The sequence below is a fragment of the Nothobranchius furzeri genome, chromosome 15 (assembly GCF_043380555.1).
Source record: "Nothobranchius furzeri strain GRZ-AD chromosome 15, NfurGRZ-RIMD1, whole genome shotgun sequence".
Classification (NCBI taxonomy): domain Eukaryota; kingdom Metazoa; phylum Chordata; class Actinopteri; order Cyprinodontiformes; family Nothobranchiidae; genus Nothobranchius; species Nothobranchius furzeri.
The window spans coordinates 36,197,705-36,457,704 of record NC_091755.1 but is presented as its reverse complement, the minus strand read 5'-3'; the positions used below and the strand labels follow the sequence as shown (position 1 = coordinate 36,457,704).

General features: G+C 42.1%; 13 protein-coding genes across 26 annotated transcripts in view; 6 read left to right on the top strand and 7 right to left on the bottom strand.

The window, feature by feature from the left end:
• Positions 1-2,533, top strand: part of LOC107390316 (P2Y purinoceptor 1) — a 2,604-nt gene extending 71 nt beyond the window's left edge. Inside the window, exon 1 of the mRNA XM_015966950.3 lies at positions 1-2,533. This exon is cut by the window's left edge and continues 71 nt beyond it. Within this exon, the coding sequence (XP_015822436.3) occupies positions 1-964 (964 nt within the window). The 3' untranslated portion in view covers positions 965-2,533.
• Positions 2,534-7,242: 4,709 nt separating this feature from the next.
• LOC107390357 (P2Y purinoceptor 1) lies at positions 7,243-8,791 on the bottom strand. Its single transcript, XM_015967009.3, has one exon. It carries the CDS (start codon positions 8,524-8,526, stop codon positions 7,423-7,425), a length of 1,104 nt encoding a protein of 367 aa, XP_015822495.3. The 5' UTR covers positions 8,527-8,791; the 3' UTR covers positions 7,243-7,422.
• Positions 8,792-25,786: 16,995 nt separating this feature from the next.
• LOC107389459 (uncharacterized) lies at positions 25,787-37,969 on the bottom strand. Its single transcript, XM_015965587.3, has 9 exons — positions 37,220-37,969; positions 35,831-36,055; positions 35,024-35,182; positions 31,591-31,662; positions 30,457-31,497; positions 30,273-30,377; positions 28,459-28,514; positions 27,209-28,388; positions 25,787-26,121 (listed from the first exon to the last, which is right to left on the bottom strand). Exons 1-9 carry the CDS (start codon positions 37,838-37,840, stop codon positions 25,966-25,968), a joined length of 3,615 nt encoding a protein of 1,204 aa, XP_015821073.3. The 5' UTR covers positions 37,841-37,969; the 3' UTR covers positions 25,787-25,965.
• Positions 37,970-44,180: 6,211 nt separating this feature from the next.
• Positions 44,181-54,704, top strand: LOC107389460 (oxysterol-binding protein-related protein 2). Of its 2 annotated transcripts, XR_011516649.1 has the most exons (15): positions 44,181-44,290; positions 44,552-44,688; positions 44,759-44,867; positions 46,368-46,443; positions 46,678-46,812; positions 47,062-47,159; positions 47,242-47,424; positions 49,486-49,593; positions 49,678-49,767; positions 49,839-49,953; positions 50,432-50,551; positions 51,258-51,381; positions 51,473-51,563; positions 53,445-53,631; positions 54,572-54,704. XR_011516649.1 is itself a non-coding variant. In XM_070544776.1 (14 exons), exons 2-14 carry the CDS (start codon positions 44,652-44,654, stop codon positions 53,545-53,547), a joined length of 1,389 nt encoding a protein of 462 aa, XP_070400877.1. In that variant the 5' UTR covers positions 44,181-44,290; positions 44,552-44,651; the 3' UTR covers positions 53,548-53,774. The 2 variants fall into 2 exon arrangements, 1 of the variants encoding a protein (XP_070400877.1); XM_070544776.1 differs by lacking the exon at positions 54,572-54,704 and having other exon boundaries at positions 53,445-53,774.
• A 4,218-nt stretch (positions 54,705-58,922) lies between these two features.
• LOC107389462 (proteasomal ubiquitin receptor ADRM1) lies at positions 58,923-67,078 on the top strand. Its single transcript, XM_015965592.3, has 10 exons — positions 58,923-59,012; positions 60,232-60,454; positions 60,530-60,646; positions 60,859-60,982; positions 61,071-61,148; positions 61,245-61,338; positions 61,597-61,841; positions 61,984-62,141; positions 63,728-63,830; positions 66,791-67,078. The coding sequence occupies exons 2-10, from the start codon at positions 60,245-60,247 to the stop codon at positions 66,892-66,894; spliced, it is 1,233 nt and encodes a 410-aa protein (XP_015821078.1). The 5' UTR covers positions 58,923-59,012; positions 60,232-60,244; the 3' UTR covers positions 66,895-67,078.
• A 933-nt stretch (positions 67,079-68,011) lies between these two features.
• On the bottom strand, positions 68,012-79,439 carry cables2a (Cdk5 and Abl enzyme substrate 2a). 2 transcript variants are annotated; one of them, XM_070544774.1, is made up of 9 exons: positions 78,830-79,439; positions 78,340-78,432; positions 73,189-73,266; positions 72,956-73,055; positions 72,715-72,883; positions 72,541-72,635; positions 69,608-69,714; positions 69,285-69,489; positions 68,012-68,381 (listed from the first exon to the last, which is right to left on the bottom strand). In XM_070544774.1, exons 1-9 carry the CDS (start codon positions 79,369-79,371, stop codon positions 68,241-68,243), a joined length of 1,530 nt encoding a protein of 509 aa, XP_070400875.1. In that variant the 5' UTR covers positions 79,372-79,439; the 3' UTR covers positions 68,012-68,240. The 2 variants fall into 2 exon arrangements, with proteins under 2 accessions (XP_070400875.1, XP_070400876.1); XM_070544775.1 differs by lacking the exon at positions 73,189-73,266 and having other exon boundaries at positions 78,830-79,438.
• A 3,012-nt stretch (positions 79,440-82,451) lies between these two features.
• xkr7a (XK related 7a) lies at positions 82,452-86,417 on the bottom strand. Its single transcript, XM_015965593.3, has 3 exons — positions 85,729-86,417; positions 83,797-83,996; positions 82,452-83,568 (listed from the first exon to the last, which is right to left on the bottom strand). Exons 1-3 carry the CDS (start codon positions 86,262-86,264, stop codon positions 82,601-82,603), a joined length of 1,704 nt encoding a protein of 567 aa, XP_015821079.1. The 5' UTR covers positions 86,265-86,417; the 3' UTR covers positions 82,452-82,600.
• Positions 86,418-90,813: 4,396 nt separating this feature from the next.
• LOC107390354 (ras-related protein Rap-1b) lies at positions 90,814-117,393 on the bottom strand. 3 transcript variants are annotated; one of them, XM_054745741.2, is made up of 9 exons: positions 117,304-117,393; positions 115,441-115,533; positions 111,774-111,859; positions 108,986-109,054; positions 108,856-108,912; positions 108,630-108,770; positions 101,079-101,222; positions 93,443-93,561; positions 90,814-91,526 (listed from the first exon to the last, which is right to left on the bottom strand). In XM_054745741.2, exons 3-8 carry the CDS (start codon positions 111,828-111,830, stop codon positions 93,472-93,474), a joined length of 558 nt encoding a protein of 185 aa, XP_054601716.1. In that variant the 5' UTR covers positions 111,831-111,859; positions 115,441-115,533; positions 117,304-117,393; the 3' UTR covers positions 90,814-91,526; positions 93,443-93,471. The 3 variants fall into 3 exon arrangements, with proteins under 3 accessions (XP_054601716.1, XP_054601715.1, XP_054601717.1); XM_054745740.2 differs by having other exon boundaries at positions 115,441-115,586; positions 117,304-117,379; XM_054745742.2 differs by lacking the exon at positions 117,304-117,393 and adding an exon at positions 117,250-117,299.
• Positions 117,394-123,179: 5,786 nt separating this feature from the next.
• On the bottom strand, positions 123,180-127,797 carry szrd1 (SUZ RNA binding domain containing 1). 2 transcript variants are annotated; one of them, XM_054745744.2, is made up of 5 exons: positions 127,654-127,797; positions 126,966-127,047; positions 126,041-126,090; positions 125,395-125,661; positions 123,180-123,512 (listed from the first exon to the last, which is right to left on the bottom strand). In XM_054745744.2, exons 1-5 carry the CDS (start codon positions 127,695-127,697, stop codon positions 123,413-123,415), a joined length of 543 nt encoding a protein of 180 aa, XP_054601719.1. In that variant the 5' UTR covers positions 127,698-127,797; the 3' UTR covers positions 123,180-123,412. The 2 variants fall into 2 exon arrangements, with proteins under 2 accessions (XP_054601719.1, XP_015822490.3); XM_015967004.3 differs by lacking the exon at positions 126,966-127,047 and having other exon boundaries at positions 127,654-127,791.
• Positions 127,798-130,452: 2,655 nt separating this feature from the next.
• Positions 130,453-155,762, top strand: cdk11b (cyclin dependent kinase 11B). Of its 5 annotated transcripts, none has more exons than XM_015967000.3 (20): positions 130,453-130,512; positions 131,195-131,325; positions 131,608-131,747; positions 131,854-131,981; positions 132,805-132,943; positions 136,965-137,101; positions 138,377-138,502; positions 142,334-142,432; positions 142,615-142,737; positions 142,817-142,891; positions 145,166-145,395; positions 145,475-145,565; positions 145,651-145,772; positions 145,855-145,960; positions 146,039-146,160; positions 147,301-147,408; positions 147,651-147,767; positions 148,088-148,236; positions 153,458-153,647; positions 155,292-155,762. In XM_015967000.3, exons 2-20 carry the CDS (start codon positions 131,209-131,211, stop codon positions 155,382-155,384), a joined length of 2,412 nt encoding a protein of 803 aa, XP_015822486.1. In that variant the 5' UTR covers positions 130,453-130,512; positions 131,195-131,208; the 3' UTR covers positions 155,385-155,762. The 5 variants fall into 5 exon arrangements, with proteins under 5 accessions (XP_015822486.1, XP_015822484.1, XP_015822485.1 ...); XM_015966998.3 differs by having other exon boundaries at positions 136,938-137,101; XM_015966999.3 differs by having other exon boundaries at positions 132,805-132,964.
• A 1,461-nt stretch (positions 155,763-157,223) lies between these two features.
• On the bottom strand, positions 157,224-164,708 carry mmp23ba (matrix metallopeptidase 23ba). Of its 2 annotated transcripts, none has more exons than XM_015967001.3 (8): positions 164,436-164,708; positions 161,938-162,074; positions 161,127-161,266; positions 160,498-160,665; positions 160,266-160,430; positions 158,462-158,629; positions 157,610-157,736; positions 157,224-157,538 (listed from the first exon to the last, which is right to left on the bottom strand). In XM_015967001.3, the coding sequence occupies exons 1-8, from the start codon at positions 164,559-164,561 to the stop codon at positions 157,364-157,366; spliced, it is 1,206 nt and encodes a 401-aa protein (XP_015822487.1). In that variant the 5' UTR covers positions 164,562-164,708; the 3' UTR covers positions 157,224-157,363. The 2 variants fall into 2 exon arrangements, with proteins under 2 accessions (XP_015822487.1, XP_015822489.1); XM_015967003.3 differs by having other exon boundaries at positions 158,462-158,572.
• A 1,752-nt stretch (positions 164,709-166,460) lies between these two features.
• On the top strand, positions 166,461-173,749 carry ubiad1 (UbiA prenyltransferase domain containing 1). The gene is made up of 3 exons (XM_015966995.3): positions 166,461-166,616; positions 170,236-170,853; positions 172,843-173,749. Exons 2-3 carry the CDS (start codon positions 170,292-170,294, stop codon positions 173,328-173,330), a joined length of 1,050 nt encoding a protein of 349 aa, XP_015822481.1. The 5' UTR covers positions 166,461-166,616; positions 170,236-170,291; the 3' UTR covers positions 173,331-173,749.
• A 1,299-nt stretch (positions 173,750-175,048) lies between these two features.
• On the top strand, positions 175,049-220,714 carry mib2 (MIB E3 ubiquitin protein ligase 2). Of its 4 annotated transcripts, none has more exons than XM_015966992.3 (19): positions 175,049-175,185; positions 188,094-188,489; positions 189,408-189,579; positions 196,666-196,772; positions 198,001-198,195; positions 200,767-200,909; positions 201,201-201,308; positions 201,389-201,493; positions 201,890-202,052; positions 202,610-202,743; positions 205,110-205,258; positions 205,433-205,589; positions 206,422-206,576; positions 214,937-215,063; positions 215,158-215,418; positions 219,299-219,477; positions 219,646-219,839; positions 219,932-219,997; positions 220,244-220,714. In XM_015966992.3, the coding sequence occupies exons 2-19, from the start codon at positions 188,267-188,269 to the stop codon at positions 220,483-220,485; spliced, it is 2,880 nt and encodes a 959-aa protein (XP_015822478.1). In that variant the 5' UTR covers positions 175,049-175,185; positions 188,094-188,266; the 3' UTR covers positions 220,486-220,714. The 4 variants fall into 4 exon arrangements, with proteins under 4 accessions (XP_015822478.1, XP_015822476.1, XP_015822477.1 ...); XM_015966990.3 differs by lacking the exon at positions 175,049-175,185 and adding an exon at positions 179,407-179,689; XM_015966991.3 differs by lacking the exon at positions 175,049-175,185 and adding an exon at positions 183,744-183,905.
• The last annotated feature ends 39,286 nt before the right edge of the window (positions 220,715-260,000 follow it).

Genomic DNA, 260,000 nt, shown 5'->3' with positions numbered 1-260,000 from the left:
GAATTTCACTGTCTGCTCGACACCTAACAAAGCTTTATTTGAACACCGAGTCCTACCAAGTCTCTACATCTTTGTATTCATCGTTGGGCTGCTTGCTAATGGATGGGGACTGAAGTCGTTGCTATACAACTGGAAGAAACTGGGAAACATCAACATCTTTGTTCTTAACCTTGGACTTGCAGACATCTTGTATCTGCTCACACTTCCCCTCCTGATGGTGTACTACTTTAAGGGAAGTAAGTGGATCTTTGGAGACGTCTTGTGCAAGGTTACAAGATTCTGCTTCAACCTGAATTTGTACTGCAGCATTGGCTTCCTGACTTGTATAAGCGTGTACAGGTACCTGTCTATTGTCTATCCTCTGAGAGTGAAGGGAAGATTAACCACGACTCACTCTGTGGTCATAACGGTCACGGTTTGGATGCTGGTGGGTGTTCAAAGTCTTCCTGACATGTTCTTCCCTAAAACATCAACAAATGTGTCTGAACAATGTTTTGATACCACCACGTTGTCCTACATTGATCGTTACCTGAAGTACAGCGTAAGCTGGACCTTCACTGGATTTTGTATCCCGTTCGTCACCACACTGGGCTGCTACGGACACATGGCATATGTTCTTTGCCACACAAATACAATTGACAACATTCTGAAACAGAAATGCTTGAAGCTTTTTTTTATTTCGATGCTCCTCTTCTCAGTCTGTTACACACCCTACCATGTCTTCAAGAACCTCAGCCTCTACTCTAGAGTTCTGCGGAGCAGAAACATGTGTACAAACTGGGATAACCTGGTTTTCAGTGCTCGTCAGGCAAGTCGTGGTCTTGTGAGTTTCAACAGTGCTCTGAACCCTCTGGTGTACCTCCATGTGAATGAGGATATCGGTGCTCAGCTCAGGAAGCTGCTTCAGAGAACTCTACGGACGTCCAGCTCAAAGTCTTCAACCAGGTCTGCGGCACTACGCTGAAGATGGCCAACTTTAAGAACTTGTGAAAATTCTGAGAGATGGTTTATTTGGACCATTTTATGTATGAAAGTATCTGTAAATTTCATAATCAGTGTTTTCTTTTTGCTTCTTGGATAACTTTGTCAAATGCTGATGTTATAATAAATACGCTGAACAGGTTCAGTTTTTATTGGTATGACAGCTGTTGGGTGGGATCCTAACGAATCAAGCCCAGATCGTGTTTTTATCAGCTGCGCAGACTAGTCCGCTTAAAACCGATCCTGAAACGGGCACACCTGGAATCCGTAATCCATGCTTTTATCATCTCTCGACTGGATTATGCAAATTCCATTTTAATTGGTTTACCTGCCTCCGCTCTTAACAGGCTTCAAGTCGTACAGAACGCGGCAGCCAGGTTTTTAACAAACACTCTTAGGAGAGAACATATCACACCTGTACTGGCGCGGCTCCACTGGCTACCGGTAAACTTTAGGGTCAAGTTTAAAATCCTGATTTTTGTTTTTAAGGCCCTGAACGGTCTGGCACAGTAGTACCTGTCGGATCTTGTCACTAGATATGTGCCAAACCGGGCGTTGAGGTCTGCTGATTGCCTGCTGCTTCGTGTTCCATTAAAGAAATACAAAACGCGGGGGCAGCGTGCTTTTGTCTATGCTGCTCCGACACTATGGAATGCACTTCCTCTTTCAGTGAGGCTGGCACCATCCCTCCTCCGGTTCAAATCGCTGCTGAAGGCTCACTTTTACGACCAGGCATTTTTAAATCCCTGACTTTTATTATTTTATTATGTGTCTTTTTATTGACTGTAATTATCTGCCTTGTTGTGCATTTTATTGTTGACAGTATATTGTTTTATATTGTGTTTTTACTTTTTATTCTGTACAGCACTTTGGTCGGCTGCCATGCCGTTTTTAAATGTGCTTTGTAAATAAAGATGGTATGGTATGGTATGGTAAATGGCTGTATTCATGTTTTCGCTTGGTATTTCTGATCCAAATCAGACCAAAATAGACGTCTGGATGAGATATTTCTGACAGAATAATGGTGAGCAGACATTCACTGGTGAATAGTGTGTTTGAACTGACATTGTAAAGGTAGGTTTTATAAAGTCACAGAAACTTAAAGCTAGAATAAATAGAAAAGCGGGTGAGAGGAGATCAGATCAATCACACATGCTCAAAATAAAAACAAACGGATCAGTGGGAAAATAGATTTGATGTGCACAAAAACAACCACAAGAGGAGGTCAGAATACTGTCAAACCTCTTATAAAATACAGGTCAGATTACAATCCTTCAGAAACACAATCAGGATTTATTTTAACAGATAATCAGTGTTTACTGGAAATATGTGACGCCTCAGTAAAACTTCTGCATGTGCAACATTTGAAGCTTAAACCTGAAAACTGTAAAAAGTCAGATGAAGGCATTGTAAATAAAACTCACATTTCAGTATGACACAGACCCTCATTTTGTCGTGGTTTAGTGGTGAATCTCTCAACTCGGCTTGTTTTCTACTGACACATTTGAACACTCTTTGAACATGAATTGGTACCTGGCTAATCTTTGCCATTTCTGCATATCCTCAGTTGACCCTGTAATCTTTGTGTTTCCTTTCTGCCTCTAACCCCCCCCCCCCGCAGAACAAGATCCTGTACTCACACAGATGGGTAACCACAGCTGCAGAGGGCAGGTGATGTGACTTCCTGGTTGTTTCTACTGAAGGAAATGGGCCTAGTTTATAAAAATTTTCATAAAATCCTTACTAAAACCTTACTTAAGCTCAGCAACAAAACTCAAACAAATTTTCTGAACTAAAATGCTGATTATGCACTGATGGTGCTGCCCTAAATTGGTAAAACACCTGTATTTGTACAGTGCCTTCAAAGGGTTCTACAACCCCCCTAGGCACTTTGCAATCAGTCATTCACCCATTCACAAACACATTCACACGCTGATGGCGATGAGCTACATTGTAGCCACAGCCAGTGTTGTGCCCGAACGCGTTCATTCATTTTTTTCATTAACGTGAACCAAACTTGTTTATATTTTGCCTGGCGAACGTAAAAGTGAGTGGGTTCGTCCTGGCGTGCGTGAACAGGTGTATGAATGCGTTCTTTCCCCGTTCTAGCTCCAGATAACCACAGAGCTTTTCTGGAGCTAAAGCCTAGCTAAAACATCCTGGTAACCATAGTTTATAAAAAGTAGAACCCACAAATGCGGCCAAACATAGGCAGTAGCGGCTGGTGCGGCATCTACTCTTCTACATCTATGCTGTGTGCAGGAGTCAAAGTTCATTCAGAAAAATGGAAATGGGACTTAACTGAAAGATTATACATTTTTTAATGTTTTGCACTTTAAATATTGCACTTTGAGATTGCTACCTCAGCCTGCTTCCTGAGATTGTTTAATAATTTCCCATAAAAAAACTGTTCAAATAATGTTTTCCTCATGTTGATGAAATACTGTAGGGTAAAAACTGCAGCTGGCTATGAGTGTGGACTGAACAAGTGCCAACTATCGGAAAATTATTTCATAAATCATATATATATATATATATATATATATATAGAGAGAGAGAGAGAGAGAGAGAGAGAGAGAGAGATAGTAGATAGATAGATATAGATATAGATACATATATATATATATATGAGAAAAAAGAACTACAGTATGAATTAGTTCATTTTTGAAACAGTAAGCTTAGTTCAAATTTTTTAAAATTATGAACAAGGAAACAAACTAGTTCGTTTTAAAATGTATGAACTGAACTTTGAACTAGTTCGTTTTTTTAAACGAACTTTCCCAACACTGGCCACAGCTGCCCAACCATCCCTCCCCATCCCCACACATTTCTCTCCTCCTGCTCCCTCACATCATCACACAAACATGCACATAGGACCTTGGGGAGTGAACAAGTCAGGGAGTGCAAGTATGGACCCCATTTCCGCATTCCTGTGGCAACCTGCCCCCCAATTTTATTTGCACCTTAAACACTTCCACCAACGACATTCCACGCAAACACACACGTAGGGCCTTGGGAGTGAGCACATCCAACGGCATTTGGCAGGGGGATTTCTCAGCCTCATCCCAAGTGCCGGTGCCCACTTCCAATTTTAAACTGCACTTAGACACTGAGGGCTGTGGGTGCAAGTGGGGTGGTGTGGTGGCATCAGCTGGCATAGGCCAGACGATGCCCACACTGCCCGCTCACCACAGCCATGGAATACACCTCATCAACACTCACTAACATCATATTGGAGCAGGCGGAGGGAGACTAGGGGTCTTGGCACACATCTGTTGTCGCTTGGCTTCCTGGGGCTGGAGGCTAGGAGGGAGATCCGGCCGTCCGGTTGGGGTCTGGGGTGGTGGGTTGCTGTGCTCAGCGTTGGGCGGGGGAGCCTACTCATCAACACCCCAGCAGAAAGGGTCAAACTCTGGTAACCGGTGATAGTTGTACCCAATGTGCAGCAGTACCGGGACCAGAGTGAATAGGGTGTGTATGGGGAGCATGAGTGGGTGTCTGGCGTGCATTTTTGTAAGTCTTAGGTTGTATGTGCATGTGTGAGCATGAGGGAGGGAGTGTGTGACTGTGTTTGTCAGGTGGGGCCTTTGTCTCCTCCCTTCTCCTGGGACTTCTTGTGATGATAAAGATCTTCGTCCCCCCCTCCCCCTGCCACACCTGGTGTGGAGTGCGGTGCCTTGGTCTGCTTGGGTCGTGGCTCCCGGGTCAGGGAGTTTAAGATTTTTGGCGTCTGCCTGACCAATCCTGGTGGCTGCCTGGTGGGGTCTGGGTCCCTGGGTTCTGCTGGGTCCCCGGCGGGGGTGGTCGCCCCCGGGTCCCGGGTCATTGGGTCCCAGGCTTGGCCGGCCAGGGGGTGGGAGGCTGCGGGCGGGCCTGTGGGCTTGCCGCTGATATCTCCCTGGACTCTGCCGGCTGCTGGTTGTGGCCCCCCGGGGCGATCCTCTGCACCTCTCGAGGGGAGCCAGGGCTTTTCTGGTCGCAGTCTCCCTGGAGTTCCTGTGCTCTGGGGCAACTCCTGGATCTCTGGGACTTGGAGCTCCCTCCGTCTCCTACACATCTTTAGGGGGCAGATCTGTGGTCCCTCACACTCTCTATTGGACGCTCCTATAGAGAAACCTTACATAAACAAGCGCGTGTACACACACAGGTGCTCACATGGTGCTCTCATAAGTATGGACTTGGGCACGTTCAACACATGTCTTAAGGCTATGGTGGGCACTTAATGCACTGTGATTTATTATTGTGTGATTGTTCAGTTAAACAATGTTGATTTTATATTTCTCCATCAAGCTGACGCAGTGATAGCTTGATCTTGTTGTATTGTTGTTGTGTCCCTTTTTTTCTCTCTCTCTCTTTCTGCAGGTCTAGAAGCAGATTCTTGTTCATTATTGTGGACCCCCCCCCCCCCCCCCATCTTTTGTCTCTTCCTTTCTCTTTCACCTCTGACTCCGTGTCTGGTCGGAATTAAAAAGCATTCAAAAGCAATAACAATAAAAAATCATGCGTGACATTACAAGCAGATGCTTTGATGCTCCACCTGAGAGTAAATCTGTAAGGCTTGTCACCAGCATTCAGACATCAATTCTGTTTGCTTCACAGCCAGACAGGACACGGTTAAAAAAATAAAAATAAATAAAATAAAATAAAATGTATGAACTGAACTTTGAACTAGTTCGTTTTTTTAAACGAACTTTCCCAACACTGGCCACAGCTGCCCTGTCCCCAGTGTTTGCGAGGAAAATGATTCACGCTCATTTCACACCCCGTTTTCTAACAGTTTATGTGTTGTGGTTAAAGCACCAGACTTCGGTGAAACACTGTGTTCATTCAGGGACATGTTAAATTTGATGATGATTTCTAGCTGACAGGCTGAACCAGGTAGAGTCTAATCTCAAAACTAATCGCTTAGCATTTCACCTGCAGCTTTTATTGTGTACACACATTACGCAATGCATTGGACGTCTCATGTTGTCTCATACCACTAGGTGGTGCTTCTCCTCTTCTATTCTGTTGCTCTTTTGCAGAAAGTGAAAGTCAGTTTTGTGTGGGACCACGTTGACTGGAGGGCTTTCTGAAGAGACGTCCTGCTCAGACATCTGTTTTCTGTTTAACCATGTGTGAAAAGCACAGTTTACTGATTCTGTTCTTAAACGTCTCTGTGCAATAAAATCAGGTTGGAACAGCATTTAGTTCTCTTAAGTCATTCACCATCTTTAAAAATGTTAGATTGTCAAATGAAAAGTACAAGCTGTCATCAGAACCGTCCGTTGTGCCAAATGTTTCTAAAGTTTATTTAATTTTTGAAATAATCTCTAGCCTTTTAATTCTGATTCAGAGTATAATCTGATTTTAACTCTTGTGGTTTGGATCATCAAAAATATGAAACGTTTGTGGAAACATGAAAAATCCTCAGATTAAAGCAGGAATGTGAAGAGGAGAAGAAAAAAATGTATGACTTTTTGAAAGTGCCACAACTAATAACTAGACATGCTTTGTCTCATTTTATTTCGTCCATTCTGCATTAATACAACCTGGTGGTCTTTATCAATCAAGTCTTACAGATGCAGAGTTTTTTCTTCTATTTTTTTCTCCCTCCAAGTTTATTTGTTCAATCTCAGGTGATAAATGAAGCGTGAAATGTGACTTTTATTGTGAAAGTGCACTAAGACTGATTATAAAAAACACCCAAATCACAATTTTTGAACCTGTGGTGTAGTTTCAGGTTCTGTCAAGCCGACACCCTTCTTATTATAACCTTCATAGTAAAACAATAGAATGGTAGAAGAATGGTCTTTATGCACCGAGCTGCTGTTCTCAGATCTTACAAACTCCCGTGATCTAAAAACAAAACGAACAAAAATGTAGTGATTTTGGGATGTCATGTCAGGAAAGCCTTTGTCATTACTGACATGAAAGTGTCATTATCAGATGTGTTTTCTACATAAACATTACAGATTATCTATGCCAGTGGGCGAAACTGTGGAGGTTTGAGCAACGTTTCCTGTGAGGACGGACACCAATCTGTTTACTGTTACTCATTTCTCAGCTTTCTGTGCTGCTAGTGAGAAACTGCTTTGATGTGCAACACATTTGGGTCAATCAGTTAAATTCACGCTATGTGCATCATGTCTGGTTTAAATCGTTTTTTTCTTTTTTTTTTATCTCAGACACTCACAACATTATCTTTTCTTTATGATGAGTCCAGGCATTTAGACTTCCTAAAAAAATACCCACAAACCTTCATGAAATTAATAAGCACCATTCCATTTATTTAAATCACAAGTTCGTCTTCAATTTGACCAGAAAAAAAAACACATTAAAACACACAAGAAAACACTTTGTGGTCTCAGATCACACAATATTTTAGTAACTTTTACAGTGCTTTGAGGTGACTTTAATGGGGATCTTGCACTGAAATGAAAACATGAATGGAAAACAACGTCACACTTTCCTAAAGGCAGTTAACCGAGCGGTCTCTGTATTAGTGGTCAACTGGGAAAGGGACTGAAAGGCTCTCTGGATGAGCCGACTGAGCTGAGCTGAAATATCTTCATCTACATGGAGGTACACCAGAGGATTGAGAGCACTGTTCAAACTCACAAGACCTCGACTTATCCGATGAGCGATGTAGACTCCGTTGTTCCATTTGGGGCATATCCTCTGTCTAGACAGAACTCTCGACCACAAGTTGAGGTTCTTGAGCACGTGATAGGGTATGTAGCAAACGGAGAATAGAAGAATCAGAGTGATCAGTAGTTTTAAGCTTTTTTGTTTCAGCATCTCATCTATGTTTTTGTTGTAGCAGAGAACAGCAATCATGTGTCCGTAGCAACCCAGTGTGACGAGGGATGGAACACAGAATCCAATCAGTGTCCAGCTGAGGCTGTACTTCAGGTAATCATCCACATGATCATCAGAGGTGGTATCAAAACATTGTTCAGACACATTTGTTGATGTTTTAGGGAAGAACATGTCAGGAAGACTTTGAACACCCACCAGCATCCAAACCGTGACCGTTATGACCACAGAGTGAGTCGTAGTTAATCTTCCCTTCACTCTCAGAGGATAGACAATAGACAGGTACCTGTACACGCTTATACAAGTCAGGAAGCCAATGCTGCAGTACAAATTCAGGTTGAAGCAGAATCTTGTAACCTTGCAGAAGACGTCTCCAAATATCCACATACTTCCCTTAAAGTAGTACACCATCAGGAAGGGAAGTGTGAGCAGATACAAGATGTCTGCAAGTCCAAGGTTAAGAACAAAGATGTTGACATTTCCCAGTTTCTTCCAGTTGAGCAGCAAAGACTTCAGTCCCCATACATTAGCAAGCAGCCCAACGATGAATACGAAGATGAAGACAGGAGGCAGGAACGTCTGTGGAAAAACAGTTGGGATCATGTGACAAGCTGTGGTGTTCATGGTTTCCAGATAGCAGTAGGTACGTCTTCTCCTGTAGATGTGCTGGTGTTTCCTCCAAATAGAAAAACCAATATGCCCACACATAGTCGAGACACTTCCTGTTTCAAAGGGTGCATTCTGCATTTATTTCCAGGAAACAATGTTGGTTGGCTGGTTTGTCAGATATGAAAAAAAGTGACTCAGAATTCACTTTAACTGTCTTTAGACATTTGCATCATGAGCTCTTGTACATAGTCAAACAAACACTGTTACAGCCCTTATTAAACATCAGAAGCACATTAATAGATTTTCTAAACTAGGAGACTTGAGCACACATGAGGAAAGTGAATAAGAACAACTACATGTGATCAAAGGAAAATACTTCAGTATGGCATATTATCAATTATATCTAAGTTTTTATTTCTTTTAATCAATTATTCATTTTGACAATCAAATACGGATATAGTCAATGACAGACATTTCATAGAACAGTGTTTACCCAACAGTCCGATTGTCAAAACGAGCGTGGGATATTATCCCTGGTTCTGGGTAAAAATGTGTGGTCCAAATTGTTTGTTTCCAGTGTCCGATGCCTTTTTCCAGGATTGTAAGGATAAACCCCCTCCTGGGTTGAAATCATCCTCCTGGAACTTTTCAATTCAATTCAAGTTTATTTATATAGCGCCAAATCACGACAAGAGTCGTCTCAAGGCACTTCACGTAATAGACATTCCAATTTAGGTCAGTTCATTAAGCCAATCAGAAGAAATGTTTCCTATAAAAGGAACCCGTCAAATTGCAGCAATCCTCATACTAAGCAAGCATATAGCGACAGTGGAGAGGAAAACTCCTTTTTAATAGGAAGAAACCTCCAGAGGATGCAGCCATCCTCCACGACTCACTGGGGATCGAGAAGACAGAGCACACACACACACACACACACACACACACACACACACACACACACACACACACACACACACCAAGCAATGTGTCCATGGTTACACCGTGATTGCTTAGTAAATATTCTATTTGGTGAGAGATAAACTTTATTGTATTTATGCTAGTGAATCTATTGTTAAACGGGTAAACTAGTAGTAGCACATCAAAGGTCAAGGAAAGCAAAAAGTTATTATTAGGAGAGGGAGAAAGTTTAAGTGGTTAGCAGCAGTGTGCTAGATGATGGCCCCCTCCATGAGGCCACCACAGCTCAGCAGAACATCATTGTAGCTTCTTCTGGGGAGAAAAACACCTAGAGAAAAAATAAAGTTAATAGCTGATGTAGCAGGAAATAATACAGTTAAAGAGCAGATTGTAGAAGAAAGTAGTAGAGTGTGAAAAGTGATCAGTGTATCCTCCAGCAGTCTAAGCCTATAGCAGCATAACTAGAGATAACTCTGGATAACCTAGCCTTTTTAGATGGAGGTATGTTGGAGGCAGGGCAAGGGAGAGTCGTCTTTACCGACTGTACACTCCACCTCCCTCTACTCCCCCACTTGTCCAGATCTAGGCTAACATCAGATTTTAACCATAAGCCCTATCAAATAAAAATGTTTTGAGCCTATTCTTAAAAGTCAACAAGGTGTCTGCCTCACGGACTAAGACTGGGAGCTGGTTCCACAGGAGAGGAGCCTGATAACTAAAAGATCTGCCTCCCATACTAATTTTAGATATTCTGGGAACCACCAGTAAGCCTGCAGTCTGACAGCGAAGTGCTCGGTTAGGAACGTATGGAACAATCAGATCACTGATTTATGATGGAGCTTGATTATTAAGAGCTTTATATGTGAGAAGAAGGATCTTAAAATCTATTCTGAATTTAACAGGCAGCCAATGTAGGGAAGCTAAGACAGGAGAGATATGATCTCTCTTTTTAATTCTCATCAAAAATTTAGCTGCAGCATTTTGGAGAAGCTGAAGACTTTTAATTACATTCTGTGGACTACCTGAGAGTAATGAATTACAGTAATCCAGTCTTGATGTAATAAATTCATGAACTAGTTATTCAGCATCACTCCTGGAAAGGATGCTTCTAATCTTAGCAATATTCCGAAGGTGGAAAAAGGAAATCCTACAAACCTGATTAACCTGGGATTTGAATGACATGTCCTGGTCAAAAGTAACACCAAGGTTCCCTACTTTGTTCTCGGAGACCAATTTAGTGCCATTCAGGTCAGGTGATTGACTAAGCAATTTCCCTTTCTGGATTTCTGGTCCAAAGATGAGAACTTCTGTCTTGTCTTGATTTAAAAGCAAGAAGTTTAGAGTCATCCAATTTTTTATGTCCTCAAGACAAGCCTGTAATCTACCCAACCGATTAGGTTCATCAGGGTTAATGGATAAATATAACTGAGTATCGTCAGCATAACAGTGAAAGTTTATCCCATGCTGTCTTATTGATTTTACCAATTGGGGGCATTTATATAGTAAAAAGAATTGGTCCAAGCACTGAGCCCTGTGGTACTCCACAAGTAACCCTAGAGTATGAAGAAGATTTGTCATGTACATTTACAAAATGAAATCTATCAGACAGGTAGGATTTAAACCAGCCTAACGCTGTTCCTTTGATCCCTACAACATGTTCAAGCCTTTCTACAAGAACATTGTGATCTACTGTGTCAAAAGCAGCACTGTGATCTAACAAGACTAGAACTGACACAAGATTCTTATCTGAGGCCATGAGAACATCATTTGTAACTCTCACTAATGCAGTTTCAGTGCTGTGATACTCTCTAAAACCAGACTGAAATTCCTCAAACAGATCATTAGTGTTTAAATGCTCACATACTTGGATGGCCACTATTTTCTCCAGGACTTTGGATAAAAATGGAAGGTTAGATATTGGTCTAGAATTTATTGGGTCATCTGGATCCAGAGAAGGCTTCTTAAGTGAAAGTTTGATTACAGCAACCTTAAAAGCCTGTGGTACATATCCATTTACTAAGGATAGATTGATTATATCTAAAATGGGGGCAGTAACCAAAGGAAATGCATCTTTAAATAATTTGGTTGGGATTGGATCTAAAATGCAAGTGGAAGGTTTAGAATGAAGCTAATATTTTTGATAACTCTGAAAGCTCAACTGGATCAAAACGGGTCAAACACAGATGAGGTTCTACAGTTACCTCTGATACTGCCTCACTTACTGAGGAAGAAGAAATCGCATTAGGGAGAATGCTAAAGATTTTGTTTCTAATAGAATTAATTTTACTTGTGAAAAATCCCATGAAGTCATTGCTGCTGAGGGCTAAGGGAATAGATGGTTCAGAACTATGATTCTGTATAAGTTTAGCAACTGTACTGAAAAGAAATTTAGAATTATTCTTAATCTCCTCAATTAATGCTGAGAAATATGCAGTTCTAGTTTGTCGAAGCTTATTTTTATAAAGCACAAGACTATTTTTCCAGGATAGGTAGGCCTCCTCATGGTGCGTAGAGCACCATGTTCTCTCCAATTTTCTAGTTTTGTTTTAAAGCTCGTAAATGAGAGTTAAACCAGGGAGCCAACTTCATGTCCCTAATTACCTTCTTTTTTAAAGGGGCAACATCATCTAATGCCACACGTAAAGAGGAATTAACATGATGAACTAAGGCATCAGTTTGTGAGGGGCTAAAAATCAAAATATTGCCCTCTGCTACGTTCCTCTGAGATGCAGAGGACAGTAAAGATGGAAAAGTTGATTTAAAAGATGCAACTGCGTTGTCAGATAGAGACTGAATAGTGAAATTTACTTTCATGTCTTGAGAACTCAGCTATAAAAAACTCAAAGGTTATCAGAAAGTGGTCCGAGAGGACTGGATTATGTGGAAAAATCATTATTTCCTCACACTCTGTGCCATAAGTCAGCACAAGGTCCAATGTATGATGGCAGGAGTGGGTGGAGCTATGTATTATTTGAGTAAAACCAATTGAGTCTAAGATATTACTAAAGGCTACATTGAGGCTATCATTTTCAATGTCCACATGAATGTTAAAATCCCCCACTACAATGACCTTATCAGTATTTAGCACCAAATCAGATAAACATCAGAGATCTGATCCAAAAACTCAGAGTAAGGGCCTGGTGGACGATATAAAACTACAAACAAGAGTGGTTTTACAGTTTTTCAATCTGGATTAGGAAAACTAAAAATAAGATGTTCGAACAAACTGTAACTATTAATTGGTAAGGGACTGATTAATAAGTCCGAATGAAAAATGGTTGCTACTCCTCCTCGCCCTGTACTTCGAGCAATATGATGATTTAAATAATTAAAAGGAGTCGACTCGTTTAAACTAACATAGTCCTCTTGCTGCAGCCAGGATTCTGTGAGAGAAAGCAAAAGAAATCTGATTATCACAAATCAAGTCATTAACTAACAAAGTCTTAGAAAAAATAGATCTAATGTTCAATAACCCACATTTACTTTTTCTAATTTTCTGCTCAGTTGAATTTGTTCTAATGTTTATGAGATTTCCATGATTTGCTTTATTAAGCCTGATATTTAATCTGTGTGTTTTTGGCCGTGGGCAGGACACTGTCTCTATGGGGTAGTGGGTGGGTAACAGTACAGAAGCTGCAGAGGGGTGTGTTAAACTACGACTCAGCTTCCTGGTCTGGACCCTGGGTTGTCATGAAGGACTAATCATCCATCCATCCATCCATCCATCCATCCAAGAACAAGAATTACTTCCCGATTAGTTCAGTTTCCAGCTGACTCCTAATTCGGCCAAATCGGGAAAGAAGCCTCTTTTGAAACCGTCTCCTTTGACCTTCAGTCAAAGGCTTTCTGTGATGCTGCAAGTGATCTGCGAACAAAACAGCTATTTTCAGAGCAACTTCACACCTCAGACATCTAACCTGCAGACCAGGGTTGCATCATACTGGCCGGGGAAGCTGAATTCAGAGGAAGATACTAATTTCTGAGCATTGTGGTTTCGACGTCGGGTGACCTCACCACTCAGATGGCACCCCTCCAAACCGCCGGGAGCAACTCATACCAACATTTGGTATGAGTACATTTTTGACATTTAAAAAACCCAAGAATACCTTTTTATAAAAGGTTTTGTCAAGTTAAAATGAACAGGCCTTAGTCTTTCATGACCCTGTTTGAACCCGTTAAAATAAACAGCCGTAACCTTTCTGTGTACTCTTTTTGCTTCTCGCAGCAGCAGCTTTGCATCGCAGACTCAAGACAAAAAAATGACAAGCTGTATATGATGCATGATGTAAAACGCTGTGCACATTTCTTAGAAGCAGCGGACAGATTTATACGTGAAACCACAGGAAGTCAAGCTATTGATCTAAACCTTATCAGTGACGGTATTTAACACAAACAACAACCATCATGTAGCAGCTTTCTGAGGGGAGTTCTCAGGTTTTAGTTTCAGGGCTCTCCATCCCTGGTCCCCCAGGCCTCCCTCTGCAGTGTGTTTTAGTTGTTTCCCTGCTCAAACACATCTGATTCAATCGAATTTCATGTTCAGCAGGTCATCAAGCTTCCCAGAAGCCTGTTAATCACCCACTCATTAAATCAGGTGTGTTGGAGCAGGTAAACTACTAAAACATGCTGCATAGGTGATCATAGGGACTGGACACCCCAGCTCTAACACATGACCAAGAGCTGATGGTCAGGAGCCAACAAGGTGCTCAGCAAACATGGGAGCTTGTCAGAGTCATCAAAACAAAATGCTAGTTAATAATTTTTCAGAAAAAGGTCAGAAGTGTCCCGAGTTAAGAATGTCCTGCCTCCGGTTTTGCTGGAGATTTCTTTCTGTCAAAAGGCAGTTTCCCTTCCCAAAGCATATTATACAAGGTATGTAAAAATATACAGAGTCTCCATTACAACTGGATTGAGTTGGCTACATAAACTGGCTTTGAATCTGGACCTGCTCTGACATAAGTTGTGGTGTAAATTTGTCCAATATCAATTAACTGAATTAACTTGTTTTAGAATAACTTACAGTTTTTCTCTATTGTTTACACACATTTTCTGGTACTTGAGACACAATTACCACAACATGTAACTGATTCACAAACCCTCTTAACCAATTCTGCTAAACTACAAGCACGATTCCTGCTTTGCACTCAAATTGCAAATCTAAAACACACTTTTCTCAAAACACTGCACACAATTCTCTGCTGTTGGCACAATTTTCATGCAGAAAATATCTTGTTTTCACAAGGAACACACTGCTATTCAAATATGCACACTGACTCATCACAAGGGCAAACACCTGTCACACAGTTTTACAATCAGCAATCAGAGCTTTAGCATAAAAGGGCAACAGGTGAGCTCTTCTGTGTTGGAGCAATGGATGCCAACATTGGAAACAGAGGCAGAGCCAGAGGAGTGAGAGTAAGAGGAGGAGGACGAGGAGGACGAAGAGGACGAGGACGAGGAAGAGGAAGACCAAGGACCGTAATCTCTGATGAGATCCGAGCCTCTTTGGTTGATCATGTGGTCAACCATGGTTTTCCAATGAGGGAGGCTGGGCAAAGAGTACATCCAAATTTGAGCAGGTGCACTGTAGCATCCATCATCCGGACCTTCCGAAATGAGAATAGGTAAGAAATCTTCTCTCACTAGAAAATGGCAGTACTGCATATCAATACAATCAGTATTCAATGAGTATATAGTAGTAGTATTGCCTGTGGATGGTTTTGTTGGACAGTAAAAATACTGTAAAGTATGTTTCCAGTATTTAGGAAATGTATACCTACTTTGTATTCACATTATTTTACTATTTGTTTGGCAGAACTGAAAGATTACACACAAGGAGGTCGGGAACGTCTTCTGTCTCTGACAGGAAACTGAAATCCTTAACATAATGATTGTGCTTCACAATAGTGACCCCTCCATGTTTATTTCTGATATTGTCATGTGTGTTTCAGAGAGTCCTTGAGCTAGAGGCAGCTGCAGTGGAGCACCAGTTCATCTTCATTGATGAGGTTGGGTTCAACCTCACAAAAAGACGAGGAATATCATTGGCCAGCGTGCCATTGTTGAAGTCCCTGGCCAGCACGGAGGGAACATCACAATGTGTGCAGCGCTTGGCTACCATGGCATCATCCATCACCATGCTACCCTTGGCCCCTACAACTCCGCCCATCTGATCACATTCCTGGACACCCTACACAACACACTCATTCCACCAGACCAGGTAGATGGTCCAGAACAGCCCAGGTACGTTGTCATTTGGGACAAAGTAAGTTTCCACAGGGCTGCTGTGGTTTGTAACTGGTTCACTGGTCGCCTAAGCTTTTTAGTTGTTTACCTCCCTCCCTCCATATTCATCATTCCTCAATCCCTTCATTTATTTGCTCAAACAAGCAGAAAGTGCAACTGAAACTGATTCTAAACAAAGTGCTGCTGCATATAGCAGAACAAGATCAAACCCAGAACGAAGAATGATTTATGATTTTTGTCCATGTAGAGCCAATTTTGTGCTAAAATATCAAATATGCTCAAGTCATCATCAAGTCAACGGATGCAAGTCGATTCAAGTCGCAAGTGTAGCGTGAGGAATTGTCCATTTCTGACCTAAAGGCCCTGCTCTATTTGCTCTGCCCAAGCAAAACCATAAGTTTCTGACACAAGCCTATCTACAAGATATGGGCCAAGGCCACTCATGCTCTGTGCTCTTATCTAAACTGTTGCTTCCTCGGACAGCACAGGAAAGAAGAAAGAAGAACTCTTTAAGAAACAGAACTTTTCTCTTTAAATAATAATTGAATAATGTCTGTTGGTCCAAATAATCATGTGAAGCTAATGTTCAATCTGTGAAATGAGAATATTAATTACTTGATATTATAATCTTATGATAGTATATAATAAGTAATATAACTTTAAATACTTACACTAGACTGATCACACGTAATGCAAAAAGGTCACATGACATATTTCCTTTTTCTGATCCAATCAGAACCTTCCAGATCTGACGCGAGGCGTGGTTTTATTGGTGCTTGGTAAATCCCCTTTTTGTGTCAAATCCTGATTCGACCATAAATCAAAACATCCAAATTATAAAACTATGCCCTACGTCATCTTAACTTGAGTTCAAAGCGTTCTAGACAAGTTATCGGCACATGTGCTTACACGCGCATGTAATGATGTAGACGTTTTCCTTTGCGTGTCAGTGTTGTTAGGACAGCAGAGGGCGTAACGCATCCTGCCATTTTTGCAGTCATGTTGTATTTGTTTCACAAACTTTTTTAAATGGACAAATTTGTCCTCCACCACTCTAAACTCTCATTTTCTGTCATTCTTGACACAAATAAAAAATTTCCTGTGTATCTTTGTAGTAATGCGTGTATTAACGTTTCATGTCGTCATACTTTGTTTGCTAAACGTTCTTCAATCTGCTCAGTGTCTGTCGCTAGATATGTTTGGCTCTTGTTTAATGTCGTTGAGGGGGGGGGGGGGGTGGCGGTGTTCTTGACAACGTTAAAGAGCAAGTCACCCTCTACCAGAGTCTTACTCCACTCCCAATTCCTGCTTGAAAAATACAACAAATGCTGTTGCCTAGCCGGCCGAGAGGGCGGACCCGCTAAAAAATACACACACACAGGCTCACAACTACCTCTGTCAGTGTGCCCCAGGGCAGCTGTGGCTACATCGTAGCTCATCACCATCAGTGTGTGAATGACTGTGTGAATGGATGAATGATACACTGTAGTGTAAAGCGCTTTGGAGTCCTTACTCTGAGAGGCGCTATACAAGTGCGGGTCATTTATCATTTATCATTTACATTGTGACATCATATGGTACCAGCTAACGCCATAGGGTACCTCTTAGCCGATAGCGATGGCAGATTTAAATTCAAATGTACTCTCCTTGTGAGGCTTTTGGAGAGCTCTTGCGATGACTGAAAATGGCGTTATGTGTCTCTGTACTGACGCAGATGGAGATGGACAAACTAGTCATTTTCTGAGCTACTTCCTGACAGTTTGTGGCAGCAGCATGCAGGCATTGGCCCATAGCAAAGCAGTAATGGAATCTACTCTACTCTCAGTCTTTGAAGTGAAATTTACAATGAGTTAACAAAATCTGCTGGAGTGGTTCGCAACCGAGTTTGAAGCAGCTGGGATGAGATAAAGCTCCTCCAAATCTAAGACGATGGGCTTGAACCGGGAAAGGGTAGAATGCCTTCTCTATGTCAGGGATGAAGCCCTGCCTCAACTGGAGGAGTTTAAGTAATCCCAGGGTCTTGTTCATGAGTGGGGGGAAAGATGGATCAGAAAATCGATGGGCAAATTGGTTCTGCATCTGCAGTGATGCGGGTTTTGTACCAGTCTGTTGTGGTGAAGAGAGCTGAGATGGAAGGCAAAGCTCTCCATTTACTGGTCGATCTACGTCCCGACCCTCACCGATGGTCACAAGCTTTGGGTAGTCACCAAAAGAACGAGCTCACGGATGCAAGTGGTCAAAATAAGTTTTCTCTGCAGGGTATCTGGGTTTTCTCTTAGAGAATCAGAATCGGCAGGGTTTTATTGCCATATTCGCGGGAATCACAACATTAGGAAATTGCTGCGGTACTTGATGCAAGGAAAAAAATATATAAGCAAAAATGAGAATAATGATATAAACATAATGAAACTATAGCAACCGCAAGGATGCCTAAAGGAAAACCCAGGACACGCTGGAGGGACTATGTTTCTCAGCTGGCCAGAGAACGCCTTGGGATTCCCCCAGAGGAGCTGGCCCAGGTAGCTGGGGAGAGGAAAGTCTGGGCCTCCCTTCTTAAGCCTGATTCATGCTTCTCCGTCAGCTACGCAAGGGACAGACACGCACAGATCGACGGAAGCGTTTTGCTCTCATACTCCTCCGTCTCCTGGGGAGTGTTGCAAAGCAATTCCCCGGCAGGACAGCAGAGGGCGTAGCGCTGTTCTGTGGTATCCTGTCATGTATCGGTCCAAGACAGTGTGTTTATATTGTGTTTTTTTTGTATATAAGAGACTTTTTAACACAGACAAATTTGTCTCTCATTCTCCTCCACCTCTTCATGCGCTCGCCACCTCTAAACCCACGTTTCCTGTCATTTCTATCCACAAATAAAACGCTTGCTGTGCATCTTTTCACTCTTCCAGTCACGGGGGAATTAAACGTTCATGTTTTTAGAGTTTTTTCGTGAGGTATTCTTCAATCTTCTCTGTGTCTGCCTCTAGTTATCCTCGGCTCTCTTTATGTTTTTGAGGGCGCAATGGTGGCGGTGTAGATGACAGCGGCGTCCTGACCAATCACAAGCTTGCGTTGTCCGTCTCGACTGACGGATGTTTAGAAAAGAGAGCTCGACTCCGTCCGTCCTTGCGGAGCTCTCCAGCAGGCCCGCAAGGACGTTGCGTGTCTCCGCACGGACGCAGACGGAGAAGCATGAATCAGGCTTTAGGCTACTGCCCTCACACCCCGACCCCAGCACTGAAACTGCTCACTTGCATGTGTTTAAGAAGACAAATGATCTCCAGGATTCAGTTCAGTGGGCCCTGTTAAATGCTCATTTCAATTTCAAAATTTCATTATTTTAAATGAGCTTTTCATCAGAGAGAAGTTGTACTATTAATTTCTTACTCAGACTTGGTAGCAAGATGGAAATTTCATGCATTTTAATGCAATATGTCCACGAAATTGCTTGATGTTTACAATGCCATGCCTGTCGCTTTGTGGTGGAGGTCTTGCTGTGGTCGGAGATGTGCTCATGACATTACAGGCATGTGCTCAATAACGCCCACATCCCTAAGGCAGAGCAGAACAAACGTGGCCAGGCTGGGGCGGGCAGAGCAGAGTGGAGCTGATGCTAGTGTGTAAGTGGCTTTAGACTACTGCGACTCGTTTTTTACGTGTCTGAGCAGAACCTCCCTGAACCGTCTTCAGGTGGTTCAGAAAGCCTAGGCTCGACTTCTGACCAACTCGTCTAAGTACACCCACATCACCCCGCTCCTCCTCCAGCTTCACTGGCTGCCGGTTAACTTCAGGGTTCATTTCTAGATCCTGGTTCTGGTCTTTAGGGCCCTACATGGACAAGCACCATAAATGGTAAATGTTAATGGCTTTAAGATTTAGCTTAGGTTTTAGTGGGTTTTTTCTGTATTTTTTATTCTCTTGTTTTAATTTTACTTCTAGATAACATAACTACCTGCCACTCATCAGCAGTCCCTCACCTTAACACTAATCCTATAATAATTCACTCATGTTAGTCATTGCCCTTTGTTAGAGTCGCTACTCAGTCACAGATTAATGATGATAACTTGGGTTCTCTTCTTTTCTACTAGGTCTGCTGCTCAATTGCCTCGTTTTTGGCTATTGGTGAAAAAGGTTAGCTTGCTGGGTGAGTGTAATCCAGCCAGTCTGTGAGAGAATCTACAATAGAATAGAATAGAATAGAATAGAATAGTCACGCTATGAGCACAGGAGGATTGGACCCAAAATGCAGAACACCACAACTCGAGGTAGGAGACGTCATTTAAATAAAAAAATAATTTTATTAGGATGAGAACTGAAAAAACAAAGACTATAGGGCACGTGGTCAAAAATCTAAAGTTCTGTAGAACAAAAACAAAAGCTCACGCATGAGCCAGGATCTATAATAACTAGAGGGAGACAAAGACAACGCTGACAAAAGACAATGGACCGGCAAACACTGAGGGACAAGACAGGGTTTTTAAACACAGAGGGAGGTAATCAGGGGAATAGGTGACAGGTGTGAGGAGTGAGATCTGGAGGGAAGACAGGTGCCACCACCAATAACCCAAATGGGGGAAAGAACTAAGCAGGAGGGAAGATAAACATTAACCTATAAAACACTAATAACTAAACCTAAAGACTAAGGGCAAATACAAAACAACTAATAACTCAAGGAGGACTAATACAAAATCAAACAGGAACTACCAGGGAGTGACAAGAGGGAAACATGAGGGAGAGCTGGGGACCAGAGGGAGACAGAACGTGACAAGAATAGAATAGAATAGAATAGAATAGAATAGACTAGAATAGAATAGAACAGAATAGAAAATTCCTGTCTTCAGTATGGATATTTTGGTGTAACAACACCAAAGTAGATTGAATAGTGATGATGTATTATATGGTTAATGTCTTTGTGCACATGCTGCTGGGTCAAGATTCACAAACTGAATGTGCCAATTGAAAATTCATGGGCAGAGCACTTGAACGTCAATAAAAACAAATCAGGAAAAAAAAAGTTTATTATGCAACATTTCTTAGTTAACTGAAGGCTGTACTACAAGTGAATGTATAACCATGGTAACCTATAGGGCTCCGGAGCGTGGCATTGTGATGGGGGAGCGGCCTGGTCAGCGCCATCTTTCTAGTCCAAACAAAGGCGCCCTGAGGACTGAGGAACAAACGGATGGCACCCTTATGAATACCATCAGGAATGGTTTGAATTTTCTGTGCTGTGCGGTCTTTTTATTCTTTCCCTGCCTGGAAGCAATGTGAGGGAGCTGATATCCAGTCGTCTCCCACCACCGTGATATAATTTCTAAGTACTTATTCAGTAAATGCTAATTTCACACAGTAGTTGAGTATACATAAGTAGTGAGAATCTAGGTCTCTCAGAAATAAACCAGCAGAGATGAGATAAGTGCTGATGTTAAAAGTACACACCTGTATAAAAACTACTCTTGAAAAAGTAAAAGTACTGAGTTTATTTTAGCAAAAGTAAAAAGTTCAGGACATACAATAAGAACAAAAGGTAAGACTAAATTCACCTTAAACACAAAATAAATTTTGTATTTCATTTGAGAAAAATGATCATTTATTCACATTTACATAGAAAATGTCACATCCTTGTGTTCAAAGGGAGTTAGCTGATGCAAGTGGGCTTCTATCCCAGCAATGACATTCTGACAGGATAACTGAGATTTACCTAAACAGGAAATGCACGCGCAGACACTTATTTTTGCTTTACTTCCATGAAAATGAAAATGTTTTGTTTTGAACTGTTTTTAAATTCAGTAACAGGACTAAACTCATCTGTTCAAAGCTACATAACCTTTAATTAAGCCTCATCAGAAGTTGGTTCTCTAAAGTTCTTAGAATCAATAGGAGCCCTTTTGGGTCAGCACAGGGGCACTGCAGCACTAAAACGCCTCTCAGCTTCAGTAGATGTTCAGCTTCAGCCACAAACATCTGGGCGAGGCAGGTAGGACTCCAGCTGAACGTTATCCTGCTGGATGGTGGAAAAGAAGTTCTCCTTTTCTGAAGAAAAAGATCATTTGGATCATGCATCATGTGTTGCTCCTTCAGATGAATTTAGATGAAACCAAGACCTCTGGAAGACAAAATCAACAGATTTCAGAACAGAAAATCTCTTTATTGTCCTTCGGTGGAGACATTTTTGTGTCACAGCACCAGTTATATTTGTTATAGAAGCAAAAAAAAAAAAAAAAGAAAGAGTAAAGAATAAAGAGTGAAAATACAGAAAACTATAACCAAAACACTCAAAGTTACAAAAATCTAAATGTTGGATATTTACACATTTTTCGAATTAAAAAATAAAATACTTTGTGTGCAGATAGATTAACAGATCATTAATTTACTTCTGTTGTCATTCATAATAAATCCTGGAATAATTCATGCATTCACGTCTCATGCATCAGTTTTTCCTTTGTGCAGAAAATTAAATGTGAATTTTAATAGATCTTATCAACATTCAGGAGCACTTGTGCAGCTTGCCCTGAACTCAGGGACAAGAAGGGCAGCAGCAGCAGCTCTGAGTCGTGAGCCTCCATTGGTGGTTGATTTCCTCTTCAGTCTGGTTGAAGTTAGGTTACCTTTCCAGGTGATTTTGTGTGATTTACACATAAACAGAGAAGAGAAAAGTAGTTCCCTACAGAAATAGCCCACAGGAGGACGAATCTCCTCTTAGAGCTCCGGGGTCTCTTCTCCACTGCTGAGACGTACTTCTGCTCACGGACCGCTTTTCCAAGACATTACATTGTCTAGGTATCGTTTCTTTGCATCTGTTTTAATACTGTCCTTCTTCTTATGAATTGCCTTTATGCTGCCTCTCGGTTTGTTATTGTCTTTCATGGATATTAAAAATGGCGCAGCACTCCCATAACGCATGACGTCAGCTCCAAAGCCCTATTGTAACCCCAGGATGTATAGGCATAGCCCTTTTAGGCCTCATTGGACAACGTACTCATGGTCAGCAAAACTTTGAAGAGCTGAAATGTATGCCCACCAATCAGCGGGCCCCTGCTACAGTATATAATGGCGCTTTCGCATCTGGGCCAACACGGAGACTGGGCAGCTTTTAAAGTATGAACAATCAGATTCGTGCGGTTTATCTGTCCCTCCACAGTGGGTCCCAAGTCAGAAGGATTTGCTTTGGGGGAGATCAGTAAGCTCACGGAGGACCCCTCCAGAGTGCACGCTCTGTCAAATCCTCCAACACAGAACAGCCACAGAACTACCGCTCTACCACTAGATGCTGTTCGTACGCATGGCCAGAGCTGTTCTTACTCTTGGGAACGTTTCTACGTACAAATTCGTAAATACACATACAATTGTTCCTACGCACGAAATATGCACAGATCTGTTCGTAAGTACGGTTGACAAATGAGGGCCCAGGGCCGGCTTGATTTTAGACAGTTTTAGACCAATAAGGATGGTGCACCCATGGACGTAATTTTCACTTTAGAAGTGGGGGGGACACGGGGGGGGGGGGGGGGGGGGCACGGGGGGATCTTTACAGTATGCTCTAATGGGAAACAGGTTTCAACACAAACAGCTGTCTTCCGCTTGGTCTTAGGCTCAACCAGTGTCAATTTAACATAGCGTAATATTGTTTTTGGATGGTAAAAAGTGCAGGGGTCAAAACTTGATTTTGGAAAAAGTTGGGGGGACATGTCCCCCCGTCCCCCCCCAAAAATTACGTCCATGGACCGTGCACCACTGGATAGCACTGTCTTACACAAATTGAAGATTTATGAATGATCGTTAGAGCTATGTGCCAGACCTCCTCTGATAATTCACCACCCAGGTCCAGCTCCCATTTCTGTTTTAAAACATCCAAACTGGTCCGATGGTGTGCTGAACCAGGTATGAAGTTTATTCAGTCATGAAACTTGACCCTCTGCTGTCCAAATAAGGCAAATGTACCATCAACATCTAAATCATAGCCTCTAGAAGAGCATCAGACACAATCAGACACAGATGGAATAAGCATGTGGTTCTTCGTCACAGAGGTGGCAGACCATAATTCAGAGAGACCAAAAGACTGTCTAAGCTTTTAATTATCGGAACAACGATGGGATTGGCCGAGTATGAAGATACGGAGCGTGAAAAGGGCAGCCAAGAGTACAGCTGTTGGAGAATTAGTGGAACAAAGCCTTCCCCACAGCCACCCAACTTGGCAGAAGTGACCAAGCAGTAAAAGAATAATTGAAAACTGACAGTAGCAATGTTGACAGTAGTCCAGAAAAGATACCAAAATACCAAAAGATGCCAGAAAGGTATCCGGTCCAGGAGATTTGCTGCTCAGCATGTTGCTGATCTCAGAAGGAATCAATAAAACATCCTTTTTCAAATCCTCAGCCAGATCTACACTCAGAGAGAATAGTTACTTCAAAGTCATCCTCCATAGAGGAGGAGTCAGAAGAGTTTAGCAAGCTGTAAAGTGAACTGATTATGTGATTTTCCTGAGTCTTGCATCTGACTCCTTGATTGTTATCATGGCTGGAATGATCTGAGAGGCTGATGCATCTGATGTGGGAGCATACTTCCTGCTTTCTCACCATGTTCAAATTATTCACGTGATTTAGATTTGTCATGTGAGCAAAATATTAAATTCCATTTGGAGCGCCATTCGTTTTTTAGTCAGAGTCATGATCCCGATCTAAAGTCTTCTTCTCCTCCAGCAATGATCCAGCCTCTCATCTCTTTTCTGTTTCTTACAGTAAGAAATTATTTAACCCTTCAGAAAATCCTGCAAGGACTCCCAGATAGTAGGAAATACATTCCCGGGGTTTGGTTGATCTTGATAAAAATTTTAATTTCAACGTTCATAAATTCAACAAAACTTTGATCTGAGAGGAGCAAAGAATGAAACCGCTAGGTGTGGTACACCGGTCGTCAGCTCGGGTAGCAGATTTCCTACTGAGAGGACCATGACCTGAAATAAAAATGGTGCCATGGTCACATTCCTTCACCATACATTCAATTCTAGCATTAAGTATTCCATTAGTTTATAACGCAGTTATAACAAAGAAGTCAAGGAGACACATTATTGTAAAACATAAACAATACATGTTCATGAACAGTTTTTCTCTAGAGTGCAAGAACAAATTTCCACATTTAAAAAAGAATGCATCTTGTTTAGGGATCAGGGTTTAGGACAGTGGTCAGCATTGTCGCCTTAGAGGAACCGTCCTGGGTTTAAATCCCAACCTAGGATCCTTCTGTGTGTTGTTTGCATGCTCTACCTGTGCATGGGTTCTCTCCAGGTGCTCTGGCTTCTACAGTCCAAAAAATATGAGTTAGCCTCTCTAGATTGTCTAAAAGTGTGAGTGAGTGTGTGTGTGTGTGTGTGTGTGTGTGTGTGTGTGTGTGTGTGTGTGTGTGTGTGTGTGTGTGTGTGTGTGTGTGTGTGTGTGTGTGTGTGTGTGTGTGTGTGTGTGTGTGTGTGTGTGTGTGAGTGTGTGTGTCCCTGTGTGGCCCTGCGATGGACTTGCATCCTTTCCGTCTGTTTCCAGACAATGCTCGAGATGTCAGAAAACTCTATTTTCATGAAAAATTTGTGATTATAATTTGTATTTTCGAGTTTTTATTTGACACAAAATCTTTGGCCTGTTTGTGGTTTTGGTCACAATCCATTGGTCTTGTATAAATGGACTTGGATTAAAATGAAGAAGCCCGTCTGGGAGGTGGGCCCACATTTCAGAATGTTTCGTTGAAAACAGAAAGGCTTTAACACATGTGGTGAGCAGAAATGTGACCCCGTGTGACTGTGTTCCTCCGTTTGCATCGTCTTTCACTTCAGCAGAACAGCTGCCAAGTGAGAGACCGACCTTTTCAGCAGCTCTGAGCCTCCGACTGATGCAAATCAACATTTACTATATGGTCATGAACCACTTATAAAGTCAGTTTGTCTCATTACCTACAGTCAGCCTCAAACACGTAAAGAGGCGGAGAAGACGGAGGCTCATGGTGCCAACAGGTGAGGAGATCTAATCCTATCATCACGTTAGGAGGAACTTTTTCTGTGTTGGAGCACGTGACGCAGCAGCAGCCATTCCCCGAGAGCATCGACAGGAAAGTAAAGAAGTTTCTGAAGCTTAAAGAAAGAGGAACTAAAAATGTAAACCATGGACGCATAACACTTACATGTAGATCTGAACAGATTTTAAAACACAAAGTTTATTCTCAACTAAGAAAGTAGAAAATAAAGTAAATGAAACAAATATAACAGCCATTTATATTTAATAAATTTAAATTGCACCAGAAGAAATCAGTTTGCTGAAAGCTCTCCTAAACACCCCTCATAAAGATGAGTCTGTGTTTGAAAAGGACTACATGCTCAGATCTGTTCTGTCTCTGGTTAGTTATGGTGTTGTAGCATGGAAGCTGCCTGTTTTCTTCTGTTCAGCCACAGTTGGAGTTTGCAGCTGCGCTTGAGGGTGGCGGGTATCTGTGTTTGTGGACTTTTCCCAGGTTAGACGTTTGTCTCGGACCAGAGCGGGATGGACGAGCGAAGCAGAAGGTCAGAGTGCTGCTGGGGCTGCAGTCGTAGTTTCCTTCCTGCTCAGAGAGAGAAAAGACATGCTTACAGCGGATGGATGAGCTGAAAGCAGCCTGACCAGCTATAGTGTCCAGGTCCGGTGTCGGTACAGGATCTGCTCGGGTGCAAAATCGGCTCGGGGTCCTTCGACTGCCGATGACGTCAAAGTACGGCAAACCCACTCGGACAAAATACACTACACATCTATACGGTTGGAAATAATTTAGCAGTTTTGTTATTAAAATAATGTTTCTTAAGACGTAAATTTGTGTTAATAATGGTATTTGTAAAATAAAACACTATTCATAATGTTGAACTCCTCTTTGAGCACATCCCTTGAAGGATCATAGGTATTAGCATCACCTGTGAAATTGTGTTTGCAGGAAAGAAGTGTGTCCCGTTTATTGAAGTATTTTGTGTTTAGAGTTTTTGACGTCTTGTCCATGCGTAGTTCAGTTACGCTCATAGCTGCTAGCCAAAACTCTGGAGTTAAAAGTTTTCTGGCTTTACTAAAATACCTGTCTGTACTTATTGGATTGATAGTAGTTTTACTTTCTATTAGACTCCAAATGTAATCATTTGGCACGTTTCTAATTCATAATTTGTAAGAATGTAATCGGTGATATTAGCATTAGCATTCCTATGGGTTTTTCCATGTATATTAGCATTGCGCTAACCACTCGCTGCCAAATTGCAGCCTTTGCGATTAGAAAATCTCCTTTTGTCACATCGCAATTTAATTACACATGCAGTTAATCGTTCAGTCCTAATATACATGCAGCTCTATGCTAAAAGTGTATTTTCAAAGAGGTAATGATGGATTTCTTTGTAAAAGTTGTCCATCTTTCCAACAGAAAGATTTGCCTGGACCAACGTAACATGATAACAACGTAACATGATAACAACGTAACATGATAACAACGTAACGTGATTACGTAATTCCGTAAGGTTCATGTTCAGCCAATTAACTACTTTGACGTCATCGGTAGTCGACGGGCCCCAAGCCGATTTTGCACCCGAGCAGATCTTGTACCGACACCTGCATTCACGTCCTGTTGGTGTTCTAGCTGAAACCCAACGTCCTGACACCATATTTCTGTTTCTCACCTCTGCTGCGACGGTATTACTCTGCCTGACTTTCTGGTTTGGGTTGCTCCTCTTCTCATTTCTCTGGACCCGACTGGCCTCCTCTTTCTGCTTCATGAACCTCTGGTTGACGATTCTGGTCACACTGTCGTTCCTGTGCAGCTGAGGGACCCGAGGCCTTGCTGGAACCCGCTCCAGGTTCTTCGGGTCGCCTTTCGGCTTCTGCGCGGAGCCGGGAGTGGCTCTGTCTGCCCTGCAGCTCATCCTGCGTAGGAACTCGGTCACCAAACCACAGCGGTTGGTGCTTGTGGATTTACTGGGTTGCTTGGCATTACTCACAGAGTCGTGGCTCTGTGCAGAAAATGATCTGGGACTGCTTTGACGTGCCCATGTGAGGCCAGGGTAGCTCTGATGTGACTGGTTCCACGTGTTCCGACCTCTGGAGTTCAGCGCAGGAGAAGGGGGGTTCAAACTGGTGGAGGAGCAGAGAGAGGAGGAGTGTCTGCGGTAGAGTTTAGGAGAGGAAGTAGAGGATCTGGGCCTCTCTGCTCGACTCGCTAATCCATCCAGTGAGGTGGAGATGTGACGAGAGCGAGCTGCAACCAGGGAGGAGCTCAGGACTCTTGGGGGGATCTTTCTCACTGGGGTTGATACATGAGTCACATCTGTTTGCTGACCAACACTCACCATCTGCGGTCCGATGTGGGTCTGGGTCCCAGAGCAGGTCACATCAACCCAACAGCCTGCTAATCTCTCTCCCTTCTCTTGTGGACCACAAAGAACCACCTGCCTCCAGCTAGCCGTCATCTCCTTCATGTCATCACTTAGGTTGGCCGATGAGCCCAGACAGATCTGAGAGAAGGAGGTTGGGGGCGTGCACCAAGGAGAGGATGTGCCTACAGACTCTCTTTCCATGACCGGACCCTTCTTTAGCTGAGCCAGCTGGACTCTGCGGGCAGATGGCGGACTGTAGTAAATGCGAAAAGTTGTTTTTTCTGGAGCAGTGTGGCTCCTGTCCATTAACATCTGCTCAAAGTCAAGATCAGGGAAGCTGAGCGGCATGATTTGATGGTCCCAAGTCTTAACAGGGTCTTCTCTGTCCAGCAGGGCGGCCTCCTGGCTCACATAGCACCAGTTCTTCTTCTGAAAGCCACGGGGCGAAAACATTCGTCGAAGTCGATTTTCATTTGAGCTGCGGATTCTGTGGAAAGAGGGGAAGATAAATGAGATGCAGAAACGAAAGATGTGAGCATTCAAGTATAAATACTCACCTGTTAGCTTCATAAGGTGGTTCGTCGTGAAACACATCACCCACAAAGAGCGGAGCCTGAAGAAGGTGAAATTGTTTAGCCAAACAACAAGGACCAGCTCCCAGAGGATGGGCAGCTTGCATACAAGCTCGGAATATTTAAACACTTTTAACACTTGAGTTGTTTTAAATGCAATTGCTGCTGAACTCAGGCTGATGTAAGGCTCCTCTGTCTGCTTTCTATGTCCTTCTGTGCAGCAAGTTAATAAGAACTGGGTTAAAACATGCCTGAAACCCATCATTTCAACAAGTCACGACCTCAGCACACTGCTGCAGCTGCTGACAACCAGCTGTGGAGTCTTTATTACTCCAGACTAGGGTTGTCACGATACTAAAATTTCTAACTCGATTCGATACTGGGGGGAAAAAACTCGATACTATTTAAAAACACCAATTTATTGAACAACTTTATTCAAAAAATAACATTCCTCAGTTTATATTGCAAAAATTAAATGTTAAGAATTAAGTGTATAAAGTGCTTAAACCTTTCAAGTATCAGCATTTTTTTAAAACGTGCATACAAAAACTGGCGAAAGTTAACACTTTAAATCATGAATTGTCTCACTATATATACACTATTTGCAGAGTGATGTTTTGCTGCTTAAACTCTGTTTAAGGTGCATTTTTGTCATAAGATGTAATACCATATGTTTTGTTCTGTACTTTTGAACAACTGTTGGTCAATAAAGGGAGAAAACGAATTTCTCCACAGTAGGACAAAGGTACATCTACCGGTAATCTTAATAAAAACAGATTGGCGCACGGCAGTGACGTCATTAAAAGCACCGGTTAGCTTAGCCGCGGCTAGTCTATTTACGCCTAGAAATCTCAGACCCACTCCAAACGAACAGGGGAAACACGTTAATGATTCCTAACAAAATCTTTCGACATGAAGATGTGTTGGTGCAGATAATGTCTTATTTCGAGGCTGCACCATGGGTGCCCGTCCGCACCCGTTATATGGATATACGCTGATGGCGATTCGCCGATGGATCTAAATACCCCGGGGAATCCAAGTAGCACCAAAGTTGTCAGCGTGAGTAAACAAACGTACTGCATGCTAGAAATTAAGTCCGGGTTGCAATAAACGGGAGTTTCCTTTAAGCACATAAGCGTGAATATACAACTACGTGTCGGACTTGGTATGCTAATGAAGTTGGGCTGTGAAGCGCCTCCCAAATTTGCTGTTTATGTTTTTGTTTATTTATTTGGCAGACAAAACTTGGATCGGAGACAACTCGCGTGGGAAATTGCAATGTAGCCATGCGGCGTCTTCTTCTTCTGTTTGTCTGGGAGGCGGAGGCTGCTTTACGGCATCTGGTTGTCGTGCGTGTCGGTGTACTTGAAGAAGGCTGTGTATAATAGTCCATAATATCGATACCACAGGGATGGAATATCTAATTTAGATACCACTTTTAGCATCGATTTATATCTAGGCATCGATTTTTTTGACAACACTACTCCAGACCGAATGTTCCTCTGAGAAAAGCAGGTATTGTTTTTAAAAGGTATCTTTTTTATTTTATTTGGAGGTAGAAACTGTTGTGCATGAAGAGGTAAACCAGGAGCGCCGGACCTGGACGATGCAGCGGAATACATTCATGTGAAGAGTTTGGCCTGTTTGGCTGCAGCTTCCATGAGAGATTACCCTAAATACTCTGGCATGACTCTTCGTGAGGCAGAGATCATCAGCAGGACATCCCACTGATTCAAACAGCCTCTCACACAGTAGGGGGGAGGAACAGGGCACAGACCCAAAGGCTAAATCACTCTCACCTCGGCTGCCTCCGGCAAACTGCCCTCGGCCTTGCTGTCGTCTCGAAGCTCTGCTCTGAGGTCTTGCAGCAACCTGAGCAGAACAGGTAAGGTGTTGTCTCTGCCCTGCAGGTAGAGAAACAATCCACAATTTTGCTTCTGCAGAACATGATTGGTTCCCAGAAAGAAACATCTATGATCGTACCTCTCTGTCTTCTGAATTGGTTCCTTTAGCATTACACCACTGATGAAGGACCCGTAGAATTTGCAGTGACAGCCTCATTTTTGAATCCCTGCTGACGAAAGCCTTTTGTCCTCCTGGTCTGGCTTTCCATTTCACCTCCATGCTGCAGAGATGGTCTGCGTGCTCCTTTTTAGTCTCTGGCTCTTTGACATTTTCTGTACTTGCATCGAGAGAGGACGGAGTGTAGTGATCGCATGTGTTTTCCTCCTTGTGAACACTGTTTTTGTGTTCCCCCTCTCCTCTCAGAAGTATGTCCATCTTCCCGATGAAAGCTGACAGCATGACCTGCAGAAGCTCCAAAGCCTCGTGTAGCGACCCCTGAGGTCTACTGTTCACATCTGCTGGAGGAGGGCTGTGTCCGTTTCTAGGTGGGGCCGTGAGGAGCTGAATGGCTGAAATCAAAATACAGGAATGATCTCTGAGAGAAAGAAGAGACTCACAGTCTTTGGTAATTGTCTCCTTTAAAGTTCTGTCCAGTTTTTTGCTGTCATCCCTCTCCTGGCTGTCTGAAGCATCCTGCTTGCCTTCCAAAGGACCTTCTCGTGTGGACAGAGACCTTTCTGCTCCACCTTTTCTTTGCTCCGACTCTTTGCACTGACCCATCATTGATCCTGCTTCCAGGCTGCCATCTTTGTTCTTTGCAGAAAGACTTTCCTCCAAAACATCATCCTCCTCCCCTCCTGTTTTCTCTTTGAGGTCACTCATCTCTGCTCGCAGTCCACGATTCTCCACCTCCAGCTCGACTATGCGCCGGCTCAGAAGCATGGCCTCCTCCTCCACAAGTTTCAGGTGAACTTTGACCTCTGCCTCCCTGGAGTGGGTGGAGCTTTGTTTGCCTTCGGAACTCTGGGTGGCGTCTACGTCTCCATACGTGGACCGGTATTTTGCCAGCTCTTCACGCGTGGCCTCGCTCTCTAACACCAGCTTGGTGAGCTTCTTGCACATGAGTGCCAACTCCTCTTTGGCAAAGTGGAGCTGGCACTTCAGATCACTGCTGTCATCCTCGTGGGAGATAAACAACAACAACAACAGTCACAACAACAGGAGACAGAAGACAAATGCAGTCATACGAAGAGATTATGAAATGATTCCCACCTCCATCTGCTGAGAGAGCCTCTTCTCTGCCTTACTGGGTGTGGACCTGACGCTCTTCTTCTTTAACACGGTCTGAGGAACAAAAACAAATCCAGACAGTGAGCCAAAGAATCTGCATCTCTAAATCCATGGGTGATCTCTACTGGGTCTCCACTGGGCTCAGTCCGTTCACTGCTTTTATCCCTTTTAGACACTCAGAACCTCATCTGAACTCTGTCCTTCCTCAGCAGCGATGGCGCTGACCGTGGACCAGCCAAGGATTTCCGTGATTGGTGTCAATCTAACCTTTTGAAGATGACTGTATCTAAAACCAAAGAGATGGTTAGTGGTTTTAGAATAAACAGCACAGTCACCCAGCCTGTGCTCATCTCTGAGGAAAGGATGGAAACAGCAAATCGTACTTGGGGGGCAGACTGACCTTTGACCCCCAGATGGACATCATCAGAGTACGCCCTTTTATAGACTTCTCTGTGGTTTTAATGTAGATTTAACTCTTATAAGAATGCTTTTTTTCTCTTTCATTGAGTCCGTTTGAACTTCAAATCTCGGTTTGAACTTTTAACCTTTAAGGACAGAAAAAGGCTGTTGGGGGTTGTCAGGGTGTGCAAAACAATTCCTGGTACAACTTCACAGATGTACACAAGGTCTGGCCAGTGATTATGGTCAGCCTGGTCCAGCAGATTCAGCTCAATCTCATCACGGTGAGTCCTGGTTCCCACCATCCAGACACAGACATCCATTTCCAAGGTGAAGACCAACAGACGGACGAACCCTTTCATCCCTACAGGGTGGAGATTTTTAAATAATCTTGAAGAGAGAGCAAAGCCAAAAGTCAAAGCTCTCCATTTACAGGTTATGAGCTCTGGATTATGACCAAAAGAGCAAGATTACAACTAAAGTCAACTAAAAATAGTCTCCTCCTCAGAATGGCTCTTCTTAGGGATGAAGAGAGGAAGTGAGACATCTAGCCACTGCTCCTCCAGATCAAGAGGAACCAGCTGAGGTGGTCGGGGGCATTTGGTCAGGATGCCTCCTGGACTCTTTCAAGAAGAGATGTAGATGAGAAGATGACTGTATAAGCTGGCCTGGAGGTTTTGCACACCCTGACAACCCCCAACAGCCTTTTTCTGTCCTTAAAGGTTAAAAGTTCAAACCGAGATTTGGAGTTCAAACGGACTCAATGAAAGAGAAAAAAAGCATTCTTATAAGAGGCCTTAAGTGGAACCTTGAGGTTCCACTTGAGGAGCTGGTAGAGGTGGATGGGGAGAGGCTTACTAGGATGACAACACGTCAGTGAAAGGAGGTTTTCACTTCAGTATCTGTGCAGGGCTTCTAGGAAACCTGACTCGTGATTTTACTCACAGTTAAAGAAAAAAAAGAAATGCTGTTGCCTCTTTAGCTGAGGGACTGCCGTAACGATCATTTTGTAACAAACGACCTGAGTTTCACGTTCTGGTTCATCTCCGTCAGACAGGACCAGGAATTGTCCCGCTTCATCTCTGGAGTGTTTATTCTCCCTCTCACGTGCCTGCACTGTGTTTTGTGCCTCAGATTAGGTCATCTAAGTGGATTTTCCTGTTGGGATCAAAGAGACTAGCAGCTGTCTTAGATGAGCAGGCCCGACTGAGCTCAATCCAAAGCACTGAATCCTGGATTAAACGGAACACGGGTCAGTGGAGAGCTCAGTGTTCATCCCAGGTAGTTAGAGGAGTAAAGGAGGAGAAAGATGGGCTGGAAGTTGAGTCAGTGTTGGGTTGCGGTGGTTGCCTTTGATTAAAGTGGGTTTGGTGAAGGTTGTGGGTCAGCAACGCCTTTCTGAACGCCATAATTCACTCTGATCCCGATTTAGCCGAGCTTAATGCAAGCAGAAAGGCAGAGAGAATCTATTTTTGTAATCTCTCACACCCTCGCTGTCTTTTCCTCTCCTCTCAGTCTGTAATGTCAGCTGCGTTAGGAGTTCAGGCCTCGGCATACCAGGCTGCTTCACCCGGCTCCAGCACCGAGCAGCTGCCGGCCCAGCCCTTCTCTCGTGTCACGGATCGGCACCGGGCTCATGTGTCGCCTGACATTGGGGTGACTCAGGTATGAGGGGGACAGCTGGCTGCACGAGTGCAGCTGTGAGGGGCGGCGAAGAGGACGTCTGACTGCAAAGATGACGACTCATGAAGACTGACCGGCGGAGGCTTCGTGTAAAGCCAGTTTTAGGACAGAGATGTGTCATGTTCTTCTCTTGTGAGGTTCTTAAAACCTGTTTTCCATGTTGGGCATCGTTTTCTGCTCTTGAACTCCATAAAAAACATGTTTTAAGACCCTGGAAACAGAATCTATTTTTAAGCGGAGGTGTCAAAAGTATTCACATTCATTACTCTGCAGAAGTAAAGCTATTAGGGTTTAAAAGGACTTCTCATTTCAAGCTTTTCACTTGAGTAAAACTCAAAAAGTGCTGGTTTTAAAAGTACTTCAAGAATAAAAGTACTACTTAAAAAAAATGCTATTAAGGAAAAAAGCTTAAGCTGTGCCAAAGCCTTAAACATTTCTACCAAAGGGCATAATGACTATAATGTTATACAAACATGTTAATGTTGGAACACACTAGATGGCTTAGGACAGGGGTGTCCAATCCTGGTCCTGGAGGGCCGGTAACCAGCAGGTTTTGTGGTTTTTCTGCTTCAACACACTTGATTAGCTGGTTGATTCACCTGTGCAGCAGCTCATCAGGCTCTGCAGAAGCCTGTTAATCACCTGCTGATTGAAATCAGGTGTGTTGAAGCAGGTCAAAAAGAAAACGTGCTGGATACCGGCCCTCGAGGACCAGGAGGGTTAGGGTTAGCCCGTTAAAAAGTAATGTCATTGCTACGTGTTTCATGGAGTCGAAGATATGATGACCAGATGCCTAGAAGGATTGTACTGGTGCAAAAAGATAAGGCATCTTATCAATGATCTTTATTGGGATATGAATGTACACCGGCAGCTGCAAGGATCTGTGGAGGCAGCAGGAGATAAAACTAGACTGTTGGCAGGTTTGGAAACCATTACCTTTGTGTGGTTTTCTATACATTAGTTCTGTAAAAAATAATGAATCAAATAAATAAATGTGTGTCCTGGCTGGTCTGTAACGTGGTTGCTACGTGGATCATAGGGAGTCAGAATCAGATTTTCTCTGTTGACGGTGCAATGAGTCTGGATGTGTTTTTGTGTTTTTCTACAACAATATTAATAAAACAGTAACAAGGCAACTTTAAAATGTGAGGAGTAGAAGTAAAACGTCCGCCAACAGGTAAGTGCTCCAGTGTAGATACGCACTTTCCTGTCATGAAGAAGTAACATTAAATTAGAGCCAGAATTAATCCGTTTCACAGAAGAATCCAGAATTCATGCGAGTAGGATTTTGATCAACAGGTGAATGAAGCTGATTACCGTTTTTGTCGCTCACCTCTCTTGTTTTCTCCACCTCGCTCTGCAAGACCTCCTTGGCCACCTCCAGCTCCTGAGTCTTCTCCCGTAGAACCTCGTTTTCCCACTCCAGCTGGGAATTCTTCCTCTGAACTGCCTCCAGCTCGTTGAAGAGATGGAGGGATACACTTTTAGCTACCTGGGAGAAGAGAAGAAAGTTGATTTTACTACATCCCAGTGGTGATACGTGTTGCTTTAGCTAATAATCATCATCTTCGTTTTTATGGGCGCGTGTTTGCTGTGCAGCTGCTTTGGACACAAGATGCTAAGAAAAGTCTTGTGATGGGAATTTACCACGAGTGCATGGAAGAGGGAGTGAGTGAAGCTGTCGGGAAACCTTACACCACACACACACACACACACACACACACAGAAAGAGAGAGAGTTCAGAGAAACCTAATCGGACTGCCAACATTCAACAGCAGGGCCCGTGGTTCTATTAACTTTCCTCCTGCTTTTGTCTTTCTGCTCTCATGATGAACGGCTCACCACATAATTACACGATCACAATACAAACAGGATGCATCAGGAAGAAATTACAGTGTAATGAAAGGTATGTGGTGCTCCAAACAGCAGGAATTACTTTACAGGGCAGCAGAGTCAGAGTGTGGTCGACTGGTGGAACTTTTCCAGTGCTCGCGAGCAAGAAAATCACAGTGTAACGAGCAGAATTGAGAGTCTCTGTGGCCTTGCAGTAAACGTTCACTTTGATTCAGCATCTGGAGATGTGGTGAATCATTTCCAAGTAAAAATGAGCTTTCACTGTTTGTTGACAGAACCAGCTGACCTTAATGTCGTGCTCCAGGCTCCTGACCAATTCCCCGTCTACCTGCCCGGTCTGAGCCACCCGGATGCTGCGGCGCTCTGCCTTACGGAGGCGATACTGCAGGATGCGGCACGTCTTCTTGGCCTCCTCTAACTGCAGCCGCAGCTCCTGCAGCTGGTACACCTCCTCCTCCTGGAACATGTCACGCATTTCCAGCATTTCACAGTGAAGCTCCTCCACCTCGTCCTGTGGCAGAATTACAGACGTGCACAAAGGTGATCACTTTTGGGGAAGCTTTGTTTTTAATCACTTTTAATCAGGTGATTTTTCTTTCTTTTTCTAAAACTGAAAAAAAAAATCGCATTAAAGGTAAAGCACTAATCAGCAGGAGAAAATGTATAGCATGCCTTTTTTGGTTTGGAACAAAATGACTTCACGAGGGCAGGATTGTGCCATAAAAAGACTTCAAGCGTGTGACACAGTGGAAGGTTTTCTACGATTTCCTAAACTGAGTTACGCAGCAGTGAAGCATGCATAGGTTTGTGTTTTGGAAACATGAGTTAAGTGTGTTACTGAAGTGTGTGTGATGTGAAAATACGGGAGAGGAATGAATCATGTATAAGAACCAAGTCCCAAGAGGTAATCCATCTGGTTAGATCTACTATGGACTCTTTAACTTGCTTGTTTAACTGTTTATTAGCAAATTAGCAAGAGTTTAGACATATTTGTTGGTCTGGAGCATACAGGCGTGCTTACACTATGGTCGGTTTATGTAATTACGCTCAAAGACACTAGAGATCTGCTAAATTAATTAGCTGTTGACTGAGATTTATATTAATGTTCAGAATTACCTGAAACTTTAAAATCTGACTGTTTTCTCATTAAGCAATGTTTCTAATGGTCTGTTATAGAGAATTGATGCTTTCATACCAAACATGGAAAGCGTCAGCAAGGAGCTGTTTATCAAATGATGGCCAGGAGCTAGAGCTTACAGTCATGTGTTAACAGAAAACCGTGCGGGTCAGCATTGCTCCTGAGAGCAACAATAAGTTGTTCGTGCATAAAAATTAAATATCAGTGTTATAAAAATACAGTGTGATGAAAACGTATGTAAAAAATGGTTCTGGTTGTCTTGAGATGGAATTTCTAGTTTCTAACTAAATAATTTTAAATATTCTTACATTACTGCAGGGACAGCCTCAGGGGGAAAGGTTAAACTAGACTCTGCCATCTTTAAACTCCTGATATTTTTAAAAGATATTACTCCAAATACTGTTGTGTTTGGCTCTTGTGAGGACCATTTAGCTCCAAATGATGTCCGAGATTGAAATCACTCACCAAGTAATGCAACTAAACCAAACTGGCATCACCACAACTTAGTTTAGCTTATGAAGTCTAAACTCGACCTACTTTTAAGTACTCGTTCTCAGACCTCAAGTCTTCCACTTCTCTGACTAGATCCTCGGTCGTCTCCCCCATAATGAGATCCATAAAAGCCCCCGCAGATTTCAGAAACCCGAGTCCTCCTATTGCAGCATCCTGCTGGATTGCGCGGGTCTCTGCCGCTGCTTTTACGCACGGAGATCTGTCGCTGTTCGGGCTCACGTAAGCTCTGCCGTCTATCCAGCTTAAGTCGTTATCGCTGCTCCGCGAATCGCGCTTGTTGCCCTCCGAGGAGCAGTCGGATATTTCTGAGCTGCTGTCGGAGGAGAGTTTCCCAGATGGGCAGCCAGAGTCTTTGCTGAGATCCTCCGAGGCGAGGCTTGCATCCGACAGTTTCCTGTGCGCTCCAGGGCTCTTCTGGCACTCCGAGCTGCTCACACTTTGGTCCGCTCGCTTTTCTTGCGGTCCCACTGGCTTCGAGTCCCCGGCGCTCTCCCACTGGCTCGACTCCTTTACAGCTGAGCCACTTTGTGCAGCTTTTAAAGGCAGATCTTTCTTCTTTTTAGGTGCCAAACTCTGCTGCTGCGTCCTGGCTTGTTTCTGGCTACATAGCGCCGTCTTTGCGCTCTTATCGCAGTCTTTGCTCATTCTTTTCACTCTTTTCCTATCTAAGAGTTGAGATATGTTAATTTAAAACGATCTAAATATTACAACAGCTCCAAATTATCCGTAGTGCGCAGCTCAGACGAGGTCTGTCCATGAGGACTGGATCTTCTCCGAGGCGCGCGCAACAATCTGTTTCATTGGCGCAGACGACTTCCTGTTACGGAGTCCAACGTAAAGTCGTTTTTGCACAGAAAGAAAAAAAGCACGGCTTAGTTTATATATATATATATATATATATATATATATATATATATATATATATATATATATATATATATATATATATATCAAGGATGTAATATTCACTTTAGAAGTGGGGGGGACAGGGGGGGGGGGTCTTTACAGTATGCTCCAATGGGAAACAGGCTTCAACACAAACGGTCGTTTTCCGCTTGGTCCTAGAGCTCAACCAGTGTTAATTTAATATAGCGTAATGTTGTTTTTGGATGGTAAAAAGTGCAGGGGTCAAAATTTGACTTTGGAAAATGTGGGGGGGACATGTCCCCCCTGTCCCCCCCAAAAATTACGTCCATGATATATATATATATATATATATATATATATATATATATATATATATATATATGTGTGTGTGTGTGTGTGTGTGTGTGTGTGTGTGTGTGTGTGTGTGTGTGTGTGTGTGTTCTCCTCATCACAGTTAATTAATTCGTTTAGAAGAGTCCAAAAACTCAATAACACAATAACGGATTTGTCCAGGCTTTAAATAATAAATTAAATTAAAGTTTCAAGAAAGATGGTTTAATAACGTAGTATGTTGATATCATGCTTTAAATAATAACAACATGCTACTTTATTAAACCATCTTTCCTCAAGCTTTAATTGCACCGACTGTGTTTCCGGTTGATGTGACTCTTCACTTGACCAGCAGGGCCACTAATCCTGCTGCATAGCTTATTCCCTCAGCTCCTTCTCCCTTATCCTGTGGAGAATGTCTTAACGCCATTAAACCATAAAGAGCTGCCAGACATGAAGAAGTAAAACAACAATTGACTGTAAACATCTGTTTAACTATTATGCCATAAAGTTGAACAGATTAAGCTCTTGGCTCATTCAGTAAACTGGGGACCTGCGACTGTGTCCTTTCAGACTCTTGAAGAGGCTCATGTAGAAAAACTATTTTTCAAATCAAATCAAACTTTATTTATATAGTGCTTTTCATGCACAGGAAACAACACAGAGTTCTTAACAGATTAAAATGACCCATATAATTCCCTCCCTTTCCCACACTTAAAACAATTGTGACAGTTTCACCCCCAATCCACAAACCATTCCCAGGCACACACACACACACACACACTCGTATAACACATTAAAAGACCACAGTAAACACTAGGCTGAGCTCTGATTGGACAGGTAATGAAAGACACGCCATCAAGGGAGCCATCTGCCTCGACAGCAGCAGATCCACGGCAGCAGCCAAGACACCAATCCAGGGCGCCCTGGGAGGGAGGGTGGCAACCCCCACCACTTCCCTAGGAGCCGCCACCGACCACCGGTCCCGAGGCAGAGGGCTCCACAGAGGAAACACTGGAAGGATTAAAATACGTAACATGTAAAATAACAAGAGCTAATATGGAAAATGTATTACGTAAAATATCCAATAAAATGTGATTATAGAAATAAAACATCATAAATGTGTAACACAACAGTAATTAAAAATAAATAAATAAGTAAAACAAGTAATGTAATAAATAATAATCAGTTAAAAGCTAAACTAAAAAGGTGGGTCTTGAGCCTGATCTTAAAAACATGAATATTCTCTGCCACGCTGAGATCCTCCAGTAGCCCGTTCCAGAGGCGAGGGCCGTAATAACTAAAAGATGCCTCGCCGTGTGTGTGAGTCCTGACTTTAGGAATGACAAGGAGACGGCTGCCAGAGGAGCGCAATGATGAAAAAATTTGAGGAACATTTATGTTTAAATTAACGATAGGAAAGACTAATTTAGACAGTAAAGTAAAATGATTATGTTGAGCTTATCAAATGAGGTTCAGGGGCGGGCCTTTGGGGGGTGGGGGGAGTTGGGGGGTGGGCAGCGACCCCCCAGCCCGTGCTTGACCCTAACCCACCCCTGGGAGAGAGGCAGATGAGAGAGAGCGGCGTCTCTGACACTAACCAAACATGCTGGAAAAGACGAGCACTTCATTGTATTCAGAGAGGAATGATTTCTATTCTTAAATTTTACTCTCCTGATTTATTTAGGGTTTATGTAGGTTGCCCCGGTCAGGACTGAGTCATGATTGCTAAAAACTTTACAAGACCGACTGACTTTAGTGACGTAGTGGCTGTAAAATATTGAATGAAATGTTGTGCTGCTTTATTTTTACTCTCATGTGTAGCTTTATGACGTGCACATATTACAAGTGGATCTCCGAAATCATCTCCAAGTAAAACTCATCATCATTTCAATGAGAGAACATATTTGAGTTCGTGGGACCAAATGTACTTTTTCAGAGTACTTTCTACTCTATTTGAGTGAAATGTACTCAGCTTGAGTAAAATTAACACTGCAGATGTTGCGGTACAGATGTGGATGGCTAACTGAGAAGAAGAAACTTGGTCTGCAGGGAAAATTTCAGTTCCATTATTCAAGGCAGACTTTTTCAGAGAAGCTGATCATCACAGATGAGGCCGCCCCAACCCTAGTTTGTCTCAGCCAGAGGCGACTCAGCCTTGGCCTCCATGCAAAAGATGGAGCTAAAACACTGAGACAGCAAGTTATTAAAGTCTTCCTGCACAGACAGGAGGATGGTTTTCTGCCAGATTATTGAATGCTCCTGCCAGTAAATCCTCCAGCCTTTTTACATCCTGCCTGATCATAGCCTACTGACCTCGTTTCCACGCCTGACCCTTGCCAAGGACTCTGCCTGCCACCACGACTCTCGCCTGTCTTCGACCACATCTCTAGCCTGCTCATGTCAGTTCTCTTGTTCGCTCTTCCTTCTTCCATCTCAGGAACGTTGCTAAGCTGAGTCCCGTTCTGTCCCGCTCTGAACTTGAGACAGTTCTCCACACCTTCATCTCCTCACGCTTAGACTACTGTAACTCTCTTTGCACGTGTCTGAGCAGAACCTCCCTGAACCGTCTACAGGTGGTTCAGAACGCCTGTGCTCGGCTTCTGACCAAGTCCTCCAAACACACCCACATCACCCCGCTTCTCCTCCAGCTTCACTGGCTGCCAGTCAACTCCAGGGTTCATTTCAAGATCCTGGTTCTGGTCTATAGGGCCTTACATGGACAAGCACCATCTTACATTGGTGATCTTCTTAGTCCCTACATCCCCAGCAGGTCCCTGAGGTCCAGTGATCAAAACCTTCTTCTTCTTCTCCTTGTACCTGTTTTGTCTTGATCTGGCTTTGACCCACGCCTGCCTTTGACTCTGCCCTTACCTGAGTTTACTCCGGTAACTCCTCCTATTAGCTTCAGACTAATAAAGACTGTTAAAATGTCTTACTGTGTTTGGTGTCATCACGGGTCCTCTAGTTCAGTTCGTTACAGGTTCACACCAAAGCCAGCCCGAACAGGTGAGTCTTCAGCTGCTTCTGAAAGGAGACCACTGATCTCAGGCTCAGGGGGAGAGAGTTCCAGAGTCTGGGGGCCACAGCAGCAAATGATTTGTCACCTTTGGTCTTTAGCCTGGTGCGCTGCACAAGTAGGTTTTGGTCACTGGACCTCAGGGACCTGCTGGGGGTGTAGGGACTGAGAAGATCACCAATGTAAGATGGTGCTTGTCCATGTAAGGCCCTATAGACCAGAACCAGGATCTTGAAATGAACCCTGAAGTTGACTGGCAGCCAGTGAAGCTGGAGGAGAAGCGGGGTGATGTGGGTGTGTTTGGAGGACTTGGTCAGAAGCCGAGCACAGGCATTCTGAACCCCCTGTAGACGGTTCAGGGAGGTTCTGCTCAGACACGTGAAAAGAGAGTTGCAGTAGTCTAAGCATGAGGAGATGAAGGTGTGGAGAACTGTCTCAAGTTCAGAGTGGGACGGGACTCAGCTTAGCAATGTTCCTGAGATGGAAGAAGGTTCAGGTCCTTACAGATTAGAACCGCACACCACAAAAACGGTTTCCTCCCCTCTGTGAGACTCCTGAACAACCACATACCCACATAGATCTGCACCAGTCGCCCATGTTCCTATGCTATATGATTTATTGTTGTTCCCTACGTTGATTACTTCTGATGTATCCTAGTCTATAACGCTTGGCCTCAGAAACAAATTCCTAGATTAGTCTCTCACCGACATGGCAATAAACCTGATTCTGACTGTAAAACAGGAAAGTGGGCAACATTAGAGTGATTTACGTTCCTACTGCTGCCACCAAAAGCCCTTATAGTTTATTTTTAAGCGAATACAGGAAGTGTTTCTGTAATGTTTTTAGTTTTATAAAGAAGTTTCCTCCTGTCTTTATTCCGTCATGATCATATGCTCAAGAGGACAATTTTTTCCAGTTTAGTTCAGAAAAGGAGGCAGAAATTATCTCTTCTCAAAAGATTATGTATTAAATATTAAAATTATATGACTAGTGGACTATAATATCTTAAAATGTATGTACAATGCTAACAAAAAATACCTTCCTGCAAGTTTAAATAAAAGGTTTATAAAAAGACAAAGTAAATATGAATTAAAAGGACATGAATTATTTATAATACCCATGGGTTAATTGTGCAGATGCATTGTATCTCAATATATGGAGTAAAAAGATGGAATAGAGTAGAGAAATCAAAGATGCAAAAACAATATTTACTTAAAAAAAACTGATTAAAATGAAATGGTGAACTCATATAGATCTGTTGTATAAACAAGTGAGGGGGGGAGGGAAAAATAAATTCAAAAAAGTGTATAAATGTCTAAATATATATAAATATATACGTTTGTATGTTTGTTTGTGTATGTAGGTATGTAAATATTCTTCTCCTTTTGTGTTAATTTGGGGTTTTATTTTTTATAAATTGAAATTTTGTTGACCAATCATTCCAGCAATCACCATGTTTAACGTTCATTTAAAATTATACTGTTATTTCATTTGTATTAGCATTATTAGAGTTAAAAGGGCCAGACAACATAATGCTCCTTTGGCCTGGATTACTGCAGCAATGCGGTGTGGCATAAAGTTGATCAGTCTGTAGCACTGCTCAGGAGCCCATGTTGCTCTGATAGTGGCCTTCAGCTCTTCTGAGTTGTTGGGTCTGGCGTATTTCATCTTCTTCACAATACCTCATAGATGTTCTATGGGGTTAAGGTCAGGCGAGTTTCCTGGCCAATCAAGAACAGGGTTACCATGGTCCTTAAACCAGGTACTGGTAGCTTTGGTGCTGTGTGCAGGTGCCAAGTCCTGTTGGAAAATGAAATCTGCATCCCCATAAAGTTGATCAGCAGCAGGAAGTGCTCTTAAACTTCCTGGTAGACAGCTGCGTTGACCTTGGACCTCAGAAAACACAATGGACCATCACCAGCAGATGACATGTCACTCCAAACCATCACTGACTGTGGAAACTTTACACTGGACCTCAAGCAGCACAGATTCTCTGCTTCTCCTCTCTTCCTCCAGACTCTGGGACTTTTATTTCCAAAGGAAATGCAAAATTTACTTTCACCAGAGAACATAACTTTAAACCACTCAGCAGCAGTGCAGTCCTTTTTGTCTTTAGTCCAGGTGAGACGCTTCTGACACTGTCTCTTGTCCGAGAGTGGCCTGACACAAGGAACGTGACAGCTGAAAGCATGTCTTGCATAAGTCTTTATGTGATGGTTCTTGAAGCTGCAGTCCACTCTTTGTGAATCCCCACATTTTTATGTGTTTTGTTTCACAATCATCTCCAGGGTCGTCTCTATTGTTGCACACCTTTTTCTACCACGCCTTGTCCTTCCCTTCACCTCTCTGTTAATGTGCTCGGACACAGAGCTCTGAGCAGCCAGCCTCTTTAGCAGTGACCTTTTGTGTCTTGGCCTCCTCGTGCAAGGTGTCGATGGTCGTCTTTTGGACAACTGTCAAGTCAGCAGTTTCGCCCATGGTTGTGTCGCCTACTTAGTAATTAGCTGATTAGAGTGTGGCACCAGAGGTCTTCAATATTGAACCTTTTCACAATGTTTAAATATTCTGATACTGAACCTGGGATTTTCATTAGTTGTCAGTTATAATCATCAAAAATAAAAGAAGTAAACATTTGAAACATATCAGTCTGTGTGTAATGAATTAATCTAATATAGAAGTTTAACTTTTTGAATGGAATTAATGAAATATTCTAGACTCATCTGCTCTTTGCTTGTTTCCAGACCTCGCCTGGCTGCCAGCTTATTGGCTGAGAGTCCTGTCAATCACGGTGTCCTTGCTGCCCACTTCCGGGAGGCTCCAAGAGGCACAATACTATCCAATTATTGAATATCTGACGGTAACCTAGCATCATTTCACAGGTAACCCGGTGTATCTGTGTGTAAATGGTCTCGTTAGTATGTGTGTGTATCTGTCAGTGAGTTTGTTGAGGTCATTAGTAAAATTTCTGGGCTAACCCAGTGTAGCGTCGATGCTAACAGCTAGTTAGGCTGTCGGAGAGAGGGAGGGAGGGGCTGGCAGGGTGATGTTATTTTATTCATAACATGACATGTTGGTGTTTGGCTCAACCGAGCAAAGGAAGCCGTCCCAGTTCCGCTTAACAACGTGTTTTTCTTTTGCAGGTGGTGTGTTTTAGCCGGCTGATGCTAGCAGGTAGAGGGGCTGGGCCGATGGTGGAAACATGTCAGCTGAGTAACGTTCAGGATTTTTTTTCTGCTCAGAATGAACAGCGAGGAGGAATTTTTCGACGCTGAAACAGGTGAGGCAGGAAGCGTGCATTTGCATGTCTTTGATGTCTCAGTGAGTAAAAGGATCTTTCTCTGGATCAGGGCTGGAGTCGGATGATTCCTGGGAGGTCAGTTTCAAAGATGCTCTGGTGTTTGACAGCAAGCAGGTGGCGGACGGCAGCACGCAGGAGAATGGGGTGTTTGAGCGCAGGTGAGAAGTCAGGTACAACTCTACATAATCTGTCTTGAAGATTCAGTCATCCGTTAATATACCCGGGTTCCTGGGATTCCGATTCTGTCTTGTTTAGGGTTTAACTTCAGAAACACCATTCTGTATCAGACACCGACATGATGTTGATTAAAAATGTTTTCAAATGATGATTTCTCTTATGAAGTGAAGAAAAATGTGACCCAGCCTGGCCCTGTGTGAATTTGGTTCCATGCTTTAGTCATTTCAGCCACATGGGTTGTGCCCTAAATGAGTGGTTACAAAAAGTTCCTTATTGTGACATCATAATAAGGTAAGTTAGTGTAGACCCACCACCACCACTACACACACGCACACACATACACTTTTCGAAACTCATATAGTCTTCTGCTCTGGATGTGGAGGAGGAGCGGCTCTATTTCAAGGCCCTCCAGAATATCTCCTCACCTCAAAACAGCCAATCAGGAGATGGGCGGGTGTCGTCAGCAACAGCTCATTTGCTGTAAAATGACAGAGCACTGAAATGGCTCATTCTGGAAAGTGCTTAAAATGGATCAAATAAAACTACTGAAATTTACTTATTTTATGTATAGAAAAATAAATTATCATAACGTATTCATAACCGGTCTATGTCCCCATTGAAACAAAGGTCAGAGGTTATTTCAGGATGTCCTGATATGGCACTTACACACTAGCGTCGGCTCCGCTCCGCCTGGACTGGGTTGGGAGTCTTCTCATGTTAGATTTTCCCGCGTGCAACCGGACGTCTTTTCAGCACATCCACTTTTGTTTAATAATGGAGACATTGCAGACTTCTCCACACACTTTTGCTTTGTTCCCCTGCTCGGAGATGCACTCCTGACATCACTGACCACCCGTGTGCTCAGTCACGTCCGCATTTCTAAGGCAGTGTGGAATGAACGCTGCCCGACTGGGGCGAGTGGAGTGGAGGAGATGCTAGTGTGTAAGTGGCAGAGAGTGGAATTCATGGTTCCATACAGGATGTGATCCAGGTCCTGAAGCAGCAAAGCAGCCCCAGATCATCACACATCTACCACCATGTCTGACTCTTGGTTTGATGTTGTTTTAGTGGTAGTTTGACTCCAGATGGAATGGGACGCAGGTCGATTAGGTTAAATCTGGTCTATTAATGCATGAAACAATTATTTAAACTTGGATTTTGTATCTACTCAGTGTATCTTCCTCTGGTATTAAAATGTGTTTGCTGATCTCAAACACTGACATGTCAGCGGGGTAGGAAATAAAACCAGTTAAACGAAGAGTTATATATTGAATGTTTTCAGGTTGAGGATGGACCAAAATGAACATCTGACCTGTGTGCAGTTTGTGTATGAGATGTTTGAGATGCTGCTGCTATATACACAAACCATAAATAGTACTTAGAGAGAGGTCAGTCCTAGAAATGGTGGAATGGTAAAAGAAGTGTTTTGATATTTTGTTTTCATTTCTGCTTGTTATGCAAATCTTCCCACATGGCACCAGGAAAAGCCTGCCTGCTGAAATGATCTCCAGGAACAACTTCAGTGTGTGGAGCATACTGAAGAAATGCATCGGCATGGTGAGTCCTGCTGGCTCTCTCAGGACAGTTAAAGGTACAACGCACAGCTGATCTTCTGCTGAGTCATGTCCCAGAACCGTCTGGATTTAGGATTAAATAGAAATAAAAGCAATATTTTTATTACTGCTTTGTCGTTTGATGCACTTATCCTCTCAAGGGTGTGAGAGTCTGCTTATTTGACATGTTTTGTGACAATTCTTGATGAATGTGACTTTATTCATCACAATGTTACAGGAGCTATCCAAAATAGCAATGCCTGTGGTGTTCAACGAGCCGCTGAGCTTCCTCCAGAGAATCTCGGAGTACATGGAGCACACTCACCTCATCCACAAAGCCTGCAGTTTATCCGACTCCATCGAGCGCATGCAGGTCAGAAGGTGTCAGGAGAGCGTGTCGTGTTGAGGTGTTTGTTGGGCTTGTTTACTAGTGACCTGAAGAATAAACAGCTCATTGGTCCAACTCTGAAGTACGATTGAAACCAACATGTTTCATAATTGACAGAATAAGTATTCAGAATAACAGGAAACTGTGATTAATACCATCAAAACTCCACAAATGTCATTTTCTTCTGTTTAGAAGCGAGGAGGATGAGGTCATATGTGTTTGTTCCTGTGACAGGTTGTTGCTGCGTTTGCTGTTTCGGCTGTAGCATCCCAGTGGGAACGGACTGGAAAGCCATTTAATCCTTTACTGGGGGAGACATTTGAGCTCACCAGGTATCAGCAGGGGGTGGGTCTGGATTTCACCGGGCCCTGGTGATCACATTATTTGTGTAACGTGTGTTTTCTTTTTCTAAAGAGAGGATGAAGGATACAGATTAATCTCAGAGCAGGTGAGCCACCACCCCCCTGTCAGCGCCTTCCACGTTGAGTCTCTGAAGCAGGAGTTTGAGTTTCACGGCTCAATCTACCCAAAACTGAAGTTCTGGGGCAAAAGTGTGGAAGCTGAGCCCAAAGGCACCATGACACTGGAGTTATTAAAGTGAGTAACGTGCTTCTTTAAGGTTTTAAAAGCTGACACGTAACCGTTTATGGGTCAGTGCTAATAAAGCGACTTTATAATTGTCTGTTACTTTTATTTAATTAGATAAAATCATAAACAGTAAGCAAAAAAAAATAAAAATGCCACCTGAACCTCCGCGTCCTCTTGTTGTTGTTTACAAAACTTGTTTTCGCCTTTGTTTACAACGCCAAAGATATAAGAAACAATTAGAAATGATAAAGTTTGAACGTAAACCATCGGCTCGCATTAAAATCCCCCAGCATGCATCACAGTTTTGTGTTAAAACACGTTTCTTCACTCAGTTTTGGGTTCTGCCTGGATGAGACCTTTCTGTGAGTGAAGCTGCTCTCAGATAAATAAAAACATAGTGGTGATCCAGGGCTGCACGATATAAGGAAAACCTACGATATTCAATAACGATGATTAATATTGCGATGACGATATTACTTGCGATAAATAAAAACTTAACTCGGGAACAAAAATAATCAAAAACAAAGAAATTCCAAAAATCATTCAAATGAGAAAAGCAAACGATGTGAGGAAAGGGGAAAAGAAATGAAAAAGAAAAGGGACTCACTGGATCCCGGGAAAAGCAGAATTAGCTAAAAGAGCTAACGAAGCTAGCTCAGGTGTTTGCTAACCATCAAAATTAGGGGCCGTCCGCCTCGGGTCCGGGCATCTGACCTATGAGAACCCACCCAATTGGCCAAATGGGTGAAGAGCTCTATTTGATTTGTTAAAAAAATAAAAATAAATAAATACTTCCGTTTGACTGACAGAATGCATCATGTGGAGCAAACATTTGAGCTGACCATTCATTGCGATATTTATCTGTTCTTTGCGATATGCATATTGTGCATGCTGATATCGCGATTACGATATATTGTGCAGCCCTATGGTGATCAGAGTAAACCATGTTCAGCAGGACGGGCTCATCTGGAACTCAGACAGCTCTGCTCGCCAACCTCAGCGATAACAGAACTTCTTTGGGAAGAATTTTCTTATTAAAGTTCATGAGAATAATATTTATCTATAATGATATTCCAAGAAGTGTTTGGTCTGATTTGGTCTTGGTACGTCGGAGCTGTTCCGACTCAGACTGGTGTTTTCCAGAATCCCAGCATCTATATTCAGAACCATCCTGCTCGTGCTGCGTGTTTTATTTGGTTCGACGCCAGCAGCAGCAGCAAGAGCTCCAATCAGGAACCAGATGTGAAATAGATTAAATTCTCCCTGTATTTAGTTGATATGGTTGTTTTTATCGCTGTGTTTATAGAAGTTTAAATATATCAGCTGGTAATTTGTGCTCTAGACCAGTGGTTTCTAACCTGGGGGTCCCAACCCCCACAAGGGGGCGCCAAAGCCTCTCAGTGGGTCGCCAGGACCTCTCCACTTTAAGGGGTTAAAACTTCATTTATTACTTATTTATAGCCTACATTGTGCTCATATTTTTTTTCATGAGTGAAAGTTTACTGATATTAAGACAGGAAACAATTAGTACAGAAAAAGTAACACACTTAAGAACATTTTGCTCAGCTCACTGTTTTATTTTCAAGTGTCAAAAGTTCATTAAAGATAGGACTGGTTGATTAATCACAGCCTTTACAGTAAATAATCTAGTATAAACAGTAATATACACATTTAAGTACATTTTGCTCAGTGTATTTTTTATGTGTCAAACATTTATTGAAAGGAGTGATTGATTTATCAGTGTTTACAAGAAACAATGTGTTCAGAAAAGTAATACAAACTGTTAAGCACGTTATGCTCTGTTTGGTTTTTTTAATGACTTTGTTCTGTACTGGAGCCTACTATTACTGTTATCTATTGAATCCAAGCATATTAAAATGTGCTTGAACAATTTTATCATTTCTTAATAATGTTTGTACTGGAAGAGAGAATGGGAGGGGGTCGTCAAAAATGTTACTGGTAAAAAACGGGGTCCCTTGGGAAAAAGGTTGGGAACCACTGCTGTAGACCAACAGGCTGAATATGTCCAAACGTGTCCCACTGTTTCAGATCTTGTTGTTGTCTTCACAGACACAAGGAAGCGTACACGTGGGTGAATCCGATGTGCTGTGTGCACAACATCATTTTGGGAAAGCTGTGGATTGAACAATACGGAGCTGTAGAGATTACCAACCACAGGTAGCTCTACTGATGCCCTCAAGCACTGTGGGCCAGTGATGATTGATCTTCTTGTTCATTTTTATTGTGTTTGAAACTCCTCAGCACTGGAGATACGTGTGTTCTGAACTTCAAACCCTGCGGGATGTTTGGGAAAGACCTTCACAAAGTGGAAGGCTACATCCAGGACAAAAGGTGAGCGCTCCCGTCAGTCCCGGACAACGCTGACTGAGTTGTTGTCTCGACTGAAATTGTTGTTGAACCAGTAAGAAGAAGCAGCGAGTGATCTATGGGAAGTGGACCGAGTGCATTTACGGTGTTGACCCTAAGCTTTACGAAACCTATAAGAAGACGGCGAACGACTCAAAGAAGCTGAAGCAGGTGAGAAGCCCTGCAGCTGATTTGATCTGACGTGTGGCGGTCTGCTCAGATGAGTTTGTTCACGGTCGTCTTTAACCTGTTGTTATGTGACTGAAACAGTATCTTTTCCTTTCACAACCACATGCAGTGGCATTAGTTTAAGGGAAGGTAAGAGTGTGTTTGATATCTTTAGTGTGCTGCTGCTGTTGTCCAGTTCTGTTCAGAGTGTAGTGATGGTTAGATCATTGCCAGCACTAAGCTATTATGTCTCGCAATGACGTGCGTTGATGCTTGAAAGACGTGCTGGGTTTGTGTCCGCTGTCGTTCTGTTGAAGCACTGAACAGGTCGAGTGAGCTGATCAGGGCACGCAGGAAAGTATTCTTTAAGTGTGTGTGTGTGTGTGTGTGTGTGTGTGTGTGTGTGTGTGTGTGTGTGTGTGTGTGTGTGTGTGTGTGTGTGTGTGTGTGTGTGTGTGTGTGTGTGTGTGTGTGTGTGTAGGAACGTAGCTGTGAAGGTGAGGAGGCAGATGAACTGCCAGATGTTCAGGAAACTGTGACTGTGATTCCAGGAAGTGCCTTATTGTGGAGAGTAACGCCGCGGCCCGCTCACTCAGCACAGGTCAGCATCTCTAATCATCGTGTTTGACAAATAAAATCAGATTTAGTCTGAAAATAATCCGTCTGTTGGAGCACAATCACACAAATCCTATATATGCTGTATGTATATGAGAGAGAGAGAGAGAGAGAGAGAGAGAGAGAGAGAGAGAGAGAGAGAGAGAGAGAGAGAGAGAGAGAGAGAGAGAGAGAGAGAGAGAGAGAGAGAGAGAGAGAGAGAGAGAGAGAGAGAGAGAGAGAGAGAGAGAGAGAGAGAGAGAGAGAGAGAGAGAGAGAGAGAGAGAGAGAGAGAGAGAGAGAGAGAGAGAGAGAGAGAGAGAGAGAGAGAGAGAGAGAGAGAGAGAGAGAGAGAGAGAGAGAGAGAGAGAGAGAGAGAGAGAGAGAGAGAGAGAGAGAGAGAGAGAGAGAGAGAGAGAGAGAGAGAGAGAGAGAGAGAGAGAGAGAGAGAGAGAGAGAGAGAGAGACTTTTAAGATGCCAGTCTGTAAAGCTTATTTTATTTAGTGAAACCATTAGATTTCGCTGAATTTTGCTTTGCTCCAACCCAATCTGCCAACCTTCAGCAGAACGAGGACGGTTCCCTGTCACACCCCAGGAACTTCCCAGACCCCCCTGTGGTGGAAACGCAGCTTTAGCTGATGACACCTTTTTGACATGGTTCCCCTGTATTTTCTACAGGTTTAGTTTTTTGCTTTTCTGTTTCATGTCGCAGATGTATAACTTCACCAGCTTTGCTGTGACACTAAATGAGCTGGAGCCCGGCATGGAGAGGCTGCTGGCACCGACGGACTGCCGGCTGAGACCTGACATCAGGGCCATGGAGAACGGAGACACGGGTAACCGCAGACCGATGTGTCAAAGTGGTTTTATCGTCATGGCTCTCATTAGGTCCCTAGTTATTTCCTCTGTTGTGTTTTGCTTGTGTAGATTTAGCCAGTTTAGAGAAAGAGCGGCTAGAGGAGAAACAGAGAGCTGCACGCAGAGAGCGCTCCGATGATGAGGAGGAGTGGACGACCAGGTGGGTGTTTCAGCTTCTGTGACTCTGCAGCTTTGTTGGTAAACATCTGTTCCCTTTAAAAAGAAAAGGTGTATGGCTGAACGAGTTTTCTTTCATGATTTCCTTCAACGCGTGATTCATAGTGAACAGAAACATTTACAAACAGTGTTGGGAGTAATGCGGTACAAAAGTAATTAATTACTGTAATGCATTGCTTTTAGCTGTAATGTGGTAATGTAAGGCATTACAGGGAAAGAAAATGTTAATATTTACTCGGTACAATTGTCAGTAACGCGGTAATTACAATGCATTTTTAAACCCAGAATCAAGATGTGTTCCTTAAAAATTCAAATTCATTCAACCCGAAGAAAGATCCAGTATCTGCATATATTACGTCATTTATGGACTCAGCTTTGCGGGCAGAGAGGACGCTGCGGTAACGGCTCAACTACTCCAGCTGCGTCCTGCACGCGGCCGCTGCCACATTCACAAAATCGCTCCACTAAAACAAAATAATTCACTTGCGATCGTTCATATCAGCGCATATTCTCTGGTATTTTGAGCTTTTCTGACGTGCTTTGCCTCAGCTGAGTTAATCTGGGCTCCGGTGATTTCAACTCATTACTGCTGGAGCGCCGCGCATTTGAAGATCCCTTTGGCTGATTAGTTAGAAAGTAGGAAGTCTAGGAAACAGTTTTTTCTGGAAGACGGAGAAAACATGCAGCATGCAGGAAGGTTAGAGAGAGAAAGGGCAGGAAATTATTCAAATAAACCCTAGAAAAAAAAGAAAAAAGTAGGTAGATTTATCCCCAAGACACATTTTTACCAGTGAAAAGCAATAATATATAAACATTTAATATTTATACATGTGATAGAATCAGATCACCCCAGAAGTCAGTCCCACATCCAGGGCCGTATCAAGGCATTTGGGGACCAAGACAAATATAGGCTTGGAGCCCCCACCACCTCACTCCCTGCTCAGTTAAAATGAGATGGCAGCGTACTGAGAGTACAGATTGTTGTTGCTTTTATTTAATAAACAATCATTTTAAAGCACTGTTATGATATCTGACTGTTTTTAACAGCAATCCTAGCTCAGACACCACATCATTGTCATGAGCTCACTGAGCGTCAGATTACCAGATTCATACTGAAGTTGTTTTGGTGAAAGTAACTTAAAGAGCAAGTCACCCCCAAATCAACTATTGTTTTCTGATAAACTATATAAATGCGTGTCTAATTGTGCTGCAGACACGTGTAGTCAATAGTTTTGCACTTTAGTGCATTTTAGTTCAAATTTAAATTTTCTGCCTGAAACTGTCAGTGTTGTGCCGTTGTCAGGTAAAAACTCTGCACTGCATTTGAATTTAAATCTGCCACCGCTATTGGCTAAGAGGTATGCTATGATGTAAACTGGTACATTATGATGTCACAATGTCGTGAGTGTGTGTATTTGTTAGTGGCTCCACCCTCTCGGTCTGCTAGGCAACAGCATTTGTTGCATTTTTCAAACATGAAGTGGGAGTGAAGTGCGCTACTTGTAAAGGGTGACTTGCTCTTTAAAGTAATGCAAAAGTAGTGTAATGTCTTACATTTTAAAATCAGTAATATTGTAATGTAATGAATTACTTTAAAATGAGGGTAACAAGTAATAAATAATGCATTACAGTTTTGAAGTAACTTGCCCAACACTGTTTACAAACATGACAGGAGATGACATCAGAACATCAAACTCTATTAATAAATAAATAAAGGAAAGATGTTTTCCTAACCTCCGCTCCAACACCGACACACTTCCTTTTATTTTGTACTTGCATCACCTCGCGGCTGTGTGTGTGCACGTTTGTCTCTTGACTCATTGGTTGTGTAAACCATCTTCTAACCTGCTGGTTGTCTCTCCAGGTGGTTCTCGCTGGGAACAAACCCTCACTCAGGAGCCGAGGATTGGCTCTACGCGGGTGGATACTTTGACAGGAATTACGCCGACTGTCCCGACATTTACTGACACGGGAGACAATCAGCATTTCTGATGGCGTTCACTACTTTCTCAGCATCTCAGATTTGTGACGTCATGGCCAGCTGCTCACTGGTACTGTGTTTTTATTAGAATCATTAAAAACTGACTTCTGTCAGTGACCGTGTCCTCCTGCAGGAACCGGACGTTACTAAAGACTTTCAGAGCTTGGCGAACGTCGAACCTCCCTTGTTAGTTAACCTGAAAATGTTAAATACTCACCGTTTGAAGGTTTCAGACCAGCAGCTGCCAGTGGTCGCCACGGCAACCAGCTGCCGCAGAACACCCAGTTACAGTTCATTTAGGAGTTTACCTGTAAGAGAAACACACTTGAGTAAATTTTCATTCAGACATCGGGTTATTTTGTCACATCTGCTACGTTTCTCTAACCAAACCAGGAAGTTAGAAGTCTATTTTATTCAACATTAAATAACTTTAAAACGTCACAAGTGTTTCTGTGAATTGAGAAGCTGCTTGTAACCACGTTTACACCCACGGTAAGCAGTTGTCGGTACGTTGCGTAGCTGTCCGATGTAATGTGTGTAAAACTTGTGCATGCATGCAGGATGTTGAATGACACAACTTAAAGCCATGGAAACTTTACTGCACTGAGTCAAAATGTATTTGTGGAAAAACTAAAGCAAGTAGTTGCAGAGTTGACTTCTCCTATTTTAGCTGCAGCGGTTAAAAAGGTTTTTAAAACTGAACAAACAAGACGTGTGGAAGGGCTTGAGGTTTGGATCATTCGCTGAGTGAGAGGTCTGGGTAAGAAGGCTGAAACAGGACGGTTAATGAGCCTGCACCTTTGTTTTTGTTTTTGTTTTTTTCACGTGTTTGAAGCATTAAAGTTTGGAGACGAGTCTGCATGAATAAGGCCAGAAAGATTAGAACTCCAGCTTGAGAAGTTACTATTTTAGCTGATTTGCACATTTTAAATTTAGCCAAATTAACTTCTTGGCACTAATATAAAAACACCTAAAACGAACAGAACGTAAAAGGTTTTTTTTTTTTTCAGGTAAAGTCTGAAAAGAAAGCGTTAAGATCTTCAGGAGGTTCCTATGGAAGTTGAGTGATGCCGATTTTAGGAATTGTGGGTACGACGACACGTTTGACGAATGGCTGCAACAGTATTTGAAGTGTTTCTGTTCAAGCCCCTTAGAAGGCACAGTTAGTGAGACTGAACATAAACCTATGCAAGCTGCTCCATCAAATCAGCTACAATGAAGTGAGAAAATCCACCGTTATTGAGATGTTTTTTGTTTTTTTGGTCCGACACTTAAGAGCCCATAGTTCATGAATGTGTGCTGAAGGTGAAACTAGTTCTTGGATGGTTTCGTGTGTTTGTTGCATAAAAGCTGCACATTTGAGCACTCGAGGTCCTATGCACTTAGTGAAATCTGCTCCTGCTCCTCCCTTTACTCTGGATTTAAAGCACTTTGTGAAGCCTGCAGCTGCTCAGAGCTGCAGGCCCAACCTCATCACTCTTCTCATCTCTGCTCTGTTGAGCGTCTGTGTGAAACTGTTTACACACCTTTCTTCAATCCTATTGTTACCCATACACAACCATGTGAAGCTGAAGCATATAAATAAACTATGGACTAAAAGTTGACCTGTTTCTTTGGACGATGCATTATTTCAAGTAAAAGTGCACCTGGCCCAGACCACATCAGCAGCAGAGTTCTCAGAAACTGTGCACAGCAACTAGGTGGTGTGTTTCAGACCTTGTTGCAGAGCTCCATGGATACAAGCACAGTTCCCCAGCTCTGGAAACACTCTACGGTCATACCCATCCCCAAGACCAGCAGGGTTAAGGCTCTCAATGATCTTCGACCCGTGGCTTTGACCTCTTAACCGATGAAGGCTATGGAGAGGATCCTGAAACATCACATTATCGGAGCCTTACACCCTCCGTTAGATCCACTTCAGTTTGCGTATCGGAAAGGGAGAAGTGTTGTTGATGCAAAAACATTCATCTTAGACATGGTACACAGACATCTGGAGATCCCAAACTCTTCAGCTAGACTGCTGTTTGTTGACTTCTCTTCAGCGTTTAACACCCTGCAACCTCACATCCTGGCTGGCAAACTCGCTTCTCTTTTTCACCTGGATGATCAGATGATCCTATGGATCCTGGATTTCTTAACTAACAGATCACAAAGAGTGCTGGTTAACAACACTCTCTCAGACCGTCTTTACACCTCCACTGGCACCCCGCAAGGCTGCGTGTTGTCTCCTCTACTCTTCATTCTCTACACAGATGACTGTAGATCCATCCAGCCTGACAGTTATATGGTAAAATACGCTGATGACACTGTGCTCCTGTCTCTTCACCACGGGCAGGTCCTGCAGGAGTTGGTGGATTGGTGTGACACTGCATGCCTGGAGCTGATTGTGACCAAAACTAAGGAGATGGTGGTGTCCTCAAACAAACAGAGCGCTGGTTACCGCTGCCTCCACTATCATTCATGGACAGCCAGTGGAGCTGGTTGAAGAGTATAAATATTTAGGGACCACCTTTGATCACCTCCTGAAATTCGCTTCCAACACTGAGGACATCCTCAGAAAGTGCCAGCAACAGCAAAGACTCTACCTCCTGAGGAAGTTGAATTCATTTGGAGTCAGGAAGGACATTTTACTGATTTTCTATTATTCTTTTATAGAGAGTATTATCACATTTTCCATCCCCTGTTGGTTTTATTCTGTCAGCCTGAAGTATAGAAACCGTCTACAAAGCACCGACAAGGTGTGCTCTCGGATCATTGGACTACCACTGCGAAACTTAACTTCTCAATGTGACCATAATACAGGAAGTTTAGCACAGAAAATCATTAAAGACCCATCACACCCTCTTCATACTGTTTTCGAGTGGCTGCCCTCCAAACGCCGACTTCGATGCCCATGCTGTAAAACAGTGGTTCCCAACCTTTTTCCCAAGGGACCCCTTTTTTACCAGTAAAATTTTTGACGACCCCCTCCTATTCTCTCTTCCAGTACAAACAGTATTAAATAATAAAATTGTTCAAGCACATTTTAATATGCTTTGATTCAATATGTAACAGTAATAGTAGGCTCCAGTACAGAACAAAGTCATTAACAAAACCAAACAGAGCATTATGTGCTTGTCAGTGTATTACTTTTCTGAACACATTGTTTCTTGTAAACACTGATAAATCAATCATTCCTTTCAATAAACGTTTGACACATAAAAAATACGCTGAGCAAAATGTACTTAAATGTGTATATTACTGTTTATACTAGATTATTTACTGTAAAGGCTGTGATTAATCAACCAGTCCTATCTTTAATGAACTTTTGACACTTGAAAATAAAACAGTGAGCTGAGCAAAATGTTCTTAAAAGTGTGTTACTTTTTCTGTACTAATTATTTCCCGTCTTAATATCAGTAAAATGTTCACTCAGGAAAAAAATTTGAGCAAAATGTAGGCTATAAACAAGTAATAAATGAAGTTTTAACCCCTTAAAGTGGAGAGGTCCTGGCGACCCACTGAGAGGCTTTGGCGCCCCCTTGTGGGGGTCAGGACCCTCAGATTAGGAACCACTGCTGTAAAACACAGAGGAGGAGAAGTTCCTTTGTTCCCAGAGCTGTGTTTCTTCTTAATTCTCAGTGCAGATAGGGGGCGTGTGCATTACTTGTATGTGTGTGTGCATGTAGTTACATGTATGCATGTGTATTTGTGTGTATGTGTGTGTGTGTGTGTGAGCCAAAGGTTTACTCATTGTTGGTCATTTACATGTGAGGTTATGACATGAATGCGTATATAGGTTTTATGGGTTTTACAAATGTGTAAATTGGTTGTGTTTTTAGAATTTAGAGATTTTAGTGCCGGCTGCTTCACAATGCTGTCTCGAATTGCCCCTCGGGGACTAATAAAGTTGTCTTGAGTCTAATGCTAGAAAGGTGCAGCATGTAAGAATATAGTGAGAAAATCCCAAGAGTCTAATGTTTCAGTCATTTTTGAAGGAAAGTTATACTGTAACATATTTCATATCCAGATGGCTGCAGGGATTTTTAGTTTTTCTCCCTTCAAAACAAAGTAAGGAGGGATGTAACTACTGTTAAACATCAGTGAGTGTGGGGTTCGCGTGTCTTCTGCGAGCTAATACGGCAGCGTCAACAATTATAGTTTGACAACGGCCTGCAAAAAGCTCCAGAATTGCTTAGTGGTTGCAGTAACCCCATTTTACCACAGGATGTCATTTTTACTTCATTTCTACATAATGCACCTTTAATTCAAAGAAAAAATCCAGGTAGTGGGCTCATTGTTATTCCACATGCTACTGTTCATTCATAAAATAACTTTAAAATAAGTTTTGTGCTATCTACATAAAATGTCCATAATTTGATGAGTTTCAATGTTTTATAAATTACTAAGAGCACAGAGACAGAATGATGTCAATCTGAGTCACTATTTTCTAATCCTTGTGTGAAAAACAATGAATATTTTAGTAATCATCTAGTTATAGAAATTATTATGAATGTTTATATACTGCCAATTCACAACACAAGTCATCTCAAGGCACGTTACAAACATTCCTAGAACCTTTTAAACAGTTCAGTTCATTTGTCCAATTGGTTAAGTCTTTTAAAGCAATCCAGCAGATTGCATTGAGTTTACAGCAATCCCTATACTAAGCAAGCATGTAGCGACGGTGGAGAGGAAAACACCTTAACGGGAAGAAAAGAGAGAAATCCAGATTTTTATGTCTTCAAGACATGTCCGTAATATACCTGGACACTCGTACACGCCTGGACAAATGTCTCAATAAATACTGCCACCTGCTGGTATTCTGAGAATTTTAATTAGATATACTTTGAGAGATTATCACAAGGAGTGTTCCCAAAGTGTGTGTGTGCGTGCGCATAAAATAAATGTCGATAAATAGATACATGTGTAAAATGAATGAATAAAATAAAATATATCACAAAATAATATTGAAAACAAATACATAAAAAAACTAGTAAATAAAGAAACGTAATTATTTATTGACAGCATGATTCCTCCACATCCCGAGCGGTGAAGAAAACGTCCATCCATCCATTGTCTGTACCCGCTTTGTCCATGTAGGGTGACACTATCTTACATAAAATTGATTAGTGGATCACCAAACAAAAAAGCTTTAAAAACTATAACTATTTGCACCACCTATAATTTATTTGGATGTGTGTAGTGCACCCCCTGGCATATGTTTCATCTTCTTTGTTCAACTTTGTATGCAATTTGTTTGTATACCTATCACCTTGTTCAATAAAGTTTTGGAAGAAAAAAAACGCAGCTGCTGTGCTCTCTCTACCGAACTTGCTGCAGCTTTAAAACCCACTTGATTGGCAGGCTATTTGATCAATCACAACGAGGCGGCTCCTTTCGTCAGCCAACCACAACAGTCGTCGCGGGGTTGAATCGTATTAGCTGCTGAACGGTAATTCACGGAGAAATGTGAGTATAAACTCTTGTTGTCCTTCTATTTTGAGCTATAAACACACCCCCGGCTACATGTTTGGTCTGTGGATATGAGACACCAAGCGGTAGCTCGGTGGTCAGCTAATGGAGATTGAAACGGACCGCAGGATGCCGAGTCATCTGGGTTGTATGGTTGTATCTGCTCCAGGGCTGGGCTGCCACCCTCCAGCCAGGCTGCCTCACCAGTGGCGGCGCTAGGGGGCGCTATAGCTACCCCTGGATTAGTCATTGTATCTCCATAGTACCCCCAAGTAAATATTAGATTTTTTTTAAAAAAAATTTACAATTTAAATTTACTTTAACGTGTGGATGTGATATTATTTAACAAACAAAACAAAAATAATCAGTCAATTATCATATAAATAGTAAAAACTTAAACCAAAACAGGAAATTGATCTTAATCTTTGACTTCATTTTCCACCTGCGAAGAGTGAAAGGTAGAGCTAGTGGTAAAATGGGTCGGTTTTTGTTGCCCAAATTTCCACAGGTTCAGTCAGAAATGAATGAATCTTTGGAAGTGATCTCAGACCCACAAAAACCTACGGATCTGGATGAAGAGAGTCAATCCTCAACCGCCGCAGCAGTCGAGGGTTTTGCCGCTGGAAATGCTAACACTAACGTTAGCTAACCTTGCCACACTATAGATGGTTTTCTGTGTGGCTGTATGTGTTTATGATTTCATGGAAGTCAGCGATTGTTCATATGTTTATGATGTATTTTAATGATTGTTTCAGGTGTTGTTGAGGTGTTGCGCACGCATGTGTATCTGCTAGTGTTGAAGGTGTTTTAGAGAACAATAGGTACGCATGACCACTTACTTCATAGCACCCTCAATAAAAAGACTGGATCCTTCATTGCACCTGCAGAAAAACATTTCTGGAGCCGCCACTGTGTCAGACATGCCTATATTAATGTTTTGGAGAAGTAAGAATGCTAAATGATTAATCGTTCTGACACTATTAACAACAAAGCTGCTGGATCTGGACCATCTCCTCCTGTAACTGATGAAACCATGAACTCCAATCTCTAGCAGAGCATCCTGCAGGAGAATGTCTGACCATTGACCTTAAGCAGGCCATTCGTGCTGGAACACCCTCCAAGGATGTTACACTCACTAATTAGTTTCATAGTCAGTTTCTTTTCATACTTTTCTCATCTGACTAAAGTTCCCTGTTTCTCCTCTTCCTCCCTGCAGCTCTCTCTTCATCATGGCATCTGGAGCTTTGTTTCCCAGCTTGGTTTCCGGTTCCCGTGGCTCCTCCAGTAAATACCTGGTGGAGTTTCGGGCTGGTAAGATGACGATGAAAGGCAGCACAGTGACCCCTGATAAGCGTAAAGGTCAGGTCTACATCCAGCAGACTGATGACTCCCTCATACACTTCTGCTGGAAGGATCGTACAACTGGCAACGTGGATGATGTAGGTGATGTAGTCTGGTTGTGGTACCAGCAGACCTGTGTTGATCTTTAAAAATAATGCAGCCTCCGTTTGTAGGACCTGATCATTTTCCCTGATGACTGTGAGTTCAAACGGGTCAGCCAGTGCACCACCGGGCGAGTTTATGTGCTGAAATTTAAAGCCGGCTCTAAACGACTCTTCTTCTGGATGCAGGTAGACTGCTTCCTTAGACCTGCTTCAGCTTTGTGTTTTTGTGGATCAGATGATTTTAGGTAGTCCTAAAACTGTCTAAAAACCCACGTAGCAGCATGATCCTTTTATGCAGATCCTACTAAATAAACATCGTAGGACAAATGTTAAAATCTATCGAAGGATAAAATGTTCCTTCCATCTGAAACACCTGAGCTTGTGTTTTCTGATATCAGGAACCAAAGAACGACAAAGATGATGAGTTCTGCCGTAAAGTGAACGAGTACCTGAACAACCCGCCCATGCCCGGGGCGCTGGGCAGCGGTGGCAGCGGAGGACATGATCTGTCTGCTTTGGGAGGTATTTGACCCGCCTCGTCTTCCAGTGTACCTTTAACAGCTCTGTTTCTATGTGGTTTGTCACCTGCTTTCTTTTCTCACGTGTGAAGGTGAGGGTGGCCTGCAAAGCCTTCTGGGAAACATGAGCCACAACCAGCTCATGCAGCTCATTGGACCAACCGGACTAGGTGGGATCGGTGTGCAAATGTTCAAGCTATTGGTACAAAAACCGATGAAGATCGGGCGTTGTCAGGTTAAGTTGATGACGTTTCTGTTAAAATCAGGTGGTCTGGGGGCGCTGGCTGGTCCAGGATTGGCTAACCTTCTGGGGAGCAGCAGCAGTAGCAGTGTTCCTCCCGTCAGCAGCTCCTCCACAAGGTGACCCATGTCTGTTCCTCCCAGTAAAGAAAACATGATCAGTTTTACAAATGTAATCAACACTTTGGAATACAGGAGGAGAGGAAAGGATTCATAAACCGTGTGATTTCAATTAGTTCACTTTCAAATCCTCAGATTTGTTTGCAAGGACTCCTGTTGTTCTGCTCACCCTCGTTCTCTGACCACACTATGAAAACCTGACTTTTATTCTAGATTAGTTGTTTTTAGGTGGTTATTAACAGATTTCTCTTCTTCCAGTCCCTCCACAGCCGTCACACCGACCTCCACCGCCCCTGCCAGCCGACTCGGCTCCTCCCAGGTGCCCACCACTCCCATCACCCCCTTAGCCACGTCTGCTGCCTCTCCCACAGCCACCACCCCCACAACCCCCGCCGCATCCTCTCTAGCAGCAGCTGCAGCGGCTAACCCCACACAGCCCATCCAGCTAAGGGACTTGCAGAGCATCTTGGCTACCATGAACGTTCCTGCCGGCAGTCAAGGAGGTGAGGCTGAACAGCAGGATCAACAGCCAAAATCATTACAAACGTTAATGCTGTCAGCATCCTATAAATGTGCATGAGATATTTTCAGTTCCTTTTATGGGTAGGGGTAAAACGCCAGCTTAGCCGTGTGTGTTTCCTGCAGTGGACCTTGCCAGCGTCCTAACCCCTGAGGTCATGGCTCCCATCCTGGCGAACCCAGAGGTGCAACAGAGGCTGATGCCCTTCCTGCCATCTGGAGAGTCTCTGCCTCAGAGCTCAGATGAGCTTCACAACACACTCGGCTCGCCTCAGTTTCAGCAGGTGTGTTCTCAGCTAATGGATGTTCTAGTTTCAACTTTCCATCAAATGACAAACGCGACAGCTTCTCCTGGATTTATTCTGCAACTCGTAGCTCGTGTGCAGAGAAAGCGTGTGAGCAGTGTTCTGTCAGCTGTCCTGTGTACTGATACTTCCTGGCCATTTCTCAATGTGTAATGTGGGGCGATGGTGGCACAGGAGTTAAGTGCTCGCCCCGTAATCGGAAGGTTGCAGATTCGAGCCCCGCTCAGTCTGCCGCTGTCGTTGTGTCCTTGGGTAAGACACTTAACCCACGTTGCCTGCTGGTGGTGGTCGGAGGGACCGGTGGCGCCAGTGCTCGGCAGCCTCACCTCTGTCAGTGCGCCCCAGGGCAGCTGTGGCTACATCGTAGCTCATCCCCACCAGTGTGTGAATGTGTGTGTGAATGGGTGAATGACTGCTTGTGTTGTAAAGCACCTTGGGGGGTTCCAGGACTCTAGAAGGCGCTATATCAAATACAGGCCATAAACTTGTGTACTCGCGTCCTTTAAAACGTCATCAACGACGGGCCAAGTACTGTTCCAATACCAAGTACAAATCATGGCAAGTTTGCTCTTAAGTTCCCAGATGTGTTCTTGCTCCGCCCAACATATCCAGGATGCATTGATGCATCCTTCTGCAGACTTGGAACAGCGCAGCATCTCACAAAGCATTGCGTCACGAACCGTGTATGCTCCGAACGTCAGAAGAGAAAATTAATAACTGTAAAGTTTTATATTAGAAATGAAATAAAGGAGTATAAAGCTGTCATTGTAAATAATTGTGTGTAACCTGTAAAATTTGCCGTGTGTATTTGGGTTTTACTATTAACCCTCTGATGCATGAATTATGAAATCTTCAACCATGATTTTTTAAACAATTTTTTTCATTCATCTTTAGGTGTGAATGAAACAAATTTCAACAAATATTTTTTGTACCATTTTGTTAATTTACAAATGATTTATTACATGTCCATCTCAGTGGACAACGTGCATTCTGAACATGAAATATGTTGGCTTGACTTACTGAAGTCCAAATGGAGGGGCTCACATGCAATAAAGTCTTCAACAGCTGTGCTTAATAGCAAAAATAAAGAAACAATTTTGAGTACCTGTCCACTGTAGTGACCATTATGCATCAAAGGGTTAATGATCCCGCCAAATGCTAACTAGCTAAGCCACTATCAAAATAAAAGCAGCGTAGCTTTGTTTTGATGGGAAAAAGTTTTTTATTTGAGAAATGTTGGCATTTTATCAGTTTTGATCAAAAGTGGACCAAATATAATACAAATAACACGTATTTGTTTTTATTTTGTTATTTAAGGCACAAGACTTTTATTTCTATGTTTAATCATAACAACGGGCAGCGCTTGTTGCCATGATGCAACGGAGTACAGTTATGACCCAAATGTCGTCTCCATACTCGGTAGGACGGACTTCCTGGTGTCTTTGCCAAGAACATACTTGTCTAGTACACAAGGATGTACTAGTGTCCTTGTGTTTTGAGAGATGGCCACTGTCTGTGTACTGATACTTCCGGTTTCCGTGACGACACTTCCTGTCTGTGTGCAGGCTATGAGCATGTTCAGCAGTGCTCTGGCGTCCGGTCAGTTAGGACCTCTCATGAACCAGTTCGGCTTGCCTGCAGAAGCTGTCGAAGCAGCCAACAAAGGAGGTCAGTGCTCTGCTCTAATCACACCAACACTGTATTATAATGTTTTAACAGAAAATTTAAACGTCGTTTTTATTACAAATAAGGATGTTCCATTTGTACTGCAGCTGCAACAAGATCTGCAATTGTTATTTATTTAAGACAATTCACCAGAACAGTCAGCTAACTCACACCAGTGGTGGATCTAGGATTTTTCTGAGTCTGGGGCCGTCGAAGTCCAAAGTATCTGTTGATTAGAGATGTTTTTAGAAACATTCATCTTCGTGTAGTTTAAAATCCACTGAGTCTTGTTGTTTTCAATTTCTGATTCAGCTTCTCAACAGCGATCATTAAAGGGACTATAAGGAAGTTTGACAGTCAAAACATGTATAGAAATAATAATGTCTTCTTCATACATTCTCCTGCAATGCCCTGGTCCTGTAGAATGAGCATTTTTACTGTGATTGTCTGTTTTTCTGTAAAATCACAGAAAGAGAGATGCTCGGGTCGAGTAGGCTGCTTCATGCGTGTTCACGCTCAGGCATAGCCCGTAGCGTTTGCTATCCGTAGCTTTAGCAGCAGAGAGAGAGGCAATGCCACTTTGTCGCTGTTCCTAACGCCTAGTGACAAACCTAGCTACATTTCTGAGGACCCTTAGCTACTTCCTGTAGAACTTTCTTCTAGATATTTCCTGCAAATTAGCAACAAAATAGCCATTTTCGCTCCGAACCGTTCTTTGGATTGACGTTGTTTCAGCTGTCATCAAGGATATAAAAGTTACAGAAACATCGGATGTTACTGGCGTGTAGCTCACCTTGTGAGATGTCTGACTCATGCAGATGACCTGGGTTCGATTCTGGGTGTGAACATAATTTTTTGGAGTGTCTTTCTTACATTAGTGGTATATTTTTTAACAGTAAGAAGACGCCCAAGTTTTTATTTGAGACTTGCCGAACGGCATTGAATTCACCGATAAAAAAGATGTGGGTTCAACTTTCATTTTGGAACAATTTTTCAAGCAAGGGAAGGGAATGATCTGAGCATGCAGGAGGACTGACCCATCTTAAACCTTTGTCGGCTGTGCTGAAGAGAAAGGTACAGAACCAAATTATTTAATTAATTAGCTGTGCGTTCTCCTGTCCTCTGTCCTCCGGGCCACACACACACACACACACGGGACTGTCTCAGCTGTTATTTTCGTTAAGGAGTGTGCACGTACAGCATGTGCTCCTCGTGCACGAGCCTACTATTGAAGCTGCCATTACACTTTTGGCCTGAGGGGGCAATCGCGAGCATAAAAATTCTAAACTCCGAAAAGTCCCTTTTAATAAAGAAACACTGATTAGTGAAGACCTACCCGGCTTTGCAGTTGCAGTGAGGATTTATCTGTTCGCTTTGGTCGTCACCCACAGGTGATGAAATAACGCTGTCACTCTGCTCGTCGGGCCTGACTCCCGCTTTTAGCACGACTACGGCTTTCTGTTGTGCAGAAGAGATCGGTCCAACTTTCCTTGAGATAAAATAATCGCAGACCTACAGACTTTTGAAAGCCTTTCAGTTTCATGAGTGAAGGGTCCAGGGCTTTCAGATAAATAGGAATAAGTGTCTCCCCAGCAGAAAAAAACACAGGCAAATCGGACCATAATTTTTTGTCATTAGACATTTAAGTGTTTATATATCGGGGATTTCACCTCCAAACTCTCTTGAAAGTGTATGTTGCCTATCGATAGCAGGTCTTATTGTGATGTCAACTAAGATCCTCCTATTAGTCCAACACAAGATTTCATGCTGGAAGTTCTTATTTGGGTCATTAGCGCCACCAGTGTTTGGACTTGGAATTGCATCCACCTATAATCTGATCACAGTGCAAAGAACAGATGAGTGACAGGACAGGGGCACTTCAGGGGGCCAATCAGATTTCAGCAGTGATCAATGGGAAGCCTAAGTCATGTCCATCTACTTCTAGACCACGGGTCCCTCACTGCCAAACTAGGTGAACGGGAGTCTAAAGGCAGAAACGTTTTCTGATCCCGTTTGATATGTGCCATGGATTTCTCAAACGATGTCTGTGCCATTTAAAGACAAATTGCATGCCAAGAAAGCGCTTAACAGGAAGTAAGTTATTTCAGGTTTTGTGTGAAAAGACGTAGCCGACTACAAATGCTCATCTCACCAAATTAACGTCATCAAACCAGACACGGAGAAGAGAAGAAAAAATGGCTGAGTTTAGCGAGCTTCTCATCCTTCCAAGATGAAAGAAGGTGGAGAGAATCACTCTAAATCTGGCCATGCGGTTAGTAGCAGCTACACTAGAGATGACGCTGTGATGTCATATATGCCACGTCTGATATGTACTTTTTTTAATCTCCTATTTTTACAAGCCAATAAATCTTATAGTTGAAACACACAATTATTTTCATTTAAATTGATTGTGTGTGATTCAGGGTGTGAGGCAACGTGGATTAGAAAATAGCTTATTGACTTGCATCCATTTTCTTTTGTTCTGGGGGCCCGTGAGCCAACCAGAAGGGGGGGTAATCGGTTTCTCAGTGTAGTGGCAAAACCTTCAGTGTTAATGGAGTTTCACTGTTTTATTTCATACTGACTGCTGGAGATGGGCACCAGTCTCCCAGACCCTGCATGGACAAGCGGGTTCAGATGGATGAATATGTTACTGGTTTTATTTATACATGACTGTCACCTGCTGGTAGGAATAATGTGAAATAATCCAAACATTCACTGTTCGGTAATAAAAATAAATCCCTAAAAGGCTCTAAAGGCCGTAAAAAGGCTTGTAGCGTGCAGTTCCTCTGCAGCCCAACAGTTTGTTTCATCCAGTGTTGTGTGTGATGTTTAGTCTGTTTTTTCTGATCAGCTGATAAATCTGTAAGCCGCTTCTTTCTAAACCTTCAGATTGAGTGATTTAACAGCTAATGGAGAAGCTGCTTTATAGATAACAAGGTCTGTCTATGGTTGTCCCGCAGATGTGGAGGCTTTTGCCAAAGCCATGGAGACGGACACAAAGCTGGACATGGACGGTGGCTCCAAAGACAAGAAAGACGACGATGAAGACATGAGTTTAGATTAGATGTTCTCTGAAGACAAACACATATTTATTTGTATTAACCTGCTGCTGTTTTGCTTCTTTCACATATTCCTGAAGACAGACATTAGTAGTCGAACCAGTGACTCGACTGATCTTGTTAGGATGTACTGATTCTGCATGTCATTCTCACACCTCACCAAGGACATAATAAAGTCTTAAAAACAAACCCACTTTTAGATGTTATGTAGTTAATAACAGATTTTAGTTCTGAGGGTGGCAAACATGTGGCAGGCCACACCTTCCCAACATGGCGGGCCTGTGGATCCATCACAGCTGAATGCTGGGTCTGTTGGCTTGGTCATGTGGGGTGTGTGTGATCGGAGTCTGGATAGTGACTGAAGAACGGGGGTCTGACAATTTCAGAGACTTTAATTTTAGGAGACATACATTCATGTTGACTTACACAGATCTGTAATATAAATATTTCCCACGACAGAAGTTTGATCATCTAAGTTGGATGAAAAGTCACAGCGAGATGAAGAAATACCGACGCTAAACACCACGTTGGACTGAATTACTAATCCTTTCAACGTCACTGTGGTTTCAGGCACTTTTTCCACAACAGTTCATCTAAACCCCAAAGAGCTGCTGACCACACACAAACGTGTATTCATGAACACGAAGACGCTTTTGTGTCCCTACAATCAAAACACTGAAAGCTACCGTGTGAATGTCTTTGGGCTGGTTCTGATGTGCTACTCAACGCAAAGAAAGTACAATTCCTGAGAACTGAAATGTGACCAAGACTAGAGAGGAATTCATACCAGTGCATTTCACAAACCATCCCTGGGTAATGACACGAGACGTTAAAAAATACCACGGTGGTACGACCAACACAATCAGAGCTGCCACAGGAGTCCGAACTATTGAAATTCAGCAAGAATATCTGGATTATTGACAAACTGAACATTAAAGGCAACTTCCTCCATTTAAGTTCATTTGTATCCACAGAGTCAGTTGAGTAAAAATGCTTCAGCGTCACAGTGTGTTGACAAGGCTTCTACAAAATCTACATGTTTATTTTTAAATTAGTTCAAATAAATAATTTAAGAATGTAGAGTAAAAATAAAAGGTGCAGTTTTTTTTTCTTCTGGAAATGCACAGATCACCGTGTGCATTCACTTTAAACCAAAGGTAGAAATACTTTGTGTTTTTAAGTCACCAGAAACCAAAATAAATGCACAATCAATGTGCTCACTGAACATCTCTAACATAGAGCTCATCACTAGATCACACACACACACACACGCTTCATATTACAGTGAAAATAAATAGAAACGGCACAGCTTATACGCTGGTTGATCCGCGTCGTCCGAGGAGCTGCAGCTCTAGCCCTGCTGCGCCAGTCTGCGGTAATGCGGCATGACCTTGCTCTCGGGGAGGTACAGTCCCATCTCCAGGGCAACCAGTACGGAGAACTCCAGAGGAATCAGCTCCCGTCTGTTTATACGGAAACGCTCCTCCAGCTTCTGCAGGGAGGAAACGGGAAGTTTCAAAAGAAGCGGTCAGAGTCAACCAGGTGATGTTTTCAGAAGCACCGATTATGATGAATAAAAAGCACCAACTTATTCATAAATACGTAGTAAAATCAGGACCTTAGACGACATCATTCTGGTGACAAAAACCTGTAGCAATAACACCCTCTGTCTACTCTGAAGTGATACTTGTGCTGTACAGCAGTTGCTGTTACCATGGTAACTGCTGGTGCTAAGAATGAAATCTTCATGCTGCATCTTGCTTACATTTTGTAGAGCAGCATCACACACTTCTAGAGCGGTGAGCGAAGCTCTGACGGGTTGGTGGGTGTAGTAAACACACCCGAGGTTTCAGTTTAGTGCTCTAGTTAAAATAAAACAAATAAAGCTCTCACCATAACTCAACAATCCCGACATGAAATGTTGTACCCGTGCACCTGTACGAGTCTGTTTCTATGGTAACGTTAGTAAATGCTGACCTGTTAGTGGGGGAGGAGCAGAGGAGACTAAATAAAACACAAATCAAGTTCAGAACCTTTGGACTCATCCTGGGGATCAGTAGAGCTAAAGGATGTGTTTATGAGCTAAATGACGCGTCTGAGGAGTAAAACTCTACAACCTTCACATGAAGTTGGAAGTTTCTCCCTTTTAGTATAAATCGTAAAAGGTGTGTTTTCTAGAATGCACGTGTTTGTTACGCAGCTTCGTTAAGTTGTGTTCCGAGTCGCTGAACACCATCGGGATTTTCTTTTTAAGGCGGCTCTGACCTCTTTTGTTTAAGGAGCCAACTTAAAAAGCGTGTTTCCTTCCAACAAGCAGAGACGCTGACACGTTGTTTAGTAAACATCACCGAGCTGCACATTCATGCGTTAAAACGCTTGTTGAGCGCTTACTCACATCAATCAGCTGTTTGACTTCTGGTTTGCGCAGGTCGCTGCTGATCTTTGCCGCCAGCAGGACGCACGCAGCCGCCACCAGTTTCCTGTTCTGCTTGTTGAGACGACCTTGCAGCACCAGCTTCTCAAAGTAAACAAAAGCCATCGCTATGGTGACGGGCTGCAGACTGCACTCCTCACTCACAGCCCTCATCTCTCGCTTCAGGCTAGCAGAGAAAGTAATCAGTGTTACACAAAAACAAAAGCAAGGTGTCCTTTTTGGACTGAAACCACAACCTTAAAACACTCAAATCTAAAAAAAAAAACAAGGGAAGATGTGTGGACCTCCTTATTTTGCTCAGTGTCAGCTTGATGTGAGGAAACTTCTCCCTGAATGTCTCGTTCATGTCCTTCTTCAGGTCAGATGGTTTCACGTACTCGATAACAGTCGTCTGCAAAGATGGAAAAACAAGCAGGCGGGTCAATGCTAGGATCAGCAGGGATGTTTAACACACACACACACACACACACCCACACGGTGCTAGAGGTCACACCTTGTGACGCAGTGAGGAACAGAAAAATCATGCGACCATAACATAATGGGGTCATTCTACTCTCCAACATGGCTGGAGGTTGTTCGGAGTTGGCGGACTGCATCAGCCGAACGGCCGAATGAGCAGAATTTACAAGTCAGATGTAACAAAGTCCTGATTTCTGAGACAAAAGCAGTCTGTCCTAAATCAGAGACCACGTCTGAGGAGCTCCTGCTCCCTTTAAACCTCGCCTGCTAGTGGGGAGAAACCAGCAACGTGTTGAAGCACCAAGACGGCTAACAGGTTAGAAGTCCTATGAGACCGAGGACGTGTCTGCGTTTATTGATCACACGGTGAGCGACAGAGACACATATCAGATGTCTGGAGGACTTTGAGCTTGATTTCTACAAAAATGCAACAAATCTGTCTCTAAATATTTAAATGATGTGGAACCAGGCTGCAAAGAACATGACGCAGTCCCCGGGGAGCAGGTTTGACAGGATGACTCATTTACTTTTATTTTTGAGATCCTTCTTTACGTCTCACGAACCGCCGCACACATTTGAAGGTGTAAACGTTACACACTCGTCTTGTCCTGTCAGTTGACAGAATGGTTGACCTGGATGCCGTTAACACGCCAGAGCAGTTTTACTCAACAGTAAGAGAGATGCCGGACAGTCCTCCTGTTGCACAGCAGCCTTTTTTATGCTTGTGGCATGTTGGACCGCATTCGCTCACAAACCGGAGTGGACGGGCAGGGAGAAAAGAGACGTACAGCACACACAGGGAAGGGGGTGGAGGGACTACAGTTAGGGCTGCTCAATTAATCGAATTTTAATCACGATTACGATCTGAGTTTTGAACGATTATAAAAAACTAAACAAGCCGATTATTTGCTCCTCCTGCTTGCGCTGCCCTGAAGCGCTCCTCCACAGCGTTGCCAACTTGTGACTTTGACGCTATTTCTAACAGCTTTTCAGACCCCCTTCTTGACTTTTTAACTTAAAAGTACCTAGCGAACACCTCAGAAACATCTCTGGTAACCCTTAGCTACTTTCTGGATAACTGTCGTTGACATTTCCTGCAGGTTAGCTAAACACTCCGCCTGCGCTCCGGACCGTTCTTCACAACATTAGGAAAGGGAATGATGCAGTGATGTGTCGGTCGCTAAAGAAACGGCTCTCAGAGCCGGCTCCTTGTTGGATTAACCAGGGTGAGTGACACACACCGCACCTGCAGACTCCTGAGCCGCTAAAAACAGCTAAATGTGCGCGTGCGGTGTGCTAAACACACGTGCAGCTTGCCCCAATTGCTGTGAGACCGGGGGGGTGGGGGTGGGGGGTGCAGCTATGGTTGGGACAATTATTACATTAACTGATGGACTTGTAAATAAATAGTTTATAAATAAGGTAGAAATAAGTTCCTCACGCTGATAAATAATAACTAATCTCTCTGAGGACACGGTGCTAGTGCACGCTCCTACAGCACCTTGACACGACTAAATAAATGTTATGCAACTTTTTGTGAACATCAATTTATTTGCATTTATTTGTTATAAATGCCACTGTATAATTCTTGCTGTCAGTATTTGCAAGATATTGGTATTTGGGTCTGTACTGGTTAGACTTACATGAGTTAAACCAAGGTTTATAGCCCTTGGGTCAATAACTATGAGCTATAAGTATATTGGTCTTTTTATACTGGGAATCAGGAGTTATTTTAGTGATCATCTTGTTTCTTATTTTTGTCCTGATTGTGCCCCGAGCAATTTAATGACTGAATAAAAACAAATAAAATCAACATAAATTGAAAAATCGTCCTAAATAATCGTGATCTCAATTTCAGTCACCATAATCGTGATTATTATTTTTGCCATAATCGAGGAGCCCTAACTACAGTACACAACAAATAAACAACAACTAATACACAGACAGGGCAAGATGGCGGGGTCGTCATCATAAAAAAAGTCTACAAGAAAAAATGGAATATGAACTGTTAAATGGTATTGTCCACATTTATAGTAGTGTGTGTGTGTGTGTGTGTGTGTGTGTGTGTGTGTGTGTGTGTGTGTGTGTGTGTGTGTGTGTGTGTGTGTGTGTGTGTGTGTCAGATTCTCAGCTTTTCCTTCAGGCCTTTTATTCCTGACGCTCTGCTTCTCTGCTGAATGGGATTAATGAATGAAAAATGATCGTTGTGTGCATGAAGAGTTATTCCGGCTCAAAACAGTGAATGGAAATCTTTCTTAAACTTTATGTCCACAGCAGCTCTGATCACCAATATCTTCAGCTTTCCTCTGTCTAGTCAGCAGGTTCGGATCAAACATAAGTTTGTTTGGGGGGGGGGGGGGCAAAAGCAGTTATGTAACACAAAACTGGGACTTTTTGTTAGGAAATCCATGCAAATCAGGTTTCTGCAACCCAATCGGGTTGAAACAAAAATGCTAAACCTGAATGAGGATTTAGGGTTATGTTTAAACTGCAGGATAATCTGGTTTATTCTGATTTTGGAGCAGCCAGAGTCAGCGAAGAAGCCCAACTGTGGGAATGCGATCAACACCAAAAGCACCAGACATCAGGAGGACTTATAGCTGGGTCTCTAGAAGGTTCAACATTTCTAGCAACAAAAACCGTGGATGAAGACAACCGTCTGACCACGGCTGAATCAAGCGTCTGTTTCTCAGGATAAAGTCTTCTTGTGAACATAAATATGAGCCACGTGTTAACTGCTGCAGCGATAGACACTCACCACATAAGAAGCGAAGATAAGAACCCTCTTGTGCCTCCCGCAGGGCCACTGAGGGTCACTGAGCAGGTTTGGGTCATAATCGGTTTCCTCCACATCTGAAACACAAAGTCAGGTGAACACACACACACCCGCTGAAGCAGCAGCAGGTGTGTGTGTGCGGGCTCAGAGTCATACATGGGTCCTGTGCAGTGCTGATGTTCACGCGAGATGGGACGAGGCTTCTTTGGCCGTTGCCACGGTAACGAGTCTGAGGGGTCTGCGTTGTGCAGCTGTCCGACACACTGCTGCTCTTCTGTCTCACCAAGGCGTTGGTCGGGTAGAGGAACTGTGCGTAGGACACGGTCTACAGGGGAGGGACCAGACGGTGAATATTTCATTTGCCATACAACAGGATGTCTTTTACCAACAGACTCACCTTCCCAAAGGCCCCCAGCTCCACACCTTCCAGAGAAGGAAGCAGATCGGCGGCCACCACAGAAGACAGTCTTTGTCTCTGAGAGTCCAGCTTCAGGTCACTGAAAACACACATCACAGTCACTTCCACCAGCAGACGCACAGCGGATCTCCGACGGTCGGTGACTCGGAGGAGGACGAACACATGAAAGTGAGGGGCGAGAGCTAACTGCTGGGGCGGTGCTGTCGCTGTACCTGAGGTGAGTACTGTCTCCATAGGGCAGCACTGAGAAAGCAGCATAAAGTGACCGCTTGGCACAAATCAGCATGATCCTGCAGGACACAGCAAGCACAGGCAGACAAACAGATGGTGCGTCAGTCCACAAACAGTCACAGCGACTCGACAGTCACACGCCACAGTTATCAGCTGCAGCGACAGCCACATCTCCCCACAGGAGCTACACAACTACCAACACAGCAGCACGAGGAGGGACAGGACCCAGGCACTCCAACATCTCCATCACATCCAAGTCACAGAGTGGATATAGTCACTAGTTATTTATTCAGTGTGACACAGGGTCTCTGGTAAATATATTTACTCTGTTGCTCATTGATCCTACATGTTTTCAGCACCAGATAACAGAACATGTAAACAAAAACCAGTGTAGATATTAAATGGCACAAAGGCTTGCCATAAAGTGGACGCTAATGACACACGCAAATGTCCTAAACACCCCGAGCTGGTTTAGGCGACGGTGGCTCGCTGCTGAAGAGCAAGGAGTGTGTTGGGAACATTCTGATGGCAGAAGCAAAAAGCCAGGGGCTTCATCACTACAGATGTCCAACGTATGAGATTTTCTAATACAGAAGCTCAAAGTTGGCCCTTAATGTAGATTTTTATATACCGTATTTTCCGGACTATAAGCCGCTACTTGTTTTCCCACGCTTTGAACCATGCGGCTTATAATGAGGTGCGGCTTTACTGGAGATATTCCTTCACCTGCCACTAGGGGGCGCTTTAGCAGAAAGTGAAACAGGTGGAAGTCAAAAGTGGAAATGGAAGAAAGTGCTCATTTTAATTTAGCACATGCAAGCAGCCGGCACGACGAAGAATTTGTTTCAAATCCATACCCCCTCATCATGGAAACTACACGTATGAGTTCATATGATGCTGCAATTAAGTTGAAGGCCATAGATCTGGCAGTAAAGGAGGGAAACAGTGCTGCCGCACGTAAGCTTGGCATGAATGAATCCATGGTTCGGCGCTGGAGACGGCAGCGGGAAGAACTCATTCAAGCCAGCTTCACCCGGGGATGATGACAGCAACACGGACAGCGACACTGACATCGCCACAGAAAAGGTATGTGACGAAGCTCTTCTGAGGCTGTTCAGCTCCGACACTGAAGAAGAGGACTTTAATGGCTTTAGTGCGCAAGAGGAAGATGAGAGCGAATGGCTTCTTCTGGTAGGCAAGTGTGTTTTATTTACTAACCAGGCATGTTTTGTGTGCAGTTTTTATTTTATAACCATCCAGAAATATGAATGCTATCAGCGCTGTTTTCTTTTCTAAACTTGCAGGCACGTTCACCCGTGTTTAAAATTCGTTTTGTTGAATTAAAACAACAACGAAAAACCTCCGTGTAGCATCTTCCTGTCTAATTATCTTATGTTATGGCCGTACATGCGCTGTGCGCCGGAGACCCGCATGTGGCTGCTGTGCCGCGGCTTGTATTCGAGTGCGGCGTGTGTGTGTGTGTGTGTGTGTAGAAAACCTTTTTTTGTTGGTGTGGCTTATATTGAGGTGCGCTCTATAGTCCGGAAATTACGGTAAACATGCAGCAAAAACATCTGGTGGTCAGAATCGGGCCATACCGACCTGATTAATCTGTAATCGGCTAACACGCTAGCAAACACAGAACCTCCAGGGGAACGGTTTTCTGTCCGATCTTTTATTTTCTACCTTATCAGAACTGTTCCGTATCTTTCTGATTAAACTGTTATATTAAGGGGCAACGGTGGCACGGGAGTTAAGTGCTCTCCCCTAATCGGAACCCTAACAGGAAGGTTGCAGGTTTGAGCCCCGCTCAGTCTGTCGCCGTGTCCTTGGGCAAGACACTTAACCCACCTTGCCTGCTGGAGGTGGCCGGTGGCGCCTGTGGACGGCAGCCTCGCCTCGGTCAGTGCGCCCCAGGGCAGCTGTGGCTACATCGTAGCTCATCCCCACCAGGGTGTGACTGACTGCTTGTGTTGTAAAGTGCCTTGGGGGGTTCCAAGACTCTAGAAGGTGTTACATCAATTCAAATAAAGGCCATTAAATAAATTGGTATCGGTTCAAAGATGTACAAGAATCAGAAATACAAACTGGCCTTCAGAACCAGAGTCGGTGCGTCTTCGGTTTATTTCTGCTGTATTTTGCATATTTTTGACGCCTCGTGCCAACGTTTCAAATAAAGGACGCTGGAATCTGCCACAACCTACAGCACCGACTACCCTGATCATGCGGTCTGTACTATGAGCCGTTTAAATAAAGAGGAGGACAAATCGAGTGTAAACGTGTTGTTTGTTTTAAATGACACCTTTTTATAAATGACATCAACACATCGTGGAGATTCTGATCTGATGCGACCCAGTCTTAACGCTAAGAACATCATGATCCACTGGATTTTGTAAAAGAATAAAACCTTCTGCTCTTCAATGCTCCTGCAAACGCACTCAAAAGTTTGTTTTATTCCATTATCTCAAAAGCCTAATCTTCAGCATCCTGGAAATAAAATTGAACATTTTAGTTTAAAAACTGAGATAGAAGGAATTATCCAGAATGTGTCCTTTACTATCAAGTAAGACGAGCAAATCAAACAGGAAGTGAATTCAACAAACATACCAGGGTCACTGATATACCCAAGTTTTAAAAGATCGTCCTGTGCTTTAAAGATAATTGTTCTACTCTAATATAAACCTTGACTGCACACACAATAACTGCTGCTTTATTATTTCCTTCTGCAACCAATTTCTTTTAATTGGAATAACAGAAATGTTGGTATTTCTTCCTTTTTCAGGGTATCTGCAGGTTTACGGGAGCCAATTTTAAGACTTTTTAAGACTTTTTAAGGCCACTTTGACCAAATTTAAGCCATTTTAAAATTAAATATAAGCTATAATTTCCAGCTATTGCCTGGAACCGGTGCTAACCACGTCGCGAACGTGGGATTAGCCATCCAGTTACCATTAAACCTGCACGTCCCCATGGCACAAGCTCCCACTAGCTTAACCAGCTACTGTGCTCATCTAAAAATAGTCCCCTTTCACAACCAGCTGAACGTGTACGGTTCCGCTTACGCCAACATCGTACACAAAAATGCTGAAGACCAACTAGAAATTCACGAAAATTTTACAGAAATAAAAGAATCTTGTTTATTGGGTCTTTGGTAATTTAAGACCTTTGAAAACTGCATTTAAGGATTATTTGTCATTTTTTAGGATTTGGAAAGCCTTAAATTTGGAAAGCAAATTTAAGGCTTTTTAAGGACCTGCGGATAACCCGTTTTTTTCCATTTCAAACTGCTTTTTTGTTTCACGAACAGTACAAAAGTCTAAAATAAAAGCTTGTTTTGCCGTCAACAAATCAAATCGTGTTTAACTTCCTGCTTTATCGTTGTTATCATTATCATGATGATAAGAGCAGGGATGTTTTTGTTAGTAACGTACCACTCTGTGACTCAGATGTAATGCACCAGAAACACAAAACTAGAGTTGAATAAGCTCAAGCTTGGGACAAACTACCAACAAAACACTGAGACAGCGACTGGAGCGAACAGACAGAAATGTGGAGAAACCGGCTCACATAACAACAACGACGACGACAACAACTCAACAAACAGCCGCGGTTCAGCTCCTCACTAAACACAGTCATCTACAGTCTCTGCCACAGGCATGCTGCAGGTCACACCCAGGCTGGGTCTGCAGGACTCAAGAGGGATTTAAAGTCCAGCCTATGGAATCACACAGACTACTGCTAGTGTGTGTTACGGTAACTTACACACAGGCATGCTGGCTTCTGCTCAGGAGCTACTAAAGCCAAACCTGTGGGGCGATTCAGGGTTGCTTAATCACTGACCCACACACACCAGCAGGAAAACATGAATGGGTGTGTGTGAAAATGAGTAGGATGTATTGGATGTTGGACATGTGAAAAATGGAACATCACAGATCATTTGCTGCTGTGGCCCCCAGACTCTGGAACTCACTCCCCCTGAGCCTGAGATCAGTGGACTCAGTGGTCTCCTTTAAAGAGCAAGTCACCCCCTACAAGAAACTTACTTCACTCCCACTTCATGTTTGAAAAATGCAACAAATGCTGTTGCTTGGCAGACCGAGAGGGCGGAGCCGCTAACAAATACACACACACAAGCTCACAATGGCATTGTGACATCATAATGTACCAGATGACATCATAGCATACCTCTTAGCCAATAGCGGTGGCAGATTTAAATTCAAATGCGGTGCAGAATTTTCCCCTGACGATGGTGCAACACTGACAGTTTTAGGCAGAATATTAGAATTGTAACCAAGATGCACTGAATTGCAAAATTATTGACTACACGTGTCTGTAGCACGATTAGACACTCCTTTATATAGTTTATCAGCAAAAAAAGTGTGATTTGGGGGTGACTTGCTCTTTAAAAAGCAGCTGAAGACTCACTTGTTCAAGCTGGTTTTTGTACAACCTTCTTCACCACACTCTCTTTATTCTGCTCTCCCCACCTATTCCACCGTCCTCAGGATCCACTGATTTCCCTCTTTCCTATTCACTCTCTCTTTCTTAACATTTTTTCTTTTAAATCACAATCGCTTATTCTTGCTCATTTTAAATATATTTTTAAACATTTTCTAAGTGCTTTTTTATATTTTTACAATTTTTTATATTTTTTGTTTTTGTGAAGCGCCTCGTGATTTTTATCTCGAGAGGCGCTATAGAAATGATATTTTCTTCTTCAAACAAAAGAATTCTGCTGTTAAACTGTAAAGTCAGCGTATTTTCTACAGTGAAATCCTCCACATGTTCTTTTTTTTTCCCTCTTGTGGTCGACAGGCGTAATGAGCCGCCAACACTGTGATATTTAAGCCTGGTCTTGCTGTGGGATAACATTACCACTGGTGCAATAAGGTGTTACGTTTCCTTGCTGCACCTCTTTTGGCTTTAGCTAAGTGTCCAAAGGTGATTAAATTCACCGTAGCAATCACCACACAGCAGCTGTGTATTCCTGTTATTCCTCTGCAGCTTTTGCACCAGACCTAAGCAGCTTATTACAGCTCCAGCGGGAGTGTTTGAGACTATGTGGTGATGGCCTACACTCCAGCATGAAGCATTTGTTATTCATGTCCTGCTGAGTTGGTTTGGACACTCACCTGCATCCTCTGGTATCATACTGTCTCATGGTCTTAATGAAGTGGACCTTCTTTGGCACCTTGGGTCCAGGAGAACCGGAGATGTTTCTCATCCTGTGGAGAGCCACCTTTAGTGATGATGTCACAACTTGTCATGAGGTGTAGCTACTTCTGCTTTTAGATCTGTTAACATCACAGGCTTGGAAGAAAAACCAACGAGTCAAAGGCAGAAGACGAAGTTTAAGACTTACTTTGGTTTTTCCTCATCCCTTAAAATGAGACAAATAATCTGATTTAAAGAAATGTCGTGTTACAGTATTGTCACAGGAAGTGGAGCCATCCTCCTTTCAATAAGTGGTGTAATGAGATGCTTTTTGTGAGCTTCAGCAGGAACGGAACAGAAAATCGTGTAAAACGAAAACGTGATTTCTTCCGCTGGTCCCTTCTGACGCATACGGAAGTCGGTGGCCCGTGTTGAGGCCCAGGAGACACTCAGCTCAGGTATGCTTACCTTGGTCGTGATTCCAGGGAACTGGCGGCCGGGACCGGGCTGAGCGCGGCGGGCGTCGACTTGGCTCGCGAGCAGGGCTGGTGTCCGGCCGGCGCGGGAGATAGCGGGGTGTCCGGGGTTAGCGACTCAACCGCACTGGCGCTCTCTAAAAATACCTCGTTGGGTCCAACAGAACTCGTGGCTGTCGGTCCCGGAGACGGTACCGCGGAGGGCCGGACTGGACCGAACACCCCAGGGACGCTGGAGGATGAGCCACCCCCGGCTGCAGGAGTATCTGTCACCTGGCCGGCAGGTCCTTCGCTGAGCGGCTCGGGCGCTTCGCAGACGCCTCGGTCCCTGACTCGGGGCTCCTCGGCTGGTTTTTGGTCGGCATTTCCAACGTTGAGCGGACGCAACGGTCGTCCGTCGAGTGAGATGTTGTTGAGAAACAGCAGGGCCGCCTGCCTCCTACGGGAGTCCTTAACTTTCCTCCGCTGCTCTCGGTGAGCTCTGGCCGGTTTGCTGTTGCCGTTGGTCTGCAGACCGCACAGAGCGGTCGCCATTCTAGTCTGAGGCACAGCTGGCTGACGGCGCACGCCTACTCAGCGCCGGTGTCCGACTAAGCCCCGCCCACTCAGCGATGATTGGCTGTACACGTTTCCGCTCGGAAATCTTCGTGGATGATTTGATGTCTAGGAAAATGTCGTCATCGCTGCTCGTATTTCATATTTCTTCAGCAAGAAGAGCGCAAATCATAAAACGTTCACTCAAAATTGTTTCCAGATAAATTTAGTCGCACAATAAAATCCTTTGTGTCTGATTCTAGCTCACCGAATTAGACGGTCGTCTAATTGTCTAAATTCATAGCAAAGTCTAGATGCTATGAGAAAAACAGTTTCCCTGTTACTTTATTGTAAAAGTATTTGAATGAGCGTAAGTCTGTTTAAATCAGTAAAACTGAATCAACACATATTTTGAGCTGCAGAGGGAAATTACGATTTAGTTTGAAATTGTTCTACAGTTAAAGATATTTGATACCATGATTTTTGTTTTTACCTAGTTCACAGATACACCAGATGGGCCAGCTTGGGCACATCACCATCGTCTGTGAAGACACCTTCTCCAGGGCAGCAGCTAGGGGTGATCAGTCCGTGGCTTGTGTCCAAGCAGCACATGATTATGGCGCGGTATGGGGGCCAAAATTCAGACTACTGCCCAGCAGCAGGAGGCTATAGAAGTTCCGAAGCAAACTACTGATCTGATTAATGATAAGCTGGCGCCGGTAACTGAGAGGCTGGCGCTGCTTACTGAGAAGTAGCACCTTTATAGCCTCCTGCTGCTGGGCAGTAGTCTGAATTTTGGCCCCCATACCGCGCCATACATGATTCACCCCTTTTGATCCACAACCACCAGGGTTCTTTCTCTGCTGCTTCGATGATTTCTTTCATGGCTTTCCTCCTCTGCAACCCTGATCCCAAGAGATGTGAGTAAGCCACACAGTGACTGTCCTGGGAATCCCCTGCAGCCAATCTGCATAGGGACCCTCTTGCTTGATACAGCGGGCCTGCCGGCACTTCTACAGGACCCCTGGTGCGCAGGTTGGATGGGCTCAATGAGGAACTGAAGTCTTGCTGGTTCCCACCTCCAGGTCTCTGTCCACGTGATCTTACAGGCTGGCGTTTGATCACATAAATTTGAGTCATTAGGACATTTTGCAATCAGATTTCCATTTTATGCGGTCATGTAAAACATTAAAGCTTTGACAGACAGGGTTGCGGAAGGCACTTTATAAATAAAGCTTTGATTGATTGATTGAAGATCCAACTGGGACATGAACGTTTTTATAATTATTGTTTTGTTTTCTGAGCGATCACTGAGTCCTATCACTTTTATATCAAACTTTGGCCATAGTGTAAAGTGTCCAGGGGTCACAGACGTCTGTGGATGTTGGGGACTAATCCAGTGCTTCTAATCCACTAATCTAACAGGATTAGGGGTCAGTCTTATCAGACTCTTACTTAGAAGTATGTATGCACTGTGTGTCATTTCAACCATCCAATAACAGCAAAGATCAGGTAAACACACTGTTCTTTATTTTACCAACAACAACCTAAAATAATTGTCTTCACTTTCTTGTTGATCAGCAACAGTCTGGTAAAACCAGCTTAAGGCTTTCGATTCTAGCTTTGTGTTTGAGGTACAGCCGCAGTCGAGTCCTGCGCCAGCGAGCTCATGGTAGGGATAACGGACTCAGACAGTTAGCACCGTGACCAAAGCCTGGATGGCTTCTTTACTAGTGAGAAGGATGGCAAAGGTACTCTTGGGCTGCGGATCGGTTTCAGAGTCGTCAGAGAAAACAAACTGAATGAACAGAATTTACAAGAAATCTGTCATCTCATCGTGACAATTTTAAATCAACCCTCCCCCGTCTCCCCCAGTGTGTAGCTCACATACACACAGAAACACAAACACACACTTCAGAAATGCTCCTTTTCTGATAACACCATATAAAAGCAACCTCGATAAAGGAAACAAGCTGCCGACATTTCTTATAAAGCAGCTTGATTGTGTAAAAAAGTCTTGTTTGTTAAGTCTACAGGCATTCTGTTTCGCAAATGAATAAAAAATGAATTTTAAAATCAGCACAAACAGGTTTTCTATTTTCAAAGCTTTGTTTGAGCAAATATAAATATAGGAATATTTAGCAGGAATAAAAAAAACACAGACTTGTAATTCATTGTTACTAAATGTACCTCATGCCTGTTTCACCAATAAGATCAAAGCTCCTTTAGGATCTGCAACTGTTATTTTTTCTACATTTGTTTAGATGACAACGACATATGCACACAGTACAACAACAAACAGTGCTGTCCCACTTAGACTTCCTCTTCACTGTACAGTCATTTACATGTTAAAACTATATTTGTCCTGTTGCTTTTGCTGCTTTGGATACAGAAAGTGAGAATTTCCATCCTGTAAATGTGATTAAAGTCACCATTTATCCAATGTTCAGTGCATTCGAAAGGGAGGTGCATCTTTTTGATATGACGGCATGACAAAAAGAATTACAGACGTTAAACACAAATTTCTATTCATCGCTGCTCAATAACAAAAAAAGTCCACAGGAATGTTATAAATCACACAAAGCCTTGGTGCAGATAATCACAGTCAACCGTTTTTACATTCAACTTCAACGCTTCAGATTTAAAGCAACATTTTCAGAGTCTCCCTCAGCAAAAGTTATGGAAAATAAAAATACAAAAACATGGCAATAACTCCCCTGTGCTGTGTTTCTCGTGGATTGTTTGCTAGATTAACTTTCGCGGCGCCCCCGCCCACACACTGTGCTGTCCTCTAGCTGCCACAAATAATCATGCACGTTGAAGGCTTGTCTCCGATCTCGGCCTCCCGCAGAGGAGGTGCTGATGCACCCTCAGCGAGGAGGCCGTTCTGTTTCTGACAGATAACAGCTCCACTTCTCTGCCTGGCTGTGCTTCTAAGTTCACCTCCTGTGTCACATCATGACCTGAGAATTAATACAGAAACCAAAGTATGCACCATCGCTACACAAAACTACAGGATTTTATTTTTAGAACATAAAGACATCAAGCTTCAGCCATCTCTTTGCCCCCCACCCCCCACCCCGTGTGTGTGTGTGTGTGTGTGTAGCACCTGGCAGCACAGAAGTGAGCGCGGAGCTGAAGCAGACTTCGCAGCTAGAACCGTCCACCTGCCATCTTCATTTAAGGCAGGATGTCATCGCAGCAGCAAGCTGTGTGCTCCTCCAGCGCATCACACGGTGGTCTCGTACTCCATCACTTCTTTGGCTGTGCTCAGGCAGCGGTACTGAATCCTGGGTGTGATTGGGGCAGCAATCTCCAGCACCAGGATGGTCTTACGCAAGCGGCGATCGATGAAGTGCGCGTCCCACGCAGGGTATTTCTTCCTGGGTAGATCTATTCGAATTACAGGCCCCTCTGTCCTGGGTTTGAGGTTGGGCACTGGGGGCTTAGCTCCCCTGGGAGGCCGTACCTTGAACACGTCACCATCTACCCCAGGACCCTGCTCCCTGTCCAACCCTTTAGTTCTCTGGAGGGTCCTGGGTGGGCTGCTCACCAGATCAGGGGGGAGGCTGGAAGCCGGGGAGACCAGCACCTCCACAGGCAACTCCTTCTCCCCTATATAATTCCACCCTGTGACTGCACCATCAGGGTGCAGCAGACAGTAGTACACAAACATGAGGAAGGTGCCCAGAGCGTAGCTGCTGGCCACCACACACATCAAAATGACTGCATAGAAGTCCGAGATGCCATGGTGATCAGCGGTGCCACGGTACACGTACCAGGCAGTCGTGAGCGCCACATTCTCAACAAACACAGTCAGACTGTAGATGAGCATCCTGCAGTGAGTGCGCCCCTCTCTGACACTGAACCAGCAGAAAACATACACAATGCCCACCATCATGTTGTAGATGATCTCCTCCCACTTGGACATGCAGAAGTCCGTTTCACCTTGAATGATCCAAAAGGTCATGATGCACCAGTGGGCCACGATGAAGATGCCAAAGTAAAGGTGGAACACAGAGGCGAACAGGGCGAAGGCCAGGGCTCGAGCTCCGATGGTGAACAGGTGCCACAGAATTTGAACTATGACGGCCTTGTAGGTCATGGGTAGCTTATCGTCCCGGGAGTCTCTCAGGACTTTCTGATAGGAGGAGATCATCCAGGCGAGGGATATCAGTGAGGCAGAAGCTGAAAACCCTGAGGACCCAAAGAGGAAGATAATTTAGAAGAGTGGAAATGACAGCGGGTAATGGTTCAATCCTCTAGCACAAAAATCTGAAAAGCCTCGTCTCAGTGGGAGTCTGACTGGGAAAAGCTGAAGTGACTCATTGAGTTGCAGAACCGTGTTTGAGCGATTAGAGCTTTTGTTATTCTTTTGACGTGCTAATGGTGTCCGATGGTGATCGGCTACTTTGGGTCACTCACCCTGAAGGGGCAGCACATCTCTGGCGTGGACCATGATGCTGAGCTGAAGCACCAGCTGAGGGGCGCTCTTCAGGAAGGACTCGAGCAGACGCAGCATGCTGATGTCTGCATTCTCAAACATCATGCGCCAGTAGTAGTGACGCCGCTCTGGGTCTCCATGCCATCGGCTCTGCACCCCCAGATACAGAGCGTGGACGTACCTGTGCTCCAGAGACAGATTTGGATATTAATGCATTAGACAAAGTAGGACTAAAAAAAAAACCCAGCAACATCAAACATTTAAGAGTCAAAACTCATTATTTCAAACTCTTGGAGCTGTCAGTGGTTCTTGCCAGAATGACGATTCCTCACTCTTGTGGAATTTCAATTACTGAACTGCAATTTTAGTACAGGACATTAGAGGCAGGGTTGAAGACTTGTGGGCACCATTTTCAGATGTGCTGCAGAGACAGCTAAACATGACGCCAGAGAAAAAAAAGGAACTCCAAAAAGTGCTGTCAGTCTCTTGTGGTGAATTATTAGCCATATATGCGTGGTGACAATGTATAAATGAGTAATTATGAAACAGTATATTTGGAATAATTAATTAATTGTATAATAGAATTCAGAAACAAATGTGTATTTGTTTTGAAAAGGGTCAAAATAAGCCCATGTGTACAGGTTCACTAAACCAACCCTTTTTCTGTTCCATCCACACAAAGTAGTCCTTGGTAGGTATGAGAAACAAAGTGTGCAGTAACGAGGGTCAAAGGCTCAAAGGTTTCATCTGTGACACAACCCCATATCGTCTCACGTGCTCCGACATTCAGCTCAGGTAGCCGGCCTGGTTCACCTGACTGACTGCGGTGTATCAGTGACAGATCGTTGCTGAGTTAACAGCTCGGGGTGAAATGTGCAGCGGTAATCCTCTTAACGTGCACTCACACACACACACACACACACACACACACACACACTAGTGTGAGAGCAACACCGGTGAGCAGGACATGCTTTGATGCTATTACTAGTAATTTTGTGCTGCCACATCATTTTAAGGTGCTCCTGGAGACAAAACACACACACACAAACACACACACAGAAAGAGAGGGAGAGAGCCTCTAGGCGGAAGTAAGATATCAATATAATCAGGCAGTCTCAAATTGAGTCCACTTACAGGTAAATCGTATAATTTCACACAGTTTGTCTCTGTATAACCGTCCAACATGTCTAGAAGATGAAACCTCTCTTTGAACGGATGTGAGTACTGTCTAACCCCCTCTCACCACCGTTTACGGAGCCTCCTCTCAGCTGGCAGCCGTTCAAACCTGTCAAAACGAATCAGAGGGCTCTAAGTTTGAGCACCGACTCACCATCAATGACTGAGCAGTTGACCTACAGACCTACTATTCACGTGAGACTGGTGTTACACTGTACATTACTGCATCTTGTATTCTTTTGGTATAAAAAATACATTTCGAACATAGGGGAAAAGTTAACAACCGGATGAGAAAATGGTTAAAAGAACAAACAAACAAATAAATAAATACACCAAATGATGGTTTAGAGAAAGAGGACACACCCTGGCGGCAAGAAATCAGTTCATGCCATGTTTATGATTACTTCACTTCTAAAATAATGACTTATTCTTGCCAAAAGCCCAGAAGATAAAATGATTCCATTAACGTGTGTGTGTGTGCTGATAATTTTCCAGATGACTGACCCAGAAGCAGTCAGGGGTTGAGGGAGTGGGTGTAGTCTAATCCTCCCCATCCTAACAGGGTCAAACAATACAAAGACGTTGTGGCATGTTGGGCCCAGTTGATGACTGGATCTATAGAGTGATGCTGGACTTTGGAGGGAGAGGGGGGCGCGCGCGTGCACACCCACACACATCCACACAAGGACAGTGTGTGCCGTGTCCCCTTACTGTAAGATCACGAGTTTCCGCCTTACCTCCAGACCTGCGCCAGCTGAAAGATGTGAATAACGCCTTGAAAGAGCCACATGAAGGCTCTGCAGCAGCCCCGGACGCCTCCCCCTGAGGCCGGCCCCGGCAGCACCCCGGCCGCGGCAGCCCGGCCAGCGCCCCACTCGCCGCTGTCCTTGGTGCTGAAGTGGCTTTCCTCCGCCCCGGACTCGGCCACCACGGCAGCCGCAGCCGTGCTGCTCTCCACGGTCTCTGAGAAATCGTAGGCGAACCATCGGAAACTCAACACCTGCACGACCACGGACGGGATTATCACAAAGACCAGAGTGAGAGCAAAACACCAGTACTTCTCCCGCAGGTAGTAGTCGGCAGCCAGCCACAGGTCTGAGGCCCCGTCCGAGAAGAAGACCAGCAGGGCGCACAGCGTCCAGCAGAAGTCCTGTAGGGTGTACCGCTGCACGCTGGCACAGCGCTCCGGGGCCCGCGGCTCCGCCCGGGCCGGACACTCGGGTGGAATTTCGTTTCGTGGAAAGCCAGGAGCACCATCGGATTTCGCGGCCATGTTTGTTGTAGGGAAGAGCGTAAGAGATGGGAAAATGATGGAAGCAGGGGGGAGGGGTCGAGTAGCCTGTCGGTCTGTGCTCCTGCGTGTGAGGGGGGGAGGGGGAGGCCTAGGATTGGCGAGGGAGATGGGGAGCCACCTCCGCTGATCAGTCCGAGGTTTTCATGCACAGAAATTCAATTTGGAGACCCAAAGCTGCAGAAGTGGTCTCATGCTACAATGCCAAATCAACATTTTTGCAGAAAAACGACTCCATGTTTACATGTATCTGAAGCAACTTGGTAAAAATTTAACCAATTGATGCATAATGGTCACTACAGTGGACAGGTACTCAAAATTGTTATTTGTTTTTGCTATTAAGCACAGCTGTTGAAGACTTTATTGCATTTGAGCCCCTCCATTTGGACTTCAGTAAGCCAAGCCAACATGTTTCATGTTCAGAATGCACGCTGTCCACTGAGGTGCACATGTAATAAATTATTTGTAAATTAACAAAAGTTACAAAAAATATTTGTTGAAATTTGTTTCATTCACACCTAAAGATGAATGAAAAAAATTGTTTAAAAAAATCATGGTTGAAGATTTCATAATTCATGCATCAGAGGGTTAAAGATAAAACTCAGCAAAATATGCAGAGGATTTATTTTCTATTAAAATCGTGCATTAAAGGTGCATTCTGTAGAAATTAAGTTTAAATGACACCTTGTGATAAAATCTGGTTACTGCAACCACTTCAAACACCTTTGGAGCCTTTTGCCGGTGTTCCGTTCTACTCGTGATGTGTACTTTGGGGAACTGCGCATGAGCAGACCGATTACTACATCACAGGCTGTTTACCTGAAGAGATGAACTAACTCTGGAAGTTGTTATATTACTGCTTGTTGTATGTTCACCTGACAAGTTAGCTCGTAAAATATCGTTATTATACTGTAAACAAGAAATTTCTCCCATTGTTTACCATCAGTCACGGAATCATGACAAACACGGTCTTTTTCATAAATAAATCACGACACTGTATAATTTTGCTAATAACTATACTAGTTCTTTATTTTTGAGTAATATCACCCATTTAAAATAAACCGTGTTTAATAAGCGTGTTACTATATTGTAAACAAGAGCTAAAGTGTCGTAACATGCTGCGTTAAGACTATTCGATGAGTAAGCACAGAACACCGGCCGTCGTCATATTGCTGCAGTAATAGCTAGCACGAGACACGGCACCCCCACACTCACTGATGGTAAACAGCAGATACGTCCCTCCTTCCTTTGCAGCTGGATACAAAATATGTTTCAGTATTACCTTCCTTCCAGAATGACAGAAACATTACTCTTTTGGGATTTTCTCACTGTAAAATTTTTGCTATATTCTTACACACTGCACCTTTAATGATTAATCACACACCATTATTTTGTTACTGCTGTTACAACAGGGGTTGGGTTAGGGGTCTAAAATAAATCTGATGTGAACAAACGTTTTGGATGAAGCATCTGAAATGCTTCTTTTGTTCCTCGTTATAGAACATTAACCTACATATGTATGATACAATATTAACTAACCTGAATTTCAAATCTGAATAAATGGTCTAAAGAGGGTTTGTATTAAGTGAAATTCAAAATAAGACTAAACTTCAGTGATGCACAGACAGGGTATCTGCAGGTTTAAGGGAGCCAAATTTAAGACTTTTTAAGACCATTTTAAAGGCCACTTGGACCAAATTTAAGCTATTTTTTAAATTAAATTTAAGCTATAATTTCCAGCTATTGCCTGGAACCGGTGCTAACCGTGTCGTGAACGTGGGATTAGCCATCCAGTTACCATTAATGTTGCACTTCCCCATGGCGCAAACTCCCACTAGCTTAACGTGCTCATCTAAAAATAGCCCCCTTTCACAACCAACCGACAGGGGCGTCTCCAGGGAGTGGCCTGGGGTAGCACATGCCACCCTTAGAATCTGATTGGCCACCCCAGGTGCCACCCCACTAAGTTCCAGTTTAAATTGACTACATTGTCGACAAAAAGCTTGGGTTGTAAACTCCAAAATAGTGTGTGGTAGCATGCACCTTTCACCTTGTTTTCTAGCCCAGGCCTACAGAACATTTCTGTAGTATTAATATTATTTAATATTTTTTCATATTCACATATATAGTATGTGTGTTAAATCAGTCCTACTCAACTCCAGTTGGTGGCAGTAATGCAACAAGAAGTGACTTGCTAACCACCACAAAACTAGAAGATGAAGAGGGAAAAAAATGGTGACTGTGCAATGTGAAACTCAAAAATTCAATAGAAAGTAAATAAATAAATAAATAATAATAATAATAATAATGCATTGAACTTATATAGCGCTTTTCTAGACACCCAAAGACGCTTTCACACACTCTCACATTCACACACTGCTAGTGATGGTAAGCTACTTGTAGCCACAGCCGCCCTGGGGAGGTCTGACAGAGGCGAGGCTGCCGTTTGGCGCCGTCGGCCCCTCTGACCACCAGTAAATGATTTGTGTAAATAAATAAATAAATAAGCATAACCATTGGTGCCACCCATGAATAAACAAGTGCCCCGCATGGGCCACCCCATTTTAAAAGTCCTGGACACGGCTCTGCCAACCGAACGTGTACGGTTCCGCTTACGCCAATACCATACACAAAAAATGCTGAACACTAACTAGAAATTCACGAAAATGTTATAGAAATAAAAGAATCTTGTTTATTGGGTCTTTGGTAATTTAAGACTTTTGGAAACTATTTAAGGATTATTTGTCATTTTTAAGGATTTTTAAGGCCTTAAATTTGGCAAAAGCAAATTTAAGACTTTTTAAGACTTTTTAAGGACCCGCTGATACCCTGACAGAGCTCTGGATTCTGGTACCAAGGTGTGGAGGTGGACTAGGCGATCTACTGGACTGGGACCAAGCCAACACCTTGTACTTGACCCATTTCTCAAGCGCGACAGGACACTTTCTCCTGCTTTAGGCAAAGAGAAACTGAAAACAATCCCACAGGAGCTGAAGCGGCCCAGTCATCCTGCCATCACGGATTCCAGCAGAACATGGATTTAACAGAATTACACGATAAACATACTCAGTTCCTCCTTTTATCTTGTAACGGTCAGAGTGAATCATAGTTTCTATTCTTTTTTTAACTTCCCACCCATCCTGCGCCTGGGAATCTGAGGTTCCCCTTTCTCTTCTGCTTCCCTCATTGGCTCGGTACTCCTCAGCCGACACCAATCCAGAGACCTGATCCAGTGGCGTGTCCAGATCTTTTAAAATGGGGTGGCCCAGGTAGGGATGAGTACCGAATTCGGTACTTTTTAAGGTACCGACCGAATTCCATAGAACCGACCGAACACCGATTCACGTCATTTCAAACGGTGCCTCGTTTCGGTACTGCCAAGACAGCTGCGCATGCGCAAGAGCGTTATGTCGCCGGTCCCTGCGAGCCCGTTGTAAACAGAGCAGCATGGTAGAAAGAACGCACGCTAAAGCTTGGGTCCACTTCACTAAATGTGATGGGTAACTGGGTGATGAAACTAGCGACAGACAACGATCTAAGTGAGACATCCTCATCTTAATCTGCTCCAGTAGGTAAATAAAATGTTTAAGATAACGTTACCTTGATTTGTTAGCTTCCGTTTCGCTAATGGTGCGTTCGCTTTCTCCTCGGAACTCCGAATTTCCGACTAGAAGAACATGAACGCGCTCTAAAGTTTGGCTTTACTTTACTAAATGCGACGGGTGATTGGGTGAAGGTAAAACCAGTGACAACGATCTAAGTTTGAGGCATCATCGTTTTAATCTGCTCCAGCAGCTAAATAAACTGTTAAAGATAACGTTAGCTTGATATGTTAGCTTCCATTGCCACCATTGTTATCAGCTAATGGTGCGTTCGCTTTCTCCTCGGAAATTCTAACTTCCCAGTAAGAAAAATCAAATGAAAAAGGACGGCAAAAGGAATGAAGATACACAGTAAATTTAGTTCACAGTAAAGATGTTTGCTTCAGTTTAACTATCAGCTTATAAAACTACAAGGACGATGTTAAAATACAAACTTGTATGTTATTTATCGTGATATTTATCAAATATGGTTATATATTGAGAAAAATATATATTTAATTATAAAAGAGAATTAAAATAATAAACACTCAAAAGTATCGAAAATTGGTACCGTTAAGTACCGGTATCGACTCGTAGGTACCGGGAATTAGTACCGGATCGATTCAAATGTCAAAGGTACCCATCCCTAGGCCCAGGTGAGGCACAACTTTGTGCAGGGGTGGCACCAATGGTTATGTTTTTTTGGTTTTACCCCCAAGCCTCTTGTGGACAATGAAAAGCCTATTTAAAGGTAAATTAGTGTGGTGGCACCTGGGGTGGCCAATCATATTCCAAGGGTGGCATATGCTACCCTAGGCCACTCCCTGGACACGCCCCTGACCTGATCTGAACCAGAACTCGTACTTTCAGCCTGCCAAAGCTCTCTGATTTTCTGACTGAAACTGTCCAGAAAAAGTCACTCTCGATCATTAAAAAACAAACAAAAGTAATGAAAATGTACTAAAATTTAATCATTCATAAAAGCTGGAAAATTATCTGACAGGATAACAAGAAGCAATATTAGATGTGGCTTAGTACAATATAGTTCAGCCTCAAAACACAAATCAGAATGCACCCTTTACCCCCCATGAGTCTGTAAAATACTAATTTCTTTAACTTTATTATGCAAAAATGGAAGTAGAATATATTATGGGAAATACGGAAGGCTTACAGCTCGCGATATAAAACAAAGTCACTTAGGAAAGATGTTATCAGTACACGTCCCTGTAAGTAGGAGTGAGTAACTTATAAACAATGATGCATCTTCATCAACACAGTTAGTGCAGAAATGTGCATGAAGACCAACATTTCAGATGAATTATTTTGCAAACATTATTTTAAAATATGCCAAAAACTGATGTCATTTCCAATAAAACCTTTTTAGTTCCCATGTGTGGATTTAAATCCACAGACTCCTCTTGTACACAGAAATTTCCAGAAGAAAGACACCACGGAGAAGAGGAAAGACGGTTGTTATAAGGCCGACAATACAGAGTATGTAGGTTTCTTTGCCATTAGTAAGCAGAACATTTTCGTTAAGAGTATGTGCCTTCTGCCATTTTACAAGTGGTGAGGTTTCTTGGTCAGCCTTTTTCAAAACGCTCTGAAGAGGATTTGGAATGCTGGCATCATCCACTGGGAAACAGTTAATCGTTGCAAGTTTCTGCAAGAAAACGAATGAAACGTTAGAGCATAATATTAAACGTGTACGAAAATTATCAGAAGGAAAACTAATCAGACTTCAAAGACACACGACACGTAATAAACCCTACGGCTCAAAAGGCCAAATTCTGCTTGTGTTTCATCCGACCTGTGCGCTGCTGGTACTAAACCGAAACAGGAAGTGCTGCAGGTGTGTTAGAAACAAGAAGCTAACTTTTTTACTATTTAGCTCAGGCAGCATATCTGTAACCGACGATGAGTGTTTGGACGGCCTTGGGACATCCGCTCCTGTTTAGCTTGAATATCTCTGGGATGGGACGTCTTGGTGCTTTGGTAAGTTGGGGGTGTAAACTTTTTTCAGCCTCAGATTTACCGTATTTTCCGGACTATAAGTTGCTCCGGAGTATAAGTCGCACCAGCCATAAAATGTATAATGAAGAAGAAAAAAACATATATATAAGTCGCATTTTGGTTTTTGTTTTTTATATATAAAATATGAGGCCAAGCGTTTCACATTGCAAGACAAGTACCGGTAACAATAACAGAATACACAACCAGGGTGCAGCAGCGCGCCACAGTCTCCAGCAGAGGATGGCAGTGTTTCAAACCCTCCCAGCAGGGCAGAGGAGCTGAAACCTGGTCCGGAGCCGGCCCGCAGCAGTGCCATATACATAATTTGGTATACAAGTCGCAGGACCAGCCAGACTATGAAAAAAAGTGTGACTTATAGTCCGAAAATACGGTAATTTGATTTAATTTTTATTGACGAGGTTCCAGTGCTAGCCAAGGCTGGTGTAAGTGTGAACATGTCCTATAAAAAAAGACGGTTTGGTTTTCCACGTTATCACTAAACATCTGCCCCAGTAAATATCAAATCCTCCCTCTGGAGTAATCGGAGTTCTTGTGGAGTCACACAGAGACAACATTTATATCAGCAGATCACAGGGTTGGTCCAGGGTGCCATGATGTCTGCATCCTGAACTGGATATTGAAACTAGAGTTCACCATGGAAGACAGAAAGCAGTGATAGTGTGTGAATGTACTGTGATGGTGAGAGAAACAGAAAGAGTTTGAGCTAAGCAGGTTCTGGTTTGGGTAGCACCGAGAGCCCAAAAGAGGTTCGTTTAAACAGGTCTGTTCTCTTAAAACCCATCCTGTCGCTCCTAAGGATCTCCTTGCAGGAAAACCGTTTCTCTACGCGGATCAGAGCTTGTGTCATTATCTCTGCAAACAGACATTTTTATATCCTACAGCCTGTTAAAACAGCTGTTGGTGTTTGTGAACACAAACATTTTGTAAATGTTCTACTGCAGGTTAGTTCATCACAGCTTTACAGTCAGCTTTTGTCTGTCATGTCGGAGCATCGTGCCCTCCCAGCTCTTCATCACTCCCAAAGTAGATGGTTACATTATCTGTGTGCTGGTCAGCTCTATAGTTCCCCAACAAAATCAAGAAATACATGTTTACTTTATTCTCTAGAGGCTAATTTATCATAATCATTCCTGATCGGCTGCTCATTCACCAGCTGTAGATACAGGATCAAGTCCGTAGCAGTTAGAACATGGCAGCAATGCTGAACTATAACCTGACTCGTTTAAATCTAACTTTCAGAAGCTGTTTGTGACCAAATGACAATGTTCTTTCCTGTTTAGTTAATGCTGGGCACTGGGCGGGGCTTCAGCCAACTCTGCTCCACTCTAAAACCAAACACGTTTTCACAGCGAGCTCTTTACATTCAGATGTTGTTGCTGCAGCAGCAAAGCCCTTCCTCTTCCTCCTTTCCTGTTAAAATCTGTAACATTACCCAATTATTACAACAGGATCCTTAATGTTAAACGTTCACTGAAAAGCCAAAGCTGAGTCATTCCTGAAACTCTGCAAGTGTCTGGAATAAATTTAATTCCAACTCCCACTCACCTGGCCTGGAGCAACCGTGGGAGCGCGTCTTAGAGCAGTGTGCAAGTCGACTTCTTTTTCGTCTTATTCTTTTCCATCGGCGTTTTTCTGTTGATCTGTCGCACCAGATCATAGAAAATCTACAAATTTAAAAACAAAAGAAATAAACTGGAGTTTCTTGTAGTTTGCTTATATAAAGAACAGAAAGACCTAGGGCTGCATGATATTAGGAAAACCTGCGATATTCGATAACAGTGCTTGATATTTCGATATCGATATTACTTGCGATAAATGAACAAATAGTAAAGTATGCAGTGTTGATGTCGTCTGGCGTGTGACGTCTGCTCTGGGTTCAAAGCAAACAAAATCTAATGCATGAATTCCATTACAACATAACATTTTTATTCAAAAATATGCAGCTGCACCTGCTACTGTATTAGCAGCTGCACCTGCTACTGTATTAGCAGCTGCACCTGCTACTGTATTAGCAGCTGCACCTGCTACTGTATTAGCAGCTGCAGCTGCTACTGTATTAGCAGCTGCACCTGCTACTGTATTAGCAGCTGCAGCTGCTACTGTATTAGCAGCTGCACCTGCTACTGTATTAGCAGCTGCACCTGCTACTGTATTAGCAGCTGCACCTGCTACTGTATTAGCAGCAAAACAACAAACTGCATGCATGCAGTTTCTCAGTGACTTTAAAACATCACCACCACCATAAAACTTTTTCTGATGCTCCAAATACAGAAAAACATCCCTTACCAGGGTTTCTGAATAAAAAAAATCTGAAAGTAAGTTTAAATGTTAAATAATAGTTAACATCACTTAAATGCAACAGCAAATTCTCTCATTGCTACTGAGCATTTTCTCCACTTATGTGGTTATGATAAAAGGCTGTTGCTGTAATTGGGAAGTGAACTGTGCTGGGCCAAACTAGGAGAATATTAAGATTTTCTGAGGGAAAGAGAAAAACAATTGTCTACCTTTCAGAAAAGGAACTGGCAAAAAAACTACATGGAAAATATGTGAAAATGTTTGTTTTTAACCCCAAATTGAACAAGTTTACCTAGATCTTAAAAAGCAGCTCAGATGATGAAACTGCAACTATGATTCTGATAACAAGCTAACAAATTGAACTAGCTCCTCTTATGATAATCGGCTAGCAGAGCTTCTGACTGACAGTTTATGTGCAGCAGCAAATCAACTATCCTGATTAATACGGTTATAAAAGCTCATAAAGGAAAAATCACTTTGATGTGTGAGGGAACTTTTCCAGGCCCTCTTTAGCAGGGTGGGACTGGGAGGAGAGTGTTGTAGCCTTTTAGCTGGAAGCTAACCAAAGCCTGGGGCCAACGTCACCACCCGGTGGAACACTAGCGACGGAGGAAGGTGGGTTGGTTCACCGGCACGTGTCGGAGTCAGCCCGGTAAAATTGATTAACGACACCGAGCGGACTCACGTTCACGTTTGAAGGCGGCGCCGATTCCAGAAACATCAGCAAAAAGTGCGTTCGTTGCTCTGAGCCAGCATGACGAACAAGGGAACGGCGCCGCAAACTCATTTCAGGTGTTGCTTTCCATCCTAAGGGTCTACGTAGGGGCGGGCGTATTAAGTGAACGGACCCATCTGATTGGCCGCATGTCAGAAGGGCTACATTTGATTGGTCAAATAATACTTCCGCGTAAAAACTGCTGGTTTACAAAAAGGTGATGTATGACGCGGATGGAAATGTTTGAACCAAACATTTATCACCATTTTTGACGTGCTTTGCGATGGGCCTATCGCACGTCCCGTTATCGCGATGACGATAATTTTTCGATATATTGTGCAGCCCTAGAAAGACCTAAATTTCCAGACAGATCATAAACATTTGACTCTGTCATCAGACTCTTAAGGCTGAAACATGACCTGCTGGAAGGGTTTGTTCTTCAGTCATCTGTGTCACTATTCAAAAGCCTTTGTTAGTAGGCAGACCTACTGACATACCAGCACTTCCTATGACTTTGGGTTTACTTTCTTAAAGATGTGGAACACTGAAAGAAGATTTTTTTTAATTATTATTTCTGATTATAATCGGTCACTCAGAGTTTTTCATGCAGGCTGAACATGAAAATAGTCTCCTACACCCAGGGACGAAATTTTGATTTCAGAAGTGGGGGGGGGGGGGACACAGCAGGCTTGTGCGGATTTGGGGTGGGGGGTGTTATGTAAAGACCCCTTGACACGTCACGTGCCCATCTCAATAATTTTTCCATCCTCAATATATATATATATATATATATATATATATATATATATATATATATATATATATCAAAGTTAAAAAATGTACAACTCTATTATTATTTTTATTCATTATTATTGAAGTGCAGTTTTGGCTGTTGACAATGGATAGGCCATTGTATTTATTGTTTTGGGTCTTTTTTAATTGTTTTTGGTGCAACATTTTCTAACAGGGAGTGAGATTCCTTTTTTATTTAATTTTTGCTTGTTATTTTTATTCATTTAGAAGTTCTGGTTCTGGACATTTCAATGTTAAATGAAGGTTTATTTGTTGCATTTTAAAGGGTGTACTTGCATTATTATGATATATTAACATTATATTAGTGGTTATTTTGGTCTAGATAATGTTGACAATGATATTGTTTATCATCAACAATTTGTTGGACAAAATATCGTCCAGCAAAATTTGTTACTTTCCCAGGCCTAGTCAAAAGTATAAAAATTATTTATACATAAACGGTCCCTCCTGAGATCTGGCCGTTTGTTCATTTGCTGTGTTAGAGGACATGCTGAACTAATGTTTTACACATGATCATCACCCTAACATTTGAGTGTATAAAAACATATTAAATATGTTTTTCCCCTTAAAAGTGTTTAAACAGTTGTTGCATTTCAACACACAAAAAATAAATGGAAAAAATAAGATAAATCTAATGAAAAGTGTACATCTTTGACATTAAGCTTAAAAAAATCTGTTGACGATGATGATACTGTTCATTTTTCAGAGCTTTTTAATGTGAACATATACATTGCAATAGATAAGTTTACAATAAAGTTAAATGATAAAAGTTTTGAAGTTACACTTCTACTACTACTAGTAATAATAATTATGATGATAATACTAATAATAAAAAAATAATAATTATAATAATACGAATAAATTGTGTCTGAGGAGTCAGTTATGTGGAGGAGATGAGTTTGTAAAGGTTAGTTTTGAGTATGTGTGTGAAGGAGGAGGTGAGTCTGAGCTTAATGCAGGGGTGTCACATGTTCCAACTTACATTTTGACTTTGAAAGAAGTCTCTTATATCCACTTTTCGTTTTCTTGACATTAGGGCTGCAACAACGAATCGATAAATTCGATGAAAATCGATTACTAAAAGCGTTGGCAACGAATTGCGTCATCGATTCGTTGTGTCGCACAACTCTTCCAAAAGCGCCCCCCCCCTTTCCTGCCCGCCGTTGCGCGCAGACCAGAGCAAGTCAGATCAGCGCGAGGGAGAGCCGGCAGATCAGGGCGAGGGAGAGCCGGCAGATCAGCGCGAGGGAGAGCCGCAGATCAGCGTGAGGGAGAGCCGGTACCGGCAGATCAGCGCGAGGGAGAGCCGGTACCGGCAGATCAGCGCGAGGGAGAGCCGGCAGACTTGCGCTGCTGCGAACCGGTTCCGCATTGTCGCGCAGCGATCCAGGCAGCTGCTTCCAGCGCACGGTCCATTCTCAAAGTGGCGCAACCAAAAAACTATAATTAGCACACGATCGTTCATGTCTGCACATGTTCTCTATTTTCTGTCTTATTTGTGCCTGAAGCTCGCTACTGCGGAGCTCATCACCTGTGCTGTGGTGATGTCACCTCACGCAGCATCGAAAACGCGCTCTGCGCTTTTCGGTCAGGAGATCCCTTTGATCTGCTCAAAAGTAACTGATGAGGTGAAAAGGTAAGAATCCAGGCAACAGATTTTCTGGAGAATTATGAGGAGATGCAGGAAGATGAGAGACAGACAGGACAGGAAAATAGTTAAATAAAAACAAGAAAACAAAACAAAGTGTTGAAAAGTAAAATGTAGGTAGATTTATCTCCACGACACGTTTTTACCAGTAAAAAACAATAAGTTATACACATGTCATATTTATACATCTGATACAATTCAGATCACCTTCAAAACTCAGTCACACACCCAGGGCCGTTTCAAGACATTTTGGGGGCCAAGGCAAAATGCCCCCCCCCTCCCCCCCCCCATAACTGGGCTCCCCAGAAGCCTCTGTGTAATTCATACCCTCTCCAGTAGTGTTAGTTATACAGTGTTTATAAAAGCCCCTCAGACATTACTGACATGTTCTAATATTATCAGATGAAAAACTAAATTATCAGACATGCTGTCTCATCTGCTTCTTTTAAAAACTTGCAAAAAGTAACAAAACCATTTGAAAGCCACTATTTGTGGATTCTCTGAAAGTTTCCATGGAGTGTGTGACAACTTATTTTTTCATTGATCCTATCGTCTAATCTCACAGCTGAAACAAGCATCCTTAATAATCTGTGCACAGGAAGCGTACCGATGCTGTAGTAAAACAAAAGGTATAATAATTTATTATTAATAAAACCTTGTTGCAGCACTAAAGCAGAAAAATTAGATTTTGCATTAAATATGCAAAATATTTACATATGAATAGTTTTAGAGCCCTTTAATTGGCAGAATCTGATATTAATTTAGTTCTTACAAAAAATGGGTCCCAACATGGTTTGTGTGGCGTTGCCATAGTGTGACGTCATAGGCACAGATCCCCTGTCCTCTTGTTTGGAAATGGAAATATGGTCACCCTATATTAAACAAACTGTCCACCCGGGCTTTTGCGCTGCACAGAGACGCTTCGCTGCCTACGACTGAACGTCAGTTGAGAGTCAGTCTCATGCAGACTGACCAATGAAGAGAGGGCCTCAATTTAAGACCCTCTCCTCATTGGTCAGTCCACACGAGGTGGGTCAAAGGTTACTCTGGGCGGGTTACGTGTTGTCAGGCATTCAAGTATTGAGTATATTTACTGCATATTACAGTAAAATATTCTGTATGTGACCACATTATGGTGATCCTTGGGTCGTGATGATGGAGCCCTTGAATATTGTTGCCCAGGGTACAACAAAGTGTTAATCTGGCCCTGGTTCCGCCGTCACATTCCCGCAGAAACTGGTTGATCACACCGGGGCCAGACTACTAGCATGTGGTTTTACAACCACAATGTCCTCAGAAGCAAAAACGCTTTTAAAAGGGAGGGAGGAGTCCTAACTGTTGCTGCAGGCGTGTTGTGTGAGAGTGCAGTTATATACTGGTTAATATATTTTTGGGTTCAGTTGCTTTCATGTGGCCTAATGTGAGTCTATTTGGGATCATTGGAATGATCAGCAGCATTTCTTGATGTGACTTTATGGCAGTTGCCCAGGGCATCATCACAAGGAGGATGGCATTCATTTACTTTTGTTTTATTTGGTATTTTTTCAGTCAGTTTTGGAAATAGTGATCAATTTTGATTAATTCACAGCCTATGTTTAATTACATTTAAAATAAATATTAACAGATGAGATCAAACAAAACAGATGAGAATTGCCCTTAAGCTGTTTAACTTGGACCAAGCATTTTAGATCACAGATAGATGTAGCTTAGGGTCTCTGTCTATACACCTTATAAGACAATTTAGGTGATGGCATGTTGTTTTTCTGCTATTGAACTGTTTTCTAATAATGTTGTGTTAAATAACGTGAAGGAAGGAGAGAAATAACGTTTCCCTAGCAGTTTTTAAAAATTTCCCCATGTAATCCGATTAATCGATTAATCGTGTCGAGACCCCATCCGATTAATCGATTATCCAAATAATCGTTTGTTGCAGCCCTACTTGACATGCTGCCTCCTGGCTGTGCCTAACTACCAAAGACTCACAAATGAACACTTATTCAAATGTTATGTAATGGAAGCTGAGCTGAGCTCTGATATTACACAGCGTCTAGTTGACGATGTGACTCAGTACCGGTGTTCCCTAGCGGCTCCAAACTAGCAAAACAACGTGAGCACGTTCTGACTGTTTACAACTTGAGTGACAGCAGCAACAGCCAATAATACGTTAGCAAGTATCAGCAGAGCCAATAGATTAGCTTTTGGGCAGGTCTAATAGGAAACCGGTTTTCGTTTCGGTCCTAGTGCTCAAACAAATCCATTTAATGGAGCGTAACATTGTTTTTGGACGGAAAAAAGTGCAGGGGACCAAAACTGCCTTTTGAAAAAGTGGGGGGGACATGTCCCACCCGCCCCCCCCCAAAATTACGTCCCAGCCTACACCTACCTCCTGCATTCGATTCTGATAGAAAATAGATGGTGAAACGTTCGGATTAGATAAGCCTGACAGATCTACACCACACTGTTGCTTAACATTCATGGACTCAACCATCTTCACTCACAATGGGGAAGGCTGCTGTTGGTTTAGCGTCCAGCGAACAGCAGAGAATGTCTCGGCTAGCAGAAGCTAACTGTTAGCATTAGCAACTCCACCACACAGCAGAACTCCTTCAGGCTCTATTTGTGAAGATAAAACATCCACGTTGCAGCGCAAACAGAGTCCGTGTTGCTGATATCCAATCAGAGAAGTGACATCCAAACATCAGGAAATCACTGTCTGAAGCTCTCCTCGGGTGAGGCTCACTTCTAGTTCCTGAAGCTGGCGCACCGCCGCTTTTCCCCCCACATTTCTACTTACAAGGTATTCATTTCTAGCACAGACTACTGCAAATGATTAAACAAGTGTCCCACACCTTTATGCTCTAGGCCATGAAAGAGTAGAACTCCCTCAGCAAACCAAAATATGACACTTATAAAACTATTCCACGTCACCTTTTCTTTAGTTCAAAGCGTTCTAGAGAAGTCTCGGACAGGCCATCCGGACTTCCTCTTCAGCCAAAAGAACCTCGACAAGCTGGCTAAAATTTGTTGCAAGTTACACCTGACCGCAACGGTTCCTTCAGAATAAAAGCTGAACCTCACGACCCCTTCAGGGTCTCGGAGACGCCAGTGATAACCTGTCGTGACCTGGAATCATTCCAAGACTAGTTTGGTCGGCGCCGCTGCTTTTCTACCGGTTTCGGTTCCAAGGAGGGTCCAAGAGGACCTCGACATTCTGGATCTAAACGGGGGCTTCCCCTGGGGCAAGTAGACCGACAGATGGCGTTTCATGTGTGTTATAAATCTCTGACTAAAGTTTAGAGCGAAACATTCACTCCCATTCAGAACTAACTGCTTCTCTGGATCAGCTGGTTCTGATAGCAACATTCCACACACACACCATCCTCTCACGTCTCACTCCACCTTAGTCCATCAGTACACAAGAGTGTTTAAAGTTAGTCTTGTTTAAATTGTGTGAAAATAAATTTCTTAACTATTTTAAACCTGACTCTTTCTCTTTCCTCGGAGTTAATATGAAGTGTCGCTTAATCCCTGCAATAAAAAGTTCTGATCTTCTGGTTAAAATATTCAAAGATCCATCAGATTGATATTTCATATTTCTATGGAATCTCACATTTTTTGGTTCATAAGTAAGATGTAAACGACCCATCCTTTACACGATGACCATTTAAAGTCCCTCAGAATGAAGGAAGTGTTGCTCTAGTACAAACCTCATTAACGTTGATCTTTGATTTAGCTGAGGTCTCTAAAAAGGCACAGTTGTTCCACTGACGAGCCAGGTTCTGCCCCTGCTCCTTCCCAACCACACGCTCGTCCTCCAAGTCGCACTTGTTTCCCACCAGGATCATGGGAACCTGGAAGATCAGAAACGCATCAGCAAACCCAGCATCAGATCAACAGAAAGGTTTTCAGATGAAACGAGTGAAAATTACATAGAGGGGTGTTAGGGTTACAGGATTACATAAACGAAGCTTGCTGCAGCTATTCAGAAGTAAGAACAGGTCTTTTCTAATTAAATCAGTCTTTTATTTTTGGGTCACAGTATGTTCAGAACAAAAGTGAATTAAATTGCTGTTCGTCTTCTTCCCAGTAGAATAAATAAATGTAAAAGTTAAATGAAGGTAGAAAGACTTGGCTAGTGTGAGGTAGTCAACGGTACTTATTAGACTGAGGGAATGTGTTCATAATGAAGACTTCTGATGCATTTGAAGTAAATTCATTGAATGTCTGGTGTTTTTCAATGAACCAATAGCAATTTTTAAGGGTTAGTGTCATGACTCCCATCTTTCAGCCTTCATTCAGCTCACCTAATCCCCCCACGAAGCTCCTGACAAGCCCCGTTTCCCCTGGCAACCACAATCAACTCCATTCATCTCACCTGTTCCTGTCATCAGCTTCATCCACTTCACCTGCTTCTACTCCTCAGCTCATCTCACACACCTGCTCCCTCTACTACATAAGAACCAGTCAGCCACCAGTTCTCTGCCAGATTATTGAAAGCCCACGCAAGTTAATCTTCCAGCCATTCACCCTGCCTGATCTCAGCCTCCGGACCTTGTTTTCGCTCCTGACCCCCGTCTTGAACTCTGCCTGCCACCACGACCTTCGCCTGTCTCCGACTCTGTCTCCAGCCTCGCCCACCTCTGGTAACTCTGCATCAAATAAAGACTTTTTTTATCTACTTTTATTGTGTTTGGCGTCCTCAAGGGTCTTTTCAAGTTCTGCTCGTGACAGTTAGGACTATTTAGTCGGGTCTCTAGAGAGCTAAATGAGAAAGCTTAAATCATAATAAGTCCAACAGCATGAGATGCATATTCAGCAGCTGTAATGAAGAAGCAGAGAAGTCGAGGAAAGCAACCCGCTTTGAATAAATGACGCACGCAATCAGCATGCTGCACATCCATCCTCTGGGGCTAACCCAACAAAGACTGAAAGTGGCAGATGGCACCAACCGACATCTGACATTATCTCACCGTCACAAAGCCCCCCAGCAATGCCTCTAAAGGTGGGGGTTGAGCCTGAAGAATGATGTAAAATGACCTGTATTTGTAGAGCGCCTTCTAAGGGTTCTACAACCCCCCCAAGGCACTTAACACAATCAGTCATTAACCCATTCACACACACACAGTCACATGTATGACTGTAGAGCTGAAATTATTCTTTAGGTCAGGGGTCGGCAACCTGCGGCTCTGGAGCCGCATGCGGCTCTTTCATCCATCTGATGCGGCTCCCTAGACTCTGCTAGTAAACTAATTAAGGAATATTTAATTACAATGTATTTTATTCATGTTTTCATCTGTAGCCAATTCTAGATTTAAAGATTGTCTGCGTAAACGTGAACAGGTCACCTGCTTGTGCGTAATCAAATGTCTCTAGGAGCTTTCGGAGCTGAAGAGGAGATTCTGGACTGTTCCTCAGACAGGCTCATGGATGCGTCACAGTGTTGGAGACAGGAACAAGCGCTATTCAGCCAAATATTCATAATCAGGGAACATTTTTTAAAGTGACAAGTCTCTGAGAGGCCGGGTTTAGAAAACACAGAATCTTCCTACATGGTTCTGGTTCTGCGACGCGCTCCAAGCCCCTGATCTATCTTCAGCTCGCTGTCCATGCTACGCGCGAGCTGTGCTGAGCTCAGTGTCCATCTCAGATGTTCTGATGGGAATCTTTTCCTGATTGATGTAGCTACCTCCACGATGTGCCTTAAAATGTCAGCGCATCTGCAGGCTTGAGATTTCTCCGTCAAAATAAATACGGGAAACATCGGGTTATTGCGAACCCTGTCATTTAACCGTCTTACCTTCTAGTGAAGATTGTTGCAAACAGAAACATTAAACCTGATGACACCAGAGCCACGCACGCTGCGCCGTTATCTCCGTCAGTGTAAATGAGGAAAAAAAACTAATTGTCTTTTCTTACCTTTTCAACAATGTTTAATGCGAAGTTTAGTTCAGTACAAAGTTGAATTACAACAGTCCAACGAGACAGAGCCTGGATTTGTATTCTGAACAGTTATGTGTGATGTTATGTGTGATGCCTCAAAAAGCGTCACCTACTCAACTATTAAAACCACTAGCAGTGTGAAAAAAAATCGAAATATTGTAGCACAGATGGGCTACAACTTTTGGACCAATTTTAAACAAACTGCTTTATTAATCATCTTCTGTTGAAAGATAACTTTGAGGTACATGAGTGACTGGTATTGGTTGCTGTCACCTGTTGTGATTGGTTAAAGCAGCTCTCTGCTGTCTGAGGGTAGGCCCCGCCCACAACGCTGCGGCTGCTGCGGCTCCCAGTGTTTTCTTTACTGTGGGAAATGGGTAATAATGGCTCTTTGATGGGGAAAGGTTGCCGACCCCTGCTTTAGGTCATTTGAATTGTACAAAATGAGGCAACATTTGGTGCTTTTATGCTTTGCTGAATTCCTGAGCGTTTTTTTACAGGGATGGTTAAGTTTGCTCAGCATCTGCATTCTGAAATAGCAGAATAACAGGTCTGGGATTAGATTCAGAATGAGACCAACAAGCAGATGGAGTTTCCCCGAGTCATTCTGCACTAAAAGTTAAATAAGTGTCAGACAGTGAGCTGTATCAAGGCACACAGCAGGGTGTGTGTTTGCACAGTTTGGTAAAAGCTCAGAGGATATTTAGTACGGCTGCTGACGCATTTAGGTTAGAGTAGAGAACTTACATCATCAGGTAATCTCATCCAGACTGTGTCAAATAGGTGCACACAAACTAAATAGTAAAGGGCCCGCATTTATATAGGGCCTTCTAGGACTCTATAATCCCCCAATGAGAGATTTTCATGTCTGTTTATAACTAACCAGTCATTTGTGCTCACACCCACACGCTGAAAGGTTGATTATCGAAAGACGAGATGATGACAGAGCAAACAGTGTTTGAGGTCATTGTCATAAAACAGAACGCCGCCGTACGTCATTCATCCCCTCTGCAGTAAGAGTGTATAACTCCTAGCTAGGATTTGAAAATCCTCACAGGTCTATGTCACACTGAATTAGCATTCATAGACTCACCGATCTTGACTCACGAAGGCTATTGTCGTTTTAACGTCTGGTAATCAGCAGCAAACGTGTCAGCTAGTTTAAGCTAACAGTTAGCATTAGCAACACCAACACACAGCAGAAGCTCCTCCAGGCTTGTGTTATTTGTGGAGATGAAACATCACCGTTGCAAGTCAGTGGTAGAGTTGTTTTGCTGTTATCCAATCTGGGGTGAGATATCAGGAAAAAAAAAGACCCCAAAACCTGCCGCCTGAAGCTCAGCTGTGAAGTGGGTCACTTCAGCTCCTGGTAATGGTACACCAGCCCTCCCCAGAATTACTTACAAAGCATTCATTCAAACTAGAGGCCACTGCAAATGTGCTGATTACACAAGTAATGCACTCCTTTAGGATGGCAGCATCACACCCTGGTTTTAGCAGCACTCAGACCTGCAGTCCGGATGACATAAACTCTGTTTCTCAGAACAGAGGCCATTCAGGAAACTACCCACCTCAATCTTTTTATATCAATATTTTATTGATATTATGTTAGTTTTCTAGTTTTATGTATCGTTTTGACCCGAATATAAGAACACCCCCTTTCCAAGAATAATCTTCAGGAAAAGACAAAAAAAAAATCTCTTTTTAAATAAACTATTTTTATTGAAAATTTCACAAAATACTATTTTAATGCAAACTCTCATAACTTTGCTGACATATGAAATCAAAAGTCAAATGAGGCTTTTATTCAGATGCCCTCTGCCTCGCTGTACTCACTCTCTCATTCTGCTGCGGTCCGGGTGTACCATCAGATCTCTACATGTGTCCAGCCGGCTCCTCCCATTAAACATCATCCTCACTGCCATCCAAGGCATCCATGCATGCAATGTTTGACATCTTTGCTGAATTGAACACCGTCATCTTAAAATTTGCAGAACTCTTAACTTGCCCCACTTTGAGTCCACTCTGCTCCATTTTTTTCTCCTGTTGAGAACACACAGCCTGGCACCCTCTGCTGTTACGGGCGTGTAATGACCCAGTGTTTCCCTTACATAGACGTAGCCGTGGCGGCCCGCCACGGCTGAAATCCCAGCGCCACGCCTGCAAGATCCCGTTTTATAGATTTCTTCCTTTTTTTTTTGTGCCGAAGAAGCAGCGGGAACTACTCTGTTGTTGCTTGTTATCACAGCCGGCAGGCAGCGAGGAGGAGGAGGCAGGGCGGTTACAGCTAGGGATGAGCCGCTGATAAAGCATTTTTGACAAATTCGAGCATGAAACGAGTAAAACTCGTAAATATCTGTAATCGTGCTGAAGAAAAATCCTCATTGGGTAACTGACTGCCTTCACGCTCTGTGATTAGCCAGTCACATGGAGCGCCCGCCCCTCCCTAGACACAAAACTTGATCCACCCCACACACAGACAGTAACGGATCTCTCTGTGCTTGCTTCACTGTTGCTCACGTTTCTTCGGTGCTCCCTAGGTTTTCTTCAGCTCGCCTCTTTTTCGGTTGAATATTTAAAGTTACTTTTTTCGTAATGTGCGTGGTGCATTTGACAAGACGGAGCTGAAAACGGCATGCGTTGGTCACTGCCTCCGCTCCGGTTTCTTTAATTATTTCAACTTCTCTCTCTCTCTCTCTCTCTCTCTCTCTCTCTCTCTCTCTCTCTCTCTCTCTCTCTCTCTCTCTCTCTCTCTCTCTCTCTCTCTCTCTCTCTCTCTCTCTCTCTCTCTCTCTCTCTCTCTCTCTCTCTCTCTCTCTCTCTCTCTCTCTCTCTCTCTCTCTCTCTCTCTCTCTCTCTCTCTCTCTCTCTCTCTCTCTCTCTCTCTCTCTCTCTCTCTCTCTCTCTCTCTCTCTCTCTCTCTCTCTCTCTCACACACACACACACACACACACACACACACACACACACACACACACACACACACACACACACAAACATTGTTTTGTGTAACTGTGTGTGGGGAAAAATGCCAACAACGTTAGGAAAAAATCAGTTTAATCAAATTAAAATAAAATGGTTCTACTATTTCATATTTCCTAGTTCCTACTGCATGAGTTCAGATGCATGAGTGAGTGCATTCATGCACTTAAATATTAATGTTCTGATTTTATTGAAAAACTTGTTCTGTAATAGTTTCTTTACTATTGTGATCAAAAATATTTAATCTCAATTCTGAGGCTGCTCTGTAAACAGTTTTCAAATAAACAACACACATAGCAACTTCTGATCAATCCATATCAATTTCAGATTTAAAATAATGAATTGATGTAAACCACACCCACTAATTTCCAAATAATAAATAAGGTGCATTCATCTGCGTATCTCCTTTGATCTGCATTAGTGATATTTTCAGCACCAGAACAATGAAGCAAAGAAACAGATTCCTGAGTTTGTTAGTAATTTTATTTATTAGGTGCATATGACCTGTTCTATTTTTCTCTGAAATGAGATCAGATCAGTGCTTCTATGGGTCATCTCCTCTCTGCACTAGAAAAATGTACTTTATTATAATGTTCACTGTAATGCATCTTGATGTTCTTAACAAATAAATTAAATCAAAGGTATTGTCAATAACGCCAAATATGTAAATTTGTGTTTCAGTCATTTTTATACTGGCTTAAAAATACTTAATTAAGTCATTAAGCAGGGGTGTAGAAGGTGTTTAATAGGGCCAGCCCAGTAATGATCTTGGACCAAAATACAGGGGGACAGAAAGTCAAATACGGGGGGCAGAAGGAGATGTTTTTCCAGCCAAGAATAATTAAATGCCAAACCCCCCTGCAAAGTGTGTCACTGAGAGTTTAACGCAGAAATTATTCTTGTGCAAATATTGGTGTATTCACCTTTAATACTAGTTATTAAAATGCAGCAGTTGCTGGATTGGTGCAGTTCAAAGTGGAGTGCGTCTAATAAAACAATAGCAACATAAAGGTGAGACGTGTCAGCTGCCCTTGGCCCCATTTTTAAGGCCTTTGGTATGACCCGGCCGTGGATCTCCCAGTCTCAGGGCAGACACACTGCTAGGCCACTGAGAAGGTCGTGTGCTATGTAGATAAAGCTGTCTTGTCTTGGGTAAGATAGGTATTAGACATGACTCAATCACAGCAGCACGTAACATGTCCAAAAGTCTGACCTTAACTGGACACACTCACTCATTTTGTTACAGAACTCAAACTTCAGAAAATTAGCTCCAATTTATTCATTGGTTTTTAAATTTGCACATCAGATTTCTTTCAAACTGACAAAAAAATGCAGCAAGAAAACATTCTTAAGTTTTCGTGGTTGTTTAGACCAGTGGTTCCTAACCTGGGGGTCCCGACCCCCACAAGGGGGCGCCAAAGCCTCTCAGTGGGTCGCCAGGACCTCTCCACTTTAAGGGGTTAAAACTTCATTTATTACTTGTTTATAGCCTACATTTTGCTCATTTTTTTCCTGAGTGAACATTTTACTGATATTAAGACGGGAAATAATTAGTACAGAAAAAGTAACACACTTTTAAGAACATTTTGCTCAGCTCACTGTTTTATTTTCAAGTGTCAAAAGTTCATTAAAGATAGGACTGGTTGATTAATCACAGCCTTTACAGTAAATAATCTAGAATAAACAGTAATATACACATTTAAGTACATTTTGCTCAGTGTATTTTTTTATGTGTCAAACGTTTATTGAAAGGAATGATTGATTTATCAGTGTTTACAAGAAACAATGTGTTCAAAAAAGTAATACAAACTGTTAAGCACATTATGCTCTGTTTGGTTTTGTTAATGACTTTGTTCTGTACTGGAGCCTACTATTACTGTTATCTATTGAACCAAAGCATATTAAAATGTGCTTGAACAATTTTATCATTTCTTAATAATGTTTGTACTGGAAGAGAGAATGGGAGGGGGTCATCAAAAATGTTACTGGTAAAAAACGGGGTCCCTTGGGAAAAAGGTTGGGAACCACTGGTTTAGAGTGAGACGTTTCAGTGGCAGCTGGGCTGGTGCACATGAATACAAACAACAATCAGTATGTTTATGTTTATTTATTTGGCAGACGCTTTTATCCAAAGCGACTTACAATTTATAACCTATAGGGCATGTTGTGATCTGTGGGGGAAACCGGAGTACCCGGAGGAAACCCACGCATGCATGGGGAGAACACGCAACTCCATGCAGCAGAGTTTCGAACCTGCAACCTTCGTGCTGCGAGGCAACAGTGCTAACCACTGCGCCACCATGCAGTATGTGTTGCTGAAAGTGTGTTCTACTCACATCCTCTGTGTCTTTTACTCGCAGGATCTGTTCCCGGAGGTCCTGGAGGTCGTTAAATGTCGACTGCGCTGTAATAGAGTAGACCAAAGCAAAGCCTTGTCCATTCTTCATGTAAAGGTCCCTCATAGCTGTGAACTGCTCCTGCAGAACAATAACAGAGAAGACCAGACATCAGCAGCCCCTCAGCAGAAACACTCGTCCGTGAAACACGTCTGCTGTGACTTACTGTTCCAGCCGTGTCGAGGATCTCAAGCATACACTGTTGTCCATCAACCTCAACTTGCTGTCGGGCAGAAGCAACAACAGTTTTATAGGAACAAAGAAGAAACGTAAACAACAACTTTGACAGGAACTACCTTTCTGTAAGAGTCCTCTATGGTGGGGTCATACTTCTCCACAAAGATGCCTTGCACAAACTGGACTGTCTGGAATGGACAGAGAGAGGAAAAACAAATAAAACAGAGAACATCTAAATCATTTTATCTAAATAATTATAGGAAATAATGTGATTTAATGTATGGAAAACAATATTTATTTATTCATTAATTTATTCATCCATTCATTCACTTCAGACAATTCAAACAAATTTAAATCAAATACAAAATAAAAATTTCTTATTTAGAGGATTTAGATTCCTCTTTGGTCCTTACAGGGGAATAGGGAGAAGCTCAAGGCTTTTCGTTGCCCTATCCCTCAACATCTTTCCATTTCCAAAATCCAAATAAACATCTCTACACATACATCATAAACAAAATCAATACAGTTCAATTCAAAGATACTTTATTAATCCCATTAGAGGTCAAGCAAAATTAGAATTTTCACATTAGCAAGAAATCATATAAACACTTATACTTTTACATCTTAAATAAAATCCAAATTCAAAATGAGATCTTACTGACTTTACCAACTTCTTAATGTCTATCATAATTCATTAGCAAATTAGTAAATTTCCAAAAGTTTTCTTCTATATAATTTTTTTTAACTGTACAACAGTTTTACATGTTTTTATGTTTTCCTCTATGCTATTCCACCAAACCACTCCTCGGACTGAAATGGTCATACTTTTTTGTGTGGTACGTTTTTGGTATATTCTTAAAACTCTATAAAATGTAGCTTTGTTTTTTCTTGAAAGAGGTTAACTTTAGCTGACCTTTAATGAAGATGTGGATGACTATGATGTTTCAGATTATTCTGATAACTAATGCCCGAATCACACTGTGTGATTTTTGGCCGTCTCGGTCAAATCCCTCGTCCTGAGCAGAATGATGACAAAAAACGGTCAACGTGAGGGCGATTTGCATATCTGAGAACGTACAGTGTGACCAACTCTGCGACAGCTTTTTGAGCCGTCTCACGACCAAATCAGCCTCAAAAAGTCTTCGAGCATGCTTGAAAACCTACGACTCCTGTCTGCAATCGCCCAATAAAAATACACCTTTGGGACGCCGCGGCAGCAAGACTCCGCCTCTCTGAGCTTCGTTTTCAGTTTATGTTTAAAATGCAGATTATTAACTACACACCCGTTTTATTTATGTTAACAGCCCAAGTTAAACAGGAGTTATACTAAAAATACTTAACCTACATTTGTAGACCATCAGAAAAACTGTGAAAACCGTGATTCTGTGATCTGTGAGAGGTGATGTGCTCACAAACATAAAAATTAAAATACAAAAACATGAGATCCCTTTGCTGTTGGTGGAAATTTCCCATATTCAGCTGACAAGGACGGTTCAGTCGCGTTTTGTTGCAGAGAGAGAGGATACTCTGCTCCGTGACAGCGGGTGTGATGAGCTCATGGGGCGGAGCTGCGGAGTAAACAGTCAGACAGAACTCACTGCAAAAGTTTAGATAGTGCAGTGATCTGTGACAGATTGTTACTTCTCTGTAGGTTAGTGTGTTTTTATTTATTAAGGAGGATCAGAAGGATGGACAGACAGTTCAGCGGTTTATCTGGAAGATGGGAAAAGGAGAGGGAAAAAGTGAGGGTTTTTAAAACGATGCTTCCTCTTTGAGGAAGATGAGCTGGCGCTAAAAAGAAGTGTTAACGGCGACGCTTTATTCTAACTTTTCAGATTTATTTTGGTTAGCGGTCTGCTGGAGTGACGCTGCATGTCCTACAGGAGCGAGACGTCGTGCCATCTGCCTCACTGAAATCTGGCGTCGTACACCTTTCTGGAATTCACACAGTATGACATGAACAATCCTGTGCGACGGCAAAAAAATCGCACCGTGTGATCCGAGCTTAAAACTGACGATTTACCACCGTTCAACCATCTGTTAATATCCATTCATTGTTTTTGGGCAGTAATACTGAGGTTCTGGAAATCGGTTTTCTTTTTTTACAAATGCCACTTTTTCTGTTTTCTGAATTCATATTTTCCATTTCAGCCATGTTTGTTAATCATTATAATGCGACTGAATGAAAATTCACCAAATCAGTAGACAAAGAATTCTAAAGGTTTTACCTCGTCTTCTATTGCAGAACATAATGTGTGATTGTTAAAGTGCCCTAGCCCTGCAGTGGCCAGAATAGCTCAGAAACTGCCGTGGATCTTTCTCTGCTCACTGACATCAGTCCAGCCATGTTCGCCTTCACAAATGTCATCGTTTTGCGCCGCATGACCCATGTGAGCGTAATGGATATGTCCACATCATCTAATTAGCAAATTAAGACCTTTTTTTCTCCCGAGCAACAAAATATTGATCATGAATGATGTATGGCCAACCCCCATCGTAAGACTATCTAGGTTTGTCCTTTCTGTTTACTCCTTTACGTAGGTGTTAAACTACAGTTACATTTATCAGTCATCACTACAAGTAATTTAGGATCATTAAATAGCAGATTGGCAAATTAGAACTAATATTAAATATATATGGAAACTATGATCCTAGTATTTATTACAAGCGGCAGCTCTTATACGCCCCGATATTCACTTAGTTTGACTTGCACAGTTGTTTTGTTGGGATATTTACTTTCATTAAAATCTGATTTATATTATTATTATTATTATTAAACCAAAATAACTGCAAAAATCTCAACTAAAACTGATGAAGCTTTGTGTTTCTCTACAGAACTGTTGATTTTTACAGTAAAAACAGCTACATTATTAGTTATTATTATTATTATTAGCTATGTGGACTCACCAGTGCAGATTTTCCCACACCTCCTGATCCAAGCACAACTAGCTTGTACTCACGCATGGTGGGCCACTTCAAGGGACAACACAAGTCTGGAGGAATAAAAGAGGTGATTAGGTGACACAGCAGCTTCCAGTGCATTTCTCTGTTTCAGGAACAATAAAATAAAACTGCTTTATTGACCTCAAAAACAGCTGCATCAGTTAAATATTGCATCAAATAATCCCACAAGGTAAAACAGAAGGAATTACTACTGTATTATTTTCCATTCTGGAGTTGGCCCTGTGTACAGTTTCTAGAGTGTCATTATTCATGTTAGCACAATAGAAACTTGTTCTTTAGCCAAAAATGAGCTCCTTCCCTCCCACTCCCAAGGGACTTCAGCTATCATATTCATATGGGTGGTACGACTTTCTCCATTGCGTTGTTTTTATTTAAACGTTTGTAAAATAGTTTAGAAATTGTAGCAGAGCTCCTAGACTCCCCAAACTAAACTTACAGGAGAAAAACCAAAATCTTTTACAATAGTAACAAATGAATTTTAGTCTATTGCTGACCTGCAAATGTTTTAAATCCTAAGACTTTAGGTGGAGTCTACAAATAATAGTCTATAAAACCGTCTGTAATTGGTCATCTGAGACTATCCTATGAATGTAGGTCAATCAGCCTCATAGGAATCCTTGACTTGTAAATGTTTGTGCTGCTTTAAGACATTCCAGTCCCAGTGAGGAAGATCTGTTGCTCTCCTTCACCAACCGGAGCATACAGCAGCTCTCGTGTCTCATCTGTTGCTGCTGCTGCAACAGGAGAACAGACACTTGTATTCCACGTCATCCAGCTTCATTTGCATCAAGATGCCTTTGTATCTACAACACGGCAGCACAACCACTAAAAATCAACACTCCCTCTCTCTCTCTCCCTGTGCAAAGTACATTCTTATCAGACATAAAGTGGAGGTCCAGCTAGTGGCACAACCTCACTGCTATCGTGACAGACAACTCAGCTGGCTTGCTGTAAGGCTGCAAGTTGCTCCCATTATGACGACCTGTTAATGATAACAATGGAACATATCTGTGTTTGCTAGAGGCTGTACCACTAGCAGCTGCAGCAGCTGATTATTAGAAGATATAACTGGAAATGTGAGCAGGAAATTCTTTATGTATCTGAATTATGTGTGATTCTGAGAGATTCTGCACAATAAGCACAATGTCAGAGTGAAATTCAATCCCTGCTTTGGTGTTCCAGTTTCCCGAATAACCATCTCATTATATTACAAAAGAAAAAGGCCACTGAGAATGACCCATCATCAGCCTGACACAGATTAGACCACACATGGCCTAGAAAAATAGGGCACGAAGCTTTAAAGACACCAAAATGTTTAAGTGGAGGCATGAAAACTTTAACATAAACCATTTTAGCAGATTTAATCTGAGACACGTCGGATTATTGGAGAAGCCCAAGTGATAAATATAAAAAAACAGACAATAACCAGTTAGTAGCATTCATAGTGTCAGGAAATACTTCTGTAGCTGCTTTTTCTGCAATGAAACGAAAAGACTTGGAGCAAAATGGGTGATGCCCATTAAAAAGATGATGCTATGGCCGGTCTCTGCCTGGGTTTTATTTTATTTTTCAGGCCAAAGGTATATTTGTTTGTTTATTTCGGGGAGGATCATCCAGGTGTGTGTTACAAAAATGTAAGAAAGCCTTCTGCGAAAACTGTTTAGTCCTAAAGTGTAAAACATTAATGAAACCTTAAAACTAATAAGATGGATATCACTGGTTTTAATCATGTTAAAAGATTTCGTAACATTTATTAAAATTGCAGCATCTTATTTAAAGGCACCCAGAAAGTGATTTATTCAGAGAAACCTCTTTTTTCCTCTTGTGAATAATGATCACTGCTATGCGGCACAGCCAAACGGTTTGGGATTGCTTGATGAATTAGTGTCATAACTAGGGTTGTCGCGGTAACCGGTGTAGCGGTAAACCCCGGTAAAAAAAGTAGACAATAATAATAACCGTCTTGTTTTTTAAAAATATATCATCTCGGTGGATTACCGTGGCTGCGGTGTAGGCGCAGTGACCCTTACCAGCCACCGTATCATCTGCTGAAGTTGCCGGCGGCACATGCGCACTTTGTTGTTTACAACCAAAACTTTCTTGAAGCTAAAGCTGAAATAATGGCTGAAGGAGGAGACGGCAGCGCTCAGGAGGACATTTGTTATCCCTCAAAGAAGACAAAGTGGGAAGTACGGGCATTTTTTGGATAACAGAAGAATGCCGAGGGACAGCTGATAGAAGACGGCTATCCTGTTTGCAGCACGTGCAGAAAAAGTGTCTGTGAAAGGCAGCAACGCTTCACATCTCATGACACATCTGCGTGACAATCACCCACAACTCTACAGTCAACGCAAGGCAAGCTAACGTTAGCATTTTAGCTAAAATGCGTGATCCGAGGATTTGGGTTATAAAGAATATAAAGCAGCCGCAGCGCCGCTACCTGCATATAAAACGTGCCGCGGACACCCCCATGTTGAAATGACGCTATGCATTACGGGGCTCCCAGGGGCAGATAAGAGTTGGTCTCTCTCCGAGAATAATTATGAATTTAACAATGATTACTGCCTGATGACATTTTCCCACATCTGCAAAGCTCACTGGAAGGACACAAACCGAGGACAATATTTTCCTGATATAGGGTTTATTACTCAAGTAAGGGTAAAAAAAAGTATCCGATTAGAAGGCTACTTGAGTACTGAGTATCATCTGATCTAATATTTTTAAAATGATGACATCAAACAGACAAATAATAAGAAGCTATGGGCAAATATTGGTATTTTAACGACTAAATGGGAAAAATGTAAACAAATAAACAACATAATTACAAAATAACACATTTTAGGCTAAATTTAGACACAAACTGAGGCCAAAATTTTCCTGATATACAGGGTTTATTTAATTGTCAAAAAATGTAACTTTAAAAAATACCGAGATAATACCGAAAACCGTGATAATTTTGGTCACAATAACCGTGAGGTTACATTTTCACACCGTGACAAACATAACTGAAAAGATTTACTAAATAACTCATGTCTATCTAGTTGATGAAGTAATGTCAAAGGTATCATGAAACCGACTAATTCTAATAGTTGTGTTAGACCTTTGTCTAATATTCAGACAAGCAAAACAAACCACTCTGTCACACTTGACCAGCATTAGCAATTCTAAATACAACGTATGAAGCACCACAGTGTGACACAGCCACAGTAGGCACGTCACAAAGAGCCATTGTGTGGACCCTCTTTTAGTCAAGTATACAGAAAAGGGAGATCAGAGGGCTCATGTACAACCACTGTGCCACCATTATTGCTGGGGTGGGGAACAGCACCTAGATGTGATTCTAAAATGTGCCTAAAGCATAAATCAGAAAGTAAACATGCTGAGCAAAACATTATTCATGTGTCATGCTGTTTAAAACTGTGTGGGCGTCAAAACTCACTTCAAACACTTCACATCTGATAAGAAATTTTGCCCTGATTAGATACGAGCCAGCTTCAGCTCTGGTACCTAGGGAGTCACCTAATCTAAACTTTCAGCTAGAGAATATTACAAAAACATATTCACAATATAATACACCTTGAACCAAGTCTGCAAAAACAAGTTCACCTACTGTGGACACGTCTGCTGCTGATGAGAACTCCCTCTACATCGGGGAAAGGGAGCCTACAGATCCTCAGGCACACAGATGAAGGTCTGGAAGGCGCTGAGAGTCAGAGGAACCAGTGAGCGAGTCAAGTCAAAGTAAACGAAAACGTCCTAAATTCAAACAATAAAACATCTGATTCAGATCTCTGTATATGCGCTAAACCAACCCAATTATTTGATGCCAATTTTAGAAAAGCTTAGTAAGTAAACAAACATTCATTAAAGCACATTTTTACCAACAGAAATCAAATTGCTTCACAAAAACACATCAAACAGATTTACAAAACAAGTCATAAAAGGCGCTGATGTCTGATGAGGACAAAAGCTTTTCGCCAAACCGTACAACACATACTTAACACAGCCAAAAGTGTAATCATAATTAGGAAATTGTAAACATCTTATTATAATGTTGTATTACTGATAGCTTTACAGGACTGACATAAATACGTTTGATCTCTAAAAGCAAACATCAAAAGTCATCAATCTTAGGAGTGACTTTGTTTAATCTAAGTTAAAAACAAAGTGGGACTGCAGTGATAATGTAATGTTTGGCTTTCATTCAGAAAAATAATACCAATAAAGGCTCATAAAAATTTTGGACATAAAAAAATGGACAAAGGAAAAATATAATATTCCCTAAAATCGGCTCCGATATGTTTAACTTTAAGGCTCCTCAAGTTATTGAATAAAAGATTAATTACACATTTGTTGGTGATCAACATAAACATTGAGGCAAACATAATTTAAAAGCAGCTTCTCAGAATAATTAAATGGCAGTTTACAGTTCCCCTTTCAGCCAAGTGAAGCCACCCAGGCAACAATATCTTTAGATTACAGAAATATCATGCGTCAGCGCCAGAGGGGGGATCGTTTTAACTTGACTTCTGGTTAATAAGCTTAATGAAAACTTTAAAAGTATAATTCAATGTGACGCGGAAGGTGTCGAGTGTTCACATTAGTATCTGCTGATCGAAATTAAAATCGTTTTCCTGACAACTACTTGTAGCGCAGTTGGTTTCGAAAGGAAGGGTGTGGCTATTAGTTTCCCAACGCTGAGACTTTAATAACACCGTTAAAAACAACAGCGGCTAAAACCAAGACAAACTTGAGAAGTTAATTTAACGTGAATTTAAATATTCTATACTTGAAAACTACAAGTAGCTTGACTGAAAATAAGTTTGACAACTCTTTTATTAGCATCTAGTTAGCACGTTTAGGTACATGCTAACTGATGGGTGGTAGCCGGAAAAAATAAGGAGAGAATGTGTAGCTCTGACACGGCGGTAACCAACTTTAACATGGCTGAAAATATAAACACCGTCTAACAATTCTACTGTAAATTACTAAATCTGCTTTTAATCTGAGTTGAAGAAAAATTTACCAAACTATTTAGCGAAGCTGAGGCGCTAACAAGTTAGCTCAGCAGTTAGCATACATCATAATCATATGTCAATTTTCTATTATAATAAAAAACAAAAAAGTTCTACTGAACATTACAAAGATGCGTGAATAAACCACTGAACACACGAACAGCAAAAATATGACAAAACAATAAACGCTGGCAATGTTTGTGCCGCAACTGATCCGACAGTTCTTAGCTTCCCGTTAGCTGCTCGATCAAGTCACCCTAGTTAGCTTGTGAGCTAAGCTATCTAACCCACAGCACTAGGCTATTTATTAACAGAAGGGTCACAAGACATTAGAGTGTGTGCACGTAAACGAAGCCTCGCACACAACTACATGGTTGCGTTAACACAGCCACACGCTAACTAACCGGCTTTCAAACGAGTAACTTTACTCTGAAATACGAGTTTGTTGAGAGACTTACCGTGTTCCGCTATGTGTGCGTTAAATGAGCCTGTGGATGTGCAGAGCTCCGACTGCGCCTGTTGATTGGACCAGATTCAGCCAATCAAAGCAAGCCAAAAACCCACTTCCCGTATTATTCTCACCACAGATTGATGATTGAATGTTAGGATTACATAACCAGATTGTGAAGTAATTCAAATAATAGTAAATTGTGAAACGTGAAATAAAGTGTTATAGATTGTCTGATGACACTGACATTTTGTATGTCCGTGTTTTTCATGCTGTTTCTTTTTTGGAAACTCAATTTCATTTTTTACTCTACTTGTTGAAGGTTACAATGATAGCCTTCTGCCTTGGTGTATTGACATTTGTGTCCTGATATTGTGCATATATGTCGATGATATTGACCTGTATGATTTTGTTCCTATTCTCTAAATGTATCTGCTGCCTTAATTTCCCCACTGTGGGATTCTATTCTATTCTATTCTATTCTATTCTATGGTACCTCAGTCTAGAAACATAAATTCAACAATGAAACTTAACAGTTAGGAATAATATTTCTCCTACAGCACTGGTTCCATCTCAACCTTTGAATGTGGAGAGTTTTGTTCCGTTATCGGTGAAATTGCCCTGTGCTGACAGGGACATTTAACCTGCATACTGGTTCAAGGATGTTTCGCCGTTTGCCAGTCTAACTGGAGCAACTAACCACTATAATCAGTGCCTACCTGGCCTCTGGTCAGCTACCTGCTCATTTCAGGAATGAGCTCATCCACATACTTTTGAAAAATGACAAACTGAACATTTCTCTTCTTAGAGGTTACACACCAATCTCCAAATTTCTATTTATTTCTTGGTTTTCAAACAGCACTACTCAGATGTTTGTGGTTTGGTTTGACAACCTTTGACAACAGTCTGGTTTGGTATTTTCCCCCACTTTTCAGCACCCACGTTGAGCAAAGATTGGGAGTGCCACGGGTCCCCCTGCACGTTTTTTGTCAGAGTTGGCAAGGTAAAACAGTTACACTGAGGTGAGTTGTACCCACGCTCTACAAGGTTGTTTTTGGGCTGAATAGTGCTGTTGGAAAAAGGGCTGGACACATTGGACTGAACAACATACTTTCACTTTAGGGAAATAGCAATCAGGTACATGTAAACACTGGAATAATTGAAACCCCTAGACAAATGTCTTTTTTTCCTCTGGGTGTCCTCATGGCTGTGTTCTTTCACCACTCTTGTTCATTTTTATGCCAAAGACTGTCATAGCAGGTATTCCCAGAAAAAAAACATCTTAAAGTTTGCTGATGACTGTCATCCTGTCCCTCCTCAACAGTGAGGACCTTGATCATGGTGGTCAAGGGACTTCACTAACTGCTGTCAGTCTAACTTTAAAAAAATCAACATCTCTAAAACCGAGGAGATGGTTATTGATTTGAGAAAAGTAGTCAACCAGTTCATGCTTTTTTTCTGGGGAAGTGGTGGAAACAGCCTAGACATCTAGACAGACCGCAGTGCTTTTATGGAGAGAAACAACAAAAATGGAGGCAGTTTGAAACAGCTTTGGCATCAACTTTGGACCATTTAGCTTCGGTCTTTCTTTGAGCCAAAAGCAGATAGAGATACTTAAGTACTTTATTTAGAAAAAGGACATATTTGCATTTCTTTGGCAGTTTATGGCAGACTGCCTCATTGACTGACACCCGTACGTACCAGCAAGTATGTCAAGTTGTTCTAAGACATTTCAAAAGCAACCACTGGACCATCCAGTTGTCGGTCTCGCCGAAGTGGCGCACTTCCGCACTTCCTTGGGTCCTCCATTCTTGTTTCGCAACAGAGCACCGCTGGTGTGAGAGGTATCAGAGAAGGAGAAACAGCGGGCTGTTACCACTTCAACTTTAGGACAAACTACCAGAGTCCCAAAAAGAAAAACATAATTTTGTCACACCCTGTCTTGTCTCCCCGTTCTCTTCAGTCATGTGTCTCTGTAAATTGCTCCCACCTGCCTCTCGTTTTCCAATCACCCAAGCTCCCAGCCCTCATGTATTTTAACCCCTTCAGTCCTGTGTCTCTTGTTGGTTCATTGTTGCAGTAGTCCAGCGTGTTCTGTTATTAAAACCCTTTTGTAAACCGTTCCTGCTTGTCTGCCTGCCTGCCTTTGCACCCACATGTGGATCCGGCCTCCGCTTCACTCACCGGCACGGTTGTGACAGAATGAGCCAACCCGCTAAAGGATCCAGCGGGGAGATTCTCCCCTGGGAGTGCTTGCTCCAGTTCCTTACCTCCAACCACCGGCCGGCTTCTCCTCCTCCGGCGTCGCCTCGCCGCAGACGTCGCCGCCGAACTCCAGCCTCAGCGATCCTCTCCACCCTCCCGGAGCCGAATGGAGACTTGGACGGGGAGGTGCAGATGGACCACTCCTGCTATGTGGGCACCAGACTGGCTGTGTGCTCCCCAGGAGTTGGTTCCGTCTGCAGCAGCTCCTCCTCCACTCCAGAAGCCTGCAGTCCAGAAGCCTGCGGTCCAGACCGCTGGCGGTCCAGAGACCAGCGGTCCAGAAGCCGGCGGTCCAGAGGCCAGCGGTCCAGAGGTCGATGCCCCCGGACCAGAAGTCGACGCCCCCGGACCAGAAGTCGACGGAGGTCGACGCCTCCAGCCCTGGGGTCGACACCTCCAGCCCAGAGGTCAACGCCCCTTCGTGTCCAGAAGTCGACGCCTCCTCGTGTCCAGAAGTCAACGCCTCCAGTCCTGTGGTCGACGCCCCTTCGTGTCCAGAAGTCGACGCCCCTTCGTGTCCAGAAGTCGACGCCCCTTCGTGTCCAGAAGTCGACGCCCCTTCGTGTCCAGAAGTCGACGCCTCCTCGTGTCCAGAAGTCAACGCCTCCAGTCCTGTGGTCGATGCCCCTTCGTGTCCAGAAGTCGACGCCCCTTCGTGTCCAGAAGTCGACGCCTCCTCGTGTCCAGAAGTCGACGCCTCCTCGTGTCCAGAAGTCGACGCCTCCAGTCCTGTGGTCGACGCCCCTTCCAGTCTGGCACCAGCAAGCGGGATCACATAACCCCGGTTCTGCCCTCTCTACATTGGCTTCCTGTCTCTTACAGGATCCATTTCAAATTTTAACTTTTTGTTTTTAAATCCCTTCATGGCCTGGCCCCATTTTACATCTCTGAGCTGCTGTGCTTACATCCCTGCCAGAACCATGAGGTCCAGCTCTCAAGCTCTTTTAACAGTTCCAAAAACCCGCCATAAGACTCGCGGCGACAGAGCTTTCTCTGTGGTTGGTCCCAAACTGTGGAACAAACTACCTCTCAACATCAGGACCACACAGAATCTAGAGCATTTTAAATTCCTTCTTAAGGCACATTTTTTTATTTGGCTTTTAATGCAGGTTGACTTGAGCATCTTAAAAGTTGTTAACAGTATATATTATAAATTGTGACAGTTGTGTGCTCATTTTATTTTAGGTTTTTGTTGTTGATTTGTTGTACCTTGATTTGTTTTACCTTGTACTACCTCCCTCCTCGTGCTCTGAAGATCAGCTCCTAACTGTCCCTAAGGCACGTTTTAAGGGCATTTTCTGTCTGTGCTCCAAAATTGTGGAACTCATTACCTCTTCAGGTTAGGCAAGCACCCTCTATTGCTGTTTTTAAATCACACCCACTACTTTTCCCTGGCCTATGAACTCATTCGTTTTTCCACCTTGTTTGTTCGATTTTAAATTTGTGTTTTTATTTTCTAGTTCTACTTGTTCTATTAGTTTTAGTCTGTTCTTTTAACTCTTTTCTTTTTTACTTCATATGATATACACGACTATTTTAGCTTGTGTTTTTTGTTTTTATGTGCAGCGCTTTGGTCGGTTGTAATGCCGTGTTAAAAGCACTCAACAAATAAAGTGGTATGGTATGGTAGAGCTGTGGGTAAGCTTTGCTGCTGTAAATGCGCTCCATAAATAAAATTCATCTTTATCATTTTACTCCACTCAGAACCTGTGGAACTACAGCAAGTCCTTAAGGACGCAAGATCTGTTTTGTGTTAGAAATATTTAAATTCATGTTGTACCACAGCCCTCCTGAAGTTAAAAACTCTGAAAGCTTAAAATACTTTTAAACTTGAGGTGAGTGGTCAGGCTACTTGTGAAGATTTAATCATTTTTCCCTTTCATGCTGTACGGTTCCATACTTCCACGGCACACGCAGGCCCAACAAGATCCAGATACTAGAAAAATTTTTACTTTAAAAAGTTTTAATCAAAAACGTGTGTTACACATCATCCCTCATCCAGTCACATATCTGTTTCACATTCAAGTTTTATCTACGATAAGATGAAATAAATACTAGAAACATTTTTGTAAATTCTTTAATTAAATCAGTTTTACAGGCAGTTTTGAGCTCATCTCCGCTCACCTGTTCCTGCTCTGCCACTAGATTCCCTCAACTAAAATCTCTTTAACAATATCAGGAATTCCCCTTCAAAAAGTTTCTCAATTTATTAAACTAAATAAAATCAATAACCAGGAAGTAAAGATTTACAGGAGGCACAAGCTGAATTGAAACACGACCATAAGAGCCTTTTGTATTGATGATCTTGCACCACTAAATATGGCTGAGATCTCCTCTGTGGAGACGTTGGGCGCAGTGGTCCTGGAAAGCCGCGCTTGCTGCTTCACATCCTGCGGTGCCGTTCTGTTTTAGTAGCAGATCATCTTTTACTCAACGATCCCACAGGAGGTGAAGTAACAGTTCACGGACCAAGATGCTAAAATCAAACAAAACAACAAATAGTACTCATTTTGTTCAACAGAGCACCGTTTCTAAGTGCTGAGCCCAATTTAAATAGACATCGGTTGACTGAGCAATCATACCCACTGGAAAAATACAATCTTTGTTCATTTCATTCATTCAGTCTCAATCACATGGAGCCGAGTTCCTACTCCAGTGGAGGATGTGAAGAAACCAGCAACACCAGACAAGATGGAGACAACGAAGCTGGGAGAGGGGCAATAAATTAGTCCCAACTCTAAACTGCTGCCAGCACAATTTTCAACTAATAATGACTTTTTAGCTTAATTCATTTTTTTAAAAGGGCCTTTGGTTTATAATTGTCAAAATACTGCTTTAAAACGGCCGCCATTTCATAGTAAAAGGCAGAAAAACTACTTAAAATTTGACTTTAATCCTCTTAAATTCTTTTTTTCCTTGTTTACTCTTAAATAGACATTTTTTTCCGCAAAAGAAAAAAAAATACAAAGCTTTAAAAACAAACCGTAAACAGAAACAGACCGCTTGACACACACGACCCCAGACATGTCCTCAAACACAAATGTCATTTACAAATATAAGGGGGTGCACTGATACTTTATGCAGCATAAAGCACGAGGTGCATCTTCTATGGAAGAAACAACATGCTGCTGGACAGGAAGTTTGTTTATGTCGATAGCAAAATATAGTTTTTACCAAATAAAAAATATCATTCCTATCTCGTAAAAAACAAGGTACTCATCTTTAAAACTTTATTTCTTAATACTGATTCTCAGTGACGTGTAAAAACATTAACCGTGGTTTATAAAATATCGGTGCATCCCTTTTGCAGATAAAGACAAAATAAAACTAAACGTTAAAATCCAACATGAAGAATAAAAGTGATGTTTTGATATTATTGCTGGGAGGACGTCGCTGATTTAGTTTTGATATGGCTCCTGCTGTAACCTCGTCTCTGAACTATTATCTGTTCCAGTCTTTGCTTTTGCCCTCCCAGGGTCCTCGGATGGAGCTGCTGGGGCAGAATGAGGAGAAACATGGAGCTGAGGGGCGACTCTTAAAGGGGGGAAGGGGGGATCATCACAGTGAGTCCAGAATTAGTCCAAAATCACAGTGTCAAACAGACTAGAGAGGGGGGGAAAGGAGCTCATTTTTATTCCGACTTCCTCCCGGAGTTCTTCGCTCCCTGATGGCTTTGGGTGGCTGCAGAAAGGAAGATGAGCACAGCGGTGCAGCCAGAGTCGCGGCCCATCTGATATGAGAGAACTGAAGGAAGATTTAAGAAAACGGTACATGTCTGATCTCAGGTGGCCCTTAAGCTTTCTCTCCCTCCCCTCGATAGCCGGGTCATCCTGGAGACCCGCTTATCTGTGCTGTCAGAACCCCTGGGTGCCATCTGGGCCGGCCGGCTGTCGGACAATGTGACTGTTTGATCTGGAGTCCTCTGAAGGCAAAGTGGAGTTATTGCGCCCTGGCCTGGTGGGAAAGAAGAAAATGAAACATGAGTAAAGTCAGAGAAACCTTTGAGTTTTAGATCCTGAATGTGAAAGTCTCACATCAGACGTGTTTGAGCTCAACGTTCACTCAGCATCACGAAAGCAAAAACGGTTTCCTTTTACTGATTTTTAACATTATCCAGCTGGTAATAGCATTTCAGTGGGTTTACATTACTTAAGTATGACTCACTACCCTCTGAAGAAAAACACATTTCCCTCTGCCAATTATAGAGAATTCTAACCGTTAATTCCTGTCATTCATTCATTCATTCATTCATCTTTATTTCGAGCCATCAGAAAAAGAAATATGTATATATACATAAACGATGATGCACAACAAAACTGAACCAAGACAAAAGAAACAATCATTTAGCCCTTGCTCGAAAAGGAGTGGGAGGAAGTAAAACTTGTGTTGTTTGCAATCAGACACCAATTTCTGTCTGTCAAAGAGAAAAACTGAAATTCTCTCATTTCAATTAAGTATTTTCCTAAAGATGAAATAGACCAAATCTAGTGTTTAGTCTTTAAAACACAACCCAAGGGCGAGAAGTGGACGCATTTCATCTCCTCTCAGTCGTAAATATGCCAAAACGTCAACAAATCGGATTATAACCTACAAACAACAAATCCATTCTACATAGCTTTTATATCACCTTCTCAAACGTTTTAGGTTCACTGGCTTTTAGTTTTAAATTCCAAATAAATCAAATACTTTCAATTAAATTAAAGAAAGGATTTCTCAAAAATAAAGAGTAAATATTCTGTAACAAGTCAAATCTTGTTTATTTTTAACTTACAAAGACAATCTTAAAGCATTCTGGAAATCAAAAAGCACGAGACTATTTCAGACAAAGCACACCGATTGCGCTTTACACTATCTGTCGTATTACAAAATAAAACACGTTTTCCAGCATTTCTCCCTAAAACAATGGGTGTTTTCTTTTGCAAAACAAGTTAATCGATCATTTTGACTTTCATATAAGTGAAACTTATAATTCTGTTATTAGAAAAGCAATTGATCCTGTCTCAACCCCGATAAAATAAAGTTTTATTCAAAATTGTTCATAGATATTACCCGTCAAAAGCAAACATCTGTATTTTTTTTCCAAATGTTTCTGACATCTGAACTTTTTGTGGTTGTAAGGGAGAAACTAATGAACATGTTTTTGTTGATTGCTTTCATGTAACTTTGTTTTGATTCCATTTACAAAGATACATTTCCAGAAAGTTACAAAAAAATATTTCTTTAAGCAAATATGAAATACTTCTTATTGTTACTAACCCTCATTTTTCATCCAATGAAAAATACATAATTAACTTAGTCATTATTTTAGCAAAATATTATTTACATAAAATGATGTTTCAGAAAAGTATCCCCTCCTTCTATAATTTCAGAATTACAGACCTTATGAAATATTGGAACAGCATTGAAAAATTAAAAAAGAAGAACAATAAACTAACAAAGAGCATAAACTTATTTCATCATTTCAACTTAAGACACAGCAGACCCCTAAGTGTTATGTTTCTAAGTTATTTATTTTTTCGTCAGTTTTTTATTTTTTGTTTGTTTTATTGTTAATAGTTTCATAATGTTGCATATATGTTATTGCATTTGTATACAACTGTAAAATGTGATACATGGATATAATGAACTGAATAATTGAATGTATTTTCTGAATGTATCGACAATAAGTTAATAAAACCTGTATTAAAAAATAAAAAGTGAAACTTGCTTAACCCAAATCAATATGGCCGCCTGAGAGGGAGAAACCAAACCACAAAGGAGAAAAGCTGCATGCACTGTTTAAAGTAAAAGTAACCTCCTAAAGCCCAGCTGGTATCTGTGATGTGTAACGTGTCACCTGTCAGTGTTGGGTTTGTCCTGAGGAGTCTCCTCTGGGCAGGCGCTGCCCAGTATTCGCTTCCTTGCCTCTGCATACTCTGCTTCTCGTTGGGCCAGAGACTTCACCTGCGGCGTTGGCCTGTTCTGATTCAGCGGGGATCCCAGGGAGCCGTTACTTGACGGCCGCTTCAAAATGCGTATCTGAGGTGCAGGTGCTGCTGGTAAAGAGTTGTCCTGTATTACCATGGTTGTTTTTAACGGTGACCGTGAAGAATTACTGGATTCTCTGAAAGAGGAAAATAACCACAGAAGAAACTAAACATAGTTTATAATAAAAACAGATTATAAAGATTTGTGTCATTGATTTTTGTCTTATTGTTGTCAGCAAGGAGCTAAAGCCAATGAGAAGAGTGTAAATGGACTCTAGAGGGGTAACCCCTAAATAAACAGCATTATACTGAGCATGGTGAAGGGAGTACGTTCCCCAGCTGAAATTGGTTCCATCAAGATGTAAAAAATAAATAAACAATAGTAGAGTCTGAAGTTGGCTTAAAATATACACTACTACTCAACTTGCAAAATTATTCACTTCAAAAGCAGACTAAAGACAAAAAAAGCAACGCAGACATGTCTTTGGGTAATAGTTTGGTTTCAGAGGTTCTTACTTTTCTTTCTGGCTGATCCGAAGCTTCTCTTCTAACCGTTTTTCCATTTCCTGAGAAAAAAGTTGTGCAAACAGGAACGTATGAAAACAAACACCTGGTTGATTTGGGAGAGGAAAACGTGCAGTAGGTGGTGTGTTAGAGAGAGGATGGAAAGCAGGATTCAGTTACAAGCTATTTGTACATTTGAGGACAGCTGCCAAGTCATTACAAATAATATGTTCAGTTGACCAACATTGGATTTAGAGTACTGTAAAAACATCTGCCATCTTCTTTTCAATATATTACAAGAATATTGGAAATATGTGCAGATATTTTTATTTTATTTGGCTGAACTGTTGCAGACAAGCTTTCTTAGAATGTAAAGCTCTTATTTGGATACTGTCTGCTTTAATCGGTCAAAAAACTCCAACAAGGAGACCGACCAATAATCTTTAGTTTTCTAATGCATGTTCTTGTGTTACGGATTTTTGTTGCTCCAAAATCAACATGCTGGATCAAAGTGGATAAAAACATTGACAATTCTCTTAATCTACCTCTCCATTTTTACAGGACTGTCAAACACTGCTATCTCATATGGCCCAAATCATGCAGGACCTCTAATGTGTTTGACAGATGGCTAGAAAGGGTCATTTATACCTCAACTGACTTCTTAGACCTGATTAAACAAGAGGGATCAAAATATGTAAGAGGATGTTAACGCATTTCAAAAACCTTACCAAAGAATCAGGTACAAACATTAGATGGCTGAAAAAGCAGCCAATGACCACAAGAGTGAAACGGTCCTCAGGAATAATGGAGGATTATTCCTCAAGCCTGCTCTAAATTATTAGGAGACAGTCTGGTGTAATTAAAGCAAAATGTAAAGAAAGCTTTGTGTTAGCAGCAAAATGTATAAATAAAAAAACTCATAGAAATACTGACTAACCGTAGCAAATCTGTTCAAATTTGTAAGTTTAGCCCGAGAAGCAGCTTCTCCCTTCAGAGCCTCGTCCTTGATGTCATAAACTCTGCCAAAACACAGTGAAGTTAGTCGAGTTAGGCAACAACAAGCTCAGAAACAATGGTGCTGCTTGTCATATTTGTCAAAACTGCTGCTCCTGTCTAGCTTTGTAGCGGATTAAAACGTGATTTTTTTCTAGAACATTTCTCCAAGTCAGTGCGTGACTAACGATAAAGACACGCCATCAAGGTTGCGTCTATCTTTTTATGTGATTTAACTGGTTAAACTGTAAACTAATAACCGTTAATTTATCAACGCGAGCTAGGCTCAAAGTAGCGTCAAGTTAGCTAACTTAGCAGTTGAACTGAGCTCCTTGGGTTTACCTAAGCCGTGCTAATTACGTGTACGCAAAAAAAATCGAAAAATATAAACAGATCATTGACATATTTTAGGTTATCCGGCCAACCATGCTTCTTATAATCCTAATTAATTCGAAAGCTGACGCTACTACATTCGCTAAGTTTCTTGAGGGTAACCTTAGCTTTAGCCACATTGTTGGCCCTTGAGTAGCCGACACGAAGTGGGGTTGAAATAACTTTTACAGAGAACCTCGTCGTTACTGACAAGCAGATTTAATCAAAACTAAGCATAGAAGGTGTATTTTGTCATTTACCCCACTATCAACCGCTTCCTCCCAACTTTCAGCGATCTCCTCATCCATGTTTCATTTTGCCCCAGACACGCTGTGGCCGAACGGAGCTCCTTCCGAACAGGTCCGCCTCCGACGTCTGCAGATCGTGACGTCCTTCTGGCGGAGTTTCCCCACAGAATCCGGAAATGAAATAAAAACTACGAAACCCACACTTTAATTTTAGTTCATGTAATTTAATTTTATTTAATTTTATTTTTTTATCATTTGTTATCATTTTTATTTTATTTTATTTTATTTTATTTTATTTCAATTTAACTTAACTTAACTTTATTTTATTTTATTTTATTACAAAAAAACCTCAAGTACAGCGTCATTTCACATCACTTGGCTTCAAACAAACCAGGCGGTCTTGTCATCTTCAAAGTTGCAGATATTAAAAATTTCTCACACTTTTGAAGGTTTTCCGAAGTTTTCCTTAGATATTTGACTGGGTTTCTACTTATAAACCAACTACAGAAACTGGATTATACCTTTGAGATCATCTTCAAGGAACACATTGACATCAATAAATTGTTCATGACTCAAATAAAGTGGCTGAATGAATGATTTAATGCTTTCCCAGACAAAATATGTATTTAAATGCTTAAAATTCAATTGAATGATTAATAAAACTGTGACATTTCATTTGCAATAAAACAATCTTCACTGGGATCATGTTTTGGGTGGTTCTCTGTGTTTTTTTATTTAATTTTATTTTATTGTTTTGTAGTGCGGCTTAATTTCATTTTGCATAAACTCATGCCATCACTGGCAGATTTGAATTTTACAAACTTTGCAAAGTCCTATTTAGTTTAGTTAGTTTAGTTTAGTTTTATTTGTCATATGCAAGTTAGCACAGGGTCAACATTGCAATGAAATGTGTTTGACGAGCAGCGGTCTCTCAGCAGCATAATACAATAGAAAAAAGAAGAAGGTATAATACAGTAAAAGCAAAATATTAGAGAGTATTTGGACTTCACTCTCCACACGATGGGTGAAATATCCCCAACACGTATCCTGAGCAGCTGTTGCAGTTGTTTTCAGTGCTTTCCCATTTCTGCCAACACACAATATGTAGAGCCTGCAACAAAAAATGTTTTGATTTGTTCCAGCCCTTAGGTTTGGCCTTAAATGTTACTTTCATCCCGAGAAAACAAATGCATCTAAGCACATTCTCCATCTGAATGATTAAACTGATACTTGTATTTTTTGTCTTTAATGTGCAAAAAGTAATATTTTTGTTTTCATGAGACAGAAATGCTGACATGATCAGCAGTTTAATCTCAGATTGTTTTTTTTTACTAATTTGTTTTAATTTATATTTATGTGCAGTGCAGTTTAACTTCATGCAACTTCATGTAAATTCTGATTGCCTTGCAGAAAATTGAGACTTTCTCAAAGCAAAATGCTCCAAAAATTAAAATGCTGTTAAACGTTGTTGATCTACTCACAGATATAACTTACCCGTGTAAAATGCACGCCACCTAAACTGAAGTTTAGAAATAATGGTGCACTGATATTTTTCCAGATTCACTAAATCATATAAAGCTGTTCCCATAAACTTAGCATGAATTGAGTATTTTGTTAGCAAGTTGATTAATCCGTTTTACCTTTACTTTTTTATCTCATCCTCTCAGGAATGTTTAAAAACTCAATTTAACCACTCAAAACTTGCCAACTAACCCACAATGTCAAATATTCCGCCAGGTACAATTTAGCATTACATCTTTTGTTGACCAAACAACTTTTAAAAAGCTGTATAGCCTTAAATATACAAAAAGTTTTTCTACTAAGTGACTATTGTAACTTTATTTCAGTAGTTCCATTCTACTCCCAATAATACAACAAAGATGAGGATTTTATTTTTCAGATTCAGAAATGTTTTAAGGGTTCAGCTGAACAGTTCCAGCTTTTTGCCACTTGAGAGCGCAAAATCCCCAGTTCAGTTGCAGCTTTTCGCCACTGGAGAGCGCAAAATTACATCTGCATTTATAATTAATTGTCAATGGAAACCCTCTGAATTTGTAGGCACGTTGACCCAATGAACTCTTCACAACCATTGTATTTCACCCTGTTTGATAAATAAAGTTTGTTCCGTTTAAAGTTAAGTAATTGAAGAAAAAGAGCAGGTTAGCTTGTTTCTTGCATCACATATATTGCCTTTTATTTTGAAAGTGTATCTACTAGGAGGAACTTTATCAAAGTAGCTTCTTCCTGATCCAAATAATACAAAAAAGATGGGGATTTTCTTAATTTATTTGTTTATTTTTTTAAGTTTTATCCACATTTTATAAATCTCTTTGAAATGTTTTGCTCGTAATGAATTAACATTGTGAGGTTTTTACACAGCAGACTGTGATTACAGCATCCATCTTGCATCCGAAAAATAAATCTACTTTGTGTTTTTTCTCTGCCCGGCTAATCTGCCATTTCGCCAAACTGAATGGTCGCCATCCCTACTTTACGCACAGAGAAAAAAGAAATGAAAATAAAGAAAATCCCACTCCAAGACTTTTGTAATAGTTGGCAGCCCTGTTTTGCCACTGGCTGCCACACACACACACACACACACACACACACACACACACACACACACATATATATATATATATATATATATATATATATATATATATATATATATATATATATATATATATATATATATATATATATATATATATATATATATATATATATATATATATGAATGAATGAATACATAAATGTTATTTTATTTTACTTTAACAGTCAGTCATTGTTTCACACCGGAAGATTTTGGTGTCGTACAAACGTTGTTTACGCGTCGGAACTTCCGGCGAACCGCTGCGCATTTTTCAGGTTAGTTTATTCAGCTTATCTTCCCGATGAATGAATTCATTATACTCTGTTTCTAGGTTTCTGTGCTTAGCTTCGAGTACCGCTACTTGAACGCGATTGTATGGTGTTACAGCTCTATTCATTATTGTTGTCACTATTGTAGAATTTAATGCAGAAATAGTTTGGCAACTCATTCATGCTAACTTAGCTAACATTTGCTAATTAACGTGTTAGCATCATCATATTAAAAGGTCAGAAGCGGCGATTTTACTTATGTTGTCGGCATTTTTTTTGCTACCTTACCGATTCCTTTGGGAAATTATGAAACTCAGGAGCTTTGTTGATTAAGTTTTTAGAACAATTATACAAAGACGTGATAAAGGTAAATTGAGGAATCCATGTGTAAACTGAGGTTAAGCATTGATTTTAACGCAACAACTTTACTTATGTTCACAGTCAATTCGTGTATATTTAATTCCAACATTCCGTTTCTTTGTGAAGAATTTATTATAACGTTCTGATTGTGGATCTTGCATTAAATCGTGTACATGAATCCAATAATATTTTCTGTCATTAATACTTTTGTGTTTACAAGTCTTCGATTAATAATAGGTGTAATTAATTTTTGTGTTTAATCCAAATAAAGTAATCTAATAAATCCGTACTGGCATGCTTCCTTGTGTGTGTTTGTCATGTCAAGCAGGTGGTGGAGAGTGGATGCTGATGGGGGACGAAAAAGAGACCTGGAAAGTTAAAACTCTTGATGAAATTCTGTTGGAGAAAAAACGCAGAAGAGAGTTAGAGGAGAAGACGGATCTTAAGCGCCAGAAAAATGTAAGTGACTTCAAAAACTCCAAAACAAAAGCGATTTAAGAATAATACATTACTAATGGTAACGTGTGAAACAAATAATGCTGGTTTTACCATTATTTTGTGATTAAACACAATTGGGTGCCTCTTTTGCAGCAGAATAGTGGTAACACAAATGGCTAACATTATTTGAATTAAGTATTCTCAAATTCAGAGAGATTTACATCTGTAACCAACTTCAGCCTGTTTATAATCATAATTTAAGGACATCTTTTGTTCCTAAATTTGCCAATTTCTTTCTCACAGTTCTCACAGGGCCTTGCTTCACAGGCGAATGATCGGGAAGCCAAACGAGATACTCCGGAGGAAGGAGAACTACGTGATCAAAGAATGGAAATAACAATTCGTAATTCTCCGTACACGCGGGAGGACTCAACAGAGGACAGGTAATTGTAAAATACTTTTCCTCTCAGGGAGAAAGTTTTTATTTTAACTGTCCACAAACTGATGCTTGCTCAGTGAAATAATACATTTTGTTTTATCTTTTGTCAGAGGAGAAGAAGATGAATCTCTAGCAATCAAACCCCCACAGCAGGTAGCGAGGAAGGACAAGTCTCATCACAGAAAAGAGGAGAAGAGAAAAGACAAAAGACGTCATCGCAGTCACTCTGCTGAAGGAGGCAAGACACTAGATTACATAAACAGAAACATGTTTTACCAATTAGGGTGTAACGGTACGCCAAAATCGTATTCGGTTCGGTTTTGAGCTCGGTTCAATTAATTTTCAATATATTATTATTATTTTATTTATTATTTTTATCTAAAGCGGCTCCTATAGTGAGCAGGACCAGGTGCTGGTCTAGCATTATGTCTTTAATTATTTCACAGGTTATTTGCACAGCTATGAGTGTCACACTCATACAGACAATTGTTGTGTTTGACCGTTGATGCTCCCTGTGCGCCTCACACCACCCAGAGTTTCCTCTTTAAAACGTATTAAATAACGAGTGTCCTCCACACCGTATTTATTCTTGTAGGATGAAAACTTTCAGCAGACATGTTTGTTAACATATCTGCTGCTGCATGCCTGCAGTGTGAGAGGAGGACGGGAGGGAGGGGTGAAGCAACGCTTCCTTCAGCGTCTCTACAGGCTCCAGTAGCAGCGTCACCCAGCTGGTTTGAACCGCTCTGAAAGGCGTTCATCAGAATTTGCAGATCACATTTTTTAAATGGAAATCGGGCGTGTGCAGCCATCATGCGTCTCAATACAGAATCCGTACGGAAACTCGCCTAGGGACTTTTATCTGCTGCACTTAAATCACGCAAAAAAAAAAAAATCATTATTTAACAGGAAAAATAAACCGAAAAGGTACGCAAGTGGACCGAGCCGAACAAGCCGAACAGAAACAGTTCAACACCCCACCGTGAACGTTACACCCCTATTTACTCACATGCTGTGTTACAAACTGTTTTTTTTAATTTCATGTCCATTTTTTAAATCAGGGGGAAAACACATGCGAGCCAAAGAAAAGGAGCGGGAGAGCGATCGCAGGAAGCGTAGGTGGGAAGAAGACAAAGCCCGTCGAGACTGGGAGAGACAGAAACGTAGGGAAGAAGCCAGAGCCCACTCACGCAGAGAGAGGTCGGCACCAACTTCTGAAAGGTTTTTAGTTCACACCAGAAAAACAAATACTTTTTGTTTGTTCTGGTTATTTATTTACCTTTTTCTTCCAACGTCTTTGCTGTTTCAACTATTTGTGATATTGTAATTATTTAAAACTCTTAGCACATTTAACTTGTTATGAGGGATGCTCCGATATGATCACGTGATGGGACATCTGGTTTTTGACGGATCAGAATTGGGTGGGAAAGATCGCATTGAACCACATAAAACAACAAACATTACTTCTGCTGTATAAATAATAACGCTTTTTCCATCTACGCTGACGCGCAACCAAAGTCCCACACTCGTTACATTTATGAACAAGAAGGGAAGAGAGCATGGGATGACAGCTGAAATGTCCGTCAGACTCAGAACTTATTGCGCAGTGGACCATCTGGCATCAAATGCACAGCGCTGCTTGCGATTGCGTGCACATACGCACATCATGGAGGCCACGTTTTTTTAAAAACACACTTTAGTTTCCTTACATTGAACTAAATAATTACACTGACATTTCTTTATTTTACTACACTAATTAGGAGTCAGACGCAAGCAGGAGTGTCATGGCCGATGGGCCTTCTGCTGGACTCGGTTCAGTTTGCTGCGCCATGTTCTGCCAGGCTCAGCGCTTTGATGTGAGGCTTATTGTGTTCCAAGAAAGAAATAAGAATAAACTGCTCCCACTAGAGGTGCTGAAAACAATCGATTCAAGTCTGAATCGGGATTCTTATTTATAAAGATTCAGAATCGATTCCAAGAACTCAGATATTTGGCATGTTACAGGTTTGAGATGCACTTTTTTGATCTTTGTTAGGAGAGTCAGTACTCCGTTTACTTTTGTGGTCCCATAAATTGAGATGATTTATGTTTGAATCTGCTAAGAGGGCACTTGAATGTAATTTTTTCCATACTCAGAAATTTGAGATATTCTCATATTTATTTTCTAAGTTGATAAATGAGTACTCGGGATTACTCATGTAACTTGTTTCTACACATACTTGAAAAGTATTTGACCGTATTACTTTCAAAGCTACTGTTAGGTAACTACAGATTTGTTACCGTAAATCCTCTAATACTAGCCTGTATTTAATTAACTGCCGGGTATCATATTTTGGCCGGTGTCGGAGTCGGCGGAGGTGAATAATGGCCTGTTTTTTATTGTGGCCGGGTGGAATGTAATAACAAGCAAGTACGGGGGGCGGTTGTGTCATCCGTCTCACTTTTGATTTGCCAGTGATAGACTGCGAGGGTAACTTTAACCGTGCGGAGACGAAGAGGAGGCGAAAATTTGATATCAAGTTCAAAGAGAACGTGCTGATTATGCTGCAGAACACTCTGGGGAGCAGTAGCAGGGGTTGTATGAACTAGTCACTAGTCGACTTCACCGCTCTATAGTGACTTTTTATGCCTGTCATCGACTAGTCGCTGTCATGTGATAATGACAGGCAAGATGCAGTCCTCGGAAAAGACAGCAGCCTGCTGTCAGCAGGTGACAAGCTCCTGCGCGTCGGGAGGCAATGCGCTGTGCCAGAGCGTCGGTACTGACACCCGCCGTAAAACGGACATTTAACCAATTTGTGACGTTTAACCTCTTGCAATTTAACCTTCCCCTCACCCCCATCCTAACCTTAACCAGCTTGCGCATGCAAAGCTCTGATTGTTGACACGCTCCAGACATCTGCGTCCTGAGCACGGCCACAGTAACATTATCAAATCAGGTGTCGCCACCTCAAAAACTAATTTAACACGCGATCGTTCTTGTCGGCTCATATCCTTTTATGTTTTCTGTCTTTTATTCTTTTATTTGTGCCTGATGCCTTTCGCTGCTGTGGAGCGAGGCACATCACCTGTTTTGTCCTCCGGTGACGCATCTCACTGATGCGGTTGCCAAGCAGCGAGCACCCCGCTGTTTTTGCGGTCAGTAGATCTTTTAGAACTGCAGTTCAAAGGTAACTCATGAGGTGAATATATATGAACCCAGGTAGCAGTTTTTCTTTAGGATTGAGAGGAGATGCAGGAAGATAATAAACAGGCAGGACAGAAAAAATAGTCAAATAAAAACAAGTTAGTTTTTGTACCTGGTAGAAACAAACAGACACCATTGAAGGTAATCAGAAGTGAGGAACAGAAAATGAAATAATTATTTTAATGTTTAGAGCAGCAGGAACTCTGAGAGTCTGCAGTCGCATCAGTGAGTTTGCGCCACTGCGCAGGGGGAGAGGGCTGAAGCAGAAACTACCGTTGTTAAAAGAAATGTGTTTAACTTTGAAAATGTGAGCGCAATTTTAATTGTCAAAAACTCCAGCGAACCATTAGTTCATTTTGCTCAAATAGAAATTGAGGCCTGCCTCTAATTCTGGTCCTCCTTTCAATAAAGGCCTGGAGCTTGATGAGCTTGAGCCAAATACAGGCCCGGGCCTGTATTAGAGGATTTACGGTATATTTTACAAGGTAAGCAAAAATAAATGTTGCCTTTTGGTCAAAGATCGTTTCTGTTTACGGTTTTAGAATCACTTTATTTTACATTATAAATTTGCATTTTTGGAGCATGACCAGTTTAAAGTCAAATAAAAATGTCCCGTAGCTTTAACTAACTTGTACAACAAAGTAGTTAATCCTGGAGCGGACACTCTTTGATAATACTGATTGTGAATCGATTTAAATTGAGAATCGATTCTGAATCGAATCGGCACCGCAAGAATCGGAATCAAATCAAATCGTGAGGTGCTCTAAGATTCACATCCCTAGCTCCCACAATGGGCTCTTTGCTAACCGCTTCATGGGCCCAATCCCAATACTGACACTTGCACCCTCGCATTTGCGCGTTCCCGGCCAGGGGTGCGAGTGCGTAGGGTGTCCCGATTCTCAAGTACAGAAGTTGACCACGCCCCCATTGCACCCTTAATCTGCACTTCACCCAAGTCCGCAGCGATGCGGACCTCAGGCAACGGTATTACCCACAAGTCATTGCTGTGGGAGAAAAGGCCCAAGTTCCTTTTCTTAAAATATGTACTTTCTAATGAAATTAGTTCATTTTAGGAGGATTTTTTGATGCTCTGAGTGTTTTAGACAAAGCAGCAATGAAGTAAAATTTATTTCAGATAACTGCTTTATTGTTTGAAAGTTGTTAATAAAGGCTTTTGAAAAAAGTTTCACAGCGACCAGCATCCTGGCATGCGTTGCGATCGATGACGCAATGCTCCCCGTTTCAATTCGGCAATTATTTGCACACTTGTGTACTACAAGGGCGTAAACTCGTTTTTTCTTTTTAATAACTTTGATTGAGACTGAGGACGGAGACGAACTGCAGCGATTAATCAAGCGGACTAGCAGACCTCAGATTTGCAGCGAACATGTTTTTACCGGGTAAGATTAACGTTAATTTATTTCATGAGGAATGAACCCCCCGGCCGCTAGATGCGCTACTTCCTCTGATAACTGAACTGAGCATGAACTAGTTGAAGGAATGCTGGAGGAGTTTTGTTTTTGTTTTGATCGCAAAAACAATTTCAGGTTCTACTTTCCCCTTTGTTTAGTCTTCATGTCGCTCACTGTTTACATGCTTTTGCCGTCCAGCATGGTGGACCCACGTGATTAGGTGACGTTGGTGCAAAGGGTCAATACAAATTCAGGCCATTTACCATTTTTTGGCAGATGAACTATAGAAATGACATAAATATAGAATGAAAAAACAACTATAGTGCCCCCCCCCCCAATGCATTGCTAAAGTACAGAATCAGGGCTCTAATCGGCAGATTCTTAAAATCAAATGACTCTGACTTGAATCGGGTGCCAATAACGTGATCGGAGCATCCCTACTTGTTACAGATTTTTTCTTTACGTGTGTTTCTACTTCTCAGTTACACAAAACTATGGTAGAATGGCAGACTTTCCTACTTTCCCCTCTGACTTGAGCAACCTTGTTTAATCTTTATAAACAAATGAGATAAAATACATCTGATCAGATGTGTAGTCGGCTCTGTGTATCCCCTGACCACAGGGATCGGCTGGAGCAGATCGAACGCCAACGGGAACGAGACCGGAAGCTTCACGAACAGCAAAAAGATCAGCGGGACCTTAAGGATCGAGACAGGAGGGTTGAAGATCGGCGCAAAGAACGAGGGACTCGGCGAGAAAGTTAGTGACTTCATTAGGGATGGGTACCTTTGGCATTTGAATTGATTTTGTACTAATTCCCGGTACCTAGGAATCGATACCGGTACTTAACGGTACCAATTTTCAATACTTTTGAGTGTTTAATATTTTAATTCTCTTTTATAATTAAATATATATTTTTCTCAATATATAACCATATTTGATAAATACGATAAATAACATTCAACTGTTTGTATTTTAACATCGTCCTTGTAGTTTAATAAGCTGATAATTAAACTGAAGCAAACATCTTTACTGTGAACTAAATTTACTGTGTATCTTCATTCCTTTTGCCGTCTTTTTTCTTTGATTTTTCCTACTGGGAAGTTAGAATTCCCGAGGAGAAAGCGAACGCACCATTAGCTGATAACAACGGTGGCAATGGAAGCTAATTTATCAAGCTAACGTTATCTTAAACAGTTTATTTAGCTGCTGGAGCAGATTAAAACGATGATGCCTCACACTTAGATCGTTGTCGCTGGTTTCTTCTTCACCCAATCACCCGTCGCATTTAGTAAAGAGAAGCCAAACTTTAGAGCGCGTTCATGTTCTTCTAGTCAGAAATTTGGAGTTCCGAGGAGAAAGCGAATGCACCATTAGCGAAATGGAAGCTAACATATCAAGCTAACGTTATCTTAAACATTTTATTTACCTACCGGAGCAGATTAAGATGAGGATGTCTCACTTAGATCGTTGTCGCTGGTTTCATCATCACCCAGTTACCCATCACATTTAGTGAAGTGGACCCAAGCGTTAGCGTGCGTTCTTTCTACCATGCTGCTCTGTTTACAACTCGCTCGCAGCGACCGACGACATAACGCTCTTGCGCATGCGCAGCTGTCTTGGCAAGTTCTCGTTGTGAAGGACGGGTACCAAAACGAGGCACCGTTTGAAAAGACGTGAATCGGTGCTCAGTCGGTACTATGGAATTCGGTCGGTACCTTAAAAAGTACCGAATTCGGTACCCATCCATAGACTTCATCTATTATTAACAGAAATAGAACCATTAAAGGCTTACCAGACAACTTTTTCATATTTATAAAACGTTTCCTTGAGCCAGTGTGTGCTAAAATGACCCCCACCACACTTTCACTTCACGGAAACTAGGGGGTGCGAAACGTAAGCCAAACCTGCGTAGCATCCCTTAAAAAACTACTTTAAGAACTTATTCATCGTGAGTTCGGGGTTGTTAAATCAGTTGTAAACATTTTATTTGTAAACAACATAAATTGTAATAAAATATTTTGTCTATTAAAGTCCCGTCTCACCATCGGATGCTGCCAGATGATTACGACGATAAGCAGAAACAATCCCACCACAGTCGGAGTCCCAATCGTATTCCCCGGGACAGGTCTGAGCACGGAGAACCACGGAAAACTACCGGTGAGTTTTAGCCTTAAAACCTTTTTTTATTTTACAGAGCTTTAGTTCTGAGTGATGTTAGCCCAGGTTTAGATGAGTGGGGAATAACGTCGGTAAAGACATTTCTCCCACACGCCTCCATCTAAAAGGCTAGGTTATCCTGGGTCGTCTCTGGGGTTATCAGTGGTGCAACAGATCAGAAACTCACGGCTCGGATCGTATCTCGGTTTTGAGTCACAGATCGGATGATTTTCGGATTTGCAGAAAGAGAAGAAAAAGGAAAGACAAAAACCTTTGCTCTCTATTTTGTAGAACACTTTTTTTCTGCTCAGTGCTCATTAAATACAAAGAGCTTTTAACTCAAGACTCGTTTAACGCAGATTTAACTGAATGATTCATAAAATCATTCTTATAGATATTTAGAAGGTAATTGCTACTAGGAACAATAGAATTATAGATATCTGGATACATATGCAGTCTGCCTCATAAATGCTACATCTTAGGTTTTTAGAGATTCTGAGATATGGCAAACCTAATTCCTACTAGTGCAGTTGTTATTATGGATACCCTTAATTATAATTTCTATAGTAACATCACAGCTATTAACATTTTCATTTTTAATTCTGACTAATAAAAATACAATTAGTTATAAATAGGGAATTACAGAGAGGTCCGATTGCTGATTAAATGTTAAAATGGCTTGCCACAGATGGCTCACTCCCAGCGTGTCCTGTTTTCACTCATCTCCTCACCTTTATGAGGACAGATTTGTCCCTGCTAATATATTAGGTTCTAACATGTTAGTGTGATAATGTCCTGGCATTTTGTGTGCACCACCTCCCTCCTTTCAGAGGCACTCGTGCGCCATCAGGCTGGAGGTGCGCGCATGTGTGTTTGCCATTTGTATCAGCATTGTATTTTACAGGAAAGCCAAAATGCTGCCATGCATGTTACTTAAACGATGCAGGTGGTTTTTTAAGCTCCTGTCCTTTATTTTCTCTCCAAGTGTTTTTCTCCCCAGAAGAAGCTCCAATGGTGTTCTGCTGAGCTGTGGTGGCCTCATGGAGGGGGCCATCAGCTAGCACACTGCAGCTAACCACTTAACATTCTCTCTCTCCTGATAAGAATATTTTACTTTCTTTAACATACAATATGCTATTAAGTTCACCTGTTAAATGAATTATAGATTCACTCAGATAAAGACAATAAAGTTTATCTCTTACTAAATAGAATATTTACTAAGAAATTGCCATGTAGCCATAGAAACACTGTTTGGTAGGTAAATATTGTGTGTGTGTGTGTGTGTGTGTGTGTGTGTGTGTGTGTGTGTGTGTGTGTGTGTGTGTGTGTGTGTGTGTGTGCGTGCGCGCACGCGAGTGTGCTCTGTCATTTCCATCCCCAGTAAGTCGTGGTGGATGGCTGCTTATACTGAGCCAGGATCCTCTGGAGGTCTCTTCCTGTTAAAAGGGAGTTTTCCTCTCCACTGTCGCTACATGCTTGCTTAGTATGAGGATTGCTGTATAACATACATAACAAACAGGATTACAAAATAGCTTTTGTAGCCCTGTCGACTTGCATTCATTTTTCTGTTCTTCCGGGGACCCGTGGTCCCGGAGTAAATGGGTGTGTTTTATGCCCGGATTACACTGTGAGATTTTTGGCCATCTTTGCCAAATCCCCCGTCCTGAGCAGAATTGTGACAAAAAAACGGTCAACGTGAGGGTGATTTGCATATCTGTGCATCATGCTGTGAACGGACAGCTTTTTGAGCCGTCTCACGACCAAATCAGCCTCAAAAAGTCTACGAGCATGCTCGAAAACCGACGACTCCTGTCTGCAATCGACCAATGAAAACGCGCCTTTGGGACCCGCGGCAGCAAGACTCCGCCTCTCTGAGCTTCGGTTTATAAACTTGGATTATAAACTACACACCAGTTTTTATTTCTGTTAACAGCCCAAGTTAAACAGGAGTTACAGTAAAATAATTAAACTACCTTTTAGACCATCAGATCAATTGTGAAAACCGTGAGTCTGTGAGAGCTGAGAGGAGATGAGCTCACAAATAAAAATAAAACACAAAACATGAGATCCGTTTGCTGTTGGTGGAAATCTCACATATTCAACTGATAAGCATGGTTTAGTAGCGTTTTGCTGCAGAGGGACAGAAGAAGAAGAAGAAAATACCATTTCTATAGCGCCTCTCAAGATAAAAATCACGAGGCGCTTCACGAAAACAAATAAAAAAATGTAAAAAAGCAATTTAAAATGAGCAAGAATAAGCAATTGCGATTTAAAAGAAAAAATGTTAAGAAAGAGAGAGTGAATAGGAAAGAGGGAAATCAGTGGATCCTGAGGACGGAGGAATAGGTGGGGAGAGCAGAATAAAGAGAGAGTGGTGAAGAAGGTCATACAAAAGCCAGCTTGAACAAGTGAGTCTTCAGCTGCTTTTTAAAGGAGACCACTGAGTCCACTGATCTCAGGCTCAGGGGGAGAGAGTTCCAGAGTCTGGGGGCCACAGCAGCAAATGATCTGTCACCTTTGGTCTTTAGCCTGGTGCTGCACAACCAGTAGGCTTTGATCACTGGACCTCAGGGACCTGCTGGGGGTGTAGGGACTGAGAAGATCACCAATGTAAGATGGTGCTTGTCCATGTAAGGCCCTATAGACCAGAACCAGGATCTTGAAATGAACCCTGAAGTTGACTGGAAGCCAGTGAAGCTGGAGGAGAAGCGGGGTGATGTGGGTGTGTTTGGAGGACTTGGTCAGAAGCCGAGCGCAGGCATTCTGAACCACCTGTAGACGGTTCAGGGAGGTTCTGCTCAGACACGTGAAAAGAGAGTTACAGTAGTCTAAGCGTGAGGAGATGAAGGAGTGGAGAACTGTCTCAAGTTCAGAGCGGGACCAAATGGGATTCAGCTTAGCAACGTTCCTTAGATGGATGAAGGAAGAGCGAACAAGAGAACTGACATGAGAATCCAGGGTGAGAGCTGGGTCAAAGGTCATGCCAAGATTCCTGACAGAAGGTTTGGTGTGGGAAGCAAGCTGACCAAGAGAGTCTCTGACTTTGGGAACCAGCTTGTCTGGGGCACAGATGAAGATCTCAGTCTTATCTTCATTCAGACAGAGGAAGGTACACGTGACAGCGGGTGTGAGCCGTCACACAGAGCGTAGCGGTGAGACAGAATTCACGGCAAAAGTTCTATTGCAGCGATCTCTGACAGATTGTACTCCTCTGTAGGTTAGTGGGTTCTTATGGAGGGGAAGGATGAATGACAGCAGCTGTTTATCTGGAAGACGAGAAAAGGAGCCCCGCAGCCGGAGTCTGACGCCAAAGCGAGGGTTTTAAAAACGAAGCTTCCTCTTTGAGGAAGATGAGTTGAGTCGTGAACTGACGCTAAAACCAAGTGTTTTTATTTTTTTCTGCTTTGTTTTGGTTAGCGGTCTGCTTAGCGACGTGTGCTTCGGGAGGGGCGCTCATGACGCAGCGTGTCCTGCTGGAGAGAGACGTCGTGCGGTCTGCCTCACGGAAATCTTGCGTCGTACAGTGTGTCGCCTTTCTGGAGATCTCACGGTGTGACAGGAACAATCCTGTGCGACGGCCAAAAATCGCACAGTGATCCGTGCTTTAGGCTCCCTACGTAGGAAACTTTTAACTGTACTGATATGGAATGTGTTATTTAGCGAAGTGCCTTGAGACGACTCTTGTTGTGATTTGGCGCTGTATAAATAAACTGAATGAAATAGAATTAAATCATGGTTTATATGTGGTGTTTTTTCTGTGTAATTATGCACTTGGGTTTGTCAGAGTTATGACTGATTCACTTTGCGTTTCTTTATTTTCTTTTATATTAGCATCAAAAGAGGAGAAGCCAGATATCAAAGACCTGCTTGCAGACCTTCAGGACATTAGTGACGCTGAAAGGAAGACGAGCACTGCAGAATCCTCCATGGGTAAGGTCTGAAAAAGCTACGGTTCTGGCAAAAGTTTCTATTTCACAACCTCTAAACTACTTTATGATTATGGCTGAAAAAAGCTGAGATGTCCACGTGTGTGGTTTTATAAAACGAGAAACTATCACCGATTCCTCTTCCCCAGACTGCTCTCATAAGCGTTCTGCTTTCTTCTTGTATAGCGTCGGGGTCGGGCTCTGAGGATGAAGAGGAGGAGGATGATGAAGGAGAAGAGGAGTCCAGCCAGGGTGAGGAAGAAGACGAGGACTCGGTTTCGGGTTCTGGGCGGTCCGAGCAGAGTGCAGGTAGAACTTCATCTGTATGTTTCTGACTCGCGTGTGATCTGGATCACTGAAGGTAACGCAAAGACTTTCTGTCGTTCAGAAGATGTGAGTGAAGAGGAGCAGTCAGAGGGGTACTTTGAAGAGGAGCAGGAAAATGGAAATCACATTCCTGCAGGTGAGTAAAGGTCTGCTGTTGGATTTCTTCTTTAAGTGAAGATCCACGAAACCGATTTTGTGTCAGTTTTCATTATTTTTGGAGATGGTTGATAGCATCAGTAGAGAGAGCTTCTGAGTTATGTTTTACGGTGAGATGTCAAAAAGGCTCAAGTGGAGGAGTTTAAGTATCTCTGGGTTTTGTTCACGAGTGAGGGAAAGGTGGAGAGTGAGATCTCTGAGCAGAACGGTGCTGCTTCTGCAGTGATGCGGGCGTTGAACCGGTCTGTTGTGGTGAAGAGAGAGCTGAGTCAGAAGGCGAAGCTCTTGATTTACCCGTCGATCTAAATTCTAACCTTCACCTAAGGTCATGAGCATTAGGTAGTGACCCAAAAAAGGAGACCGCAGATACAATTGGCCAAATTGAGTTTTCTCTGCAGGGTGTCTGGGCTCTCCCTTAGAGAGAGAGTGAGAAGCTCGGTCATCTGGGAGGGGCTTAGATTAGATCTGCTGCTCCTCCACATCAGAATGAGTCATTTAAAGGGACTTTACGGAGTTTTGAATTTTTTTGCTCGCGATTGCCCCCTCAGGCTAAAAGCGTAATGGCAGCTTCAATAGTAGGCTCGTGCACGAGGCGCGCATGCTGTACGTGCACACTCCTTAACGAAAATAACAGCTGAGACAGTCCCTTGTGTGTGTGTGTGTGTGTGTCGGAGGATAGAGGACAGGAGAACGCACAGCTAATTAATTAAATAATTTGGTTCTGTACCTTTCTCTTCAGCACAGCCGACAAAGGTTTATGATGGGTCAGTCGTCCTGCATGCTCAGATCATTCCCTTCCCTTGCTTGAAAAATTGTTCCAAAATGAAAGTTGAACCCACATCTTTTTTATCTGTGAATTCAAAGCCGTTCGGCAAGTCTCAAATAAAAATTTGGGCATCTTACTGTAAAAAAAAATACCATTAATGTAAAAAGTAAACTCTAAATAAATTTTGTTCACATCTAGATTCGAACCCGGATCTTCTGCACGGGAGTCCATCGTCTTTCTAGATGAGCTAAAGCGCCAGTAACGTCTTTCATATCTGTAACTTTTATATCCTTGATGACAGCTGAAACAACGTTCAAAGAACGGTTCGGAGCGAAAATGGCTATTTTGTTGCTAATTTGCAGGAAATATCTAGAAGAAAGTAGCTAAGCGTCCTCAGAAATGTAGCTAGGTTCATCACTAGGCGTTAGGAACAGCGACAAAGTGGCACTGCCTCACTCTCTGCTGCTAAAGCTACGGATAGCAAATGCTACGGGTTATGACTGAGCGTGAACGCGCATGAAGCAGCCTGCTCGACCCGAGCATCTCTCTTTTTCTGTGATTTTACAGGAAAACAGGCAATCACAGTAAAAATGCCAGGGCTCATTCTACAGGACCAGGGCATTGCAGGAGAATGTATGAAGAAGAAATGTATTATTTCTATACATGTTTTGGCTGTCAAACTTCCATAATGCCCCTTTAAGGTTAGTTAGGATGTCACCTGGTGTGACAGCAGTGATTGCATTCATTACAGGAGTAAAAAGAATAAAAAACTAAGAGTAAAGATTAAACAACTAGAAGGCATCAAACGGAAATACAGATTCAAAACATCCAAAGGTTAAAAATTCCAGAAGGTGCTGTAAAAATACACATTTCAAGGAATTTAGAGATAAAACGAAAACCACTGATGTGTTTTGTTTTTCACTTTTACTTGCTGGTGTGTAATTTGGCTGTACCAGATACAGTGTTACTGCAAAAATCATTTTTGTCCCAATGAAAAGGTTCAACTATACATTTCTGGAAATGCACGTATTTGCCGTCTATTCCTCAATAAATATTGAGTTTGGCCCGCGACTTTGTTCTAATTTTACACTTTGGCCCGGTTTGAATTTGAGTTAGACACCCCTGATTTAACTTGAGCCAACAGAATCATGGGAGCTGTTGGAGCATTGTGTGAGAAAACTATTTTCAAGATTTGACCAAAATGGCTGTAAAATCTGTCCAGAAAGGCAGCAAATTTGATGGTATAAAAAAAGGTGGACATTTATGTACTTTTCACTGCAAAAACAGCTTTTTCTCCTTACCGGTTCTTGCTAGGAACAACTCAGATGTTTCATTTTAAATATTTTTTATTTTGTTTCACAATAGTCACACATTAAATTAAATTAAATGTGGTTTTCCCACAGAAACTGTTTTTCTGACATGTTAAAAGGCTTTAAAAAAGCTTTCATTTATTTTTTCTATTCTAAGCTGATTTTTTTTTTTTTTCAGTGCCGGAGTCCCGTTTCGACCACGATTCCGAGGAAAGCGGTGAGGACATGGAGGAGGAAGAGGAGGAGGAGGAGGAGGAGGAGGAAGAGGAGGAGGAAGGTGATGGCGTAGAGGGTGACCACACCCCCCAATCTCCTATTCACGTGCACACCCCTACCCCTGAAGCATCCCCCCCAGGCTCACCTGTAGAGGTGAAGAAGGAGCTACCTAAATACCTGCCAGCCTTACAGGTGAGTGTCACCTGTGAGTGTAAGCGTCAGACGCTAATGAGCAGAATCCAGCGGGTCTGAATGGGAGCTTCTTGTTCAGGGATGCCGCAGCGTGGAGGAGTTTCAGTGTTTGAATCGAATAGAGGAGGGAACTTATGGAGTGGTGTACAGAGCCAAGGACAAGAAGACTGGTATGGAAACAGATACTTGGCTGCATCTGGGATCTTCTTGTTTTTCCTTTTTTTTTTATGGTAAATCTCATTTTTATTCCCACAGATGAGATTGTTGCACTGAAAAGGTTGAAAATGGAGAAGGAAAAAGAAGGTTTTCCCATCACATCGTTAAGAGAAATCAATACAATTCTGAAAGCTCAGCATCCCAACATCGTCACAGTACGGGTGAGGGACGCTGGAGATGGTCCAGTGTTGGAGTTTTGTTACTTACTGTGACCAATCAGCCATGTTTTCCATCTGTTGTCAGGAAATTGTTGTCGGGAGTAATATGGACAAGATCTACATTGTTATGAATTACGTGGAGCATGACCTGAAGAGTCTGATGGAAACCATGAAGCAGCCCTTCCTGCCAGGTAATCGACTCACTGGTGTTCCCTCTTTTTGTTCCGTCTTAAATGAAAGCGATGTAAAACCCAAACCCTTCGTTCCAGGGGAAGTAAAGACGCTTATGATTCAGCTCCTTCGAGGAGTTCGACATCTCCACGACAACTGGATACTTCATCGGGATTTAAAGACCTCCAACCTACTGCTGAGCCATAAGGGCATCCTGAAGGTATGCAGGTGCCGGGTCCTGTCGTTTATGGGCCATTCCCATCTGTACCGGGTCGGCCCGGGCCGGGTAGCCCCAGTCGGCCCCAGCCTGGCCCGGTTGATTCCACACATCCTTGCCTTAAGCCCATGTGGGCTGATTCTACCCACCAATCAGAGGCTTGCTCTAATGGAAGGTGTGAATTTGCTGTCAGCAGTGGGTGTGTTGGTCCTGGTCGGCCTGAAGCAGACCCCCTCGAGAAGAGGGCTGAGAACGAGCCTTGGTTGGCCCGGAAAAATACCAGGCCACCCAGATATGTAAACAACCTACGCTACCCGGCCCGGGCCGACCCAGTACAGATGGGAATGGCCCATTAAAGAGCTTATTCTAAAGCCTGGTTTATGCTTCTCCGTCTGCGTCAGTGCGGAGACACGCAACGCCATTATCCGTCCTTGCGTAGGGCTCTGGCAGGCACGCAAGTACGTACGGAGTCGAGCCTACTTTATTAAACATCTGTCGAATGAGACGGATTACGCAAGCTTGTGATTGGTCAGGACGCCGCTGTTGTTTACAGCGCCGCCATTGCAAAGAGAGCCGAGGATAACTAGCGGCAGACACGGAGAAGCTTGAAGAATACCTCGCGAAAAAACTCTAAAAATATGAACGTTTCATCCTCCCGTGACTGGAGGAGTGAAAAGATGCGCAGCAAGCGTTTTATTTGCGGACGGAAATGACAGGAAACGTGGGTTTAGAGGTGGGGAGTGCATGAAGAGGTGGGAGAATGAGAGACAAATAGGTCCGTGTTAAAAAGTCTCTTATATACACAAAAAACACGATATAAACACACGATCTTGGACCGATACATGACAGGATACCACAGAACAGCGCTACGCCCTCTGTGGTCCTGCCGGGCAATTGCTTTGCAACACTCTCCAGGAGACGGAGAAGTAAAAGAGCAAAACGCTTCCGTCAATCCGTGCGTGTCTGTCCCTAGCGGAGCTGACGGAGAAGCATAAACCAGGCTTAAGTGCATAACGGTAATAAATCAGGTCCAAAGACCACCGCAGAATAAACGGCCTGAGAAAATGTTGAATTCTGCGACATGCCCGAAATAGCATTTTGTGGTTTGAGAGATGATGTTTTTCCACTTTTCCGGCTCTGTAGATTGGTGATTTTGGTTTGGCCAGAGAGTACGGCTCCCCCCTCAAGCCTTACACCCCCGTCGTGGTGACTTTGTGGTACAGATCGCCGGAGCTGCTGCTTGGAGCCAAGGTGAGAGTTCAGTTTTTTACGACGGCGCTTGCTTCACCCGGACTGTTACATGCTGAGATATATTTTCATTAGAAGACAACATCTGTGAATACCACTGATTGCCATTGGACTTGTGGAGCATTCCGGGTCCAGAAAGCCAATTGAGAACATCCTTTTTCACACACGAGACAAACGCCGTGCCAGGCAGACTGTTTTGTTGATGTTCCTGCGGATTACCGCCATGTTTTTTCTTCTCTCCACAGGAGTACTCCACAGCTGTGGACATGTGGTCGTTGGGTTGCATATTTGGCGAGCTCCTCACCCAGAAACCTCTTTTCCCTGGAAAATCTGAAATTGACCAAATTAACAAGATTTTTAAGGTAAATGTCATCGTTTGCTCTTAAGAAATAAACGATGGTCACCGTGACGGGCGAGATCTTCTCCTCTGCTGCCTGCAAATCTAATGTAGCATCTGTTGGTGTTCAGGCTCTCTCGGGGCGGAGTCGCTGGTAGACAGCTGATGATGTTATGAAACTAAAAAACTTGAACACATTCCAGCAGCTGATCCACAAATGGCGCAACAATTCTGCCTCCTATGTCTCATCATTAGAGATCAGCTTAAGACCTTCCACGAGAATCTGAATCTCTCCCTCTTTGCTCTGATTTCCTCCCCGCTGACTCCAGTCTGTGTCCTCTGCAGGATCTGGGATCACCCAGTGAGAAGATCTGGCCTGGCTACAGCGAGCTGCCTGCTGTGAAGAAGATGAGCTTCACAGAGTATCCCTACAACAACCTTCGGAAGCGTTTCGGAGCTCTGTTGTCAGACCAGGGCTTCGACCTCATGAACAAGTAAGCTGGCACACATGTTCCACTTCACACAAGAAAATGTTAATAGCTCAGTTTTCCTAGAGAAGTCGTCTTCACGTACTTGGTTATAGGTTTGTAACGCTGTCCTGCACATTCCTGCTCAGCAGCTGCGTGGCTGAGCATTATTCCCACATCTCTACAGACCCGCTGAGCCTTTTGTCCACACCTGTAATGATAAATTCATACCGCTCGCTGCTGTAAAGGATCTTAACTACAAGTCCAGAGCTGCTGAAACTGACTGAAAACTCACAACAAGCGTTTCACCCAGGAACACACGCAGCCCGCTCTTTCAGTTTGAAAGCTTCCCAGCTGAAAGAATCTGTAGGTGTAGTCGGAGCTGTTTGGAATATCACACATCCGTGTGTAGGAGCGTGTTTAGAGATTGGATTCACTAGTCAAACCATAGAGAGGCCTCAACACACAAGTGGGTGCGGAACTTTATGTATTCACACTAGGGTTGTCATGGTAACCGGTATAGAGGTAAACCCGGTAAAAAAGTTGACAATAATAACCGTCTTGTTTTTTAAAAAATATATTATCTCGGTGGATTACCGTGGCCGCGGTGTAGGCGCAGTGACCCTTACCAGCCACCGTATCATCGGCTGAAGTTGCCGGCGGCACATGCGCACTTTGTTGTTTACAACCAAAACTTTCTTGAAGCTAAAGCTGAAATAATGGCCAAAGGAGGAGACGGCAGCGCTCAGGACATTTGTTATCCCTCAAAGAAGACAAAGTGGGAAGTACGGGCATTTTTTGGATATCTGAAGAATGCCGAGGGACAGTTGATAGAAGACGGCTATCCTGTTTGCAGCACGTGCAGAAAAAGTGTCTGTGAAAGGCAGCAACGCTTCAAATCTCATGACACATCTGCGTGACCATCACCCACAACTCTACAGTCAACGCAAGGCAAGCTAACATTAGCGTTTTAGCTAAAATGTGTGATCCGAGGATTTGGGTTGAGGGAGAACGCAACGAGTCGCTATATAAAGCAGCCGCAGCGCCGCTACCTGCATATAAACCGTGTCGCGGACACCCCCATGTTGAAATGACGCTATGCATTACGGGGCTCCCAGGGGCAGATAAGAGTTGGTCTCTCTCCGAGAATAATTATGAATTTAACAACGATTACTGCCTGATGACATTTTCCCACATCTGCAAAGCTCACTGGAAGGACACAAACCGAGGACAATATTTTCCTGATATAGGGTTTATTACTCAAGTAAGGGTAAAAAAGTATCTGATTAGAAGGCTACTTGAGTACTGAGTATCATCTTGTCTAATATTTTTAAAATGATGACATCAAACAGACAAAAAATAAGAAGTTATGGGCAAATATTGGTATTTTAAAGACTAAAGGGGAAAATGTAAACAAATAAACAACATAATTACAAAATAACACATTTTAGGCAAAATTTAGACACAAACTGAGGACAATATTTTCCTGATATACAGTGTCTATGTAGTTGTCTGAAAATCTAACACGTTTAAAAAAATACCGCGATAATACCGAAAACCGTGATAATTTTGGTCACAATAACCGTGAGGTTAAATTTTCACGCCATGACAACCCTAATTCACACTTGATTTTTCTCCTCAATCCAGCCTAGGACTGGCCGATATCTGAAGCTCTTTAAAAAAATATCTATTTCACAAAAGACACGACACAACTCCGTACACCGATGCTAGTACTGGTTTTTCTATTGTCAATACTGATGCCAATAAATAGGAGGCGTGGTCAGCCGATGGCTGATATGTAGTGCCGATTTTTATAAGCTAATTTTCATAGCCGATACACATTTTCCACCTCATCTTCGTGCTAAAATGTCACTAATTACATCAGTTGATGCACATAATTTCTGAAGCTGAATCAGTTTTCTAAATCTGAATTTAACTGTTAAATCTGAACTTTGTGCACTGCACGGCGTTAAAGTCAGACGCCTAAATAAAATAATTTGGAGGACTCACTATGCAGATGTTATTGGTGAATGTAAAAATCCATTTACATGAAATTCTGCAACAGCACCGGGCTGCCCGTGGCTCTGCCTGACTCTTAATCGGCTTTATTGAGGACAAATATTGGCCGTTGCCAATGTATAGAAAACGGATAACATCGGCCAACCGATAAATCGGTCTAATTGATGTAAACATCACTGCCAGTGGCTTTCTGGAGTTATCAGACGTCGTTACCGCTAGCTTCCCGCTACTCTGGTCTTAAGGGGTCTTCGTGTATTCTTACGTGCCAGATTGATCGTGTGCTGAAAACACTTTCTCTAGATTCATAAAAATCACTGAATGTTTTGCCCTTTACATTCGCTTTTGCGTTTTTTTTTATTCTCTTAGGCGACATCGAGGTTTCAGCGAGTCTTTTCGCCATGACTGATCTGTATTTGTTTTTCCTGTTGATGTGGAGAGGAGAGCCGACCCTCCCCATGATCCCTTAACCAGTACGGGTGTCTGCAGCAGCCAACAAACCTCAAAATGTTGTGTATCATTCTCTTAATCGCTGATTTGTGTGAATCTTTAATAACTCTGCTCTGCATGACCCACCTGAGCGTAAGCTGCTGCGTAGTGGACTCATTTATCTACTGAAATTAACATACGTGTTTTTTTTCCCAGAGCAAGAAAAATCTACAAGTATTGTAAATGATGTGATACCGCCTTTTCCTAGTGCCCACATGTGGGATTTAAAACATTATACATGATTACAAACACAGATAAAAGTGCCTGTGTGATGTTTGAGACATTTAGCTCTGAATCTTTTATCTCAACTGATTTTTGTAAAAACTTTACTAGTTTTGTTCCATATCGCTCCGCCCTAATCCAACCCCCTGATAAATGTCAGAAAGGCAGTGAGTGAAGGGAAGCGTCAGCGTATCACAGGTAGGGATGGGTACCGAATTCGGTACTTTTTAAAGTACCGACCGAATTCCATAGTACCGACCGAGCACCGATTCATGTCATTTCAAACGGTGCCTCGTTTCGGTACCCGTCCTTCACAACGAGAACTTGCCAAGACAGCTGCGCATGCGCAAGAGCGTTATGTCATCAGTCGCTGAGAGCCAGTTGTAAACAGAGCAGCATGGTAGAAAGAACGCACGCTAACGCTTGGGTCCACTTCACTAAATGTGATGGGTAACTGGGTGATGATGAAACCAGCGACAACGATCTAAGTGAGACATCCTCATCTTAATCTGCTCCGGTAGGTAAATAAAATGTTTAAGATAACGTTAGCTTGATTTGTTAGCTTCCGTTTCACTAATGGTGCGTTCGCTTTCTCCTCGGAACTCCGAATTCCCGACTAGAAGAACATGAACACGCTCTAAAGTTTGGCTTCACTTTACTAAATGCGACGGGTGATTGGGTGAAGATGAAACCAGCGACAACGATCTAAGTGTGCGGCATCATCGTTTTAATCTGCTCCAGCAGCTAAATAAACTGTTTAAGATAACGTTAGCTTGATATGTTAGCTGCCTATGCCACCATTGTTATCATCTAATGGTGCGTTCGCTTTCTCCTCGGAAATTCTAACTTCCCAGTAGGAAAAATCAATTGAAAAAAGACGGCAAAAGGAATGAAGATACACAGTAAATTTAGTTCACAGTAAAGATGTTTGCTTCAGTTTAATTATCAGCTTATGAAACTACAAGGACGATGTTAAAATACAGTTGTATGTTATTTATTGTGATATTTATCAAATATTGTTATATATTGAGAAAAATATATATTTAATTATAAAAGAGAATTAAAAATATTAAACACTCGAAAGTATCGAAAATTGGTACCGTTAAGTATCGATTCGTAGGTACCGGGAATTAGTACCGAATTGATTCAAATGTCAAAGGTACCCATCCCTAGTCACAGGAAAGGATTCTCCTGTTTCTGCTCTGAGTCGGATCAGCCTAAATTAGCCGACTTTGTCAGGCGTTTAAACATTTTAGGTCTGAATGTTGCTGCTGGCACTTCCTTGTAAATTACTCAAATTGCAATTTATTTTTATGTTTACACAACAGACATGCTAGCACAAACAGGAGGGAGGTCAGATCACAGCACAGCTGAGATGAAACTCACCAGAACTCCCAGGATGATTAATCAGAAAACACTTTGATGAGTAAATGGCCTGTGTTTGATACAGCACCTTCTAGAGTCCTGGAACCCCCCAAGGTGCTTTACAACACAATCAGTCATTCACCCATTCACACACTGGTGGGGATGAGCTACAATGTAGCCACAGCTGCCCTGGGGCGCACTGACAGAGGCGAGGCTGCCGAGCACTGGCGCCACCGGTCGCTCCGACCACCACCAGCAGGCAATGTGGGTTAAGTGTCTTGCCCAAGGACACAACGACAGCGACAGACTGAGTGGGACTCAAACCTGCAACCTTCCGATTACGGGGCGAGCACTTAACTCCTGTGCCACCGTTGTACATTTACAGTCTGAGCTGTAGGAGGCCAGAGGTTCTGGTTTTAGTTTTCAGACCTTGAATGCTGCTGGTTTTTCTCCCTAATAATATAATAATAATCTTAACTGCCAGTAATTGTTTTTCAGTACATAGCGTCCATCGCACAAGTGGGACAGGACTCCTGCGTGTCTGAGGGTCCAGATAAAGAGAATCAGTGACCTGTAGAGTGTCCTCTTAGCTGTTTCTTTCCAATAGAAACAGATTGAATTCATATTGATTCCTCTCACACAGAGTTTCTGTTACAAATGCAGTTTTTGTACTTTAGCATTTGTGCTAATCACAGCAGCAGTACTTTTAATAGTTTGATACATTTTTATTACCAGATTTTACCTCTGCTCACACCTCATGCAGCTTTTGTTTGGAGTGCCCACTTCTTAAAAGATTACCATTGAATTTATATCAGAAATATGTTTTCCATCAGAAGCAGAAACAGTTGGTAGTATTCGCTGTCGCTACGCCAGTCTCATCCTCGCATCATCCGGTGGCCGTTTCTCGTCACCGCTTTTCTGGCTTTGGCACAGAAGCGTGACTCCTGTTTAGTTATTCTTGCCATCAAAGCCTTGAATGATTTTCCAAATGCAGAAGCAGGCCTGGAAGAGCTGAAGGAGAGGCCTGATTTCAGCAGCCATGCAGGATTTTGGCTCCGGCTCACCTCTTAACCAGATCTTTTGAATCATCGCTTTGATGATTTCTCATTTACAAATGAGATAGAACACGAGTGAAGAATTTCTGACTGTGTTTTAGGTTCCTCACTTACTGCCCCAGTAAGAGGATCTCGGCAGACGAGGGGCTGAAGCACGAGTACTTCAGAGAAACCCCTCTCCCCATCGACCCCTCCGTGTTCCCCACGTGGCCCGCCAAGAGCGAGCAGCAGCGGGTGAAGAGAGGCACCAGTCCTCGTCCGCCTGAGGGAGGCCTTGGATATGGCCACCTGGTAAGGACATTAAGCTCCACTTTCTCCATTACACACGGCTACCAGGCTTTCTTAGTGCTGCTGCCAGTGTTAAACAGATCACAGACCTACCGGTTTCTGCTTTGTGTCCCACTATTTCCTCCTTGTGTTTTCCAAGATGAGCCTTTTAAAGTTCCTAATGTTTCCAGCAGTGCTCCATAAGTATATTATTGACATTTTTCAGCTGTTTCAAAATGTTCCACCTCACACTCAAAATTAGAGCATGACAGAAGGATTATTGGTTATCGGAGGTTTGTACGGGTCAGTTTAGAAGAGCTCGTCTCATCCAGCCCTGGCTTTCCACCGGCTGCGTGAGCAGCGCATCGCTTCTGAGAAGGGTCGCGCGCACACAGCCAGGTTGTTTACAACAGGTGCATCTTTCATGTGAAGCGTCAACACATTCTCACACCCAAGGCATCAAAATATGACGCGTGTGACCAAGCCTCAATATATGACGATTCGGGACGCCCCAGCGCGTCAGGAGACGACGATCAGGGACACACAGCTGACGCAGCGTCCCAGAGCGTCGGTGTCCGACGCCGGTGGTGAGACGGACATTAGAACTACTTGTGAACTACTTCACCTTCCCCTCACCCCAATCCTAACCTTAAGGTCACAGTTTATGGACCTAAAGGTTAGGATTGGGGTGAGGGGAAAGGTTAAATAGTCGAATAATGTCCGTGTGACCGCGCGCGTCAAACAGTGACGCCAGCGGAGCCACGTGACCCAGCGTGTCCCTGATCGTCGTGTCCTGACGCGCTGGGGCGTCTCGATTCATCTTTAAGTGCCACACACAAATACGTTGAGCTCAGGCCAGACGAGAAGTCAAACGTGGAAGCAGCATAAAGCTTCTGGCAAATTTCAGAATAAAGACACTTTCTATTGCTTAAAAAAATACTCAACTCCAGCATAAACACACTGGAGGTAAAGGAACAGAAAGTAAACCACAGACCTTTGTTACATGCTGCAGTCTTGTTTAGAAGTAGAATAGACTTTATTTATCCCACAGCGGGGGAAGTTCACTTGCTACAGCAGCACATACACTTGAAAAGGGAGAAGGTAGAGTTGGAACGTGATCGTGCAATTCTCCTGTGATTCTGGGATCTTTCGGGACCAGCTGCGTGGACGGCAATTTGCTGCTGTGTGCATCTGAAAAGCTCTGACTAGGAAGCAGGGGGAAGCATCTGTTGGAAAGCCGGGGTAGCACATTCTCACCTCACCAGTCGGCTCTCATGTCAGAATTTAAAATGAAGATGGCGTCACTGAAATGATGGACTTTTAACTATTTTTAATCTAATTTAGAAGAATAATCTTCAAAGACCTTGAGTGATCTATTAGCGCTCAGTTTGTTTGTTAGGGAGGACCCTCAGCTGCTACCACCGCACATCTTAAGTAGCTATGAAATTTAGCAAACTGCAGCCATTTCTTTGTCACCTAAGCCATCTTGAATTGGATGAACTCATAGATGTTTAATTAAAATCCATCCAGTCAGTCGAGGTACGTTAGTAAACCGATGCATTTTTGTGTAAAATAACAATCAAGATGTCTTTGAAATACAGGTGAAGTGTTTATGAACAGGCATTTTCATGTTTTAATCACCGTTCCGGTCGGCTCCCTTCCTCTCAGGGTGATGACGACCTGAAAGACACCGGCTTCCACCTCACAACCAGCAACCAGGGAGCTTCTGCAGTCGGACCAGGATTCAGCCTCAAATTCTGAACCCGAAGCTGCCGCTCCGGATTTTAGTGTTCCAACGGAGGAATGGAGCAAAGACTTCTGGGACTTGTTTGTTCGAAGCCAGACGGTTTGCAGCGCTCGGCCAGATCGGTTTCTGATCAAAGACTCGTGGTTTTTAAATGTGTTGATTTTCAACATTTCCTCCGTTTCGGACGCGGCTGTTTTTAGCTTCTTGGGAGGAGGGAACCATCAGTGTGCTAAAAGTTGAGCTCTTGTGTTAAACTCCTTTTTTAGGTTGGTATTTCCTGACTACCTGAGCATTCACTGTACGTTCCATCCAGCTTTAGAGGTTAACTGGTGAATGTCAGCTGACATGGCGGGTTGACGGTGTTTTTGTAAGAAATAAAGTCTGAAAGTTTGTTTGGTCTACCGTTGTGCCTGTATTTAGAAACCGTCTAAGCTAGGCAAACACAAATGAATGCAGCCAAACCTGAAGGGAATTCGAGCCTTTACCCCTGCTCTGGTCTTTGTCCAGTAAGTGATGTTATCCCTTGTGGTGCACACTTTGTCTCTGTACTTAGTTTTTTTCCAGAGATTCGAAGCAGCAGCAGCAGCCTTGGTCTTTAAATTGCTTTACAACATCAGAAATAAACCAATAAATCCTCTGATCGGCAGCCAAAAATATCTAAATAAACAGACCAGCGTCGGGTCCTGCAGGACAGAAAAATCCTTTTCGTCCTGGGGCCTCTACAGGCAGCACTCAATGGAAATATTCATTAATCAGTTTTATCTGTCCCCTGCCTCCATCACAGCTCCTGCAGATTATTACACCTGATGTGTTGAATGAGCTTGGAAAGAGCAGCAAGGGGAACTGACTGCTAACTCTCTGGAGGCAGACTGCTGGCCTCATTGTGAGACTAGTAAAGTAAGCTAGACATCTGAGATGTTCCATGTGTTCTTTCAGGTCCAAATCTTCAAATGCTGTAAATATTGCTTACTCTGACTTTAGTGGGTTAGTTTTATTTGGTGTGTAAATTATTCAGGATGAAACTCAAAGGGGTTTCTGTCACCTTTTTATATATTTTTCAGAGTTTTTTTAGATGTTTTTCTCCCAGTCCAGACTTTTAGGCCATCTGGCGCTGTGGTGCAGTTACCCCACTCATCCACTAGGGGCTGGCTCCAGAAAGGAGCAGGTTCCCACTGACTAACAAATGGCAACTTCACAGCGGAAATAAACGTGTTTACAGCCTGGTTCAGAAAAACATTTTTTGTAACTCAACTGTAGATTTAATTAAAGCTTGAATTTAGAAATAAGGGGCGTGTATGCCTTCAGTGCTAGTGCTAGCATCTTGCTCCCTGATTTCTCCAGGAAGGCCTCAGCCTCAGGTTAAAAGTGTTGCACAGAAGGTAGAAGAGGGTTGAAAACTTCCGTTGCCTTTTGTTAGCTCAGTTAGTTCATATCTACATCGTCTCAGTTTATTGGGTGGCAACCATCTGCCCCCGCCCTCACAGCCCTGCTCAGCTCCAGTTTTGTATTTTTCTGTCAGATTAAACACTCGTTTTGAGGAATTCCTGCCCTAACTTGGCCTACAGTCATGGCGGACTGCCTGTTGAGCTGCAGCTAACGAGATCCTGCCTTCTATTGTGACAGCTTACTGGGCATTTGGACTCGCAGGCCTGTCTTTGTGACAGTGCCAACATCCTTCAACGCCCCCATTAGCAAGTTAAACAACGTCCTTGAAAAGAGAAATGTTGCCAAGATGGCGACGGCGGCGTTGGGAACCACCCACTAGGCTTCAATTCAGCTCTTCAAAGACCTATGGGTGACAACGCGGAGGACTTGTCCATACTTTCCACAGTCATCGACCTCAACACACTTAAGTTTACCCGTTATTGATTTTTTATTATTTGAATGTTAAACATCTATTTAAAAGTTATCAAAGGAAAAACATTTCATTAAGGTGATACAAAAATTAAATATGTGCCCTAGAGTCCCATGTGCCGCAGGGCTGAGGAGGCCTTCAGAAGCGAACCCGTACCCTCCACGAGTAGTTAGTGAGAACTTTGTCCCTTTTCTTTACGACGCATGTGTACGTGCCTTCGTTGATGGCGTTGGCCACGATGGTGATGTGGTCGTCTTTCAGGGAGATATAGTTTGGGTGAGAGAATTCCAACAGCTCCCCGTCTTTGTACCAGCTGAAACAGGAGGCGGACTTCAGACACCCTTCAGGACATCGCGTTTAGTGATGAACTTTAGTGGGACTTACTAGACTTTGCCTCTCTTTGATGCGATTTTCTTCCCACAGCGAAACGTTAACCTCTTGCCTTCGATCACCAGCTTGTGTTTGGTCCTCATGGGAGTTGGTGTTGGAGCCACAGTTGGGAATGGGAATTCTAGAATAAAACGATGGAAAGAATATTTCTTTACTCTTAGATAAATTATAGCAAAGCTCTTGATTTGAGCCTTATCAAACTCTTGTGCTGGACTGCTCGTGATGTGGTGATTACGCCCGTCTAACTTCCGACAGACCAGCGTGTGACTCTAAAAACCAGTCATTCTCGTTAATGCCGCAAAAATCCAAATTGACCTTGTGTGTCTCTAACCCTCAAGCCACAGTCTGAAATTCCAGCGGTTTGGAGTCACTCAGGAATTTTCCACTGCCGTCTCCCAATCAGCAACGAGGAGCAGATTACTGCAGGCCAGAAATCGTATCCTCGTGCCTGTCTCCACGCTGTCCCTTGTTGCGGACAAAATTCTCTGAAAGCTAAAACAATCTAGGGGCTGTTAGAGAAGCCATTTTCTGTTGTGTAACTCAAGACTTCAGCGCGGAGCCTCTCCTAGTAAAACTAAAGAAGCTCAGGAAGTAAGACAGCTGAGGAATCTGGATAAAGGAGCTGTGATTGAGACGCCAAAAAACAGGTACCGACTTTTCTGAACCTCCCTGGAGATGCTACGGTTTCCAATAAAATCTCCCCCTCAAGTCAGATCCTTGCAGTTCTCCATCACAGCTCCGTGTGGCTGGACCTGTCGGCTACCCTTAGCTCCACTGGCAAACGCTTCACAGCATCTTGTTACACTGCAACTAATAGAAAACTCAATCCCCGGCGGACCGTCTTACCATAACAGAAATCACAGCTGGAGGGGCAGTGCTTCTGCATCAGCCTACGCTTGCTGTCACAGTAGCCTTTCCGAGCCCAAGCAGGACAGATGAATAACCGGTCCAGACATCCTGGAAGAGAGAGGGGGGTGGATTCAGAAGGACGATCAGAAAGCAGTTCCCAGTCAGCTGCAAAAAAAACAAAACATTGGATCTCCCATCTGCTTTTGGCGCCAGCAAAACTGACTCACCATAACACACATGAATGATGACTCATTAAGTAGTTTATACAGTAAGCATTAATGCCACATTGGCTTGCAGTGTCACTTGTCAAAGACAAACACAGCGGTCTACTTTCCTACTGCTTTGGACCAAAAATGCATCATCAGATTTTCTCTGGATTGAGCCGTAATTCTGCCAATGCCAGATTCAGACGTTGCAGTGTGCTACTCTGTCAGATTAAACACTCGTTTTGAGGAATTCCTGCCCTAACTTGGCCTACAGTCATGGCGGACTGCCTGTTGAGCTGCAGCTAATGAGAGCCTGCCTTCTATTGTGACAGCTTACTGGGCATTTATACTCGCAGGCCTGTCTTTGTGACAGCGCCGACATCCTTCAACGCTCCCATTAGCAAGTTAAACAACGTCCTTGAAACTTTTGCAAAGGTAGTCAAACCAGGTCAAGGTAAGCAAAAATAATTGTCCTGCTGCTCTTTTCAAGAGTTGAATTTTTGTTTATATTGCTCCAGATCTGTCATGAAGACAAACCGTCTCTCTTTTAGTTTTTCTCATGCAAGTGTGTTTCAGATGATTGATGGACTCCTACAAGGTCAGAGGTTCTCAAATGGGCCATTCCCATGGATGTAATTTTCACTTTAGATGTGGGGGAGGACACGGGGGGGTATCTTTACAGTATATTCTACAGTGATCCCTCGTTTATCGCGGTAGATGCGTTCCAGACCTGGCCGCGATAGGTGAAAATCCGCGAAGTAGGGACACCATATTTACAGTATTTATTTAACAGGTACGTACAGTATTCAGACTATTAAAGCCCTCCTTTTACATAGTACTGTTAACAAACCACCCTTTAATGTACATTTTATGATGAAATTGATGAAAAAACAGGAATTTCTTGATATTTCACATAGAAAAATACCGCGAATCGGTGAAAAATACCGCGAATCGGCGAATTTCCCTTGAATAAGTCTCCAAAGAAAAAATCCGCGAAGTCGTGAATCCGCGATAAACGAACCGCGAAGTAGCGAGGGATCACTGTAATGGGAAACAGGCTTCAACACAAACGTTTCTTCTTGGTCCTAGAGCTCAACCAGTGCCAATTTAATATAAAGTAATATTGCTTTTGGATGGTAAAAAATGCAGGGGTCAAAACTTGACTTTGGAAAAAGTGGGGGGGACATGTCCCCCCTGTCCCCCCCCCCCCCCCCCCCAAAAAATTACGTCTATGGCCATTCCCATCTGTACCGCGTCGTCCCGGGCCGGGTAGGTAGGTTGTTTACATATCTGGGTGGCCTGGTATATTTCCGGGCCAACCAAGGCTCATTCTCAGCCCTCTTCTCGAGGGGGTCTGCTTCAGGCCGACCAGGGCCAACACACCCACTGCTGACAGCAAATTCCCACCTTCCATTAGAGCAAGCCTCTGATTGGTGGGTAGAATCAGCCCACATGGGCTTAAGGCAAGGATGTGCGGAATCAACCGGGCCAGGCTGGGGCCGACTGGGGCTACCCGGCCCGGGCCGACCCGGTACAGATGGGAATGGCCCATAAGAAGAAATTGCGTTCTGTGAAATCAGACGACGCGAACATACCATAGAGACGGTGCAGACCCCACACGTCATCCTGCGTGATCAGCTTGCGTCCCGTCAGGGTTGCGTTCAGGTGCATTATTGCTTTTGGGTCCATAGAGTGCATGAGTCCAAGGGCATGACCAATTTCATGTGTCGCCACATGGACGAGATCCGTCAGCCAAACGCCTGCAAGATAAACAGAGCTGGTAATCTTCCCTTGCCGTCACTTTATGGGTCAAACATCTAAACGTGCCTTTCTTCCAGCTGAAGCGCATATTTCCCAGAATCCAGTGTTCGTGGTCGTCAAAGTGGATCTCGCCTGTAGGTGGGAAGAATGCGTGGGCCAGTTCACCTGTGATGCCGTCGAAACAATGGTGCAAATAGGACTGCCAGCAGTCTGTGTGGTTGACTGGGTAGAAACCTGCCAGAGCAGAGACACAGACGCCTCAGAGCAAAGCGGAAAGCCATTTTTTCTCCTCTTTGTAGACAACGGTGGTGAAATAATGAATTAGTACGACAGACAGACAGAGCTCTTTGCTCAGCTTTTACTCTGCAGAGTAACAACCAAGCCCCTCACATGTCGCTCAGGATTTATGCTGGGCTCCAGTTTGTGGCCAGAAGAACAGATAAAGCATAAATGAGACTCCTCTGCCATGTATGGGAGCTGTCGAGCATGTTCTTTTTATTTTCACTTAGAATCATAAATACAGGCTTAGTAATGCAGTCACGGTAGAGTGGTTGGAACCGTCTGGAGGGGAGAACATTTCTATGGTGACAGCAGGATGAGAGAAAAAAAGAGCAACAACAAATCAGAATTTTAGACCTCCGAGCCAAAGAAAGCAAAAGTCTGAGGCTAAAGCGGCTGCATGCAGGAGTACCCACCAATCTTAATGTCTGCCTCTTGGTCGGCTGGCACTTCTCTGAATGTGAACGGCGAGATGTCGCTCCACATGCCAAAAGCCCTGGCGAACCCTCGGCGCGCGTCGCTAGCGTTCATCAGGTTTGTAGGAAAAGAGAGCAACCTGTTGTGGTAACGACAGGATTGTGTAGTTAACACGGATCTCTGCGCACATTCCTCCGTGGCAGAGAAACGGTCCAAAACACAGTAGCTACTGTTCAGACGTGCATGAATTCCCACAAGCTCTGCAGCTACAGCTCCATTACTGAGACTTTATTTTCATTTCTGCCTGAGTTAGAGCTCTGCCAGTGCTCTCAATAAAGGTGATTCATTGTTTAGAGGTTGCCATTGATTCCTCCAATTCAATAAACATTTAAAGAGCGTTGAATCATCTGCCTGTTGTCTGCTGGACCACCAAAACTCGGGGACCGTGCCTCTCTCTAGTTTAGCCTCTCCGTTGAGGACTTTGCAGGATCATTTACAGCTCCAGAAGGAGTTAATCGAGCAAAATCCAGACTGTTTTTGAATCCCTGCCACTGCAGCGCGAGTGCAGGAGTCATTTCAGCACTCTTTCATTTTCCTTCTTTCTTCAAATGGATCTCCAGGATGACTTAGACCAGCTTTTGTGTCAATAACATATGAATGTGTATCTTGGAAGAGATGACGAAACTTTTGTCACTGGATAAAAATATCTCGTTAAAGTGGAATTGAACCACATCAACAGATTCAGAGATCTTTGGAGCTGCAGTGCAACTTTTGACACATTGAACAAGTCTCTTTTTAGAATGTAAATACTTGTATGTCAGCTTGAACTTGTCCCATTTGAGATTCTCCGGGGTCAGAGTGTAGCGCTTGTTCCTGGAGAGGTTGAGCACTTGGGAGCGGGCCTCCTTGCGGATCCCGATGAGCAGCACGGTGGTGTGAGCTTCTTCCTTGGACAAAGCAAAAACCTTTAATGATTCACCTCACCGTGCAAATCAACAGGAGTTTCTTCCAGTGAGTCTCCCTTTTTTTTCTTCCTGGAACTGCGCTGCTCTGGGTGGCTGCATGTTGGAGTAGCTCTGTTGACTAAATGTAAGTTTTGCCTTTTCTTGAGCATTTTTTCTTCTAGTTTCTCAAGAAAAACTGTATTTTTTGGACACTACTTTTCTGTTTCTGGTGCTGTGAAACTTGGAGGATTTTTACTGCTATTTTTTTTAGCTTTTTTCACTTTTTGAACATTTGTTATGATGCGTAACCATGGCAACAAGCTGGTTTACAATCGGAAGCAGCTGATTAACATTGGGAAGGCTGAAATAATACCTCAACTGAAGCCACAAATCCCAAATGAGCTAAAACGCAAGAAGCGTGGATGCAGAGCGGGAGCAAAACGGAGACAGAGGAAATTCAAACCATCTCTTCCATTGATCATAATGGGCAACGTGAGATCACTGGCCAACAAGATGGAGGAACTCCAAGCCCTTTCAAGGACTCAGCCACAGTTTTGGCAGTTTCGGAACCGCTGGAGGAGATAATGCAAAGAAGGATTCTCCAGAGAATGAAGAAAATGATGGACAACCCTGAGCATTCTCTTCACAAGACTGTCCGACAACGGAAGAGTGTCTTCAGCAGAGGCTTCTTCAGTTTCACTGCAACACTGACCGCTACTGGAGATCCTTCCTGCCAACAGCCATTGTAATATACAACAACTCTTTGATGACTTGATTATTATTATTATTCTGAGCTACTACAGCAATCAATTTCCCTCTGGGAGTAATAAAGTATTTTTGAATTGAATTGAATTAGTCATTTCAATCAAATTTAAATAAAATTTAACTGAAATGTTAAAATTAAACAGTTCCTGGACTGGATGAAGATTTCCACAGGTGTGCACGGTTTAGGTCTGTGTGAAGACTTCGGGGTCCAACAGCTGAGCGTGTAGCAGCATCACGCTCTCTGAGGAGCTGAGGTAAAACAAGAGGCTGCTCACAGATGCTCTCCATTCCTCAGCTCACAGATTAAAAAAAGCAAAAACATCTTCATAAACAGACTCATCTCTCTGGTCTGAATGCAGCCAAGCAACATGCTGCTAAAGCTCACTGAGCCTTTAAATATTTAGTCAGACTGTCCAAACTCTGTTCTACACCAGTGGTGTCTAAACCGTTTGACGGAAGGGTTTCATACATTTGCAGTTTCCTAGATTTGTTGCTTTCTTGGTTTTGAAATATTAACATTAGTCTATTTTCAGCAACAAAAATGGCAACTGGGTTGGGTTTATTAAAAGTTGCAAAAACATCTGCTTTTCAGGAAGAGCTAGTGACGGTTTCAATTCAACAAAGGTTGTCCGCAGACCCAGGATGACGCTCATTTATGAGGTGTTTGAGGTCAAGAGCATGCAGGACAGCTCTGCGTCGTGTATCCCAGCACATCCACACTCACGCTTTGGCTCAGATTGAGATGAATTACAAACCGGGAAGAGTAAAGATTTAGACTAGATCCTGGAGCAGGAGAGAGTTTTGACTCACAAAGCAAAAACATCTGAGGAGGAATCTCTGAGGGAAGTCTGGAATAGTTTAGTGTCAAACTACCAAACAAGGAATTTTCATTCCAAGCTTTAGAAACAAAAAAAGAAGCATTATGTTTGTTTTCCTCCTTGGTAAACTGAGCCTGAAACATTCTTTCTGATAAATCTTTTTGAAATCATCATAACATTTCACAACATAATGACATCACAGGTGGTGCTACATGCTATAGACTGAGCTAATCTGGGTGAGTTATCCTCCAGCAGTCTTCCTGACTGACATGAGAGTGTGTGGCAAAGGGAAAGCCATAAAACCTATCCCTCAGGCTCACTAACACAGTGGGCGGTTGGCAGCGATCACAACACATTTCATCAGTTCAGCAGGAATATGACCAGGATTGGTTGCCTGATCTAATTCATCATTTTTCCTTCTTAAACCAAACACGAATCCAATCTGACGTCAATTGCCAGAGGACTCCATCTGTCTGCATGAGAAATAAACTGGGTTTTAAGGAGGAAATTTATGAACAGTTGATTCCTATTAATAGGAATTTTGAGAGTCAGATGTGCACAACGTGCAGGTTTGAGTTTTGTAAATAAGGATTAGAGGCTACGTGCGTCATTTAATCTTAATCTATTTCCTGTCATATCAATTAAACTCCAAGATAAATAAGCAGAGTTAAAAAGGAACAATATTGCAGAAGCAAGTTGCAAAGCAATAATTTGGAGTGTGGTTTAATATTGCCTCCCTACAACTGTCCTTGATTTCTGAGATGAAGCGGTCCCAGCATACCTCGACCCTCCAGGAGGGAAACGCTGTGGTTTGCATCCCTGCGAGCAGAAGGCTGAGCAGCGCAGCGGCCAGCAGAGGAGCGGAGCCTCCGCTGCGTAGCCGTCCGGGAGTCCGGCTGCACACCATGGCTTCAGTTTCACAGGAAACAAAAAGTATCTGCGAATACAGCTCGTCACCTCAATGCAGATGTGTGCTTCTTGGTGGTGACATCAGTCAGTTTGTCTGTGTGCGGCGGCGCAGCTCGGGGTGCAGAAAGCTGCGCAGACTGCGCACCAGCTCTGCTTTTCCTCTCAGCGCGCGCCTGCCAAGCGGGCTGGCTTCGCGTTTCTGGAGCTGGGGCAGGGGGTCAGTGTCGAGACTATCTAATGAAAACCAAACGCACTGCTCGTCCCGCCACAGCGCGGTTTAAGCAGAATCAGATGGGCTGCTGGAGTTTTTTTTTCTTTCCTCTTGTATTTCTGTACTAGAGGGGGGAGAGCAATCCATCCACACACAAGAACCAGGGGCGTATCACGATACGTTATCAGAGGGGGCAGAAGCTCATCTTCATCAAGGATAAAGGTTGGTGACTTGTTAGAGACAAAAACCTAAAGAAAATATGCAAATGTGGGTCTCATGCCTCTATTTAGAGGTGAATAAAAATGTCCACCAGTTTTCAGTCAGAGTGGTGCTGAGATTTGCTTGCATTAAATGAGTATTTAAACACACATGTGGCTGCATGAGGACACAATATGTAATTTCTGGATTTATTCGTTTGGATGTGTGTAAACAAAGGCAACTTAAAGGGGACACTTTATGCAAAACTCCCCTTTTGCACCGTTCTGTGCTGCCATGTGGGTCTCTAAACATTCTTATCTTTAAGAAAATATACAGTCCATCTGTTTTCTTGCAGTGTTTAGTTTTGGGAGTTATGTGCCTAAAACAAGCCCTTTTAAAATGTCCCCATTTGTAATGTCACTAATGGTGAAGTTAGCATAGAACCACCTCTCACCTGGAGGTGAGCAGCTACTGCTGGAGGAGGAGCAGCAGCTCTTTACATGTTTGCCACTCCTAGACATTGGAGATTGTCAGCTCATAGCAGCCTGAGCAGAGGATGGGTGGGCGTGGCCAGTTCCAGCTTGTTTTCTTAAAATGACAGAGCCCTGAAACAGCTCATTCTGGAAGATACTGAAATAGTCAAGAATTAAACTGCAGAAATAGTTTTATTTGAGATTATTTTTGTGCAGAGAACTTCATAAACACGTTTTTATAAAAATCTAACTTAAAAAAGTCGTAAAACGTCTCTCTGGAGATAAGAGAACCCTCTCTCTGGCGTTGTGACTGATAATAATAGGTCAAGTGTGGAGTGAAACATTTTTCTCCATAATGTATAAGATGAAGTTCAGCATTGGGTTGACAGAAGAGAATGTTTTTTCATCACTGTCCATTAAAACTCAAATATATTCTTAAGTGCATCAGGAGGTTTAAACCTGTTTAATTTATAATTTTTATATTATTCTGCTGTTATATTTTGACTAATTTTCAATTTATTAGCAGATATGGCACTGCTGGTAGTCAAACAATGCCTTTAAACGTTTGAGATGATCCAGAATACAAGAGCCAGAATACAGACTTACTGCAAAAATAAATTATGTTGCACCAGTTTTTGTTTTCTTCTCAACACAAGTCAGGACAAAAGGAAAAAGTCATTGTTTGATACATTTTCCTATTAAAATAACTAATATTCTCTTATCAAATTTCAAACAGAGTCTGTGGATCTATTGTTACCAAGATTTCCAAGGACAAAAATGGAAAGCGTCTTTAGATAAACTAACCATTTAACCTCTATTTTAAAACGGACCTAAAGCCAATTTATTTAAATTAAATTGGGTTTGTTGGTTTTGTCAATATTTAAATCTGGAATGTTATTTAAGTTTAAACAGCTGTGCTTATGTGCTTTTATGTCTGCTCTTAAAAAATAGAGCAGTTTTCACGCCGGAACTATTTCACGAGTCGCCGTTTCTTTGAGCACCAACTAATGTTGCACACGTGACGGAGGAAGCGTGCCTATCAAGTGTAGCAGTTGAGGCTGACATGTAACCTCTCCGACTCCTTGATGCTGTGTCAGGCTCAGCTTGCGTTTAAATATGCTGGTAGATGAAAATAAAGTGTTTTTGTGTCGGGTTATTGAAGCCGTAGCAGGTAAGAGTAGTTTCCGTCAGACATTTCCTCCCATCTGCTCCTGAACTTCTAACGTTAGCTTGATGGTTAGCCTATTAGCTTTAAGCCTATAATCTCAGGAGTTAGTCCCAGGTTGTCTGTCTTTATCATATTTTGTCTACATGACGAAACGGTCTGCTTTTTTTCTGTGAACATCTTATTTTAAATTTGAATCGAATCTAATATTTGGTTCTACAATCGCTCTGGTCAGATAAGGCGGGTTAGCCGAATGTTTACGCACATGATACACGTAATGAAACACGTAAAATTTTCACTTAATTTAGTCAAAAATCAAAATGTGTTTAAATAATTCTTCTACGAACGAATGTCTGCACAGTCTGTTTGTGTGTTTCTGCTCCAGTTATCCACAAGGATGCTCTTCCTATCCAGAATGAACTGTAAATAATATCCAACATTCGGATTATGACCGGTGTTGTGCCAAAAAGCGACTCGCTGCCAAAAAATGATTAGCTACCGCGGGATCGCGCACGGTTAGGGTAATTGCATTTCTAGACGAAATTCCCCGGGATTTCGCCTTAAAACTTAGCATATCTAGCAATATGGACATTGAGAAAGCAGAGATAACCTCGCCCGGTACTTAAACAGATGTTTATCACGGATATTAGTTTTTCCAGTTCGGAAGTTGTTTTAAGTGTTGCTATTTGACTTAAACGTTCACAATGATGATGTATTAATCCTTTTTGCAATATTTGCGATTAAAAGATGTTGTGGTAAGAACTGGCTTTCTTTATGTTACAGCCTTGATACTAAAAAATAAACAAACAGTTTAAAATGGCACCCTGTATTGAATAAAGTCAAACGTTGTATAAATGGAAATAAACAATTCTCCAGCGATTTGATTTTTTCCCTTCCTTTCTGTAGTCCACTTGACATGGAGCCACAGTTAACTAGTTTGGGGCACATTTTTACTTAAAAAATAGTATTTAAACTGATCAAGCTTTGGCTTTACAATGACACTGTGTAGGTTACTATCTATACATTACTTTGCTCTATTTAAAACTAACAAGATAAAAGCACTTCAGCACATAAAATTAAGATTGTCACTTGCCAAATAGAGACTATACCCTCCTGTTTACCTATAAGAAAGGCCTCAAAATATCTTTAAATTCTTTATTGACTATTTAATTGTAGACAACAAAAATGGCATTTTACATGCCAAAAAGTGATTGAATTGCTCAGATTTTCATGGAGGCTAAAATTGACCAAATAAGGGTTTTATGTATTATCTGTTGATGTTATTGTACTCATACTGTCTACTGTATCATCATAAACACCCCCAAAATGGCAAAAAATGATAATTTCCCTTGCCAAAAATCGATTACAGTGTCCTGGTCACGTGTAAAGGGTTAAATTTACCTAAATATTACTTTATTTGTTGTCTCTTGATGTTATTAGTCACATCACAGGATACACTGTTTATTTATTTTTTAGTATCAAGGCTGTAACATAAAGAAAGCCAGTTCTTACCACAAACCATCTTTCAATCGCTAATATTGCAAAAAGTATTGATATATCCTTATTGTAAACGTTTAAGACAAATAGCAACACTTAAAACAACTTCTGAACTGGAAAAAAAATAATATCCGTGATAAACATCTGTTTAAGTACCGGACGGGGTTATCTCTGCTTTCTCAATGTCCATATTGCTAGATATGCCGAGTTTTAATGCAAAATTCTGGGGAATTTCGTTCTGGAAATGCAATTACCCTAACCGTGCGCGATCCCGCGGTGGCTAATCATTTGTTGGCAGCGAGTCGCTTTTTGGCACAACACCGGAGTCATTTCAGACCTGCACTATGTCTAAAAATACAGTTGTGTATTAAAAAAATAATGCTTCGAAATATAATTTGTACATGAACGTTTCCTCTGTTAGGATTAATATTTTAGGTCTGCACAATGTTTCTCCTGGAGCTGAAAGCTCATTTTCCACATTAATGAAAAGTGCAACAATTTGTTGTTAATAGAAATTTGTATAATTATTGATATGAGTTGGGAATTTTTTTTTAGATATCCTAAACTTTGTTTTTTTTATGTATTTTCAGTTATAAACACCTTGAAATATAAGTGTTGCTAAAAGGAAGATTTATTTTTAGACGCTGCATTTCAAATCTGACTAAAATGTTCTTTTAAGTGGGGGAAGTTTTTTGTTAATATCTTTTAAAGTGATCAGAGATATGACAATGGACTGCCAGTAGTGCAGTAGCATTATTTTTTTTTACCAACCAGTCCATTTGCATACCTAAAACATAAGAGTCATTGGGAAACAACCGAAACAACATGGAAAATAAAGTACAGAAGGCTCTGGGTTATAAAGTATCAGACAACTGAAAGAGTAAATATCTCTGCAGGTTAGCTCACTGAACACTGGTCAGGAGCTTGAATTGTAAGGACAACTCTCGTCTAGATTAATCACATGGCATCATATATGAGATGAAGAGTGACAAAATGATCCTGTTATGACACAAAACCCATCATAAAAACTTTAGATGAAGAGCTAAAACTGCCAGAAGCTTGATAAACCAAACTAAAAATGCAGCATTGCAAAAAGAAAATGGGCTCACCCCTCATTTATTTATCTTTTGCTTCACAAACTTTGTGTTTTTTAAATGTTTTCTTCAGCAGTGTTTCTCTAAATATCTGCTCAAAATTTTCTTTGATCATCTGCTGTTTTGTGCTGTTCAGCTCTTACATCTCATTGTTTTTTGTAGAATGATTTTAAGCCTCCAAACAGAGACTTTATCATGAAAGCATTAAAATACATCCATTTACTACTGACGGATGAGTAAAGAACCACTTTAAAATGCATAAGTTAAAAATTTCTATCAAATCCTGTAAGTCATGGAACTGGTTATAACAATTTACTTAAATACTTCTTTAAAAAATGTCAAAAGTCCCAATTTGAGAATTAGTATGGTTGCTTAAAGAGCAAGTCAACCCCTACCAGAGTCTAACTCCACTCCCACTTCATGTTTGAAAAATGCAACACATGCTGTTGCCTGGCAGACCGAGGGGGCGGAGCCGCTAACAAATACACACACACTCAGGCTCACGACAGCATTGTGACATCATAATGTACCAGTTTACATCATAGCATACTTCTTAGCCAATAGCGGTGGCAGATTTAAACTAAAATACAGTGCAGAGTTTTTACCTGACAACGGCACAACACTGCCAGTTTTAGGCAGAATATTTAAATTTTAACTAAGATGCACTGAAGTGCCAAATTATTGACGACACGTGTCTGCAGCACGATTAGACACTCGTTTATTTAGTGTATCAGCAAAAAAAAGTTTATTTGGGGGTGACTTGCTCTTTAATGAATATTGACTCTTTAACAGTACTATGTACATATATACAAATCGTAATATAAGTAACAAAGAAGATGGCAACACCTTTATAAAAGTCTTAACTATAAACCAGTAAATATTTGTTTGATAATTACAAGCATAAGCATTTGAAACCAATTTACAAAATGTTCCAGCCACATTTGTAGTCTGAGCTAGAGGATGGTTTCCCTGGCTGGATGTGGTGCAAAGGTAGTCGGGTGTTATCGTGTCTCTGATGTGATTTGTTCCCACAGGAACCCCAGACTAATACTTGGGAACGTTGCTCAATCTGTAGAGCCCCTGCAGAAGAATGGCTAAAGGACCACAAGAAGGCCGGGCGAAAACATTTGTGCTGGCCGGATCGAATGGTCACAATGTCCATCAGTGGCAGGCTTTCGTGAACGAGAGGCAGAATCCCCCTGTCGCCGCCGACCACACGTCGAGGATGGCCCGTGTCGCCTCACACGTCAGACAGAAGTGTGCAGCTTATGTGCTAGCTCTGAGACCGTGGAGCTTTAGCGCCTCGCTCATACCCGTGGCCCTCGGCAGCGCCTTGGCCTACAAACTGGAGGGCTCCGTGGACCTGCTCGTCCTGATGGTGTGTGCTGTGGCTGTCCTCGTTGTCCACGGGGCAGGGAACCTCGTAAACACCTACTATGACTTCTCTAAGGGAATTGATCACAAGAAAAGTGACGACAGGACTCTGGTGGATGAAATTCTGGCGCCGCAGGATGTTGTCATGTTTGGTGCTTTGCTGTATTCTTTGGGATGCTTGTGTGCCACGCTGCTCTACTTCCTGTCTACACTAAAGCTGGAGCATCTCGCTCTTATTTACTTTGGGGGACTCTCCAGTTCTTTTTTATATACTGGAGGTGAGTAGAAGTAAAATTTGAATTTCTTTATATGCTGATTTCACACACAACTTCCTCTAGGTAGCAAAACACATCTTGGAGTTTGTGTCTTTAAAAAAATACGTCTAATTCATGCAAACTGAAATCTTCGCTGTGACTGGATTTCTCCACAGAACATAGTTCATTGTTGTACAGATTAACATAAAAACATTTAAATGAAATGGTTTTTAAATCATTTTTAATAACGTGCATTCATTAAAGCTCAACTGTAGTAACCGGAGTTTGAATGAGATAAAAATGAGCATTTTTTGTGTGCATAATTTTAATTATAATAATGATTGGCATAAAGCTGTATTTAAATTCCTGGAATTGAATGATCCAGTGACTTTTAGCTTAAACCTTCACTGTAAACTCGTACTGGTTTCCACATCTGGAATCACATCGTAGAGGAGCACCAATTCTGGCTTAATGGGGCTAAAACTGATTCGTAAATCTTTTACTTCTCTGACCTTCCTGCACCGCTTTGGGCTGATTCCAAATTATTCTAAAAAATCTATAATTAATATAACATCCCAAAAATTGGAGTCAAATTAAAAGTTTTTATTCTGGATGTTAAAACTTCCACATAGAAGAGCGGTTGTTTCTTGTGTGAGTGCATAGTTATGGTGACTTCACAGCTTGGGAGGGAAAAAAAAGCAGGATTATTTAAACGCTGCTTTGTAATGGTGCATTCACATGACCCCTAAAAAGTCACATTTTTTGAGTTTGACTGAACCGCACATTTTTGTTTCTGTACCTGAAAAATAAAAATAGCAGTAGGGCTGCTCGATTATGGCAAAATTAATAATCACGATTACTGTGACTGAAATTGAGATCACGATTATTTAGGACGATTTTTCTATTTATGTTGATTTTATTTGTTTTTATTCAGTCATAAAATTGCTCAGGGCACAATCAGGACAAAAATAAATAAGAAACAAGATGATCACTAAAATAACTCCTGATTCCCAGTATAAAAAGACCAATATACTTTTAGCTCATAGTTTATGACCCAAGGGCTGTAGACCTTGGTTTAACTCATTTAAGTCTAACCAGTACAGACCCCAAATACCAATATCTTGCAAATACTGACAGCAAGAATCATACAGTGGCATTTATAACAAATAAATGTAAATAAATTGATGTTCACAAAATGTTGCGTAACATTTATTGAAGTCGTGTCGAGGTGCTGTAGGAGCGTGCACTAGCACCGTGTCCTCAGAGAGATTAGTTATTAATTATCAGCATGAGGAACTTATTTCTACCTTATTTATAAACTATTTATTTACAGGTCCATCAGTTTTTTTTTTAATGCAATAATTGTCCCAACTACAGCTGCACCCCCCAACCTGGTCTCACAGCAATCGGGGCAAGCTGCACGTGTGTTTAGCGCGCCGCACGCACACATTTAGCCGTTTTTAGTGGCTCAGGAGCCCGCAGGTGCGGTGTGTGTGTCACTCACTCTGGTTAATCCAACAGGGAGCCAACTCTGAGAGCTGTCTTTAGCGACTGACACATCACTACATCATTCCCTTTCCTAATGTCCTGAAGGACGGTCCGGAGAGCAGGCGGAGTGTTTAGCTAACCTGCAGGAAATGTCGACGACAGTTATCCAGAAAGTAGCTAAGGGTTACCAGAGATGTTTCTGAGGTGTTCACTAGGTATTATTAAGATTTAAAAGGTCAAGAAGGGGGTCTGAAAAGCTGTTAGAAATAGCGTCAAAGTCGCCAAATTGGTAACACTGTGGGGGGAGCGCTTCATTTGCAACTCAGGGCAGCGCAAGCGGGAGGAGCAAATAATCTGCTTGTTTTGTTTTTTATAATCGTTCAAAACTCAGATCGTAATCGTGATTAAAATTCGATTAATTGAGCAGCCCTAAATAGCAGTGTGTGTGAAAGTGACGTTTGTTTTTGGAGATGTTTTCATTTATGTTGAGGTTAAATGTGGATTCTCGTTTGCTCTTTTCTCCAGGCATTGGCCTTAAGTATGTGGCCCTGGGCGACATCGTAATCCTCATTACCTTCGGCCCTTTGGCTGTCATGTTTGCCCACGCCGTGCAGGTTGGTTACCTGTCGGTGCTGCCGCTGGTGTACGCCGTCCCGTTGGCCCTCAACACAGAAGCCATTCTCCACAGCAACAACACCAGAGACATGGACTCTGACAAGCAAGCAGGAATTGTCACTCTGGCCATCCTCATAGGCCCCACACTCTCTTACGTCCTATACAACCTGCTGCTCTTTGTCCCGTACGTGCTCTTTTGCATCCTCGCCACCCGTTACACCATCAGCATGGCCCTGCCTCTGCTCACGCTGCCAATAGCCTTTCCTCTGGAGAAACAGTTCAGGAGTCGATGCTATGCCAAGATCCCCCAAAAAACTGCCAAGCTCAACCTCCTCATGGGGCTTTTCTACGTTTTTGGGATCATTTTGGCACCTCCTGGCAGCCTGCCATTATTGTAAATGATTATATTTAACATTTCATACAAACTCCTTTCTACTTGTACACATCTGTCTGAGGGCTTTGCTGCTTTAATTTATTGTTTTAATTTATGAGCTGAACAGATTTAGTTTGTCGATCTTCTGCGACAGAACGAGGCAGGGTTCCTGCAGTATTAAGTCATCTACCATGTGTTTGAAGTAAATTAAAAGTACGCCATTTTAAAGGGGTTCTCAATATTGAAGGGTAGATAGAATCTGCAGTTGCCAGATTTGTAGTTTTAATAAATACAGAGCATTGATTAAAGAAAGCTCATGAACCTTGTTCTTTATTTCAGTTTTTTTCTTTGAATCATATGTTTGAGTGACTTGGTTATTATTTTACTCTGGAAAACCAAATAGTGTTTTATTGGATCGTAATAAAACTCACCAATGTTGGTTTACCATGTTTTATTTTTGGTCCAAGTAGAAAATGCTAAAACACTCAGAAGACAAATATTTTTTTAAGCACTTAAAGTTTTCGCAGGAATAGTTGGAGCAGCAAGAATTTCTTTTTTTTTTAAATATATTATTAGCAACCTTTTGTGGAGGTTTGTTTGGATAACCACACTAGTAGCTGCTTCCATTTTGCCAACATGTTACTTTCAGAGTTTATTTTATTGACCAGCTGTATATTCTGACTCAATGATGGAAAAAAAGTCTGGCAAGCTAATGTTTCCGACTTCCACATCAGGGATCACACTGGAGTAACAATGTTCAGAGGGAAACCGCTGGAGCATGCCGTCACAAATGACCTGATATCTGATGCAGAAATTGTTTCTTATTGATTTCATATGTATTAGTTATGCTGAAAGTCACTCTTATAATGTTGGGAGGATGTAATTTTTTGTGTGCGCAAATAAATGCAAATTTACCAAGAAAGGAATCATTTTCAGGAATAATCTCGCATCATTGGCCAGTAGGGGGCAGTGTTTCCATATTTGTTTACTTGTTTCATGAGTCTTCTGTGCAACCAGGTACCAGAGGTCAGCTTTTTGGTCCGATATTTAATTATTTCTCCATTTTGGATGAAAACACGTCTTTATGTCACAATTTTAGCTTGTAAGACAACTCCACGACTGTGTCTGCTTTATAACTGAAGTACTAGCTTAATTATAAAGTTACCACATACGTAAAATTTGTTCATAATGTTTAGTTTATCCATATTTAAAGTTATTTAGTGTTTTAATTGGCCTGCTGCCCTCTTGCTGGGGGTCAGCCCTGAAGAAAGAGGGCAACCCCACCCCTCATTCAAGCTAGACTACTAAAATCTTTAGAACCCACCCTGCCAAAACAGACAAATAAAAAAACATTTTTTTTCACATTTCCTATATTTTTTATTCAAAACTTTATTTTCTATTTTTTTATTTCCTCTTTTATTGTTTCTTTTGGCAGGATGAGTTCTTAATGCCATTAGTCCTAATGGCAAAGTATGAAAAGTAGGAGAAAATAAAAAAGGAGAAATAATGACTGGAAGAACAAGACAGCAGAACAGCTGCCTTAAGTTACCTTTCACAAAAGTAGAACTAAATTTGAAATGTTCAGGCTAAGTTATACAAAAATACAAGGGTTTCGTTATATTATTATCACCATTAATAATTTTTAATTGGACATAGGCCATAAATGTTTGAATGCCTAATTTAACCATATTAACCTAATTTTGTTTATTACGAGCTGGCCATGAAGGCAGCATGACCGGTGACGCAATGCATGGGCGTGTTGTCATGGCTGTGTGCAGCAAAACCTTCACTCTACCTAAACAAATCAAGTCAACGATGTTAGTAGGCAACGACATGGACCTCTATTCTACCACAAAGTAGGGATTCTCGCGAAAGGTCAGGTAAGTGGCTTACATCATGGAATGAGTTGATTAAAAATCTATATAAATATTAGCCAGCTAGCGTAAATGTTATTCATGCTACAGCAGGGAACAGTCCTGCAATCCTTATCAATCCATCCAGGATACTGTTCACAGGTTTCCCTGTCAGTGTCGATGAATGGTGGAGCTTATGGCTCAGCGGATGTTCGTTTACTTGAAACCTACTTAGTTGTGTCCGGTCTCTTTGGAGATGAAAGGCGTGTGGTTAATTTCCCAGTTAAACATAGCTCATACATTTATTAGCTGAGCATGTCGTGGACGACAGGAAGCAGCTCGGACCGGTTGCTGCTAACGTTAAATTTAGAAGCATACGTTTATGCTATAAATAGATGCATGTGTTTCGGCTTTTGCATCTCGTTCACTGTCGCTTTATGTGTTTTAAAATGTATCAAAATGAACGTGGAAGGTGTTGTCTTTTCCTGGGATAACTTGGCTTTTAAGCTAATGTCGGCTAATTGTTCCAGTTGGTCAAGTTGTATTCCAGTTTGCTGACCACCACCCACGGGTTTAATTATAGGAACATGCATTAGACATAACCAGACTTCAGGCAATAAACTCTTAAAAGCGGTTGAGTAATAAATAGCTCATTGGATTATTTAGAGGCTTATCAAGACTTTGGTAAAACTGACATTTGCAAAAATGGTGACATTACCCTGTGAGACCTAATCCTGCACAGCTGTCAGTTTTTGAGACAATAATAAAAGCTGGCAGTAGCTGCCTTAAATTGGAGCTGCAAATGGTTATAGGTGGGTAAATACATCGCTTTAGTCTAAAATGTTTCATAGATACCAGTATAGAAGTGATCAGTTAATTGGACTTAATAATAATAATAAAAGACCTAGCATTCAATAAAAGCAATATCTTATAGTGAGAAATGATGGATTTTTAGATGTCTAAGCCAAATCTTGAAAATAACATGATATTTTGCTGTATATGTTGTGAATGACTGGGCTACTACCACGTCCAATTATACCTCAGTATCTGCAAAATTGAATGAGCTATGGTCTAATTTGTGCTTGCTAAACTCAATTAGTGGTGACTATCTTGAATGAGTTTGACTCCAAAAAGTTAATCAGTTGTAGATTTACATCTGATGATTGCTTTTTGGGGGTTTCGTTCAAATCCGATCACTGACTCATGAGATATTTTGCAGTAAACACACACACACACCCACCCTCTATTACACGGTCACAGCCCTCTTACATTACGTAAAAGGTGCCCTGTTTGACTGCATTCTTTGATGTTGAGATCTCCCTAAAGTAGTTTCATTTTGCTTTTTTCAAACATATTTTTTCTAAATGTCTAAAAAAGTGACTTTTCTTTTTTTAAATTTTCAGCCTAAATCTTTGGTTTGGCAGTAGTTTCCATAGTTTTGAACTGAATCAGCAGAACCAGAGAGAAATTGATAATAAAAGATTTGGATTGGCGCAGACATGAATAAAAACTGATTTTGAATGATGCTCTATGGAGATCTTGGTGGAAATGTTGCTGTGCATGTATATGTGTCAGCTGTCTGCTTCAGTCTATGAACTGTGAAGTTTTATATGCAATAATAGATGTTTATTATGAAGTTGTTAACATTGTTATGATGTAAAAAGACTATTAGTCTCTTTAAAAATGCCTATCTCATCTTTATGGGTTGAGGGTAAATGTGTTGTTGCTCCAGTGGAAGGAGTATTGGAATTAGAGTTAAAGGTGAAGTTTGACTCCAGGGTTTTGATACTAAACTTTGGTGATTGATACAAATGGCCTGAGCTGAGTGGACAGACTCCTAAGAAACCAGGAGTAGAGCCTGCTGCTGTTGATACAGCATGATCAGAATTAGCCCTGTCTGTGCTTCCTTTTAGGTCTTTTCAGCCATGCATAACAAGCAGTGAATTGTATCTCCTGCTGGGGAATATCAGAACATTCCCCAGCTCCTACAGGATTTGGGGAATGTTGCTATTTAGAGAAACGTCCGGACTTTGTGCTCTGAAGCCATTGTGACTTGACAGAAAACAAATTGTACTAAAAGTGGGGGGGGAAACCCTTTTACATCTATGTTAATAAAGCGTTGGTTGAGTTGATTTGAATTAGCCTGTGTCTAAATCCGATTCTTATTATTTAGGTTGGAATGGAGATCTGGATCAGTAGTTTCCTGGCCCTGGTCTGTCCTGTAATTGTGACGACATTAGAGTCAGCATTAGAGACCCTGTCTCTGACGGCTGTGTGAAGATTTGACAGCTTTTTGTATGTGGACAAAACAAGAAGTGCACTAAGTCTCTTTCACCCCGCAGTTCTGCATTTTTTAACAATTTCCATAAATTATTTTCAGATCTAAGAAAGGTAATTGTCACTTTATTAGGTACACCCTGTTGTTGCAGGGTTAGACCTCCTTTTACCTTCTTTATTCGTCATATCAGAGCTCCAGCAAGGTGTTGGGAACATTCATCAGACGTTCTGGTCCATATTAAGATGACAGCATCCTTCATGTAGATCTCCTGCTCCACAATAACCCAAAGTTTTTGGGCTAAATTGGGATCTGGTGGCTGGTGCGGAGGCCGTTGGGAGTCCAGTGAACTCATCGCTATGTTCAAGAAACCAGTTGGACGATCTGAGCTTTGTGACAGGAAGTAGCATCAGAAGATGGGTCCACTGGACCTGCTTGAAGCACTCTGCAGACGTCATTTAGAATTGGTGGTTATTTGAGCTTCTGTTGACTTTAAACATTTCAAACCGGTCGGCCCAACATCTGTCATCAACAAGGCATTTCTGTCTGCACAACTGCCGCTGATGGGATGTTTTCTCATTTTCAGTGCACACTCTGTAAAGGTGGTTGTGGGTGAAAATCCCAACTACTTCTGAAATATTCAGAGCAACCTGTCTGGTACCAACAACCATCACACATTCAAAGTGTTTTTTCCCCTCATTCTGGTGCCACATCTAGATGGCTGCCTGCATGTGACTGGCTGATTAGCTTCATGTGTTAAAAGGATTTTGAACTATAAAGCAACAGATATGGGACTTAAAGGACCGTGTGTGTTTCTAAGGTAAGCTAAAATAATTCATAACGTGTGACCTGATGGGACATAAATCCAGCGTTTGCCTCACAGATTAGATTTCTCACTGCTATTTATCCTGGCTGCTTCTGTTTGATCTTTTCTAACAGAATCTGCATTTTTGGAGTCCTACAAATAAAAATGTCATGCGACTGATATCTGATAAAATCCCTTTCTGAGTGTCGGTTACGACTGTTGAGCGGTTGACATCGTGTCTGCTGCACAGAGGCAGGAGTGTGGTGTGATAAACTTCATTATAAGCTTGTGATTCAACCACTTCCCTGAGCAGCCATCCATTTATTGGCTGTGTGTGTCCTGCCAATACCAGCTGTACGTTCGCGTGTGTGTGTGCCAGGATAAGCAGAATGCTTCTCTGGCAGAGTTCCTTTTATTCTTCTGTAACCGTAATGTTGACGTCTCTCGCAGACGTGACCACATGAAAGAGAATTTTCTAAGGCGAGGGAGGGAAGCATTTTGAAAACACACGGACGCAGTCCCCCTCGTTAGTCTCTGCTGTGTGAGCCTGAAGGGGGCTGCCGGCTGCATAAATGAAACCATTTTTGTGGCTGGAAATGAGGACTGTGGCAGGTGTCCATTCATCAAAATCATCCCCTCCCCTTCTTTCTCCTGAGCAATTCTTCAAAATAAAACAAACATAAAACCATCCAAACCCTGCGCTTGAAAAACACATGCCCCTCCCCCTCCCCTCTGTTTGCTCATTGGCAGTAGGTCGAACGGCGTCCCAATGGGCTGTGAAAGGCTGTAAATCTTTATGCAGAGCTTGATGCGCATGTGTTTGGACATATTGGTCTTATAAAGACAGCGAGTTAGCTTCACATGTGTGCTACTGATGCTCAACCCCCCCTCTGGGGAGATGGAACGCAGCATCCAAGGAAGCCTGCCCAGAGCGAAGCCCACTGGCCTAGATTTGTGCGGAAGCAAGGAAACATCAGGCTGAATGCGGAGCTCATCGGGCAGGCTCTCTCCCCGGCCATCCTCCTCCCCCTCCTCTCCTCTACGGTGGTAATCCTCGCTGACACAACGCACAAAGGACTAACTGCTGGCTGCCTCCTCCAGCAGCACAGCGTTTTCCATTCTTCCTCCTTCAGCTCAGAGGTCCACCGTTAACCTGGATGCTGTTTAAGTGAGACCACTTTCAGCTGGAGACTACATCCCTGGAATACCGACCTGACTGTCCTAGTCCTCCGCCCCCTGCATCTCCTCTTCCCTGGCTGGTTCATTTGGGAGACAGCCAGGGATAATTTTTTTACACTTCTGATGCATCTATTTGTTTGTCTCTGAGATCAGGTGGAACTACTGGTGGGTTTTTTCCCTCTTTCTTTGTCAGATGCATTCATGCAGCAGGATATCGGAACTGCTTCCTCTGCCTCCCGCTGTTGTCGGCGTTTCTTCTCCCATACCAACAGGTAAAACAGTCGAGGCACAGTGGTGTTAGTCTTGTTACACCACAGAAAGAAGAGATATCCTGCTAGTAAAAAACAAACCTGCTTATTTCTTCATTAGAATAGAGAAATGTTGTGATTTCACTTTTATTTTGATTCTCAGTCAAGTAGGATGACTGCGTGCAAAAGCAGCACACGTGCCTACAGTATGTGGCCATACTACACGTCAGTGTGGTCTGTAGTAAAAAGCTCAAAGATGTGCAAAGTAAGCAGATATCCTCGGCTGCTGGTGTCGCTAACAGATCTGCGATGGTTCAAAAGGCAAAAAAAGAGGCTTTAGCCCATCTTTAAATGCAGTCTAGTCATCGAGACGATGGCGAGTGACGGTAAAGTATCCTTAATAATGAGGAATGTTTGCAATGAATATTTTTGTTTTCACGAAAACACCACATTTCTGAAAAATGTGGTTGCATAATAAATGACACTGGGTCACATTAGGCATTTATCAGGACAAAGTGTAGACGTTTCATGGAAAATTCAGTGAAAGACAAATGAAGTAGGAACGTTTATTTCATAATAAAGATATTTTTAAATGTATGTGCTGACTTAAGCAATAATCACAGCAGAGTCTTTCACACTTAGAAAATCTACTGATTAACTGATTTTCAGCTTGTGGATTTTGGGACAAGTTGGAACATCAACATGATTAATGATGGAGAGCATAATTCATTCAACTTCTGTTCAAAGGTGAAGCCAAAATATCCTGTTTGCTGCCATTTTGGATTTTTAAAATCATAGTCTGAAAACTCAGGATTTATATTATATTATATTATATTATATTATTATATCTACAGGGTGGGCCATTTATATGGATACACCTTAATAAAATGGAAACGGTTGGTGATGATGTCATGCTTGTGGCACATTGGTATATGTGAGGGGGAAAACTTTTCAAGATGGGTGGTGACCATGATGGCTAACCACACCATTGTTTCCTTGTGAAATTACCAATACATTTGATGTGTCACATGACATGACCCTCTTCCTATTGAAAAAACAAAAGAAGGATCCAAGATGGCTGACTTCAAAATGGCCACCATTGTCACCATTCATCTTGAAAAGTTTGCCCCCTCACATATACACTCAACACCTTTGTTTCTGCTCTGATTTTTCATGAGATGGACTTAAAGATCTAAAATTCATTCCAGATACACAATATTACCATTTCTCTCAAACACTGTTCACAAATGTGTGATAGTGAGCACCTGCGCTTTGCTGAGATAATCCATCCCACCTCACAGGTGTGCCACATCAAGATGTTGATCCGACATCACGAGTAGTGCACAGGTGTACCTTATACTGCCCACAATAAAAGGCCACCCTGGAATGTGCAGTTTTTTTGCTTTATTGGGGGTCTGGGGACTCAGAACCGGTCAGTATCTGGTGTGACCACCATTTGCCTCATGCAGTGCAACACATCTTCTTCGCATAGAGTTTATCAGATTGTCAATTGTGGCCTGTGGAATGTTGGTCCACTCCTCTTCTATGGCTGTGCAAAGTTGTTATAATAATAATAATAATAATACATTTTATTTCAAGCGCCTTTCAAAACTCTCAAGGTCACTGTACAGGACAAAATATAACAAGCAAGCAATACAAACAACAAGAAATAAATGCTAAAAGTAATTCCCAAAGGTGGAGTCGGAGCAGTGCGATGTTGGATATTAGTGGGAACTGGAACACGTTGTCGTATACGCCGGTCAATCACATCCCAAACATGCTCAATGGGTGACATGTCCGGTGAGTATGCTGGCCATGCAAGAACTGGGACCTGCCCGTGGTCTCATCTTTACAAGCTCGGGTCCTCTACCAGAGGCCTGACAGCTTGAGGGTTCTGCGCAGTATCTTAGCTGTCCCTAGAACTGCACTTCTCTGGACTGAGATGTCTGATCTTTTTCCCGGGATCTGCTTTAGTCTTTTCTTTGGGGGCTACTGCCCCGGGTGCCCCGATGACCACGGGCACCACCGATGTCTTCACTCCCCAGACTTTCTCAAGTTCTTCTTTGAGGCCAAGGTACTTCTCTAGTTTTTCATGTTCATTTTTCCTGATGTTGTCATCACTTGGTACTGCCACATCAACCACAACGGCTGTCATGTTGACAGGGCTGTTCTCAACCACCTTATTTGTATTTATTCATGTATGTGTATATATATAGGATATGACTGACTAATGCAATTACACTATTTCCTAAATGTGCAAAGTTTTAGCAGTTTTCTGTCCTTGCAGCAATATACTAGTTGAACAAATGTCAGTGTAATTCATAGAGACAACAAACTATGCAGTTCAAATAATGCCAAAGCAAGATAACATTGTTAGCAACATAACATTAACTGCCTTAGTCTAACAGGTGCTGGTATTGCTATTGTATTATCTGGAAATAAACATTAACATGGTCTAAATTAGCAGCTCACTGTAAAATCTAGAGATAGTCAAGTCAACACATCTTTAGCACCACTTAAATGAAACGGCACTGCAGTGATCAGGCTTGGAGTGTGTCACATGAAAATCATTCCCTGGGGACACACTCTGCTCTTTTATTAGTTTTTTTGACAGAACATGCCCTACAGATGACTCTTCTAACAGATCTTTTTGGCAGATTTTCAACACGTTCAAGTCCATCACAATCCCTTCTTGTCATATTGGGACTTGTTCCGCAGCGAGCCACTGGGAGGGGCGTTTGCTTTGCTTTTGCCTCAAGTTCTTTTATACATTCATCTGTTTTTGTTGAAAGGTGTGGTTCACTCGCTTAATCAATTCGTTTGCAGCGGCCTCTAATCTGTAAATGATATGGTTAGCTTCTACTTGCCAAGATGTTCTCTGCTGTCTTGGACTGCAAACTAACGACAGCCTTCCCTGTTGTGAGTCCATGAATGTTGAGATTGTGGGACGTAGATCTGTCAGAGTTTCACCATCTATTTTCTATCAGAAGCTAATGCAGGAGATGGGAGTTAGGTGTAGGAGACTGGTTTCATGTTCGGCCTGCATGAAAATCTCAGAGTGACCGATTATAATCAGATATAAAAATTTGAAAATGTTTTTTCAGTGAACCACACCTTTAAATTTCAGACATGAAATGTAGAGCCAAATAAATCAAATGAATGCTCTGGTTCAGTTCACTGACATTAATGAAAGTGTGGTGGATGGTGAAGGTCATGATTTTTGTAGCTTAAAACTGTTTCTGCTAAACACATCATCTCGCCTCATTTTTTCTGCTAGCCACAAAAATATGCTACCTAATCTTACTTGAAATTAATAAATGCCCACCTTGTCTCCAGTGGCACAAACCTGATTTCAGACGAATTATGTTCCTATGGAAACATATTCTCCCCTCAGCCCACCCAGCTTGCTATTCTACGCAAAATAAGCCAACAGGATCGTCCTGTTTTCTTCCGAAATCTGGCTAGATCCATCGGATAAAAAAATGTGTCCCAGCTTTCTCGCTCTTAATCGCTTTCATCTTTTTCATTTGATCCAGAAACTTTGCAGGTAGCTGGGTTTTTCTCAGTCACAGCATGTTTACAGTAAAGAAAACACATGTTGCTGTGAAAGATTTTAGTACCTAATTATAAAATAAAAGCAGTACCTGTGATTAAAGTAATCGATTATTGTGTTTTAAATGTCCAAACGTTGAGTGAAATGAAGTTTATAAAGACTTGCATTTAGCTGGAATGAATCAACAAGCAGGCAGCAACATGTGACTCAGTATTGATGTTTGACTTGATATTTTAGCCAGTGCTGACGTCTGATGGAGGTGAAGTTGGCCAAATCGAGCTTCTCTTACAACTGATTAGTGCTGAACCGATCAAAGCTGTCGCAATGAGTATTATCACACAAGATGTGTAGATCCTCCTTTTTTGTTTGCCCAAATCCATTATCATTTCTGTCCACACAGATGAGGCATCCAGCTTGTACAGTTCTTGAGTAACATCCATCAGACCAAAAAATACCAGAGATGGAAAAAAAACAAAAAAAAAAAAAACCCCTGCATGTTCTAAAGCAAAGATCAAAGTTCACAGCTAACCAAATAGTTAGGTTGAGCCAGAACGGGTTCAGTCCCCCGTTAGCTGGCCGACCGCCTCACATCTGCTGATTTCAGATGGGATTTTTGTGTTCAAGCTTGTGAGACAAACTGGAACACGGCTTCAGACATGTTCAGAAGTGGTATGAAGATCATGGGGAGTGAGTATGATAGTCCCATCAACCTTGTATGCTAGCTTTGTTGTAAGAATTCCTCAGACCTTTTTTTATTCTTTGTTGTTTTAGCCAGAATTAGTCTTCAAAATGATGTTCTTAATAGCTTTTTATTTATTTTTTTTACATTTAGCACTAAAACGTGTAGTATACAAGTAAAACGATCACACATTTTCTTCCAGGCTTCACACCAGCGTTAATAAAATGCTCGATCGTGTGCTTGTTTACTCAGGAGCTTTATTGATCTTTCTGAAGGTCCTCCTGGCATCAGACGTGTTTGACATGAGCTCGTTTCAGCAGGTTTATACTGTCTTCAAGCCAAGGTTGTAATAAGTTGTACAGCTCTTGTATGTGTGTTTATAACATGCTGATCGTTTCCAGCCAGAGTCATTTAAATAAAATACTCTTTTATAGTTTAAATTTAATATTTAATGCATTTGGATCACGTGTCAAACAGCTGCCTGTCCAGCGCTGCTTTGGGTCTGTTTGCTTTTCCGTGCCTGGAGTTGAATTTTGTTCTGAATGGATTTCGGATAAATAAATAAATGAAATGAAACTCATTTGCTTTCCATAGAGGTCCATATCTAACACAAGGTCTTTTACTTTGGAATATTTTTTGCTGGATGCTCACTCCTGCTCTCTGTAGCTTGTTTTCTAAGCGAGTCTAGCTTTGTGGGTCTGATGGAATCACAAAGCTATTTCAGTGATTTTACTGTGTTAGTGGAAACCCACACTGAAGTCACATTTCACAGAGAATACGTATGTTGGTGTATGCTGGATCTTACAAATAATTTTGTAAATTTAATAAAAAAAATTGAGGTAAAGTGGCACAAATATGCTTATATATATATATATATATATATATATATATATATATATATATATATATATGCCATTCAGATAGCCCCCCCCCCCCCCATTGGCAGTTGAGTTAATAGGACATTTAATAGTTAATTTCACCACAATATAAATGAGTGCACGATACAGTAACTAACAATATTGAGTATTAAGGGCAGAACCTTCCACCAGATAAATGGGTGAAACATAAATATTTAATAGCTTTTAAGTTTAAATGTATGTAAAAAGTCTAGATTTGTATGATGGAGAATGTGTGTTTGTGTGGCGGCCAGAAGACACTTTTGTTGTTTGTGTGAAGGCTCTCGCCCTCCCAGACCGGCCCTCAGCAGCGTGTGTGATGGAAGTCAACCCATCTGTTATTTTAGGCTGAGAGCCGTAATCCCACCCACCTCAACCCTCTGCTGTAGATTGGCAGTGACATCTCAACAACACAGGTGGCCTAGACTTGACGCGCGCGCACACACACACACACAAACACACACACACACACACACACACACACACACACACACACACACACACACACACACACACACACACACACACACACACACACACACACACACACACACACACACACACACACACACACACACACAGAGAAAATGTCACTGGAGGACATGCCAAAGAGCAAACGTCTGGGGTTTACCTACAGCTTCACCTGCTGATCTTTAAGGTTTGAACTAAAATGTGTCACCGACTATTTCACACATCGTAAATCATCTGTTACTCACATCTATTACTATGTGTTGGCCAGTTTAAGCCTGTAGTGTGTACAAGTCATTGGTAAGACCGGTCATGAGTTAATCTAGTTTTTGTCATCTTTGGTTCTGCTGACTCACCGTAAACGGCAGATGTCAGTTTCATGTCCACAAAGGTCAGCTTCTTCTTTTCTCAAATGGTAACTTTGCTCCAGAAACCGAAGCCCATGAGGTCATCCTGACAGGTCTCTTTCATACATTTTTGTAAATAAGTTAGCTGTGGTCTCTAGTATGAGTAAAGAACTCTTGTGCTCCAAAGGTAGAAGATTGTCATCATATGATTTTCCCTTGTGCAGTCGTCTGTTACGGCTGATTTCTTTATTGTATTTTCTGCTTCCTGGTTCGCTGAACAACATGAATCTTCTGTTAAGTTTGCTAATAAAACTCAGAAAACTGTAAAACATGTTGGTCTGTGTAAAAAAATATAAATGCAAATGGCACAGGCCTGAACGTGTTCCACCATGTTGTAGATTTGCTGATGCTATCGGCTTAGCTTCTACTAGCAGAGATGTAGCTACAAAACAGGTAAACAAAACTGTTTCTGTGTTTAAAAAAGAACGAAAGCATGGAATTAAAACCACGACACAGTAAGAACACACCTAAGATAGCAGAGATGTGCTCTACTCTCTCCATTCTGTGGGCGGTCCCAAGCCAAGGTGGTTGAGGCCACGAATGCTAATTTTCCCAGTGACGTGAGAGAGACGGGCTTTTTGTGACTCGCTCATTTTTTCTATTTCCTTTCTGCGGTTAATGCAGGTGATAGCGGTTGGAGAAAATGTTAGCATTCAGCAAGCATGTGCACCTCAGAGTGGTCCATCATATACAAAAACAAAATGAAAGGAATAACACTTGCTAGGGATGCACTTTTACCAAAACTTCTTTAACCGGCTATTGACGGCCCTCAACGGTTAATAGCCGGTTAATCGGAAAAACTCCCCTCCCCCCCACAGCACATTCTGGAGACCCCGGTTTAAAAAAACTGTTTTCTTACATTTAACTTAATATTTACACTGGTGTTTCTTTATTTTACTAGACAAGTTAGGATTCAGACACAAGGAGCAGCACGGCACACTGACCTTTTGCTGGTCTTGGTTCAGTTTGCTGCGTTTTGCGCTTTGATGCGAGGCTTATTGTGTCCCAAGAATTAAATGACTAATAAATGGCTCCAACGCTGCCTTGCTGTCAACCGTTTCATGTTTGAGCGCATTTGTTTGGTCACGTATCAAGCTCATTTCTTCTTTTAAGGTCGCCCAGGAAACATATTCGACAGCGGCCCTCTTGCTCCCTCTGGTGGCACAAAATACATTGCACCCAGCGCAGCAGAAGAACTTGAAGCAGTTAACTGGGCAAAGCTAGTTTACCTGGTTACAACTTTAACGACAATTAACCAGTTAACTACGTTCGTCCCTGACGGTTGTAACAGGAAATTGCTGCTCAGTTGATGCAGCAACATTAAAGTGGAGAAAAACAAAATATTCAAAGTGCCGGCAGACTTTTGTGCAGTACCTTATGGAGGAAACAACAGATTTTTTGTACATTTGCATGCTTGATATTTAACTTTAAGCTTTTGTTTGTATTATTACACTGACATCTCAGCATTAACGAACCATTTTTGTGCATAGTAGAGGCAGAACACTACAGTTGTCCGTGAACAAAGATTTCAGATGTGTCTTTTATGATTAATGAGCGTAATTAGATTATCGTGCTCTTCAGCAGAAGTTTTGTTTCGTATTTGCTGACTCAAGCCTCCACATCCTCCTTTCTTTCAGTTTTATTTCCTTTTTTGTCCTCTTCACACTCGTTACAAAGCTCTGGTGCATCAGTCATGGCTGTGAAAAGTGAGATGTTGAGCCTTCTTTGTGATACTCTTTGGAGGTTTAGTTAATTCTTCTTTTCGAGAGTCGCACGCTTGACAGAAGCCCTGTGAAGTTCTAGATCTCTGAAGTTATTAGCTCACATTGCTTAGAGTGAATTTTTCTTTCAGGTTTGTTGTCAGGTAGAAAAAGTCTGTATTAGAAGATGGGAGAAGTGGTTTGTAATAAATATTTAGTTAAGGGAGACGTATTGTAGCAACAAGATGGCTCAGAGGCTGATGTGTAGGGTGGAGTTCTCCTTCGGCATCTGTAGTATGACACCAAGTAAGGTTGGACCATGATAAAAAGTTAAAACAGGCGAATTTCTTTGGTTAAGGTTCACTCTGTATGAATGTGTTTAATGTTTAGAGGAAGAATGAGGCTGATGATGCTAGCGGGTCCTGTTGTGGAGTGTGTATAGTGTGTGTTTGTGTCAGGTCAGAGCCTGATTAAGGCAGCAGGGCGTAACAGTCGAGTCCAGCTGCTCCCTCCAGAAGTATGCCGTGACGCACAGCGAGGCCTCCAGTGAAGGACCCACCAGCCAAGAGAAGAACACTGCTCTGAAATTAATAAGACATATGGCGTGTGGAATCCCTTAGCAGTCGCTGACAGCTGTGCACAGGTTGTGCGAAAGAGCACACAGGTTTAGAGATTTAGAGGAACAGATCCAAGCTGGCTCACTTCCCGATTTCTTTCTCTTTCAGTCGCCCCTGATCTGTTCCCAGAGACAACACTGGTGCCGTCTCTGCCGGCGATCCTATCGGCGCGGCCCAGCTCTGCCTCCCAGAAGCAGCGGCGGCGCAGCAGAGGAGGGGACAGCGCTGCCAGGCTCCGGCCTTTGCCCTCAGCCTGTAGGCCCGGCCCCAGCCGAGGCAGCATGGAGGTGGGCATGCGTGTGGTGCGCGGCCTTGACTGGAAGTGGGGAAACCAGGACGACGGAGAGGGGCATGTGGGCACGGTGGTGGAGATCGGTCGGCAGGGCAGCACTACGACCCCGGACAAGACGGTGGTGGTTCAGTGGGACAGTGGCACACGGACCAACTATCGTACTGGATATCAGGGAGCCTACGACCTGCTGCTGTACGATAACGCTCAAGTTGGTAAGCAATGTCAGGCTGCAGTAAAAACATTTAACATTATTTATCACTGTGACAAATATAAACAAATACATTGTGTTAAATAGACCCTTTATGAAGCAAATAAGGTTTTAGTTGCACAGTTCCTTTAAAATGATCATCAGCTGGGCGTTCCTGAGCCGTATTTGATCCATGAGCTCATTCCGGACAGCGTGGGACGTAACAAATACATTTTGAACAATCTGACCCAGGACTAGTTAGTATCTCTGCTTAGAAACCTTAACCCTAACCCCGCTCAGGTGACCAGGTTTGCAAACTGTTGTGTGGCTGGTTAGCTCAGCAGGCAGTGGGAATCTAATCTCAGCTGACATCTGCAAAGCCTCCTTAAAAACGTTGGTCCTTTAGAATTTTTGTTTATTTAAAAGAAGATATTTTTTAATATCTAATACATGAAGTAAGCTTTTATGCTTTTTTGTATAAATGTAAAATGTTGCCTCATTTATTTCTCTATTAGCTGTAATTATCCTGTTTGTCTTGTGTTCATTCACTGGGTGCATTTATGAGGACTTCATAGAGCCAGGTTTAAAGGCTGTCATCATCAACCATCCAGTTCTATTTTCAACCTGAATGATACGCTTTAACGTGGGACTTGTTGGCATTTAGCTCCGTTTAAAACACGTTTCTGCTTCAGACGCTTGCCTCTCACTGGATGGACCAAAAGAGTTGTTTTTCATCATCATGTTTCTGCTTCTTTGTTGTTCATGATCATTTATATCAGAATAGAATCAAGAACTTTTTTGAGGTTTCTTTGCCTCTAGTTGCCATTATTGTAATAAAATGTTGCCGTACAAGCAGTTTGAACACGACATGTTTCTCTGAGCTAAAAATAGAAACATAAATCTTGTGTTTTGCGTTCCCTTTTCACTTCTTCCTCCTCTGCAGGGGTGCGTCACTCCAATATCATTTGTGACAGCTGCAAGAAGCACGGCATCATGGGAATGAGATGGAAGTGCAAGGTGTGCTTCGACTACGACCTGTGCACTCAGTGTTACATGAACAACAAGCACGATCTCAGCCATCCCTTTGAACGTTACGAGACGGCGCACTCCCAGCCGTGAGTATCGAGGCGCCATTAAAAGCGAATGATTAGATCATAAATATGAGTATAGATATTTATCTTTGAACGCTTTATAAATTATTAATACATGTTTATTTAGCATTAATTGAGGTTAAGAAAGCAATAAAACAGACCAGTTTCTTGCCAAATAATGAGCCAAATCTGTTCTCCTGTATATTTCACCTGTAACTGAAACATTTGAGACATTAACATGAACATAATTTAGCATAGAATAATCTACTTTATAAATATTAACAACTGTCAAAGGGAGCCATACTGTAAAGTGTAAAACATGGCACCATCAATTTATGGTCAGTAAACAACTGTAACTCTTTCCGGAACTGCGCTGCTCTGGGTGGCTGCATGTTGGAGTAGCTCTGCTGACTATATGTAAGTTTTGCCTTTTCCTGGGCATTTTTTCTTCTAGTTTTTCAAGAAAAACTGTATTTTTTGGACACTTTACTTTTCTGTTTCTGGTGCTGTGAAGCTTGGAGGATTTTTACAGCTATTTTTTTTAGCTTTTTCCACTTTTTGAGCATTTGTTATGATGCGTAACCATGGCAACAAGCTGCAGTTTACAATCGGGAGCAGCTGATTAACATTGGAAAGGCTGAAATAATACCTCAACTGAAGCCACAAATCCCAAATGAGCTAAAACGCAAGAAGCGTGGGTGCAGAGCGGGAGCTAAACGGAGACAGAGAAAGAGGAAATTCAAGCCATCTCTTCCATCGATCATAATGGGCAATGTGCAAGGGTGTCAGTTTGTTTTCAGGATTGCTGGGGACAATAACCATACACTTGAGTGGGGTTTAAAAATTGCTGGGGACAATAAAGGCAGGCTTTTTTTGAAAGTGGGGGGGACACAGCTGCCAATCACAAATTTTGCCGGGGACATGTCTCCGGCGTCCCCGGTTAAAATGACGCCTATGGCAATGTGAGAATACTGGCCAACAAGATGGAGGAACTCCAAGCCCTTTCAAGGAGTATCGGCAGTTTCAGAACCACTGGAGGAGATGATGCAAAGAAGGATTCTCCAGAGAATCAAGAAAATGATGGACAACCCTGAGCATTCTCTTCACAAGACTGTCCGACAACGGAAGAGTGTCTTCAGTCAGAGGCTTCTTCAGTTTCGCTTCAACACTGACCGCTTCTCGAGATCCTTCCTGCCAACAGCCATTGTAATATACAATAACTCTTTGATGACTTGATTATTATTATTATTCTGAGCTACTACAGCAATCAATTTCCCTCTGGGATTAATAAAGTATTTTTGAATTTAATTGAATTGTAACAATTGGACCGACCATTACTTTTAGCAGTATTTTGTACAAATTGTTATGGTAAATGGCCCATATTTGATATAGTGCCTTCAAGGGTTTTACAACCCCCAAGGCACTTTACAGTGCGTTATTTAGCATTTCTAAATATGTAAACAAGCCTTGTGACATTACTTAAAACTATGTGGTACAACGAGGCTCCCTTTTGCCATTTCTACATGTTTAATAGTCATTAAAATATATTTTCCAAATAGCAATTATCGATTAAATGTATAGGTGAACATATTTGGCTCATTATTTGGCAAGAAGCCGGTCAGTTTTGTCCCTTCTTTGCCCTTTAATAATATTTAATGATCAGTTTTTAATGATATGTTTTACAGATGAGTTAATAACATTTCTATTACCTTTTTACTAAGGACACCTTATTACAAAGGGGTGGCCGACTTTTTAACATTTGGCAGTTTCACATTACGTTTAGCTCTTCGTTCGGTTTGAGTTTTGTTTTCTACTAAAGCTTTGCTTCATTAGGAGCTGGATAGGTCACGTAAATCTCTTAACACTGATAAATTATTAGCTCTTTGATTAAATCAGTCCGCGCAGCAGTTTGGTTTTGCAGTGAGACGTTTAATCAAATGGTTGTTGTTTCTTTTAGGGTTTATTTAGATGTGTGGCCTAGATTTAATGAATGTTTAGTGAGCTGATTCCAAGTGTCCCGCATATCCAGATTTACTGGAGTGAGTCGTCCCTTCAGAATCTGCTCTTCTGCATCAGTTCACAGTAAAGCTCCAAACTGCTCCGGGCGCTGTCTGAATGTCAGCTGGATGGCCTGTTCTCATTTTAACGAGGTGATATGTATGACCCAGATTTCTTCCATGGTTTAGCCTGGTCCAGGTTCAAAGCTGTTCTGTTTGTTTTCTCCGGGCCTGGCCGTCCGATGAGAGCTGGAAATGGGTGAGGGAATCGTGACTTAATGTGTGTGCCAATTTTAATTTTCTCTTTTCTTCAGAGGATGGAAAAGTAGTCGGAATCCAACTAGGATAAAGCAAAAAGAAACTCTAATTTCATGGTATTTTATGTTATGGTATGGTATGTATCTAGATATGTTTCTGCACAGTGGATGAGTTAAAGTAAACGTGTCTTAGAGCTGAACTTAAACCTGGTTTATTTTGTGTTCATGTTTTATTTTTTTTACAGCATGTTGAATCATCTCTCAGAGCAAAGACACATTTTTAGGATTGATTTGTAATTGATAAAGGGGATAGCCTGTTAAACATCTATAATCGGAGCTATTTCAGGTTTTAATCCCACTCAGCCCTGGTATGTAACGCCTGACTGAGACCAGGCCAAACTTGGAAAGATAGAAATAACCCAGATTACATTTCTGTTTGTAGGTTGTTGAACCTTTATAATGGCGTTGCTTTTTAAATGCTTCCTAGAGAAGAAATTATTTACTATGCGAGTCCCGGCTAAAGCCTGTAACTAGCTACAGAATGCAATAATACATTTCTGTTAAGCATAAGCTAATCCTAAGTGAACATCCATAAAAACAGTGGTATTAACGTATATGCTGATGATGTAAAAACTGATATTTAAAGGTGAATGTTTTAATATTCTCTCATACTCTGGAGTCCCCGTAGCTTATTTTGATAATTCAAATATTTAAATATAAATAATAAAAGACACTTATGTGAATGAGTTGACGTCATTGATAGAACCCGTCTTCGTATGCATTAACTTTCTTGGTTAAATGAATTTTATGATCTGAAACACGTCCAAAGCGCCATAAAAGACCGACTCATCCAGTCAGCTCATCTACAAGAAAATGAATGAAAATCTACGTCAGTCAGCAAAGCTATGGTACTTAAACGGCTTTTGTTTTATACACCCTTGTTACATAAAAAGTGTACCATCTACTCTATCTGGCTCCTGGAGGTGAACTTCAAAACGATTTTATACATTTTTCAGCTGTTGGAGTTCAGTTTGACTTTTGTATGTTTCAACCTCCAGGTTAGGGAGGTCCTGCCTCAAGTGGAGCAGTTAACGCATCTCGGGGTCGACCGGTAGATCGATAGGCGGATTGGTGCCACATCTGCAGTGATGTGGGCATTTTACCGGCCTGTCGTGGTGAAGAATCTACGTTCCAACCCTCACCTATGATCATGAGCTTTGGGTAGTGGCCAAAGTGATCACTGATACAAGCAGCCGAAATTAGTTTTCTGCGCAGTGTGGACTGGATCTCCCTTAGAGATAGGGTGAGAAGCTCGGTCATCTGGGAGGGGCTCGGAGTAGACCTGCTGCTCCTCTACTTGGAGAGGAGCCAGCTGAGGTCGCCTCCTGGATGCCTCCCTGGTGAGGTTTTCCGGGCACGTCCATGCAGAAGGAGACCTAAAGGAAGACCCAGGACACGCTGGAGGGACTATGTCTCTCACCTGGCCAGGGAACGCCTTCGGATTCCTCCAGAGGAGCTGGCCCAAGTGGCTGGGGAGAGGGAAGTCTGGGCCTCCCAGCTTAGGCTGCTGCCCCCGTGACCCGACTGTAGATAAGTGGACAAAAATGAATGGATGTTTCAACCATCAACATGTATAATAATAGCATAACAGAACACAGAAAAGAAAAGCAGAACACAATGTTAACCCCCTAGTGGCTGGTTGCAAAAGAGACCCCTCCATGTAGGTGAAGAGTGCATTTGTGTACCAAACAAAAATTTATACATAAACTTCTTACCTTGCTGTTTAATTTTCGAACATTAGTTTTTCTAAAACTATAAATAGTTGTTCGATTCTTAAAAACATAATAAATATGTCAATGAAATTAATGAAATAACAGTAATTTTAGTTTTTTGGCTAATTCATTATTTTATAAAATAAACTAATTTGTTTTCTGGTATTGTAGCGTAGTTAATCTACATAACTAGGATATAAAGATATGTTTGCAAAGTTGATTCAGTATAGATGAATTCTATGTGAAATTAATTATAAATGAAGTAAATCAAATAGGACTTTGATATAAATGAGACTTTTTCTGTTAAACAAATTGACATAAATGAATCCAGCTGGAACCATGAGCTTTGTCAGTTTGTCTAAAAAAGTTTTTTTTCTTGTGATCGGAGGTCGGGGGTTTAATTCTGATTCCTGCTCTGTAAAGGAGTGAACATCGCGTGGAAGTCACTTCCTGTGCAGACGAGCAGTCTGCAGTGCTCTACAACACAAAGCTTCTTTATTTTCAGACCATATTGACCCAAAATTACATTGACTGTATTTCAAAAGACCCATTTAGACTCTGGCAATCATGAGGCGCTACTGTTTCATAATCAGTGTGACTTGATGCACGGCAGCAGGAAGGATTTCTGTGAGGAAACGGTAGTTTGGGCTTTGAACTGTTAATAATAATAACTAATAATAATAAATAAGAATAGAGGACTCTGTAGCATCGCCACCACAAACATGGCGTGAGACATGAGCTGGATGTACTGTTGACTAGTGTTCCTTTGTAACTGCATCCGATTTAAATGGATTAGCACGCTACCATTCTCAGATGTGCAGATTAGCAATTTCAACTTCTTAGAAGATGTCCACTCAACAATGGGGGCTTGCTGTTGTGCAAATAAGGTTAGAAAAGATGAAATGCTGATCTGCTGATCAATTTAAGGCACATTTTGTTATCTTCGAACGTCCAGGATACAGTTTACAGTGTAATGTGTGTTCTGGATTGCTGTCAGAGTAGCACATCTTGTCTGTAGACTGATGCATTGGAAACATCTGTGTGCAGACAGGACGATGCTTATGGCAGCATATGCTTGTGCCATATGTTTGCAGGACGGTGGTTGGTATGCAGCTGGTTAATCGGCTCTTCCTTACACAAACAACACAGTTGCATTCCCTACCGGGTCAAGTCGGTGCCCTAATCCTTTATTAGCACATCCAGTTACGCCGCTGCCATCAAACTGCCTCCATCCACTGACCGGTGGTTGCTTTTTTGGTGCAACCGGCCTAATCTCATAACTAGATGCTAATTTTAGGCTGGTTCTTAGTAAAATGTCCACATTTTCTTTGGCCTGAACGATTGAGTTGGAATTTCTCTGCTCGGTTCTTGTCTAAAATCGATCTTTGTTGTTAGTTTTTTCATGTTTGCAAGAAAGCTGAGAGGTCATTTTATACCGATCATAACCCCCAACCTGATAGTCTCTTTGTTTTTCTGACAGATATCACTTTTAGTCCTTGTCCCTTATGTAGGTCAAGTAGTTTGTTACTAAACACTAAAGTGGAGCTTCCGTTTACTGTCGATCCTGCCCGTGTGTCAGTAGGCGTTGTTTTTCCCCCTCCGGCTGATCCTTTCTGTGATCGGTGCTGACATTTGCCTGAGTGGGATTAGAAATCTTGATCTCCTGGAAGAGAGGCTACGGTGAAAAACAAACGTCAAACTCTGAGGTCGTGTTTCTCTGTCATATAACAGGGACACCTGTCATTTTACGTTCTCAAGCTTTTAACTTTTCCAAGTTTTAGGAAACGTTTCGTATCAGCGAAAAAATATTTTTTAATGATCATTTCTGATTATAATCGACCACTCTGAGTTTTTCAAGCAGGCTGAACATGACAATAGTCTCCTACACCTGTCGTATGCATTAGCTTCTGACAGAAAATAAATGGTCAAACTCTAGGATTTGAAAATCCTGGAAGATCTGTGTCACACTGTCGCTTAACATTCGTGGATTCACCGATCTTGACTCAACGGGGAAGGCGGTTGTTGGTTTAGCATCCAGGAAACGGCAGAGAATGCCTCTGCTAGTAAAAGCTAGCAGGTAGCATTAGCAGCTTCACCACACTGCAGAACTCTTCCAGGCTTGTGTTATTTGGTTGAGATAAAACATAAAAATATAAAACAAGTCTGCTTCATGCAAACCGGAATTAAACCTGCTTGTTAAAAATATAAGTCTGTTGTACACAAACCGGAGCTTTTCCAAATGCTAGAAGCTCTGTATGTTTGTAAATATGTGAGCACATGTTTTTACATCACGGGGTGTGGATGTTTACGACTTCCCCGAAGATGCCCTGCTTTCTGATTGCTCTGCTGTCTAGGATTAAGCTCAAAGCTCCTCTCAGACGCAACATGCTGCGCACAAACCCGTCAGGAGCTCAGTCCCACACTGAGATTTACTGTTAGTTGTCTCTGCAAGCCAAGCGCACTGCAGCCTTCTACTGTAGCTCCCACGGATCTGAGAGGATGTTCGGCAAAACCTCCGGCACAGGAGGGAGATCCGTCGGGACAACAAAGTCTCTATGAGGTTTTTTTTTAAGAAAGAGAGGCTTTTTTTTATTTATCACACTGGATTTTAAATAGCTTTTAAGTGAGTGAGCGAGCTGTTGGGTTAGAATGGAAGCTGGGGCTTGAGCATTTTCACAAGTATGGGAATAGGTAGCTCGTTTGCAACGAGATCTGATCAAATCTTCACAATAAGGTACGTTCTAAAGCTGTGTTGGTGGTCTTTAGTGGTCAACGTGCTTCAGTAGGCGCACTCAACAGATGTCCACCTGGTTTCATATGAAAGCATATGACGGGTTTTTGGTTTCTCATTAAACAGTGAATGGCTTTTAAATGTCACATTGTTATCTGAGAGCAAAAGTTTGTGTGTCCTGTTCTGCTGACATATCCAAAGGAAACACATGTGGTACATGTGCACTATTGTCATAGTCGCTATCATCATTGTTTTTACTGTAGTTTAGTCTCTGTATGAATTTTTTTGTTTGGGTTATATTTTGCACACTTGCAGATAGTCGTGTGTTAATTCAGCTGCTTCTCTTGTTGCAGAGTGAGTTTGACACCGAGGCAGAACCTCCCTCGCATCATCCTCAAAGGAATCTTCCAGGGAGTTAAAGTGGTTCGTGGACCAGACTGGGACTGGGGCAACCAGGACGGTGAGCGGTGTGTGTGTGTGTGTGTGTGTGTGTGTGTGTTTATTCAAATTGTTCAGTCATATTGCTACCATCTCTGCAATGTCTGCTTTGTTGTTTAGTGTGGAACTCTGTTTTCAAAGTGCCTCATCCTCCGAAGGCCACAATAACATTTTAACCTCACGCCTCACTAACCTGAATAATGTTGTGTTACTGTGTGTGTGTGTGTGTGTGTGTGTGTGTGTGTGTGTGTGTGTGTGTGTGTGTGTGTGTGTGTGTGTGTGTGTGTGTGTGTGTGTGTGTGTGTGTGTGTGTGTGTGTGTGTGTGTGTGTGTGTGTGTGTGTGTGTGTGTGTGTGTGTGTGTGTGTGTGCCAGTGAGTCATCTGAGTCTGTCCCACAGATGTGCCAGCCTGTTTGTGTCAGTGCCGTTACTGAGTCCTTGTTTTGTAACAAGCTTGTTTTTTCTGCTTCTCCTTCCTGATTCCTGCTTCATCTGAAAAGCTCCTTCACGTTAACGCTGACATGTAGATTTGGAGAAAGTGAAAAGCGTCATTTGCAGCGACGTACTTGAGTGCTTGTGACGCTTCTGAATGTCAGCAGGTTTCGTTTTGTGACAAAATGTTGCCTCAGTCCTGTTGAGTAATGTCCTTCCCTTCAGGTTCTATCGATACTTTCTGGATAATGTCTTATATTAATTTCATTGCAAATGAACTAAGGGATTGTTCCTTTTGTGGAAACTCAAGTGCCAATAAGTCTTATTGTTTGCTGAGCCGCTGTGAAAGTAGCGGCGCTCCCTTTTTTTCTAAGAGCGAATGAGTCAAAATGTCCTTTTAATCCCTTTAAAGTCCCAGCCCTGAGGTTACAATAGGTCATCAGTCATAAATGTAGTTGTTATTTGGTGTATATGGGACTTTATTAGCCATGTCAGGTACAAGTTACTGGTTTAGTTTGGATTATTCAACAATTAAGCAACTTAATTGCTTTTTTAAACAATTTTCTGGCAGAAAAAATATTCCTTGATAAGAATGCTAAGTAGATTTTTTAATTACAATTTAAAATATATAGTTTATAATCTTGTTGCATGCTTTCTATTCATCGAAACCAACTGCCTTTTTCATGTATGTAATAATTTCTTTTGTTTCTTTGACTTTTCCTTCACCGCCTTCTTTTGTCTTTTCCTTCCACAAATTCATCCAATGTTGTTTCTTGTACATATTTTTTGTTTGTTTGTTGCTGTGTACTTGTGTGTAGGTGGGGAGGGTAAGGTTGGGAAGGTAGTGGACATTCGCGGTTGGGACACAGAGTCTGGTCGCAGCGTGGCCAGTGTCACCTGGTCTAATGGGACCACCAATGTCTACCGGATGGGTCACAAAGGAAAAGTAGACCTCAAATATGTATCGGATGGCCAAGGAGGCTTCTATTACAAGGATCACCTACCGAAGCTCGGTAAGACGGCACTTCTTCTTAATAAGGACGTATCTGACTTACACCATTTGCAATTTTCTTGACTGATTTTGATTAGAAAATGTTTTTTTAATATTTTTTTAAATAAATTCTAGTCTCCTGTCACAAATTTCTCTAACTGTAACTTAAAGGTTGAATATGGAACAATTAAATAAAAAGTTCTATATATTTTAAACAATACTTTCACAAGGCGCTTAAGAGGCGTGCAGTATGATCTTTAAAAACTATATTAATTAAAAAAGTATTCAAATATTTATTTTGACGTGCACAACACAGGGTTTATGTTTACATCTACCAGCCAATAAAGGGCACCGTTGTGGTAAGAAGTCCACTCGGCACAGCAAGGCTGGCACTGTGGCAAATGGTGGATTTGTCAAGTCGAGCAGCTGCTTCTGAGCTCAGGAGATGTTCTAACGTTAAATATTGTTGTAAAGTAAAGATATAAGTACGAATGAGACCTTACCCTGTGCGATTTATCACTGGACATGGCACTGACTGATCACTTCACGCATCGGCATTGAACCTGACCTCAGTTTTATTCTTGACATTTTCAGTACCTTCCAGAAGGAGCCATTTCAGGGATTTAAAGAGACAATGAAAAACAAATTTTTACCTATTATTTTTCTACTTTGGTATTTTTGAAAATAGTCTTTATCTCCTTCATTAGCTTCTGATAGGTCAGATTTAAAAAGCCTGACAGATCTACATCACACTGTCACTCAGCATTCATGGTCTCACCCATCTTGACTTGCAACGGAGAAGGCTGTTGATGGTTTAATGTCCAGGAAACAGCAGAGAACGTTTTGGCTAATAAAAGCTAACCATTAGCATTTACTGGTTACCAGTAAACTACAGAATCAGTTTCAAAGTACTTCTAGTTTATAAATCACTCAATGGCATGGGGCCAGAATACGTGTCAGATCTCCTTTAGGTATACGCGCCCAGCAGGGCTCTGGGGTCCTGAGGAAGCGGTCAGCTAGTAGAACCCCGGGCCAGAACCAAACAGGGTGAAGCTGCTTTTAGCTCCTATGCAGCTCACAGGTGGAATCAGCTTCCTCATGACCTCAAATGAGCCCCAACTCTAGTAACTTTTAAATCGGAATTGAAAACCTTCATGTTTTCATCAGCCTTTGAATAAATGTTTTTATGCTGCACCTTCTGCACTGTAACTGCTCACCCTTTCACTTTGTTTCTTTTTAATTTTTAAATTGTATTTTTTTTCCACATTGATTTTAATGTTCTTGCTAAAGGAAAACACATTGAATTGCCTCTGTGTGTGTGAAATGTGCTATACATAGAAATAAAGGTGCCTTGCCTATTAGCAACTCCACAACACGGCAGAAGTCCTCCAGAGACAAAACGTCAGCATTGTAATGCAAACATAGTCAATAGTAGAGTCATGTTACAACTTACAAGTCATTCATTCCTACAAGAGACCACTGCAAATGCATCAAATGTATGAGTGAAGGACCTCTTTAAAGAGGGACTGCACTCCATCTGAAAATGTAACCCCACCCCTAGTCAGGATTTGAAAAATGCCATGAAAGTGGGCGTTGCCAGGAGGCACAGAGCGGCATGGCCAAGTGTGGGGAATTTCCATCCTGAGAGGGAAGGGGAGTGGGAAGAGACTGTACCGATGACGTGAAATTGTTCCAACCCCAGTCAATCACAAGTTTAACATGCAGTAGCCGCTGTTCTGCCACAGGGGGCAGCACTAAGAGGTTTTTAGACCTAGATTCTAGATTTAATCAAGTTTTCACAAACATGTCAAAAAATGCACAGAAACAGAACAGTTGCATTTGCAAAGACCCAATTATACAGTTAATTAGCAAAAAAATATTAGTTTGGGGTTTAGTTACGCTTTAAGGAAATTAAGCTGTTACTGGCCAAACCTTCCGATCCCCTCATTGGCTGCTATGAGGTGAGGAACTCTGATATCCAGAAGGAGCTTGGAGTAGAGCTGCTGCTTGTCCACATCCAAAGCAGAAGCAGAAGCTTCAACAGGTTGGGGCGGTGTCTATGCTTATGTTTGTGACATCACAACAGGGGTAAAGTTTGAAATGGCTTGTTGAAGCCTACGATTCCTGAGACGAAAATCTGACAAAAACGGTATGAACAGGGTTTTATCCGTGTTTCAAGAGACAGTAGAGACCCACATGGCAACACAAAAGGATGCAACAAGGTATTTTTGCATAATATTTCTTTTAAACAGCAATTCTCTAAATGTTCAGCTGTTAACTCACAAAATAACATGGAGGCTCATGATGTCGGTCATCATTGGAACAAATTAAACGAGGAACTAATGGCAACGAGAGCAACAAATAGATGCAAACTTTTTGTGTTTTGAGTTTTCTGTTTACACAGAAAATTCATAATAAACATTGTCAGTGGAAACATTTTAAAACTCCACCAAGTTGTAAGATTTCAAAATGGGCAAACCAAAATTCGACCAATTCCAGTCACTTGTTAGGGAGTCGGTACACAAACGTTCTAGAAAACATCTAAAAATCTACCACCACAATACGACTTCCTCTTTCTCATCTCTGATTTCAGGAGAACACGCAGAGCTGCAACGGCAGGAGAGCGCTGACGGCCACTCCTTTCAGCAAGGAGACAAGGTGAAATGTCTCTTAGAGGTGGACATCCTGAGACAGATGCAGGAAGGTCACGGAGGATGGAACCCCAAAATGGCCGAGGTACGAAATGCAAAACAGACGGATGACAAACACAATAAGGATTTTAGCTTTTAATTAAATGTAGAAGTATTTCATTAACTTTCTTTTTTTAATCAGTAAGCCTGTTGTGCACAAATGTGTTTGTTTTCAACAAAACTCTGGCTCCACAATCACAAAAACACTCCACTAGGACAAACCGAATCCTTTTAGAACAAGGCTGAGCATCCAACTTTGCAATTACAGCTGCTAAAGAGAATAATAAGGTCACACCGAGGGGAGACCCAGGGTGAAACGGTCTGTTTGTGTTGGCAGTACATTTGTCGGATCGGGACGGTTCATAGAATAACGGACCGAGGAGACGTCCGGGTCCAGTACAGCAACAACATCCGCTGGACTTTCCACCCAGGCGCTCTCACAAAGGTACGTAAATACGGAGCAGGATACGCTGGTTTTGATTCAGAACGATTTCATATTTTGGCTTTTATTTTATCTTTATTTAGGTCAACACCTTTGGAGTTGGCGAGCTAGTGCGAGTGCTGGAGGAGATGGAGACGGTGAAGAGACTGCAGGCCGGTCATGGAGAGTGGACAGACAGCATGACTCCTGTATGCTGAGTTATAGGCTAACTAACTAAAAGGTCGGCTGATAGGGCGACCTCTGCATGCAGGTGTAGTGGAGCTTTAAGCTAAAAGTCACTTGACTTTAGGAGAGACGAAGTGCAGTTTAGATGGATTAATTGTTTGGGATTTGGGTGGTCTTTCACAAATGTACAAAATGACAAAAAATCTATTTGCCGTCTTTATTTTAGCAGTTTTTCTTTCTATAACCAGTCATTTTATTTAACTGGAATTCTTTTAAAGCAAACTAGTTTAAAGTTAGGATTTAACTGCTTGATTACTTAAAATGTCAGAGGGACAGAAATGGGGCATTAATACATCCTTGATTTGTTCATTTGCTCTTTCCCTCTCCTCACACCTGGTTTCTGTCGTTGTTTACCCTAGGTTCTTGGCCAGGTCGGCAAGGTGTTGAAGGTGTACGCAGATGGAGACCTACGAGTTGCATTTGGAGGCCAGACATGGACTTTTAACCCAGCATGCCTTGCAGCTCAGCCTGCAGAGGTAGATGCCAACCTCATGACAGCTGAGAACCCCATCGAATCTGGAAGTAAGGCCTCCTCCGGGACCAGGGGGCTCATCCCAAAATGCTGCAGCTCCAGCTTCACCTTTCATCATGCGTTCTTTCCTCCTCTCCAGCCCTCCTTCCAGCACCGTCTCCGCTTTGCATGCTTTCTCATATAGGCGCCTCCATCTGTGGCCTTTCTGTTTTTTCCCCCGATTGTGCGAGCAGGGTGTTGGTTTCTTCAAGTGCTCTTTCCTGTAGCATGCCGCGATGCAGCTTGTTAACAGCAAGAAGCTTTGGCAGCTCAGCAAACGTTTGTCATCATGTCAGAAGTTCTCAGCAGGCTCTTAATCATCTTGTGCTCTGTCTGTGTATGTGTTCACCTCACCAATGACAAGGTGAGAACCAAAACCGGTGTGTGGTCAGGTTCCACTGCATGGAGGGACATTTTGACTCATTCATGTGTTCATTCCAGCCCTGAAAAAGTCATCATCCTATAACTTAGAGTTTTTGTCCCTCTCTAAAGCCGTCTGTGGTTACTGTTGAAATGGAAAAGCTAACTCTTGTGTCTTTTTTTCTGTTTCCTCTCCCGCTCTGTCCAGGTACTGTCATCTCAGTGCTGGAGAAGCTGCTGTCTCAGTCCACGGAACAGGACAACCCCAGCCGGCTGGTCATTGAAGCAGCGCACGGCAGTGCCAGCAAAGTGCGGGAGTTGGTGCAGAAGCATCCTGACAAGGTGAGCGCAGCACTCCTGTTTGCTGCAGTCTGCTGTCCGTTCCAAGACGGGGTGCGTGCGTGGGTGTGGGGTGTGGGGTGGGGTGTGGGGGGCGCTCAAAACTTGTTTAGAACAAACTAAGCACTTTGACATATTACCAGTCTGATTAAATTACTAATTTACTCCTATCATATTAGCATAATGAAGACTGAAGTGAGGCAATGACCAGCAGGGTAGTGCTAGCCCAGTTCTCTCAAAAGTTCCTCTTTTGCTTATAGAATAAAAAAATAACGAGTTCCATTTCTGTATAGTTCAACTCGACTTCCTCTTATTATTTTTAAGTATTTAATATAATTAAATTACACATAATCAAAAAATATTTTAATCTAAATATTAGTCTGCATCCTCTGCAGAGCACATTCTAATAATAATAATAATAATAATGATGATGATGATGATGATAATAATAATGATGATAATGATAATAATAATGATGATGATAATAATGATAATAATAATAATGATGATGATGATGATGATGATAATAATGATAATAATAATAATAATGATGATGATGATGATGATAATAATGATAATGATAATAATAATAATGATAATGATAATAATAATGATAATAATGATAATAATGATAATAATGATGATAATAATGATAATAATAATAATAATAGTAATAATGATGATGATAATAATAATGATGATAATAATAATGATGATAATGATAATAAAAAATAATGATGATAATAATAATGATAATAATAATAATAATGATGATGATGATAATAATGATAATAATAATGCTGATAATAATAATAATAATAATGATGATGATGATAATAATAACGATAATAATGATAATAATAATGATGATGATCATAATAATAACGATAATAATGATAATAATAATGATGATGATGATGATAATAATGATAATAATAATGCTGATAATAATAATAATAATAATGATGATGATGATAATAATAACGATAATAATGATAATAATAATGATGATGATGATAATAATAACGATAATAATGATAATAATAATAATGGTAATAATGATGATAATAATGATGATAATAATGATAATAATAATAATAATGATGATGATGATAATGATAATAATAACAATAATAATAATACTAATGATGATGATAATGATAATAATAATAATGATAATAATAATGATGATAGTAATACATTTTATTTGTAAGCTCCTTTCAGTACTCTCAAGGTCGCTGAACATAAAACATGAATAAGTACCACAGTTTCTGAACAATGCAAACAAATGAATGCCGTTTTCTAGTAGGTGTTAGGAGGCCACTTTGGAGTAATGTTTGTGATTTTTTTCTGTTTCCTAAATTTGGTGTCCTTCACCCCAAATAAATTGGGCAGCAGTAGCTCAACAGGTTGAGCGGGTTGTCCAGTAATCAGAAGGTTGCAGGTTTGATCCCAGCTCTGGACAGAGAATTCTGCTGTTGTGTCCTTGGGCAAGACACTTAACCCACTTTGCCTGCTGGTGGTGGTCGGAGGGACCGGTGGCGCCTGTGCTCTGTCAGTGCGCCCCAGGGCAGCTGTGGCTACATCGTAGCTCATCCCCATCAGTGTGTGAATGCGTGTGTGTGTGAATGGATGAATGATACACTGTAGTGTAAAGCGCTTTGGAGTCCTTACTCTGAGAGGCGCTATACGAGTGCGGGTCATTTATCATTTAAATTGACCTTTGACAGATAAAAAAACCCCAGATGTTCTCCATGTAAAATCACAACTTTAATCCATGAGAATTGAAGCCATTTTCGTGCAGATTTAGGATTATTCAATCTGTCCTTGAAAATGTATGTATGAAATGTTATAAAATATTCATTTAGTTTTTTAAGTGTCTTTATTTTGGAAAAGTTGACTTCTTTCTATTGGCTAACTATCTGACATTATTCTCAACATTTTGGAGATATTCCTCTGATTTTTCAATTTTCTTGCTTCTGTGACTATTTTCTTTATCTACATCAACACAAAAATAACGCTGTAATCTTGCGTATTTGTAAGATTTTTTACTAATATTTAAAATGCGTTTCGTGTTCTTTTCGATTCATCTAGTCACTCTGTTATCAGACACGTCTGTCACCAAGTAGATGTTTTTTAGGAAATGTCACAGTCACCCTGTAAACAAGAGTAAAGGCGTTTGTTGTGGGCCGCTCGTTCCACTCTGCAGCGGCAGCATTACTAGATGGGATTATGTCTCTGACCACGCGGATGACGAACGCGGCTCTTGTTCATGCAGATTATTTCTAGCCAGTGTGTGATCAGCTCTGCTTCTGTTCAAACGTATTCAGTCTCAGATGAACCTCCAACGATGTCTGTGTTCCTGGCAGGTGGATATCAAGAACCAAGGGAAGACTGCGCTGCAGGTCGCTGCTCACCAAGGCCACATGGAGGTGGTGAAGGCTCTGCTGCAGGCCAACAGCTCAGTGGAGGTCAAGGATGAAGACGGGGACACGGCTCTGCACTATACAGCATTTGGGTGAGAACACACATGCAGGATAAAGCTGTGCAGATGATTTTGTTCATGCAGAGAAGTAAAAAGGTTCAAACTGATTCTTGTTTTTAATTATGAATGTAGCGCTGCTAAGTGATGCTAAAAGAACCGATTTAAAACTCATCGTCTTGGCTGATTCACTCATCTTTTCCCGTTTAGTAATCAGGCTGAGATTGCACGGCTGCTGTTGAGCAAAGGAGCAAACATCAACCTCCTGAACAACTCCATGTGCACGGCACTCCAAATCGCTGTCAACAAGGGCTTCACTGACGTGGTGCGAGTGCTGACCGATCATTCGGCTGACGTCAATCTCCAGGTGAGCGGGTGTTTACGTAAGCCCGCGGCACGACTCCTAAGCCCAAGATACTGATTGTTTTATTTTTTTTCATTTCTGATTTTCTTTCATTGTCTTTTTTTTTTCACTTTAAAAAAACGAATCACTGTGGTTGACATTGTATGAAATGAACGAACTGATTTTCCACCGAATCAGTGGATTGGACACTGAAGCTGCACCCTGAGGGAAATTGAAGCATTGCGACGACTCAGCTGGCAATAAATTTAGTCAAATAAACATAAAACATCTATCTTATGTTAAAGGGGTAGTTTATATATAGAATAGATGTTTTAAAACACTAATCTGGCCTTGAAAGATGTTTGTTTTGGTTTAGCAACAAACCAAACAGAAGAGGTGAACAGCAGAGCAAACAGGTTTGCAGATTAAGTTGAACTCAGCCGCTTGTTTACTTGTTCTAAAGCAGCGATCGGACTCTGTTATTTAAGCGGGTTTGTAAGTCGCTGTTTCTTCAGCTCTCAGCCTCGTTTCTCCAGTGCAATATCTGTTTAATGTGGGATTTTTCAGTTGGTTTAACTCGCCTACAACCAGGCCCAAATTTGACTAACTCGTTTCATTCTGCTTGAATGATGCAGCTACTCAACTAAAAACATGTCTGCCTGAAGTTTATTTGGGTTTTCTGTGTGGGGAAATATAAATATGGTCTGTTTTTAAATTGTTTTTGTTAGGATGACCAGAAATTAAAACTTTTAGTTGACAAAATGAGCAATTAGGTGAATGTTGATTTCTCCTCGGCTCAGTGCAGTTCAGGAAAACAGGCTGATTTATTTTAAACCTGTTTTTATTTTCTCTTCAGGATTCATATGGGGACACACCGCTTCACGATGCCATTGCTAAAGACTTCAGAAATATCATTGAGATCCTTGTGGCGGTTCCCAACATTGACTTTACTCAGCAGAACCACAGAGGCTTCAACCTGCTGCACCACGCCGCCCTCAAAGGAAACAAACTGTAAGTAGGAGCAGATTTGACTTGAAACCCACATTTATTGGAAGATAAACAGATTTTGTACTTCATTTTAAAAAATGTGTGCTTTCTTTGAGTTTCATCTGTGGAGATTGAGCTAATCAGATGTCCAGGGTATCTTTTAGAGAAAAAAAAATCCTTTTGCCTTGTTTGAATTCATTTAATTCACGCAAGCTTTGAAAAATAGTTAGAAAAATGCGCAAGTGGGAGTTTCTCTGGTGGGTTCAGATGAGGATTTGATGGTCAGCTCTCAACACTATCTGTTGCAGATAGAGAGCTCCTCTCCCACACAGCGTTTTGCTGCCGTCAGCAGCCTGGAAGTCGATATCAAGCAGAAAATCCAACAAAGTGTATTTTTTGTTGTTGCATCTCTTTATAAACACACTTGTCCTCTGAATTGTTCCCACACAATATTCAGTGTACTTGTTTATAAGAGGAGCCTCTCATCACGGTCACTGATGTGTCTTTCGTGGAAAGAGTCTCTAAAACGTCTTCCATGAATGTGTCTTTAAATTTTTTTAAACAAACTTCACTTAGTCTACTTTTGAATTGAGAAGCTTCAGTTGGGACTGCAAGAGTGGGAACAGCTCCTTTTTTCTTTTACACACACACACACTTACACTTACACACACACACACACACGCACGCACGCACGCACGCACGCACACACACACACACACTCTTTACCTGTTTTTAATGACAACTAGGCAAATCTCTGGGAACAGCCTCCTAACAGCACTCGTCATGCATTTTTATGTCTTCTTTGAGAGATTATGATTAAACTTGATTTAACTGAAGCTATCCTGTTTTTTTCTAGCTCTCAGATGCAAACTCGCTGCTTTTACTAACGATGAAGTCGTTTATGTATTTTTTTGGTTTAAATCCAGCTTTTTTTGTATCCGTCAGAAGCTCAATGAAAGATAAACTCAGTCATTCTCCGTTTGTTCTTGAGGCGACACATGAAAGCCGCCCTTATGACACCTGTCACAAAGGCTCTTTTGTCTTCTGCCTGTTTGGTTTTAAGCTCGTTGACACTGAAGGTTCTTAATCGCAAACTGAGCACGACGCTAACAAGGCAGGCAACAGCTCAGCGTGTTCTCACAGTGACATTGTTTGATCCAGACATGAGTCAACATTAATGGCCAGCCTTTCTGTACATGTTGCATCACCTTAGCCTCCACCCACCTTAAATAGCCCGTGAATGTAGAGTGATCCAAGAATGGATGGATGCTTGATAGTGATCAACCACTGCCAAAAGAAACATTATCAGATGACTGATTTTATTGTGCAAAGTCCTGTACTATGTGCAGATATCATCATAGTTGAACTCATCAAATTAGTATTATTTACTATATTTTCAACTGGACAGTTATTTATTGGCTGCCAGATGCTAATTTAAGATTTTACTTTGGTCTGGGTAACTATATCATTCTAATAGAATAGAGGTTGTCCATCATTAAATTATGTTGTACTATTTGCTTTTTTTCAGTTACAGGCAGCTGTAATCTGTCTTTTGGTATTTATGGTAAATTTAGACATTGATGCAGGCACATGACACATTTTTAAATATTTATGGTGATGATATTTTGATATAAAGAGTTACTTTTCTTGTTTGTGGTGGAATTAAAAGCCAAGTTCACTGATAAACCATTTTTTACTTGTTTTTGAAATGTGATGTTACTCTGAGTTTAACACCCTAGAAAATAGACTGTTTAGCATCTATTTTCAGTGTGCCTTTGCACGCTAAATAGGCTCAATAGGTTAACGTTCAGGAGAGAGCAGAACTCCTCTCTAACAGAAGCTAACCATTAGCTTTAGCATCTTCACCATAGAGCTGAACTCCTTCAGGCTTGTGTTATTTGTGGGGAATAAAAATCAACATTGCAGATCAAATGGACTCCGTAGTAGAGTCATGTTGCTGTTGTCCAATCAGAGACGAGAACACCGAATATCAGGAAATAAGTCTTAAATCCAGTAGTCTGCTGCTCACCTCTGCTCTGGATTTTTTTTGCTCTCACAAATCGTCTCGCAAGGCATTAATGTATTTAGAGACCACTGCAAATGTGTTGAAAGAATAAGTGAACTTGGTCTTTAATAAGTTGGATCAGCAAACAAACAAAAGTAGTTTGCCTGTTTTCTAAAAGGAGATAAATTTTAATCCAAAGGACTTTTTGAACATTTTGATAGTTTTTAAGGTTTTCACACACCTGAGACGGCAGTGTACGCTTTTCTTTAGAAGTATACCAAAGCTTATGTCATGGAAAATTGTCCCTGGCAGACGCAGATCCCAAGAAAAGGAAGTGAGAAGAGAAAAAATATAAGCATGCATGTCAGTTTTCTCCCTGATGCAGTTTCCTTTCTCAGGGTTCCTGTTAGAGACTTTTACCGTTTGCCTTATTGAATCTGATGAATCAAATGAAAAATGGAAATAGAGAATCTTACCATGACCATTAAAATATTTTTGTTTATCTACTACCTAGGTTGATCCCTTTTTTCCAAAAGGAAAATCAGAAAGTGATAGGTTACATTTCTATTGCAAATATCACAAAGAAAAACGACGTATAACCGTAGACACTGAAGTTCCAGAGAACATCCGTGAACATCTGTTGTTTTGTAGTGACAGAACGGTTTGTTTATTAGTGTTCTTATATTTTTGTGAGGAAATGGAAAAATGCAGCTACTTGCCAAGTTTGCAGAGTCCTGGGAAACTAGAAAACGAGGCGTGCTGCCAGAAATCTCCTTCAGTCTGAGGGAGGATGCAGGGGATGGAGAATTAGTTTGCTGTATTTACTAGAAAACGGGCTGCTTCAGTGGATTTCCTCCTGATTTCTGTCATTTTCTCCTCCATCATTGCATTTTCTAGTCACTCAGTTCCTTTTGTATCCTTTAACTTGTGTGCTGTGCAGCGTGTGATAATGTTTTCGCTGGTGTGTGTTCACAATATATTTTCACAAATCACTGGACAGAATTGTATGAAACTCTGAAAGTAATGCCTGGGTGTACATCTACTAGTTAGCCTTTTATAATCGGCACAAAGATGTCTGCAACGTTCACTTTCACAGATATTGAGCTGTTGTTTCATGTTGCAACAGCTGGAAGTTACAATACCCATCCATCTTTTCCCAACCGAGGTTTGAGAAGTGGCAAAATGCATTCCTTAAAGCAGGGTTGTCAAACTCAAACTCAACGGGGCTGAAATGAAACTCTGGGACGGAGTCGAGGGCCAAACTTAATATTTTTTGAAAAAATGACGGCAAATTTGCACATTTTCTTTATCAACATATATGCAATTTTGAACCTTTAAATTTGGAAAAAAACTTATTTCTGCATTAACACTGAATGTGGAATAAACAAATTACACACGAGCAAGTCAGTTTTAAACAAAAGGCATCAGTGGTATTCATTACTTGTGGTATAATCAGCATTTTATAAATCTATTCAGGATTTATGTTTTCTTGTTTATTCATTTTTCTTATTTTTTATTCTCCTTTTCTTCTCCTGTAATACGTGTCATCGCTGCTGTGACATCTAGCTTTCCCCACTGAGGAACAATAAAGGGATTTTCTATTCTATTCATCTATCGGCAGCCTTTCCACTTCCTGTTTACTGTAGGTTAAATCTTTTCTCACGGGCCAACAACAAAATAAAAATATCATTTTATCTTAAATGAAAATGCAACATCTCACCTGTTAACTTTCATGTTTTGGAGCAGAAAAAGAGCATCAAACCAACATATTTAAAGCTCAGTTTGTTCCACTGGTTTACTGTGATGCTCACCTGTTCCAGCCAGATACCTGCATCATGGGGTTGATCTGAGCTGAGGAGGAGACTCCTGTTGTTTTGTTCATCTTCATCATAATAATGACAACATTAGATGACAACAGGTGCTCACATAGGTTTGTGCTGCTGAACATGTCTGAGCAGCTTGACCACGTTGTTGTGTGTCGGGGAGGAAACACAACGACAGCAGCCACAGAGTCGTGCTGGTTTGAGCGTGTCGCTGGAGTTATATCAGCTCTGTCTGGACGTTAGTTGGAAAACTTTCTCTTTCAGTCGTGAACACATTACTGAGCGGCTAGAATCTCCGTTTCTGGGCTTCAACGTCATAAAACAGCTGAGTGAACTCAGCGCTGAGTGAGAGGAGTGTTTAGTTTGTCCGAGACAGCGGAGCTGCAGACACCGGCAGCAGGCGCTGGAAAAAACACAAAGGAGGGGGTGCGTCGGCTCCGCGCTGACGCCGCAAAGCATCATGGGAGTTGAAGTCTTTGCAGTAAAATCGGCCAGCGGGCTAGTTCTAATATATTTTTGATATTTACCTCGCGGGCCACATAAAAATGCTCCGCGGGCCGCATCTGGCCCGCAGGCCTTGTGTCTGACATATGTGCCTTAAAGGAATAATATGTCTTAGTTTTAATTCAATTCAACATTTTCTTCAAATTGGAGCCAGAACCATTACTCTCCTGCTTTGAACAGGTTACGAGCACAAAAACATCCCCAGGAAAGGCATTAGTGTCTTGGAAAAAAGGCGAGTTTCTGTAGAGTTGCCTGAGAGCACCGGCTTAAATCTGAAACTCATGTATGTACAGGTGCAACAGTCATGTTGGTAGAATGGTGACAGCTGGAAATGCTGTTTTGAAGTCTGCCGGGCTGCTTCAGCTGCAAGATCGAGCTGTCTGAACCTTCAGAGGTTGTCAGGAGCTGCTTGTAAAGCTGGAACAGCTGTTTAAAACCCTCACTACCTCAGCAGCACACATGCAGTAACACATACAGACCTGCAATGCAGGTACCAGTGACCTACAGCAATGTCTCCCATAACAGCTTTTAAATCACAGAGGCAATCCAAGTCAGATCTAACTCATTTAACAGAAGGGCTTTCAGCCATGAACAGCCAATGAGCCTCTGGAAGCTGGAAGAGGTCACTCGTAATAATAAAAAATGCTTTCAAGCTTTTCCTGCTCTGCTGCTGAAATGTTGTTCGTAGAGCAGGATTGTGAATGCGGACTTGTCTTTTTCATAAGAATAAAAAACATTTCTCATTATTATCACATATCTTCCCCACTATCTGTTGCTATTAACAGTCTGTTTAAATGGAGACAGACATGCACTTTTAGCCTTTCTAGTCTGCAAGAAACAGATATCTGACATAAAATGACTCATGGAATCTGTTTCATTGCACATCGTGTTGTTTTTTATAGCTGGACTCTTGGCTCAGCAGCGATTGAACCAGTATGATTGTGTGCTGGAAACTCACAAAATGCATTCCCACTGGTCCGCTTGATTAGTGTTGATTTTCTCTTGAAATGCTGGATGCCAGGATCATCTATCAGCGTGTGCAACACCAGTATCTCCACACTGTGAAATCCTGCAGAGGCAGCAGTAAATTAACCTAACATCCACAGAAAGTTTAGTTGGTGTCACACCGATGCCTCCGTGGTGATTTGCCAGCTTCCCGGGCGCTTGCAAAGGCTGTCGGCTTCAATTTCACATTTCATAAAGCAGACTCGTCTAAAGAGCAGCCCACGTTTGAGCTGCAACATCAGCCGGCTGCACGAAGCATAAAGAAGTCCATCATAGTCTCACTTCACTGACCGTTAAACTCCAGCTCTTTTAGTTCTCCTTTGATCATAAAAACTCGCAAAATTTGGATGAATATACATGGACGATGAGCTTAAAGGTTAAAATGTTCTCCGGTATGTTGGGCATTAATCAGCTTCCTGTTTAGACAAATCTGTGGTTTGAATATTTGAATCTTCTACATTGACGTTGGCATAAACGGACTCGGTTATTTTTCTGATTTAAAGCAAGATTTTTGTTTAATTTACCTCCTAAATGCTAAATGTTGGAGAGCTAGTGAGCATAAATGCTTCCTGTTTAACGATAACCATGAACATTGACATTTCAATGATTACCTTTTCTAAAAATGGCAACACCAAGCCGCTACTATTGATTAGTTAAAAGTGTTGCATGTGTAATGGCTTTTTATAGTTTTGTCCTTTAGCAGGGTAGCAGTTATTTTCTGCACGTGATACATTTGCTGTGTCTCAATGTCCACAGCAAGGAGGGTTAGTCCCTCCGTGTCTGTCCAGGTGTACCATTCATCTGCTTGTTTGATTCAAAAAAGAGTAAAAAACAAGACTAAAATAAAATCACCAAATATTAAATTTCAACACAAAATCCACGAAAGAAAAGAAGCAGATGGAAGAAGACATCTGATCAAGCTCCACCCCTTTAACTTATTACCTGTACCTATTGTTAAGGATGGAGACCTTTCCTCTGCTTCCAGACCCGTTGGCTGACCTGATGACCAACTTGAGGAAACCTAGGAAACATTCCTGGAGGAGAGTGTTGTTATTCTTAGATCCATCGCTTTTATCTTATTGTAGGGTTTCAATCAACTGAATAATTTATTTATGGTTACAAAAGGCCTAAAATCAAATTCATGCACCAGGGGATTATTGTCCATCTGCTTCATATATTTAAATTAAATCAAATCCCTAACATGCAAAGGTTTTAAACTAAGATCTGTGTGGGAGTTTATTTGCTAGGGTCTGTAAATGTGAATGCTTTGTGAGTTGTTCTCTGTGAAGCAAAAACTCTCGCACTCCCGTTTCGAGTTAGACGTTTATCAAAGGAGCGGAGGGAGGAAAACGGCTGGATTACAAGTCTTACTCGTTAAAATACTTGATAGGTTATTGTCTCTTCCCTGATTGGCTAACAGCAATGCTACTCTCCTGCTACCTTTGTTAACAAAAGTCAGAACACTGTAAAACATTTTCTCTTTGGTGAAAAGTAACAAAAGACGGAACGTGTTCTGCCATGATGTGGAGTTGCTAATGGTTAGCATCTACTAGCCGAGACGCAATCTGCTCTTTCCTTCCCGTGAGTGGTCACAAGCCAGGATGGGCAGCGCCGTGATTGCTGATTTTCTCTGTGACATAGAAGAGACCGACTTTTTCTGACCAAATCTTTTTTTCCATTCTTTCCTCTCTGCGGCTAATGCAGACGATAGCTTTGAAGAAAAACTTCACGTTTAGCATGCATTTGCTAGCCTGGCGAGCCATCCTACATATGTCGTCTGGCCACGAGTTACGGAAAAAAGCCTGTTGTGGTGCGATATCTGTGGTTGTATTTCAAAATGTCTCCAAATGGACAGCGCTAGGACCAAACAAAACCACGAACGTGACGTTGTGCTGACCACTATGGATATCAGTCAACAGGGCAGTCCTCCGTACACCATCACAGAAGTAGAAGAAGCAAATCCATCCATGTTTGAAATAAATGACTTAAGTACTACTCATGTCTCAAAGAAAGGCTCACGTCTAAATCATATAAACTTGATGCCAAAGCCAATTTCAAACAAGTGCTGTTTTTAAAGAGCAAGTCACCCCCAAATCAACTTATTCTTCTGATAAACTATATAAATGCGTGTCTAATCGTGCTGCAGACACGTGTAGTCAATAGTTTTGCACTTTAGTGGATTTTAGTTCAACTTTTAATTTTCTGCCTAAAACTGTCAGTGTTGTGCCGTTGTCAGGTAAAAACTCTGCGCTGCATTTGAATTTAAATCTGCCATCGCTATTGGCTAAGAAGTATACAATGATGTTAGATGGTACATTACGATGTCACAATGTCATTGTGAGCCTGTGTGTGTGTGTGTATTTGTTAGCAGCTCCGCCCTCTCGGTCCGCTAGGCAACAGCATTTGTTGCATTTTTCAAACAGAAAGTGGGAGCTGAGTAAGAATTTAGTAGGGGGTGACTTGCTCTTTAAGCAGACGCCATCTTTGTAGTTTTTCTCCTTCGCAGCTCAATCGTTCAGCCCACCCAAAAAGCATAGAGCGCGATGATTGGCTCGGTACAAAACCGATCAGGCAGGTAGACCTGCTTAGGCTACAGTGGAGTGTGGCTAGAGCAGCCTGCTACCGCTACGGTTGTTTAGCTTTCTAGGCTATGCGTTTGCATCTTAGAGTGACTGATCGTTTTTCCAAAAGAGCAAGTATTATATGGTTTCTCAGTGAGCGAGACCTATTCTAGTCATACTTTTGGTCTACTTTTGATAATAAGTGCAATCTCATGTAATATCATGTGTAGTTTTAACCCCATGTTGAATTAGCTTGACTCAGACGGTTAACCATTTGTAGGTGCAGACTTTACGGTTGATTTCTGGGAGTTTTGTCAAGATTAATTTTGTGGTGCTTGAGATGTTTTGCTAATGACAAAAGGGAACACGCCCTGTTTCCTCAGTTGGTGATAATTAGGAGCTGCAAATAATTCTATTCTGTATTAAAAAAAAGCTATGAGGATTTTAGTGACTAATCGGGTGCTCTGCTGTTTTCGCTGCCTTCAGGGCCACTGAGAAAATCCTGGCTCGAGCTCGACAGCTGGTGGACGTTAAAAAGGAGGACGGATTCTCTGCCCTTCATCTGGCTTCCCTCAACAACCACAGAGATGTCGCAGAGGTCCTCGTCAAGGAGGTGAGCCTCACAGAAGAACAGCGTGTTTATAGGCTTTCCTGATGCCACGTCATTGTTAAACGAACGTTGAACCCAAATCCCTCGTCCTTCAAAGGGACGCTGTGACATCAACATCTGCAACAACCGGAACCAGACACCGCTGCAGCTGGCTGTGACCCAGGGCCACACAGACCTGGTGCAGCTGCTGGTGGATGAAGGTGCTGATGTGAACATGGAGGACGAAGACGGTGACACGGCCATGCACGTGGCCCTTCTCCGCCCCCAGCTGGCCAACGTTGTACTCGGCCCTTCAGTGGGAACAAGCAGCACTGAGGAGAGCAGCGAGGGCTGCTCGTCCACGTCGCTCTACTGCAGGGTGAGACACGATGATTCTGCTAGAGACAAGTAATGAAATCTGCATTGTTTCATTAATTTTACTTTATGTTATCAGAAAGAATAGATTTTTATAATAATCCTTTGCTGCAAATGGGGGGCGGTAATTAAAGGATGCATTTCCAGGGCTTGTTAACTCACGCCACAGGGGTGACACTAAGGCCCTGTCCACACGTAGCCGGGGATCTGCCAAAACGTAGATATTTTTCTACGTTTTGGACTGTCATCCACACGAAAACAGAGTTTTTTCACACGAAAACGGATCTTTTTAAAACTCCGGCCAAAGTGAAGATCTGCGTTTTCTCCGTTTTGGGTGTCTGCGTGTGGACAGACGAAACCGGAGTTTTAAGGTCCGCAACGTCACTTTCCGCGACAAAAAATGCTGACATCACGTGTGCGACCTGTGTTTACACTAGCCGACAGCATGGATGCCCTCAGAGCTGCGCTCGCTTTATCAATTGTCCAAGCGCTTTCTGCTTGTTTGTTTTTGCAAGCGGAATTACTGCTCCTTGCGGAAGACCGCAGACGAAGGACGAGGTTAAGAACGGGGGAAGTACTGCCGCCTACAGGTCTGGCATGTCCTGAACAACGTATTTATCCGGGTACGTGTGGACAGAGTTTGTTTTTAAACGAGGTGGTGTGGATGCAAGTTTTTGGAGGGGCGGATATTCGTTTTTAAAAACCCGGCTACGTGTGGACTAGGCCTAAAGCTACTGCTGAACAGCAAGATTTGAATCCTCATTTTTATTTTGTGCTCAGTTGTACACGTTAATATTTTTGCTTCCAAATATCTATTTTAAATTACTGCATCAATCCATCTGTTAAATCTGCAAACGGTTAAACGCTTCAGACAGGATTTGTAAACCTCTCCAGATCGGTGGGTAACAACTCGGACGTGATCTGTGCTCTTAAGGTTCTTGCTAAAAGCCTGACATGAATAATGAAAGGCCTTGAAGGAATAAAAATGATAATAGTTAAATTTCTTCCAGGGAATTTAGTATTCTCAGTTCTGAAGCTCGTCATCATGTGGGAACGATTACAGCAGCATTGCTTGAGTAAAAACGCCCTCGAAGAAGGATTCAGGGCTGCTCTAATCAATATATTGATGACATTTTCCCTGCAAAAGCTCTGATGGTATCTGGGAACTGAAATAATTTATTATAATGCTTAAAGCTTAAAATGAAAGTTTCCTTTCAGATTTTCTACCTAGCAAAGGTGATAAATAATCATCTAATCAAATGTTACTGAAGGGTTCTGTGGCTTTATGTGGGATGTTAGCGCTTGACCTGTTTTCTATTCCTTGGACAAGTTGTCTGTCCACGTCTCTGATATCATGATAAAGACAGAAATAATTTATCACACACGTCCCAAATCTGTATTACTAGACTAAGTGGATGGCCTTCACCTCTCCCCCTTAATGACAGTGTGACTTTCAGGCTCGTGCCAGGGCTTTTACAGAACAACACGAGGTAGTCTGCCCTTCTGAGGAGTTATGTCAGAGCAAAAAGTTAGGGCAAAAAGAAAATCATGTTGCAGTGAAACTTATCAGTTTTGGCTTTTTCTAAAAAAAAATAAAATAAATAAAGTCAAGACTTTGAAACCTGCTTTGAGTTATGATTAGCAGCACTCTGATATTATTCAATGTCCTTAGGCAATCCCGCTGTCCCTTCCCACCCTGTCCTGTCTCGTCTTGTCCCGCCCTGTCCCGTTCCGTCCTGTCCTGCTTACATGTTGAACTCGATCCATTTCTTCTCACTTAACACCCGATTAAGCCGAGTCACCAGACTCGCGGCCTTATCCTGTTTACTCAGCATTCCATAACCCAAATTCATCCCAGATGACTTAAGCATACGTCTCATGATTCTAATCCTACTTTTATTTTTGCCCAACTAGAAGACTATATTTACCTCCTTAACCTCATCTGGTCACCTATTTAGGAGCCTCCTTAGCCTATATTTGCCTCTCTGTGAATTCTTTTTTCAGTTTTTGTTTCACTAAATATGCTAATGCTAATGCTAATCCGCCTCAGCAAACACAAAAAGATGCTTCAGACTCAATAAGCTCTACAGATATTGAGCCAAAAAAACGGGATAAATGGATTCGTTCAAGAAGAACCAGGCTTTTGATGGCTTCATGCTTTTTGATGAGCTGTTAACTCGGATGAACCAGTTTCATTTCAGTGTGTGTGTGTGTGTGTGTGTGTGTGTGTGTGTGTCTCTTCTTCATTAGGAAACCTTGACTCCTTCTTATAGAAAACATTTTATACACACCCTGAATCCATCACAGCCACAGGTGTGGATATGTCACCATCCTTTAATGTCAACGACCACAAACGCCGCAGCTTCACTCAGTATCGTGGGCACCAGCCAGGCCAACACACACACACTCGCACGCACGCACACATGCACACCCACACAGCCATGACGGAGGGTAGACTTCAGTGCTCGCGGCTGTTTTGACCACCGTCAGCAGACAAGTTGTTGAGGGAGTTCTTCTGTGGTGATTAGATGTGGGTTTATGATCTGGCTGCTGCGACTTAACTCCCAATACTTTGTGATCATTTACTTTAACCTTTAAAGGCGTGGTTTACTCATTTATCCTGTGTGTTTGTGGTGTTCTCTAGTGTAAATCAATTCCTTGTGAGTCATTAAAAACAAAACAAAACAACAAACGGCTATGATGCTCCCGTTCTGAGAGGCAGAAGTTAGCTGGTGCAAAGGTGGGCTGAAAACAGCAGGATTGCTCATCTTTATTAATGATATGTACACACCTAGCATCTAACTGGCTAACAAAACGTGTTCAGCCATGTTACAAAGTCACAATACACTTTCCCCTCTCTCTCCTCAGTGCAAGCATTTTTAATAAAAGCCTTCCTGTGGGACGCAGCGACAGACTGAGTAGGGCTCAAACCTGCAACCTTCCGATTACAGGGCTGACACTTAACTCCGACTGGCCAGTCATCATGCAGCTTTAATATTCATGTCCTGGCCAGGTGGGCGGGGCAAATCGGTCTTCATTTTAGAGCGTTCTGATGGGGTTGTAGTTGGCTATTTATCAGGGCTCCTGGGCCATTATGAGCCCCAACATAGTTCCATATGATCTGTAGGGGCTCAGAGAGCAGTTCCCAATCATACAAACTAAAACCCCTTTAAGCTATTTCCAGGTTTTTGCCATTTTATACCACTTACACACTAGCATCGGCTCAACTCCCCTTCTGCCCCAGACTGGCCGCGTTCGTTCCACATTAGGAATTAGGACGTGATTGAGCACATGGGCGGTCTGCGGCCTCTGATGTCATCAGAGCATCTTCAAGCATGTGAGCGGGGCAGAAGAGCACAGAGAAGTCTGCGGTATCTCCTTTAATAAACAAAAGCAGCCTGAGCTGTCCTGCTTTTGGAGACTCTGACTCTTACTTTGCATCCTGCTCTGCTGTATCTGGCACGATTGTGTGTGTGTGTGTGTGTGTGTGTGTGTGTGTGTGTGTGTGTGTGTGTGTGTGTGTGTGTGTGTGTGTGTTCCTCCCATTAGTGAAAGACAAAATAAAATGGCTTCAGTCAGAGGCCTGTTAACTCCAAAGCATCCACAATGATAATGAATTGCGCATGCAGGAAGCCCCCCTAATAGTACGTGTGATTTTGAGCCGGCCAATCAGCCGGCAGTGGGCGTGTCGGCCCCGTTTGGCTCCAGGCAGACTGCCAGACATCTGGTTGTGCTCAGGAAAATCCAAGGTTACCTAAATGAGAACACTCCCAACCCTGTCCAGGTGGAATGGAGCTGATGCTCGTGTGTGAGTGCCATTAGAGCCTGCTCTGGGAAAATGTTTAGGATATGGTCTAACCTGGCTCATTCCTTTATGTCCGCAGCTGAACTCCTCGGGTCTCCTGGGGAATACCGAGCTGAACATCGGCACAGCAATTGCCTGCTTTCTAGCGCAGGAAGGCGCTGACATCAGCTATGCCAACCATAAGGGCAAGAGTCCCCTGGATCTGGTGGCAGACAGCACCATGCTGCAGCTTATCAAGAGCTTCTCTGAGAAGCACAGGTGAACTTTCTCCAAAATAATCACGTTTGTAAAGCTGCTGAAGAGTTTTGTTAAAGATCGATCAAAAGAAAAACTCCAAAATACATTTAACCTGTTGTGTTTTGTAACTACGCATATGATCCATGCATAGCCCATTCAGGCGTTTTTAACCTGCCTGTTGTCGGTCAGGTTGCAGCGTCTTCAGGCCATCACGTGCGGGCAGAGCCTGAGCAGTGCCAGCCTGCGTCGAGTCCACACAACGCCCAACACCATGACCAACCTGGTTCTCCCCGCACCGGCGGGGCCCAGCGAATGCCTCATCTGTTCTGAGCTGGCTCTGCTGGTTCTCTTCTGCCCCTGCCAGCACAGCGTGGCCTGTGAAGGTGAGCAAATGTTTAGGAGTCCACACAACTTCAGTTCGTCCTCCTCCAGCAGAGCAACCAGCTGATCTGATGTTTTTTTCTTGTTGAAACAGAATGTGCCCATCGCATGAAGAAATGCATCAAGTGTCAGGTCACGATCACCAAGAAAATACGACAAGGTGAGAACATTTATCGCTCCGTCTAAGCCATGTTGGAAACTTGCTGCAGAAAGTGTTGTACCTACCTATTTGGTGGTATTCCATCTACCGGGTATCTCCTTATAGGCCATTAGCTGCAACTTAGAACTTTATCCATCAGCCACAGTGGAACAGGAGAACATATCATCTTGCACAATACTGCAGAGTTTGCACGAAATCCTCTGAACTTGCTTAAAACTGACTCGTGCCGATGGCCTCGCTCCACAGACCAAACGGAGGTGGACTGCAGCCCTGGCACCGAGAACTCTGAGCAGCACAACCTGCTGGAGCAGCTGCAGTCTCGGTACCGCCAGATGGAGGAGCGCATCACCTGCCCCATCTGCATTGACAACCACATCAAGCTGGTCTTCCAGTGCGGACACGCCTCCTGCATCGACTGCAGCGCCGCGCTCAAGACCTGCCCCATCTGCCGGCAGACTATCCGTGAGCGCATCCAGCTGTTTGTCTGAGCCGCTCCACCCTGTCAGGTCCTAACGGCCAGGAGAGGAAACAGGAAGGGAGGGGTGAGAAGGAAGGTGGGGGCAGCTCTCGTTGGAGCTCCTCTCTCACCCCCTCCTGCACCTACCGCCCAGTGATCGAACCTTCGTCTCGTAGGTAGTTTTTCTTTAAAACTCTGTCTCGAGCAGCGCAAACCGAAATAAATCGATCACTTTTAATTCTACTTCCTGTTACAGCACTAAGCCTGAAAGGAATTAGATGGAGCCGCATATTTGAATCCCCTGATGGGTAGAGTGGGAGAAGATGTTTTTTATATCTTTTTCTTCAAACTCCCACCTAAACTCAGCTTCTTGCAATCCATCTGATCATTGCAGCTTTATGTGGATTACCCATCATCCTCGGTGGCTCTCTGGCCTCTTCTGTTTACAAGTCTGTACTGAGATCAGTTCTTGTCCTCATTCTCCTCAGCTGGTGAATTATGTTCGCTCTCATTTGTATCCGACTTTTAATAATCAGTGTTAGTCTCTGCAGAGAGTTGGTGTGGTTAAAAGCTCTCTGTCTAGTCTTCAACCTTTTGTCTGTATGCAAGGGGAAATAGACACTATATATGCATGACTGTATGCATATTGTAAAGCTGAAAACGTCGGTGTTGTCATTGGGTATTTGTCATTTAGTTCAATTTCTCTGGTTATGTTTGTGGTTTTCAACGTACCAAGGGGTAAAGGGTTCTTATTTATGCGCGAAAGACAGATTTACTAAGTAACGTCTTTTTTTCCGATGAGTTTTTGCTCGGCCGAAACAAAAAAAAAGGTTTCCGTTTCTACTAAAGTTCCCTCCGAGCCTACGTCCTCCACTCAGGGTATTGAATCACTGAGAGAACTCGGGTTTTCCATAGATGTTTTTTTAGATCCGCCTCCCAGGTCACTGAAAAGAAAGGAAACCTCTGATGGGTAAGCTTACATTAAAAAGGGAAAAATTGACAGAAGCTGATTTAAAAAAGACTGAATCCAGATCCGGATCGACGATGAATTAGTTTCACTTCTAAGTTGGATCATTTCCCATCGCTGATTAACTTTTTCATGGAAATCCGTCTAAGTTTGAGTCATCCTACTTAACAAACATCCTCTGCAGGGATAAAAATGTTCTCAAAACCTCCAAGAAAAGCTTGCTAGCTTTATTTCTGATTGTGTTATTAAAAGAACTACGCCGGGCTGCTTCAGATTCTCCCTTTAAAAGAGGATATATATATTTTTTTGTGTTTTTATTTTTATTTTTTACCAGATGTGATGTAAGATGTGGAATCAGAAGGGCAGAAAAACAACGTCTGACTTCCACCTCTACTATACAGGTCAAGTATTTCAGAAGAAACCCCTCCTTTCTCGCCTTGGACTGTCCGTCGTCTTTACGTGTTGGTGTGTTTTCTTGAAGGGCTTACGAAAATCACACAAAAAAATCATATCTATTTTAATTTAAGTTTATATGTAAAAGATGGGAGGGGTTTTATGTCTTCATTTGATCCCAAATTTTGGGGAAGCCAATGTTAAAGATGTACGTTGAATGTTGGAGGGGGGGGCTTTTTTATGTAAACAAAAAATGATAAAAAAAAAACACACACACACACATATATATACATATATATAAGGTTATATATATATATAAAGATTATACCGTATGTATATATATATATATATATATATATATATATATAAAATCTTTTTATATATATATATATATATATATATATATATATAAAGAAAGAGCTAGAAGAACCAAGATGTGGTTTACTTTTGAGAGCAGAACTTTTAAATCGGTGCCAAATCGCATGAGGATGTGCATGGGTATGTGCACGTCCGGACTTTCGTAAACCACTATTCCTAACCCCTCCAAGTACACGCCAGGGGTCCGTGATTTCAGCAGTGGGATGTAGAGTCAGAAAGCAAACCGTGCATTTGGTTTCATTCAGGTTCTGCAGGATTTGTTCCATACACTGAGCTAACTTTAGCTTCTGGAGTGGCGCTCCCCGCGTGAATGTGATGCTACACTCATTCCCAAAACATTCTTCTCACAGGAGTTTCAGTATTTAAGGATAGTCTGTTGGTGTTTAAAGTTACAGTCAAGGCAATAATTTCAGGACACAATGGAAAGATGGTTTTATTTATTTAATTTTTTCTCATTTAAGGAGTTTGCTGTGGGAGTGGAAAACAATTTATGTACAGAAAATGCAGCAAATATTACCGTTGGTGTTTGTACAGTTCAACTCTTGGAGTTCTTATGTTTGCCTTACTGTGCATTCCTCTTATGTTGTTTTTTTCAGTTTTATTCTGTACAAAATATTTTGCAATAAAAACTGAACTGTTTATAAAGCTCTTGTTTCCTGTGTAATGTTTTTATTTAGACGTTGGCTTCCAAACATCACAGATTGAAGGTCTAGAGGTTTGTTTCTGATAGAAGATTGAGGATTTTCTTTTTAAATAAATTTTTAAATCTTTTGTACTTTTAGTGCACTTGGCAGTAATTAGAACTAACAGGTAAATACAACTGTTATATCATTTCAAGCAAAAAATAAAATTATTTAGATTTGCTTTAATAGTTATATTTTCTTGCAGTTTGTGTGCATTTGTGTCGTTGTGTCCCTTCTCAGTAAAAAAAAAAAATTGTGTAGTTTTGTTTTGGACCTCAGTCGTTCCCGTTATTATGGGCATTTCCGTCAATAAAGTTTGTAAGCAGCTAAAAGGCTGAGGCTGCCATCTAGTGGCAGAATGGGTGTATAACTACTGTGCACACCATATTTTGTAATAATGATAATATTAGTATATTAATTATTTAATAAATGTACTTTCATATTTATTCTTTTCACTGGAAGTCAACTTTATTTCTTAGGAAATAAATGTAACGATCTATTTCCAGGGGTCCTGCAGGTGGCGCCCTCACACAATTTATGGCACTTCTGCCAAATGCTCTTTAGCCTCCTCTCCACTCTTTCAGCCTGAGGACAAAGAAGAGGAAGTGACAAAGTTCGAAAGCAGCTAAATAATTCTGGAGCTTTTATCAGATTATTTAGATCAGTAAAATCCTGCTGATCAGATTTTCCACTTATTTGGGATGTTTAAATCTGCTAATGGACCCCCACCCCCCACAGCATGCTCATGATGACAGATCATCTGCCATGTTGTTCTATAAATACTGTGTTTTTTGTCTTTATGGGCTTTCATTTGTTACCTATAAACAAAGTGATGCACAACATTCCCCCCAACAGCGCTCCTTTTGTTGTCTGTCCACAAGACCTGCTCTCAGAAAAGCTGGAAGGTTTCTTAGAAAATATTTGCAATGTGCCTTTATGTTTCGTCCCACACTCATTCGTTTGGTTTATGTCGCGACAAAGCCTTATTGCACTTAAAAAGATAGAAATTGTATTTTGTACTTATCAATTGGTCACATTTAGACCATTTTATTAAAATTAAAATACTGAGAATATTTCAAAAATGGAGCGCAGCCAATTTAGACTGAGGCGCACTAACAGCTCGTCCCACATGGATCAGGTTTAAAGTCGTTTAATTTAAAATGAATCATGAAAACTCTATTGTCCAACTGTAAAAAGCCAGAAATGTCATTTTGAAGAAGAAGAAGAAGAAGAAGAAAGTCTGGAAAAAATTAGCAACAACGCTAGCCTTTAATTTGGAATATTAATCATATTTCAAATGGGATAACTGTGTAATCTGGTGTAAAACTTTACAAAAATGCCATTTACATTAACCACTAAAGCATTTTTGGGTTGTTTTAAATTGTGGCAATCCATTTGGTCTTCCTCCCAATCAAAATGAATCTGCATTACTCCACACTGAGGTTGTTCATAGAGCAAGAAGATCGGTTTAGCTCAGCTTCTCTTGGTGTGTTATGGTTTGAAAAATAAATGAGAAAACGTTTCAGTTTTTTTTACAGTAATTGTGACCTGTTCACACACTGATCTTACCTCTGTGTTCTTTATGAAGCTTTATTAAACAGACTTAAAAACCAACTAAATAGCAACAAGAAAGCTCGTCTAGACGTTTCTGCTGTATCTTGTTCTAGTGAGAGGGACCTCCGTCACAGCATCACAACCTCAGGTTTGTTCCAGCTCATTCAAGTAGAAACATCTAAATCACAGGTTTTACCAAACTTCAACAGAGACGTTGAGCTGAGCGGCAGCCATGATGAATTTTCAGCCATGAGGAACCTAGGAAATAATTCGTTGACTTGTCTCATTCCAGTAATTTTTTTTTTGTGGCAGGTTTTACTGGTCGGCTCAGACACCCACTACATGTTGGCTTTGCGGGCCAGTTACGGTGACAAAACAGGTTATGCTGCTGTCAGTTTTCTTGTGCAACAACCTCTCTGGAAGACAGATCAGACGAGGTTCGTTTGTGTCTGCAGGTTGTGGTAGTCTACTCAGATGATATTTACAGTAGAGGTTATTCTGTTTTCTTCCTTGTGGTTGAAAAAAAAGAAAATAATCTGTGAATGTAGACAGAAACAGCGTGAGCTGGTTTATTGGTTTACCGGGACTTTATTTTGGATGCATTCTACACAAATTCCAGTTTTTAGCCATAAAATAAATGCAACAAACACGCCCTCTAGTGGATGGCTGCAGTATAAGTTGTACGCTCTAATCACTCTTGTAACAAAAAGGAGAAGATTAAACTTCGCTGCTTCTTTAAATGCTTCTTTTTGTAATACAATATGGCCGTCAGTTTAAAATGGATATTGCTTTCATTGGCTGCCTGCATCTGAGTATTTATTTGTGAATACCAAAGTGCAGCTGAGGAGTTTCTACCTGTTAACAGCTCACAGATTAGCTGTTTTTTTTTAAAATTTAGATCCAGTCTGTAGATATATGGGTGATGAAATAAAGGCAGACCAAAAGTTAATGTCTGCTGAATAACTGACCTTAAAGGTGGAATACGAGACACGAACACCAAAGCGACATCTAGTGTGTGGAGGTTGTAGTTGCAACAACAGAACAAGGTTTCCAGCCGTCGGTATACCAGGTTCGCTGCCAGTATGTGACCTTTTTAATTTGGGTCCATCTGTTAAGCTTGGTTTATGCTTGACGCATTCACTTTCCGCTTGGTGATGCGGCTCGCGGATGGAACGCGCTTCACAACTCACAGCGTTTATGGTTCGTGCGGCTTGTCTCTGCGGTGAGCCAATATTCTCCCAAACTGTAGGGGGCAGCATGGAGCTCTACGGCATGCATCCAACACTACACCATAGTAGAAGTAGAAATTACTGTTTACAACATGGCATTTCAGCATTTTTAACGGCGTCCTCGTCTTTTCCAACAGTGCGAGTTATTTCTCTCCAAGAATTATTAACAACATGTTGATCACGGTGATCTCTGAGAGCTGAATCATACAAATGTCTGTATTTACGAGCCTCTGCCATACTAGTTCTTGCCGGTCTGCCATGTTTTTCTGCGTCCGACCGTCCGCATGGTTAGAAATTTTCCTAGGTGCGCGCTGTGGAAATTTTGGGCCGTGCGGAGGCGCGATGGTGGGGCGTGGTTGTTAAAATGACGCAAAATGACGCAACTTTTCCGCGCGGAGCTGTGCGGACCTCGCGGACGCGTCAAGCATAAACCAACCTTCAGGCTTCCTCCAAACTCACCCTGGTTTTAGATCTTTTATGGTCGCTCCTCTTCCGGGAAGAATAACGACGTCTTCTGAACTCGCAGCTGCTTGACTCGCCGAGTCCGCCATTTTCCACAGGGCCAGCCTCGCTGTGCTGAACGGGCTGTTTGGCAACCTCCAATGGTGCCCTCTACTGGCTGGTAGATGTAAACATAAATCCAGTGCTGTGCCTGTCAAAATAAATATTTGATTATATGTTATATATTTTATTTAAAACATAACTTTTAAAGAAAATACTGCACCTTCATTCTGCACACCTCTAAATGCCCGTGGAGGTATTATTAAAAAAATAAAGTTATTTATTAAATTGTTCCATATTCAATCTTTAACAAGTGCACAATATTCTATTGAAATTTTATTTAAGGGGTTTGTCTCACAGACAAAATGTTTTAATTTATATGCTGCATGTTTATGATGTTTCTCTGCTCCAACTCACCTGATTCAAATGAATGGTTCATTAACATGCTTCTGCAGAACCTGACCTGTTGATGAGGTAGTTTAACCATTTGAACCAGGTGTGTTGGAGCAAAAACAGCTAAAACGTGCAGGAGAGATTGGACATTTAAGTTTTCAGTTCTACAGAAACGGAATGAAAGTAATGAATAATCCTGCGCTCTACCAGATTGTCTCAAAGGGATGGTGTTGCTTTGTGCATTTTATAAACAACCTTAAAACGGCGTCCCTCTGAGGAAGTCAGCATAAGAGCTCACAGAGAGCAGAGGAAAACAACCTAACGAATGTGAGAGGAGGCAAGAATTACTGCTAACCAGTTCCAGGAAGATGATGTCCACAAATGCAAGGAGCATGCTCAGATCCTCCACAAGAATCACTTCCTGTTTTGCTGAATATGGTGCTGTTGAAAAATACATGCAGGTGGAAATGTTGAGTTTATACATGAGCTGATGCTTTAATCCTGGTAGCATGGTTATTTTCCAGGAAGTTCACATTTCCCACATATTCCCATAAACAGGAAGTAAACCCCTTATCTGCGTTGGGTTTTCTGCTGGTTCTTCAGTTTCCTCACACAGTTTAAAAAACAATTTATAAATAACTTTCACATTAACTGACTAACAGGTGATTTAAATCTTCATTTTTCTATTTCTGACCCACAAAGAACAAAAAAAGAGAGATTTTTTTTACTCTTTTGCTGCTGGTTGAGGCATCATCACGTTAGTTCATGATTTTCTTTAGAAAATATACATTTTAAATTAAATTCTGATCTCAGTTCCCCACCCAAACCTATGAATCAGGCCTGATCACATCTTGAACACTTTAAACTCCGCACAGAGACAAAAAGAAGGGGGGGGGGGGGGGGGGGGGGTCAGGTATTTTGCTCTTTGTTCCCATTTGAGGCAAAGATGGTTATATTGAAATAGAGTGAATTCCCCCACCGTGGGATTATTACGTCTATTTTATTCCAAAAACAGTCTTCAGCAGGTTTTCTTTCATCTTTAATAATGCATCAGGTATAATTTAAACATGTGATCACAAAACTTTCTTCATAGTTAGAGTTAAGACTGATGTGTTTAGGAAAAAGTGACATTTACACTCCTGTGATTGTAGTCTGCCCAAACTAAAATCAGTCTCACTTTTTATCTTTGTTGTTTTTAGATATGAATTTATTTTTTATTTTTTTTTTACCAGGTTGGTCCCATTGAAATACAAGATCTCTTTTGCAAGGGAGACCTGACCAAGACAGACAGAGCAGCAGCACAAGTTACAACATTAATACGTTCACATTTAAATACATTTCCACATAAACTCAATTAAAACATGAACACACTGATAGTCTGGATTCCACTGACCTAATCAGAGTCTTAAATCCACTCAAGGAAACCAAATCCTTGATTTTTAGATCTTTCTGTAGTGAATTCCATGTAGATGGAGCAGCAAAGCTAAAAGCCGTCTTTCCCAGCTCTGCGAACCTTAGGAACAACAAATTACAAAAGTTCACTTGAGCGGAGGCTGAGCTGATTCCGCTTTCTTGATAAAAGACGTGATAAATAAAAAGGCAAATATCCACATACAGCTTTATGAATAAAAACACACCAATGCACGAGTCGACATCCCCGCAATGAAGACCAATTCACTTTTAGTTTAGTTTAGTTCATTTCAAACAAAGAAAACATACATAATTTTTAAAAAAAATACCACAAACAGAAAAAATACATATCATCTCTTCTTCCTGTGTTTGAATACTTTTGAATAAAACAAAGAGTGATGGGTAAGAGGCCAGCAGTTTGTTATAAAGCGCATGACACACACTGTCCAACATGCTGAAACAGTGCACAGGGGCATTCATGAACAAGATGTCTCCACAGTCTATTACAGGCATACATGTTGATTCTGCTAACCTCTTTTTTACCGTAAAAACCGTGAATAAAAAAATGTAACTGTTTAAAATGACAATAATAATAATAATAATAATTAAAAAAAACTTAACATTGTGGCTGCAAGACCATGAGGAAAAAACAATAACACAGAAAAAACGTTTTTGCAGAACTTGTAACTCCAGCAAAGTGTAGTCAAAAAATTTATTAAATAAATATTCAAACAAGTTCACAAAAAAATGTTTCTCAATTTATTTGAAATGTACCAAAATAGTCAATCCTTATCTTTGTTTGTGAACAGTGCAGGTGAGGGGTTTACACCTGTAAACAGGCGACTGGGTGGTGAAACGAAAAGATTTTAAGTATACTTCATTAAAATTTAATCTGTTATCAGTTTGGTCTAACTTCAGATATGTTGTGAAGAAAGTTTTTACAAAACTACTCATCCACAACTGAGTGACCATTACTCTGCATGTTTTTGATGTTTCCCTGCTCCAACTCACCTGATTTAAATGGACGGTTTATCATCAGGCTTCTGCAGAAGCAGCTGGTGTGATGGAGAAAAGAAACCAGAGTTTCAAAACCTTCCTTTATGCTGACATTTAAAAAAATTACCTCTACAGATACCGAATGAAAATAATGGATAATTGGTTGGGTTGGAAACCTGTGTCCCAGCAGATCGTCTCAGAGGGATGGTGTTGCTTTGTGCATCTTATAAACAACCTTAGAACTGGATCCCTCTGAGGAAGTTTCCCTCAGAGCTCATCGAATGCCTAATCAGTTCTAGGAATATGTTAAACGATGTTCACGAATGTGAGGAGCGAGCTCAGATACTCCACCCCAACTCCTCCAGCTACAGTGCACCCTGAAATGTGAACAAGTTTCCAAACACAAAGTAGCACATCTCTCCTACTTCTGAGCTGGGTTTAGCTAACAAGGATTCCTGCTGTTTCCCTGCACCGTAAAGAATCGAATCAACTCCCTGTTTCGCTGATTCTGGCGCCCCTGAAATGTTTACGGCAACAACAGAAATCCAGCTGACTTTTCTGCACGGTGAAAAAAAGATACAATTTCAGAAATCATAACATCAGCAGCGAAAATGATCCAGTTTGCACGATGTGACGAGCACCTTGTTTGTCTTTGTGTCTGTTCTCCCCCAGGCTGTTTCTGATGCAACGTGCACCGAGTGCGGCTCAACTCTCTGGGCACACGGCTGTTTTTACCCTCCGTCTGTCTCCAGCTATCCTGTTATTGCAGCAGAAACTCATGCTTGTGCTTTTATGTCTCTTTACGTCCTAAATGCATGTAAAACCACCTGTAATTGACCTGAACTGTGAACTCCCTGCAAAGCAGCCACACCTTGCTTAACACTTCAATAGATGCTGCCCCCCCCCTCCAGCTTGTGAGCGCCCACCTGACCCTCATTGTGTTCAGCCTGCTGTTGTCTTGGGCCCACTGAGCCCCTGTTGCAGCAGATTTGTTAAGAAGGTGGTCATTACATTTCCTATAAGAACATGCAGCCCATATGTAGAGGGACTCACCACAGCAGATGGGTGAACTACGTGGGAAGCTGGTTAATTACGGCCCGATGACACCCAGAAACCATGTGGTGTCTTTTCACTGGAGATTAACTCACCTGGTGAAGTTTTTCAGTCAACACCTTGCTTTAAAACGTTTAAAAACACGTGTGATTTCTAACAAAAGTGCCCCATATTGAAAATGCATCATTTCAGCCATCTCATTCAGTAGACCAAATGCAATGCACCCTCAGCTGCTGCACCCATGTCTGCTGCAAAAAGCCTATTTTGCATCTTGGTTGCATGTAAAAAAAATCAGGAAGAGACACAAGTGTGGCAGGACAACCTTGTCTCCGACAGCCAGTACTGCTGTCTCAGTGATGCAAAGTTATTTGCATAGGGAAATATAAGCATGAGCATATAAGCTTTCAGCAGAGAGACTGAGGGATCCTGATCATTCAGCTTTAATGAAAAGTGACAACAACAAAAAAATATCTTGTCATATAATAGTAACCATACAAGATATTTAAAACAATATTAAATTAACATGGCTTGCTTTTACAGCTTTTATTGGCTTCCTGACATGACTTTTGCATAGTTTGTTCAGGTGTTCCACCTCTGCTGGTCAAGGCAGCTTCTCCACTAAGAGTTGGACTGATTTGCGTCAAATGCAAATACCAACCGAAGACACGCTGCTGCGGTGACGCTGTTCACCTAGCCGGAAGCGGAAGGAGATCAGACTGAGCTTTGCTCTGCATGAGGCGATTTAAATGATTGGTCTCATTGGTCAGTGTTCAGTTTCCAACTGGTGTAAATGAAAATATCTAAAATTCATTCAGTAGATATTAGTTATAAATATAAGAATCTTATTGATCAGAACTAGACCTGCTTGGAAATGAAAAGTAAATCATTTGCATTATAATTACTTTTAAATTATTATTATTATTATTGTATAATTGAATGGTTTTATTGTTGTATGGTGTTTATAGGGTTTGACCCCAGCTATAAACATATATAGGGTTAACATGATATGATACGATATATTTGTGGATCTGCAGCAACTGCAGATCATAAACCATAGGTGGCCATGTTATGCATAGTGTGTAATATTTACCTTACATGCATTTTTTTTCATTTATTCTTTGCTGAAGTTTAGAAAATGACCAGCATGAATCAGCATGAATTTTTTTTTTCCGGAACTGCGCTGCCCTGGGTGGCTGCATGTTGGAGTAGCTCAAATTCAATTCAAAATTCAAAAATACTTTATTAATCCCAGAGGGAAATTGATTAAGCTCAGCTCAGCTGACTATATGTAAGTTTTACCTTTTCTTGGGCATTTTTTCTTCTAGTTTCTCAAGAAAAACTGTATTTTTTGGACACTTTACTTGTCTGTTTCTGGTGCTGTGAAGCTTGGAGGATTTTTACTGCTATTTTGTAGCTTTTTTCACTTTTTGAGCATTTGTTATGATGCGTAACCATGGCAACAAGCTGGTTTACAATCTGAAGCAGCTGATTTACATTGGGAAGGCTAAAATAATACCACAACTGAAGCCACAAATCCCAATTGAGCTAAAACGCAAGAAGCGTGGATGCAGAGCGGGAGCAAAACGGAGACGGAGAAAGAGGAAATTCAAACCATCTCTTCCATCGATCATAATGGGCAACGTGAGATCACTGGCCAACAAGATGGAGGAACTCCAAGCCCTTTCAAGGACTCAGCCAGAGTTTCGGCAGTTTCAGAACCGCTGGAGGAGATAATTTAAAGGATTCTCCAGAGAATGAAGAAAATGATGGACAACCCTGAGCATTCTCTTCACAAGACTGTCCGACAACGGAAGAGTGTCTTCAGTCAGAGGCTTCTTCAGTTTGGCTGCAACACTGACCGCTACTGGAGATCCTTCCTGCCAACAGCCATTGAAATATACAATAACTCTTTGATGACTTGATTATTATTATTATTCTGAGCTACTACAGCAATCAATTTCCCTCTGGGATTAATAAAGTATTTTTGAATTTGAATTTGAATTGAATTTGAAAAAACAACTAGAAACAAACACAAAACGGTTTTCTGATGTAAACCCTACTTTTTTGCTCTTTAAATGACCAGTGAATTTATTTTCTTGCTCTTTGTCCTCAATAAATATATCAATTTAACCATTTGTCTTCCACATCAAGAATAAAGCACTTTTTTACCTTTTTATTCATATTTCTTGTATTTTTTATTTTAGAATTTAGTTGTTCAGTATTTTTGTTTTCTCATTTATTTTCAGTTAATAAAATGTGAAATATGCTCCATCAAGCGGTTGACCTGCTGGTTTAAGGGTTAACTTTAAGCAGTAAAGAAAAGTTGAACTTTCAAATTTACTCTGTCGAATCTCTATTTCTATTCAGAAGTAGCAAGGATACTTTCGTATTTTTTGGGGGGATGTTTATTTGTGAATGCGATGGGGAAGTGCAACGTTACATGTGGAGTTCTGCAGGGCTGCGTTCCTGGACAAAAGTTGTTTTATTGTATCTTAGGTGTGTTCTTGCTGTGTCGTATCTCTAATTCCATGCTGTAGTTCTTTTTTAAAACACAGAGCAGTTTTGTTTGCCTGTTTTCCCGCTACGTTTCGTTTGCGGCTGCAAACTTCCTCAGGCTGACTGACGCCTGAGAAAGCGGGAAAACAGGTAAACAAAACTGCTCTGTGTTTTAAAAAAAAACTACAGCATGGAATTGTTTTATTATATATTGAAGACTTTGTGGATGTGCCCCTGCGGCTCCTGTTTGCTGATGATACCACTTTCTTTTACTCAGGGTCTTATATTAAGAACGTTGGCAACATGATGAATAAAGAATAAGTGAAAATTACATATTTGGTTCAAAACCAAGTTTAAACAGGCTTACAGATCTGGGGATCTACACATACACATGCTTAGGGTCACAAAGCATGTTTAAGAAACACACTTGCTTTTCTGAATTGTAACAACTGAAAAGAAAGCAGCACATGTTTGCATAAGATGTGAACTGTTACGCAAATTGTTTAATTGTGTTTGTTTAAGGGATAATACATTTATTTGATGCTTGTATATTTTTTTTGTCAGTTGATGTTTTGTTTTTTATTTTTAGAAAAAGTTCTGGGACTTTGTTGTATTCCTGTTCCTTATGTCTTATTTTAATAATTTGAATTAAATGAATTTTAATTTAAAAAAAAGTTCTGTTAGAGATTTTGAAGATGTTTTTGGTTGTCATATACGCAATTTTCTGATGCGTAATTTTATTTTCTCTCCAAACTGCCAAAGTTCTCAGCTGCGAGTCTTCATTAACATCCTGGACCTGCACTCAAATGTTCTGACGTTGTTCTGAGACTCGTCAGGTAATCTGAGGTCAGTTTGGTTCTCGCTTCACAGGTGAAATACGTGCTCACCTTGACTGATAATAAAACGTCCTAGCTGCACTAACAGTGAAGACGTTTTACTAGCGGTCTGTTTTTATTCAGATTTGTTCACTTTGTCTCCAACATACCAACATTCAAAACTAGAGGTTTCATACAACATTCTTCTGCTTTTCTTTAACTGATATGTTGGACAAAAGCGATCCAAGTTATGCAAAATGAAAACACATCAAAAATGGGGGTTTTCCCAAAGAGGTGCCGGGTTTTTTCTATAAATACAGGAACTGTTTGAGTCCTGTGAGCGCATTAAAACAGGTTTAAAGTTCTGTACGCAACAAAAAAATATCCTCCCGTGTTTGATAGCAATAAACAAAAAGATTGACATTAGGATCGTGAGATTTTAATTTTGGTTGCATGAATAAAGTTGAAGATAATGACGGAAACAATCAGTTGGGAGACTCAGATGTGCACACACCTTTCTTTGAAGTGTGTGTGTGTGTATGTTGGCGTGTCTGCAGCCCCTCCCACATGAATGGAGCCGGGCCTTGTGCAGTCGACAGCTGTCTCCTTTGAACGCTCAAAGACAAAAAGCCCTAAATCCAGCGACCTCCCCCTTTCATGTGTGATCACCTGACAATGCTCGTCTTCCTCATCTTACTGTCACTCCTCTCAGCTCTGTGGCTCGAGGCTCGCCGCCGTACGCCATTTAGCCAAAAGAGTCGATGGATCCATTAGCTCCAGCTGAGTGTTTGTGAAACCTTAAAAAAGTTAACAATTAATTTCTAATTTCAAGTTTATGTGCCACCATTTTCTTCATTGTTTAACAGTTCTGAAAACCATGGGTCCTCTCTGCACTGTACAAGAACATTTATACATTTTTATTATTTCTGCAAACTTTTTCTGTCAAACTGACAAAGTTTCAAGTAATTGAGATAAATCCAAGTTAAACTGAAATCTCATGTAACTACTTGGTTTTGGAGCTACAAGATAAGCAGGTTGTTGGATTAAAACTTTGGTATTACCACCATTTTGTTCCTCTAATCTCCTTTTTCACAGGATTTTAAACATTTTTCATGACTTTCAGGAAGTCAGGGATTTATTTCACCACAACGACCAGAGTTACCGGAACATTCGGACCATTTTGAAGTGGGTTTTGTGTGAAATTAGCATAAAAAACTCTCTCATTGTAAATACTTTCCAGAACAGCCTCTGTTTAAAGAAATAAAGTGAGTGTACATGTAACAAGACTGATGAGCTAACAGCTTGTCCAAATCAGCCAAGACAAGATGGAGCACTACCGTCTGAAACTGTCTCCAAGGGGTTAATGAGAAATTTACTTTATTAAACTTTTCACAATTGTCAGGTTGTAGTTGTAAGGTTATTTGACTGAAACGGTATGAGATCTGCTCTGTTGGAAGTTTCCATTTCTGTGAACATAGGCTGATCATGTAGGTCTTTGCATTAAATAAGAACAATTATTTATAACTTTTGCACTGAAACAAACTTCTAAATGGTCAAAACATCTTGTGGTGGCCATTTCAGTAAAATAGCATAAATCTGTTAGTTATACATTTCTTTTAGAATTTCTTATCATTCCTTTTATATCAAGTTAAGTTTGCAATTTAAATGTGTTAATTTTTTATTTTTTGGTAAATTGATGTAGTTGTGAACTTTTTGGACACGCCTTAGTCAATAAGCTGATTAGTAGCACATGGGGTGGCGGGTGGAAAATGTTTGTTTGCCAAGTGTCAGGGGAGATAGGAGGATTTTGGTTAAATGATTTTTTGACTATTTTTAGACCTGATAATTTAATTTAAGGTTAATTTTCGTTGGATGAAAAGTAGAACATTTTGAATGAATTTTGAACCTTTTTTTTTTTGGAAGAATAAACCATTTATACAATTTGCAAGAAATCAAGTCTAAAAGTGCGTGCTTAAAGGAAATCACCCGTTCTCACCAACGGCCTTTAGTTGGAAATCGTTTTTTGGAAATTTAAAGGCCGTGACACTTCTTTTTTGTAGAAATCTCCATCAGTTATTTTACCAGGCCAAATCCTATGCAAATGCTAAATTAAGGTTAAAAAGTTAAAGTCATCCAAAGCAAAAGGGCAAAGTTTACAAAACTGTTCTCAGATAAATAAAATAAAAAATCTTTAAATGTTTAACAAATACCACAATAATTTTTTTCAGCAACTAAACATAAATAGTGTTAGAAGAACAAATTATTATTTTCAAGGCTTTTAGTTTTTTGAAGCTGAAATAGCATTTTTAGATTTTACAGTGTCTTGGCACCAAACACTGAAAGAAAAGTTTGTATTTTGGCTTCAGCTACAAAGTAGCACTCAGGCAAATCTCTTAATGATACCTCCCGTACGCCCTCAGAAGAAAAAGAACCAGAGATGAAAGCTAAAAATAGGTCAGCGTGTTTGAGAGGAGATTCTGAGGTCTTGGTAGGGTGAGTGATAACCCAGGCAGTCTGCCCTCGGTGACCGACAGCCTCCCATTCACTGAGGGTAATTAAAAAATCCTCAAGGTGGGAGCTACTTGGCTTTTTTAGGTGTGTGTGTGTGTGTTTGTGCTTGAGAAGGCCAAGGCCCAATACTGTACCAGGCAAAGGTTTCCACCAAACCATTCTTGCATAAGTGAGTGAGTGATAACACCGGTGCATTCCTCTAAACACATCTCACAGCTGCTGGCAGCAGCTTTTCTTTTGGTTTTCCCAGCTCACATGTGATTGTCTCACAGCGCTGGGCGATCCGCAGACTTTGAGGGTCCTGCTGCGCCAGCTTCCAGAGGAGATAGGATCTGAGCTGACATTTCTGAGGATTCCCTCTTCACTGCTTTGTTTTAGAGAGATGGAGAGATCGGGTGATCTTCCAGGCCAGAGGTCACATTCACAAGGAGGTAGGTCAGCTGGGGTTAAACCTGCAGGTGTTCCCACATGTACTGTTTGCTCTTACCAGTCTGAGACCAGAGCGACTAGTCTCCTTAGAAAATGGTTATTCTCTTGTGTAATCCTGAATAAAAAACACCCTGATGTGAATATAGAAACCAATCGCATCACCGAATCAGCAGATTTCAGTCTTTTGCTTATTAATGTCAGTATCTTCCTGTATAATCAGACGTTAGACTTTGTAAACACACCACTATGCACCACCATCACTTTAGTGTACACACTCTGCTTACCAAAACACAACCTTTACCTGCGGTCTCGACTCTTCCTCACCGGTCACCTGATGAGCAGCTGGCCTCTGTGATACCTGCTTGTCATGGAGACACCAATCAATCCACTTGTTTCTGATTGGCCACCAGCTCTGTATGAACCTGCTAGCCCAGCGTCTGGTGAATGCAATGTTTACAAAGTGGCGCCCGTATCCAAAAGGTGTGTTAGGACGGTTGTAAAACTCGGGCTGAGAGAGCCGAACATGTTAATGTGTAGCCCTCTACCTTGACTCGTTGGCGTGGGTGAGAGGCTGGGATAATGTTTAGACTCGTGGACTTTGATACTCATTTCCTTCTGAATCATTTGGAAGAGTGAAATGTGCTGATCATTTACTTAAAGAATGAGGTTGAATTCATTCTGAGGACAGATGTGGACTCACTCCAGGTCAAAGCCTATGTGGGGGATTTTCCAGACCCTTAGATACTTGGATATTTTAGCTTGTCCCAGACACACAAACCAAATATTTTTAATTTTTTACACAATGAATCTATTCTGTCTTTATTTATCATTAACGGTTCAGTAGCTATCGCTATCTGTAACCTTTAATGGAAGAGTTTAACTCAGATCATCATCTGTTGGAGTTAAAGCTCTCGTGGAAACTGTTAGCAGTCATAATATTTGTTATGATTGACGCACAGCTACCACAACATCATATTGTGGGTCAAAACCTGTATACTTGTTGGAGTTTTAGTAATTTTTCTATTTGGTCTGTATTTGATATAGCGCCTTCTAGAGTCCGGGAACCCCCCAAGGCGCTTTGCAACACAAACAGTCATTCACACGCTGGTGGGGATGAGCTACGATGTAGCCACAGCTGCCCTGGGGCGCACTGACAGAGGCGAGTCTGCTCAGCACTGACGCCACCGGTCCCTCCGACCACCACCAGTAGGCAAGGGGGGTTAAGAGTCTTGCTCAAGGGCACAATGACAGCGACAGACTGAGCAATCTTCTGCTTACAGGGCGAGCACTTAACTCCTGTGCTACCGTCACAGTACTGTACTGATATTTGCTAATATCAGTAGTCTGTGGTTGCCATCTTTGATTGGGTTGACCAAGTCCACTAATCACTTTTTTAACAGTTATGTTAAAGAGCAAGTCACACCCTACCAGATTCTTACTCAACTCCCACTTCCTGTTTGAAAAATGCAACAAATGCTGTTGCCTAGCAGACTGAGAGGGCGGAGCCGCTCACAAATACACACACTCATAATGTACCTCTTAGCCAATAGCGATGGCAGATTTAAATTCAAATGCAGTGCAGAGTTTTTACCTGACAACGGCATAACACTGACAGTTTTAGGCAGAAAATTAAAATTTTAACTAAAGTGCACTAAAGTGCAAAACTATTGACCACATGTGTCTGCAGCATGATTAGACATGCATTTATATAGTTTATCAGGAAAAAAAAGTTGATTTGGGGGTGACTTGCTCTTTAAAATCTGTCCAGTCGTTCAAGACAAACGTTGCTAACAGAGAGACAGGATTTACTGCAGTTAATGGCAACGTTTGAAAGAATGAGTTAGTTCTTGTTGCATGTGACCGGGGTCACTCTCGGCTACCACGACACAAGATTTCACCTCAATATCTGTAAAACTCAGAGTTACAGGTGAAACTCAAAAAAGGTCAAAATTGTACAAAAGTGCATTTATTTCAGTGATTCAAATTAAAAGGTAAAACTATATTACATGCAAAGCCAGATATTTCAAGCCTTCATTTCTTATAATTGTGATGATTATGAATTATGAAAACCCCAAACGGAAAATCTCAGAAAATTAGAATATTACATGAAACCAATTAAACAAGAATTTTAAAGGTGCAATGTGTAAGCATGAAGTAAGGATAACATGCAGTGGTCAAATGTGGCTGTTTCTAAACAAAAAGTTACTTTGTTTTCTATTGAAAAAGAGTTTTTTATGGGACTTTCTTCCTGGTTATATAAAAATTAAAATTTTCATGGATGTTATCGGCGCCAAAAATTCTAGATGACAAGCAAAGACAAGTCATACACAGTAAGTTGATAAGTAGATAAATACATTATCACATCTAGTGTTAGTACTTTTGGGTATTTTACAGTAGGGGCACTTACACTTGCTATTAGCCTGAACGACTCAATAGAGGAAGTAAAACGCCACAATATCAAGTTGATGGTAACTGAAATGTAGCTACAAATATCTTTACAGCCAGCTTGGTTTCTCATTCACCATTAGCATTGTTAGCTCAGCGTTAGCCTCTAGCATTGGCAAAAAGAGATGCAATAGGTATAGGCAGGATGGCAATGCTGGACCTCCTTAATGAAAATCCCCAAAGAAGTCAACAAAAAATCCCCCAAAACACTTTAAGACTATTTATTGTGTCGTTATTCCTTCTACAAAATTTTTAGGTGTAAATGAGAACTACAGATGCTATGCACGCACGCGCGCACGCACGCTCGCACACAAACAAATCAACTATTTCACTTTTAGGAGCACTTACAGTGTATTTTGAGGACAGAAACGTAGAGGGGCAGCTGGAGGGCAGTTGCTTCGCTTGTTAATCAGAGATTTGTTGAAATCATTGTTAAATGTAATGAGTTCCTACTTTTCAGCAAACCCATTCATCAGTGATCATTGAGGAACCTGATCAGGTTGGTCATGAGGAACAAACACTCGGAAACATAACCGAATTTAGCGTGTTCGCTTACAGGAACACGCTGCATGTGTCTGTCACGTTTATTGAGGAACTGTTCTGAAAAGCTGCCGTACATCAGCTGTGAGATCCTGGAAACCGTTACGGATGAACATGATGGAGCAATTTTTCTTTTAAGGATCTCCTATCCTCCCTTTAATAATTTCTGAGTGGGATGGTCGGGTATCTTCGCTCTCCTTACCTTCCTCACTGCTTAGGTCAGATGTATATTTTGGCTGTGGCCTTCAGGATTACAGGGACTAACGCATTTCCCCAAGCAATGAATCTTACTTAATTGCATCGATTTAATTTATTTCTTTACAGTTTTGGCAGTATTTCAAAAACTGAGAGTAATATGATACTCTCTGATGGTTTTCACAACGAAGTCATGCTGAAGCATAATGAAAAAGAAAAGTCTGAAAGGCATGAAGATAAGTTTTGTTTTTATTTTTTTTAACCAGACATTCTGAGAAAATCAAACAAAAAGTCACAACACAGAACAGACTTCATAAACTATTAAATTAAAAAAGATGTCTGGTAGAATTTAAATAATTTTGATGATTTTAGATCAGACCAATGATTTTGTTATTGATATTATGATATCAAACGACTTTGCCAATGATACTTTTTGGCTTTTTATTTGGTTTATTGGGAATGCTTGCAATAAAAAAATAAAACTTTTTAGTTTTCATGTGTTTAATATGTTGCATATGACTGAAACATTTACGTTTTTAATCCTAATTTCTGAAAAATTTACACGTTTTAAATCAGATTTATTTATTGCATCACTTATAAAATTAAAGTAAATTCATATCATGATTCTGTATGAATTGATGACCAATGAAAGGCAGCATTCAGATTAGGGAGTGCGTCTATTGTAGCTCTGACCCACAGAGGAAGTACTGAGATGTGCAAGCATGCGTGCATGTGTGCATTTGTGTGTGCACGCGTATAAGTGCGTGCGTGTGTGTGAGAGTGAGTGTGTGTTCAAGGATGTTGTGTGGAGGAGGGGCTACGTTTCTTGGTAACTGGTACCAGAGGGCAGCTTCCTGATGGTGTCTCCACCTGAACAATGCCTCCCCAGAGAAGCACCTCATCACAAACACGTCTTGCATCATCAACACAATCTGCTGTTACCCTGCAGCCTGAACCCATGATACACTCTGAGGGAGAGATCAATCATTACAGTGACTCACACGGAAACACGAAAGATTTTCCTTCCTTTTGGTGAAATACTTTACAAAACACCATGAAATCCATAAAATGGCAGGTCCAAAATCAGCCAAATGATGAAAATAAAGAATAAAAATATTTATATTCTCATCAGTGCATCACTGAATTTGCAATGTATAAGAAATAATGCCACAAAACTTCCTTCTCTTTTGCTTTATTAGCCTTTAAGTGTTCAGCATCTTGCCCAAAAAAGTTCTGAAGTGAACGGTGACAATAGGGATTGAACTACAGCAACGTTTTCCACCTGAGCCACGGCTGCCATTTTAATTTTAAACAGTTTTCAAGGCTGATATTTTTTTATATGTGCAAAGCCAAAATGTTATTGTTCATCATAGGACCAATCGAAAGTATCATTAATATCATTTAAGCTTGGTTTATGCTTGACGCATTCACTTTCCGCTTGGTGATGCGGCTCGCGGATGGAACGAGCTTCACAACTCGCAGCGTTTATGGTTCGTGCGGCTCGTCTCTGCGGTGAGCCGATATTCTCCCAAACTGTAGGGGGCAGCACGGAGCTCTACAGCATGCATCCAACACTACACCATAGTAGAAGTAAAAATTACTGTTGTTTACAACATGGCAGTCCAGCATTTTTAACAGCGTCCTCGTCTTTTCTGACAGTGCGACCTATTTCTCTCCAAGAATTATTAACAACATGTTGATCATGGTGATCTTTGAGAGCTGAATCATCCAAATGTCTGTATTTACGAACCTCTGCCATACTAGTTCTTGCCAGTCCGCCATGTTTTTCCACGTCCGACCGTCCACGTGGTTAGAAAATTTCCTAGGTGCGCGTTGCGGAAATTTTGGGCCGTGCGGAGGCGCGGTGGAGGGGCGTGTTTGTTAAAATGACGCAAAATGACGTAACTTTTCCGCGTGGAGCCGTGCGGACCTCACGGACGCGTCAAGCATAAACCAACCTTAAGGAGATGCTAAAAATGTAATTTAAGCATTTTTAATGGCCTTGGATTTGTGTAGGTAGAGGGGAAAGTTTTCATTAATGCTTAAATATTTAATATTCTGTAAAATTTCCTGAAGTATTTTTTATTATCCAAAGTTTAGAGATGACTATCCCTTCCCTTTAATCAAACCAATTTCATAGAAGATTTTATACTTTAATAATAATAATAATAATAATAATAATAATAATAATAATAATAATAATAATAATTTAAAATGTTAAATAAAAAATTAAATAATAATAATAAAACAACTTTTTTGTATAGCAGCTTTTAACAAAGCACTGGACAGAGAGGAGCATCATACATAGAATAAATACAATATAATCTGCCTTGGCAAAATATGGAAGCCAATGGGGCGATTTAGGAACAACAAACTTTAAAGGTGTGGATTACCCGTTAAATCATCACATTATTTTGGTGGAGGTGTTTGAGTGCCCGAAGGATCCCAGGAGCTATGTTGTCTGGGGCACTTTTTGCGCTTGGTAGGATCACCCATGGCAAATTGGTCCAAGGTGAAGGGTGAGACAAAGTGTGGTTCAGAAGACCATGAAAATGAAATCAAAGAGCCAGAGTACCCTGTCCCAAAGGGTTACCGGGGTCCCAGCCTGGAGCCAGGCCTGGGGTTGGGGTCTGTGAGCGAGCGCCTGGTGGCCGAGCTTTCGCTCATGGGGTCCGGATACATGGGCTCATCCACCTGTGGACCCACCACCTGCAGGAGGAACATGAAGGGTCTGGTGTAAAGTTGATCAGGTAGAAGACCAAGGCGGGAGCTTTGGTGGTCTGATCCTCGGACACAAAAACTGGCTATCAGGACATGGAACATTACCTCACTGGCGGGGAAGGAGCTGGAGCTTGTGGAAGAGGTTGAGCAACTGTATCAGCTAGATATAGTCGGGCTCACTTCGACACACAGCATTGGCTCTGGAACCCAAGTCCTTGGGCTCTCTTTCATGCTGGAGTTGCACCACGTGAGAGGCGGAGAGCTGGGCTGGGGTGGGCCCCGAGACTCTCTGCCTGCATGTTGGGGTTTTCTCCGGGGGGTGAAACGGTAGCTTCCCTGTGCTTTCAGGTCAGGAAACGTGTCCTGTCTGTTGTGTGTGGTTATGCACCAAATAGCAGTTCAGAGTACCCACTCTTTTTGGAGTCCCTGGGACGAGTACTAGATGGTGTTCTGACTAGGGATTCCATAGCCCTGCTGGGGGACCAGTGCTCACGTTGGCCATGATAGTGTGACCTGGAGTGGCGTGATTGGGAGGAACGGCCTGTCCAATCTGAACTCGAGTGGTGTTCTGTTATTGGACTTCTTCGCGAGTCGCAGTTTGGCCATAAAAAACACCATGTTCAAACATAAGGATGCCCATCTGTGTACCTGGTACCAGGGTAGCCTAGGTTGCAGGTCAATGATTGACTTTGTAGTTGTATCATCTGACCTGAGACAGCATGTTTTGGACACTCGAGTAAAGAGAGGAGCGGAGCTGTCAACTGCTCACCACTTGGTGATGAGCTAGATCAGATGGCTGGGCAAGATGCTGCGCAGACCTGGTAGACCCAAACGTATTGTGAGGGTCAGGTGGGAACACCTGGCAGACTAACCTGTCCAGATGGTCTTCAACTCCCACCTCCGGCAGAGCTTTGACCACGTCCTGAGAGCAGTGGGGGACATTGAGTCCGAATGGACATTGTTCTGCTCTGCAATTGTTGAGGCGGCTGTTGCTAGCTGCGGTTGCAAGGTGGCCGGTGCCAGTCGTGGCAGTAAACCCCATACCCCCTGGTGGACACCAGAGGTTAGGGGAGCTGTAAAGCTGATGAAGGAGGCCTACAGGGCGTGGGAGGTCTTAGTGTCTTCAGAGGCAGCAAACAGGTACCGGAGTGCCAAGCGGGGTGCAGCAGTGGCAGTTTTTGGGAGTAAATCTTGGGCATGGGAGGAGTTTGGCTAGACCATGGAGAAAGACTATCGATTTACTCCAAAAAGGTTCTGGCAAACCATCCGGTGCCTCAGGGGAGGAAGGCAGCAACTTGCTCACACTGCTTACAGTGGGGATGGGGAGCTGTTGATGTCAACTGGGGTTATAGTCGGGCAGTGGAAGGAATACTTTGAGGAGCTCCTCTATCCCACCGACATGCATTCCGAGGAGGAACCAGAGCCGGGGATGGACTGTCCAATCTCTGGGACAGAAGTCGCTGAGGTAGTCAAACAACTATACAGCGGCGGAGCCCCTGCGGTGGCTGAGATTTGACCTGGGTATCTCAAGGCTTTGTATGTTGTAGGACTGTCTTGGTTGACATGTCTTTGCAACACTGCGTGGTCATCGGGAGCAGTTCCTGTGGAGTGGCAGACCGGGGGTGGTGGTCCCAATTTTTAAAAAGGGGGACCAAAGGGTGTGTTCCAACTATAGGGGTTTACACTCCTCAGCCTCCCGGGAAAGGTCTACTCCAGGGTAGAAGAAGAAGAAGAAGAAGAAGAAGAAGAAGAAGAAGAAGAAGAAGAAGAAGAACAACAACAAGAAGAACAAGAAGAAGAACAACAAGAAGAACAAGAACAAGAAGAACAACAAGAACAAGAAGAAGAAGAAGAACAAAAAGCAGAAGAACAAGAAAATATCATTTCTATAGCACCTCTCAAGGTGATAAAAATCACGAGGCGCTTCACAAAAACAAAAAATGTAACAATATAAAAAAGAATTTAGAAAATGATTGAAAATATATTTAAAATGAGCAAAAATAGACAATTGTGATTAAAAAATGTAAAGAAAGAGAGAGAGTGAATAGGAAAGAGGGAAATCAGTGGATCCCGAGGAAGGTGGAATAGGTGGGGAGAGCAGAACAAGGAGAGGGTGATGAAGGTCACACCAATGCCAGCGTGAACAGATGAGTTTTCAGCTGCTTTTTAAAGGAGTTCACTGAGTCCACTGATCTCAGGCTCAGGGTGAGAGAGGTCCAGAGTCTGGGGGCCACAGCAGCAAATGATCTGTCACCTTTGGTCTTTAGCCTGGTGCTGCACAACCAGTAGGCTTTGATCACTGGACCTCAGGGACCTGCTGGGGGTGTAGGGACTGAGAAGGTACTGGAGAGGAAGGTCCGGTCGATAGTTGAACCTCAGATACAGGAGGAGCAATGTGGTTTTCGTCCTGGCCGTGGAACTGTGGACCAACTCTTTACCCTTGCTAGGGTGATGGAGGGGTCATGGGAGTTTGCCCAACCAATCCACATGTGTTTTGTGGATTTGGAGAAGGCTTTTGACTGTGCCCCAAGAGGAACCCTGTGGGGGGCATGCCAGGAGGTGGATGGTCTTTTGCTAAGGGCCATTCAGTCCCTGTACCAGAGGAGTGTGATTTTGCTCCGCATAGCCGGCAGTAAGCCAGACCTGTTCCCATTGAGGGTTGGACTCCGCCAGGGCTGCCCTTTGTCACGTTCATCTCATTTATGGACAGGATTTCTAGGCACAGCCGTGGTGTTGAGGGTGTGGAGTTTGGTGGCAGGAGAATTTCGTCTCTGCTTTATGCGGATGATGTGGTCATCTGAGCTTCATCAGGCTCTGACCTACAGCTCTTGCTGGGGAGGTTTGCAGTCGAGTGTGAAGCGGCTAGGATGAGGACCTGCACCTCCAAGTCTGTGGCCACAGTTCTCGACCGGAAAAAGTCGGCTTGCCAATCCCGGGTCGGGAGAGAGATCCTGCCTCAAGTGGAGGAATATTCATGAGTGAGAGAAGGAGGAAGCAGGAGATCGACAGGCGGATTGGGACAGCGTCAGCAGTGAAGCGGACGCTGAACCGGTCAGTTGTGGTGAAGAAGGAGCTGAGCCAGAAAGCTCTCCTATGGTCATGAGCTTGGGGTAATGACCACAAGAACGAGATCGCAGACACAAGTGGCCAAAGTAAATTTTCTCCACGGGGTGGCTGGGCTCAGCCTTAGGGATAGGGTGAGGAGCTCAGACATTTGGGAGCGGCTCGGAGTAGAGCCGCTGCTCCTCCATATCGAGGGGAGTCGGTTGAGGTGGTTTGGGCATCTTGTTAGGATGTCTCCTGGACACCTCCCCAGGGAGGTGTTTCAGGCTGTCCTGCGGGCAGGAGGCCCTCTGGTCGACCCAGGACACGTTGGAGAAAGTACATCTCTAAACTGGCCCAGGAATGCCTTGGGGTCCTGCCGGAGGAGCTGGTGGAGGTGGCCAGAGAGAGGACAGTCTGGAATTCCCTAGTTGGGATGCTGCCTCCGCAACCTGGGCCTGGATAGGTGGAAGAAGATAAGACGAGACTTTACCACTGACTTGCAACATGGATGTTTTATTTATGTTGCTTATGCTGATCGCTATGTTAAACTAGCCGAGACATCTGCTGCTGATTCCTGAACATTATAACAACGACAGCTTACCTTGTTGTGAGTCAAGATAAGTGAGTATAAGAATGCTAAATCACAGTGTGATGTAGATCTGTGAGGATTTTCAAATCCTAGCATTTCACTGTCTATTTTATATCAGACGCTAATGCAGGAGATACGTGTAGGAGACTATTTTCATGTTCAGCCTGCCTGAAAAACTCAGAGTGACTGATTATAATCAGAAAAAACATTTTTAAAATGATTTTTGAGTCTACCACACCTTTGAAGTTTCTTATTTGCCAGTAAGATTGAATGAAAATTTGTATAGAGGAGATTTTTTTGCTTTAGTTTGAGGCATGGATGTAATCTTCACTTTAGAAGTGGGGGGGACTTGGGGGGGGGGGGGGGGGTCTTTACAGTGTGCTCTAATGGGAAACAGGCTTCAACACAAACGGTTGTTTTCTGCTTGGCTCAACCAGTGTCAATTTAACATAGCGTAATATTGTTTTTGGATGGTAAAAGGTGCAGGGGTCAAAACTTGACTTTGGAAAAAGGGGGGGGGCATGCCCCCCCTGCCCCCCCAAAAAAATTACGTCCATGGTTTGAGGGATTATTTGCTGCCTGATAAAAACCATTCTAGGTAAATACAAAATTGTATTATTTTTATAAAACCAAGAGTTACCCACATTTTCTGCTGAATGACCCAGGAAATATTACTCAATGCAATAAAAAGCAAAAATGTAAAAGCACGACTTACGAACTGTGTGAACCTGAGCTGCTGTTCTATTTGTGCCATTTATTATTTGTCCAAGTTGAATGAATTGACATGCACGCATACTCAAGCATTTACCTCTGATATCATTGTACCTGTCGTTATGCTGATGCCTCAGTAAACCCATTATAGGGGGGCTCATAACATGAGATCAAACAGAAGGCCTTTTGGAAGAAACAGGCAGGTGTGTTTGGCGATGCTACGCTAACATAGCACCTCATAATGTCCTCAAACTGAGCACACACAGACCATTTGAAACCCAACAAAGCCAAATTTGGCCGTGAAGAAGGTGCGGCCAACACTCTGTTTAAAGACGGGCACAATGAATGACGAGCTTGAGGTCAGCATTTGCACTCATTTCCTAAACAAACGTCAGCATCCCGACCGTGAATGACTGAAACTTGACTCGACTGGCAGGTCCGCAGGTGTGTTTGACAGGCAACATGGGGGTAAACTTCTATGTGTGTGTGTGTGTGTGTGTGCACGCACACGTGCATGTTCAGGAAGTTCAATATCACTAAGCATCTTCCTCCCACGTAATGTGACAGTGGCACCTTTCTTCACTGAGCTTTGTCTTTTTATAAAGCAGGTTCCATTAAACCACCATTAACAACAATTTAATCATTTAATATTTTAAAAACGGATCCGTCACTCTGATTTTAACATGCAGGCTGAACATGAAATTAGCCGTCTGCGCCTATTTGCTGCATTTGGTTCTGATAGGAAATAGACAGACAAAAGCTTGCTTCAGAAAATCCCGTCACTGTCACTTAGAGTTCATGAACTCATCTTGACTTGTGACAGGAAAGGCTGTTGTCGGGGCAGCAGTAGCTCAACAGGTTGAGCGGGTTGTCCAGTAATCGGAAGGTTGCAGGTTCGATCCCGGCTCCAGACAGAGAATTCTGCTGTTGTGTCCTTGGGCAAGACACTCAACCCACTTTGCCTGCTGGTGGTGGTCGGAGGGACTGGTGGCGCCTGTGCTCAGCAGCCTCACCTCTGTCAGTGCGCCCCAGGGCAGCTGTGGCTACATCGTAGCTCATCCCCACCAGTGTGTGAATGTGTGTGTGAATGGATGAATGATACACTGTAGTGTAAAGCGCTTTGGAGTCCTTACTCTGAGAGGTGCTATACAAGTGAGTGGTAATTTATCATTTAATATTTTAAAAACTGACCCATCACTCTGATTTTAACATGCAGGCTGAACAGTAAATTAGCCGTCTGCGCCTATTTGCTGCATTTGTTTCTTATAGAAAATAGACAGAAAAAAGCTTGCTTCAGAAAATCCCGTCACTGTCACTTAAGAGTTCATGAACTCATCTTGACTTGTGACCGGAAAGGCTGTTGTTGGTTTAGCATCCAGGAGAGAGCAGAGCACATCTCGACTAGAATAAGCTAACCCTTAGCATTAGCAACTCCACCACATAGCAGAACTCCTTCAGGCTTGTGCTATTTGTGGAGATAAAACATCAACGTTGCATAGCAAACAGAGTCAATGGTAGAGATGCTTTGCTGTTAGCCAATCAGAATGTCTAACTATCAGGAAATAAGGCTCCAAATCCTACTGTCTAAAGCTACTTTCTCCTCCAACTGACTTCTATGTCCTCCAACAGGCACATTGGAGCTTTTTTTTGTGCCAAAGTATGACTTACAAGGAAATCATTCCTACTACAGACCACTGCAAATGCATTAAACATTTGAGTGAAGTTGACTTTTAAAACCCTCAACCATCTATGATGAACACATACGACTCTGACTCAGAAATCACTTTTATTAAAGCGATGAAATAAAAACTTGTGCAAACAATGTGGATGTTGATGTGAACATCAGTATCTGCTCACAGCAGCAGTTTGGCTTTGAACCAACAGACAAGGCAAACAGGTGTGTTGTGGAATAAGATGTGGTAATAATTAGTGTGCCTCACGCCGCTTCTCTATAGTAACATGCCCCACTGGAGATTATGGGATATGGCCGCGCCATCCACATGCACCATCCCGCCCTAAATCCTTCGAGGCCCAATTACCTGCTGCTGGTGGTAGGCGGCGGCAAGTCGGAGCACAGCCGTGGCTGCTAGACCGCAGCTCTGCCCGCTACTCCCTTGCTGATTCTCTGGCTTTCTGAAAAGAAATAAGCCCAACTTTGCCTCACAGATGGGAAACAATTCAACGGGAGTTTGAATTAAATAAATGCTGTAAAACAAAGAAAAGTTAGAAGACAAGTAAATTATATTTGTGTCATGTTTCCTTGTTTGCAGGGAGGAAATGTAGTTGAGGGGAACCTGCTGATGTGGTAGACAGGATGCTAATTGGCAAGAGACTTGGTAGAAATCAGAGGCTGAGGGCTGATCAGAGTAATGAGGGGCCTATAAACATCACACCTGGGCCATCTCCTCCAATTTCTGTAAAGACAATGTAAATCTCTGTAATTATACCGCAGTCACCTGAGCAGAAGGGCAGCACCAGCAGACAGGTGGATAAAACATAAAAGAGTGAACACAGATGCTGCATATAGAGCGTTGAGGCCTCTAATTTGAAAAATTAAAAAAAGCCGTGAGAGCAGCAGCCGCTGCTTTGCATTGCGTCTGCGACTTTTTAAAGTGGCCGCAGAGCGATTGTTTTTCATTATTCATCACTGATGAATATATTATAAGACACAGCATATTGTTTGGTTGAAGATCAGTTTCACAGCTTGTCTGGTTTACAGCACAAGGTGTCTATTTTCTACAAGACAAGCAACGTGCTAAAGTCATTTAGGATGTGAATGTCAGGTGTGGTTCCAGTGTTATTGAGACAATGTCAGTAACGCATTTTATGTCTAAATCAACAAAACATTACCGTCCATTACTCACTTAATTCAGCCAAAGGTGTTTTTGTGAGTCATAGTTGTGAAACACAACATACTGCATGTAGCTGTGGATTATTTGAGACAAGATCGATAAGCTAATGGCTAGGCTCTGAAGCAGGTGTTTAGTCTTAAGTTGTTCATTAGGTGTTTGTTGCACTACAGCAGGGATGTCAAAGTCAAATTCACAGAGGGCCAAAAAAACAAATTGGCTATAAGCCGAGGGCCGGACTGGTTCAATGTTTATTAAAATAATTTAAATGATTGCACATAGCCTATAGAAACAAGACCTAACACAGTGTATTATTTAATGATTAAATCAATGATCGGGAAAACATTTTTCAGCAGGCACACAGACAAGAACAAACTGCCTTCAAATTAAAATCACATGTCCTGTACATTAAATGAATAAAGTAATATTTCCTTATGGCTCTGTCAGTAAGTTAAAAAGAAAACATTTTCAACAGACAAACAGCAAAAAAGCAATTTTCCTTCAAAAACAAAATATGTTCCTTATATCAAGATAAATGCATAAATGAAACTGCATGCATTATAAACTGAAAATGCAATATTGTGCTGCTCTATTATCCTACCAATTGCTGCTTCAAATAGTAAAATGAAAAAATATAGAATAAATCTATATAAAATAAAATAATTTCTACTGTGAAATTGGTATTTTTAACATGGGAGTCAATGAGGATTTGCTCGCTTCTGACACCAGCCCCCATGCAGCGGATGAGGGTGGAACTGCAATTTTTGGTACTTCTGGGTTGGGCCCAATTTTTCACCCGCATTGTGGGTGCCTGGTTCTAATACTAATCAAATATCATCTCGAGGGCCATAGATAATTCATTCGTGGGCCGGATTCGGCCCGCGGGCCTTGACTTTGACATGTGTGCACTACAGGAACATGCCGTAACTTTCCGGCATGCGTGTGTCTCCACTTAGCTGTGCAGAACAAGCGGGCCATTTTCGGGAACTTTCGGGGTAGGTACTTGGAAAGGCCCGGTAAAATGGCTAAGCAGAACTTTTGGTTAACTCATGCTGATTATTACTCAGTAGGAAATGACATCAGTAGACACTGTACAAATCAGTCGGTGTTAGCAGAGTTGCTTGTGATGCAGAATGGAAGCAAAAGCACCACTGGCGCTGCTTTAAAACCATTGTTACTAAACTCCCAACACCAAAAAATGAAGCGGATATCCCCTCACTTGTTCACGGGGCTTTTCTGTCTCACAATGTAAAAAGCAGCGCTACTTCTGGTCACTGAACAAAACTCTTTAAATGTTAAATGGTAATGACCTGTATTTGATATTGTTGCAAGCCCGAGCAACCAGTCAAGGCTTAGAAACAGTGGTCAGAGACAAGGGTCACACAAGGGTCAAGAGGACAGGAGTTCAGGACTTGCTGGTGAGGACAGAACTAGGCAAAGGGTCAAAAGACAAGTTGTCTCCTCTGGATCCACCCATGGACACACCCCTGGGCCCGCCCCTAACTCCACCTCTGGCGGGAAAAGAAGGAATGGCATGGAGTGAGGAGAAGTCCAGCTGGACCCAGGAGCTCTCAGGAATGCTGGAGGAAGATATACAATTTGCTACCAATATGAAGATTTATGACCTGTGCTCTCATTCCAGGAGTGCAGAATGTAACTTTTGTGCCCTCATGTGAATACTGCATGTAGTGAAATGATACTAAATGTCTTATGTAGAGCTAAAAAAGTGTATCTGGTAAATGACCCCTTGACCTAAACTGTCAGGAGAGAATGACTTGTGACTCTTACATTGTTTAGAGCAGTCTCAGAAGTGATATAAAAGGATGCAGCTCAGATCAGATAGGGAGTGCTGGGGCAGACGACAAGAAGAGACAGAGCAGATTTGGAGGGGTCATCCCCCGTCCTGCTGGATGGGGGATGACAGGCAGTTTTTTGGAGAGAAGCAGAGCTAGAGGGGTCTTTAGTCTTGGGGCTTGTTCTTCAGTTCTTGGGGAGATTCTGAGAAGACAAGAGCTGGTGTAAACTGACTCTTATTTAATCATTTTGAACTAATCCCTCCGTGGGGGATAGTAGTTGTTTTTCACTCTACCCATTTTTGTATTTTGATTTTGTAATAAACCTTTTTTGAAAAAGAAACATAATCCTGATTCTTTCAGGTTTTCTCTAAAGCTTCACGTTTGGAGCCCTGGCCATAATTGCACAGAGGTAAGCATGTCGAAGATCGGTCTCTGAATTATCAGGACTTACTTTACAGTTTATAACAGAATAATATAAAGAAACCTTAAGATAAGGGAAGTTTTAACTTCTCCCTCCTTGCGGGTAACGGGTTGTCTTAAGGGCGATAAAAGCAAAATATTCGAGGTTATTTTGGCTCTGTTTGCAGGTTGAAAAAGTCTCTAATCAGCTGGAAGGTTGGATTAATAAATAAATTGATAAACTTATGATAGCCTGATCAACTAGCATAAATCATTTTATAGTTACCAACCTCCCACATAAGCTGTTAGAGGCGCAATTAATTCCGGGTAGCCCAAACAATTGCTGAGAGGCTTGGCTTGCCTCCAGACTTCTCTCTAGTATCTTAACCAAAAGGTAACGAGTTTAAAAGAAGTGTAGCACTCTGGGGCTGGCTATTCGTGCAAGTCATTTCACCTTTAAAATAAAAGACAAGATTCTAATTAGATAGTCCAAACCCGGATCTAGTACGATTATACTCGTCGATACACCCCCGAACCCTGATGGATGCACCATCTCATAAGTTCTAACGGAACTGGGTTTTAAAGGAACCGGTAAATGGGACGGGCACGCGACAATATAACACCTTCCAGCGCTCTACAACCCCTCAAGGCACTTTGTACAACAAAATCAGTCATTCACCGTGCACACACACATTCCCAGGCTGATGGTGATGAGCTAAATTGTAGCCACAGCTGCCCTGGGGCACATGGACAGAGATGAGGCTGCCCAACACTGGCGGCACCAGTCCCTCCGACCACCAGCAGGCAAGTGTCTTGCCCAAGGACACAACAGCAAAATTCTCTGCCAGGAGCAGGGATTGATCCTACAACCCACTCTACTGCCTGAGCTACTGCTGCCTTAAACGCCACAGCAGACACAAAGCAGCTCTCCCGGTCCTCCAAACTGATCAAATTGCCGTGCTTCAACAGAATAAATAATACCTTTAATGTTACTGTGAACACTTTCTGGTGCTGATCAGTGACACCACTCTCTGCCGAAGCAGTGGCGATATGCTGACGTTTGTGCAAAGTCCTGAGATGGGCTGAATTTGCATGGAGACACAACAGCTGAGAAGACCAGACCATCATGTTTCCCGGTCAATCCCCCTCCCAGAAATCCTAAAGTTCCGACAATGGAAACACGCCTATTGATGCTAATGATGGTAAATGAAGTCCCATTAAATGGCTACTCGTTGAATCCGAGAAGCTTTCCATGTATTAATAGTCGCGTGAAATCAGCAGCTATTTCGAAAAGCAGCTCTGTGAGTCACTAATGGTGCTTTTCAATGAGCGCCTACTGGTGTTGCTCAGCTCGGCTCCACATGGTTCCAGGGCTAGATACGGGTACCAGGTTGCTCTCCTTTTTCGTGCTGAGATGAAAGGAGGCGTAGTCGTTTGTTGCTCCAGAGTGTTCTGCCTTGAAGCTTGCAGCCTTTTGCGGGTCTCTTAGTTTTTTAGAGCCTGAAAAAAGCCCAAACGCCAAACAGAACTAAACACACACCATGTCCTGTGCTGTTGTGCTGTGTTTATGTGTCACGTACAGATCACTTAGCACTGCAATTTTGCTAACCCTTTTTATAAATTGCAATGTTAAAAAAATATAGGAATTCCCAACAGATGTCTTGAATGGCATTGTATGTTACGCTGCACTCCTGCTATCTTCGTGACAATTAATGCTTTGTTTAATGCTCCACATGAAATAAACAACATTCTTCTGGGTCAAATCAGCATTTTTGCAACGTGATTCAGTCATAACTGTAGACACTGTAAACACATTTGTTAAAGCACTTTGAAAAATAAATCCACCTCACCGTTTGAAGCATCAAATTGACAGACTGTGGCAATCTCGAACAAAATCTGTGTTTCTCCATCCAGAGGTGTCCAGTTAATAGTAAATAATAATGAATGGTCTAAAAAAGTCTTATGTCCACAATTCAAGATGATATACCACTGAAAGCCATCGACATTTCCTTCAGATGCACTTCTTTCCCATAAAGATTTCATCATGGCCGCAGTTAGCATCTCCACACTGACCATTACCCACATGTTTGCCGATCCGATAGGTGAAAGGATATCCCTCTGCTGAGGGAAAATCTTCAGCTATTAGCTGAAAGGTAAAAGTACCGCCCCTTTTTACAACATGTATATCTTCAACTAATCATGTGCATTGTTGACTTGCATTAAATATTCAAGGAAATTCAGAAAGCGGCAAAATCTCACTAGAGAGTTTGGATTTTCTGCTTCTACAAACTGAATAAATGGCAAATGGCCTGTATTTGTATACCGCCTTCCAGGGTTCTACAACCCCCCAAGGCGCTTTGCAACACAATCAGTCATTCACCTATCCACACACACATTCATAAGCTGTGTGCCACAGTGGCAGAGAATGCTGCCGTTGTGTCCTTGGGCAAGACACTGAAGCTTGGTTTATGCTTGATGCATTTACTTTCCGCTTGGTGATGCGGCTCGCGGATGGAACGCGCTTCACAACTCGCAGCGTTTATGGTTCATGCGGCTTGTCTCTGCGGTGAGCCAATATCCTCCCAAACTGTAGGGGGCAGCATGGAGCTCTACGGCATGCATCCAACACTACATCATAGTAGAAGTAAAAATTACTGTTTACAACATGGCATTCCAGCATTTTTTAACAGCGTCCTCGTCTTTCCGACAGTGCGAGCTATTTCTCTCCAAGAATTATTAACAACATGTTGATCACGGTGATCTTTGAGAGCTGAATCATCCAAATGTCTGTATTTACGAACCTCTGCTGTACTAGTTCTTGCCAGTCCGCCATATTTTTCCACGTCCGACCGTCCGCGTGGTTAGAAAATTTCCTCGGTGCGCGGTGCGGAAATTTTGGGCAGTGCGGAGGCGCGGTGGAGGGGCGTGGTTGTTATAATGACGCAATTTCGCCGCGCGGAGCCGTGCGAACCTCGCGGACGCGTCAAGCAAAAACCAACCTTTAACGCATCTTGCCTGCTGGTGGTGGTCGGATGGACCGGTGGTTCGGCAGGCCTCGCTTTTGTCAGTGTGCCCCAGGGCAGCCGTGGCTACGTTGTAGCTCATCATCACCACCAATGTGTGAGTAAGAACTATTGTTATTGGTGGACTGTTGCACTGAATGTGTGTCAGGGACAATTAACATTAGATAGGAACACATTGAGACATAGAATGAACACAGGTAAACTGCAGTGTCAATGCGCAATAATAACACTGTGCTGCTCTACCTCACACTCATTTTGAGTTGCACACAGACCACCTCGCTCTAATTTTCCAACTCTGCTGCGACAAGTCCACCTACTGGAGCCATTTCTCAGTAGTAATGGATACCATGGACGTAATTTTGGGGGGGGGGGGGGGGACATGTCCCCCCCACTTTTTCCAAAGTCAAGTTTTGACCCCTGCACTTTTTACCATCCAAAAACAATATTACGCTATATTAAATTGACACTGGTTGAGCTCTAGGACCAAGCCGAAAGCAACCGTTTGTGTTGAAGCCGGTTTCCCATTAGAACATACTGTAAAGATACCCCCCCCCCCCGTGCCCCCCCCCCCCCCACTTCTAAAGTGAAAATTACGTCCTTGATGGATACACACACTGAACCGTTTAAAAGAAAAGGGTTGTTTTAGACCTAACAGAGTCAGGACTACAAGAAGATATCATTAGAAACTCCAGTTTACAGGATTCTGGTTGTCAGGTTATCTCCAAGAACTATATTCAACAAAATGCCCAAGACATTTTCATTTCTGTTTTTGTCTCTGTGAGGCAACACTACACAAATGTAGCCATGCAAATACCTTTCAATCAAAATACAGAGTATTCACCAGAGCAATTGTACTTTGACTTGAGTACATACGTCTAATAGTTTTTGCTTCTCTGATATTCGTGTCCAGTCACATGTGTGGAATAACCGCCTTGCTCAGGTTATTCGTGTGAAATCTAAAGTTATATGTTTGTCGTCTCTCAAACAAATAGTTCCAGTCAGTATTTTTCTTTAAATATTTGAATACCTTTCTAGTTGCGTGTTGCACCTTGTCCAACGTATCTTCCAGGATTCTATGGAAATCAGCCTCGACAGACTCCATGTTGTTGAACATGCCAATAAGACCAGAGCTCAAGCTCAGGAGGAAATAATTTGAGTGACAACTAAATGCAGTTTGGGAGCAAAGACAACTCTGTTGGAGTTTTTTTAAGTAAAAAAGTAAAGGATGATTATCAAAGGTCACCATTTGAATTTATTGTGATTTTTAGTAAGCTAGGAGCAATAAAAGCAGCATCATGCTGGCCTAAGGGGCGGACATTATGAGTAACCTTGGATGTTGAATGCAGATTAATAAAGGCCTACTAAAAATAAAACAAACATGAGTCACTGCTTTTTTCTTCTCATTTCACAAGCAGTGGCACTCGTCCAGGCAGCGTTTCATCCAGTGCATCCATGGAGAGGGTCCTGAAACGCTTGGCTCACCAGCACAAAACATGGCCAATAGTTACTTTTATTCACTGTTTTTTTTTTCATCTTTTGTTTTGGTTCTCAGCAGCTCTAATTCTGCACGTTCTTTTGTTATGATGTTCAATACAATAAAAGTGGAATTGCAGGTCTATTTTGGTTCAGAAGTGAGTAAATTACAGATAGCCTTGGCTCATGTTGTGTTGCTGGTGATGTGTACGATTGTGTAATCGCTGTAAGTTAAACCTCTTTGAATCGTCTTCAAAATGTCCAGAATATGGTGACATATTTTTGAACCAGTACAAAGAGTAAGAACAACATTGAAAAGGATGTCTATTTCAATAGCGGGCATTGAATTCTGAAATGAGTTAACAGAAGAAATAAAGGACAGTAGTAATGTAAACCAGTTTAAAATAAAACTCAAAAAAGAAATGTTAAATAAGTATAAGAATGAAGAAAATGCAATTAACCCAGGACGGCATGCAAACTGATGTTTAATCTCTTCTGCAAATTAGAAAATCTAAATATAGTTCTAGTTGAACATGAGAATTTTATTTATTTATTATTGTTATTTTTTGTGTTTTTTTTAAGGCATTGTAACTGTTTTGTTGTTTAAATTTTGATGATGAGGATGTAAACCTGAGGGGGTAGGGCTAAATAAGTATACACTTCTCCCTACTCCTTTTCAAACAATTGCGTGGAATGATTTTATGAAATGTTGGTGAATGTGTATGTTTGAAATAAAGTGAACTGAACTGAACTGAACTGAACCAACATTGACAGGCGCACTAACATTACAACCATTCTGGCAGATTTGCACTGGCCTCCGGTGTCCCATCCTGTCATATTTAAAGTCCTGGTTTTTGTTCATGAAAGCGTTCATGCCCAGGCCCCTCCATGATATCGTCACCGCCTACGTCCCACCGCGACCCCCTAGGTCTGCTGAGTTTTTGCTCCTGCAAAAATATAACAACCAACTCAAATTTTATGTTCAAACCAAATGAAACAAGGAGAGCTTGGATTAGGGGTGTATTTACTCATTGGTGTGTGAGCATGTGTGCATGTAAGCAACCATTCGTCTCCAGAGTCCTTGTGTTTGTGGTGCATCTGACGCTGTGGGATCAGTCCTGCTGATGGATGGCCTTACATCCCGTCTTGCGTGACTGGCTAGTCAGATAGCCATCAGTAGCCAAATGAGTGCAGGTCAGGCCTCTGCGCTTCAGTCTAAAACTCATTTGGTATGCAAATGAAACGTCTAAACAAAGCAAACCTTTCAGAGCAGAGAAATTCACCACCTGCTTCCTTTGAAAAGTCCAAGCTTTGCTTAGGTTTGGAGACGTGAAAAAAAAGTGCGACTAAAAGAAAGTTTACGAATTAATGAGCAAGCCTTACCACCGTTAACAAATCAGAGGCAGCTCAATAAAGTGTTAAATGGCAGCAAAGAGGGGTGACGTTTCAAAATATGAGTTTGATTTTTATTCATTGCTTTTTTTAGAATTCAAGGCTAAATTTTTGAGTTTTAACCTTTTGAAATCTGCTAGCTGACAATCAGAGGCCATGCCTATCTTAGCTCACAAATGAGTTTGCTGCAGCGTCAATGAGTTTTTCCGTGTTTTGGGAACACCTGCTCACCAAACAGACCGGTTATTGTTTGTAGCTTTAACTGAGGCCTAACTATCCCAGAATATAAAGGTTAAAGTTGGATTTCCACCAGTTTGTGTTTGTTTGGTTTTATTCAGCTCCTAGGTTCAAACAATTGTTCCCCTCCATCTTTGCCTGTGCAGTTTTACAGCAACTTCTGCCACGCCTCAGCTGAAACAGGATCCGTCTCTGGCATTGTGCTTATTGTTGAGGGTCTAATCTCGACAATTACACCCCAGGACCGAAAGTGACCGCCGTGCCAAGAATCCGCCCAACTTCAGGCCAGGCTAAGGATTGGAACCCCCTGTTGGAGCCCCCGGAGCGGTCAAATCCCTGTCAGGCTTTTCATCACAGCTTCTCACATCCCCAAACTGACCTTAAAGTGTCAGCGTGTCTGTCTCAGATTTTACTCACCTACATTTTGTTCTCCGCTAGGTCATCGTTTCAAGACAACAAAGGTGCATAGAGAGGGATGTACGGAGAGCAAAAGGCAGGTTTTTGGGGTTGTGCTGTGCTTGAGTCAATGAAAAGTAGGTACAAGTTGGTGTGTGTGATGATACTTTAAAGAAATACCGGTTTCATGGTGTATTTTCTTTGTGCAGAAATGATGGGTGTGTTCGGTAATTTGGGCTGATGGAGGATTTTGTTGTTGTCTGTGTTGTAATATGAACAGAGGAGGTCGTTCCCACTGAAGCTGGAGCTGACATCATAAAAAGGTACCTGGGGGGCGAAGAGGGTGGAGGTGAGCTAATCGGTGAGGTGGGACTTGGGGAGGGGTGGGAGGAGTTGGGGGAAAGTTTTGTCTCTTCCACCATTGGCTAAACAGCACGGGGGACACACCTGTGAGCGCCAGAGGCTAAGGAGATTGGCTGTGATCTGAAAATTACACCTGTGGGGGAAAAGAGGAGGAGGGGAGGTCAGGCTACATGTAAACCAAGCCCTTTACAAACTCAGCCTCTGTCTTCTTGAGGAGCTTAACAGCTTCAGACCACAAAGGAGAACTCACGGAAAAACAGCAAGTTTTGCTTCGGCGAACGGAAGATAAGCGACGCGCTCCAACCTGGCCGATGTTGTTCCTGGGCTCTGCTCTTCTTTTTTGAGAGGGACGGCTTCTTTTTTTTTTTTTTTTTATCACTCCTGAGGTCAGCTGTCCTTCAGCAGGGGCAGGAAAGAGGAAGACTAGCCAAAGGGGCGTCAAGAGCCCGACACAATGATGCCTCTTGTCTTGGGTTTCTGGCTCGGTGACCGCACCTGGGAAGGACTGGGTAAAATCACCAACGTGATCCCTTCTTTGTCTTCATTCTCCATCTTTAAGCCTTCAGCTGTCTTCATGACCTGTTGCTCAGCGGCACAGTTGGTAAAACTTTAGAGGAAATGCGTGGCTAACAAATTAGGTCACTCCACGGAGCCCTTCGGCGACTGCGTGGGGGTGAAGGAGGGCTTAGGCGGTTTCGATGGAAAGCGAAAATAATAATGTATCATATTGCAACTCCATTTAAGCAGAGAGAAAAAAGAGGAAACAATAGAGGCCAACGCTCATTCCTAAACTGGATAGACCAGTCGGGGCAGGTAAAGCCAAACTGCCAGACTTGTCAACGGACATGAAGACAGAAGCTGACTCCGTCTTTCAGAGCGCTCTTCACACTGGGACGTCCGCGGCTTTGCGGTATGAAACAGCTTCACGAATAATTTTCTAACAGCAGCTCGTTCAGCGAAGGGCTAAACAGGTCGCAGCTCTCGCACACGCTGGTAAACTTCGTTAGGCTTGAAAACTTTATCGGTAAGGATAATATCCGGTAGTTATTTCCTCGTTTGACAAGTTGCTACTTGTTTGTTCTCATCTCAAGATGGAGATTTGACTGAACAATGTCTGCTTCGTGCGCTCTCTGTTGTGAATTGGGCAAAAGTCGGTCGTAAAATGTCTGCTCGTCCGTTTTTCCTGCCTCTGAGGTACAGTTGCAAGTCGAGGCAGAGCCGGGGCTTAACAGAGGAAAGAGTCTCTGTAAATTATTAGGTGTTCAATGGACCGTCTTCCAGGCCGCTTTAAAAAGATACGCTAGAGCAGCTGATGGATTGTGGAAGTCGGGGAAGGAGAAAGGAAAATGGAGGGAAGATGTCGATTACAGTACAGCGACGACTACATCACAAGATGGAGGGCTGTGATTGGTTGAAAAGGAACACGTTTGTTCTTTTCTTTCATACACTTGAATAGCTGCTGGTCACATGAAGGTCGCTGTCTCTGCTTGGGTACGGCAGCGGAGCGGGAAGTGCAGAGTAGAAACAGGACTTAAAGGCTCATTATTTCACTGTTTTCTTTTAG

Excerpts from the sequence above, each read along its gene's own strand:
- LOC107390357 (XM_015967009.3), bottom strand. The coding sequence starts at position 8,526 with ATGCAGAATGCACCCTTTGAAACAGGAAGTGTCTCGACTATGTGTGGG.
- LOC107389459 (XM_015965587.3), bottom strand. The coding sequence starts at position 37,840 with ATGAGCAAAGACTGCGATAAGAGCGCAAAGACGGCGCTATGTAGCCAG. Across the intron at positions 30,378-30,456 it reads CCAATTCAGAAGACAGAGAG|GGCAGAGACAACACCTTACC; the intron begins GTACGATCATAG and ends CTCTACCTGCAG. Across the intron at positions 26,122-27,208 it reads GTAATACCGTCGCAGCAGAG|GAAGGAAACTACGACTGCAG; the intron begins GTGAGAAACAGA and ends CTCTCTGAGCAG.
- LOC107389460 (XM_070544776.1), top strand. The coding sequence starts at position 44,652 with ATGAACAGCGAGGAGGAATTTTTCGACGCTGAAACAG. Across the intron at positions 46,444-46,677 it reads TGAAGAAATGCATCGGCATG|GAGCTATCCAAAATAGCAAT; the intron begins GTGAGTCCTGCT and ends ACAATGTTACAG. Across the intron at positions 50,552-51,257 it reads GGCCCGCTCACTCAGCACAG|ATGTATAACTTCACCAGCTT; the intron begins GTCAGCATCTCT and ends TTCATGTCGCAG.
- LOC107389462 (XM_015965592.3), top strand. The coding sequence starts at position 60,245 with ATGGCATCTGGAGCTTTGTTTCCCAGCTTGGTTTCCGGTTCCCGTGGC. Across the intron at positions 61,339-61,596 it reads GTCAGCAGCTCCTCCACAAG|TCCCTCCACAGCCGTCACAC; the intron begins GTGACCCATGTC and ends CTCTTCTTCCAG. Across the intron at positions 62,142-63,727 it reads GCTCGCCTCAGTTTCAGCAG|GCTATGAGCATGTTCAGCAG; the intron begins GTGTGTTCTCAG and ends GTCTGTGTGCAG.
- cables2a (XM_070544774.1), bottom strand. The coding sequence starts at position 79,371 with ATGGCGACCGCTCTGTGCGGTCTGCAGACCAACGGCAACAGCAAACCG. Across the intron at positions 73,267-78,339 it reads TATGATACCAGAGGATGCAG|GATCATGCTGATTTGTGCCA; the intron begins GTGAGTGTCCAA and ends TGTGTCCTGCAG. Across the intron at positions 73,056-73,188 it reads GGAGACAGTACTCACCTCAG|TGACCTGAAGCTGGACTCTC; the intron begins GTACAGCGACAG and ends GTGTGTTTTCAG.
- xkr7a (XM_015965593.3), bottom strand. The coding sequence starts at position 86,264 with ATGGCCGCGAAATCCGATGGTGCTCCTGGCTTTCCACGAAACGAAATT. Across the intron at positions 83,997-85,728 it reads CAGCTGGCGCAGGTCTGGAG|GTACGTCCACGCTCTGTATC; the intron begins GTAAGGCGGAAA and ends TCTGGAGCACAG. Across the intron at positions 83,569-83,796 it reads AGATGTGCTGCCCCTTCAGG|GGTTTTCAGCTTCTGCCTCA; the intron begins GTGAGTGACCCA and ends TTGGGTCCTCAG.
- LOC107390354 (XM_054745741.2), bottom strand. The coding sequence starts at position 111,830 with ATGCGTGAGTACAAGCTAGTTGTGCTTGGATCAGGAGGTGTGGGAAAA. Across the intron at positions 108,913-108,985 it reads TAGAGGACTCTTACAGAAAG|CAAGTTGAGGTTGATGGACA; the intron begins GTAGTTCCTGTC and ends TCTGCCCGACAG. Across the intron at positions 93,562-101,078 it reads CAAAGATCAACGTTAATGAG|ATTTTCTATGATCTGGTGCG; the intron begins GTTTGTACTAGA and ends TTAAATTTGTAG.
- szrd1 (XM_054745744.2), bottom strand. The coding sequence starts at position 127,697 with ATGAGGAGATCGCTGAAAGTTGGGAGGAAGCGGTTGATAGTGGG. Across the intron at positions 127,048-127,653 it reads AGGAAGCGGTTGATAGTGGG|AGTTTATGACATCAAGGACG; the intron begins GTAAATGACAAA and ends GTGTTTTGGCAG. Across the intron at positions 126,091-126,965 it reads ATTTGAACAGATTTGCTACG|GAAATGGAAAAACGGTTAGA; the intron begins GTTAGTCAGTAT and ends CTTTTTTCTCAG.
- cdk11b (XM_015966996.3), top strand. The coding sequence starts at position 131,209 with ATGCTGATGGGGGACGAAAAAGAGACCTGGAAAGTTAAAACTCTTGAT. Across the intron at positions 138,503-142,333 it reads AGAACCACGGAAAACTACCG|CATCAAAAGAGGAGAAGCCA; the intron begins GTGAGTTTTAGC and ends CTTTTATATTAG. Across the intron at positions 147,768-148,087 it reads AAATTAACAAGATTTTTAAG|GATCTGGGATCACCCAGTGA; the intron begins GTAAATGTCATC and ends TGTCCTCTGCAG.
- mmp23ba (XM_015967001.3), bottom strand. The coding sequence starts at position 164,561 with ATGGTGTGCAGCCGGACTCCCGGACGGCTACGCAGCGGAGGCTCCGCT. Across the intron at positions 158,630-160,265 it reads GGGTCTGCACCGTCTCTATG|CTGACTGGGAACTGCTTTCT; the intron begins GTATGTTCGCGT and ends TTTTTTTTGCAG. Across the intron at positions 157,539-157,609 it reads TCAAAGAGAGGCAAAGTCTA|CTGGTACAAAGACGGGGAGC; the intron begins GTAAGTCCCACT and ends CTCCTGTTTCAG.
- ubiad1 (XM_015966995.3), top strand. The coding sequence starts at position 170,292 with ATGGCTAAAGGACCACAAGAAGGCCGGGCGAAAACATTTGTGCTGGCC. Across the intron at positions 170,854-172,842 it reads TTCTTTTTTATATACTGGAG|GCATTGGCCTTAAGTATGTG; the intron begins GTGAGTAGAAGT and ends TCTTTTCTCCAG.
- mib2 (XM_015966990.3), top strand. The coding sequence starts at position 179,611 with ATGCATTCATGCAGCAGGATATCGGAACTGCTTCCTCTGCCTCCCGCT. Across the intron at positions 188,490-189,407 it reads GTACGATAACGCTCAAGTTG|GGGTGCGTCACTCCAATATC; the intron begins GTAAGCAATGTC and ends CCTCCTCTGCAG. Across the intron at positions 219,998-220,243 it reads CACCAAGAAAATACGACAAG|ACCAAACGGAGGTGGACTGC; the intron begins GTGAGAACATTT and ends CTCGCTCCACAG.